The 286,542-nt window shown below is 35.8% G+C and overlaps 3 protein-coding genes across 5 annotated transcripts; 2 read left to right on the top strand and 1 right to left on the bottom strand.

Moving 5' to 3' along the window:
* The first annotated feature begins 50,516 nt into the window (after positions 1-50,516).
* Positions 50,517-112,927, top strand: LOC145668616 (glyceraldehyde-3-phosphate dehydrogenase-like). Of its 2 annotated transcripts, none has more exons than XM_081736655.1 (8): positions 50,517-50,662; positions 82,018-82,128; positions 90,663-90,786; positions 97,033-97,148; positions 97,772-98,026; positions 103,253-103,413; positions 106,272-106,466; positions 112,608-112,927. In XM_081736655.1, the coding sequence occupies exons 2-8, from the start codon at positions 82,051-82,053 to the stop codon at positions 112,675-112,677; spliced, it is 999 nt and encodes a 332-aa protein (XP_081592781.1). In that variant the 5' UTR covers positions 50,517-50,662; positions 82,018-82,050; the 3' UTR covers positions 112,678-112,927. The 2 variants fall into 2 exon arrangements, with proteins under 2 accessions (XP_081592781.1, XP_081592780.1); XM_081736654.1 differs by lacking the exon at positions 50,517-50,662 and adding an exon at positions 75,527-75,683.
* Positions 112,928-121,094: 8,167 nt separating this feature from the next.
* Positions 121,095-274,820, bottom strand: LOC145668617 (EF-hand domain-containing protein D2 homolog). Its single transcript, XM_081736656.1, has 4 exons — positions 274,369-274,820; positions 132,950-133,097; positions 125,045-125,179; positions 121,095-121,835 (listed from the first exon to the last, which is right to left on the bottom strand). Exons 1-4 carry the CDS (start codon positions 274,536-274,538, stop codon positions 121,632-121,634), a joined length of 657 nt encoding a protein of 218 aa, XP_081592782.1. The 5' UTR covers positions 274,539-274,820; the 3' UTR covers positions 121,095-121,631.
* LOC145668615 (uncharacterized) lies at positions 192,321-215,781 on the top strand. Of its 2 annotated transcripts, XM_081736653.1 has the most exons (7): positions 192,321-192,439; positions 197,395-197,597; positions 199,824-200,192; positions 201,572-201,795; positions 204,299-204,458; positions 207,533-207,719; positions 211,956-212,092. In XM_081736653.1, the coding sequence occupies exons 2-6, from the start codon at positions 197,396-197,398 to the stop codon at positions 207,667-207,669; spliced, it is 1,092 nt and encodes a 363-aa protein (XP_081592779.1). In that variant the 5' UTR covers positions 192,321-192,439; position 197,395; the 3' UTR covers positions 207,670-207,719; positions 211,956-212,092. The 2 variants fall into 2 exon arrangements, with proteins under 2 accessions (XP_081592779.1, XP_081592778.1); XM_081736652.1 differs by lacking the exons at positions 192,321-192,439; positions 197,395-197,597; positions 199,824-200,192; positions 201,572-201,795; positions 204,299-204,458 and having other exon boundaries at positions 207,581-207,719; positions 211,956-215,781.
* Positions 274,821-286,542: the final 11,722 nt, after the last annotated feature.

The raw sequence follows: 286,542 nt of genomic DNA, 5'->3' as shown, positions 1-286,542 counted from the left end.
AATTAAATGTTCTTCTGTATCTAGTGGCGGTTCTGGAGGATTTCTGCTCAAAATGTCAGCTATTTTATTGTCTTGTGTCGAAATATGGTGATATTCTATATCAAAACGTTGTAATCTTAATAACATTTTTGTAGTTCGTGGATCTAAGTTTTGTACCTTTAGCGAATGAGTTACTGCCATATTGTCCGTATGAACTGTAAGTTTTCTGCCTAAAATAAACTGAGAAAATTGTTCACATGCATACAATATTGCAAGCGTTTCCAGTTGGTATATATTTAAGGAATATTCATGCGCTTTTATTCTCCTGCTTGCGTAGGCTATTACTTCTGGTTCCTTCTCCTCTTTACCTTGTGGAAATTGTGCCAAATATGAGGATAAACTCTGAGCACAGGCATCAGCATATAAATGGAATGGTAAATCAAAATTCGGTTGAGCTAACGAGGGCGCTTCACTGGCTAATATTCGTAATTGTTCAAATCTTTCTAATAGTTCAGGTGTAAATCCTACTCTTTGTTGTTTCTTTAGGAGATCAAACAGAGGCGCAGTAAGCTCAGCAAACCCCTTTATATGTCTCCTTCTCCAAGAGATCAAACCTAAGAACTGTCTAATTTGTTTCTTTGTTTTTGGCAATGGAAAATATCTAATCGGTTCATTAAGTTTTGGATTAACTTGTATTTTTTCCGCAGTCACAATATGGCCCAAAAACTTTATCTCTGTCTTAATAAAATCGCATTTTTTAAAGTTTAAAGCAAAATTTGCTGAGTCAAAAATTTGCAATACGGTTTCCAAATGTAGAAAATGTTCTTCTATGGATTTACTGAATATAAGTTGATCGTCTAAGAAATTAATAACATATGATTTAAATCTTGGCCCAAAATATTTGTTCATAACCTCTTGATATACTGCAGCACTAGATTTTAGTCCCATAGGCAAACGACAAAGACAATACTGTCTATTTAAGTATACGAAGCTTGTACACTCATAAGAAGGAGTTAAGGCTATTCCATAATAGGCTTGGGTTATATCGATACTGCTATAGTATTTCGATCCTGCTAATCTCATAAGTAACTCTTGCACTGGTTCTACTTGTACCTTTGGACTTATTACCTTAACATTTAGTAATCTTAAGTCAATCACTGGCCTTAGATAACCATTAGATTTTTTCACGCAATGAATGGGGTTTCTGTACGGACTGCTCTTTTCAACAGCGATTCCCAATTTCAACCATTTTTCTAGCTCCTTTTCAAAAGCTGGTTGTAACGCCTGAGGAATTGGGTATATTTTGCTTACAACTGGTTCATTATCAGTTAATTTAATTTCGTAAGGGTCTGTCTTTATCAATCTGGGATCACTCGAAAATAAATGCCGATAACGTAAAAGCAATTCCAATAGTTTAGCTTTAATAGTTGGCGTCAAATCCTCTCTACTTCCAATACTCTCCCTGATTTCTTTTTCTGAAGTTATACTCTCATCGTCTTGCAATTTATCATATTTTATTTCAGTAGTGACCGACTTTATATACAAGGTATGATCTTCGTCTAGATTAATGATAATGCTTTTGTTGAAATTGTCTGTAATATCTAATGTTTTAGTTTTACAATTCAATATTGCATGATGACGTATAAAAAATGGATATCCGAGCAAAAAATCTACTTTCAAACTTTTTACGATATAAACTGGTACCTCAAAAATGCTTCCCTTAATTTCAATGTTCAAAACTAAAAATCCCTTTACTTGTACCTCTTCTTGTCCTGCAAAACCTTTAAGTGATAAAGAAGTCATTGGTTTTAACTTAGCAGATGGAAATTTTTCGTTAATTTTCTTCCAAATATTGTAATTGAGAATATTTAAATCACTTCCGCTATCAAGGATGGCTTTTAATTTAATATCTGCTATATTGCAATGTATGATTGGTGAAGGGTAGGTTTCTATCACATTCGTTTCTTTTTCTTCATCATCAATTACAAAATGAATATTCAAAGCCATACTATTGTTCGACATCTTAGTTTTAATTAAAGTTTCATTCTCATCCACCATATTAGCCTCATGTAGTTCCCTATCAGAAATTATGTTCGATGGGGAAATCATATTTAGGCAGACAGGATCCCCATCAGAGCTCACTGACTGCCGGAGGCATTTTCCAAATTTTGCGGGATTTCCGGATTTTCATTCTGAGTTGTTTCCTGATTATTCCCTCTATTTCTCCTGAAGTCACTGAAATAATTAGGATTATTACCCCTAAATCTAGATTGAGGAAATTTCCACCAGTTAACTCCCATTGGGAACCAAGGAAATGGTGGAAAAGGATGCATAAGTGGACCATTTCTGGTAAAGGAATTATTCCATTTATATCTACCATCTCTATCCTGTCTATTCTCTGTATTTCTATTACAATTATTGAAATTCTCAGTACTATTTCTGTCACTTAAGATTCTATAATTATTGGCTAAATTCCCATTAAAATATTTATTTCTATCACTTACGAATCTGTCACTACTACTCTCGCCAATAAATCTATTGTCTGTGCTATTGTTAACAGATGCATTTACAAATCTAGTCTCTGTCTGACAACTACTATTCATACGATCAGGTTTTCTTTCCTTAGTGGACGTGGATTTTACCTGGCGCACATTAAACTTATTTCTAGGCTTAATCGTTTCATTAAAACTAGAACTATTTTCTTTCTGCGGTTGCAACTTAGTCAGATGGCAAATTAAGTCATCTACTGATTTAGGTGTTACTATCTTTAAGAATCCAAATCTCTCGTCAGGAATTGCATCTAAGACAATGTCCACTATTTCTCTCTCTGTGGGATTGCTGACTGCATTTTGATATCTACCTATTAAATTCCAGACGTAATTGATCAACGACCCATGCCTAGATTTATCATATTTCTCGTTCTTTAGCTGTTTCAACTCCCAACGCTCCTTATAATCTGAGCAGAAATTTTGTGTGAAACACTGGGCAAAATCATAAAAATTATTTATTCGGTTTTCCGCCGAAAGAAACCAGATCTTAGCTGCTCCAGTTAAAGTTTGATTTAAAACGAACATTAAATCTCGTTTTTCTGTAATTTGAAAATAATCCAGGCTTTGCTCTAGATCTCTTAAATAATTTCTAGCGGATTCCTTACTAGAATTTCCTGAAAAATGTGGAAAAGCTCTTAAATCACTAGCTTTAAGTCTAGGAACTGTCTCTGAAATTCCACTGACTTTATCTGTTCTACAACTATTGGGAATCATGGCATGATACGGATTTTGGAAATAAGGATTATTATTACTATGATAATCTTCCATTGGCATTCTGAAACTATGGTTCTGACTTACGTTCCTTTCATCTACGAAACGTGGAAATTGCGGTTGAAATTTATCAGATAACCGATTAAAACAAGTATTAAAGGTAGGGAAAATTGTCTGTTTAATTGTCGAAGTTTTAACTGTATTACTTGTAGGAATTTCTTTAATCTCATCCTCATTCTCTGAGTGATTGTCTCCCCCCATGAAAACAAATGGATCTTGGCTATACATATCAAAAGTTGTTCGTTTCCGTTTTACCGATCGAGCATGATTCGTCTCGCGTGTATTCAAATTATCTGAATCTTTTGCCTTATTAGCATCTACCTCTTCCAGTCTATCCTCTAGCTTGGACATACGCTCTTCCAAACTAGCAGATTTCACCTCTCCGGATTGAATCGCTCGTTCTATCCTGCTTAAGTCGGTTTTATGCTTAGTAACATCCCGAATTAGATTCGATACCGGTTCTTTCCATTTCTGATCGGCATTAAGTACATCTTTTACAATATCTGTTATCTGATTTACCTTAGTATCTAATACCGTCATGCTATCGCTAGTCTCTTTTACAGTGTTCTTTAATTTATCTATTACCGAACTATGAGAAATTAATTCGGCATTCACACTACCAAATTGTACATCAAATTGAGACAATGCTTCCGTGGTATTCTTTTGTACAATTTGAACCCGTTCAATCAAATCAGAATGTACTTTGTCTATTTTCATTTGTACTTCCCCTTTAAAATGGTTGAAATCGTTTTGTAACTTTTCCATTTGATTCTCTAACCTAGCTTGACTTTGTTCGATTTTATTGTTTACATTTTGTTCCAGTTTGTCTACCTGTTCTTTCATTCCTTTTTCTAATTCAGTTTGCGCTATTCCTATTTCCGCCAGTTTATTCATCAACACCTGAAAAGCATCACCATCAATAGTGAAATTACCAGTGTTTTGGCGTACTTTATCACTACCTCCTTCAGAAGTTACAATACTTCCTGTATTAACAGTTCCATTAATTGAAGTAGGATTTAAGTTCACTGTCGCCACTAAACCTAGCAGATTTTCTGAATCCGCAAAAGATTCATTCTCAGTATTGTCGTCGCTAATAGGTGCCGCTTTTTCTCTACAAAACTCACAAAACCAAATTAAATTTCCAGCCCTGTACTTGTCAAACTCTTCATCACCAATAACAATACAAGTACTGTGATAAGCACTTGAACAGCTTTTGCACTGAAGCACCGAATCATCCTTTTTATTATCGGAACAGCACTTTAATGCTATTTCTTCGTTAACTTTAGCTTTCCTAGTACGTCGCATTGTGTTATTCAATACACACATTAAGAAAATATCTAAAACATTAAATGTAGTAGATAAACTTCTGTTTACTAAATTAAAGTTCTTCACTTTACTAACACTAGCTTTGTTAAGCTTTATTTCATGGAAACACAGCCTATCCCGCTTCCAAGAACCCAACCTAAAACCTGCTACTTCGCAATATTTACCTGCATTTGATCTTGGCTGACTTCTTTCTTTATCTAATAATAACAACAATAGAGCACAGCATCATAAGATATGAGACGATCCTGGCTAAAGGAGAGCCACTTATTGTAATAGTTACTTTCTATTATCGAAAAATAATACTAATAATTGATTACAAGAAATAGGTCGCCAGCGGCAACGGAAAATAACTACCGCAAAAGGAAAATAATTGTGCAATCTGACTACATAACACAATAAGACAAAATTGATTACAATGTTCAATTACCTATCTAGGCACTCTCACATCTTAGTGGGTACTCTATAGCTGTTTAAGAAAGTCAAATTGTTATATATATACTGAATCAATGCTGTCTAAGAAATAATATAATTCTTTTTTTTTTTCAAATACCATTTTATTATGACAGTCGAAATTCATTAAAATCAGTAAATTCTGCTTTTGCTACTTCATAACAGAAGTTACAGAAATTGTTAGTTTATAGATTTCCAAAAGGGAAAAATAAATGAGATTTTTAAGCATGCATAATTTTCAAGGGATTTAAAATTATTGCCAAATAATGTAGTCGAAACACAGAACAGTTATGTCTTTTGATACAATATTCAAAATTCATAGAATTTACGTATTATTCAATTGTACAGATAATCATGTGAACAAGAAGGAAAATTTATACTAATTATAGGTACAGATTTACTTTGCAGTGGCCATTAAATTATTAACAACATGTTTCATACATACCTTACGCGAAAATTGTCTTACGTTAGGTTGTCATAATTCTTTTCTTTTATAAATTATTCATTTTTCATACATAAAAAATTAACTACATTTTTATTTCACGAAGAAATTCTTTAATTATTCTTATTGTTTTTATAAACACAATTATATCCATAAAATAATCGTAGGCCACATATCTTGCAAAGTTCATATTTTTACCGGTAATCAGAAATAGAAAGAAATGTTATTATCGAAGAATTATTCTGCTATTTAGATTTGATAAGGAAAAACATTAAGCAAAAGAGAACTGCGATTCGAAATCGTAAGAAATGATTTGACTGTATGTATTTGCTGAATCATTAACATTTCAGATAATTTGGAATACGATACTAATTTGAAATAAAACGACATGCAAAAATCAACTAGTAAATACTCATGCTCTTAAGATATATTTTACAGAAAATTTTGAAATAGCCAAGATCTCTCTGTTTCACATTGCTTATTAGGTTAGTTTAACTAATCGAAAACATACTGTAAAATTCGTACTACAGAATTAATCGGATGTACTATTACGAAATATGCAGGTAATCGATATTAGGTTTGAAAGCGGGAGGCTGTAAATTTCTTTACCCGAGCATTGTGTTTATTACGTAAATATCAGGAAAAAATACTGTAAATGTATTTTCCTTCTTTGAAGACAAGTATACTGTCAACACCACCGATAATTATCAAACACTAAAATGCAACCAAGTAACTTCTTAATATCAATGCTTCTATTGTTCTAATCTTACCGTTAAAGATGGATCATACGTAGAACACTCAGTCACTTAGTTTATCTCGTCATACTGTGTGAATTGTCAAATATTAGGCAATAACTTATGCCTAAAATAAGGACACACTTCTTCAACACGTATATATATGTATTTGTATCAAAGTCGAAGCTAAAATGGGAAAAATTCAATTTTTCCACATACCGTTAAAACTTAAGTGTCTGATCCATTTAAAAATCTCCTGAATTAGTCGGTAATCCTAAACGCAAAATTTACTAATTCTGATGCTAAGGGGGCTACAACTGTACAAACAAGGGAACGCCCACTGCAACATATGGAATATAGTTAAATAAATAATTTCATATTTCATTTAATTCCAGAGGTTGATTTAGCTGTTATAAATAAAAATTAGTTACGAAATTATATAAATAATTCTTTCAAGATAGGGAAAATTGATTAGTCTGCAAAATAATTTGGTAAATTAAATCTAAATAAATTTGAATTGATTGTATTCCTACTTCTGGCATTGTATTAAATCACATGACGTCATCATAACAGGAAAAATAGAAAAATTATTTTAAATTAAATAAAACTAATAGTAAAAACAATTGTGGGAAAGCGAATAACCATGAGGTTAGCCACAATTCTATTAACAAGATTGATCCCATACGCAGATTAATTATTGGAGATTATCAGTGTACATTTAGGCGAAATAGATCAAATACGACCAGATATTTACCATTCGACAAATACTCGAAAAGAAATCGGAATATAACTTATTACCCAGTACATCAACTGTTTATTAATTTAGAAAAGCGTACGATTCGGTTAGGAGGGAAAAATTGTACAACAGTCTTACAGAATTTGGAATATCGAAAAAGTTAGTTTGATAACTAAAATGTGTTTAAATGAATCCCAGAGTAAAATCCAAGTAGAAAAATGCGAGCTTTCACATTGAGAATAGTCTGAAACAAGCAGATGCGTTATCGCCGTTATAATTCAGCTTTGTTCCGGACTACGCTATAAGGAAAATCAAAGATAATAACTAGGGCCTAGAGCTGAATGATATTCACCAGGTTATGGCGTTTGCTGATGTAAATCTAATAGGAGATAATAGGAGAACAATAGAAAGAAATGCAGAGGCCTTATTAAACGCTTGTAGCGACACTGATTTAGAAGTAAAGAGAAAACTAAATACATGGAAGTTCACCAGCATCGTAATACGGCAAATATTGAATGCGTTAAAACATCAAATAATAATTTCGACAAAGTGAATACCTTCAAATATCTGGGATCAATATTACCTGACCAAAATCATATCCAGAAAGAAATTAAATGTCGACTAAAATCAGAAAATTCGTGTTATTATTCAGTTTAAAATATTTTGTCGTCGCGAATTCTGTCGAGGAATTTAAAGCTTAAAATAGGCCTATATAAAATGATAATCATGCTTGTTGTGCTTTATGGTTGTGAAACATGGTCGCTTACGCTGAGGAAAGAACGCAGACTGAAAATATTTGACAATAAAATCCTGAGACGAATATTCGGACCCAAGATGAACGGGAATAGGGAATGGCAGAAACTTCATAACGAGGAACTACATAATTTATACGGTATACCAAACATAGTTAGAGTCATTTAGTCTAGGAGGATCAGGTGGGCAGGTCATGTAGCCAGAAGGGAAGAAGGTAGGAACGCTTTCAAAGTCTTGACTGAAAGACCGATCAGAAAACGTCCATTAGGAAAACCTAGGCGCAGATGGGAGGACAATATTAAGATGGATCTCGCAGAAATAGGAATACAGTGTACAAACTGGATCGAATTGGGTAAGGATAGAAGTCAATGGAGAGCTTTTGTGAACGCGGTATTGAACCTTCGGATTCCATAGGCCATAGGGTTAAACACAACTGCACAACAAACATGACTGAGTGGTTAGCTTTTGCGCATCTATCGGGAAGTCCGGGATTCAACCCGTCATTCGACCATTTTAACAAAAGTTTTTCTTAATTCCATCAGTGAATGTAGAGATAGTGCGTGTACTGTGAGTCCTGGCCGACTTCCTTTCTTATTATTTTAAAATCGTTGTTATTACTAATTACCAGCAGTGACGGATTTGCGAAGGAGGTTAGGGCGGGGATGTCTTTCGGATTGAAGCCTGTACCCTGAAATTACGGAATTTCTAAAACAAACTAAATATTGGTTATGCCTTTACTCATAAACTTCAAGCTCTCCTCAAATAAAAAAATTATGAATTTTTGGAAAATTAAACATTAATAAGAGAAAACCATCCCAAAATACTTTTTCTAAATCCGCCACTGATTATCGGTATAAAATGGTCTTCAAGGTTGTATCCGGGACATTATTGCTGAATATACAAACGAAACGAAGTATTTGTTATGCCTGTATTTACAAACTTCAAGCTCCTCCCAAATAAAAATTAGGAATTTTTAGAAAAACTAAACATTGATCAGAGAATCATCTCCCAAAATACGTTTCTAAATCCGCTCCTGATTATTTGTATAAATTTATATTCAGAGTTGTATCCGGAAGATTATTGCTAAATCATTGCAGAGCTACAGTATAAAAGAAATGTGCAACTACGCTCTGACGGATATATTGAAAAACGTAAGTTTAACTACGTGCTAGATGGTAGAGTACTAAGCTCGAAAAAATGAAACACGGATGACTAAAAATGAGATGATCTAGAGAAGAAAAAACATGTCGGTAACTCAGAAATTAAAGTTTAATTGCCCTCAAATACTACACACTTTGTTTACTTTAATTCATAAAACATGTGCTCCACCCATCATAATGGTGAATTCCAGAGCGAAATATGGCATTTAGGTCATGAAATCTTATTAAACTATAGAATATACTATAAGAAAGCTATGTAGAGAGAAAAATCATGAAATCATGAGAAAAAAACAAGAAAAAGGGTTACTGCTCTGAAAAATCGAAAATTTTGTGTAATACACTACGCATAAAACGAAACTGAAACGACGACAAATTTCATTAAAAAAAAACTTCCATAAGAGCTTTCAGGTCAAAGTACTGCGGCAAGAGATTGACACTGCAAAACTGGACCGCTTAACATCAAATTGCATCCAAATTCCTACAGAATACGACACAAACAAACACGGTCTATCCCTGGGACTACCAAAGTTTCATAAAATTACCACGATTGCTAAGTCAGCTTGCTGAATCATGTGTTGCGGGAAATTGTACACTCTTAGTGGATAATTCACCATATTTGGAGCGTACTGCACAGACTGTGCCTTCAATGAATTAATCTTTAGGTATGTTTCGTCCATGAACAATTTCAGCTCGACGATCTGGTACAAGTTGTGGTACCTCATTTCGGCTACTATGAAATCCATTTCTTGTGTGTAACAGTAGTGATTCGTCTTCCTATCGAATAGGTGTTCCTTTAATGACACGTTCAGCTATTCTAGTGACACATGTCACTAGAGTTTCCCATCAAAAACCCTTTCCCTTTTTTCGTGATCCCAATTTTAGCTATATTTCTGGCCAAATACGAACTGCTCCTCGTTAAACAGGATGTCTGCTACATACTGCCATATAGCAGTACGCTCCAAATATGGTGAATTATCCACTAAGAGTGTACAATTTTCCGCAACACATGATTCAGCAGGCTGACTTAGCAATCGTGGTAATTTTATGAAACTTTGGTAGTCCCAGGGATAGACCGTGTTTGTTTGTGTCGTATTCTAAAGGAATTTGGATGCAATTTGATGTTAAGGGATCCAGTTTTGCAGTGTCAGTCAGAGATGGAGTGGGTCGGTGGGTGAAGTGGGTCAAGGTTTCTGGGTGGGTCAGTGGTCAACAGCGTGTGACCCACTGTGACCCACCACCCACCGTGACCCACTGTGACTCACCACCCACCATACCCACTGTGACACACAATCCACCACCCACCGTGACCCACTGCGACCCACCATCCAACGTGACCCATTGCACGCCACCATCCACCATGACCCACTGCGACCCACCGACTCAGTCTGACCTACCAACTCACTGCTTACTGCATTGTAGACAGTATCTTCTGAAGACTTGTAAATTTGTCTGCATTTTACTTTCAAGACCTTCATTTCCCTTCCTTTTACATATTTTTCTCTCTACTTACCTGAGGTGAGTAAGCTATATCTAAGTGAAAAAAGAACTTCAGGCACTTTTGGATTTGATATTTGTAATTGTAATAATAGCAATAGGACTTATACTACTACTTGGCTTTCGAGGTGTGTCAGTTTTTAGAGGAGCTAACTACTGGAAAAATACATTTTTGAATCACTGTAATGTATAAATTATTATATAAAAAGTTGAATGTAACTATTTGTGCCTGATCATAACAGCCAAATTGCAAAGTCAAATGAAATGACTTTTGGTATATAGTTAGGCCTTAATCCAAACTGGGATGTTATATTGCTTTCATTATAATACATATTCTAAGGAGGTAGTGAGGATCCGAATTTTTGCGGAAAATAATGAGTATCTCACAAGCCGTTAAACTTACCGAGCTGAAGTTCAGTGTATTAACTCTTTATTGAAAATAAACAGAATGTGTCCTAGCATTTTTTAAATTCTCCTTTATGGGGGGGGGGAGGCTCTTTCTATATATGGAAAATTGGAAGCGAGTTGGTTTGTAAAAATAATCAAAAACGATTGATATTAGTTAAGAAAAAAATCAGAAACAAAAATTATAGTGCTTCGCTTCATATATCCATTGCTTTCTACTATAATAATTGCTGAAGCTTATGTTTTGTGGAGCGCTATGGAGCGCTGTGGAACTATGGAGCGCTTACAGCACAGGGCAATCAACCCACAAAGTTGTGAGAAAAATAGGCATAAAATTTGTACTGTAAGCTTAATTACACGGAAATTTTAAGTTTGCATTGTATGCATAATTATATGGAAAATTTTACTTTTTTTCCTTTACGTTGGTCTTCTTACCTTGATTTGGGAATTTCAAATTTCATCCCTTTTTCCACTGAAAAGTATCTACAATTCAACAAGGAAATAATTATACTATGATAATTTAATTGAAATTCATCGTAATTTGGCCCATAACAAACAGCAGTGTGCTAATTGAAGGGGAAGAAGGGGGGGAATTCCCAGACACCTCTGAACACTTTCCAGGAACCTCGTTCCCTTTTGCCTTCTAGGGGGGAGGGAACTTGGTAATCACATCAAACCTTCATGTGTAATTACAAAAATGAAATTTATAAACAAATAAGAAATCATCAGTTTATCAGGCTTTAATTGATAATTTATGCACAAGATTCCCTATCGAAGGTGTGGTAGATGAAGTTTCTGTTCTCCATGAGTCGACATTACCAACTGACATGGTCGATATGGAAAAGATGTTGTATGGTGATAGAGAGGTGATACTTCTTGCTGAGTATTTCAAAACTGACCGAGAAAAATCATTATCAGACTTAAGTATAACCAGCAGATTGTCGAGTATTACCAATTTCCACGACTGAGTGCGAACGGGAATTTCTCCTTATGAATTGACTGATGACTGATATTAGAAATAGACTAAGTGCTCAAACATTGTCTAACTTGTTCATCAATGTTAATGGCCCACCACTAGACAAGCTCAAAGTAGACGGTTATTTCTTGGCTGAAGGATGGACATCATTCGGCTGCGGATGATTTACCACGAAAAAGTTACCAACAGGAAATAAACCTGATTTCAGATTTGTTTTAAGGTGGCAAATTACGAGTTATGGAAAATGTATACTTGTATTACTAATGGCTTATTTGTGTTTTTCAACTTTGTACCTAATTTTTAATAAGTATCTTCTTTCCTTTTCATAAACTAGAAGGTAAACTACTTTGAATAAATATTCATAATAATTGCAATTATGCATATTTGTAACTTAAATTTAACGTGGTGCTTTAGTGATTACACAAATTACAATTATGAACATACTTTATGGAGATGCTCTTACAGACAGGATCCGGGCACCTCTATATGCTTTGGAAAACTAATTTTTCAAGTCTTTTGGAGAAAAATACTGTGAACTGAGAAATCATAACCTTTTCCATATTGTACAGAAGTATTTTCCTGCGAATAGAAGTTTCTTTTGGAATGCGTTGAAAAATTAACACTCGCAAGAATACTCTCTTAGTACAAGTATATTTTATGAACACACTAATTTCCCCCCACCTCGAAGTGCTTCAATTTCCTCACTGACAAACACTTTACCATTTTATATCGTAAAGGTCAGATCCACCTTTATTGTAACAGAGTGGTGCTTGAGCGATTGACTAGAAATTCAAACTCCGATTATGACAATTTCACAGTCCTGTTTTATTACATTTGTAAACTCTTTTGTCAGTAGAAGAGGCCGTGGATCATGTGTAGGTGTTGACGACGAGATTTTGGTGAGTCAGTGTATGTCACAGTGGCTGAGAGTGGGTTACGGTGGGCGGTGGGCCATGGTGGGCCACAGTGGGTGGTGGGTCATGGTGGTTCGGGGGTCAGAGTGGGACAATATGGGTGGTGGGTCAGTGGGTCGTGGGTCAAGTTTTCATTGACCCACGCCAACTCTGGTGTCAGTCTCTTGCCGCAGTACTTTGACCTGAAAGCTCTTATGGAAGTTTTTTAAAATGAAATTTGTCGTCGTTTCAGTTTCGTTTTATGCGTAATGTATTACACAGAATTTTCGATTTTTCACAACAGTAACCCTTTTTCTTGTTGCAATTGTCGTCTGTCTGACTGGCTTCTTTTTGTTTGTCATTCTTTTCCAGAATAACTGAGAACACGTGGATTTTAGGGCGAATGATCTACTATTATCAACTTACAGACAGACAAGAACACAAAGAATATAACAAATTATTTAATATTACGGCAATTAAAAAACTACATATTACATACTATACACATATTACATACTATACATATTACATAGTGTATTAAGTGCGATTATCTGTGTGCATATGTAATAGAAATACATGCCCTACGCAATAACTTCGAGAGTTGTTTGATAACTTCACACATCAGCAGACATGTTTGGAAGTGTATTCATTGTAGAATAGCAGAACAACAAGTATTTCCAAAAGGAACATAATGTAACCACACAACAGTAAAATTATTGCTTTGAAATGATTTCTAATATACCATGGATGAGCAAATCATAAAACCTTCCTGGGGGATTTCTGGGTATTGGGAATCTGTCATAATATAACGAATGAGAAAATCAACTAAAATAATTTGTATAACTTGTTTTCTATAGAAAAATAAAACGAAACATTGATACAAAGTCATACTCATACTTCGATAAAAAAAATAAATTATTATGAAAATTGTGAAGACTATAAAATACATATTTCCTCTGCTGCTCTTTGATGGATCAAGACGAAAGTTTCAGTTTAAGTTGAACATAAAATAAAACATCTAAATACATTTTATTATTGACGTAGTTTGCAGTGTTGCCACATAATAACTAAAAGAATCGCGAGCAGGGACGTTTTAGGGGAAATTTTCTTAAATATCCCTCAATTAATTTTCCTATGTACACAGAAATGTCCCGTTCATAACGTAAACTGAAAGCCTACAATCTTAGAAATCGATCGAGGTATAACTTGTTCCAGTATTGAACTAACGGTCTGATCTACGATCATTCAAAGAGATCCCATCGATGTCTGTAAATATACACGGTGCTAAAGGGTTAAGGGCCCCAGGTGTTGCAGTTATATGTTGACCAACAACTACTTTTTTGATTCTAAGGACCCTAAGGAACATTTCTAATATAGTGGCAAAAGTTCCATAGGGAAGAGTTATCACCCCCTTGGCTTTTGGTCTATATATGGAAACATTCGTTAAAAGAAATCAGTAATACATTTCATAATAACAGTAGGAGAGAAAGTTGATTTCAGTAGAAGAATGACGGAAATCTTGTTTTTCATAATTAAGAAGCAAAAGTAGTAAAGGTTCGTAAATGTCGTGCAGAATCTAAAAATAGCAACTATGTAGCTAAAGGGAAATCATACTGTTTTAAAGGTTAGCAAAAGAGCTGTTTTCAAATAAAATATGCTCCCCTCCAACAAAACACTATACTGAATATATGGCTAATAGAAATTTGGAAGAAAGATGACGGCTTTCATTATAAATTGTTCTCACTTCAGGCTATTACGGGAAGCTAATACCTATTGCATCATAAACATTTCTGCAATGTACATATCAACTTAAGCACAACAGTAACCATCATAAACACAAAATCGCATACACCTTAATACACTATTGCTGAGGTGATAATCATGAAACATAGTGGGACATGACATTTCTACGCTAAATAAAAAACAAATATATTTCATCAGCGCATGCGTGTACACCTCTTGTGTCTAGTGTATATAATTGTAAGCGTAGAAAAAATGTTAGAAGATTTTTGGCATAAGCGTTAACGGAGCTTTCATAAGGATACAACACCACCTTTTCAAGTGTAGAAAACATAAATATTAAACGATAAAGTCAATGGATGAGAGTTTCCATCAGTGATAGCAGATGTTTTTCCGTAATATACAAAGTAAATGTACAGTATTTTTTACTGTGCACGCAAAGAAATGATAAAACGTAAGGAGAGGAATTCAAAGTCACGCCGCTCCAGAGGGAGAGGAATTTGAAATCAGTCCGCTCGAGTGGGAGAGGAATTCAAAGTCACGCTAGTCCAGTTTTAGAGAAAAACAAAGTTACACCGTTTGAGTGGGAGAGGAATTCATACACATGCCGTCTGCAGTGGGTCAGGAATTCAAAGTTAGATGCACAACGGGTACTAAACGGATGCTAACTTGTATATAGTATGCAATACTACGTATGCATGCCTATGGAAAATGTACAGCAGGTAGTAAACGTGTGATATGATGGGTACAGCATACATTAGTGCATATTCATGTACAGTCGGTACTAAATGGATGTTACGTTACGTAATATGCAGTTATTGAAAATAGAAAATGCTGGCCTTCACATGATGTGAATTGCAGTGCTGTGCTTAGTTAATGTCAGCAGACTTTTTCAGTTCGTTTTTATGTGTTGTATAGGCAATATGTGCAGTGGACGATATACCTAAGAGCTAAAAGTTACTAAGTGTCAAAATTTCCCATCTTACATACGTTATACATATGTAGTACATGTATTACAATTGATTATTTATCTTATAATACACATTTAATAATCCCTGTAAATTTTTAGGGGAACTCGGAATAAAATGTTGACTGCAAGTATCACTGTCCTTATCCGATAAACTAAAATGTTAACTTTCCCCGCTTATTATTAAAATTTTATCGTTTATTAAGATTAGAATATTTTTCCAATTTTCAGGATTTCCTATGATGATTTTCTGCATACTATCTTAATGTTCTTATTACTGATGTCCAGATGAACGTGTTCACTTTGTATTTCTTTATTTTTTGTTTTTGCGATTTTCTGAATTTATTATGATGATTTTCAATATACTATCTTAATATTCTTATTACTGATGTCCAAATGGACGTGTCCACTTTGTGTTTTCTTCCCTTATAATTTCAGGAGGCATGATTTGAATTCCTCTCTCACTTGAGCGATCTAACTTTGAATTCCTCTCCCACTGCAGGCAGCTTGACTTTGAATTCCTCTCCCACTCAAACGGTGTAACTTTCCCTCTAACACTCGAGCGGTCTAACTTTGAATTCCTGACCCACTGCAGACGGCATGTGTATGAATTCCTCTCCCACTCAAACGGTGTAACTTTGTTTTTCTCTAAAACTGGACTAGCGTGACTTTGAATTCCTCTCCCACTCGAGCGGACTGATTTTAAATTCCTCTCCCTCTGGAGCGGCGTGACTTTGAATTCCTCTCCTTACGTTTTATCATTTCTTTGCGTGCACAGTAAAAAATACTGTACATTTACTTTGTATATTACGGAAAAACATCTGCTATCACTGATGGAAACTCTCATCCATTGACTTTATCGTTTAATATTTATGTTTTCTACACTTGAAAAGGTGGTGTTGTATCCTTATGAAAGCTCCGTTAACGCTTATGCCAAAAATCTTCTAACATTTTTTCTACGCTTACAATTATATACACTAGACACAAGAGGTGTACACGCATGCGCTGATGAAATATATTTGTTTTTTATTTAGCGTAGAAATGTCATGTCCCACTATGTTTCATGATTATCACCTCAGCAATAGTGTATTAAGGTGTATGCGATTTTGTGTTTATGATGGTTACTGTTGTGCTTAAGTTGATATGTACATTGCAGAAATGTTTATGATGCAATAGGTATTAGCTTCCCGTAATAGCCTGAAGTGAGAACAATTTATAATGAAAGCCGTCATCTTTCTTCCAAATTTCTATTAGCCATATATTCAGTATAGTGTTTTGTTGGAGGGGAGCATATTTTATTTGAAAACAGCTCTTTTGCTAACCTTTAAAACAGTATGATTTCCCTTTAGCTACATAGTTGCTATTTTTAGATTCTGCACGACATTTACGAACCTTTACTACTTTTGCTTCTTAATTATGAAAAACAAGATTTCCGTCATTCTTCTACTGAAATCAACTTTCTCTCCTACTGTTATTATGAAATGTATTACTGATTTCTTTTAACGAATGTTTCCATATATAGACCAAAAGCCAAGGGGGTGATAACTCTTCCCTATGGAACTTTTGCCACTATATTAGAAATGTTCCTTAGGGTCCTTAGAATCAAAAAAGTAGTTGTTGGTCAACATATAACTGCAACACCTGGGGCCCTTAACCCTTTAGCACCGTGTATATTTACAGACATCGATGGGATCTCTTTGAATGATCGTAGATCAGACCGTTAGTTCAATACTGGAACAAGTTATACCTCGATCGATTTCTAAGATTGTAGGCTTTCAGTTTACGTTATGAACGGGACATTTCTGTGTACATAGGAAAATTAATTGAGGGATATTTAAGAAAATTTCCCCTAAAACGTCCCTGCTCGCGATTCTTTTAGTTATTATGTGGCAACACTGCAAACTACGTCAATAATAAAATGTATTTAGATGTTTTATTTTATGTTCAACTTAAACTGAAACTTTCGTCTTGATCCATCAAAGAGCAGCAGAGGAAATATGTATTTTATAGTCTTCACAATTTTCATAATAATTTATTTTTTTTATCGAAGTATGAGTATGACTTTGTATCAATGTTTCGTTTTATTTTTCTATAGAAAACAAGTTATACAAATTATTTTAGTTGATTTTCTCATTCGTTATATTATGACAGATTCCCAATACCCAGAAATCCCCCAGGAAGGTTTTATGATTTGCTCATCCATGGTATATTAGAAATCATTTCAAAGCAATAATTTTACTGTTGTGTGGTTACATTATGTTCCTTTTGGAAATACTTGTTGTTCTGCTATTCTACAATGAATACACTTCCAAACATGTCTGCTGATGTGTGAAGTTATCAAACAACTCTCGAAGTTATTGCGTAGGGCATGTATTTCTATTACATATGCACACAGATAATCGCACTTAATACACTATGTAATATGTATAGTATGTAATATGTGTATAGTATGTAATATGTAGTTTTTTAATTGCCGTAATATTAAATAATTTGTTATATTCTTTGTGTTCTTGTCTGTCTGTAAGTTGATAATAGTAGATCATTCGCCCTAAAATCCACGTGTTCTCAGTTATTCTGGAAAAGAATGACAAACAAAAAGAAGCCAGTCAGACAGACGACAATTGCAACAAGAAAAAGGGTTACTGTTGTGAAAAATCGAAAATTCTGTGTAATACATTACGCATAAAACGAAACTGAAACGACGACAAATTTCATTTTAAAAAACTTCCATAAGAGCTTTCAGGTCAAAGTACTGCGGCAAGAGACTGACACCAGAGTTGGCGTGGGTCAATGAAAACTTGACCCACGACCCACTGACCCACCACCCATATTGTCCCACTCTGACCCCCGAACCACCATGACCCACCACCCACTGTGGCCCACCATGGCCCACCGCCCACCGTAACCCACTCTCAGCCACTGTGACATACACTGACTCACCAAAATCTCGTCGTCAACACCTACACATGATCCACGGCCTCTTCTACTGACAAAAGAGTTTACAAATGTAATAAAACAGGACTGTGAAATTGTCATAATCGGAGTTTGAATTTCTAGTCAATCGCTCAAGCACCACTCTGTTACAATAAAGGTGGATCTGACCTTTACGATATAAAATGGTAAAGTGTTTGTCAGTGAGGAAATTGAAGCACTTCGAGGTGGGGGGAAATTAGTGTGTTCATAAAATATACTTGTACTAAGAGAGTATTCTTGCGAGTGTTAATTTTTCAACGCATTCCAAAAGAAACTTCTATTCGCAGGAAAATACTTCTGTACAATATGGAAAAGGTTATGATTTCTCAGTTCACAGTATTTTTCTCCAAAAGACTTGAAAAATTAGTTTTCCAAAGCATATAGAGGTGCCCGGATCCTGTCTGTAAGAGCATCTCCATAAAGTATGTTCATAATTGTAATTTGTGTAATCACTAAAGCACCACGTTAAATTTAAGTTACAAATATGCATAATTGCAATTATTATGAATATTTATTCAAAGTAGTTTACCTTCTAGTTTATGAAAAGGAAAGAAGATACTTATTAAAAATTAGGTACAAAGTTGAAAAACACAAATAAGCCATTAGTAATACAAGTATACATTTTCCATAACTCGTAATTTGCCACCTTAAAACAAATCTGAAATCAGGTTTATTTCCTGTTGGTAACTTTTTCGTGGTAAATCATCCGCAGCCGAATGATGTCCATCCTTCAGCCAAGAAATAACCGTCTACTTTGAGCTTGTCTAGTGGTGGGCCATTAACATTGATGAACAAGTTAGACAATGTTTGAGCACTTAGTCTATTTCTAATATCAGTCATCAGTCAATTCATAAGGAGAAATTCCCGTTCGCACTCAGTCGTGGAAATTGGTAATACTCGACAATCTGCTGGTTATACTTAAGTCTGATAATGATTTTTCTCGGTCAGTTTTGAAATACTCAGCAAGAAGTATCACCTCTCTATCACCATACAACATCTTTTCCATATCGACCATGTCAGTTGGTAATGTCGACTCATGGAGAACAGAAACTTCATCTACCACACCTTCGATAGGGAATCTTGTGCATAAATTATCAATTAAAGCCTGATAAACTGATGATTTCTTATTTGTTTATAAATTTCATTTTTGTAATTACACATGAAGGTTTGATGTGATTACCAAGTTCCCTCCCCCCTAGAAGGCAAAAGGGAACGAGGTTCCTGGAAAGTGTTCAGAGGTGTCTGGGAATTCCCCCCCCCTTCTTCCCCTTCAATTAGCACACTGCTGTTTGTTATGGGCCAAATTACGATGAATTTCAATTAAATTATCATAGTATAATTATTTCCTTGTTGAATTGTAGATACTTTTCAGTGGAAAAAGGGATGAAATTTGAAATTCCCAAATCAAGGTAAGAAGACCAACGTAAAGGAAAAAAAGTAAAATTTTCCATATAATTATGCATACAATGCAAACTTAAAATTTCCGTGTAATTAAGCTTACAGTACAAATTTTATGCCTATTTTTCTCACAACTTTGTGGGTTGATTGCCCTGTGCTGTAAGCGCTCCATAGTTCCACAGCGCTCCATAGCGCTCCACAAAACATAAGCTTCAGCAATTATTATAGTAGAAAGCAATGGATATATGAAGCGAAGCACTATAATTTTTGTTTCTGATTTTTTTCTTAACTAATATCAATCGTTTTTGATTATTTTTACAAACCAACTCGCTTCCAATTTTCCATATATAGAAAGAGCCTCCCCCCCCATAAAGGAGAATTTAAAAAATGCTAGGACACATTCTGTTTATTTTCAATAAAGAGTTAATACACTGAACTTCAGCTCGGTAAGTTTAACGGCTTGTGAGATACTCATTATTTTCCGCAAAAATTCGGATCCTCACTACCTCCTTAGAATATGTATTATAATGAAAGCAATATAACATCCCAGTTTGGATTAAGGCCTAACTATATACCAAAAGTCATTTCATTTGACTTTGCAATTTGGCTGTTATGATCAGGCACAAATAGTTACATTCAACTTTTTATATAATAATTTATACATTACAGTGATTCAAAAATGTATTTTTCCAGTAGTTAGCTCCTCTAAAAACTGACACACCTCGAAAGCCAAGTAGTAGTATAAGTCCTATTGCTATTATTACAATTACAAATATCAAATCCAAAAGTGCCTGAAGTTCTTTTTTCACTTAGATATAGCTTACTCACCTCAGGTAAGTAGAGAGAAAAATATGTAAAAGGAAGGGAAATGAAGGTCTTGAAAGTAAAATGCAGACAAATTTACAAGTCTTCAGAAGATACTGTCTACAATGCAGTAAGCAGTGAGTTGGTAGGTCAGACTGAGTCGGTGGGTCGCAGTGGGTCATGGTGGATGGTGGCATGCAATGGGTCACGGTGGATGGTGGGTCGCAGTGGGTCACGGTGGGTGGTGGATTGTGTGTCACAGTGGGTATGGTGGGTGGTGAGTCACAGTGGGTCACGGTGGGTGGTGGGTCACAGTGGGTCACACGCTGTTGACCACTGACCCACCCAGAAACCTTGACCCACTTCACCCACCGACCCACTCCATCTCTGACTGACACTGCAAAACTGGATCCCTTAACATCAAATTGCATCCAAATTCCTTTAGAATACGACACAAACAAACACGGTCTATCCCTGGGACTACCAAAGTTTCATAAAATTACCACGATTGCTAAGTCAGCCTGCTGAATCATGTGTTGCGGAAAATTGTACACTCTTAGTGGATAATTCACCATATTTGGAGCGTACTGCTATATGGCAGTATGTAGCAGACATCCTGTTTAACGAGGAGCAGTTCGTATTTGGCCAGAAATATAGCTAAAATTGGGATCACGAAAAAAGGGAAAGGGTTTTTGATGGGAAACTCTAGTGACATGTGTCACTAGAATAGCTGAACGTGTCATTAAAGGAACACCTATTCGATAGGAAGACGAATCACTACTGTTACACACAAGAAATGGATTTCATAGTAGCCGAAATGAGGTACCACAACTTGTACCAGATCGTCGAGCTGAAATTGTTCATGGACGAAACATACCTAAAGATTAATTCATTGAAGGCACAGTCTGTGCAGGCATGTCAGTAAGTGTTTTAGTTATTGAAGCAGTTTTATTGTTACTAGCTTTTATTATTCACCATGGACAAGCATCACACCTTTCGTGGCTAACCACGGTAAAATTGCTACATGTCATGAGCTTAGACTTACATCATCTTCTGTTTTAGTTTATATCTATCCTTTTAGCTGCAAGTAATACAGGCCTAAGTCTTCGGAAAACCCGGTCTCCAAATTTTTAACGCAAGATGCTTGTTCAGCTGCTTCAGGTGTACCATGGTTGATGTCAAAGATGCTCCTAGGTATAACCGTCAGATATCTCACAAGCAGAACAGAATTAATAGCTCGACTCAACCCTACGTGCCACTCATCTTCACATTCACAAATATTTAGATTATAAACAACAATGTATGATTGTGTCGCCGAAAGCGGTGATGACCTCCATCCATCAGTCATAAAAGATTCATCTGTGTTCTTCCCCTTTTGATGTGATAGTTTCCGAGGATTTGCATATCACTTCCACTTAAAAGGGTAAATATAAACTGCATGAGGCATTACGTAAATCTGAGCTCTTGGAACGTAGCACTCCCGCTGTGGGCGGCCACGAAGGAACTCACACCTGCCTGTTGGTGGTGATTAAGAATACCTCGCAGGAACAGTAAATCTGTTTCAATAACAAAACACTTAGTCATACCTGCACAGACTGTGTCTTCAATGAATTTATCTTTAGGTATGTTTCGTCCATGAACAATTTCAGCTCGACGATCTGGTACAAGTTGTGGTACCTCATTTCGGCTGCTATGAAATCCACTTCTTGTGTGTAACAGTAGTGATTCGTCTTCCTATCGAATAGGTGTTCCTTTAATGACACGTTCAGCTATTCTAGTGACACATGTCACTAGAGTTTCCCATCAAAAACCCTTTCCCTTTTTTCGTGATCCCAATTTTAGCTATATTTCTGGCCAAATACGAACTGCTCCTCGTTAAACAGGATGTCTGCTACATACTGCCATATAGCAGTACGCTCCAAATATGGTGAATTATCCACTAAGAGTGTACAATTTCCCGCAACACATGATTCAGCAAGCTGACTTAGCAATCGTGGTAATTTTATGAAACTTTGGTAGTCCCAGGGATAGACCGTGTTTGTTTGTGTCGTATTCTGTAGGAATTTGGATGCAATTTGATGTTAAGCGGTCCAGTTTTGCAGTGTCAATCTCTTGCCGCAGTACTTTGACCTGAAAGCTCTTATGGAAGTTTTTTTTTTTTTTAATGAAATTTGTCGTCGTTTCAGTTTCGTTTTATGCGTAGTGTATTACACAAAATTTTCGATTTTTCAGAGCAGTAACCCTTTTTCTTGTTTTTTCTCATGATTTCATGATTTTTCTCTCTACATAGCTTTCTTATAGTATATTCTATAGTTTAATAAGATTTCATGACCTAAATGCCATATTTCGCTCTGGAATTCACCATTATGATGGGTGGAGCACATGTTTTATGAATTAAAGTAAACAAAGTGTGTAGTATTTGAGGGCAATTAAACTTTAATTTCTGAGTTACCGACATGTTTTTTCTTCTCTAGATCATCTCATTTTTAGTCATCCGTGTTTCATTTTTTCGAGCTTAGTACTCTACCATCTAGCACGTAGTTAAACTTACGTTTTTCAATATATCCCTCAGAGCGTAGTTGCACATTTCTTTTATACTGTAGCTCTGCAATGATTTAGCAATAATCTTCCGGATACAACTCTGAATATAAATTTATACAAATAATCAGGAGCGGATTTAGAAACGTATTTTGGGAGATGATTCTCTGATCAATGTTTAGTTTTTCTAAAAATTCCTAATTTTTATTTGGGAGGAGCTTGAAGTTTGTAAATACAGGCATAACAAATACTTCGTTTCGTTTGTATATTCAGCAATAATGTCCCGGATACAACCTTGAAGACCATTTTATACCGATAATCAGTGGCGGATTTAGAAAAAGTATTTTGGGATGGTTTTCTCTTATTAATGTTTAATTTTCCAAAAATTCATAATTTTTTTATTTGAGGAGAGCTTGAAGTTTATGAGTAAAGGCATAACCAATATTTAGTTTGTTTTAGGAATTCCGTAATTTCAGGGTACAGGCTTCAATCCGAAAGACATCCCCGCCCTAACCTCCTTCGCAAATCCGTCACTGCTGGTAATTAGTAATAACAACGATTTTAAAATAATAAGAAAGGAAGTCGGCCAGGACTCACAGTACACGCACTATCTCTACATTCACTGATGGAATTAAGAAAAACTTTTGTTAAAATGGTCGAATGACGGGTTGAATCCCGGACTTCCCGATAGATGCGCAAAAGCTAACCACTCAGTCATGTTTGTTGTGCAGTTGTGTTTAACCCTATGGCCTATGGAATCCGAAGGTTCAATACCGCGTTCACAAAAGCTCTCCATTGACTTCTATCCTTACCCAATTCGATCCAGTTTGTACACTGTATTCCTATTTCTGCGAGATCCATCTTAATATTGTCCTCCCATCTGCGCCTAGGTTTTCCTAATGGACGTTTTCTGATCGGTCTTTCAGTCAAGACTTTGAAAGCGTTCCTACCTTCTTCCCTTCTGGCTACATGACCTGCCCACCTGAGCCTCCTAGACTAAATGACTCTAACTATGTTTGGTATACCGTATAAATTATGTAGTTCCTCGTTATGAAGTTTCTGCCATTCCCTATTCCCGTTCATCTTGGGTCCGAATATTCGTCTCAGGATTTTATTGTCAAATATTTTCAGTCTGCGTTCTTTCCTCAGCGTAAGCGACCATGTTTCACAACCATAAAGCACAACAAGCATGATTATCATTTTATATAGGCCTATTTTAAGCTTTAAATTCCTCGACAGAATTCGCGACGACAAAATATTTTAAACTGAATAATAACACGAATTTTCTGATTTTAGTCGACATTTAATTTCTTTCTGGATATGATTTTGGTCAGGTAATATTGATCCCAGATATTTGAAGGTATTCACTTTGTCGAAATTATTATTTGATGTTTTAACGCATTCAATATTTGCCGTATTACGATGCTGGTGAACTTCCATGTATTTAGTTTTCTCTTTACTTCTAAATCAGTGTCGCTACAAGCGTTTAATAAGGCCTCTGCATTTCTTTCTATTGTTCTCCTATTATCTCCTATTAGATTTACATCAGCAAACGCCATAACCTGGTGAATATCATTCAGCTCTAGGCCCTAGTTATTATCTTTGATTTTCCTTATAGCGTAGTCCGGAACAAAGCTGAATTATAACGGCGATAACGCATCTGCTTGTTTCAGACTATTCTCAATGTGAAAGCTCGCATTTTTCTACTTGGATTTTACTCTGGGATTCATTTAAACACATTTTAGTTATCAAACTAACTTTTTCGATATTCCAAATTCTGTAAGACTGTTGTACAATTTTTCCCTCCTAACCGAATCGTACGCTTTTCTAAATTAATAAACAGTTGATGTACTGGGTAATAAGTTATATTCCGATTTCTTTTCGAGTATTTGTCGAATGGTAAATATCTGGTCGTATTTGATCTATTTCGCCTAAATGTACACTGATAATCTCCAATAATTAATCTGCGTATGGGATCAATCTTGTTAATAGAATGTTAAGAGAAATGCCTCGATAATTATTACAATCAATTTCGTCTCCTTTTTTGTGAATTGGAACAGTGATTGGTTCTTTCCACTCTTCTTAAATGTATTTCTTAGTTTTCCTTTCTTGTAAAAAAAGAAAAAAGAAAAGAAAAAGAAAACCTTTCGTAACGATATGTTGAATTCCTCTTGTTAAAAATTCAAAAAACTTCAGGACTGGATAAACCGTGATAGTGGTTATATATTCTAGAGCCTAGGAAACCACAAGCTCAGGTGAACAGTCTATTACGCATATGATACATGAACAGAAAATTCGGTACTTTCCGATTCTGAACAAGCTTAAGAATTCAGTGCATTTCAGAATTCGGAAGTTTACCTGTTTTGCGAATTCGAAACGCCTGATAGGTGGTAACAGATTATTACGTATGTGATCAATCAATGAAAAATTTGTTCGAAATATTCATACAATGTATATGACAATTAAAACTTGAACTGAAAAACTTCAAGAATGTACAGAACCACCCGAAACGAAGCTCTTGATGTTCAGCCTTTAAGAGTATTATATAAATGTATTTCTCTCATGTTTTACTTTATTTTGTTTCAGAAAGAGGGTGTGTGATATTTTGAAGTAAAAATACTACATACAATTTTGCTAGTTATTTGTGTATATTTTTTTTAAAAAAAAAGTACTCACTTTTGTATATAAGAGGTTAAAAAATTATTGTATAGGGTGTTTCAAAACAATACTGACAACTTTTGGGAGGTGATTCCTGACACCAAGATAAGACAAAAAATATAGACGAACCTGGGTGCGCAAATGCTTCCTTCCGCAGTTATAGGCTGCCGAAAACATGAAAAAATAAATTTAAACGTCCATAGCTCTAATACTATGGGACCTACCGCAGTCAGGTCAAGACTTCACTTAAGTACTAATATGTGCCCTATCCAAATATCCATGTTTCAGAATCCTGCAGTACTTTCGCAACGATTTTTATAAAGGTAGTTGGTGAGTACTTCGAATTATATGCCTGTAGCCAAACTGACTGTATAAAAGTTGTTGCGTGAGTACCTTAGGATTCTCAAACATGTATATATTGGTTAATCCTTTGGAATTCATAATGTAAATGTTAAGTATTTTTAAAAAATCTTCACAAAATTCATGGTTTATTTTAGAAGTTTTATATTATTATCTGCATCAACCACTAATTAAATAAGCTTTGTGGTGTAGAAAAACTAAACAAAGTCTGCTTTATCAATTTAAAGCACAATTTTGAAAAAAGACCAAAATTTCCCAAGCAAAAAAGCGAAGCAGAAAAAACCTAGTTTTTTTCAAAAAGCCGGTTTTTTTCGAGCCCTTGCATCTCTACTAAAAAGAGAAATATACAACACCCTTTTTGTAAAGGGCCAGTTGACACAAGCGGTATTTTCTTACCCTCATAACAACAACACCCATCGGGTTCGAGAATTTCTGAAAATACAATATACTTTTTTTTTTAACAAAAGAAACTCCTCTTTTTTCTTTATTCCAAGAGCGAAGAAAGCGACTCCTCCGCAGTCCCTTATTGTCAGTGATACAGCCCGGCACTGGCTTTTTCTTACATTGTGTGAGTACGCAATTTTTTATTTAATATATTTAATTAGTATACGTACAACTACAGTGGTTTAGTGGTACAGCAGTTACCTACGTATGTTCCGCGGGGGTACTAGTTTAATCCCCGAGCAAGTATTTTTAACATTTTCATGACAAACAAAAGTATTGGAACTAACGTACAAACATCGTTTCCTTTCTTTCCTCATTTCACCAATCATCATTCACTTCCTTTACATTTTATAAATGATTAAAACATATTCTACAGGGGATAATCCTGGGACGTTACACTAAAATACTCCATTTCATTTACCAACTGTGTGTATAAATTTAACGCTACCCAATCTTAGGGAACAATAATAACTGAGTAAAAACAGCGTTCATCTCTCATGTTTCAGGATTCCATGTTTAGTCCTCGACCATGCCAGTTTGTGCCGTACAACATCATGTTCATATAATCTCCCTTTTTCTATTCTCATTTCACCAATTCTTTCACAAACATTTACTTTCCCCTCTCCTCGGGTCTAGTAGGTTTCGCATTTACCTTTGCTACACGTTATCCCGAGTTCAATTCCTGATCACGTGAGCTTCTTATACGTATTCATTGTTAAAAATAGTCGTACAAGCACCAAATATATATAAAACATACACATTAGTAAATTAAACGAAATTTCACAAAAAGCACGCCCTTATAAAAGGTAGAATTCCTTTTCATTCATATATGTGACTCTAATGTAAAAGTTCCATGTTCGATTCGCAGACAAATTTCATGTGATTTGTATCCCAACAATTAGCCTCGATGTTGAAAACATTCAGGAATGGTACTTCTTAAAAATGGTGCAAAATACATATATAGCAAAGTTGTTAAAAATAAGATCCATCACATAAACCAAAGCTATTGTAACTAACTAGATAACAATACGTATCATATGTAGTTTACAACAGATCAATTCTCACTTGAAATATTTATAATACACATAACTTCTTGTATAAGCCGATATTTTATATAAACACAGAAGTATACAGTATATTCATAAAATTAATATTTATTAATTTTATCAATTCATACAACTAAGGATCCAACAAAACAAGTTTGCCAATTTCATTTCTCTCTTCCCCTCTCTCCAGACATTCTACGCTTCTTCTTTTTTTCAGTGCTCTTTCAATCCAACACTAAAAAGAAAAAAATTACCCTGGTTCTCAAGGTTAAATAACAAAACACCTACGGTACGTGCCTAGATTTTTTTCTTTACTGACACCCAAAGAAACCGTATTTTCTATAACAAAAAAGGGGTCTTCCATGTTCAAACGCTAAAAATTTTCTCTGTTCGCAATGTTTTTTAGTAAACAAAAGTAACCCTTTCGTAAAAGGGAGTAACAAAGTGCGTCACAAATTGCCAAGGACAGATTTCATAAAGTACTTCACCCCTTTCAAAGTTGACTTCTAACAAAAAATCAGCATGGTGACTTTCCTGCCTTTTTTACCCTTTCTTTCTCTACGGTGCCTCTCAAACAAAACAAATTCTCCACAAATTTTACTAAAAGGCTCTCTGTAGGACGTTAACATTCCTAGAATGTTTTCACACTTACAAAAAAATCATACTCACTTCTCTCACATATAATGTCAACAATAAATAAACCTTACACAACCCTTTCCAGACTTCTAGCATATCATCTATTATACTATAGTATTACGGAATATTTTTTTTTCGTCAAGAGTCCACACACAAAAAATCAGGGGTGAAATCCAAACACAACAATAACAATAAATTGAGTTCCATCAATTGTGTTCCAAAATATTTCAAATATTTGGATTCTCACTGTTCGTTGACTTTTCCACAGGAATTCTTTCGACTCGCCATTTCTTAAAAATTTCGACTTTCACAGGTAAAAATTATCATTACGAAAACAGTTTATTCTTCAGTTGACATGTAGTCTGCAATAAATGCTTGTATATTCTTCCAATCCTTTTTTCTCACAAATTTCACAGCAGTTGTAAACTTAAACCCTATAACAATCAGCTACTCCTCTATCTCGACTCCCCTTTCTTAAGAATTTCAACTTTCATACATATTAATTATCAATTGACACATACTCTGTAAAAAATGGGTGAAGGTCCTTTCAATCCTTTTTTCTTATAAATTTCAATACATAGGTGTTCAGTTCAACCCTACAACAACAATAAAAATACTACTTCTCTATCTCGACTCCCCTATTCTCTAAGAATTTCGATTTTCATACCTATAAATTTTCATTTAGGATACAATTTCCATTCAACAATTGACATGTACTCGGTAATAAATGGTCAGACAACCTTCCAATCATAATAATAACCCTTTATCTTCAATTTCATAGGTGTTGTCTCAAAACTCGTCTCGAAAGAACGCAGGTGTTCATTAAGATACGCGTTTGTCGGAAATCTTCTACTATCCTCGATATTTACAAACGGTAACTTTCGTCAAAAGGTATTCGATTTTGTGCAAAATGTCTATATTTCTAAGACTTCACAGTTATCATCATTACTTGGGTTGAAGGTCAATCAAGAATGAGAGAGATAATTCTATTTAAGATTAAGTTGAACGTAAATATAGTAAAAAAATGGATTTTGATACAGTAGGGTGTATATGTTTGTTGAGTATTTTCCCTACAATCTATACCGCTTGGGGTTGAAATCAATCAAGAACGACAAGCGAATTCATCCCTCCGCAGAAAAACGTTGCGATGAATTTTGTAAAAAGCATCCCCGCTGCTCTACTGCCTAGTGCACGCACACTTGCTGCACTCGGCGAGATAACCTTGACATTCGAACTCATAACGGTGGTTGAGACTCCACTTTAAACTGAAGCTCCATCTTTCATATAACCTCATTGCTAAAAGAGGCAGAAAATTCTAAACATCCAATCAACTTTCGTTTTAAAAAAATCGATTTTGGTAAAATGTGATGACAATCTTTTTCGGGCTTCTCAATCATCTCCACTGCTTGCAATTGAAATGGATCTATAACGAAGGAATTAATTCATAATTCTTTGATTTAAAAACCAGGCTCACGAAAGTTTCACAGGAAAGAAAATAATCAGAGTTGTATGGACAATAGTCTATTTTCAGGCGTAACTAACGGGCCATCCCGCAATACGAGAACCCCACGGCAAAATAGGTACATTCAAGTGTCAAAGATTAGAACTTCATGATGTTATGATGGTAAATTCCACTTTTCAGTTTTCATATTATTTCACAGATTCTCCTCAATATTGTTCTGCAGTCTTCTAATATTACAAGAAGATATCATGCTTAAATTAGTTGAAGTCTAACTATCTGTATCAGATACCGAAATGGTATATTACGAATGTAAGTACCTCCAACCCTTTGACCTTGCAAATCCTATGCTTCGTGTACAAAGATCACTTTGATGGTACAGAGTTCGTACTGTTAAAAAATGTATTTCATTATTCCTCGTAAAAAAAAAATTACAGTCATCCGTATTCACTTGTAAGTTTTCCATAATATACGACAAAAAGGTTTTACGTTTCTGTCCAAAGGTTGTGAGTTTCCACTCCCAGAAATTATTATAAATAAGGGTGAAATTTAATGAAATAAAGAGTGGAATGAAGCTGAAATTAAATGAAGAAAAATCAAGAGAATACTGAAAATACCAACGAATACTGTACTTGTATTTCGCCACTTAGGATCAAATTCAGGCGTCTGTACGACACTTTTGAATTAAATACAATACTTCTATTGATTGGGCTTTAGGGCCTTTTTCCTTTTTCGAGATTATAAAAGACATGACCTAATATTATATAAGAAACTTTCGAAATAGTATGGTGGCCTTTATGCTAGGAAAAGTAAATCTGTTGATGGAACCTACAGACTAGTAACATAACATGTTCTGTTTTACTGTTGTTAACATGTACTACATTCATTTTATTGTTGTTTACCATTGATTTCCCTCGTGTCCTTCATATTACATTATAATACCAAATTAAGTATTTTGAATCACTTCTTTTGGTATAGGGAGATGTGAAAAACACTTACGCAAGTTGTTTCAACATTTATATGCAGAAGAAGGGTTATGAGATTCTTAGCTTTTTATTTAAAAGTATTCCCAGTTATATGCAATCTCACTTTACACGTTTTCACTAGAACATGATTTAGGCCAGAAAAGGGGAAAGGGGAGAGGAAAATATGAGAAAATTGAACAGTAATTTTGCAGTCATTTTGCATGGTTCATTTTACACGTTTTTGTTTTAAGCGATAATTTTTGGGGACGAATTAATCGCGTAATGTGAGTGGTAGGTGTACCTCGAGATATAGATTTTGCTGCTAATGACCTGTTCAAAAATGCACTGTTATTGATATAGTAGAGTGGCCAACGCGTGGACTGCTGTCTACTTGTCGACCAGAAAGTTGTGAGAGGTAACCTGTGATATTCTCTGTAATATTATCTATATCAATCACTGTTACTTTTTAATTACTCCCCCTAGCGGGCTGCTGAACAGATAAGTAAATAGCCAGTGATATCCGAAATTAAAAGTATCCCTCAAACCTAAGAAGCCTGGCCACCGCTGGTATATATCAGCGTTACTAAACATGTTAGCTATGAAGATCAGGAAGAGTCAAGTAGAAAGAACACGTTAACAATATTTCAATTAAGTGAAAGATAGACTTCCATATAAAACTAATCATTAATTAAGCATACCGTACTCTTCACAGATTAAGATTGCAGATAATGAAAACTAGTAATCTAGAAGAAAATAAAAATTAGGCTGCAAAATGTTTATTGCCTTCCTAGCATAGTAGTGTGCATGGTTTGAGCTCAGTGGTGTATTTAGGATTTTATTTCGGGGGGGGGAGGCTTTGCTAAATTTATTCTTGGAAATGTGGAAATTCTGCAAGATATTTCATTTACTTTAATATAGTAAATAAAATTTCGAAGGGCTTAAGCCAAGACCCCCCCTTAAATACGCCATTGCTTGAGTTCAACATTTGCTTTTTATGTTGTATATTTAGGAAAACGAGCTATAGGCTAATTATGTTTGTCCATAATTTGTCTAAAGTTAATACGGTTTCTTTCCCTTTTTGTTTCTTCTTTTTTAAGATTTCATACTGGCAAATTATATTTCTCTATTTCTAAGTATTGACATATACAGTAGAAACACTTTATTTAGTGCAAGCTCAATTTTTATATAAATTAGTTTTTAAAAATTAATGAAGTAAAATATTTACGACGATACTGTACTTAGTAATCTCAAAACCAGAAATACCTACAAGAGGGTCATGACTCATACGGTAAAGTTGCATTTCATATATCCTCATTTCGTCCCTTCACTGGGTACAGTTTCATTTTGTCCTCTGCAGCAGTTTGAACATCTGGAGTAGTATTATCTCGCTTACCCTCCACTGGAGGCTACGTGATTTATTTTTAAATATACGACTTTAAGAATACCTCATCAAGCACAAGAAACTCTTCTACTGGCAGCCATGTAAGCTACTTTTTAACAACACATTCAGATCATAGAATTTTATCAAACAGTTCATTGGGCCTGTATGCGGAAGTTGTATCACTCTTGGAACTAATAAAATGCAGGCAGCGAATTTAATGTCTTTAATTTACTACTTGATATCTACCTTGAATAAAAGGCTATCAAGTCTTTACCAGGAGATAATTTACAACTATTTAAGGTTAGTCTTTGCCAAACCTAAAGTTACTATGTAAAACTAAGATCTTTTAGATTTGTTAGTAACTAAGATTTTGCCGATAGAACTACAATTTAGAGTTTGCGGAAACTCTTTTGCACATCCCTTTTAAGAACTTGGGTTCATTACTTAACTCCTGTATGGGTAGTGGTCTAAGCAAAAATCATGACGCTGGGCCACCGCACAAGTTTCCATCTGTAATTAGGATTACCCTCTCTGAAAGCTAAAATATTTGTGCTCGTGGCCTTTAGGAATCTAAAACCTGTCCACTTGTTCGTAAGTAAAAAGCAACATATTGAAATCATATTTTCTTTTGTTCAAGTCATTGTCATTCTTTCTATAATAGTTCATTTCATGATAAATGTTCCAGCATAGCACAAATTCCATTCCCTGTAAATCATAAGAATTTCTGTAAAACTACAATGAGTCACTGTCAACTTGCTGCTGTTTCTGTGTTGTTAAATTACAACAATACAAAAAAAGTACACACTTGATATTAAAATAACCATCACCATTAATACAATATTATTGACGTTTAACGAAGAAAAAAGTGTACAAAAGATGGGACATATACCAATCAATAGATCTTATCGAATCGAACAATATGATATGGGTAAGTGTAAAGCCTTACGCGCAGTTTTCGATAAATCGGAACATTTTTTGAAACAGTGAAAGTGATAGTATACAATAACCACATCACCTAATGAAGATGAAATTGATGCTTAAGTATACATTGTATTAAGTATACATTGAGATAATAGTCCAAAATTATGATTAAATCTAAATCTTCAAATTTTATATAACATTGTTTAAATAAGACACATAGGTTACCAATAGATAGATCAAATAGAGCGGACCAAAATAACGTGCTTGCGAATAAATTTTGGTTAGTAGTTTTCCAGAAAAACTTTTTTTTATCGAAGTTGAAAAGTATGTTGTTCGAATCCAATCTGATGCAGTTGAGAGATATTATTCTGCTAAAATAGATTATGTATTTATGTTCTGTTTATAAAAAATATACCTGTTAAGTAACAGATTATATCTATTATTGTTTGATAGCTCATAATATTACCATATATAATCCTAGCAGTGATTTAAGAATCCTAATGGTGACGCCCATACTGCTTGTAATGTATAATCCATGTCATACGATATTTATCGTCATACCCGCTACTGTAATTTGACACTGATATAATTTCACAGTGTTTGCCAATATTTCCTTGTATTTCTAACCAACTAACTATATGGTTTATTGAACCAGTGATGCCAACCTGTGGGGAAAATCCCATATCGTGGGAGTTTTTGACCTTATTTTCTCGGAAAGGGATAATAAGCAGCATATATGGGATTTTTCAAGAAGATCGAAATATACGGCTTATTCATTTAGATATTGTAAAAAGTGACTAACACAGAGAAATTTAATTTTTAATATTATAGCGTACTTTTAATTAGTATAACGTGGGAAATTCACACGTAAAATGGGATTTTTTTTTTTTTTTTGCCTCTCGAAATGGGATTTCATATTGTTTCAGGTTAGCATCACTGTATTGAACCCGGAGGTTCAAGTTCAATGCTGCGTTCACTAAAGCTCACCATTGACTTCTGTTCTTAGCCAACTGGATCCAGTTATTACTTTGTATTCCTATTTCTGCCAGATCCACCTGAATATTGTCCTCCCATCTGCACCTAGGTCTTCCTAATGGTCATTTTCCTATTTGGATTTCCAGTTAAAACTTTCAAAGCGTTCTTATTTTCTTCCATTATGGCTTCATGACCTGTCCATCTCAGCCTCCTAGATTTGATGACCCTAACAGTGTTTGGTAAACGGTATAAATTATGCAGTGTCTCGTTATGAAGTTTCGGCCATTCCCCATTCCCGTTCCTCTTGGGTCTGAATATTCGTCTCAGATTCCTGTTATATTTAAATGAGCACAATGACATTTCTCATGAATGGAGAATGATTACAGTCGAATGGAAGTGTCAACAAGACTACTTGTTTCCATCACAAGATGAAATTTCTTGTTTAACATCCCACACTTCCCATCTTTAGGCTAAAGGAAACGGGTGATTGATGAAAGAAAGTGAATGTATATGAAAGATTTTGTAGAATGAGAGTGTGGGAGGAAAGGAGAGAACCCAAGAAAACTCACGAACACCATATTGTCTACCACAAACGCACGTACGAATTGAGGCCAAATCAGATATGAGTGCTCTACCACTGGGCCATTGTCTCTTGCTCTTATCACGTGGGAGTCCAGAATTTCTGATATTGGCCAAGTATCGTAAAACAATTGCGGAATTACTAGAATTTTAAAAGTAGCAAATTCCAATATTATAAAAACAAAAAAAATAAAAAATAAAAATAAAAAACAGAAATATGACGTTGGCAACCAATTGGCCCCGACCGCACATCACCCAATTAAATGTAAATCATTTTGTCGGTCATTGCCTTTGGTGGATATTATAAACTAAACTTTTTTTTTCTTTTCTTTTGAATGTTTGAACGTAATTTTTGTCAATGTGTATCACTCTTTTTTCTCAATTGGCTTAACCTTTAATCTATTTTGAGCATTTGCTTTCAGCTGTTGACCATAATTCGTTCCTTTCTAAAACTAGCGATAACGAAATGTCACAGCATCACATTGTCTCTAGATTTAGCTTCCTGCTGTTGTGAAATTCTATGTAGCTCCTCTGAGAAGAAAGGATAAAGTTCTTCACTGAAATTCTTCCATCCAAAGCTTAAGGAAATTCAACCTGCTTTTTTTTAATATATATATATATATATATATATATATATATATATATATATATATATATATATATATATATATATATATATATATATTTACATCAGCTAATGCTTCTGGCAACAAATACTATTCGAAGCTTTCTTGCACCCACTGGAAAACGTGAAGTATATTAATATTTATTTGCATATATTGTTATTGTAGACTGTTCCCATAATGCCCACCGACTTCGATTTTACAAAATTTGAGAAATAAATTTCACTTTTTATTTAGTGGTCAATTTGAAGGCATTTTGTTATACTACCATTAAGAAACCCATATACATCATATTACGAATCAATCATTATGGAACAATCTCATTTGTGACACGCTGCAGTGGTACCAATCTTTGAAAGTTTCATTTACAACTTTTTTCTTTTTTCTTTTTTAACTGATTTTGTGAGTAATGGTGCATTCAGTATAAAGGTACAACAAGATATTCTCTTTCTCTCTCTCTGTCCCTGTGTGTGTGTGTGTGTGTGTTTGTTTCTTTCTAGTTTCCGGCGTAAGCGTGTGGATACTACCAGATATACTTTCGTGTGTACAAATGCTAGTTTGTGTGTGTGTGGCGCGTATATATGAACTATTAATTGGGATCGCGTAGTGGAATTTATCAATATTAGTACGTACATACAAACGGCTGTTACTTCACACGATAACTTTGGACGAATGCGAATTTTTAAATTCTGCTTTTTGCAATAAATAAGTAGAGTGATTCCTCTCGAGGGAGTTCCCCTAAATGGTAGCCCCTACCATGTCCAATTAAATCACAAATTGCCGCAATCGTTTGTACATTCTTTGTACAGAAATGTACAGGCCAAACTTTCGTTTGTACACTATTAGGGGCGCCGCCAGAACGAAAACAAATTGGGGCTGTTTAACTGATACCCCCCCCCCACCAACATGTTCTATTCAATCACTAATTATCGCAATCGTTTGTACTTCGTTTGTACAGAAATGTGCAGGCGAAATTTTCGTTTGTACACAATTAGGGGCGCCGCCAGAACAGAAAAAAATGGGGGCTGTCTAAGTGGTAGCCCCCCACCATGTCCAATTGAATCACAAATTGCCGCAATTGTTTGTACTTCGTTTGTACAGAAATGTGCAGGCGAAATGTATGTTCGCACGCAATTAGGGGCGCCGCCAGAACGAAAAAAATTGGGGGCTGTCTAAGTGGTAGCCCCCGACCATGTCCTATTCAATCACAAATTGTCGCAATCGTTTGTACTTCGTTTGTACAGAAATGTGCACCCGAAATTTTCGTTTGTACATAATTAAGGGCGCCGCCAGAACAGAAAAAATGGGGGCTGTCTAAGTTGTAGCCCCCCCCCAAAAAAAAACAATTCAATCACAAGTTGTCGCATTCGTTTGTGCATCGTTTGTACAGAAATGTGCAGGCGAAATGTTTGTTTGAACAAACTTAGGGGCGCCGCCAGAACGAAAACAAAGTGGGGAGCTGTCTGAGTGGTAGCTCCCCCCACGATGTCCAATTGAATCACAAAGTATCGCAATCGTTTGTACATTGTTTGTACAGAAATGTGCAGGCCAAATTTTCGTTTGTACACTATTAGGGGCGACGCCAGAACGAAAACAAATTGGGGGCTGTCTAGCTGGTAGCCTCCCACCAACATGTCCTATTCAATCACAAATTATAGCAATCGTTTGTACTTCGTTTGTACAGAAACGTGCAGGCGAAATTTTTGTTTGTACACAATTAGGGGCGCCGCCAGAACAGAAAAAAATGGGGGCTGTCTAAGTGGTAGCCCCCCCCCCACCATGTCGAATTGAATCACAAATTGTTACAATCGTTTGTACTTCGTTTGTACAGAAATGTGCAGGCAAAATGTATGTTCGTACAAAATTAGGGGCGCCGCTGGAACGAAAACAAAGTGGGGGACTGTCTAACTGGTAGCCCCGCACCAACATGTTCTATTCTATCACAAATTATCGCAATCGTTTCTACTTCGTGTGTACAGAAATGTGCAGGCAAAAGTTTCGTTTGTACACAATTAGGGGCGCCGCCAGAACAGAAGAAAGGGGGCTGTCTAAGTGGTAGCCACCCCACCATGTCCAATTCAATCACAAATTATCGCAATCGTTTGTACTTCGTTTGTACAGAAACGGGCAGGCGAAATGTTTGTTTGTTCACAATTAGGGGCGCCGCCAGAACGAAAACAAAGTGGTGGCTGTCTAAGTGGTAGCCCCCGACCATGTCCAATTCAATCAGAAATAGTCGCATTCGTTTGTACATCGTTTGTACATAAATGTGCAGGCGAAATGTTTGTTTGTACACAATTAGGGACGCCGCCAGAACGAAAACAAAGTAGGGTGCTTTCTAAGTAATACCTTCGCACCATGTCCAATTGAATCACAAATTGTCGGAATCGTTTGTACTTCGTTTGTACAGAAACGAGCAGGCGAAATGTTTGTTTCTACACAATTAGGGGCGCCGCCAGAACGAAAACTAAGTGGGGCTGTCTAAGTGGTAGCCCCCGACCATGTCCAATTCAATCACAAATTGTCGCAATCGTTTGTACGTCGTTTTTACAGAAATGTTCAGGCAAAATTTTCGTTTGTACACAATTAGGGGCGCCGCCAGAACGAAAACAAACTGGGGGCTCTCTAAGTGGTAGCTTCCCACCAACATGTCCAATTGAATCACAAATTTTCGTAATCGTTTGTACATCGTTTGTACAGAAATATGCATGCGTAATTTTCGTTTGTACACAATTAATGGCGCCGCCAGAACGAAAACAAAGTGGGGCTGTCTAATTGGTAGCCCCCACCATATCCAATTTAATAACAAAATATATCAATCGCTTGTACATCATTTGCACAGAAATGTGCAGGCGAAATTTTTGTTTGTACTCTATTAGGGGCGCCGCCAGAACGAAAACAATGTGAGGGTTTGTATAAATGGTAGAAGCATTAAAAAAATGTGTCACATTTATGGAGTATTTTTCTAACAGGACTTAGTTCACACTATTGTGTGGTTTGGTTTGTTCACACTATCGTGTGATTCACTATATTGATCTTATCCTAACGATGATGGAATTAATTTTTTTTTTGTTTTTTTATATTTATATTTATACTTACAATGATTATTGCTGAGTTAGTTTTTCACTCCTCGGCTCTTATTATTAAACTTATTCATTATTTCTTACGTGAACTGAATCCTTATGAGAAAAATGTATTTTTTTTCTTTCTATCTTGCGCAGAAACCGTTATTCTCATCTCGTACAGGAAATTGATAAGTGGAAGATATAACAAATTCACAAAGTAGACTGTTAAAGGGAAAATTAGAACACAGTATTTTGTTTTATTTGATCATCTTCATTAAACTCATTTTGCAGAAACTATAGAATGCATGGTGAAGTATTTTGGTGCATTCAGCATTCTGATTTACGAGTAGAGTTGCTAACTGGCTGGTATTTGCTGTAATTTTGATTAAGGCCGGTGACCGGTACAAACTTCTTATTAGCCCCCTTCTGACGGGCATTTTGCAATCTGCAATCCAGAATATAACATTGAACATCGAAATTTTTCAACAGTGCCTTTACAAACACAAATTTCCGTTGTATTATACATTATCGATATTTTTTTAACGTAAGGCAGTTTTATTTATTTAACATAACAAATTTGATAACACTTATATTTTATTGTAAAAGAATTTTATTCATTTATTGAGAGTAGAAAATGACTTTTTAAAGCAATTTCCTTTGTTTGAAGTGAAGTTTATAGAATAAATTTCATTTTATGAATCAACTATTGTTACATAAAGATTAATATCCAGTATTATTCATCTGTTTCGATAATTTTAAACAAGTGGCAATTGCTGGTAAATACAATAACGATCAATACAGTCTTCAGTTTCTCATTTGTACAGAGAATTTTGAGGGTGTGCCGGTAATTTTGTTTTCCTGAGTTGGCAACCTATTTACGAGGTTTTGTTTCAACTCTGCTACGTAGTGGCTCCGTACTGACACTCCGCATGCAAATAAGTATGTAAGGCTACCATACGCCCCGGTTTCTTAAAATTTGTCCCGGTGTGCAGAAATTTTCCTTCTTGTCCTGTTTTTTCTTTATTATTATTATTATTATTAATTACATATCAAAATTTCTGAAAAGATAATAAAATCGACTTATTCCTTTTGCTTTCAATTCCGACAATACTATAGGAACAATTGCATTCTAATCTTTATTATTATTGCAATCGTTGCTTCCCCGGATATAACACGCAATGTTTAAATCCTCCTAAGTAGCACTCTTATCACTAAAAGTAAGAATGTATACCCCGAGGTGGCAACAAATTCTTGTGACGTTGCAGACCAGCCCCGAAAACACATTTTTTTTTCTGCTTCAGAAAAACAATTATGCAAATTGCTTTCTTTTAGTTCGCATTTTAGGTTAACAAAAATAAATCAGCCTATTGAAATTTTGAAACAACTTCATAAATCTGGATATTTTTCTTTATAGACATGTAGAGCATGTAAAGGTGGTATGCGTAATAATATTGAAAATGTAATTTTTGCCTAAATATTGTATGTTCACTGATTGCGTTTATATTGTATAACAGCTTCTAGCTTCTATAATAATTTTTAGCACTGTTGATTAAGTATGGACAGTGGCGTATTTACGATTTTGTTTCGGGAGGGGCTTTGCTAACTTCCGGGGGTGCTTTGCCTGAAAATATGAAAATTCTGCAAGATACTTCATATACTTTACTATAGTAAGTAAGATTTCGGTGGGGGGCTTGAGCCCGGAAGCCCTCCCCCTAAATACGCCACTGAGTATGGACTATATTAATACATTATTTTAAGTTGTATAACTAGTGCGATACTGTAGTAAAATTCGAAAGATAAAATTAATACAAAATGCAATATTTACTACTAATTTGTAAGATGTCCCGTTTTTTCTGTTTTCAAAAAGTATGGTAGCCTTAAAGTACGCTAAACCATACAAAATAAATTGTACTGTAAATAGTACCCCTCTGATAGTGCTCTCAAACGGGTCGGGTTACGGGTCGGGTTGTCGGGTCGGGTCAGTCGGGTTAGCTCGTGTCGGGTCACTCGGGTCGGGTCGTCACATTCTTCACTTATTTTCTATACGGAATACTATAAAGAGCTTTGTTGTGGAATTCAATTCGAAGTTGGTGAATGAATGATAAATGTGACTAATTGAAGGTGAAATAGTAATAAAATTTTAATTTTACCCTATATTAACTAATTGGTATTGTAATTGTAATTAATATTACTACTGACTTTTTTCCTTTCTGCGTTTCTATGTCAAGTTAAATGTCACATTAAGTGAAATTGAAAGGAAATATCTAGTTAACGTCCCACGTTATGCACCAACGCTAAGAGAGACAGTGATGATGAGAAATAATTGAAGTGGTTGAATGAAGAAAGTGGGAGGAAATGGGAGAACACCGAGAAAACCCATGCACATGGGGTTTGTCCACCAGAAAACTTACTTGGTACGAGCTGGAATCAATACCCATGGACCTTCGGGTCAAACATCTGCCTTTGGGCAGGACACATTATTATTATTATTATTATTATTATTATTATTATTATTATTATTATTATTATTATTATTATTATTATTGTTATTATTATTATTATTATTATTATTATTATAACTTTAAGAGTGCCCAAGAAAGTTCCGCTGCCTTTTCACCAACACCTTCGAACATTGGTATGTAACCTAAGACGTACCTGGAATATCAAAAATCGTCTCCATCAGCCTCGACGACCTTCTGAAAACGTTCTGGAAGGCCATGGATTCCATCGCAGTCCAACTTGGTGGGACGTGAAGTGAAGAAGGTATCAAGTGCATATTGAACCTCTACTAGCTGTTTGAATTGGCGTTCTCTAAGGTGATTGTCCAAGGAATGGAACAGGTGATAACCGGACGGTACAACGTGGAGTATGGCGGATCCAATAGTGTTTTCCATCCAAGGCGTAGAATGATGTACTGGGTCATTTTAGCCACGTGGGGCTTAGCGTTGCCTTGTAACAAGAGGACCCCTTTGCGATTCAGAACTGCTGGATCCAGACAGTACACAGTTGCATTGATGATCTGACCAGCTGGTAGCAGTTCCCGATGGACGATGCCTCGAACAGTCCACAAAATGCACAGGAGAACCTTATTCTGGCGTAGTGCTGGCTTGGGCTGTTTTTGAACCGATTCATGGGATGCTAACCAACAATGACGGCGCCGTGGAGCTTCGTACAGGACCCACTTCCCATCACATGTCAACACCCTGTTCAGAAATTGCTCCTTCCTCAGAAGAGACACCAAAGAAACACAGGTGTCTGCTCGCGTTGCTTTCTGGCTCCAAGTCAAATCATGTAGGACCTATCAACCCAGCTTGCAGTGCTTCCCAAGTTGATGGTGGTGGTGCCGAATGGTTTCTCCACTTACACTGAAAGGTAGTACCAGTTCCTCACATGTCTGTCTTCGCCTCAATTGCTGCCCGAAGATATTTATCTTGAACATCTGTTTGTCTTCCGGCACGTGGTGCGTCTTCGAGTGTTTCGTCACCGTCCTTAAACCGTCATACCACTGCACTCTCCGCGTAGTCACGACACCCTCACCAAAGGCCTGTCATATCTTCCGCTCCGCGGAGCAGCAATTTGAACTCGTACAGCAAACAAGCCCTTATGACGCTCTGTGAAGGCCCCATGTTCACTCAGTCCTTACGCACGTTCACGGTGTATCTGAACAGCCACAACCAAGTAGTATGTTGGATATACTTACTAGTGTTGCTCACGAGACCTGGTTTGGGGCATTCTCGTTTCGAAAATGTGTCGTGAAGGTAGTCTCGTCTGGAAAACTGCATATGTTTCTATTGAAAGAGCTCTGTATCATCTCGTACCCTTTCATGAAAATTCTGTCTCGTCTCGTCTCGTCCAACAACTGACCTTCACCTTATATCCATTCGCATTCAACTCACGGTGTGAGGGCCAATTGAACACAGACCTCTACAAAGAGACAGACCTTTCTTGGTCACTTTCAGATTATTATTATTATTATTATTATTATTATTATTATTATTATTATTATTATTATTATTATTATTGCTGGGGTAGTGATTTGACTTTCTCCGCAATAAAATACTTGCTAATTTTATATAACGTTGCAAATATCTCCTAGATAAATTAATCAAGAAAAAATAAAAGGTAATTCCCTACAGAATGATATTTCAGTGCAATTAGTTCCTTATGATTCTATCAGACAGCAACGCTGTTTTTAAATAGAAAAATCGGAATGTTAACGTGATGAAATTGTTGTTTGTTACACAGCAAACAATATTAAAAGAAGTTCTATATACATTCCTTACTAGAAAATAATGTTGTCTTCAGAACTTTTATTCTTTTAGCCTTCAGAACTTGTCTTCAGAACTCAGTCAAATTTTATTTTGATTTTCGAAGTTGAATGCCTAAATTTTAACATTGGAAATTTGGGTGTGGAGTAAAATAAAGAAGGTTAGCAGGGTAGAGAGGAAAACGAATTAGGAAATGCTGAAAAAATGCAAGAGACGAGAGCAATATTAGACGATATAAGGAAGCGAAAAAATGGACGGATCACAAGTTTCGATCTTGCTAAGGGATTGCATTCTGAGAGATGTAGTAAAGGGGGTGATATCAGGAGAGCGAGAGTGTGTAAGAAGGTAGCAATTGATAGATTGTAATAAGGAGGGTGGTACTTTATGTTGGGTTGCGAGGCAGATATTAGCGGGAAATCGCAAAAATGGAAGCTTCTTACCTAGTTCACAGAAACTGGACTGTCATTAATGGCAGAACACTGAGGAGGAGGAGGAGGATAATTATACTACAAATAAAAAAGCCGAAACAATGGTTTATGCATAAGAATTGGTCAGCATTTTTTTTTTCTGGTGGCAGTTTTGTAAGGTTCTAGCTCTCTCAAACTGATTAGATTGTAAGGTCAGGTCACTCGGGTCGGTTGTCGGGTTAGGTCACTTCGGGTTGGTTCACTCGGGTCACTTTGGGTCGGGCCAATCGGGTCAGCTCTGGTCGGGTTGTCGGTCGGGTCAGTCAATTCGGGTCACGGGTGGGGTCGGGTCGGTCTTCAACACATATAATTTCCACGAAAATTACAATATACCACGGTTTATACCTCACTGGACTTCCAATAAAACATTTTCAATGATGTGTTCACCATCTCACCATTTTTGTATGAGGAAATTTCTAGAGGGATTTTGTGGGAATTTGATGGAGTGTAGATTCCTGTGTGTGTGTGTGTGTGTGTGTGATACGTTACAGGATACAAGATGTCGAGGAAGTGTGTAATAAACCGGACAATTTCTGTTATGTATGTGGGGAGCTGATATTTAAATCACAACGTCGATGTTTTACTCCACTTGTGAGGAAGTGTTATCAGTTATATTTTGGTTGCTGTGTAGGAGACCAAGATAAGAACTGGGTTCCTCACTGCATTTGTTGTACTTGCGTGAAACGTCTGACTGGGTGGGCAAATGGTGGACGAAACATGAACTTCGCAGTACCGATGATCTGGAGGGAACGAAAAGATCATTCTTCAGACTGCTACTTTTGTATGACACAGATAAAAGAAATAAGCAGTAAATCTAACCACACAGTACAGTACCCTAATTTGCCATAAGCAATTAGGCCTTTCCACACAGTGCAGAATTACCTGTACCAGTACCTCTTCCTCATCTTACGGTAAATGAGGATTACGTACTTGAGGCAACTATTGAAGTTCCAAATGAAGATGATGATCCTACTTATGTAGGAAGCACATCTACATTGGATCCCCATCTGATAACTCCGGGTGAACTAAATGACCTCGTACGGGATTTAAAACTCTCCAAGACACAGACAGAACTTCTTGATACTAAACTTAAGGCTGGAATCTACTACATCGTGACACTAAAGTATGTATTTTTCGAAACCTTCATACAGAGTTTCAAAACTATTATTCTCAAGAAAATGATTTAGTGTATTATAATAATGTCTGTGCTGTGATGGATACACTTGGACATGCACATAAGTACAGAGTGGAGATTGCTTATTGACTCTTCGAAAACTAGTTTTAAGGCTGTCCTTTTGCACAATGGCAACAAATTTCCTTCAGTGCCTTTGGCTTATGCAACTAATATGAAGGAAACCTATGAAAACATCGAAATAGTGTTAGAAAACATTCAGTATGAGAAATACAAGTGGACCGTTTGCTGTGATTTACGCCATTTCTTTGTTAATGGGTTTGCAGCTTGGTTATAGGAAATGTTGTTTCCTCTGCGAATGGGACAGCAGGAACAAAGCGGAACATTACATCAAGAAGGAACGGCCAACGCATGTATTAACTCCTGGACAGAAGAATGCTGTTTATTCCTCACTGGTGAGCCCTGATTAGATAATTCTACCCCCTCTTCACATAAAGTTGGGGCTCTTCAAAAACTTTGTTAGGGCAATGGACAAAAGTAATGCAGGATCTTGTTACCTCAAGGAAAAAATTCCTCGGGTTAGTGAAGCTAGGGAGTTTTGCAGACACCCAAATAAGATGTTTGATTCGTGACCAAAAATTTGAGGATCTCTTAACTCTGGTTGAGAAAGTAGCTTGGTGTCCATTTAAATGTTTAACAGAGATTTTTTAGGAAACAAGAAAGCCCCAAATTACCGTGAAATTGTGAGTGATTTCCGGCAATCATTCAATGAAATGGGTTGCAACATGTCACTTAAAGTTCACTTTCTAGACTCCCACCTGCATTTCTTTCCTGAAAACTTTGGTGCTGTTAGTGATGAGTATGGGGAACATTTTCATCAGGACAATTCCTCCATGGAGAAGAGATACCAGTGACGGTGAAGTTCAAAAATGCTAGCTGATTACTGTTGGACACTTAAAAGAGATGTTCTAGAAACCAAACACAGAAGAAAGTAAACAACTAAAACATATTAGTTGAGGTAAGTAAGTGTCCATTTATTAAGAAGATACCACTCACTTCTATTGTATTATTTATTAAGTAGATATAAAATGCTGACACGGTGTATACATCATTGAAAATATGTTTTATTTCAAATCCAATAAGATATAAACCGTGCTTATATTGTAATGGAAGTTATATGTAATTTTATCTGCAATAATGAATATTGTAAAATGAACAGTACACATAGCATATTTTTATATAAATATGTTTATTTCTCTAGATAGAATAATGCTACTTAGAGGGCTTACTAAGTACAAATCAAGCTAACATACAATATAATTTGTGTGTTTATATACCTAACGTACCCAAGGTACAAGTGTGAAAATGTTTTTTAAAAAAAGAAAAAAGAAAAAGAAAAGAAATTTGAGGGGAAATTTTCCGAAAACACCTCTGTCACGGAAAAACTGAGGGTGATAGAGAAAAACTGATTGCAGATTCGAATTCTACGTGAAAAGGTCTATTAGAATCAGGTATTTTCTTCCGTGTGCCAGAGAAAAAGATTTTTTTTTCGACTAGTGTAATAGGTACCATTTTCAAACTCAGCAACCGTTATTCAAACCGGTTAACGTTGATCGCAGATATTAAAAATACTCACATCCGTATATTATTTAATACAAACGAAAATTTTACTTGCACATTTATGCACAAACGATGTATAAACGATCGCGACAATTTGTGGTTCAATCGAACATGGTGGGGCTAGCACTTAGACAACTCCCCTTTTTTTCGTTCTGTCCACGCACCTGATAGCGTAGAAAAAAAAACTTTCGCCTGCGTATTACTGCTCAAACGATGTACAAACAATTAAGATAATTTTCTTTTGAATCGGAGTAGGGAGGTGCTACCAATTAGGCAGCCTATACTTTGTTATCGTTTTGGCGCGCTCGCAATTGTGTACAAACGAAAATTTCGCCTGCAAATTTCTGTACAAAACCGTAATAAACAAGAGCGACAGTTTGTGGTTGAATTCGACATGGTGGGAGGGCTATCAATTAGAGAGCCCATAGTTTGTTATCGTTTTCGCGGGGCCACATTTATGTGCAAATGAAAATTTCAGCTGCACATTTATGTACAAAGGCGTACAAACAAGTGCGACAGTTTGTGGTTGAATTGAACATGGTGGGAGGGCTACCATTTAGACAGCCCCACTTTGTTTTCGTTCTGGCGGTGCCCCTATTTGTGTACAAACCAGGGCCGGAGCGCGGGGGGGTCGAGCCGTGCCACCACCCGGGGCGGCAAGTCTGATGGGCGGCAAAATTTGAAAAAGAAAAGAATACAGGGGCGGCAAAATTTGAGAAAGAAAACAATAAAAGGGCGGCATGTGAAAGAACCGCCCAGGGCGGCAAAACTTCTAGCGCCGGCCCTGGTACAAACGAAAATCTCGCCTGCACATTTCTCTATAACTATATTCAAACGATTGCGACAATTTGTGGTTCAATTGCACATGGTGGGGGGCTACCATTTAGACAGCCCCCCACTTTGTTTTCGTTCTGCCGTCGCCCCCTAATTACGTACAAATGAAAATTTCGCCTGCATATTTCTGTACAAACGATGCACAAACGATTGCGACAATTTGTGATTGAATTGAACATGGTGATTGGGCTATCACTTAGAAAGTCCCCCACTTTGTTTTCGCCCTGGCGGCGCCCCTAATTATGTACAAACGAAAATTTCGCATGCACATTTCTGTACAAACGATGTAGAAACGATTGCGACAATTTGTGATTGAATTGGACATGGTGGGGGGGGGGCTATCTCTTAGACAGACCCCCACTTTTTTTCGATCTGGCGGCACCCTTAATTATGTACAAACGAAAATTTAGCCTTCACATTTCTGTAGAAACGATGTGGAAACGATTGCGACAATTTGTGATTGAATTGGACATTTGGGGGGGGGGGCTATCACTTAGACAGTCCCCAATTTGTTTCAGTTTTTACGGCGCTCCCATTTATGTACAAGCAAAAATTTCGCCTGCACATTCTTGTACAAATGATGTAGAAACGATTGCGACAATTTTTGCTTGAATTTGACATGGTGAAGTGCTACCACTTAAACAGCCCCCACTTTGTTTTCGTTCTGGCGGCGCCCCTAATTGTGTACAAACGAAAATTTGGCCTGCACATTTCTGTACAAACGATGTAGAAACGAATGCGACAAATTGTGATTGAATTGGATATGCTGGGGTGCTACCACTTAGACAGCCCCCACATTTTTTTCGTTCTGGCGACGCCATTAATTTTGTACAAACGAAAATCTCGCCTGCACAGTTCTGTACAAACCATGTAGGAATGCTTGCGACAATTTGTGATTAAATTGGACATGGTGGAAGAGAATACCATTTAGATAGACCCCACTTTGATTTCGTTCTGGCGGCGCCCCTAATTGTGTACAAACAAAAATTTCGCCTGCACATTTCTGTACAAACGATGTAGGAACGATTGCGACAATTTGTGATTGAATTGGACATGGTGGGGGGGGGGGCTACCATTTAGACAGCCCGCACTTTGTTTTCGTTCTGGCGGCGCCCCTAATTGTGTACAAACAAAACTTTTGCCTGCACATTTCTGTACAAAAGGTGTAGAAACGATTGCGATAATTTGTGATTGAATTGGACATTTTGGGGGGCTAACATTTAGACAGTCCCCCACTTTTTTCGTTCTGGCGACGCCCCTAATTGTCTAAAAACGAAAATTTTGCTTGCAGATTTCTGTACGAACGATGTACAAACGATTGCGACAATTTCTGATTCAATTGTACATAGTGGGGGACTAACATTTAGACAGCCCCCACTTTGTTTTCGTTCTGACGGCGCCCCTAAGTGTGTACAAACGAAAAATTCGCCTGCACATTGAGACCATTTCCGATTGAGTCTGATAAGGGGGGGGGGCTGTCTAAATGGACGTCTCCTTTTCACCTCTACTGTAATTAAATTCTTCCTCGAGAAAATCTGTAATCAACATTGTCAGTAGCTACGTCGTCGACTAATATACCTTAACAAGTACAGCTTTATTTTCGTATATTTTACAACAGTTAACCAATTTAAAACTATCGCAAACAAGAATATGTAGTCAACTTCTTAAATACTTCGCTCGCAGGAACCCGTTCAGCGCGTGCAACAAGCAAAAACAACATGTTTGGCGTCTCACAAATGAAAAAGGGGAAAAAGAAAAGCAAAAGCAGCACGACAGTGCCTTATCGCAGTCAGAGCTGACAACATAGTTTCGGTCGTTACTAACGCGAATAGACCTACTAGCGATGTACAAGAGTTATACAGTTACAATATACGTTGTGCCACAGTAGCGCTACAGGCGGAATGTGCACGAACTACAAATGAATATGTTTCCTTACAAGCATCAGACACTGTTGCACCCTCTTTACATTCTACACATCATTTTTTCTCCCACTTTTTGACCTTGACAAGCAGAAGTACCAGGCTTTCCGAGTTCACAACCATAAACTCTTTGTGTACAGAGTACGTTTTCAGTTCTTCCAATGACTCTGCGCGCGAAGAACAGGGGTGATGATCGGGCTACCGAATACGGAAGTCAGAGACACCCGGTTGCAACTTTAAATGTAAAATACAAATATAGAGCCTTGACAATGCCGTGAGGATGAATATATATATATATATATATATATATATATATATATATATATATATATATATATATATATATATATATATATATATATAATTATGATTTTCTTTTCTGCACCCAAGAACGTGTAAAAGCAGACACTTCTTTCTCTATAAGCGCAAGGGCCAGAGTAGTAGTTAATTAATGTTGCCCACGATAAAAGACGAGGCGAGAGATAAGGTTTTCTCGTGTCGTCTCATAAATTTTGTAGAACTATCTCGTCTCGGAATGTTTCTAGTCTGATTTTATTAATTTATCTACACACTTTATGCCCTAATTTGTCTTATATTCATCTTGAACTGATCATAACCCTTCCACCCAAAAAGAAGTCCACGAAAGGTGTGATTTAAACCATATTTGTTATTGGACTGTATTCTGTAATGACTTATGTATGTTTAAATAGTGATAAATGCTCTTCATTGTGTTCGTACAATCGTAGTATCAATTTATAGTTTTTATAGCATATATCATGTAACACTGGAATAGTGTTTCAAATCTTACACTTATGGAAACTATAATTGCTCAAGAGATTTATTAAATTTCTCGTTCCGTCTCAAAAATTAGACGTGAATTTTAAAATGTATTTCTTGTCTCGACTCTCGTCTCGTTAATACTAGCATAATAATTTTGCTTTTCGCATACGCGAAAGGGTTTTCCTGATTTTAACCCCTCCTTTAACAATACATCATTAGAAAATATAAATATACCATATTAAGATAAGTACAGTACCTAGAATGGCCAGGGGTTCGGCGACCACTTGTAGTTCCCCAGAAACTTTCAGTTATTTGTTGGTACTTACGTATGAATATAAGGTGTACTCAAGTTACTATCCACCCCAAATAATCTCAATCTTCTATCCTAGTGTTCTGGATACGAGCTTGTTACAATCTTTAAAAAAAAAATCCAGTGTAGTCAAATAGCATGTGTGATTTTGGTGCATAGTTCGATATAAATAATGCTCATAGAAGCTGAAATGCTGACATTCTTCAGGCGCGTATCTAGAAATTTTCAATAGGGGGCTCAAAGTTTTGGGGCAAAACTGAATACAACATAGGCCTATTTTGTGTTGAACATGAATATATATACACTGTATTTATACATTAACAAACATGCGCAGGAGAAAAGTACCAAAGATAGAGAGAGTCGAATTGAAGTGGGGGTTTAAAGCGTTCCACTGCAATAACATATTCGCTTGTTAAAAGTGAATGTTGATGTGTGTATGTGGTGTGGGGATGAAGAGGGATCGGCCATTATGTTGCAGATATGCTTGCTGCCTTTCGTTCTGCATTTCGACAAGAGACGTAAGGTGACAATTTCGTGAGTTTTACTCTTATTGCTGAAAGTACATTAGAAAAAAAAATCTTTGCACACAATGGGGACGAGCTCGAGCCGGATTAGGTCCTCCTCTAAATACGCCATTGCATGTCTTCCAGCTAAAAGCTGTCTCGCCGGGCAATGTCTTTGGTCGTACCTAAAGCGAGAGAGTTTACCTATACAGTATATTTCTAACGCACTAAACCTAAATAGAATAATACGTTTCTACCATTCATTAAAAACGACTATGTTTCGTAATATTATGACACCGTTTAACCAAAGGTAACGTGCCAGAAATAACGTTTGAAGAAAATTGCATGAGGAACTTAGTACAACTCACGCGAAGTGCACATTCTTCTCGGAATTAAATTGAAACTGCACGTGATACGAAGCATGTAGGCCACGATCACATGAGTCGATACTCGCAGCCACTGTGGTGATTTGTGACGCATTGATTGTACACGTCACTAGAAACTGTTTCGTAACAAGTTAGCTAAAAAGTTTTCTTGCGCGACTAAGTTGCGTCTGTCAGCTTAAATATTTATCGTGATCGTCAGAAGAAGTTGGCGAAGAATCAGCTCTTCCGTTCTACACTGTGCGGGTGAGTGGAGTTATTTTTAGTCCTTTTTTATTTTTAAATTTTTGTTGAAGTGAGCGTGCGAAAGATAAGAAAGAAAAGTTAAAAAAAAAACTTGGAAGAAAAAAGTTATAAAGATTTGCTCTAAGTGGAGTTTCTAAGTTTTTAAACTAACTTCACGCCTTTTAAAATGAATTTTAGAATAATTCTCTGTTCAACCTATGATATACAGGGTGTTTAAAAACAACATTTGGCAGGTGATTTCTGACACCAAGGTAAGACAAAAAGTATAGACCAACTTGGGTGCACAGATGGTGTTTTAGGCTGCCGAAAACATGAAAAAAAATGAACTTTAAAGGCCCATAGCTCTAAAACTAGAGATGCAAGGGCTCGGAAAAAACCCGGCTTTTTTGAAAAAAACTCGTTTTTTTTCTGCTTTGCTTTTTTGCTTGGGAAATTTTGGGCTTTTTTCAAAATTCTGCTTTAAATTGATAAAGCAGACTTTGTTTCGCTTCTCTATAACACAAAAAGTCATTTAATTAGTGGTTGATGCCGATAATAATATAAAACCTCGAAAATAAACCATGAATTTCGAAAAGATATTTCAAACAATTTTACTTCAACATTTTTACATTATGAATTCCAAAGGATTAACCAATGTATATAATTAAAAAAATTTAACCTCCTATATACAAAAGCAGGCAGAGTTGGCAAGAACCATGGTTGTTTCTGAAAATGCCAAAAACCCGTTTTTTGGGGGTAGTTTAAACCAGGTTTTTTTGGGTTTAAACCAGGTTTTTTTTTATTTATAGATATTTTGCTTTATGTATTTATATTACTATTCACAGAAATAAGTTTGTTTCGCCTTGGTGTTATTATGCAACAACGGCATTATGCTGGAAGAGGTCCCATAAGCTTAAAGAAGTCCGGTCAGTAAATTTCTTAAATTGAGAAACTCCCGCCCTAGCCACCGGGAAAATTCCGTCATTATTTTAAATGTAAAACAATAACGGGAAAATTCTGTTATTGTTTTCCATGTAAAATTTAAAGGTCAACGTATCATAATCAGTACGCTAAAACTGAGGTATTAAATTACAAATTTAGTATGTAGATATCATTGAAAGTCCAATCCAAGCTAATGTTGGAAGCTATCGATAAATTTTGCCAATTTCTACCAATATATTTAAGCAACCTTGGCTTCTTTATAAAACAACAGGCATGCAGAAATATATAATTTGGTTTCGTTTCGTATGTTTAGGCTTAACATTCTTACGTAATACCGAGGTTATCGAGGAGAACACTTTCGCTTAAAGTGACCTCCGAACCGCTACTTGGCTTATACATGAAAGAAGAGCTGTGGTTCGACCGAGAATTGAACATGGGACACCTTGATTAAAAGGTGAAAGGAAATAAGACTAATGCAGATAATTTGACATGTGGAAACGTCACCATGAAGTTCGCATTTTTGTTCTTTTTATTTTTTTGGTTTAAACCAGTTATTTAAAAAAAAAACAGCTGGTGTAAACGAGCGAACCCTAAAAATAAAAACTTCTTTTTTTAAAAAATAAACAAATAACTAACAAAATTGTATGTAGTATTTTTACTTCAAAATATTCTATTCTCTCTTTTTGAAACAAAATAAAATTAAAATAAAACAAGAAAAATACTTAGATTTATATGATACACTTAAAGGCTGCACATCTAGAGCTTTTGGTTCTGTATATTCTTGAAATTCTACATTTAAGTTTTATATAACCACCATCACGGTTTACCCAATCCTCAAGTTTTCTGAATTTTTAACAAGAGGGATTCAACATATCATTACGGCCCCCCCCCCTACCAAAAAAAAAAAAGGACTACGAAATATATTTATACTAAACACAACTGCACAACAAACATGACTGAGTGGTTAGCTTTTGCGCTTCTATCGGGAAGTCCGGGATTCAACCCAGCATTCGACCATTCTGACAAAGCTTTTCTTCATTCCACCTGTGAATGCAGAAATAGTGCGTGTACTGGCCGACTGGATTGTAGGAGTTGGCAGATTTCCTTTCTTATTGTTTTTAAATTGTTGTTATTACTAATTACCAGCAGTGACGGTTTTGCGAAGGTTAGGGGGTCGGTCTTTCGGACTGAAGCTTGTTCCCCAAAGTTGCGGAATGTCTAAAACGAACGAAATATCTATTAGTTATGCCTTTACTCATAAACTATAAACTTTAACCGTCAAATAAAAATTACGAATGTTTAGAAAAACTAAACATAAGTAAGAAAAAACCCCTCCCAAAATACTTTTCTAAATTCGCTACTGATTCTCAGTATAAAATGATCCTCAAGGTTGTATCCGCAAGATTATTGCTAAACATATAAACGAAACGAAATATTAGTTATGCCTGTACTTATAAACTTCAAGCACCTCCCAAATAAAATTGGGACCTTTTAGAAAACGAAACAATCAGAGAAACTCCTCCCAAAGTACTTTTCTTAAATCCGCTACTCATTATTTGTATAAATTGGAATTCAAGGTTGTATCCGGAAAATTATTGCTAAATCATTGCACAACTACAGTATAACAGAAATGTGGAAGTACGGTTTGACGGACATATTGAAAAACGTATGCTTTGACGGATATATAGAAAAACGTAAGTTTAACTTTTGTGCTAGAAGCTAGAGTACTAAGCTCTTAGAAATGAAACATGGCTGACAAACTAAAATGATCTAGAGAAGAAAAAAAATGTCGATAACTTAAAAGTTAAAATAAAGTTAAATAGCTTGTAAAATTGCCCTCAAATACTACATTCTTCATGTTAGCTTTAATTCGTAAAACATGTGCTCCATCCGTCTTGATGGTGAATTACAGAGCTAAAAATGGCATTTAGGTCATGGAATTCTTATCTAACTATAGAATATACTATAAGAAAACTATTTAGATAGAAAAATCATGAAAATGAAAAAAGCCAAAATTTCCAAAATTATCGTTTTTTTTCAAAAAAGCCGGCATTTTATGTAAAAAAAAAACATCGATTCAAAAAAGCCGACTTTTTTTGCATCTCTATCTAAAACTATGGGACCTACCGTAGTCAGGTTAAGACTTCATTTAGGAACTAGTATGTGCCCTATCCAAATATCCATGTGTCAGAATCCTGCGGTACTTCCGTAACTATTTTTATAGAGGTAGTTGGTGAGTACTTCAAATTATATGCACGTAACCAAACTCCCTCTATAAAAATTGTTGCGTGAGTATCTTAGGATTCTCAAACATGTATTTTTGGATAGTGCATATATTAATCCCTAAGTCTTGACCCGACTGCAATAGGTTCCATACTTTTGGAGCTATGGATCTTTAAAGTTCACTTTTCTTTTTATGTTTCCGGCAGCCTATAACCCCGAAAGGAAGCATTTGTGCACCTAGGTTGGTCTATAGTTTTTTGTCTTGTCTTGGTGTCAGGAATCACCTCCCAAATGCTGTTGGTGTTGTTTTGAAACACCCTGTATATATTAGTTGCGTTTTGCGTCCCATTCAACACCGATCATGTGAAGGATGGAACCTACTATTAACGTGGTGGGTTCTTTACTACACGACGACAGAGACTTAAGTCTGGTGCAGTTCGCAGGGCACAGTCCATCATGTAAGATCAACTCTCAGTAGAGACCGTTCCTTTCACACTATCTCGCCTACAAAAGAGTTGCAAATCGGAACCATGCCACCGATTCGATTGGCGTAGCCAGGAAAGACTCAAGGAGCTGGAGCCCTCACCATAAATAATAGTGTAAAATTCGTGGCGAAATTATTGAACTAAATTTTTGGTGTATATAAAGAAAAATTGTTTATCAGCGTCTCCCAAACATTGGCTATGTTTACGTTATTGGTATCATGATTATTTCAATCGTAAGTACGAAGTATTCTGCCAAAATCGGCAGATCTTTTGCGGTAAATGGAGTAGTATATATGAAATGAAATGAAATATTTCAGTTTAACGTCCCATGATTATGGTCTCTTGGCTAAGGGAGACAATGGTTAAAGCAAGTGAATGGGGATGGTAGAATGAGAATGCGGGAGGAAAAGAGGTACCATGAGAAAATCCACAGACACGATGTTGTCCACCACAAATTTACCTGGGATTGAACCAAGGACCCCACTCACCAGAGGTAAGCAAGCAGTCGCCGTGCCCCTTGGTCTATATAAACTAGTAGTCCACGATGGATAATCTTTAACTCGACGAAGGAATTATTAGCTTTAATAGTGTCGAACAACGATAATATTCTTTTCCTACCATGCTTTCCTTCCACCATATTACATCAGAATATAATTTCTTCTTAATTACTATCTTGAGTCTTATTTTCCTCTTTTATTTATGAGTGTATTTATTTGTATTACTCCAGATACAGTATATTGGTTATTTTATATTGAAATATACAAAAATATATAAGAAATACATATACTGATCAACGTTTATAGCAATCGTGCGTAGTGGAGACTTAAAAAATTTCATTGATCAGAGTTAGACTGGCTCCATAAAAAGGGCAGTGGTATTGTTATTGAGAGGGTGCCATGCCATTTGATCCGCGAGGAGAGGGTTTTATGTGAGTTGTCATTATGCCTAACCTCATAAATGATTTGAACTATAAGCCATAATTAGAACTATAACAGAAGGCAGCCGCGGCGCCGGCGAACTCATGTCTTGAAAAGTTTTAACCAACAAAGTTTTAAGATAAGTGAATTATTTTTTGTATTATTCAAGAAAAAATAATGTAAATACTTCAGGGAAATTTACTCCTTTCATTTTCGTTATCTAATAGATTTTTCGGGAAGGGTGCACCGGGCATTTGCAGGTTGCTTGGCAAGCTTATCTGAGGGTGCAAGTAGAAAACTGTTCAATTTAATAGGAAATACGTATGTTTATGTTGTGATTTTCAATTATCAATTGCACGTCTAGATTTCACAACATTAGGTAGATTTCATTACGTTTAATGCATATTGCATCCGGAAATAAAATTATCAAGTACAGTTTGGTTACCTTTTCTATTTTTAAGAAGAAAATTTTATTTTTCTAGAGCATCATAGGATGATCTTGTGACAAGTTCTCAATACGATACCTAGACTTTATTTATGAAGACCTGATGGGAAATAAAAGCAAGGTTAGGAATGGCAAAAAGGATGGGAATAAACGAAACGCATGTTGAGAGTCGCTGAGCATAAATAATTTCGAAAAAGACTCATCAAAATGTTTCGGGTGCAATACTCTCTGTAACAGAAGAAAACAGATTTTAAATAAATCCGTCATATAAAATATTAATTTATTTTGTTGATAACTCTACTATATGGAGGAATTCAGAAAAACTATGAAAAGCAGCGAAAGGATTTCAAAATAAAGAAGAATGATTTAATTGTTGATAAAGATTTCAGAGTTCTTATTAACTGAGGAAAAATGAAATGAAATATTTAAGTTTTACATCCCACGATTATGTCATGTGGTCTGAAGGAGACGACGATGATGAGAAATGAATGAAATGGTGGAATGAAGAAAGTGAGAGGAAAGAGAGAACCCCGGGAAAATCCACACACAAAGTGTTTGCCCACCACAAAGTCCACTTGGCGCAAGCTGGGATCAAACCAGATACTCCACATACCAGAGGTGAACGCTCTACCACTGAGCTACCACGGCCCCCTTATCAAGAGAGAAATGGGGGAATGGAGGATATTGTGTCAGTTGGCGTTATATCTAACCACGCATGATTTTAACTATAAGACATATCGGTAGCCTAGAGCGAGTGGGACCTTTATGTTAGGTACATCTCGGCATTTGTCTGGTGTGATAGTGTTGTAAAGGCCTGGAAAAAAACCGGAAATTTTGGGTTAAAAAAACCGTTTTATCCCGAGCTTGAAAAAAAAAACGGAATATTTGGGAAAATTTGAAATTTCCGAGAAAACAATTTTATATTTAGTACTGTGTAGTTTACAGTTAAGATCACTGAGTGTTTATGTTTCTTGTATTAGAGTAGGAAAAATGTGTAATAGCAAATATATGTGCACCACACCTTTAAAGTTAGCACCATGATAGAATGGAATTACGTTTACAAAAGGTACTAAAATATAATTAGTGTATCCACGAAACGAGACATTTCTCGTGTCTCGTCTCGTCTCGTTTCGTAAACGAGACGAGACAGAATCCTTTTAGACGAGACAGACCACTTGTCCCGTCTCGAAAACGAGACGAGACGGGACGTCTCGTGAAATGTCTCGTCTCGTCTCGCGTCTCGAAAATCAAAACGCTGGCGGGAATGACCAAGATTGAAATTACCAGTGGTCATATAGATTGCAAAAGGAAAATCCCCTTTGTGAGAAAACATGTTGAAAAGCCTTCATAGAGAAGTGTCCTCTGCTATTGAATGAAGCAATCGTGATACATGAGCTTCCAGGAATATCATCCTTAATGTCTTGTCCCCAATTACCCTTGCTGTAAACTGAGGAATTCTCATTTTTTTCATTTCTGGCTGGAATGAAGACAAACCAAATCAAAGACAGGGAAGATTTTTACAAGGTCAAGAAACCGAACTGCCACCACCATCTATTCAATTTGAAAACTGGGTAAGGACTACACTCATTACAGGCTGTAGTTGAAAGTTCTGTCTGAGATGGCAATAGAGAACAGAACAGACTACCCTTGTCTTTATTCTCTAGTGGCGATATTCTTTTTGCTATATGAACCGGAAACGGCAATTGAAGTATGTCATCTTGCAACTAAAATTTTGTCTTCTTTCTCTCTCTCTCCCTCTCTCTCTCTCTCTCTCTCTCTCACATACACACACATACACATACACATACACATAGAAACACACTTTTACCATTTTACCAATCGCTCGCTTATTATACAGCAGTCATGTTGTAAAATTCACCTCTTCGTTTGGAAGGCGGGCGAAGGACAAAGAAAGCAAAGATGTTATCGACGAACCCTTCAAATTGTTTGCTTTCAGCAAGTTTATGATACTAATAATAACACTTTAGGTGAAGAGGTTTTACAGGGGGACCTTCGTTTTGTTATGTGGAAATGTTTGATCTGACCAGAGTGCGAAATTGCCCTCTGCTTGCATGTTGAGAGGAAGGGAATACTTTCCTTTCCTAGTGAATAATATTCATTAGAACCTGAATTATCTTCAGAAATGGTTTCTTGCACAGTGTAAAGAACATTTGGTATAATATTCATGGAACTCCGTTGAAAGCAGAAAATATCATGAGAATGATCAAAATTCGAACATTGAAGAACATAAGTAGCTCAAGTTGTAGAGCGTTGGCTTCGTATTCGGGAGGTCGTGGGTTCGAATCCCGCTGCCGACCATCCTGACTGAGGTTTTCCAGGGTTTCCCTCAGACCTACCAGGCAAATGCCGGGATGGTACCTACTAAACAGGCCCTGGCCGATACCTTCCCAAATCCTTTCCATTGTTATTGTTGTTGTTGGATATCCAGTGTAAAATGGCCTCGGAGCTGTATCTGGTGATTGTTAAATAAATAAATAACAGAAAAGAAATAGGATACCCAAACCATATTTTTAAACCTGCTATAAAATGTATATCCTATATTTTTACTAATTCTTTACTCCCATGAAAGTATCCTGGGGAGGATATTCTCTCAAATTTTTTCAGACTGAAATCCTTTTATCCCGTACGATTCCCCCCCTGACACAATACGAAAAAACAAATGCTGTTAAAATCCATACACATGACCCTTCCAGGACTCAACCCAGGGCCTTCAAGCCGATGATCTATCGCCGCAGACCGCTCGGCTTGGTATGAAGATGTACGTTGTATGATTGCGAATAGATCACGACAATATAAGAAACTTTAATCCAAAATGGCCACCCAAAAATCAACTTCTTTTTTTAGACCACTAGCTAATCTGGGTGTACTGTCATGAGTTTGTTACACAAACGGGGCAACCACCACATAGTAGCACACACCGCGCGGTTATGGGAACAGATTTGAACCATGGAGGTGAAGACTGGTCCCAAGCATTCTTTCGTCTGATGTGTCATTCAGCTCCCATTACAATGGCACTTTAAGTAGAGCTTACTGTGCAGTAACATATAAAATTTCAATCAAATACTTTCCATTACTCAATAAAATTAATTGGTTCCGAGCTTTTTTTTTAAAAAAAAAAGAAAAGAAAGAAAGAAAAATAATTGCAACAAATCTAAACATGCTAAAATCGAAAGTAGTTTTTGGATTGGTATGGGTGAACACTGTGAAACCTAAAGGCTGGAATATATGAAATCAAAGTGTACACACATATCTATCTCTCTATTTATCTATATATCTTTCCATCTCTCTCTCTCTCTCTCTCTCTATGTATATATATATATATATATATATATATATATATATATACAGACACTATAAAGCAAGCGGGCTGATAGTATACGATAGTGTCGGGGATGGTGACACCTTTACATCAAACTTTGCTTGTCGTGTAAACATTATTTGACATTAGTGTATTCATCTTTGACGTACCTATGAGCAATTTACTGTATATTCGTGTATTGAAACTGGTGAAACAAATTTCAATGTTTCAGAATGTAAAAAAAAGAAGCCAGGGTCGAGAAGCCTCAGACAACTAACAGCAGAGATTTATTTTCTTGTAAACTATTTGTCCTTGCCTTGTGAGCTTATTTGAATTTGTTTTTAAGACCTTTAGGAAACTTTGGCCGAATGGATGATGATGGGAAAATTAGTGGAATGAAGAAAGTAGTAGGATACCAGACAACTTCGAGAAAACACACACATTCGAAAAATGAAATGAAATCTTTGAGTTTTACGTCCCACGCTAATGCCGGTTAGGCTAAAGGAGACAGTGATGATGAGCAATTAATGAAACGGTGGAATGAAGAAAGTGGGAGGAAACGGGAGAACCCCAAGAAAACCCACGAACACGGTGTTTGTCCACCACAAAGCTCATTTGGCGGGGGCTGGGATCGAACCCAAGACCTCAAGCACCAGAGGTGAACGCTCTACCACTGAGCCACCGCGGTCCCCACAATCTTTGTCCACTACAAAGCTCACATGGCACTAACCGAGATCGAACCGACTACCACATACACCAGAGGTGAAGGCTTCACGGTGTAGCTACCGTGACATTTCTTGTCTTGTGTGTTCTGGGTAATACTTGTAACTTAGTTGTATCTTGATTAGCATATTGCAGTCTGCTACATTTTACTTTCGTTCCCATGTTATGCTGCTATATTGTTTTACGAGACGAAACAAAACGAGACAAAAGAGACGAGACGAGACGGGACAGAACCTCTCGAGACGAGACACGAGACGGGACGAGCACATTTTTCCGAGACGAGGCACGAGACGAGACATGCTTTGCACGAGACGAGACAGCCTGAAGTCTCGTCTCGTGGCAACACTAAATATAATCCTAGTTAGATTGATTAATATAGACTAATGGTGAGCACAAAAACCGGTTTTTCGGTTTTTAGAAAAACCGAAACCGGTTTTTGTGTTCACCATTAGTCTATATTAATCAATTTAACTAGGATTATATTTCGAAACCGGTTTTTGAAAATTTTCAAAAAACCGGTTTCGGTTTTTTTTTTACCGAAACCGGTTTTCTCCAAAACCGGTTCGTTTTTTTACCTGGTCCGATTTCGGTTTTCTTCAAAACCGATTCCGGTTTTTTAAAATTTGTTCTATTTCTGACCAGAATGGTGTTTCGTTGTTCTCCGGAAACCGAATCCATTTCCACAGAAATAGTTTTGTGTGTTTTCGAAAAGTTTTCACCGAAACCAGTTTCGGTGAAAACCGAACCGGTTTTGGAGAAAACCGAAACCGGTTTCGGTGAAAACCGAACCGGTTTTGGAGAAAACCGAAATGTCGGTTTTTCGGGTTTCGGTTTTTATAGAAACCGGATTTCGGTTTTTATAAAAACCGGTTTTGCCCATCCCTAATATAGACGCATTTAAATTATCTTAAGCAATCTTATGAAATCCCCACTATATGGCAGGGAAGTGTGAAAATAACAGGGCCAGAAACATTTCAGTTAATACCGATATGTTAAAATCAAATATGTACAGGGTGGCCCAAAGTAGGTATACACCCCTGCATCATCCCTGCATTGATCAAGTATAAAATTCTAGTTTATGGGTTTATTTTCTTCGGCTCTTCCAAGCATAAGATATAAGTAAAACACATTCAGAACAAATAATAAAGAAACTAGGTCTACCTGATGAATAACAATAAGAAATTATATAAAATGCAATGAGCTTATCACTATGGTACTGTATACCTACTTTTGGGCCACGCTGTATTTTATGGAGATACATATCTTCCTTGTACTGTGTAAAATTGCTGGAAATTTTGAACCCGTTAGAAAAAAATCTTTTGTTCGGATATATTGGCATAAACCGGTAAATATAATTTAAAAACTAGTTCTTTGCTACTGCTGCTAATCTTATTTGCTGTAACGTGTCTGCGGCGTATATACAATGTATTTCGCTAGCAGGAAAATTACTTAAAGCAACAGTTTTTAATTTTACTTTTCTAATTTCTGGTAAAATTTCTCTTTATTATTTGTATATTTTTCGAACAACTTAAAAAGAGAGATTATTTACACATACACACATACACCGCACAAGTGCGTAAATTTGAGCAGCGAGATATATGTTAAAGAATTTAACATGTGAAACTTCCGCTCGTTATTATTAAAGACTAGCAGAATACCCGTTCTTCGTACGGGGAAAATACGTTTCATTTTGGACATAAAGGGCACCAAAACTGTCACCACTGAACTTTAGGGACCCCAAAAACTATAAATTCGACACTAATATCGGTCATTTTTAATTACTTTTACATGTCGTTCTTTCCCTTTAGAGTATTAATGGGGCTGAACTTGAATTTAAACAGCATCGGAAGTGTCACTGTTCATCTGAGCGATCCCGAAAATTATAGATTCGTCACTAATACCGATCATTTTCATCATTTTTATATATCTCGGATTGATGAATTTGGATTTAAACGGCAAGAAAAGTGTCACTGTTCACATCAGAGACCCCGAAAACTATGAATTTGACACTAATATCGGCTATTTTTAATCATATATATATATATATATATATATATATATATATATATATATATATATATATATATATATATATATATATATATATATGCCCTTCCACCTCCCCCAAGTTGAGGGCCTGAATTTTTATTTAAACGGCATCTGAAGTGGCACTGTTCATATCAGAGATCCGAAAACTATGGATTCATCGCTAATATCGGTCATTTTCAATATATATTCCCCTTCCTTCCTCCAAAGTGAAATGATAAAAACCATGCCAGGTCCAACCTTACCTATGTTGAAAATTTTATGGAGATCGGTCTGGTGGTTCAAGAGTTGTTAAGTTACAAATATAGTCACTTTCATCTTATAGGTAATTTGTCGCACTAGAAAACAGGTATTTGTTTACATACAAAATTTTATACATAAAGTTTACATAAAAGTCTATATTAAAATATTAAATAATAGTAATTATATGTTTTAGTGCATGAGTATTAGTGAAATTTGCCTAAATTTCACCAGATCAAAGAGCACATTAAGAACTCAGTTTCATTCAAGAGCCCTATTTATTGCAACAGAAACGCTTCATGCTAGTAGATTTGTATAAACGTTCTGTAATTAATGCAGAATCACGAATAAACGCCTAAAAAGCTCATAAAGGAAATGAGTGCAGACTATTAATTTTCAAGAATAATTACAACAGTTTTATTTTCAAATGCTTCTTTTTTTAAAATATTCGCAATATTGAAATTTCTCAACTTATATTTTTCACGCGTTCAAGTTGACCCAATCAAAAATCAAACCAAGAAAGAAGAACATAGTAAACTTTAGTCCTAAATGATGTTTCCCCAAAGTCGACAATTAGTTAAATCTACTTATCATTTTCTTGATACGCCATAGAAGGAAAGATGGGAGGAAAGTGAGAAATAGGAAAAAGAAGAACACAACTGATCGATTATTTGAAAAATAGAAGAAAATATTGGAATTAAAAGAGGAAGCTGTAGATCAAGAAAAGTGGAAAAAACTTTTCTAGTCCCAAACCTAAAATAATAATAATAATAATAATAATAATAATAATAATAATAATAATAATAATAATAATAATAATAATAATAATAATAATAATAATAACACTCTAGCCCTTCTCTCTGGTCTAGTAGCTAGTGCATGCACCCAGAGGCGGCTTTAGGATTTTAATTTTGGGTAGGCCCTTCTCCCTCGCTTATACACATTTGATTGATTAATAACAGTAGGAAATTACTTTTACAGTAGTGCTTTAATCACAAAGTAGCTCAATACGAAACACATAGTATTCATACATCACGAATCCACGAACCTGCGTTCAATAAAAACTCTACTACTGAACCAGCTGTATCTGCTGTAAATTACTTTATTAAAAATACTGTATTTGTTACTCGATCAGCTCGTAATTAAATAAGCATTGAATGCGATCCTCTAAATAAGTAGAAATTAAAGTGTTTTAATATTTCGATGGGCATGTAGAGTCACGCCACATTACTAACGTCACAGTTATATCATCAACTATTAAGTAAAATTTTAAAGGAAAAAAAAAAGTCGAAATGCAGAAGTTAAAGGGCATTCTTCGTACCTATCGCCAGAGTGTATCATCAGTTGTCAGGGTGCCAGCAAGAAAATATCTTGTCACATATTTAGACTCAAGTGTAAAGTCCTAAAGTTATACCACACACATGGATCCAGATAACAGAGACCATTGAACATGTCCAAGAAATAAAAGCTTATAAAAAATGATTAAGGTCAAATCGTCCAAAGGTTGTTGCTAGCCTTATTTCTTCACCTTTATGTGAAAGCTGGCACTAGTTGTAAAATACACTTATTATGATTAATATTAAAGTTAAATAATAATAATAAACGAGTCCCTAGGTAGCCGAATCATCACTAGGGTCATTAGTCGTTATTGTTTTTGGATTCGAATCGAGATAAGGCCATTGGTGTCTATAGGATTTTTCGCAGGGTGGGGCAAAGTTTGTACTTTTTATTTAGTTGTTTGTTTATTTAAATTTGGTTTATTTTCATATAAGACTAAGCTCAGAATAGGGAAGGGGAAAGGACGTGACAAGGAATCCCTCAGAGGCTGATTCGTATGGTATACTTCCACTATTCAGACCATCGTTTTCAGCAAAAAGACAAATACTTTTGCATTCTGCTGACTACCTAGTAACATATAGGGCGACACACGAATAGTTGACATATTTAAATATATTGGTTTATTTTAATGTTACCTTTATTAATGGAGTAAAAGTTATTACATTAGTATTTAATGGTTACTATGTTCCTGGAAAATTGTTTCAGTGCAGCACATGTTCAATATGAGCACTTTTGGGGCTCACAAAAAGTTTCGATTTTTCTCTGACACGTGAACTAATATCATTTGTGTGACATTTAAAAGAAATACATTTCTTTCATTAGTTATCGATACTCAACTAATAAGAAAAATGTATTATCTGTCACTCACTTTGACACTAATAATAGCTGACCTGTTATGTAATTTATTTTGATATTTCAGCATATAACTATGACCATACTGTAAGTTTTCGTACGTTATCTTGATTTTTTAGTCTGAAAATCTGGGAGCACTATCTATGAGACTGTCAATTGAGGCTGTCTTGTCTCGCAAAGCTGTCGTGAGAGTGATTACTTGTTTTGGAAAACGTATTTCTTTCTATTGAATGAATTTTGACTTGCCCCCTATCTCATCATAAAAAAAATTATTTCATCTCGTGAGTAACCCTACTATCATGAATGTAGGGGGAAAAAAAGTTAAATAGAGTTCTAAGCAAATTTCTGTTGGAGCAGATTGTTTTTCTCAGACTGCCTAAATACATAAGTGAACGTGGAAAATTTCGCAATTCGACTGCCGTTGATTTGGCGGGAAACGTCGATTTTCCACAGAGAAATCTTAGAAATGATAAATTTACACCAGAACAATGATAGTCTAGTTGCGAAAATTTGCTAGCAGTTATTATAACATGCTGAATAAGATCAAAGAAGAAAAATAGTTTTTATTTATTTATTTTATTATAATTAATTTGTTATTTTTTCTGCTACAACCTTAGAACAGAACAGAACAGATTTGCTACAGATACAGAACAGATATAAACATATTGTCATCCCGTCGAGTTGTATTTAGGAAGTGAATTCCGCAAAGAAGACAAAAACAACACAACAACGTCAAAACAAAGTTAATAAATGCCTGTTGTAATTATTCACTAATAACAGAACACCTGATTGAAATTAGACTCGGCCTTGAACACACTACAAAATGCACTCCTTTGGCGTGTTAACGATTAGGTTACGAGTAGTTCTCGCGCTAGTGTGAAGTGAAGCGAAAGTTACACGCATAATTAGACCTACGGTATTACATGTTGAGGAAGAAAACCTAACTAGAAACATTAACCATGTGAAAGAGAAGCCTTTTATAAGAACTCTACTCTCGTTTATGAGATTTTGGCGTCTTTGTTGACGGAAAATATTTGTTCATTATACATGGATTTGTTTTCTTTACTGTGTCAATTCGCCTCCGGACAACCACACTGCAACTAAACTACAAAGATTCACTCACTGACAAGTGTATTTTTAAACTGTAAATTTAATTATTGAATTGAATGAAGCAGTGGCGGTAATGAGATACTGGTCTAGCCGGAACAGTTCTGGATTTACATGATCTCTCTCTCCAAAAATTGTTCAAAACTCCTAGTGTCTCAGTTTTCTCCAAATCCATGCATTTGACGAAAGTTGATATCATTCGTCCAATATTTAAAAAGTATCGCAATTTCGGCGTGAACGTGGGGGCAAGCGTAACCGTGAAGCAGTTTAAAACATATCTGCTGGGGAGTTTCTAGGGATGGGCACGAGTCGAGCTAAAACTCTACTCGACTCGAAACTCGAAGCGAATTCGAGTTGAGTTCCGAACAGAGTCACTGTTTTGAGGTCAAGTTTCGAGTCGAGTCGAGTTTAATAAACGGCTCGCTCGTTTAGCTCGTTTTAACTCGTTTTGAAACCATTGCCTGATTAGACTGGAAAGCGAAAGCTATGAGAAATGTAAGCAGTAATGTGGAATATTTTTAATGTTGCTCACGAGATGGGATACTGCGCGCAACTGGTATTGTTATAATAATAATAATAATAATAATAATAATAATAATAATAATAATAATAATAATAATAATAATAATAATAATAATAATAATAATAATAATGTAGTATTGCAGTAAGTATCATTGATAATAATTATATTGTCTATGTAGGATACTTGAAGAAAGTACTTGAAACTACACACAGAATTTAGCTCGATTTGCCTCGTTTTGGCTCGACTCGACTCGAAACTCGAGTCAAATTCGAGTCGAGTTCCAAGTCGAGCTGGAGGAAATTTTTCGAGCCGAGTTCTCGAGTCGAGGTCAAAGATGTCTGTTTCGAATCGAGTCGAGTTTCAATGAAAACTCGCTCGAACTCGCTCGTCCCCATCCCTGGGAGTTTCTCGTGAAGGACAGGACACAACCTCGTTAATGTGTTGCGAAGGATGGTTGTAATTCAGGGGCCAGTTGTTTCAAATAATAATAATAATAATAATAATAATAATAATAATAATAATAATAATAATAATAATAATAATAATAATAATAATAATAATAATAATATAAAATCTACCAACAAAACATCTTACCTGAGAACACTTGTTAGCAAGATTTTCTATGCAGAATGAGTGACTGAATTTCTTTGTTTTTATTTATTAATTGATTAGTTTTATGTCCCGTTATCTCCCAGTGATGATGATGAATAAAATAGTGGTATGAAGAAAAGTGGGAAGAAACGAGAGAACTCCGAGAAAGCTCATGCATGCAGGCACCCACACCCACACCTCATGCACCACTGAAACACCGTGGCTCACTTCAATCTCTTGTGAGTCGAAATTTTCCATACCATGCAGGACTGCTTACGTTTAGGATTGTATATACAAAAATATCCAGGACTATATCCTATCCCTGTTTCTATGCCTTCCAGAAAGTTATGTCCTTCATGTTCGTTTAATTTTGTAATTATGTCCTTTGTGGGAGGGGGGCTTATAAAATATCTTAGTAGGAGGAACGCCCATAAGCAGGAGTCTAGGGGTTGTTCTCCCCAAAAACTTCGTAATTCTACATACAGTACATTTGCACACTTTCTTAATAAAACTATACTTAGCAGATAAATATTGATGTAGCATAAAGATATGATCTTATTCATCTGTGCTCTTTTTTTCTTTCTTTCTTATAAAAGCAATCTATTTCTATATTTTTTTTCTGAGAATATGTGTACCAGTGTTTAACAATTACTTATCATCTGGATGTTGAATAACACCAGTTCAATACTACATTAGACGTAGTGTCTTGTAGCATAGGATCCTCCAAACTTTGCACCCCTCCCAACCAAAATTTCTCTGCGCATGTCTACTAAGTAGAATATTTTTGATAGTAATCTCCCTGTTTCGATTCATTCTTAAATTTGATTTTGTTTTGAGTTGATTCACATAATCACACTACATACGTAAAATTATTGTATTTTACGTTTTCTTGTCCTGTATATGTAAATGTTTTTTTCTATCCCTAATCTTTGTATCTCTAATAAATAACTTGAATATTGCACACATTCTGGCAGCGGAATTTGCTTACTAGTTATTTTTCTGAAATGAGTATTGGCCATAGTAAATACCTAACACGTTCATCATTAATTTATTTCCTATACTACATCGTCATCTGAATTTTTTCTCTGGGTTTTTGAAGGTTAACCATTTTATTCTGTACGAGCAAGTTCAACCTCAGCTCGTGAAGTTCGTAGTTAGCAAACGTCTAACACATTATCCGTGACATAATACGTACAGTTCATTTGCATTTGGTTTTACGTACAGCCATTGAGACGCAGTGGCATAATTTACACTTCTGTAGACCCTGTTTTGCAGAGAGGTGGTAGCTGAGGCTGGGAGACTTGAAAACATATCGTATTCATGGAAAGGGCCCCCCAGATTATCATTTTGCTGTAGGAAATTACGCCGAATATATACTTGTATGCAGGGCCGTAAGTCAGGGAAGCCCCTCCAGGGAAGCTCACCGCCGTTCGAGGGGGGTCCATTTTAAAACAAAATTTTCTTACTCCATATACGATACGAATGTAAAATTATAAATGAAGCATCAAACAGGTTCACTACATTACATCAACAAAACAGCACACCAAAGGTCAATAAAACAAACATGACTACTGGGCCCATTTCAGTAAAAAAAAAAAAAAAAATACTATTGGGGGCCCTAGAAATTATATTTATTCGTATGACTTTGAGTTTATCAATATTGTCCCCTTAATTAATTTGTTATGTATAGAACGGGCCCAGGGACGGAACTAACGGCCCCGTAGACCTTGCCGTGCTAGAAGGCTCGCAGGCTCCGAAGGTCCATAAAGAGTAAGAGAAAAATGGAAACAGGGGGCCCAAGAATGAGAAAAATAACTTTTCTAGGGGGCCCAAATAAGCGTATTAATGCTTCCCCCCAGAAAAAAAATCCAAGTTACGGCTTGTGTGATGACTGGAAACTATTTCTGTGGTGTGCAATAGGTTATGTAAGATCACGTAAGCAAGTATGTCGTGCAGCGGTTGACCTTGGTTCAAGGCCGTGCCAAAGAAATCAAGGTCAGTATTTGTTGCGGAACTTTATCTCGTTAAAGAATCATATCAGGGATATAGAAGCAACACCTGTTAAATCCATTTTTCAATTTTGTCAGGAGACGAAACAAAAGTGACTCTCTTATGTTTCAAAATTGTTGAACAGTTGTTTTTCTTCAATGGATGGTGGATTTCACTCATCTGCATTACATAGTAATCACTAAACAAACAAATTGTTTTACAATTCTGAAACAATGTTTCGTCTCCTGAAAAATTGAAAAATGGATTTAACAGGTTTTGCTTCTATACCCCTGATATGTTTAATATTTAACGTTTTTAATAGCATTTTTTAAAAAATATTTCCTTCATTTCTAATGAAAACTTTATCAAAGTCCAGCGTTTAGATTTTTTTTTAAAAAAAATCATAGATTTTAAAATCATGAAAAATACATAGTGGAAATATACGGGAATGCTTTCTTTCATAATAAATTCTTGCTCCTGTAGCTCTGTGCGTGTCATTGTGAAGTACCGTTGGGCGGTCGGTTTTGTGGAACAAAAAAACATTGAATATGCCAGGAGCCAGGCAAAAATGTTCATGAGGTTCACACTCTTTGACAAAGGACAGTGGCTTGAGAAGATAATATTATGGAAAATATTTGAAAGGTAAATTTGAATCTCGTTTCTTCCCCTAAAAGACGAATTTCAAAGAGAAATGATAGAAACCCAGCTCGACCAAAGCGCTATGTACAAAAATTCATTTCAAATGGTTCGGCCATTTCACATTGGGCGCCTTATAATTACACAATTGCTAATTAAGTTAGCTATTAAATATTATAGAAGACCTTCTTCTTGGGAAATGCTGGGAGTATGTATCCACGTATTTCATGAGACGTTTATATGCTCTGTTTCTTCTTCCTAGTTGCGTACGCGCCTTTGGCGTGGGAGACCTGGATTTGATTCCCGACGGGAGCTTATGTGGTTCGGATCCCACGTTAAACTGTAGGTCCACGTCTCATGTAACCTCGCTGCTGAACGGGACCCTAAACTTCAAATAAATTCAAATCAAATCTTCTGCCTAGATTAAGGGCTCTTGAAATACTGTAAATTTATTTTTGGAGAACTTTTTTAAAAAAAAAAACTCTTTCACACACCCTTAGGATATTATAAAAATTCGACCCAAGAAACACTGCTCAAAAATTCATTTCAAACAGTTTAGCCATTTTTCCATGATGTATAATAGACATTATCAATTTTATTTTTATTTAAACAGACAATATATGATCAGATATTGGCTCTCATTGCTGTTGTTATTTTGTGTCTTCGTAAACCAGAGTTTGCTTCCAGTAATTTCCCAATTTACCAAACACCAAAAGATTCTACATACCAACTGACGTTTCAAAACTTATTAGTCCAGATATGCTTTGCGAAGGTTGTGGGCTGTCACTCACTATTAACCGAGTACTTATATCTTAAACTATGTTCAGATCATACAAACTAAGCTAGAACATTCCTTCACAAACTCTATTTGTTTGGCTTCTGCTTTAATCGACACAGGATGAAAGTAATGTTGCAGAGTTTTTGTGATTGTATCACGAGGAAATGATTGAACAGTTTAAAATGAATATTGGAACACAGTTAGTATTTGCCTTGAGCTAGTTTTATCATATTACTTTGAGTAATGCATTTATTCTAAGGGTGTATTAGTTTATATATATATATATATATATATATATATATATATATATATATATATATATATATATATATATATATATATATACAGTAGGCCCTATCTTACAAACCGTCAAGGTAGGAAGATGAAACTTGGCATATAAAGCGCCCTTTAAAGTAAGGGAAACATGTTTTACAATTTGTGAAATTTTCCGTTTCAAGAGCGAAGAGGGACATTTTCTATAATTTCTTTCTTTACATTGAAATCAACGGTGTTGTTTTGATCACATAGTTGAACAATTTGAAATGAATTTTAAACATAGTTATTACCTACCTTACGCTAGGATTTTATCGTATCATTTTGACTATATAAAGGTTTTATTGTAAGGGGGATAGGTTTTCAAAATTTGTACGAAAGGTAAAGAACATAATAGGTTTCGATCATTACAGTTTCATTAAAATGCGTATTCTAAGGGCGGATCAAATACTTTCCATGAACATATTCTACCCGTGCGAAGAGAGAGCACAGCAACAAGTCGGTAATTAACTCACTAAATGTACTGACATGTACTCTCAAAGCATGCGCCACATTTTGAAATATTTTTTGGCCAACTCTTAACTGTACAACACCAACGAAAGGGACTGCACGCTCCGGAGGCACTGAATTCTGAAATTTAAAGGAAATCAGGTGTTTTGATTATTTATTTATATATTAGCTGTAGCGGTGGTTTGAAATTTTCTCTATACACCAGTACTCCTTTCATAGGTTGGAAACTGCATTTGAGTGTGTTGATAGTGCATGACAGATTCCCATACACCTCAATACCCATCTAAAAAAAAAAAAAAAAAAAAAAAAACGCTGAACTTTTTTGCTTCGATTCCTTAAATTACGGTCATGTAATGCTACAGTTACTAATGAAATATTCTCGTGAAATACGAACAAACTAGTAGGGTCTAAGGCACTTTCGGGAAAAGAAATATATACAAGGTGTTTCAAAAGAATACCGACAACGTTTGGGAGGTGATTGCTGACACCGAGATAAGAAGAAACGTATAGACCGACTTGGGTGCACAAATGCTTCCTTTCGGAGTTAAATGCTGCCGAAAACATGAAAATATGAACTTTAAAGGCTCATAGCTCCAAAACTATGGGACTTACCGTAGTCGAGGCAAGACTTCACCTAGGAATTAATATGTGCGCTATCCAAAAATACATATTTCAGAATCCTAAGGTACTCACACAACAATTTTTATAGAGGCATTTTGACTTCGGGCATATACTTTGAAATACTCACCAACTATCTCTATTAAAAATGCTGCGGAAGTACCGCATGATTCTGAAACATGGATATTTGGATAGAACACATACTAGTTCTTAAATAAAGCCTTGACCCGACTACGATATGTCCCATAGTTTTGGAGCTATGAACCTTTAAAATTCATTTTTTCATGTTTTCGGCAGCCTATAACTCCGAAAGGAAGCATTTGTGCACCCAGGTTGGTCTATACTTTTCGTCTTATCTTGGTGCCAGAAATCACCTCCCAAAATGTTGTCGGTGTTGTTTTGAAACATCCTGTATATTGGACTTCATATCTGTGTGATAGAATGGGAAGTAATCAAATCAAGATGCATGCTTAAAAAGTGTCTTCAAGCTAATAGATCAAACAGGAGTAAGCTACATCTCTGTGTAGAAAAGATTACTGATTAACGCCTAGGCCAAACTGTTTTACCTAGACATGTTACATTTCTATAATTCAAAGTTTTGTGATATAAGGTACCACAAAGGAATAATTTTTGGAAATTCGACGGGAAGGGCGTATTATAGATGGCCATATCTTTGAATCCGTTAAGGTTAGAGCGTAAAATTTAGTATTTAGACTTTTGATTTAAAATAATTAAACACATGTTTCGGCGTTTATTATTATTAGGTCTATTATTATTAGAAGGATAGAAAAATGGGTGGAATGGGAAATAATAGGAGCTGCAACTGTTATATTAAGATATTCATATGATATCTCCGAATCCCTTAAGTTTAGAAACTTGAAATTTGGCATTTAGAATGGTTCGCATACCATCAGTATACACCTACAAAGGTTCAGAAAACCCTGCTTAATTAAGTCTGTAATATTCTGTATACATCTTACTTTGTCTGAAACAGCTCCTGCAAAAGCCGCATCCTTAATGTTAAATTCAAATTTTTCTTACGGGAATTGTTTGAATATGTTTAGTGTAGGGGAGTCATTTGGAGCTCCAAGAGGCAATTTCCTCCTGACAAGTGAGTTTGAGATTTATATACATTTTAATCAATAGGATAATAATATTCTACCAGAGTGCAACGTAAAACTCTACTTGCATTTTGCTCCCACGAAGTCCCATCAAGCAAAATCTGAAATGATGCTAGTGAATCAGAAGCATGAGGTAATGTACAGTACTTGTTGTCAAAGTATTTTATCATTTTATCAAGGGATTCGTGAAATGAACTTATGATAAATCCTGAGTTCAACACTTGAGGCTGACGACAGAGTATTAAAGACTTCACCTCAGGGGCGGATCCAGGGGGGAGATCGCCCCGATCGCCCCCCCCCAGAAGAGGAAACTTTCTTATTTTATATATATAAATAAAACCCATCCCGAAGTTTGGAGCCCTTAAAAGTAGCAGTATGACAACCCACCGCCCCCCCCCCAGAAGTCGGTCCTATATACATATATATGAATTCTTCTAGCCATGCACTTGTACTAATCATTGGTCGCCTTTAGCCTAAAGGTCATGATTGCGAGATGTTACTTTGACTTAATATGTTCAACGAATTGGATTGGATTTGAGTTAGCTTCCTGTTCAGCAGCGAAAATATATGAGACATTGGCCTAGAGCTTAACGCGGGATCCGATCCACTTGTCGGGAATCGAACCTGGGTCTCCCACACCAAAAGCGCGTACACTATCCATGTAGCGATGAGGAAACTCTTGTGTGCTCGACGAACTCAATGCATTTCGCATTTGCCGATTTTTGACAGATCTTGCGTTCATCCGCACACTCCAAGATTACGATAATAAAATTAAAGTTTAGTGTCATAATAGTGTTTGTTCGTGACTACATGCTAACGCATGTGACGCCAGGTTCGATCCCCGATTGTATGACTCGGATGGAAACCCGAGTAAAAAGTTTCGTCTTGTAAACTATGCCTGATGAGACGGAAAGGAACATTACACTTCAACCAATCATCAGCCCACTATCGTAGTGAAAGGATACAGATGACAGGTCATGGTTACGCACAGATAATAAATGTAAATACGCGCTGTTTATTTATACACATTATTCTTCGAATTGTAGTGATCAGGCTACCTTCCAGAAAATTTCATCCAGAGGGAGTCAAATTCAAAATGTGAAGGGGTTGCATTGAGACGCTTTTTTGTCTTTTGCTAAAGAACATTCCTGGTATAAGACTGACATTACAAAAATACAATCGCAATTCAATTTATCTTAGCTCCGGTGACAGTTTCCCCCAGCCTTATGATTGGAAGAAACACTGATTACGTTTCTCATTTTAAGAATATTGACATGACTATAGTAGATATAAATGTATAACACCCGCAGAACAGATTCAGTTTTAGAAGAGTTTAGATGAAAAATATTACTATAAACCTGTGTCATATACTAATAGGTCTATAACAAAATTAATTATAACCTGACTCAGATTGCTGACTTCAGAATTTGCTGATGTGTGAGAAAATTCTTTACCAGTAGCAACAAGAAGAGTTTAACTTTTTCGTTTAACTCAGGGGAGGACAATTGACCCTTTGGGCCTTCTAAATGACACCACTGACCTGATCCAACATTTTTTTTTTTAATAATAAAAGTTGAATTGGTTAAAGTTTAGTTTTCCACTTTAGCACCAAGACTGTATTATACAACGTGGATCCACAGTTCAAGTTGGAATCCGATCCACCGTAATACATTCAAGTTTCAAGGTTTTCTCACCAGGAACTGAACCCGGGAACCCCATGCATTAAAGCTACACACGCTAGCCACTACACAAACAGGAAAGATTATGGCCAGCCAGTGGCGTAGCAATAGGGTAGGCAGGGTAGGCATTGCCTACGGGCGCAGAGCATTTCGGTACATGAGAGGGCACCTCAGGTTTTTAATAAAATAGAAGTAAATTACATAAATGGAACCCCAAATTTTGTCAGTTTTCATTTCTGAACATGGCAAGAATAAAAATTCCTGCTCATTTTACTTGCAGTTTATTACATTTGCGTATCAAATCATTGGCATTACTGTAAACTCGTCGAGGTTATAGAATTATATAATTAATAAATTAATCCTCCTGTATTAATACGATTTCAGTGCTATATTACATGCTGAGCTTATTAACTTTAAATAAAATTCCCCTACGCAATACACTTCAACAATTATGACAAATTCTATGACCTATAAGATCTGAATTAAAACGAATTAAAAAGTGTTGCCATGATTATGAGGCACAACATAATTTCCACGTACAGCGGCTACATAGAACCAAGCACAAGCACCAACTGCCCGGGGTGCCAATGTCAGAGGGCAACCAAATGAGCACCCCAAAGTAAATTTTCGAACGTATTTTCTAATATCACAGTAATAAAATGTAAAACATAGGCTAGAATTAGGTGGGGGCGCCAAAAAGACACTTTGACCGGGTGAAAACTTTGCTCATGAATTGGACATCTCTGATCTGATAAAAGAATTTACAGAAGCAAAAGTGAGAAAGAAACGCTTCTGATTTTGTATACAATTTGTCGATTAAGGAAACCGAAAATAGAAAAAAAATGCTTATAAGAGGTTTCACAAGGTTTATTATTTATTTTATAATTATGTAAAATCGTAAGATACTATATAGATAAACTCATTTGAAATCCTTTTGATAATACTTGTTGATACATTACTGTTTATTTACACTATCACTGAAAAAAAAAGTCCAAATTTTACATGAGTATAGTTTAATGAACAGGGCACTCTCTCCAGTTTAATTTTAAAAGACATAATGCAACGATATAAAAAGAAAAACGGTCAATACCCTCCCACTGATAATTTTCAGTTTACGGTCGTTTCTACCCGTACACATAAGTTATAGATAGATGGTCATGCATGGGGCGTATTCGATGGATGAGGGGCGCCAAACGCCATTGTTACACCACTGGCCAATCCTATGGTCTTAAACCGAAATAGTGTTCCATCCGCTTCATATCACATGAAATTATTACTATAATAATAATAATAATAATAATAATAATAATAATAATAATAATAATAATGCATTTTTTTAGGATAAGGGTATAAATTTACACTGAGTACACGAGTTTTAACTAATGTCCGAGAATTTATTGTGCTAATGAACTCCTAGCTAGGAGGATAATATAAAAATATATGAAAGTAAAATCTACTCGTCCATGAGATGGCGGAAGTTCTCTTTCAGTCGCTGCACATGTGCACTACATAGGCGGCGACTGCATGAGACATGAGAGTAACTCAGTGACGTAGGCAGAGGAGCGCAAGCCTCTGTCACGTGATTGCGATTCGATGTTCCGTATGCCCTTCAAATGACACGGCCCACTGTTCTACGGGAAGCCGTCGATAGAAGCAGGGAGAATTTTTACGCTTGTAGATTTTTCAGGTAAGAATATTCTCGTTCTGAAAACTTGCCTTCAATTGGTAAGAAATTAGTATTGGATAGTTAATTTATTATTTAAAGTTTAAAAATCTGTACGGTTCGTTCGGTGATATGAATACGAAATATGATGAGGTATTATTGAAGTTAAACTATTGATGCCGGCATCGTTTGATCGATTAATTTGTGAAAATATATGACTGAACGCACAATATGTAGTATTGAAAGATTAATTTTTATTATTTTACTTATAGATTTGAATTGCTGGGTGCAGTATGAGCGCTCTAAATAGATAATTAGTAAATGTTATGTAATAATCAGTAACAATGGTGAAACGAGACCGGTGTATACAGTTCTTACATAATCAGTAACTATTGATAAAAATAGGCCAGTTAAAATATAGGCTGCGCAGTTGTATGTAGTAAAATGAAGTAATAAAAAAGGTAGTGTTTATTGGAAGGAAACTAAAATATAGGTTTTTCTTTCTTTGGGTATTCGGATTCCCTCCTCAACGGTCCCGGTTCACTGTAGTTAATATTCGGCAAGGTCAGTGCTGCCTTCTAGAGGTCAGTAGGGCAAATCTATATCCGAAACAAATTTTGGCATCCAATAATAGGGTTTAGGTGCCTAAGTAGCAATAATGTAGTTGTGATGCAAGTACATAAAACATAAATGAAATGTCAACAATATTCTGACACACTAGTATCCAAAGGTAAAAAATTTACATAAACAGTTTCTTATATTGCAAGTAGTAAGTTTAGGACTTCTGACAAGCCAAACAATAACTACAATTTGCTATTTAACAGTATATTTTTTTATCTACGGTACGTAAGTAATCTGTTTAAGCAGAATAAAAGCCATAAACTGTTAAGATTGCCAACGAACGATATGCTTTTCAACGCCATAAAAAAAATGTTTTCCTCTTATTTTCTTGAACAGATAAACTAGTATTCATCCACCATCTTTTATTAACATCCATTTTTATTTTTTTGCATTAAAAATCACTATATTTGGAAACTGTTATAACAAAACTCATTGATAAAATTGACTTTTAGTAAGAATTGCCCTCAAGCATGTTATTTTCTTCAGCTAGATTGGTATTGGTCTTATTTGGTCGATAATATAGGCCTAATTAAAATAATAAAAATTAACATTGAGTTCATCAAAATTTTGGGTTATAGGCTATCTGGTGTTTCCAGATGTCTTGGTTTAGCTGGGGCAGTGGCGTACCAGTGACGTATGTAATTTGTCCCCCTAAAAATTGTTCAAAACCAAATGCAGTTTTTCCTCAAACTATTATTCGCGCGTTTTTTTAAAAACTTATTAATCATTGATATTAAACTGACAGGGATACCAGTAACTTTTTGCTGCATATTGACCTTTATTGTTACTGATTTACTTTACGGATCTATACATATATATGATTGTTTTTCAGTAAGGGGCCGCGATGGTTCAGTGGTACAGCGTTCACCTCTGGTGCTTGGGGTCCCGGCTTCAAATCCTGCACCCGCCAAGTGAACTTTGTAGTGGACAAACACCGTGTCCGTGGGTTTTCTTGAGTTTCTCTCGTTTCCTCTCACTTTCTTCATTCTACAATTTTCTTCATGTCAGTCTCCTTTAGCCTAACCGCTATAACCGTGGGAGTAAAACTTAAAAATTTATTTCTGGGGTGTGAACTTACATTTCCCGCTGCAGTTACACTTTAGGAGAGCTTCAGTGTACGCCATGGAACTTACCGTGCGAAAAGCATTAACTAACTTGTGCTAGATTTCAATTAAAAAAGTAAGAACGCTGTCTACCGGATCATGGCAGAAGCGCAACAGGTTATGGGGAATGCAGTGGGCTCTTTTTAATTCGAAGTCCAAGGGGGCACGAAAAAACTTCGAATTATCCAAAATTCGCATTATTCCAACAACATTCATTTTCACATACATAACAACAAACAAACCAAAGTACTGTGCATCAAAAACATATTCATATGGTGTATGTAGACTTTACCTTTAAAGCAGCTTATTACTTGCGTGATCGAATACCGCAAACTAACAAAACTACATTGACTTCACATAATTCAAACTACGTGTACGATGGAAATTTACATACAACACTACAACATACATGGATAGCCCAAACAATTGAACACCAGTAACAATTTGAATATTCTGTTCTCACTTTTAAGAAGTCGTAAACCTCATTTGTTTAAATTTGATTGTTTTTGTACGGTCCAAAATCCTGAACTTCATGTATTGCGTGGAATACGATATTAATAACATTTGTTTGACTTTATCAGTAATTCATCTTAAATTTTCAACCAATTCTAAAACAAGATGAGATTGGCACACTTTCTCTATCTTTACTTCTTCAACTCATCTTCATCTTTATCATTACATAGATTTATTTATTTTTTGTATTACTCTTCCCTATGGCTGCATCTGGATAACTGAAAACACGTTAAAACTGTATTTCTCTCTTTACATCTGTCCAATATTAAATTTTCAACTCTATTTACTTCGAATTATCCAAATTCGAATTAACGAGAGACTACTGTATTCGGAAAGGCGCGTCAATGACGGTGGATATACACAAACGTGGATAGCGCAAAACTCTAAATGTTGCTTAAAATCTTACATATTGGATTGTGTCTGAGGACGAAGGGCAATTATGGCAGGTAAACTTAAGGTCTTCCTATATCCCAAAATGACATCTTTTGTTGTAATTTTGACAAATACCATAAGAATTGTTGCTTCTATATTTGCGTGTGTTAAGACAAACCTGTATGAGAAATTTGAGATTTGTTTTTTGAGATCCCAGTTGTCTGAAGTGCTCAAACTCTGGGGGAATTATGGGACAGTCTCTGGCGTATTATATTTACGCTGGCTTTTGGATAATCATGGCTCGGGCTTGTTTTAACCCTTTAAAAAGTGAGTGTTTAGCAGACGGGGTCCAGAAGTACGTAAAAAAAAAATGCAAAATTTACAGGAGAAATGGAAGATGCAAGTACTTAGACCTAACTAACCTAAAGTAACCTGAACTAACTTAAACTAACCTAATAATAATAGAAATAAGCGAAATTCTCTAATTTTTTCGAAAATTATGCTAGACCCCTACACTAACAATCTAACCTAAGCTAACCTACTTTGAACAGAAACTACCGAAATTGTAACATTTTTTAGAAAAAATAGCTGGACCCTTCTGCTAAACATTGCCCCTTTAAAATGGTCATGTTAAGTGTTTTCTGTAAGATTCATAAAAACGCCAGATAGTAAAATCTACTATGAACTTCTTCAGCTGTAATGTGGGTATCTGCTCCGGATATTTACAAGAACATCCACATTCAGCAGAACCTTAAACAGTCCATAGAGCGTTGTTTTGGTATTTTTTTTTTAATTCTATATTCTTGCTAAAAAGAGAACGTTGTCATAATTATCTTCCTTTTTTGCCGTAATTTCCAATTAGCATAACAAAATGGGACATAGTGTCATTTATTGTGTATAACTAATGAGATTATTTTTTTTTAAATGCTTTATAACTTGGTAAAACTGTCTTACTAAAAACATTAAAAATCGATATCTTAAATTTTAACGTCATGCAGTGTTACGAAATCTCCGTGTGGCGTATGGATTTTTTTTTTTTTTTTTTTAATTTTTTATAGCATATAATAGCTACCAAACCAATTTTTGAAAAGAAAATTACGCTTACCTTGTATAGGTGTTATACTAAATAATACAGACACACAATCATAGTCATACGTCTTGCAAATAAAATCAGAAAAATAAATACACTGCTGACTGCGCTGAAAAATAAGACTGCACTTATTTAATATAAAAACACATTTACACGTGACGTTTCGATCTTCTAGCCAAGATCCTCACACTCTGAGGATCTTGGCTAGAAGATCGAAACGTCACGTGTAAATATGTTTTTATATTAAATAAGTGCAGTCTTGTTCAGCAGTGTGTTTATTTTTCTAAATAATACAATTATACCGGGGATTGAGCTATAAAAAAACTGAAATGCATAAAAATAGGCCCTTGCCAGAGTTTATCATCGTAGGTAATGGACGTTACTGGTTATTTATCAGAGGTTTTCATTGCTTCGCCTTGGTGTTTTAAAATAGCATGACACATTACTTACATGAATTTCACAAGTACATGTATCCCTTAACTATCGAACACGTGCGCATGATGAATTAGCACACTACGTTCAGATACTTAACTGTAGTTAATGGCTAGTTTATGGACGAATCCGTGTTTTAACAGGTTACGCTTTAATATTTCTACGTAGATACACATCTCACAGGTAATAACAAAACCTATTTCGATTATTTACACACTAGTCTATTAAAATATTACAAATTTAGTCCGTAAATTTTATAAATATGTTGATCCGTACAGTAAATCTTCATTAAAAAGCTGAAGAGCAAACGGATCAAAGATAAGGTAAGGAAACGAATTTACACACTTGCATACAGACCTGCTGTTTGATACCGAAAACGTAACTTTTGGAGCTTTGCACTTAGATTGACAGCGGATATGACAATTGCTTGATTTATCCATTCATTTGTTTTGCAGTCTTTTTACTGCAGGGCATGGATGCGGGACTTTTAATGTTCTCCTATAGGGCAGGTTAGATAACATGATGCAAAGATTATATCCAAATTATAGGTACACAATCTAGGAGTAGGGGCATCGATGTCTGTGGTAGAACGCTGTAAATCTACTGCTTTTATTTTTTAACATTTCTTTTCGTGTGTGTAAATATTGTGTATCCAGAGTGTCTCGAGAGTCCCCAGACATAAAGTAACTCTGTTGTCAGTTATAACAAAATGTAAGAGGGTAAACAGTATGCAGATCTGTTTTCAACCTAAAGTAAATTTTTTAAATCTCATGAGCCGTTTAGGTTGTACACTCTTCATGCGCTCAATGTTTAATGAAAATGCAACGTTGCAATTAATAGAGGGGCTGGGGAAGGTGGATAAATTTTGTAAGAGTATGGTGAATTGGGACATGTTTGAAATGGGGGCTCTATCGACACATTAGCGTAAAAGACAGTAATTTCATTCACTTATATTGTGGGTCCAGGTAAATTGCAACGTTCCATTTTCATTTAACATTGGGCGCATAAAGTGTTCAGTCCAAACGGCTCATCCAATTCAGAACATTCTTTCACTTTAGATTGAAAACATCATATTTGGAGATAGTTTCCCCTCATACAATTTGTTGTAACTCGGATAATAAGTTACCCTACGTCAGGGACTTTTGAGACACCCTGTATATTTGGAAACTATTCCTTCAGCGACGTACAGTATCATTCCGAAGTGTAAATTGAAATCTACCTTTAAATTGCCATCTAATATAATTATAGGACATGTAAAGTGGAAGTTTGCTTCCCACCCCACTTCGCAATAACCCTGTTAAATTGTAAGACTGTAGGCCTAAAATCATAGTTTCGTACGATAACTGCAAATAGAGAATAACTTCAAAAACTTTACTTATTATTATTATTGACATTTACCATAGTCTGTATTACAGAAAATACCACAACGTTAGTTATTTTAAAACTTTAAATTGTACTGGGTGACCCAATAAAACCTCCGACATTTTATACAAAGTAAAAAAAAGTATTCCAGATGGAAACTTGTTTACTCAAAATATAAAATGGTATTGAAAACTGTTTATAATGACTTTCTTCTGATTTGAATTACTGTTCTGATGTGCCTTGAAATTACGACTATCAATAATACCTGCCACGTTCTGATCTGATGTAGCGCTGTTAGTGTAAGTGGGAGAGGAATGGTGGGTCGTCACTTCTGCTCACCATTCCTTTGCTTTATTATGGTTTGGCCAGGAGCTTATGGCTCACGCGCAATCGAAATTATTTTCAGAAGCACCAGTTCCATGATTACGGTGCAAACGTAATGAAAATATTTCGGAAGATTATCTGGCAGTGGATCGAGAATTTCCGAACAATAGGTTCACTGTTAAATCTGTCAGACCTAAAAGTGCTCGTACGTCTGAGAATATTGAGATTGAGACAGTCTGGTTTATAGTCCCCCAAAACTTTCTCCTAAGGAAGAATACTGCAGCTGTTACGCTTCCTAGGAAGAGTGTAGGAATTATTCTAATAGTTACAGAAAGTTTTAATTTTATATTTTTGAATGAAAAGCTACTATACTTTCTATGAGTCTTTAAAGTGTGGAATGCTTCTTACCGTGTAATAAAATTTCTATACAAAATCGTATAGGAATATTCTTGAGTGGTATAAGTATATTTTTAAGTGGAACTCTATTACAGCAGATATCCAACATTCTCTAATATCTGGTATTGTTCTATTTGTATTTCAGATCTCGTATAACAGATCATATTGAAAGCCCATAATGGCAAACGTTGGAATTAATGGATTTGGCCGTATTGGTCGCTTGGTCTTAAGGGCATCCCTCGAAAAGGGTACTCAAGTAAGTTCATTATAATTTTCAAAGTTTAAAAAGTTTAGGGTGTACATAGTTCTTAGAAGCACAGAAAATTAACTGAAAGATTGATTATAATTATTTTTAAATTGCTCTTTCAAGATTTCGTGTATTAGTAGCTTTCCTGGATGTTTAAATGTCAATATTGTCCAGAAATTTATTGGTGGATATTAATTTTATATAATGGTATAATAGTATGAATGTCATCAAATCCTAGATTGATAGGATTAAAACAGCTTGTAGATTAGATTTAGTTCGGCATGATGTATATTTATATCATATTACTATGAACTTCACGTGATTGTGTAACTGTACAGGAATGTGCAAGATTTACTGTTCTTCATTTTATGTATTTAGCGAATGGTTGGATTCAGTTAAAACTGATGACTAGGTGGTTTGAAGGAAGGAATTCAGTTTCGGCTTGAATTAGGAATAGCTTTACTGTTAAGGAAACTTACCACTTATTTCGTTCAGTATTTTCGGTTATTACCTTATTAAATTTACCAAAAATTTATATTTAGTGCTAAGTAGTATTTACCTGTTCTACGTCTCATTAAATACTTCTTGATACACAGTAGAAAATAGTAAGATGGAACGGTAAGGCTAGTGCATTCATAAGAATCTACCCATGTATTGAATAGTTAAGTTGAAAAATATACAAATATTCTTACTGGAATAAAGGATTTAAAGGTTAATCACTGTTGAAATTTCCTTCCATTACCATAATATTACTATTTCCTCGTAGACTAGTTTGTCATCACTGCACCTAGGTATTAGATGTCAAATATATTTACATCTATTTGTATTAAGTGAATGTCCTAAATATGCATAATTATACCTACATCCAGCTGAAATGTAGGCGTAGTCTTATATTCAGCTGTATTGAGTGTTGGTATGATGGGGAAAGAAACTGTTCTGTGTGCCCTCTAAACCGGATTAGTTCCAGGATGGTTTGTTGCCGACGTAAAGTCACGTTCTTCATATCCTCGGGTTGAACAGACGTAAAAGAAAACTCAACCATAACTACATTAACTTCCAGAGAATTATCCTACAATCCGTCAGGAAGATATTAGCCTGATTTTACTAACCCTATTTCGCCTGTCAAATTTACATCCCTGTAGACAAATAATTGCTTGAAACTATCATTAGTGATACGCTATTTCTATTTTAACCAGTATAGGATTTTTCATGTTTAGAAGTTTTACTTCGTAAACAAAGATACTAGTCTTTCTGTCGCTTTTGACAATTTAGTAACTGACCTACTTTCATTCAGTCTTCGTGTTTTAACCGGCATGGGTTCGTACCTTGTTCGGTACTCCTTTTTCTTAGTGATTCGGTTCGATTCCTGTTTAGTGCAGCATTTCTTTAACCAGTGGGGGTTCGGCATATAGCATTAATCAGATTAACCCAACATTATACCTCGTACTAGTTACTTACCACTGATGGTTTGCTCAACTTAAATCTGTTCATGCTGCATATGGAATTCAGGATTTGAACCATTGCACAGTTGTATGATTAATGTCTTCGACTTCGTGATTGAAGAAGGAAATAATTTACGAAAGCTCTAACATAAAAATTAATTACTCAATATTTACCTTTAACACATGCGTAATGATTTCACTCAAAATATATTTATTGACATGAGATTTTGCTCTGTTTGAATCAAATACCTAGACGTCGGATAAATTGATATATTTTATTTTCCAAAAGCTTCAATTAACATATTTATGAAATACGTATCATGTGTATGAATATTGATACTGTTATGTTTACGATAGCCCATATTATAAAAGAAACCAAAGCTCAATAACAAAAATGATATTTTATTGAAATGTCGGCTTATTTATTTTTACTGACACGTATATAGCACTTGCACACATTTCACTTTGGCTTTTGCATTTTTTTATTTTTATATTTTTATTTCACTAATTCACACGCACAAATACCTATTCGGGCAATAGGGGAATTCTAGATAATATCCACTTTATACATTAATATATTGTTGCAGTACTATTATTTCCAAGACGACATAATGAAAATTTTTTTCTATTCCATGTTTTCTCATGACATTATGCTCAAATGTTCGTAAGCTTAAGTTTTTGGTATTCACTTTGGATAATTTCACATAATCGTTGGATGATTCTATTTGGAAGTTTCTCATAACATCTATACTTGATATTTTATCATTACAATGTTGGATTCACACTTTCAATGTATTATTTAACACGTCAGTACACGCCCCTCAATTGTAACATGAGGACACGCCATGACGGCAATTTGCTCACGCAAGTTTTGATTGTTAATATCAGTATTCGTACATTTTTATTGAGAGTAAAAAATTTATTCTATGAAATTTTGGCTTCTTAGCTTATTATAGACACTTTCAGTACCTAAAAAAGATTAACCTAAAGATTTTGAGAATTTTTGTTGTTTTCACAGTTTTTGAATTTTCTATTAATACACGAGAACACGCCACGTTAGCATATTGCTGCACTCTTTGATTTACAAAGTAACGCCAGAACACGCGCTGTGAGCAAATTGCCGCATTAGCTATTTGGGCTATAGGAAATTTTCTCCGCCATATTGACACACGTTTTATTATTACAAATACAAAAAAATGTACAAAAACATCATTGATGTACTAGAACAGTGATGTTATGAAACTAGTCCAGTGAAATTTAGAACGTATATTTACATGTTACCTTCTCCGTCCTTATCGTTTACACCTGGTCCTTGGCCACGCTCGGTGCATCAAATTCTGTACCGAGTTTCAGAATTTGAGCTGTTAGTGGTCCTGCCAACTTCACGCACCTATGGTCTTATGTTCCTTGCATTTCGGAGTGTTGCAGTTGATGCATAAGACAGTAGTTTTCCTGTTCTTTCTACGAGGGCAGATACCGCAAACTCTATTGTGACCTCGCTGATCAGGTGCTGCTTGAGATTCTTGTCTAATTGGCTGAAGTTGGAATATTTCAACTAGCCGGTCCTTTATTGACCTTGCGATTGGATAGTTTGCAGCTATTATTCTTTGCACATGATCCATAATAAGCTGTCGACCAACTGATTTCAAGAAGTCTTTTCTTGCAGGCTTGCTGAATTCATTATCTCCCATGTTGTTGGCTTTCCAAATAACAAACGAATTTATTCCACCAACATTCAATTCAAAGAAAAACATGGTTAGTGGCCAGCGATTTGATACACTCGATACTCTATACTCTTTTTGCATGGCGTCACTGACATCTACACCACATTTGTTTTTATTGTAGAAGGTAATTCATGGTTTGCATGCATCACATGTTCATCAATCCATCGTCCTTGCGCCATGTGGAAAGTAATACAATATACTTGTTCTTTGCAGCTTTGCACGATACTAGTGCCATCTGCTGTTCTACTCTTCAAACAATACGTTTAAAGAATGAGCAAACGGCCCTTGAAATACAACACTTAACACCAGAACATGCCCGTTAGCAATTTGCTCACGGTGACCAATACACACCCTTCCACTCCAGAACCATGCGCGTGACTGGCAAAACCGGTCAGGGTCAGGTAGAGGTGGGGTTGGTAGGGGATAACTCGGCCCCTCCGCCCCTATTGTCTTAGAATAAGGAAAGTGCAGGTGTTTTTTGCCGCGGGTGCGTGTAACGACGAGTTAACTAGATATCTGAGAACTCGTTGAAAATCGTCCTACGACACCATTATTTGGGAGTGAACCACGCTTCTCGCGGGCTAGCTTATGTCACTTTTTGTACTCCTACACCAGTACATAATGCTGATTCATGTTAAATTACAAATAAAAATTATCATACTATATGGATATAATGGAATTTAACTATGGTTTTTCACTTATTTAAGAAATTGTCATAACAAAATCTTCAGTTCAATTCAGATAATGGATCTTTAGGGATTATTTTCTTACCCATGCCACCATACTGTCTTTGTTTCGGGTGTGACACGGCAACGCCTACTTGATTCTGCTGGGTGCTACGAAAAAGTTCTGTTGTGCTACCAAGAAGAGTGCTGCTAATGAAAATTCTGCACTGCAACTTAAGAGCATCATTCCATACGAGACGAAAACTTGGGGGGGGATATAATAAATGACAGGAAGTTAGTGCCAAATGATCGATTTCTAGTGCTGGTATGTTCGTTGAAATTTACGTGGTTATTCTTCGGTAATGGGCTCCAGGTGGAGGACAATCGCCCTCCCCCCGAATAGGAAAACTTTATTTTATATATATATATATATAACCAATTCCAAAGTTCGAGTTCGGTGCTCTTAAAAGTAGCAGTATGACAACCCCCCCCCCCCAGAAGTCGGTCCTGGATCCGCCCCTAATGGGCTCAAGCTAGAAATCAATGAAGCAGAAGTAAAGCACGTGCTTATGTAGTCAATATAGAACAAAACACGATAATTTAATGAACAATTTGTACAGGTTTCTGCAGGTTTTTCCGTGAAGTGAATTTGTGATGACAAGGCATTCCTTTGCTTAAAATTCAAAAGGAACAGCTCTTTTACCCGCGCCTTAATTAGCTTCATATTCAAATGCTTTATAACTCTTACCAAATACTACAACATATTATATAGTCTTACTCGAATCAAATGCATTCTTGAAAAGGGTGGTTGGTGGCATATTCCATAATATTTCTACCATTTTTGACTCTTGTATATTTGCAGAATACTTTGACAGTGTTGACATGTTATTCCTAAGTTACACTGATCCTTGATCTACGTACAAAGTTCATAGTGCAACACCCTAATCGTTTGTAGGTGGGTCATATTACTTTGTTTTTATTTAGGTTATGTATATTATATCGGTCAGTTCCTTGAATTTTCCTATTTTACTATTCTAATGTAACAAATTTTAGAAATTCTGTCACATTATAATGCATTCCTTGACTATTCATTTTGTTCATGTAGTTAATTAAAAGAAATCATGACAGTTTTAAAGAACATCAGTGATGAATTGTTAAGAGATAGAAGTCATTTCGTTGGTCGCGTGTTTTCCTTTAAAGCTTCAGCCTTTTATTCCTGTCACCTTGTTCACCAGATTGTCATTCTTATGAAGATCAAATCACTTCGTATACGTTTCACTTTTGGTAAAGGGTTTAGTGGTTAAAAAAATTTATAGAACTGTACAAAGCGTATTTTAAAGTATTAGATTTTTCCACGTTTATACTCAGAGGCTAAGGGGAAGGTGATAAGTGAGAGGAATCGGGGGAACCTTCGAACAGTGTTTGTCCACTGCTGATTTATCATATGTGACCTAACCTGGTAAACAAGACCAGAAAATAAGTGGTTGAAATTGCACAAGAAAAACTGCAGTCAACGACATAAGTGTTCTGTTTTTCTAACTAGTGCGTCAATTACTATCTTGAAATATTAATGAGAAATAACAATTCTTAATCCATCCTCTCCCCAACTAAGCATAATTTTAATGCAAATTTTCAATCGCGAGTTTTCCAATCTGCATTTTCTTTGCGTTTACATTTGGTATTTTATCACACTTTCTGCTCGTGTTATTCAGTGCCAGTTGTTACGTAACATTATCTACTTCAAGATTATTTTTATCTTAAGAACTGCTGCCGAATAACTTGTTATGTATAGCGGTAAAAAAAAAAAATAAAAAATAAAAAAAATGGATGTTTCAGTGATTAAGAATAAAAGCAGACTTGTCGGGTTTAAGTGAGCCCAATACTGCATAATATATGCTATATAGAGTAATTTTAATATTAAATTAAATTTTATTAGACCAAAAGATCTTCAACTGAATGCATTGTCAATCTGGATCATAGATAGAACTGCGTAATTGTCGACTAAATAAATAAATAAATATTATGAAATCACAAGTTTGTTTTTTGTACGTGTGGTGTTTACAAGGAATTGTAAAAAGTATTTCTCTCCTGAGAAGGTTGGTTAGCACACGTTGAACATCTGGAGTTCTATGAGTGTATTTCCTTTAATGGCAACACAAGGAAATTATTTCACTTAATCACTTGAGTCTGAGAAGATAGTCAATTGAGATCATTCAATTTTAAGTTCCTTGCAGTGTGGAGTGATTTTCTCACATAGACAGTCTGATTGTGGTTACCATAATTTCAAGAATAAAAGGACTTAATAGGACTTAATTCCAAATTGTCTTAAATATACATAGTGGTTTTCAGATACTTTTTTTGTTTCCGGGACAAAGCAACAAAAATGTTCAGTAAATAAACAGTATAGAATATAATAAAAACTAGGACACTAAATCTTTGGAGACTTAACAATCCGTATTAGTCAGATTTTTCAAGAAAAGAATGTTGAATTTCGCACTTAATTTTTCTCGCATCTTAGTTCGTCGTCACTAATTGTTTGTTTTATTTGGCTGATACGTGTGAAACTAACATGTTGGCCTATACAATAAGTCGTGCATATGGATAACAAAATGATAGCTCGTTCAACCTGTGCGTATAGCCATACGTAAAAATCATGATAGCTTTTGAAATAGTTGAGGTACAAATACCTAGGTACAAAATGAGCGTTGTGGAATCAATTTTGCCTCAAACCCTTAGTTTTTGTTGTACCCACATAATTGTACTCCCAAACAAAATCTTAAACCTTCTGCTTCACAAATATATTTTGTTAATTAAACTCGGTCCCACCGATAACAACGCAGTTGCAGGGTTAATAATGATTACATGAATAGAGAAATGGTGTGAAACTTTATTAGGGTCGAAAGATCCTAAATTGAATTTACACACTGTAAATCTGAATCAAATAGTACTGCGTACTTGAGTAAATAAATGAAGAAGAGGCATAAGTTTTTTGTAAACCGGTTAAAACGTAGTGCGATAATCAAATTTCTGACCGTGGAAGGTGATGTCAATTGTCGCGTGAGTCAGGAAGCATATAAGACTTTAGCACAATGAGGAAAAGGGTTCAGACTGCGCACAGTCCAGCCACGTGTCTGCATGGCGAGGACCGCAATGAACAGCCAGTGACTGCATCCACTGCAGAAAAAGTTGGATAAGTTGATACACTGGTTCACGGTGATCGACACAAGCAATGGGTAATCACTCAGAACAGTGAATTGTATCTTAAGAAGCGACGAGTTTGGGTTCAAGAAAGTGTTGAAGCTGCGTTCCGGGTCAGTTTACAAGGAAATGAAACGAGCTCGCAAAAATGTGAGCAAAATGTGGCCCGTTCCAACACCGAAGGAGATGCTTTTCTCGTGCGTCTCGTAACTGGGGACGACTTCGGGTCTATCATTTCGAGCCCGAGATCGTCCGACACCAGTCAGTGGGGTACAGACATTCCCCATCCGAAGTAGTTCGAAACTGAGCCATTAGCCGTTAGTCACAATCTTTTGGGACAGTGAAACTGGTGCTGATTAATCTTTTGACATGTGGCACTACTGCCAACTTCGAGAGCTACACGCAAACACTAACATGTTTACGTATGCCTGTGTGAAGTTTGTCTTCACTAAAATGTTATCCTTCAACACTACAACGCAACGCCGCACACAAGCCGCGGGGCACCCCCGCGTTGCAGAGGCTCCATTTCGGGGATATTTTACCGCATCCACCTTACCGGGGATGTTAACCCCTGTGACTTTTGGTTATTCCCAAAGCTTAAACAGCTCACGACCAGTTTCGCATCTAACATGGAGGTCCTAAGACAGTGAATTCGTAATGTCAACAACTGGGATTGGCTCATTCTTCACCGACGGCATGCAAGAAATAGTGAATCGTTGACGCAAGTGCGTCGACGCTGGTGGGAACTATATTGAAAAATGACTTGCGTCGACGCTGGTGGGAACTATATTGAAAAATGACTTCTCGGAAAGCAGAAGGTTCAAGCTTTCATGTGAGGATAGTTATTCATATACAACACTTAATAAAAAAAATTAGTGGGTTGAAAATTACAACGAGATACGTTGTATAAATTGATAATTACTTGTATTTTTGGGCAGAAAGTGCTTCTACATAAGCACTATACCAGATATAATGTTAATTTAAAAATAACAAAAGAAGAATGTTTTCAAAATATATAAGATATATACATTATTGTATAATTAGTTGCTATGTAGTTGTTTATAGATACCTAACAAACATGTACGATTGCAAGACAGTCTATGTGCATATTCATTCAAAGAGAATCAACGAATAAAATTGTTTAATACGTATCATCGTTTTGTAATTTCCGTATAAAAGGTGAGAATACTAGTAAATGTAATCACGGAAGATATTTTAAGGTGTGAATAATTACTACCACTAAAAGTTTACTTATATTATTAGCCGAACCAGGGTTAACGATTACCTTTGGCGAATCGTTGTAAAATAAAACTAATCGAACAACCGTAGTACTCGTTAGAGTGCAGAATTTGAGAAAAAAACCGAATTGCTTTTTCATTCATAGTGCGATATATTAGTTCCAATATTGTTTATGTATCTTTAATGATATAGCAAAACATTGTAAATATTTATTACACATTTTATAGTAATATATTATGGTGTAGTTTCTAATTAAGATGAAATTCTCTTTGTAGGTGGTAGCAATCAATGACCCGTTTATCGCTTTGGATTACATGGTGTACATGTTCAAATATGATTCCACACACGGAAGGTTTAAAGGTGAAGTGAAAGCTGAAGACGGCTTCCTTGTTGTGAATGGTGAGTGTATAATACAGCTACAATAAAGGGTTTCCAGTGTGAGCATGTCAGATGGGCACAATGAGTTCATGTATACGTTTTTTACCGTCGTGAGACTGAACAGCGTGGAGCTTTGCTTAGAATTTTGTTTACTCCTTGTTTTCTTATCTCAGTGTAATAACAACAGCGGTAATGACTAAAACCATCACTGACGTAATTCCGGAGTTTTTCTTTAATCAGTACTTTACTTTTGTACTCTTCTATTCCAGTTCTTTTCACTTTCTCGACTATTTCACGTTAATTTAAATGACAGCGAAACAGTTTTGTATACATGATATTTCTAGTGATTAGAAGTAACTTTAATTCAGTCAAAAATAAATAGAACAATAGAAATAATAGCCATAACTTATTTTTAAGAAAGCGTAAGGATTTCGTACTTGACAATTTGTTATAAAACCTGTATTATTTGTTAGGAGAACAAGATGTAGTCATTCATATATTCAAGAAATGTAAATTTGTTTAATATTAATACAGTGTAAGAGTTAGTCTTACGGTGCTTTTTAAAATTGAAATTTATTTTGACCAAATTCACATTCTTTTGTTTTGACACGTTAGTCAGTCCAAAATAGGTCACTTTCAGTATATTTGATCAATGTTCTGATTCGCGAGGCTCCTAAGACAATGACAAATCGGACAGTATCGGCTAAAGTATATTTGCTTGACTGGTTAAATCTAAGCATAACTTGTATTTTATGGAAATACCACTTCATAAAAAAATATATGCGTATATCCTGATATATACGGCGAAGTGATGGTTGTGTTTAGGTTAGAGACCTGCACGGGCCGAATTTTTCGGCCCGAGCCCAATCCAGCCCGAACGTACCTAGGCCCGGCCCAGCCCGGGCCCGAAAAGTTTAGGAGATTTTCGGCCCGGCCCGATAACTTTTTTAAAATTCTTCGCCCAAGCCCGGCCCGGGCCCGATAAATTTTAAAAGTTTTTGGCCCGACCCCGGCCCGATAATTAAAAAAAAATAGCTCGAGCCCCAATCTTTCTCAAAATTTAGTACTAAATTTGACCTAATCTCAGAAACCTTTTCTAAACACTGGTTTACAACCTGACGCTTGCCTCCCGAATGTTACCATTGCCTCCTAGAACTTTGCCTGTCATCGAGAGAACAAAATCTCCATTCCCTGTAACAAAAACCTAACTTAATTGATTTTTAGCATAAAGTGAGGATGGCAATATTGTTTAGCGACAGTCAAAACATTCCCACCCCTTCCTGTTATATTTTGAGTTCAGTGAAGGTCAAGGTCAGAGTTCAATTTACCGCATAATGCCTGCAATCCTCTATAGTGAAAGTGGAGCCACTAAGCAACACAAACTGTAAATAGCTATTGCATTCTTTGTAACATTTTTCACGGACACACTTCTTCAACGTCTGGCTTTATTCCAATTATCATTTAAAGAAAGTCTATAATTATTAAAGAATTGCAATTGATCGGGCCCAGCCCGGCCCGACCTGAAGAGAAATCAGTTCGGCCAGCCCAAGCCCGGCCCGGCCCAAAGAAATAAGTGTCGGCCCGCCCAAGCCCGGCCCGGCCCAAAGAAATAAGTGTCGGCCCGCCCAAGCCCGGCCCGGCCCAAAGAAATAACAGAGTCGGCCCGCCCAAGCCCGGCCCATGCAGGTCTCTAGTTTAGGTTATATAGTTATTAGTGTTTTTACATGTTGGCCAACGTATTTGTTTTGAGACCTATAAGTATTCATAGTTTATCGTACTCGGAGCGACTAAGGATGAAAAAGTAGTGGCTTTCGAAAATATTTTTCTCTTAAATTACCACTGTAAGGATGGTCATTTAGATGGAATAAGAATATTAACTGTAACCTATGTCACTAATAACAGGAAGAAGAATCTCTTAAGATAGTTACACCTAAGAAAACACACTTAGTTTCTACATCTTGTTAATAAGTTACATAACCACATTTACATTCGCGGCATCCTCTATTCCTATCAGTTTTTTTTTTCTCTCTTTATAATTCTTTCAGTAAAGGAAACAAATTTAAGATTGATATAACAAAAATGTCATCTTATTGTTCACCACGTAGGAATGCAGTCACGTTATATTAATAGGACAGGTTAATCGGTACTAATACAGAAGAAACGAAGAAAAGTTATAAAATTATGCAAAATATTAAAAGTACATAAATTAGTGAAAAATATTAAAATAGTGATGACAGTAATGTAGAATGAAAATTTCTAGAAAATTACCAAAAACAAAAGAAAAAAGCAAATATAAAAATACTGGTGTGTTAAACTAACATTGGCATTCTGTGTAAATTTCAAGTGGCATAGATCGGTGACATAAAACTTACACTGAAACCTATGCTACTTATTAAGTCCCCTGATATTACAGGAGGGAAATGGTTCATAAAAAGGGTGTGTGTGATTATCATAGCTAGCTATACATGATCAGCAGCGTGTTCCCATGCTGCTTACAAAGTTGATGAATTGTGGTATGGAGTTTATAAATCTCCCGTTTGAAGAGCTCAGTTACCTGCGCTGTTCGACACGGTCATCATCCATAAAGTAGTTCGGGGTGACTCCACCTTTGGAAAGACACATATGGAAGAGCACAATGTTAAAATAATGCTGACCGGTGAGTGTACAACGTTCAAAAATTTGAAGGTCTGTATTCCCATATATTATCCCTTTCCACACAAGAACACCCGACCAATAAAATGATACGGGGTTCATTGCGTGTTCCTAGATCCCAAATGATAGTACATCCAGAATCACTAAGACTGAATTTGCTCTCATCGGAGAACAACCCACCCCACTCCTCCTCGGTCAATTTCTGAAGTTCTTGCCACCACGGCAAACTGCCGCTGTTGTGCGGATGTCAACGAAACTCAACGTAATCATAGTCTGACAATGAGACCGCTCCCATGCAGTCGACGTGCCACTGTGGAGCATGAGATTGGGTTACTTAGTCCTCTTAGATGTCTACAACTGGACTTACTGACGCCGGGCGCTTCTTACCTGTTGCACAACGTAGCATTCGTTCGCTACTCTAGTCGATCACCTCTCATTCGTGTAGCATTGCCTGTGGTTCGGAACACTCATGCATATGAAACCTGCTGTGGGCAATACAAAGCTTCTGGGTCACACTTAATTCTTCTTCTAGTTTCCTGATAAGTTTTCCGTTTGAAGTCGTCAAAATGTCTCCGGACCATGTTATAACAGTACCGCAATTCTTGTAACTTGACACACACATCCTTTCCTTTTACTCAATTGCTTCAAGTTGGAAGCATTTATTCGGCGCTCCAGTTACACTATGCAGCGCTTGCTACCAGTGCATGTGTGAGAGACTTCTGGCAATATGCTGCCAGGCTTTCATTAACTTCCACCGATTACGCAATATTTACTTCGTGTATCTCGTCCTTAAGTTTTGCACACCAGCGTATAGTTAATACCAAGTGGATAGTTCGTTGGCAATGTGCGGAAATAATTTTAAAGATACTTACACGGAAAGTGTACTGTAATATACTGTTTTGAGGGATAGTGTGGTCTCGGACAGGTAGAGAAATTAGATACCGCAAGAGTATGTGATCGTTCATGCGAATAGGTTAGTTTCGCCTAGGTACAAGAATGGGCAGTGGGTGTATTTAAGGTTGTAAACTAAGTGGAAAGAGTAGCAACTAGCGGAATAATGAGAAGTGTTTTCATAAAACCGGCCTTACATTAACCAAAGACAGCCAAATAGTCGGAAGGAGGTAGGAGAGGATGCGGAGAGGGGTCAGAGTGCATTGACCGTGTACCAGTCTTTCTTGGGAAGGCATTTGTCTACCGTGTGCTCGAGTAAATACAGTGTAAGGCTTTGTTGCATTACTCACAATACCGTATACTTAGTTTTTCTCTTGTATACTTTTAGGTTCTCAGACTCTGTCCCTTTTTCCCTGAAACTATGAAGCAGCGCTCAAATAGCGCCACCAAACTCCTCTCCCAATGGTAAAGCCCATCGGGATAAGTGTTGTATGGCGTTACCTTGTCTTTTTAAATTGCCAAGCAGGGTATATTGGGTAAAAAGAAATCTTTCTGTTGATCAGTGGCTATTTCTTGTGACCCGTCACCAGCGTTTCCTCATCAGTTTTACATTTTCTTGTATACACCTGAAATGACGTTACTTTTCACCAATATTTCACGATTTGGAACATACGAAAATCTGTTTTAATGAGGAATTTAATAAATACCTGTACATGCAAAAATACAAATCAGGTTTAAGCGGTATCGTATCACATTTTGAACACAAAATAGAATTGCGATATAAACGAAAATTTGTATAGGTTACTTTCCGAAAAGTAGATAACTAGTAAAACAGGGGATTCTAGTGAAAACACAACAAAATGTTCAAGCAACGTTTAGCTACTATGTTGAACGTTTGTGTGAAATCGAGTTTGTCATAGTTAAGGAGGTTCACTTCCTAGACTGCATAATTTCAATTATTCGTATCCAGTAGTTAGTAAACGTTTCATATGGACTCAAAATCTGCTTACAGTTGTTTAACTACGCAAAAGGACCGACAAGTAAAGGGTCCAAATGGATGAATCGAGTTGCGGGATGAGACATAGTGCGCCTAATAGAGGTTGTGAAAATATGTATATGTGCAAAGTTATAGCGGCTAAGCTCCAGATACAGAGGGGGAGGGGGGTCAAAGTTGGTGAGATATTGGCTGTGCTATGTTATAGAAATAAATCAAACTTTTAAGTAGTAAAAATAGTGATAGATAGACAATGCAAACTGTGGTAATTTCACATATTGGCAAAAGAATGGGAAGAGTATATCACAAACCTCCGCCGCCATCTTAAAATCCGTAATTTTAAAAATATGCGATAGTTTTTGAAATGGAAAGATAATCATGTGGTATATCAATTAGGGCCAACATGTTTTCAGTCAATTATGAACTTTAGTGATCGTTATCTGTACTTATTTGGAAAATTTAGGATCATCTTTATAGTTATTTACGAAAATCTGAGACTGATACTCGTATGTTGAAAGTTTGGATTATCAAGAAAATACATTCGACTGTAGTAGTCCACTTTTAATCCTGATATCACATGCTACGCTCGTCCCAAGTTGCTATTGCTTATGAAGGCGGACAAAGAAAGTTGAATGAAAAATATAGTAAGTAGTGAAAAATAGTTATCTACGTACAGTACGTAATAATTGGGTTCCAACCTATCAGGTTTTATTGTGTTGTGGTTTATATTAGTACGTCATTTAACAAAAGGTAGCTATATAAACTCCACATAGTTTTCACCAAAAGCGCATAAAAAGCGGAAATGGTTCTTCCAGACCGGAACAGTTCTTTTCGGCATTATGTGAAGCAAATTGGAAGTAATGTCATAAATAATAATATACTAATATACAACTTGGATATCAAATTTTCGCTGTTAGTTTTCTTTGTAGACATTAACTTACATGTTTCCGTAACCCAAACTTTCAACATACGAGTATCAGTCTGATTTTCGTAAATAACTATAACGTTGATCCTAAATCTCCCAAATAAGTATATTACATGACTATTTTTCCATTTCAAAAAAATCACATTTCAAGATGGCGGTGGAGTTTCGTGATCTAGTCTTCCCATTCTTTCGCCAATATGTGAAACTACCACAGTTTGTATTCTTTCACTATTTTCACGATTCAACAGTTTTTGATGTATTTCTATAACATAGCATAGCCCTTCTCGCACCAACTTTGAGCTCCTCCCCTTCTGTTTCTTATGGAGTTCAGTCGCTATAACTTTTCACATACACATATTTTCTCACACTATCGGACGCACTACGTCTCATCTCGCAACTCGATTCATGCATTTGGATCCTTGACTTGAGTTTGGTGACATCCACTACCATCGAACAGAAAATGTATATAAGGATAGCAAGCAAGAAATAGCTTGGTTCGGTTCTTCTGTCCTAGTTAATGTGCGGCTACTTTAATGGTAGTGGCAGTCAAACTGGTACCGAATATAGGACAAGTTTTATCAGGATATCTGGAAGTCCTTTGTATTTCATTGAACCAGTTTAAGGTTGAAAGGGGAGTAGTAGTTTCGGTAAAAGATTAGTCGGAAAATTACCCGTTAAGGCAAGTTGGTGAATATTGATAAAAATACTTTGTAATACATAAATTTAGAGAAATATTAATGAAATATTGCTGAAACATATCATGGACTGACTTGTACTGATGCAAAATTTTATTTTTTAAAATTAGGAAACAAGATTCACGTGTTCGCTGAGAGGGACCCAAAGAGCATTCCTTGGGGAAAAGTTGGTGCTGATATTGTTGTTGAATCTACTGGCGTATTTACAACATTGGAAAAAGCTAGCGTAAGTATTCACTTCCTGTCAGCATATAAAAAATTTTAATGTCTCATATGTTTGAGAGTCGATCCGTATCAAATCAGCAATTTCATTTCAAAAGGGACAAAATTTACTTACATTTTGTTATAGTATTACATTCAGGGAGTTAAACACATTCAAAGAATGTTGTAGGAGTTTTGTGGCCACCATTTTGTATAGGCGCGTCAGCGTATTTTGCACTTTAGAGGTTTGCGTGACGTTTTTTGTAAGCTATTGAGTTCCAAGAAAAAAAGAAGGAATGAAATGTATAACATTGTTATGTGCACCTTTAGACGTAGTTTAGTGATACGAAAATAAAAGCTTTGAATGTTGTGGTTTGAAACCTAAAACTCTGAAATTTTGAATTAAAATGTTTACATGTAAATTTCCGTCCATAATCAACAATCAAAAATGAGAAACAAAAGGAATCTTCTGTGAAGATGATAGTAATTATTGTGAAAAATAAAGTTCCATATTACAATTTCATATTTGTTTTACAAATACTTACTGTAACTTAGTATTATTTGGAAGTACATAAACTTGTTGTAGAAAAAGTGCCGATATACGCCATGAGCAATCATTCTAACTATTTTAATTTGCCTCCTTTTCAGTCTCACCTGGAAGGTGGAGCAAAGAAAGTAATTATTTCCGCTCCCAGTGCAGATGCTCCCATGTTCGTTATGGGAGTCAACCACGAAAGTTACGATCCAGCCATGAATGTAATTTCTAATGCTTCCTGCACCACCAACTGTTTGGCTCCATTGGCGAAGGTTATCAATGACAACTTTGGAATTGTAGAAGGGTTGATGACAACCGTTCATGCAATCACCGCCACCCAGAAGACAGTCGACGGTCCATCTGGCAAAGTAAGGAAATTGTTTGTATAATCAATTTTAATGCAGTCTTTGAAACATCTTACTATCATGAACTAAATTTAACGAAATACTTCTGTAGAAGCTGGATAAGTTTGAAGCTTGCAAAGGGTCCTAGAAGTTCCCAAGAAATTTTAGAAGCTCCAAAATTAAGAACCCAAAGGGGAAAACATGATAGTCCTTTGCATTCGTTAATATCTATTTTCGATTAAGTAAATTCATGATAGGGCCCGGTTGATTAGAGGCACTCAGGGCCCTTGACCGATCATGAACCATTAATTTTTAGTGAACAAATTGTGCTTTTATATCGTCTTCATAATTTAAAAGTGCATATTAAAGTAAGATTCTTAAATCTTTCGCCAAGTGTACTAGTAATTAGAAGTAAGGATTTAGATCAACTCGATAAAGATGTTGTGGATTATCAGGTCTCCCTCCAGGCTGATGCCTCCTACTGATTTTGTCGTTAAGGTTTCCCCTTTTGTTTCAGTACTCCCATTCCAGAACTAGTAGTCTTAAATAATTTCCGTAATTTGTCTGTTTAGTTTCCTTGTACCTACTTCTCTTTTTCCATCAGTTCTATACAGTATTTTATTTTATCGTAGAGATCTCTTTTTAATTGTTTACTTATTCCCTGTGGTTGTAGTTGGATCTCCTGAGCAGTAGACTGTGTGGAATTCGAATCACATGTTCTCCCTTCGGGAATCTAACCCGGGTCTCCCATGCCAAAGGCGCGCACGCTAACCGCTTAGCCATGAGAGAGTTCGTCAAAATTGATGGTAGGGTAAATTTAATGAATTCAGCACAATATTACACACACTTTGAAAATTCTCTTTCTGGTGGTACAGTCCCTCTAGTTCTGCGTGGTGTAGGTTTTTGTTTCCATCTTGTACGGGGTTAGGCTGCGATTATGGTCTTTACGAAACTGTTTTTATATCTAAAGTATCTTACTATATTCGGATCAGTATTCATTTAAATGTTGGCAAATCATGAAAATATCCATAGCAGATTTTTAAGACCTGATGGAGATAAGTAAAGGCTTCCCTTAGGTTAACCCTGTTTGATCAAATAAAATTCTTTATAAGCTTCCTTGTGAACATTCCTTGTCATGAACTAGCAAAATCTTATTTAATTTCTGTATAAGAGCTCAGGACGTCGTATTAAAAAAGATTGAAGTGACGTATGCGAAAAACGGGCTGTCACGAGAGAAACTAAGACTTATACTAAAAACAAATGGTACCATTGCACGACCGAGTTTTCTAGTTACGACACTACTGGCGCTAGAAGAGCTGAAACTTGCTTATTGACTGCCAGGTAAATCCGTGCATTTGATTGGGTACACCTCGTCTCGCTAATAACACTGTTCAACAAATTTTGATCGAAAGTATGTAAATTCTTTGAAATTGCAATTTTTACATTCATTTAAGCATAATATGAAAGGAAATTATAATAGAAGAATTTTCTTAGCTTAGGTTGTGAAAAAAAACGCCCTTGTACAATCCGCAGCAAAAAACCTGCAACATGAGCATATAAGTTTATTGTGAAATGACGAAGTCTTTTGCTCCAAAATAAGCGTGCACGGGAGGAGGCCGAGGTTTATCCTGGCGTGATTCGTTAGACTTAGACGTTATGTTCATTTCCTGTGCTGTTAGGCGTAGTTTCACAATAAACTTACATCCTCATGTTGCAGGTTTTTTGCCGCGGATTGTACAACAGTAGCTGTGTATATATACAAATGTATTAATATTTATAGAACATTTAAGTAAAATCCTTGTAAAAACCTACATTTCACTTTTTTTTTTTTTTTTTTTTAATATATATATATATATCTATTTATCTGTGATGTGATAAGCTGGGGAGTTAAGAAGTACCCTAACCTATAGCTTTCTATACCCTTGTACTTCCTTTTTCAAAATTGCGCAAATACCAGTTTCACAGCGATACAGAAAATAAAGTAACCGTGGTCGTAATAAAAATCAGTATTAACATCAAAACATGAAAAATATGTACAAATACCTTTTTGTGCAACAACTACACTGCAATGTAGACAAAAGTTTCAAGTGATCACTTGTACAGGATTATGTTTATTTTATTTTGAGCGTCTTGGCTTGGCTTGCCTTTTGTAGGTTACATCTGGAGCATCCCTTGCAATAGTCCAACAGTAGTCGGCCAATATGTTAGAACTCCACTTTCCCTCATATCTCTTCTCCATGGCTGCAATATCTTGATGGAAACGCTCACCATGTTCGTCACTTACTGCTCCACAATCTTCGGGAAAGAACTCTAGATGTGAATGAAAAAAGTGGAGTTTCAGAGACATATTGCAACCAAGATTTTCGTAGCACAATAACAACTTTGCTACCAGTTGTTTGTAATTTGTTGCTCGGTGTCTTCCCAAGAACTGTGAACAAACACTCTTCAAGCTTTCCCACGCAGCTTTCTCCTCACCTTGGAGAATTTCGTCGAACTTGTGATCTTTGAATAGTTGCCTAATCTGTGGCTCTATTAAAACACCCTCTTTAACTTTGGCATCACTTAATCGAGGGAATTGTCCTCTTAGGTACTTATAGGCCTCATCCTCTTGGTTCATGCTCTTAACAAAACTTTTCATAAGACCTAATTTAATATGTAGAGGGGGAAGCAAAATTCGGTTACGATCTACCAGTGGTTCATGCTGCACATTTTTCACTCCCGGCTGAAGAGTTTCTCTGGTACTCCAATCACTTTTAGCTTCCACTCCGTAGGTTCGTAATTAATTTTAAGTGCCCTCATGAGACCATTTACATCTGTACATGCCACAAGTGTGTCTTCCATAGTAAAAAATGAAGTGAACATCTTCTCCCTATTCCGATACACTGAAATATTTACTTTTTCCTGCAATAAATTCCATTGCTTAAGCGTGACGCTAAAATTTCGGCTTTGCTTTTCGAGAGGTCCAGGTCTGATTAGATCACTTAGTTCCTCTTGAGTAAGTCTATGTGGTTCACATGGAGGTTCTTCTACAACAAACGTAGGGTACTTCGAAGTACTTGATTCAGGAGCTTCAACTTCTTGATCATCATCAGAAAAAAGATCGTATTGTTTAGGTGGGTCAGGAACAGGTAGTCCTTCTCCATGTGGAACAGGGCGCATTGCAGAAGGAATGTTAGGATAGATCAAGGCCCGCTTCTTCGTGGAAATTCCCTTGACGGAAGGAACCATACAAAAATAAGTCTGATGTGGTCGCTTGGCTCCCTCCAAATCATGGGCACTGCAAAAGGCATTGAGCGCCCCTTCCCATTAATCCAATTTCTTAGATTGCTGGCACAAGTGTTACACACAATGTGGGGTGCCCAAGATTTATCTTGGCCTCCAATTTTACAACCAAAGTAATATTGATAAGCTTTTCTTATTAGTGGTGTTATAGTCTGCTTTTGTGAGGAAAATGTCACTTCCCCACACACGTAGCAGAAGCTATCCGCACTGTTTACACAATTTCGCGGCATTTTTGTTTATTGAAATCCTCAAAATGTCACTTGAAATAGTTCCGACAACTATTTAAAAATATACATTCGAAATACCAGTATTTTTGCGTACTTGTTGTATTTTTGTCCTGCACTACACAAACGTCACACCCAAAACGCTGATAACTGCACTAAACCTGTCTTTTCTAACAATAGCAGAACACTACTGAGATAAAGAACACAATGAAACCAAGCGTTCATATAGTTTCTCCAGTGTTGCCGGATCAGTGTAACATTTTACCCCAAACGAAGCGAATATATTTATTTTTAAAGCGTTATTATTAGACATGGCTGTAAAACTAAAAGTAGAGCTAATATTCGAAAATAACTTTCAAATTCGTGATCAACACCACAAAATCAGTAAGAATTAGCTGATTTTGTTCAATTTACATTTTCGTTGTTAAACAGTGTAATCATTCAATGTAAGTGGATGCGCCCGTATTGTTAGGCTCCTACTGAATACGAATAAATATGAGCATATTTTTCGTGGGACCAAGGAAGTAAAATAACTAAATACGGGCATTCTCATTGCTTCGTACTTGATAACGTAATTTTTCTCTTAATTCAGATAATATATACTGACGTTCGAGTCGCAGGATTCGTAGGACAAGGTATGACGTACGAACCATTACAATCCCAGCAGAATAATACTGCGTCCTCAATTTAATGATTGTGTTTGTACCACGAAAGGGGTTTTTTCTAGTGAAGCGTGGACAAATGAACAGGATATAAACACGAATGCATTCGAACGAGGCCGGAATCGGATGGTTTCTCGTACTGCAAAATTTGTGCTCGTATAAGGCATGCAGTCACGAGAATGGTGTGTACATGAGAACCGTACGCAAGTCTGTACACCGCGCAGTGACCACACCACAGGATGATTATAGAGCCGTACAGAGTTAGCTGAACGCTGGCCAGGTAATAATGGGTGCATGAACACCAGTATTGACGTCCTGAGTGGCTCGCGGTCGCGTTTTCAGACTAGTCTCGCTTTATCCTGGCCGCATACGTGTTAGAAGCTATCTTGGTGAGTTCAATCCGACTTGCATGGTAGAACGCCATAGCGACCAGTTGCAAGTGTTATGTTGTGGGGCGCCATTGGATAAACACGCAATTTTAGCCATGTATTGAGCGTAATCTTACCAGTGACCACTATATCAGGAAAGTTTCAAGAGGCTGAAGTCTTGCCCTTTAAGACAACTCTAGACGCCAAATTTCAATAGGACAATGGTTGGTCACATATCCCGGAATATATGCATACAATTCTTCGAAGAACTGCGAATACTACTGCTACTGTGGCTTGCGCAGTCGCCTCACATTACGTATCGACACATGTGGGAATGATTGGTTGGCACCTTTGCTGTAGGACTGTGATGGAATAGTGTTGCTGTTTTGTAAACTCTTATGCAACGAACGTATCAGGGGATTCCTCGGGAATATATCGGACACCTGTTCATTTCGATACAACAATAGAGGTTCTAATTGCAACATGTGGAGGCTTCACACCATACTGAATTATCAGTGTTTTACAGTTCTGGAATTGTAGTTTTTGTAGTCATATAAACGAACCTATGGTATAAACTACATTCCACTCAAACTTATTAACATAAAAATAGGGACCACGGTATCATCCTTTTACCTACTGTTTTATCGTATTGAAAAAAATTTAATTTTTTGTAATTTTGACATGAGATTTGAGAACTTCTGTTTAATCTTTCAGTTGTGGCGAGATGGGCGTGGTGCAGCTCAGAATATTATCCCTGCTTCAACTGGTGCAGCTAAAGCTGTGGGCAAAGTTATTCCATCTTTGAATGGAAAGTTGACAGGAATGGCCTTCCGTGTTCCAGTTCATGATGTATCCGTAGTGGATTTGACAGTGAGGTAAGATACAGTTCACATCTTAATTGTTACTGAAAAACTTACTGCATATAGTACAAATGAAGGGGTAATTTGGATAAGGGCGTATCGACCTATTTCTGGTTAAATGAGATATACATATTTTCTGCAAGTTTGAGCATGTTCGTATGTATCTAGGTGGTGTTAAATTAATATTTCTGCACCGTAGCAACGCTTGTCTCCAAAACCAGTGTGAGAATACGTTGTTTAATTGCATAAGGGCGTTTGTTTTTCTGCTCTCCTGAAAAATTGAAGAATTGCTATTTACGCCCTTATCCAAATTTACCCCTCAATGGAATATTATTTTAACGTGCATATATTCTGTTAAGAAACTTGTGAATTGTTGAAGGTAGTTTGACCTTTCTACCTAAACTAATTAAATCTCCGAATTGTACTACTATGCGATTGACAGGTTTTTGCTTTAAACTGTTTAGTAATTCAGATTAATTAGAAATACGTAAGTACTCCTATAACTCCACTCCTTCTGTTTAATTAGTTCTTTAGTTCAAGCCTTTATTCAAGTTCTGGAAGAATTAATGCGATGTAAGTGATATAGTGAAGTGAGATGAAACATTCTTCGTTAAGAGCCATGTAACTGCTTCAGATATAAAGGTGGACCTTTTGTTATAGTAAAGCTTCAGCGCAGTTTTAACAATTTCTTACAAATAGCACCACGTTGAAATCCGACATCTAGTCATCAAAAAAGAATACGTTCAAGAGATTGTAATAGCCTCATTTTATTGGAAACTGATTCACAACGGTTGAACAATTTGTGTAGGAAATAAAAAAAAAAAGCTAATGAAGCACCCATCAACAAACTTTCCGTAAAGTGCAGGGCACTTTAGCACACACGAGAACGAAATATTTAGACCTAAAGTTGGAGATTATGCTTTCAAGACAATGTAAGTCGTCCGTCGACTTGTATGCATGAAATGTTCTGCTAACATCATGATCGTACAAGTAATTATCATTGCGCTATTAACAAGATTAAATTGTCAAGTTAATAGTAAACCAGTTTTTTTCCGAACAGAATAACTTAGTTTTGATCAAGAATGTCAAGCCGCCATATCTTGTTTCAGAAATTAGTCCCTTTACACTAATATGGCGTGATACATGGTCTTGCAAGGGTGACTTAGCAACTTGGTGGGCAAAGAATATATTAAATCTGAGATAGTTTTGATTGAAAAGTATCTGAATTGGTTTCCATGAATTAAGCATTTAAAGTTGTCAATTATTTTCATTTAAAAAAAAAAATCAATAACAATAAATAAATAAATAAGAGTACGTATTTTAGGTTCCTGGTAACATCGAAACACGAACAACTCGAAACCCAAAATTCCAAAACTGATATGTTAGTTCGATATATACGTTATCCGTGAGTTTCTCGAAAGGAAGTAAGATGATCTCATAGTATCTCATAAAATGCTAAGATTAAATTTCATGTATAAATTCACCGAAAAATTTAGATAGTGATTTTGGATTTAGGATATGATTAGTTGGATGTTTAACAGTTAATTTGTTGTAAGTGTATTAACTTCTCTTTTGTAAGGAATATCTGCTCACACAGGTTTGTCCTGGCATTGTTCGTCTTCATCAGTTGAAATCGTAAGTTTTTGTGCGTTCATAAGTCCAGTCTTTATCTTAAATTCATAATTACTTGTAATAAAATTTCGCATTAATTGTTTTTCGTACACTTTGTTCCAATTTTTTTCTTTATTTTTTTAGTCAATATCATAGAGCGTGATAAGAAAATAGACGTTACCACTGACTTTGGAAGAAAGTTAAAATGCGTAATTAGAAGAGAATACCTTGATCAAAAGTTCTTTGTGAATAGCAGCATTAAAGAAGTTAATACATATTAAGCTAACTTAACTCAGTAAAAACAGCTTTACATCGAGGAAATGCAGATTTGTCCGAAACGGACAATCTTCAATGAACTTATTCTACCAGTTTTGACATTTAAATGGAGACATGGACAGGTGTGTGATAGGACTAAACTGCAGATAGGAAAAGTTAAATAGTTCAAGAAGTTATCGTGAAATAAAGGTACTGAAGGTTTAATGGGCCGGATAAGTTTCGAGAAGTCTCGGTGAATCGTTCCAATAAACTCCTCTAGACTGAAGGTTACAAACTTCACTGCAGTAGTTTCAATGCAAGGTTCTCAGTTTGTCATAACTAAAACGACCCTACTTTAAAATGGATGGCAAAATACACACATCTTTGCATTGAGGTGTTTTCTCCATCTTGACCAGACTTGAAAGTGCAAACGTATATGTGGAAAAATAGTTTTGCTTCATTGCATGCGAATTTTATCCACATTAGCATGTGAAAAAGCCCTCTAAGCAACAGTATTCTGCTGAGGTAGGCATATTAGTTTTTATCGCATGCCAGGTACGAACAAAATTTAAGTCTGAAGGGGCTGGTAACCGATATCGTTATGATTCCCAATGACAATTTTTCTCTGTATATACTTCCAGTGATATAGTAATTTGCAAACGATTTGCTAAAACTTTGTCCCAATTCGGCACAAAACATGGTATTTTAGTTCGTGGTAGGAAACAAGTGATACCAACTAACTTCTGGTAGTTATTGTAGCAGTAACACTTCTAAACATCTTGCAGAATAATCGAGATAATGTTGTAGATATTCACTCTGATCTGAAAAATGTTTAATTCTATTTCTTCCCCTAACTTCATTTAACCAAGTATTCAGTTTTTCTTCATTTATCATTTCTGTAGCTTATAGCACGTAATCGTAAGACGTTCATTTTTTTATTTATTTTTATTTAAGATGTGTAAAAATTAGTATCTGTTTATATAAAATATGGTTATTAATTTTTTCAGACTGAGTAAGGAGACGACATATGACGAGATCAAGCAGAAGGTGAAGGAAGCAGCTGAGGGTCCATTGAAGGGAATTTTGGCTTACACCGAAGACGATGTTGTATCCTCAGACTTCATTGGAGATAACCACTCATCGATATTTGATGCCAAGGCTGGCATCCCATTGAACAAACAGTTCGTGAAACTTATCGCATGGTAATTTTTTTCCTCTCCTTAGTTCTTAATATCACTTAGTTAACTAATAATTTTTCATATTAGTGACATTAATTTGGAGATACGGTATTGGCATTTCAGATAGAGAAAAAAAGTTTCTTTACGAATAAAAAATTAATATAACTATCGCTCATGCCAATGGTAAAAGTACCCATGCTTATTATAATTGTTATAAATTAGGTAGTTTAAGGGTGGTGGAAGCGAATGGAATTGTGAAACATTGGGACCACGAGAAAAGTAATCCCAAAATTGGAATATAAATTTGCTTTTATCTCAATTCTTTTGTTTCTTCCAAATATTTCATAAATAAAAACCCTGTTTACATTATATCCTGTTCGTATTTTTTCAGATACAGAAGTAACAGATAATTAGCAAAGTAATTTTTAAAAAAGCAGTAGTATGTAAAAGTTGATGAGACAGCAATTAACTTGATATAATTATAAACACGTGTTCATAATATGCTTTTGAAAACTGCTTTTGCGGTTTCGGTTTTGAAAATGCCGTTTCCATTGCCGGTTGTGTTCGATCTGCAGGCCTCCTCTACTGATTAGTGTCCGGCATTGAAGTTTCCATTGCAGGAGATTGCATTGCAGTTGCCTATGGGTGTTGCATCCCAGTCTTCTTCATAGGCCGGAGACTGTGCGGACTTGAAGATGGGACAGGCGCAGTTTTGAGGAATCCGAAAGGATAATAGTCCATTGGGCTTGTATCTGAACTCTTAACAGGGATGACAGAGAAAGAAATTGCCGAAATTCTGATTTCCTGTTCATACGGCGATAGAATTCCAGGAAAGTTTTCGCCGTGTGGCTGGATGTCTTCTTGATGTAAGTCAACCTGGTTCACGTCTGGTCCTTACAGTGCAGGGATTTCATACTGGTACATTTCAGTCAGGACGTGAGTGTAGTAGTATGCAGCATGGATTTTGACATTTCGCTCCATCTTTTGGAGATAGTTTGCTCCTGTACGAGAGACTGGCCACAATCCTGAACCCTTTTTGGAATCTCTTCGCACTGGCAGAAGAACGTCCTTCGGGCCCTAGGCGTAAAGTCTGACTAATCGCTTGAACTTATGTGAGGTAAATTCACGTCTCATCAAGAATAAAAACTTCTATCAATCACCCGCGAAATGAGATTCATACAGCCTCGTGCAGTTTATTTTTCGCTCAGTCATACGATACGGTTTCAAGGCGTGCACACTGCTCTTGCGAACGACTGAGAGGTGTAAACCCTTGTGAATGCGGTTGATTGTCTCCTATGATGTGCGGCATTTCCTGGCCATTGTACACTTGGAGATTTTCAGAGGTCGGTATACGTCGAGCCACACGCAATAGGCTGCGGAGTCCTCTTCACGGGAGGTAGTTTTCTACTGCTCGCCTCGGTGTGGTGGGATCAGGACTCTGTGCTGCATATTTTCGTATAATACGATTCACAGTGGCACAACCCACATGAAAATCACGCACTTTACACATTTCTAGGACGCGCGACGCCGTGAATTAAGCGTCGGAAAGTCCCATCCCAGGATCTGTTTGATTTTTCGGGGCTTCATACCATGCTCGACCACACTGCGTGACTAACGACGTTACTTGCCTCATGGCAATATTATGGTGGGAGTTGCGAATACGCGGTACAGATGCACATTGACTTCAGCTCAATAGAAATTAATCGACCTCTATGAGAAACAGATTCAATACCACATTGATATGTTTAAGATTGAATGTTACCCCATTGAGTACAGTCATACTATAGACATTCTGCACATCAACTCTGATTTCTTCAGCTCCAAAATATAGCAGATATCTTAAGATATTCAGAATAAAAACACGTTGAGGAATTTTCTTGCGTTCATAACACTATTCACATTAGAGTACGCGCCAACTTGTCACATTTCTTTTCCCTTCGAATCTGGCTCCCGCCTCACAGTTGACATTGTGGTCTTTGTACTATCTATATATATAAAAGAGAACGTACAAATCCTTTGTTAGCTCATCACGCTAATACGGCTGAACCAATTTCTTTCATTTTTGGGGGGTTATTAAGATTTGGACCCTAGATGGTTTTTATCATATCACTTTAATTTTCAATTACCAGTGTCTTGAGATAATTGACCATTCAAGTGTCCATAACGTACAAATCCTTTGTTAGCTCATCATAGCTAAATCTAACCGTATTTATATGCAACCCACATGACAGTGTCACTCGGCGGGTTAACATAAATGACAAGCGATATAATGTTAACATTTACTCCAATCTTCTATGGTTTTTATCATATCACTTGAAAGCGAAAAAGTAAAAATTATCTAAGTAACAAAGTTTATTGCGTTCCGGGGTGACCCCAGCGAAGCGGGGTGAACGCTGCTAGTTTAAAAATATATATATTTTAGACAATGTACAGATCGGAAGACGATTGTTTATTCCTGAGGAAAAAAAAATGTAAGATCTGTATAACTTTCTTCAGAAATTGAGAAGTTTGTAAAGAATATGGCTAGGATTTAATTACTGCAACAAATAAATTACCATTTACTAAATCTTTCACTACAAATCAGTACTGGAAGGCACTTTTTAAAATTATTATAGTAAAATATATTGAATAAGCCAATCAGAGCTTCGTAGTAGTGAAGTCATTGATGAAAAGCTACTTATTTGAATCTATTAAAAGTGCGAGAATCGTGGAAAGATGATTCTTCCTCAGTCTTGAATGACTCCTGGCATGTGCAGTATAGATGTATATTGACTTCGGCACAGTATGAATGAATAAACTTCTGTATTCATCCATTTTCTTCCACCACTGTGACAGCAGTAAGTTATAACCTAATTTGAAAACTGGAATATTGAATGAAGTGACTGGATCCTTGATTACCATTGGAAATATCTTTTCTTTGAACTATTGATTTCCTCCATCAGATCAGCTGACTTTTGCAATTTGGTTGCCTGAAGTGGTGTTGACTGAACCGGATCTTGGAAGTATATCCCGAGTTCCCCTTCTGTCCTTTGTATTACAAGCATTTGTCTTTGTCAAATAAGATACGTATAATATCGTGTGTAAACTATAAAACTGCAATTTGTTGGATTCTACTAGTCTTCAATGGAAATGCTTTTTCTTGTAGGTTTGTCTTGTTTCCTTGTTTTCTTTTTCCTTCGAAGATCTAAGTGATTCAGATGTTTTCCAGCACTTGAAGTGAGCTTGAGGTCTCTAGCAGTGCGCCATATTATGTTGGGTTAAGATTTTATTGATTTACTTAAGCTGTCTGTAGAATAGGAGGATATTGATATAAGGTAAAGGTCCCCCCCCCCCCTTCTATTTGGGACAAGCCATAGAAGATCCAAACGCTGCGTAGAAGTGAGGCTCCACAGTTTCGAGGCTTTACCCGCAGGTAACCCATAAAGATATAATATACGCGTGTCTTTATATAGGCAGTATTGTATGTCGGGCTTTTTACTTCAGTTTGATTCGAATCTTTGAGCATGGATAGCACTCAAGTCGACGTGTTTTTTATCATTTCATTTTGATAACGAACTATCCGTAAGTTGAGATAATGGATCATCAGTGTCCATTTCATTGCAATGGAGCCAATTTCTCATTGTTGTAGCACACTCCTGCCATCTACATATATATACTATTTAACAGGTCGTTCAGATCGCTTCATGTGTCGCTATTGTTGACTGCCAGCGTAAGATTTTCCTTGAGTTGATATAAGTGAAGCCGGTTGAACGAAGCTAATAATTAAAAAATCTAAAATGTACTAAACTGTTTCAGCTATCACTGTTCCCTTCCTCAGTAGCTCTGGATAAAGTAAGTTTCTCTGAATGTCACTTTACACTTTCTCCGTGTGCCCAGTTGAAAAATATTTAACTCTACTTTCGAGCTTTTTTTTCTACTACGAACCACAACTTATTTGTAAAGACAATTGGAGTGTAGAACTAGTTTAGGAGAACTGGGCTGACCGTAAACACTTCGTAAGGTTACCGCTTTAATCACTTACGAACACGTATATTTCAACTTAGCACTCCATTTAAACGGCAGTTAGTGTATATTTACTTACTGACATTGGTGCATTTCCAATCAAATTATTTTTTTAAAAATAAGAACATCAACTCCGTTGAATGCATCTAAATTTTCCGGAACAGTTTCTGCCACTTTTTTCTGAGTCATTGTTCATTGTTGATAATCTAATCATTTTGTAAACATTTTTACCTTTGATGCAAAGATGCAAAATCAGAATGAGAGCTCTTGATAAACTGATTGTTGACTTAAAATAATTTTCCTGTGAGAGACTGACGATTTAGCACTATTTACGTAGTACAAATGTATTTGAGCTAATTCGATCTTTATGTAAGGGTAACTTAATCTGGTGTACAAAGTCAGAGAATATATGGCCGAAAGTGTTCAGAAAAACTTAGTCACCGCAGTTAATGTTTCCACTTACCTTTTTAATAATTAACAAATACGTAGTTAATATGGAAGTAAAATTAATGTTTAGACTATTAGTTGATATGAAATGGGGGAGATGGATAACTGTGGTGTATAGAATTTATAAAAATAGTGTTCTCCTTTTATTTACATCTAAAATGTATTAAACTGTTTCATCAATCACTATCTTTACAGTAGCTTAAGAGCAAGTTTGTGATTAGTAAATTATAAAATTTAAGTTCATGATTGAAACGGTGACCTTTCAAAGCGCTTTCAACATAGTTCCACGGAACTAGTTTTGCATTAAGTTTCTTTACCAATATGTTCTGGTGCAAAATGTTTGTAGTAGCAGTTAAAAATAGTTTGAAAGAAGTTATCTGGGTGTGAGTTCACAGTAAGAAGTATTAACCTAATTTTTGACAAAGTGCAAAAGGACATTGTGAGAAATAAGTTTCATATGAGTTATCCCGAGCTAGCGAGGAATAGGACAGTGCTGAAATGTTGAGTATACTATATTGTATTTTTAACGCATATATCTTCCACTTCATTTCACAACTCTAATGATCTAAACAATTAGATGTCTCTCATAAGTGAGACTTCCATTACACAACCACATTAACTGCAAACGTTACCTAGCAGTTGTGGTAGATGAAATGGACCAGCCCTGTTCTTCCACAATGTCATAAGCATTATCCCTTAAACTCCACTTTCTATTGTGCTGCCAAAATGTCTTGAGCCGTGGCAAAAATGCGAACTAAAGCTCACACCCTCACACACCCACGCGTTGAGCCAATAAGGATTCAGCTGTTGCTAAGCGAGAGAAAGCGAGTGGAATTCCTTCAGCCGATAGCAGCGCTTGCAACGGAAGACTAGATATCAAGTCAATGTGGCATATCTTTAACAGGTGACACATTCATTTGCTTGGGTAAATAACAAGAAAAGAATGTCACAAGGTGGACGAGTATTTCAGCGGCTATTTAGTGTAGTCTTTCTCATTCTTTTCTCTTGAATAATCTTAATAATAGTTTTACCTACATCTTGGGTTTTTATCTTGAATTTACAACATTTACTTAACTCTGCTGCACACACACACGTATATACGTGTATATATATATATATATATATATATATATATATATATATATATATATATATATATATATATATATATATATATATATATATATATATATATATATATATATATATATATATATAATTGTCAAAATTCCGAAATAAAATGAAATAGCCGTATTATGTAGCCAAACTGAATTTAGCCCAGTTTAACTATACATTAAGACTTTGTTTCTCTTCCAGGATTTTGATTGAATTTTGTATATGTATAAAACATGTTAAGAACGTAATGCGTGAACATTGCAGCAGTTGTAAGAAAGCATTGGAAAATATCAAGATAATGAAAATGAACTAACCAAGATGCAGTTAAAACTTGATTCTTCAATTAAAGAGGACTTGACAAAGGTTCCAGTAATAGGTGCCGAAATCATCGTCCCACAAAATAAAAATAATAAGTTGACGGAACTACCTTAAGTTAGTTGAGCAAGAAAGTGAACTGGTTCCTTTCTATTTTCTTCAGTTACATATAGTATCATTCTTAATTTTACTTATTTTTTCCAATACAATTTAATTTGCAATTGATAAAAATGTTTAATGTTCGTTCATTCATAAGCGTATTTTAACAAAAGTTCTACCTTGCAGGTACGACAATGAGTACGGTTATTCCAACCGAGTAGTCGACCTCATCAAATACATCCAGACCAGGGGTTAAGTAGACAATAAATGCGGCTGGACTCGTTCTTGTGTAATACTTCCTCAATCGACTGATTGAGTCAACGTGAGGTATTAGCATTTCGATGTTTTGTGGAGATCTACCAGTTGAAAACATTTCCGTCATGTTTGTGTAGTGTACATGCTAGAAACAATGTTCATTCACGAGAAAAGAGAAACAAGTAAAATGTAAAATCCATCACTGTACGGTAGTTCCCCATAAAATATATAACAATAATATAAATATACAATTTTGTAGTTTTATTTTTCTTGCCATATAAATTATCTGTAGGGGTGGGAGTTTTCTTTAAATCTAAGATTCAGAGTGGATCTAATGAGTTATTATTATTATTATTATTATTATTATTATTCATATTTTGAAAATATGAGCAAATGAGAGTAATAAAACTTCAAGTTATTGAAGATGTTGGACTGTTTTGTCAACTCTGTTTAAATTAACACAGTCTTAGCCTTCATTCCTGCTGTTTGTATTCTATCAAAATTTTGATCACACGCCACCATTGGTTTCTTAATCTCGACAGATCGCTCTTTTGTAGTCGTATACTGGATTAACCTGTTGAGAGAAGTGGCATCCATGAGATGACAGCAGTATATAAGGCATCCTCCACATAGTTGTGTGCGCGTGAGAAAACCTAACGAAGCACATCACTCTCAAACATTTCAAAACCTTTCCACCATTTTTCACGTTCTTCAAAATACTGCAGAAATGAAAGAAATTAAAATTTACTGCGTAAAAAATGCCATTTGGTGAAATAGCTTGTTTTTATTATTGATAATACATAAATTATGACGTCAGTTTTAGCCTACTAATAGCAAGAGTGGTGAGTTTCAAACCATGACTGATTTACGGAGTATAATTTTTGTACTTAAAATTTTTGAAGTGGAAAAGTGGTAACGGAACTGAGTACTCTTTTAGAAAGTCTTGTTTTTAATTTCCATTCAGATACGCTCCCCAGAGGGAGGGGAGCGGGTTTAATCTTTTATCTTGGGTTCTTATGCTTGTAAAGCTACACAAGAAATTAACCATAATCTGAAAATACTGATCCAAGGATATTCACATATTCGTATTCTTACTGTAGCGTGGATCACATGTACAGTCCGAAAAAATAAATAAATAAATAAATCTGCAACTTGAGCATGTGTTTGTGAAACTACGTCTAACAGCGCAGGGAATTAACATAACGTCTAAGTGGCACGTATCACGCCAGGAGAAACCTCGGCGTCCTCCCCTGCACACTTATTTTGGAGCTAAAGACTTTGTCGTTTCACAATAAACTTACATGCTAATGTTGCAGGTATTTTGCTGCGGACTGTACCACCCGTTGAACACGCACCTGCGCTCCATGATTCATCATGGGATCCGAACGATATAAGCTCCCACGGGGAATCGAACCCAGATATCTCAGGCCAAAGGCATGTACTAAGGATATAACCCCGAGGAAGCTCTTATTTCATTCAAAGTAGCTGTCAAATTTTCCTTAAGTCTTCTATAAAAGGGGACTGTGGCCCCAACCCTGGAATTGAAGAATCAGTTGTATGAATTGTTTCCAAGCACGAAAATATTCTAAATTTATAACTCTTGTAAAAAATTTGATGCCAGGTAATTAAGAAAATACTTGTACAAGAGCATTTGTGGTTTTGCTGAAAACTGCCTCTGGGCCACTTTCAGTCCTTCCACCTGATATGCTGAGCTTAGCCTGATATACTAAATGGTCGTAAATAGCCAGATTGATTCAAGTTCTAAAGGGAAATAATTCGAAAACTATCAACACTAAGTTTGTGTTAATGATGAAACTAAAGAAATGGTAAAGTTTGTCGTGGCGATAGAAGACCGCACACTAGCCTAGTTTCCAAAATTGCATGCAGTAGAAAGCATTGTTTTGGTATGTTTTAAGTTATCATACAATGTGCATGCTATAGACAGTTCTTGTAACTCTACCGCTAGGTTACCAAAGCATTTTAAGATTGGCTGGTAGCCTTCACACATGCGCTTCGGTGATCCGCGGCTCTGAGCTGCTATGAAGATCACCCCGCCGGTAGCTGGCGAAGAAGAAAATAACATGCAATCTTATGAGTCCTTCACACGAGCGTAAACTCAGTTGGAATGGAGAAAAAAGGTACAAATATTTGATATTACTCTGATGAAATGCACATTTTATACTGTTATACAGTTTATCAAACGAAGATATCAACATCTTGAAGTAATTAAAAAATTTCCTACACTGAGAGATAAAAGAAAACACTGTAAAAAGAACATTCTTCCAGTCTTGATCGATTTATAGGACGAATACACACTGTTCCTTTTTTCTTAGAATTTATCGCCAAAATTAAACTGTAGCTTCTAACTTTAGCATGGCTGCTATCTTGGTATCACGATCTTTTGAGCGCCTCAGAAGTACTTAGTACCTTTACACTACAGGTTCACAAGATTCTAATGTGAAATATATATATAATGTGTGTCTCTGTCTTTTAAGGGTACTGGATATCTCAAGGTAAGAGCACGAACGCCGAAGCCGTTGGATTGGACGATGTGCTGCAGATTATTTAACGCTTTTTCTATGGCCGCCTAGATCTCCCAATTTACCAGTTCGTGATTTTTAGTTTTGGGGGCATGTGAGAGCATATGTGCCTCCACAAACTTTGGGTGAGCTCCAGTATCTCATTACAGCTGATTTTAAGACCATTAGTAGGGATATACTACAGCACGTGTGCAGCGAACTAGACTACCACATAGATACATGTCCTAGGATGAAAGGTCACATCTAAAATTTGTAACAGTATATCTGAAACTTGGACAGTTTGTGTGTAGTGTCATGTATAATTAGTTATGGTATGTTACATTTTTTTTTTCCATGATTGATCGGATTTGAACTGGTTAACACTGTAATATAAATCTTTGCCCTCTCCTGCGGATGCCCATCCCAATCAAGTACTTTGTCAACTGGTAACCAGTGCGGCTGTGGCGTAGTCATTGGATTATTTTTAGTTTCTAGTGTTCATTGGTTTATAGAGCATATACACCTGCAGATTTTCATTTTGTACATGTGTTGGTCTTCCGGCACATTGTGCGTCTTCGAGTATTTTGTCATCGTCCTTGTTAACCACCGCTGCACTGTCCGCGTAGTGACGACACCTTCACCAAAGACCTTGGCATATCTTCCGCCCCGCTGCCGCGACGTTTGACCCGTTTGAACTCGTACAGCATACACGCCATTATGACGCTCTGTGGAGGTCCCATGTTCACTCTGTCCTTACTCAGTCACGATGTAACAACTGTTACAACCAGGTAGTATGTTACATATACCCACACCAACAACAGACCTCCACAAAAAAAAAAAAAACGATAGAATTTTCTTGGTTACCTTTTATAGTTTTTTTTTTTTTTTCTCGTTTTGTGAAAAACGAAAGAAATCTCATTATAACACACATTAAAATATTACATGAATAGAAATAGTATCTACTGGTACTGTACGGTAGACGCAAGGGAAATAAGTTTTTGGAAACAGTGGCGGTGGAAGATAAACTTTGCCCAGGCTGAATTTTACAAAAAGAAAGTTAATTTGTCTCGGATAGGAAGCAAAGTCCATCGTACGTTTCAATTTCTCTCTTCCAACACAAACCATTTTCTGCGGCCCACAGTTCTCGCGATTTACGATTGTTATTACCGATACTATTTTCATATATTCATTCTTTTAATGTTTCCACTCTTCTTTCGAAATAAGGCATTCATTTAGCGCTTCTGTACAACAGAAAGGCGCGGGCATCCATGGCAACACGTTTCTCTTACTTTTGTGTGTTTGGTCGGAAAACAATGTCAATGTTTGGTAGCATTTGTTTCTGTGAAAGTGCATTTTCCAGCATCAAGATTGCGAAGAATCGCTTCAGAAGCTATCTTGTAGATTCTTCTTTAAATCTCCTTCGACTCGACTCGCTACAACAGGAATGGATGTAGATGTCCCAGCCCTTGTAAACGCTGCTAGTCACCCTCATTTGTCACACTGAATAGATAGGCCTATGTAATATTTCAAATACATTTTTATTTTCTTTCGTAGTATAATAATAATAATAATAATAATAGTTATTATTAGCTGCGGCCCTCCACCTTACTAGTAAAGATAGTTATGGCCCTCAGGCTCATTACAATTGGACACCACTGTAGTAGACTATAGCGAGTTACAGGAAAGAGAATCTTGTATAAAAAGTGATATTATTAGAATTGACCATTATCATAATATTCGAGATGAAAAATATACTCAACGGTCGTTGTCCTTAGTTGTTTGCACTGTAATTCCCATAATATGCTCTTTCATTTACTGATATGAACTAGTCAGCAATGATACTGGATGATATCGTAGCTTTCTTGCGAAGACCTTTCTAAATTGTGAAGAATCAAGTGGTTTAGTCCATGTTGGGTCATGGTACTCCGAAGATTTCGTTTCTTCGCAGAACCGAAAATGATCTAATCTTTCTGCTATCACTGGCGTCATAGAAATTGTAAGTTAAAGTATTATGAACTTCCGAAAACATACCATGAGTTCTCTCTTTCGGTTCAGATTGCATTTAGGGCTCAGTTACATTTTCTGCATTCTCCAAAACAAACTTCATTAGGTCGTTGCATTTCGACTGAAGGACATGTTTCGTTACTTCTACTGCTGTGTTAATCACTTCAGCGCGCTGATATTACTTTTCTATAATTATTTGGAAAAATGTTCTGTCAATCAAAATATTTAAAGGACAAGTAGCCAAAGAATGTGGAAAACATCACCAGAAGATCAGTAACTTTAATACCTGGCTCGTTTCTTTCGTGAGAAATTTCCGTCAGACTGTTCTCTGACACTTCAATATTGTTTAATATTGATTATATTTATTTCGTCCAGTCCATGTAGTTGGACACGCGTTTCGGATAAGGTCCATACAAATTTGCATTCCGAGAATTACACGCAAACATTTAGGAGAAAGCCTGATTAAATTGTGGCCCTCCACGCACAAATTTAATGCTTCTCGTAGAGACCTGCATGGGCCAAATTTTTCGGCCCGATAAGTTTTTTAAAATTCTTGGCCGACCCCGGCCCGATAATTTTTTTTTAAAAAAAAATTAGCTCAAGCCCCAATCTTTCTCAAAATCTAGTATTAAACTTGACCTAACCCTCAGACCTAGAAAATGTTTCTTTTTCTAAACTCTGGTTCACAACCTGATGCTTGCCTCCAGAATCGTATCATTGCCTCCTAGAACTTTGTCATCGAGAGAACAAAAACTCCATTTCCTGTAACAAAAATCTAACTTAATTGATTTTTAGCATAAAGTGAAGATGGCAATATTGTTTAGCGACAGGCAAAACTTTCCCACCCCTTCTTGGCATATTTTGGGTTCAGTCAAGGTCAGAGCTCAATTTACCGCGCAATGCCTGCAATCCTCTATAGTGAAAGTGGAGCCGCTAAGCAACACAAACTGTAAATAGCTATTGCATTCTGTGTAACATTTTTCACGGGCACACTTCTTCAACGTTTAACTTTATTCCAATTATCGTTTAACGAAGGTCAATAATTATTAAAGAATTGCAATTAATCGGGCCCCAGCCTGGCCCGACCTGAAGAGAAATCAGTGTCGGCCTGTCCCAAAGAAATAACAGTTGGCCCACCCAAGCTCCCGACCCGTGCAGGTCTCTAGCTTCTCGTATTGAGGAACAATGAGGGAACGCATCATGAAGCAGGCCCGCAACCAGCCACTGAGGTTTGATGGGGTCATGAATAAGTTAGGGGGGCTGTCGTTAAAAATTATCTTACAAATATCTTTTTTTTCGTATTGATGGCATTTTGTATTGAAGTCTGGGAGGCCACGAAAAATTTAGGGGGAGCCAGGCCCCCCTCTAGTTGCGGGCCTGTCATGAAGACATTGAAGGACGTGTGCAGAACACTTGGAATCTTTCGCAGATGCGAGCACTAATGCCACTTATAGTTCCTGACATAGCTGCTCCATCATATGCATGTCCGCAACAATTTTCAATCTCTAGACCACATCTAAGTACAGCATCACATATTACATTGGTTAAAATTACTTATTTTGTCATTCAGACTTACTATTCCCATAAAATCTTCATGAATATAATGTTTCTTTAACCACCCACCTGATAGACAGGGAGAATTGTTCACATCTTGATACTATATCACTGGTTTCATCGAAAATGAGTCAACTATTTTGTATTTTGGCGACGAAACTATTTTCTATAACACACGTCTGTAAATAAGGTTCAAAAATTTCATTCAGAATGTCATGAGAGAGATTTTTTGTAGCATGTTTAAAATGCTTGGCTCACCTTCCCCTACCTCTCAACATTCTGTCAAGTTCCCTTCATCAGAATACCCCTTATTTCAAGCCCTTGGTTTGCTAAATAACCCAAAGATGATGTAAATAACTGCTAAGCTTTTGATGATCGGAAACTTGATGACTTAATGCACACGATATAGGACATTATAGATTCCATATGTCAAGCGCATCTATCCTGAGCCTTAAATGATTTTACGACTTTTCTAGGCTCCAAAACCCATATTTATGAAAACTGGATCCGCTTTCAAAGACTTAAGAGCAATGAGACTCAATTTTCTACTTTTTGGAGAACTGGAAACAGTGTTACTGTTTAGGCAAAAGCAACCACTTGTGTTTTTTAAACCACTTCTTTTGAAATGTTCTTGTCTGGTTTTACAAGTCAAAGAAGTCAAAATTTAATGGTTAAAACTCACTACAGTTATTACTGACACTATTTATACACATCACTTTTCTTCTACTTGTCTGAATTTGTTTCTTCTTCAACTTTGTATGGACGAGTGTTCGCCCTTACTGTGTTTTATTTTTTGAATAAAGGATTAGTGTAGAAGTGTATATAAATACGTATCGTGTGTTATATATTTATAATTTTTTCTTGGTTATTGTTTACTTATTTGTATGTGTATATCTGCTTAAACTGTGTATTTCTTGCTTGGATTTCTTTCAGCTTTATTTAAGGAACTCAACATTCAAGTTTTTTTCTATATAGTTTTTTCTTAGTGATCGATAGAATTTTAGGGATAACTTTGAAGTCTAAAACAAAATATGCTATACGAAAACAGTATTTTTATTAGGTTTATCTCGATTGCATTTTTTAGAGGAGGAGGTAATTTTTTCATATGTATTCTAGACTGATCAACACCAAGCACTGGAGATTTTAAGCTTGAAAGAGAATATATAAGATTGCATCAAAATCCAATAATTTTTATAGTAAGTTATCGTGAAAACTTATTTTCTTATCACATGGTATATATGCAAAAACTTCCCCCCCCCCCTTCAACAATGGTCAACGTACTGTGACTAATTGTACTGTTTCGGTGATCTCGTGACACTTTCCTCAACAGATTCATGTAACTCGCATCTCAGAATTGCATCTTGCATCATTTTCGTAAATTCCATGCATTGGAATCTTTTAAAAGCGTTCTTTTTATCAAAGATTTATGTAGAAATCTTTTATGAACACTTAATGTAATTTTGTGCTAGGTTTGTAGACATTTTGCTCATTTCTAACAGGACTTTAAGATGTCATGATCTTAAATCTATGTTAACGTTTAAGACAAACAATCTGATTGGAAAGTTTCAACAATCCCACCTCCAAATTACCAGCGTACTTTGTATGATATGGTCCAGACAAATGATCAGCAAATGTAGGTACCAAGTGTATTTATGACTAATAATATTTACCAATATATTTTTTTAATGAACTGATGAAATACTTGCTTTTCATTAATACAATTGAGATCAGGTAGAAGAGTAAAACACTCGTTAGCAAGTGTGAGTCTCACGTGTTTTGTGATATCATTTCCAAACATAAACATTGTAACCCTGGAGCTGAGCAATTTCCCAACTACACGGATGTATGCAAGGATACTAATACTTTTAGTTTTAGAAGAAAGCGTTGTAAACTTCCCCCCCTGAGAAACTGTGCAAATTTCAGTAGAGCTACATCTAACTTCAGGATTCAATTACTTTGCGAAAATAATAATAATAATAATAATGCTTGGAATATGTAGTAATTTTAAACCGTGGTGTTTTGATTGAAATAAGAGCGTAGCCACTTCCTTCTTGATCTGGATAACTGTTTGCAATCGTTATGTTTAATGTTGGAAACTATGTGAAATCATAAGCATTCCTACAATAACATTTCTTTCATTCAATAGCGCCAACTTTGGGCTACTAATTTTCGCCCTTCAAATACCTTTCAAGGAGTACTGTTTCTAGTATGATTTAATAGTATAGCTACCACACTATAACTAATTGATATGTTTATTCATTTTTTCATAAGTTAATACTAATAAGTAGTTATGTGAAGCACATGTAGGTTTGTATTCATCAAGAGACAAAAGCTGCTATAATTAGTTGTAATATGTGCTATTTTATTTATAATGTTACTTATACAGTATAAGAAAAAGTATAGTGCAATTTACATATATGTACACAAAGTTAGTTTCTCCACATACGTCCTCAAACACACAAACTCACTCATGCATGACTATTTATCACAATAATAATATTAATACAAAATACTGGACTTTTCTGAACAATGCCTCATTTTTATATATATAAATATAGAATTCCAATACAAAATCAATTTAAGAACTTTTTCAATACAATAAATTTGAAGTTTCAGTACATTATGGTACTAAATAAAAATAATAAAAAGATAGTTCTCTCTCTATCTGTACATATAAAGGAAAAATATTTAAGTCTTTCTGAATTCTATGGCATGCTTTCATCATATTCTCAATATTTAAAAAGGAAAAATAAAAAGATACGTACGGTATTTTAAATCTTTTTTAAAAAAAAGAAAAATATACATACACAGAAGACAGGTAAATTACAAGAACAAGTAAAACGGTAACGAACACAGAAAATGGTTTCGAAAATCCTCTTTAGTGAGGTGGTGATGCATTTCCGTTTTGTGGCACGCCATTTTCACCATTTTGGCCATTCTGAGAGGAACCATTTTGAAAGAACGCTGCCTTTTCTTTAAACGCCATTCTCCTTTGTCTTCGCTCTTCCTCTTCTCGCTTCTTTTCTTCCTTTTCTTGCCGGATTTCCTCTTCGAACTTGTTGCTTCGCCTCAACTCTTCAATCTAAATAATAATAAAAAAAATGTGTTAAAATAAAAATCAAATTATACAATAAATTATCGAAAGTATATAAGGATGAAAATTTAATTCAATGAAGTCCTTTTAAAATATAGCTCAAAAATGCACATGTTTCACACATATAACTATTCAAATCCCTAAACATTTGCTCATGCAATGGCAGAACTTCGGATTTCCTTCATAAAAATCTATTGAGTATCAATTAGATGGTAGTAGTCAGTATGGAAAGTGATGGAACAAGGCTCATATGTTACTGTAGAAGTTTTAGTTTATGATGAAGCAGTAAATGAAAGTCTATGTTGATGTGAATAGGAACGTTTAGGATGAAGAGTTTCGGAATTAGATAATACAGATCCCTCTTCAATCGAACCTAGGTTGTGTGGTATTCGCAAGAGGATCAGGGCTGCGAATAAATCAAGAAAGAGTGATATAGAGATTATAAAATTTGGCCTTTGTGATATTGTGAAGTTCATCTTTTATGTGACTTAGTCGACTGACATACTCCACTCAGTATTTTGAGAGACAATTATGATCTTACCAATGGAAGTTTACCTAAATAATACCCTTCTATGATACTGTATCTGTAAGGGGCTAAGTAGCTTCGTTTCATGCTGTTAAAATCTAGTTATACCTGTAAACGTACAGTTATCCTATAACCCACAATGTATATTAATCAAAATAAAAGGATAGTTCTCTAATTATTTAGAACACATACTGAAGGCACTACAAGCTACAAATTCAAAGCATGAGTGCGGTTGAACTTTTACACTGATGAAACTAAGAAAATTTGATGTGAGATTCTGTTATGGTGTATACAAAAGATATATATATCAGCAAACAAAATCTTAGAGAACGTTGAGTAATCGAACTGGCAGTTACACGATCGAACCCCTTCTATCTCCAACATTCTTGTTCCGACTTCTATTGATGAGCCATTCACGCTTGAAAGCTAAGTATGACGGGCGAGGGGGGGGGGGGGGGGAGGGGGAAGCGTACCTTTAATATCTTCTGTTCCGAACTACAGAAGTTTCTTAATTTATTAAACACTCGAGACTTAACTGGTGAGCAGCAAAACTCACGCGAAGTCTCATTCAAATTAAGATTAAATCTATTAAACAAATTACATATAGCGATGGTTTATGGTAAGGTTACCAGAGTCTATGTTTAGCAGGACAGGTCTTAGAACTTGACAGAACTTGGAATAGTAAGTTACATGTAAGAGCTATAGTGTACTTTTGATTTTTTTTTTTTTTTTTTTTTTTCACTGAAACTGGCTATATTGTCTACGTCAATAGACAATTGAATGGCGCAATGAGCAAAAGAGCGTTAGTAGTAGTGAAGATGTGAGAATTAAACTGTTTTAGTTTGTACACAGTGTTATATTGTATTGATTCAATTTATAATAAAAGACAGTGTAATACTATTTTGTCAATTTTGCTGGAAAAATCTGGTTTTAATAGTTTCTTAAATCTGTCCTGGTTTTAGAATTTTCACTCATCAATATGTAATAATTTCTTAGAGAAGAGACAGGGGAACGTAGGGTTATCTTCTGTGCATCTTGTTAAACATTCACTTTATTTTGAAAAAAAACTCGTAATTCTTATCTATATATAGATTGACAAATAAATGTAAATCATGTTTTAAAGTTTGCATCTTAACATACTATTTTACAATAATAAGTTCTACTGTATTATTAGCTATTAACAAAAATAAATAAATGAAAGATTATTATTGTAAATAAAAAGATATGTGGGCGAGTATAAATCATGCGTAGTTTGACAAAATCGAGATGATTATTATGTTTTTTTTAAACCTAAAACTTGATGTCATACGATAACTACATCATCTAGAGTCTTTTTGTTTCAAGTGTTCCATGCTGGTGCTGCTGTTGATGTATGTTTTCCTGTATCTCCCTCGAAAGAGAAGGGACAAGTTGCTTTTGCAGAGATCCTTCAATAGCTGGAAGTGCATGGGATGGCCAGATTAACGGGCTTGGTTGTGTACTTACTTGATAGCTATTCTAAGTAGCCTACGATCTTAACTCGTCAAGACTAAATGACAAATTGGCAACACAAACTAGGTCGTTCACTTCTTTCCCCAAAGCAAAGGGATGGTTCCCTTCGAAAGAGGGCACAGGGGTGAGGCCGATGTATGTTTCACATATTTTCCGAGGGCACACTTAAAATAGGAAAGCTCTAAGATGAAACTGATACTGAAGTATCTCCAAGCTTTTCGTATCGACTATAGCAATATAGCAGTACACAGTGTAATTAACGAAGTACACACAGAATTAATAATGTAACTTCTTAAACTTTAATTTTTTAAAAACTATAATATCCAAAGATATGACATACGGTATATGAATCAATAGATAACATCAAGCTGAACAAAATGAGGGGAAATTCTTATGTGTACTTTTCGAGAAAAACATTTTTAGGGCCATAAAAATTAGTCGTTCGTTGTCAATAACATACTTTTTAATTCTGCTGGAATAGATAATTTACTGGATATTAAAAAAAAAGAAAAAGAAAAAACTTAAGTAGCATATTCTTTCTTCTAACGGTGACGCATAGTTCTACCAGTGACGTAATACTACTTGTAATTTATTAAATGTAAATCATGTTTGACAAATTCATTTTTCTACAAGTCAAAGAATTAAAAGAAATCTTAAGATGGGTAGCTCGATTTGAAGAACAAGATTGTAACTACCCTGCATGTAATGCGCTTTTGGAAGGTAAATGGAAGAAGCTTCTCGATATGGATTTTTTTTTTTAAATTTAATTCTATTAACGAAGATATTATATTTATGAAGCTTTGAGTATATCATGTTCAGAACTGTGTTTTACATCGTAAAGTCTACTACGTAATTTAATAACTACGTTCTGGGCTGTTAAAGATATACTGGCTAAATTTCAATTATTTAAATTAAAGTTCCTCGGATGGATTAGGAAACAAAGGCTTACACTCAAATTATCACTACACGAAATGTTAAAGAACTAACCACTCTAGTTTTAACTTCCCACTAATAAATATTATTGTTGAATGTGGCCACACGAGTATATGCTGCATGCAAGAAAAATTATAAAATGTGTACTTAAAATATATATATGTATGTTTAAAAATGAAATCGTGGACAATTACAACGAAATTGTCTTTTAAAGTATATAGACAGCTGATACAAATTTCTCACATACTTTGGCCTCAAAGAAGGTTTTGGCTCCACCAACTCCAACTTCTTCCACGTCAATTTCTGTTAGGGCTGCCAATTGACTCAGACCACTTTCTTCAATGAGTTCTCCAGCTTTAGCTTTTCTGTAGATTAATAAAAACTGAAAAAAAAAAGAAGGTAATTAGTACGTACGAATTAAAGCGTGTTACAAAACATTCTAATGATTTACTTTTCTTTATACAATAAAATATTGAAGAAAAAGCAATATCGAAGTTGGAAAATATGCAACCCATTACATAATTTACTATTTTAAAAAGAAATATAAATAAGTATCGTATACGTAATGTTTATTACGTAATATCGTAGTTTGTGATCTCTAGGTTATGATTATACAGCGTGGCCCAAAAGTAGGTATACAGCACCGTACTGATTAGCTCATTGCATTTTATATCATTTCTTATTGTTATCCATAAGGTAGACTTAGTTTCTTCATTATTTGTTCTTAATGTATTTTTACTTACATCTTAAGCTCGGAAGAGCCGAAGCAAATAAAGCCATAAACTAGAATGTTATACTTGATCACTATATTAATTCCTCGAAAGCACGAGTTACCTTGTTTAGCCCGTCGTTAGTTGCAGTAGTCGAAATCAAATAGATGGTCGCAGATGAGCGCTACTCTCGCCTCTTGCTTTTAGCCCTGTGGCAACTCTCAAGTTTAATTCATATTTCTTATACTTGCATAAAAAGGTAACATAGTGCTCTCTTGCAAGTAAGACTGAGGAAAACAAATTATCCATTGTAATATTGTGTTCACTGTTCAGAATTTGCTGTGCCAGTCATTTTATTACACTGTTGGATGAGTTACAAAGTACCAACAGTTTATCAGGTTGTTGTTCCACATATTGTATTTTTTATTATTATATTTATTTATTTATTTATTTATTTATTTATTAGGTATTGCATGTAGATTTACTTTATTTTTATTACGTTCAACAATGATTCTGCAAAGTAGATTGTCAACTATTTAGACTTACCTGTGCTGGCAACACTTCGGCTGAGTGGAAAGAGTCCACAAATTATCGGGAGTACAATCTATCTGCATTATATATAGGGTTATTCCATTTGCAAACATGCCCCCCCCCCAAAAAAAAAAAAACTCAGAACCCTGGCTACGTCCCTGAGCAGAGGTATAATGAATAGTTATTGGAGCAAAATAAAATACGTGAGTGCCTCGGTTACCAGCGACCAATGACGGGTTAACAGTAACTTTGTGAATTCTGGATTAGGATGGACAATTTATCTTCAAATGCCCTTCTAACTTTTAAAATAATATATTTAAAAAATGCTGAACTTTTATACGATGCAAATACCGACAAATTGAACATTGTTCGACATACTCTGCAATACCACCAAATTATCAGTGTTGCCAACACAAAACTTATTTTATTTTAAATGGCAGGCTATTCCATATTTTAAATCTATACATATTACGTCAGACTATTTTACATATTACACGAAAATAATTTATTATTCACTGTTTCGAACTGACACTGGCAATTCACATCAAAAGTAGCTTAATTTTGATTATCATAATATGACGTGTTTCGAGTCAATAGAAGCAAAATTACTAGAAATTGAAAGTTTAACTTTTTCAGAAGAAAAGATTTTATTTCGAGAGACTGCTTAGTTAAATATCACGATTTTCAATAGATAAAGACCATAATATGGTTTACAGGAATTTGATATCTCAAATGGTTCCGGAGATGTATGTAATTGTGAGAACTCGTCGTAATTACAACTACCGAACACATTTTCTCTAATGTTACAGAAGCAAAGGAAAGAAATAATACCCCACTATAAAAATCTCCTATAATTGGCACCATTATGAGTTTTATGTCTTTTGAAAATTATGCGTGATTGTATTATTCTATAAGTAGTTACCTAAACACTTTTTTGAAATAAAATCTTTCGAGGAAAGTATAGCCTATTTTCAATTCCTTATAACTTTGTTTTATTCATTCGAAATCCGTCATATTATGATCATAATTAGTATTAGACACTAAAATATTTTGTATGCGCATTGGTCTGTCTGTCTTACTTGCATTATTACTGCTGTAGGGGCCGTTAAAATTGAGATGTTTGCGATATTTTGTATCTTCAGTTTGAAACGCTGTAATACAGGTGTTACTTCAAATTTGCGTGTAATATGTGTATTTGAAATATAATAATCTCACCAAGTACCATTTGAAATATACAATTTCATGTAGGTATGTAAGGTAAACCAACACTGTTAATTCGGCGGTATTGCAGAGTTTTCAAAACAATATCCTTGTATCGATAATGGTAATGTACAGAATTTTAGCGTTGTCTGTCTATTAGTTTAAAAGCTACAAATACATTTCAAGATAGATATATATATATATATATATATATATATATATATATATATATATATATTCTACTCTGTAAATGTAGTGATCTTTTTTGTTCTTTGTTTTCACCTTATTTTGCAAAATAAGAAAAAGAAAAATGAGATGTAAAGTCTGAACCGGAGGCCACACGCCGTATCTTACACTTATAGTTTTGAATGTGTCAGCAAGAAAAGTTTTGTAGTAGTTGTTGTAGGTCTAGTAAGAATTGCTATTGAATCACTGGCTAGCAGCCACGTTTATTTTATTAATTAATTAATTAATTAATTAATTTATTTATTTATTTATTTATTTATGTTACTTATTCTTAGTAATTTTTCTAGGGAGTATCAGTGTAAGCCGTAAGTACGGATATTCCACCAAAATCAGAAAAAAAACTTTGGATAAAATAAGATTTTGAATTAACATACTCCCTGCATATATGTTCTAATTCAAAAATTAGTTTATTAAAATGTTTTAAAGAAAGTTTAGGAAGGGCACAATACAGTATTTTTTTCTTCTTTCTTTCCGAGCACCTATAGGTTAACCAACAGAACAGTGGATTAAAAGGTTGTTTGTCATCTCTTAGTGCATTTGCATTAGGAACTACAATTTAACAGTTTCAGGTTAACATACTCAAAACTCGTTACACTACATAGAAATAAATTTCTACAATAAACTTGCAAATTCCGTGAAACAAATTTAGTTCAGAAAACAATTTTCGTTAAACACTGTTCTACAACATAGTAAAACACTTTCAATCATACCTATGTAAGACCAATATTATATTATATATATATATATATATATATATATATATATATATATATATATATATATATATATATATATATATATATATATATATATATATATATATATATATAATATATTACACTTGTGTGTTAAGAGCGAATTAATTTTTAACAATGTATGTTATTTTCAATTGCATGTGCACAGTGGCGCTGAGCCGTAACAATCGGCGGTGCAACGCACCGGCGCTCTGCACCACCTGTTTCAAGCTCAAATCTTGCTTATTACTGAGTGAAATTTCAGATTAGTAGCCAACTTTATTGCCCCCTCTCCTATTATTAAAATACAAATAATGTTCAAAAAGTACAGTTTCATTTAAATATTAAAACTGCTTGCATTGTACAATACACAGTGCCTTTCAGATAGCCAGCTTAGGTTGGGTCCTTGAATGCAGAATAGAAGCAGTCACTGGAACGATGGCGAAACAAACTATTATTATACTTATTAGATTTCCAAACTACACTATGCATAAATGTCGGTAGTCTTACAGAAAGGTTTGTTCATTCGTCTGTCTGTAGATAGGTGTCAGAAGAAAAAAACTAAGGGATATCGAAAAGTCGTTTATTGCCTTCAATTCAGCATCCCAAAAATAGGTTCCATTTCCTCCATTAACCCTTTATACAAACTGAAATTGGTTCAAATTTACCATTTCCGGTTTCAATGTATCGTCATAGAACAGAAATGGTAATAGATGTGGCAAACTGTTCTCTGCAATCGATTCAGGGTCTTAAGAGAACACATCGTCACAGCCTGCAGTGGTTGAAATTTATAGTAATTCCGATTTCAAGTCTGATTTCCATATAGCAAGAACGGTAAGAGATATAGAAAAGTTTTCTTATAATTGATTCAGCGTCCCAAGAATAGGTTCCATCTTCTTTAAATCTCTATACAAACTGGAAGTGGTTCAAATTAACCATTTCCGGTTTGAACATTTATCGCCATAGAATGAAACAGTAAGGGATAGTGAGCAGACCTAATGGCTTTTTGATATGGATACAACGTCCGAGGAACAGATTCTATCTTTGATCTTATTACTCTATTGCAGCCAATAGTTCTAGATGTACTAGTTTCAAGTTTGAGAACTGAACTCGGATAGTTCGGAAGTCTACTGTAGTTTCACACTGTGAAACAGAACTCACTGGTTAAAACTTTATGAGAAGTTCCCACGTAACTATATGATTAGCGTACGCCCCTTAGGCGCGGGAGATTCCGGTTCAACTCCCAGTGGGAGCTCATTTTGTTTGGATCTCAAGTTAGGATGTAGGTCCACGACTGATATAGCCTCGCTGCTGAAAGGAACGCTGAATTCAAGTCCAACCAATCAAAACTATGCGTAATTGTCTTTGTTGAAATCAAAGGATCTCTCTCAACATTGGCTTAGTTTTAGTCGTGCTACCCGCTCATGTAACACCTACAAAATGTTGATTTAAAACATGGTGTATCTTCTAACGAAGTCATGAACTTAGTCTCTAGGGTGGAAAAATACACAATTCAATCAATCTATTATATATTAATTTGCACATTATTTCTTTCTATGGTACGTCAAAGTTTTAATTTTATATTTCTCTCTAGTTTTTTCAATGTCTAACTCTTGCCGTGAAAGCTTACAACAACGAATGAAGTTTGTTTGCATTAGGTAATTAGCTGTATATGCTGTGACTACAAAGAAAGACACTGTACATATCCCCATTTTTCAATTAGACAGTCCAAGACGATATTTCAATTTGTTGATAGGTCTGATGTCATCAAGTACAAAAGAAAACCACCATATAAAAACTGGACACAACTGCAATGACAACCAATTAATGTCCATGAATGGTATTGGTCCACTGGTGTTTGCCCTCGATTAACATCAAGTTGATGACTTGAAATGACTATTTCCCTTGTTAAAGCGCAGTGCATTAAAGAAAGAAAAAGTTCTTAAGAAGAATACATTACAAAACATTGTAAACACTGCGAATTCAAAAATTGTATGTCTGAGACGTGAAAGTACTGACAAAACAGGGTGTAACCACGGGAGGAATGAAGTGGAATCCCATTGAAGCACATCCTGGCCTCTCAAAATAGGGATTGTTCCTTTTGTGTTCACTAAACTGGTTTAATACTTACAGTAAATAAGAAGTGTTTATAGTAATAGAAAATGAAGACTTTTTTTTAAAAAAATACACACACCATTTCATTACATTAAAATAATTTAATCAACTGAAATTAATCATTCACTTTGTTATTCTCATTTGTTTAAGTGGATGCATACAATTGCTAATTTATCACTATACGTCACTATTGGTGTCTGAATTTAATCTGATTTTTTAAAAAAACATTTATACCTATTTACAAAAAAAAAAAAAATCTAACTTCCTCATAAATACACGATGTAATTTGTTAGAATCACAGGCTGTAGGAAATGTACCAACTTCACACAGTGCCAATATTTTTCGGCATAACAGTTAATATTTTCCGGCCCTCCCATTTTTTTGCGCAAGAACGAAAAGACGAGGCCAAAAGTTTAATTTGTACAAAGAAATTATAACTATCCTGTCATCCCCGGCACCAAAGTGAATGAACATGAATGAATCTTCCTAGACTGGCGAGTCATGAGATCGTGATGCTTCAGTGGTAGAGCGCTCAACTCCAGTATATGGGATCCGTGGTTCGTTACCAGCTCCCGCCCGGTGGTCATACACTGTGAGTGAGGGTTTTTTCGAGGTTTTCCAGTTTCCTCTTATTTTCTTAATTTCACCATTTTCATTCATATTATTACAGTCTCCCTTAGCCTCGGTTCATAACCGTTAGTCGTAAAACAAAACTGGCCAGTCAGATATTTGAAAAATAAAAGCAAGCGACTTCAAACTGAATTTAATACTAGCTGTAGAATGGAACTTACATTACAGCAAGTTGTGAAGAAATATTCAGCTTTCAAAATTTCTGGCACTCTTCTTGTTTCAGCAGACATATGCAGCTAAAAGTCTGTGCATACAGCCAAACAATCTGACACCTGTCCCGTTCTTTTTCATTTATAGAACAAAAGATATGAGGGAACAAGACAAGATTCGTGTGAAGTCCTAAAAATATTACACCTTATTTTCACTCCATTTCTTAACTTCAACTTTGGAACGTTGAAAAGCTACAATATGTCGATTAGGTAGGTATTCACATTATATATATATAAATTCAGAGTATACCGAAACTAAGCACGTTTGTTAAATAATAACTTAAAAGTTAATATACCAAGTTTAACTTTACAGCATAAAGGGAAATAATGAAATTTATGTAAAGAAAATATCGAAATTATTTGTATTTTATTCCCAGATCTGAGCCTTCCGCTGAAGAGAGTTCAAGATCCGCCTTTGGTGTGGGTACGCTTTATTTCTCAGAAGTTAGGAAAAAAAAGTCCTGTCTAGGTAGTAAATGCATGTAAAATGTGTGTTGTATAAAAGATACAGAGTTTTATGTCCAATTATATATATATATATATATATATATATATATATATATATATATATATATATATATATATATATATATATATATATATATATATATATATATATATTGCAGTCAGGTTTATATAAACATAAACCTGATTGCAATATTTTATAACTGTGGCAGAATTGTTATTGTCCCTCCCTCCCCCAATCTGGAGAGTTAAGATTTACCGAAATCGAGGAGACTGAATTAAACACTGGTTAACGAAATACCAGGTCCGCAACTAGAGGGGGCTAGGGGGCCTGCCTCCTAAACTTTTCGTGGCTCCTCCAGTCCTTAACACAAAATGCTATTATTAATACAAAAAACACAATTTAGTTATTTATAAGAAAATCTTTAATGACTTGTCCTCCCCCTAACATATTCATGGCCCCCGAAACCTCTGTGGCTGGTTGAGGGCCTCCGCAATACATGGAATATATTATTGAAACGCTGAGGGTTTTTTTTTTTTTCCTTTCCTTTCAAGAGACCACCTGTCGTTCTCTCACAATTTTGCTTTATAATGCTCTATTTTGAAAATTTCTAGCACTTCCAGTTTAAATAGAAAAAGGCTAGTGAAGACTAATAATTTTCAATTTCAGCCACTGGAGGGTTTGAATAGAGAGCGATCGGAAAAGATGGAATCCATTCTTGTGAAGCTGAACAGATTAAAAAAAACTCTTCAGTATCTCATTGCTCTGATACCAGTCGACATGCGGAACATTAGCCGCTGTAAGACTTCCAGTACTTAAGCATAGTATAGGTTGGAAGTATATCATTGTAAATCTTGACATTTAATGATAAAATGAGGAAGGTTCTTAGTTAGCCTAAAAATACTTCAAGTTACATAGTTTTCCTCTCTCCCGTCCAAAAGTGAAAAAAAAAAAATCCAATTACAAAATCCTATATAATGCATAAATTTAAGTAATACATAATGTAATAGGCATATTGTATACGATGTGATGTGTTTGTGATTTCATTAACTATTAGGTTTAGTAACTTGAAGTAGAATTAGAACACTCTCTGAGCAAAGGACAATTAACTAAAATAATTAATATGTAACAGTTTCCCCAATTATTTATACCTCTTGGCTTCATTAGATACAGTATCTGTACTGTGATGAAGCCAAGAGGTATAAATAGATATCTTAACTGTTACACATGATTTTAGTAAAACGTTATGGTTTTCTCAGAGATTGCTTTAATTTGTGATTTCAATTTTTCAAATACCAGAAGAACACTTACTTCTCTGAAACTTATTCTGCCATCATCATCCTCATCAACTTCTTTAATCATTGCCTTCAGACCAAGATGTGTCTGAGGAGCTCCCAATTTCTCCATCATTATCTTCAGTTCTGCCAGATCCAGATAGCCATCTTTCCCAACATCGTATCTGGAAAGGAAAGGTTCACATAAGAATTCCTTCATTGCAGTCATGTGAATGATTGTTGCACATCAAAAACTTTTTTTTTTTTTTTTTTTTTTTTTTAATCTCAGACCAGTTATCACTAGAGAAATCGCGGTAGGAAATAACGGGAAAATACAAGGTAATCGATGCTTGAGGTTTATAGCGGTCTACTTATTACTTAAACCTTAGGAAGAAAATATTATTAGACAAGATAAGCAATGAACAAGATGTAACTGCGTATTTTGACAATTCTGTATATAACGTAATAATTAGCAGAAGCAGATCAAGGGGGAGGGGGGCGATTGCCCCCTCAGAAGAGGAAACTTATTTTGCATATAAATAAAACCCATCCCAGAGTTTGGAGCTCTTAAAAGTAGCTCTAACCAGTAGTATTACAACCCATCGCCCCACCCAGAAGTCAGTCCTGGATCCGCCCCTGATAATTAGCAGTAAATCCTTTGTTTTGTTTTTAATAAATACAGTTCGTGGAAATATGGTGAATCCACCGTGATTTCTTAATATATAAATTGTAAAAAGTGTGTTTTCAGGGAAATCCAAGGAGTTTCTTACCACTTCACGTAAATTCACAAAATTCAAATATTTGTATCAAGACTATCACCCGTAGACTGAAAAATTAACGAGATGTCGATTGCACAAAGGTAAGATTTAATAAAGATATGGCCCACCTTGCCACACTTTCAAGCTATTATTTCCTAAAACTGCTCAATGTTTCAGTTGCTATTAACTCATTTATAAAATTTATTATTATTATTATTATTATTATTATTATTATTATTATTATTATTATTATTATTATTATTATTATTATTATTATTATTATTATTATTAATAATAATAATAATAATAATAATAATAATAATAATAATAATAATAATAATAAATAATAATAGTTTTCAACGAACTTCGAAGAAAAGTAAGGACAAGAGTAAATTACTTTTAAAAAAAATGCTTATGCCATATTATGCGTTTTGTGTATTTATGTACGAAGTATGAAATATCGCCTGGATCCGCCCCTGGTAGTATCTTATAAGCCCCATTGTGAATTACCCTAATAAGAAGTAGCGAATATTGATTCTTACATATATATCATTCCGGTGTGTGTTATAAATAAAATAAACCATTTTTTGTATGTGACTGACGTAAAGCATCACCATGGATACAAAAGGTCTCTCACCGTTGCTCACATTGATGTTCTAGTCTAGTAGAAGTCGTCTTTAACATGAAGTAACAATACACTTGAGTGATCTTTTGAAATCAAATTCAATAGTTTTTTTTTTTTTTTTTTATGTCACTCTCGTGTAGCCGAATAGTTAACCTGTGTGTTTTGTAGGGCCGGATTAAAGAAGGGGGGCTTAGAATGGGGGGTTAGCCTCGGACCTACAGGTGGATAGGGGACTCTACTCTGATCAAAATCTCAACTGGCTATCTATCAAGAATCATGAAGATACAATCATCATAATAAAATAAAATATGACCAAAAATAAACATATTCCCTTAACTTTCCTACTGTACTTTCACACAAATGTATTAGGTTAAGTCAGAAGGGGCCACATATTTTCTCTAGCCCCGGGACTTCAGATGGATTAATCCAGTCCTGGTGCTTTGGGATTTTACTTTGAGTTTTGGGATTTAATACTAGTGTCGTGAGGCAAACTGGAAACTATTTGAAGTAAAAAGTCTAAATATACCCAGAAATAATAGTATCGGGAATAGATTATGTTGACTGCTTGTCTTTAAGTCTCTGTGGGCTTTAGCGTCAGAGTTTAGTAGTAGTAGTATGAAATCGAACTGTCATAGCGCGTACAATTATTTAAGCACATTACATAACTATTGATTACAGTAAATATACTATAGTACAGCGTTTCCCAACCGGTGTGCCGTGAATGGGCCGCTGGTGTGCCGCGAGGAAATCGAAACAAATTATTAATTCTATAGCAATCAAATTGCAAGACAAAAGGAAAAAAAAAATGTATATTTGTATTTCACATTATTATGAACCTCTACTATGAATCTACAACTTTCATACCGTGTTACTTTTCTGTACATTTTTAATGTTGAAAAAATATTTGTTATCATTGTTACGACTATTATTGTTTCTTTATTGCTGCTGCAGACTATTTCGTATTAGTTAACTTGAAATTTTAAAATATCATTCAATCCTTTCGACAAAGCAAACATGCATACAAATTACCAAGAGATTTGTTTGTTCGTTCGTTATTTAGTGATCTTTCTTCTTAGTGAAAGGTTGGATACAGTTTTTTCGAAAAAGAAAGCTTAGTTTTAAAAACCTGAGTCCAATATTTCATTATAATTGTTTTCTATTTTTAAATTAGAATGAAAAATAAGCATAATTATTTACCACGGGGAAGAACCAGTGATTGAGCTTTCTTCTCTGTGAGAAGATCAGTAACCACAGAAAAAAATGCCACGGTATTATATATATTTACAAAGAATAACTATGAGTGTGCCGCGAGAATTCAAGTTACACCCATAGTGTGCCGCAAGTTGAAAAAGGTTGGGAAACGCTGCTATAGTACTTTATAGTATATGAATAAGCAAATGTTTTGACATGCATTTCGAAGAACTATATCCCTTCGAAAATCCAAGGGGGGACTCTCACCCTACCTTATTCTCACCCTGTTGATAGTCATGCGTAGACCTACAGATTAAGGTAGAATCCGAACTGCATAATGCATTCAGTGTTTTTCCACTGGAATTGAACCTGGGATCCCGTGCACCAAAGTCACTTGCTAGCCACTAGACTAGCGGACAGTCCAATTGAATAATTTTAACCCCCCTTATTCAAATGACAAAATCTTAAAAAAAATAAAACCAATAGTTATTTATCCTGATACATCCTTTCGCGCAAAAATGTAATCTTTATCAGTTGTTCCATACACGAGAAGTGTTATATTGGGTTATTTACATAATTTGTTTTTAATGGAAAATACAGTGACGAATTTTGTTGTTATTGATCCCTGTATCAGTTAAAGAACAGTGGTCTGCGTTAATTAAAAAAAAAATCAAGATCAGTTGGGAGACAGCGCGGCTGTTGACCTACCTTCTAGTTCCAAGAAGACGCCAACCCTCCCCTCGTTTGCAACCCTGTTCTCCAGGAAAATTGTCTCTTGACCTGTCTGGCTTCCTTTTTTTTTTTTTTTTTTTTTTTGTCCCTCTCTCTGTGAGTCACTGACCTCATATTGACTAAACTTGTGACCCATTTCACATAAAAGAGTTATAAGGAGGAAACAAATATCAGTTCATTTTGTTACTCCAACCCGACTTTCTTCGACAAGACAAAATGTACTTTTTTTTTTTTTTTTTTATGTGAGACGAGAAACTTAACAATTCTAGTCTCCTTTTCAAGACTAAAACTTTCAAGAGCCTCGTCGGCAACACTAATTTACTCAAGTCTTAGTTCTTAAACACTATTTCTGTTACGTAACGGAGAGCATAAAAACTACTGTATATACTGATAAAATGATTGTACAAGCACAGTGAAGAGTATTTATCAACGTTTAAAGATACGATACGCAAGTCATTACAGAATATACAGTACAATATACTTCAATAACAAAATTTAAATGGTGTTATATCACACCCTTCATGGACTACTTCTGACACGGAAGGATTCTGCAATTCTAGATGAAATTAAGGGGGAAAATCAGGGCAATAATTTTGTACATAAATTTACAAAATGATACGAGAAAACCTTTGTGTCTCGTCTCATGGGTAACACTAAATAACATTTAAACACAAAATGAAACTCCACATTGCCTTATAACCACTTTTCGCTTATTCCAAGGTTTGTTGACACCATTGATAAAATTAAAATAAATAAGCACAGGTATAAATTCTGCAGTCACAGTTCATCGAGATAGGTCTAAAGTTCATTATAGCAGAGCCTGTACCAAAGAAAATGGTAGACCATAATTAATTTAATTCGCTATATATATATATTTGATAGCGAATTCATTATACATGTAATAAATAGATTACAAATTACGAAAATCTCGTCCTCACCCGTCCCCAGGGCCGGGAACTTAGACCTTTCCAGTTTTTTGAGACACACACACACACACACACACACACACACACACACACACATTATATATAAGCTCATGATATACCTATCATGGTCTGGATTCTGTCTCTCCCCCAAGTTTTTACCTTACTAGTCCTCACAACCGTAGTCATATTTTACACATTGACAAATACATGCAAGGCAGAAAGGTTTCGTTGGGAATTACCCAGGTGAGAAAAGGCTTTGGCTGAGCTAAGTAGTACTGATTGACTGTCGCAAACAATTACTTCGAGTTTTTAATCTATCATCATCCTGACAGAACCACGCGCAGAGAAATCATTGGAACTAGAGCAGCGTTTCCCAACCTTCTTCAACTTGTGGTATACTACACGTGTAACTTGAATTCTCGCGGCACACTCATGCACATATTATTATTATTATTATTATTATTATTATTATTATTATTATTATTATTATTTATAAATATAAAATACCGTGGTAATTTATTTCTGTGATTACTGATCTCCTCACAGAAGAAAGCTCGATGACTGGTTTTCGGTAAATAATTATGCTTATTTTTCATTCTAATTTAAAAATAGAAAACAATTGCAATGAGATATAAAATTCAGGTTTTTATAAATACACTTTCTTTTTCGAAAACTGTATCCACCCTTTCACTAAGAATGATCACTAAATAACGAACGAACAAACAAACAAATCTCTTTTACTTTTAAAACACATTTGTATGCATGTTTGCTTTGTCGAAAAGATTGAATGATATTACGAAACAGTCTGCAACAATAAAGAAGCAATAATGGTCATAACAATGATACTTTTTTTCAACATTAAAAATGTACAGAAAAGTAACCGAGTATGAAAATTAAAATTGTAGATTCATAGTAGAGGTTCATAGTAATGTGAAATACAAATATACATTTTCCCCTATGTTTTGCAATTTGATTGCCATGAATTAATAATTTTATTTCGATTTCCTCGCGACACACCAGCGGACCATTCGCGGCACAGCAGTGTGCCGCGGCACACCGGTTGGGAAACGCTGAACTAGAGTAAGGTGTAAAGATTAAAACAGGATTTTAATGTGGTGAGTGGTAAAGATTGGTTTGTCAGACTAAGGATAAATTGACCAATTTCTTTCTGCGGCGATGAACGTCGTAGAAAGACTTGCCTACAACAAATGTGTTACGATGATCCTTTTGTAAGCAATGTTCAAGTTTCTTCCTAGAAGTTTAAACTGGCATGAAAAAAATGTTCATTGCTTCATAGTTCCCACAGCAGATGGCTTCACAATGTTTAATAAACAAGAGAATCAACGAGTCTGTTGAAAAGTGTGAAGTTACTTATTCGTTCCAAAGAAAACACCCCGTGAAGTAATGCAGTGACTGTGGAACAGAGCTTGAAACTAGTCTAAACTGGTGAAAACTGGTTCCTTTTTTCGTTGAAATTGTGAATGAAAGTGTCTTAAAAATAAAGGTAAAATAAATATGAAAGCGAAGCTCAGCATATTTCTTCCCCCTTCCACAATTCGATGGCATTATGACTAAGCATTTTGGAATACATCTTTTTCTAAGCATTTTGACGTCATGTAGAAATTTTCTACTTTTCTCCTTTCCATTAATTTTTTTTTCCTTGTTACCATCCTCATTTGTTTCTTCTTCCTAAATATTGTACTATTTGATATCGTAAAAGCTGCAACTATGTACTAGCCTATTATATATTATTATTTTTTGCTAGATTTGAGTTGCAACACCAGTGAATACTTTAGGTTCAAAAGGTATAAAAGAGAATTTTGGTTTAGAAAGGTGCAACATTTTGGAAAAAATGTGCAAAATTTAAGAAAATTGTGTTAATTTCAACTGTAAATATTTATGCAAACAGTAAAAAACATTACATCATACATAAGGACTCAAAATGCATTGATGTATTAAAAAGTCTGCCTAAACAAGTTTCAGGACACAATGACCGAGTTTGATTCACGGTGGGAGCTTATTTTGTTCGGAGCCTATGTTAGCTGTCGTTTTGTTCGCAGTCCACGTCTCATATAGCCTCGGTGCGAACTTGAGCGTTGCCCCTGTAAATTCCCAAGCAAGTTGATATGCCCGTTCTTGCCTAACATTGAGTTTCAATGTCATCAGGTTGACACTGAACAGCTAGATCATCCTAAAAACATAGTTATTAGCGATGGCCCCCGATGAACTTGACAGTAAATTTGGTAAAGGAATAATAACTAATAAGAGGAACGTTTTGACTTCGCCCCAACGAAGAATGTTTCGGAAGCAAGCAAGCTTTTGTTGAGTCCGTCCTTACTGTCCGGAATGCTTAATCATTTATCAGAAAAGTAACATTCTATCCCTACTATTCCTTATGAGTATTTTTTAAGCAACAAAAACAGATGTGACAAATTACGGAGTCAAAAGTGACAGGAGTAAAATATAGTGAAAATCAAGGCGTTGAAGTGGAAGGGGGCCGAACATACTGCAAGCAACAAATTATGATCCGTGGAGAAACCTTGACTGGATGAGAAAAAAAGACAAAAAAGGTAGTATGAAGAAATCAAAATTAGAAAATAATTGCCCAATATACTGTAGGAGTTTGTAGAGAAGAGTTGAGAGATCTTCATTCAGCAGTGGATTCACAATGACTCATCAATGTGTGTTGCTTTTTAATTCAGTATTATATATACTCATATACTCATTCAGAATTGAAAAATAAATAAGAAGGAGTACATTACAATTGTATAATTTTGTGTTAATATTGTATTTGAAAACTCGGTCCAATGACTGTCTTGAGTGTTTTCCATTTTGCTACCAAATGGAAACAAACTACAGAAAAGTGTCAACGTCCGGAAGAAATTGGCAGAGGAAAATATAGCAAAATATCAATAACTCTTGCCGTTATGTTCGTAGTTTGACAATAGGCAATAAATATAACGCTCTTAAACAGGCCAGCTACGAAGGAAACTGTTCTTTTGATTGCTGTAGTGGCATAAATGGATTTGACGCCATGAATCTATTTTGGGTCGGGAGTTTCGTCTCCCGGATAGGTCTTTTGTGGATCCATGCGTTAAATAGCGACGCCATATAGGATGGCGATGATATATTTTGAATCACCACAGCGACGCCACATATATATATCTGCAAACGCGAGGTGAAAGACCTTCTGATTAATAAGAGGCAGATGGACGTTCTAAAATCAATGTTCTATAAAGGCAACATGAAAAATTTTTAGTTATTAAACATACATCGACGACACTATTTCTACACTTTTCCTTGTTACTTGCGTGCTCATGAAGCAAGACTTCCCCTTGTTTCGCAATTTCTCTTGGCCTTGTCTTATCTACTAGTCACATTAGATTTATAATTAATCCTCTTCCTTTTTAAATTTCAGCAGAGAAAATTTGTGTGTGTGTGTGTGTTTGTGAATTTAACGTTCTACAATTATGTACCGAGGCTAAGAGATTGTGCAAGTGAAGTGGATGATATATGGAATGCGGGTGGGAGGAAGCACGAGAATCTCGAGAAAACTATGTACATACTGTTTGTCCAGCATAAGTCCACTTGGCGGGAGCTGGAATCGAACCCGGGATCAAAACATACCGCCATTGAGGCACCTAGGCTCAAGAAACACACATTACCCATTTTGAAACAGACGTAATTTAGGGGAAGCAGGGAATAATTTATCCCTCCTTAAGTTTGAGATTTATTTCTTTTTAATCGATGGTATAGTGAATAAATATCCTGATGGAAAACGAACCTCACGAAGAAAATTTTTGAAAGAACACTGTTGATTTGAAGTCAGTATTATAGTACACATAGTACATACTTCAAAATACAGTATATTAATTTGCTTTGTGCTTACATGATGCAGAGTCTAGCTCAGTAATAGAGTGCGCGTAGTCGGTAAACACCAAGACTTACAAGATCAGATCGTGAGGCATCGAATAGTCGTTGCCTCAACTGGGCAAAAGGTTGCCTTAATGACTAGTTCGAAGCAGGTAATGTATCAATGTTGACGTCAATTCGGCCAAGCGACGACGATTATGCAGCACTGATTGTTGGACTGTATTCGCATATACAGCTGTATATAATTCCAGCTGACTTCTTTCCGCATTATTTCGATTCCAGCAGCTCCTATTTCGGATTTGGATACGCCAACGACTTGCTGGGGCAACGAATATATGAATTGCAGGGGATAAAACTTAAAGTCCAATGATTGACGACTTTCACCTCACTCTGTGGATGGGCATGTGTTTGGCAGAAACCTCATGAAGAGCTGAATACCTTGTGCATTGATGTCAATGTAGGCTGGTGGCGGCGCGTTAATCGTTTACATACAACTAGATCCCGTGGTGGTTGTAGACGAACGTATAAGATGTGTCTCAATTTTCTGATAGACCGGGTACCAGAGATAGCTATTGTGAAATCGGAAATCACTCGTGTTAAGCTCAACTATTCTCAAAGAAGTTCGTGCTCACTAATATCAATGAGGCTCAAGCTAGAGCCCGGGGTCATCCTCAATGAGGTTCGCGTCCATTTACTTCATTAAACTGGCACTTACTAAGGGTCCGGGTTTTACACTATCCTCACTCGGATTCCGACTGTTTCGCCATCTTTGGTAGGTACATCCCGCTATGATTTCCTCTCCCCTTTTCCCATGGCAATGGTATCTTCCAAGTCAATGGCACACAGTACAAGTGAACGTACAGTACAAGTATTAGTGAAGGAACACAAAACGGGATTTTTCATGACCTCCATACTCTCCGGACTTCAAGCCCATTGAGCACCTGTGGGACATCAGTGCCTAACCAGACACACCGCCGCTTTCATGTCGGCACTGATGTATGCAGTTCGGTAGCAGGCTCTTATCTATATGCCACCCTGGATTGGTGTTATATGAAATGCGAAAGAATGACCTACATGATATCAGGTAGGTGGTCATCATAGTTCAGTGATCGCCCATATTCTCAACGACGAACACGACCAACAATCATCTCATTCAATAAGCCTTTTTTTTCTGTATAGGGCCCATCTCCAACACTCATTCATTGCCATAATAGCGAAAGTCTTTCACTATCCAGATAAATTGGTTAAGTGGTATAAAGTCACGCATCTCGCCTCCCATCGCAGTCATTATTGACTTTTTAAACCACACTTTGCAAACTCTTAATTTAAAAAGCATTTAAATTATCCTTATGATGCTGCGTCACAGAATTCCATGTTCCCACCGAACTTTCGATCGCGTGATCCAATAGCACTGCTGTTTTAGAAGCACTATTGTCTATTATTTGTGTATTGTTCGCAAGTTAACATCCATAGCAACATCCGAGCTCCTTGAGACTTTTTAAAACTCCACTGAAAAATTAAAACCTCCTTCCACCTTCATTCTGATGAGGAACGTTCTTCATTCTGATGAGGATATTTTGAGATGAAGCTAATAAAAGGATTGAGTTATTTAATAACAAATAACACTAGTTAACAAAGGTTTTGTTACATAAAAGGAAATACCTATTCTTAAAGGAACTTTTTGCGCTGAATTCGAATATGCACTCGGTTTTTCTCCATCACGTACAATTTTCCCGTAACAGAGGGATTTTCGGGAAAATCCCTCAAAAATTTCCCTTTTCGTTTATTTTACACCCCAAGATCTTGTCCCCTTGCATATACTAACATAGAAATTATACCTAAGTATACTTTGATTCATATTTAACAAACCCTCCAAGTTTCGTAATAATCGCTTTATTCTTTCTAGAGAAATAAATATGTTTGTATGTATACTGTGTGTACTGTTTATTGCACCTTATAGTAATGCTTTCAGATCTCTTAAGTTGAGGTAAAACGTTTTGCTTTATTACCACAAACACATATATAAAATATAATACAATATAATTTACAAGTGTGACAATTTACAATAAACAACAATACAAATGTACCAAAAGGTCATGAAAAGACAATCAAAACTATCACAATATATGAAACTTCCATTGGGTTACAAAAACGTACACTACTTCCTTCTTTTGTAAGAAATGTTGCATTCTCTAACAAGACCCCAACAATAGTCCCCCATCATTGAAGGATCCCATCGTCCCTGGTACCTTTTCTCCATTGCCATTATATCTTGGTGGAATCTTTCCCCCTGTTCGTCGCTGAGAGCACCTAGGTTAGCAGGAAAGAAGCTGAGGTGGGAGTGCAAAAAGTGGATTTTTAAAGACATCCTACAACCCAACTCTTTGTATTTCTGTATCATGTCCTGTACGATTTCTGTGTAACTCTCAGCTTTGTTATTGCCCAGAAAGTTGCGCACAACACACTTAAATGCTGTCCAGGCAGCTAGCTCAGCACTGTTTAACTTGCTGTCAAAGCTATCATCAAGCATTAATTTCCTAATTTGGGGACCAATAAACACTCCCGCTGAAATCTTAGTACACTCAGGTTAGGGAACTTATCTCGCAAATACTTGAAACCTTCACCAGATGTGTCCATGGCTTTGACAAAGTTTTTCATAAGTCCTAACTTGATATGAAGTGGCGGTAGTAATATCTTATTAGGATCTACCAAAGGAGCGTATTTGACGTTGCATTCTCCAGGTACGTAATTCACTCTAGGTTCCCATTCCTTCACTTCATAATGTTTGTCATCAGCTCGGCTATCCCATATACATAAAAAACATTGACACTTCGTGTAACCGCACTGCAGTCCTAATAAAATACCAACTACCTTGAGATCACAACATATTTGCCAACAATGGTCCTTGTAATTTATAAGATTTAGCAAAGTTGACATGGTGTCATAGGATCCCTTAATCTTCACTGAGTGCGCAAGTGGTATAGAAGGTTTTTAATTTCCATTATGTAAAAGGACAGCTTTAAGGCTGACCTTTGACGCGTCGATAAATAACCTCCATTCTTCTGGAACGTAAGGAATTCCTAGCTCCGCCATCAACCCATTTATATCCGTACATACGCACACATTATCTTGCATTGAGAAATAGCTTGAAAATTGAACATGCCTTTTCCTGTACACTGATATGTTTGTTTCTGCATCCAATAAGTTCCACTGCTGGAGCCTTGATCCCAGAAGTTCCGCCTCTTGTTTTGTCAGGTGCAAATCACGGACTAGGTCAGGACAAAACGAAAAAAACTTGGAGAATTGTATATATATATATATATGTATTAAGATATACATATACTGTACGTTTAAAAAAATATACGTTGGAAGTACATTCTATTTTTATACACGTTTCTAATTTACAGAGATCAATACAAGTGTGTTGTTGACTATTGTAAATATTCATTTTTATGTCTGTGTTTGTAGTAATAAAGCAAATCGTTTTTACCCCAACTCAGGAGATCTGAAAGCATTACCGTACTATCAGGTGCAATAAACAGTGCACACAGTATACATACAAATTTATTTATTTCTCTAGAATGAACAAAGCGATTTTTACGAAACTTTTAGGGTTTATTAAATATAAATCAAGGTATACTTAGGTATAATTTCTATGTTACTATATGTAAGGGGACAGGAGCTAGGGGAATAAAATATCTGAAAAAGGGAAATTTTTGAGGGAATTTCCCGAAAATCCCTCTGTTATGGGAAAACTGTACGTGATGGAGAGAAACCGAGTGCATATTTGAATTCAGCGCAAAAAGTTCCTTTAAGATCAGGTGATTTTTCTCATGTAACAAACAAAAAGTTTAAATTTGTTAACTAGTGTAATTGTTTATAAAATAGTAGCTTGTCAGTATAGGGTCTTCATAGTTTACGTTTGATTTCTGAGTAAAAGAATGCTATGCAACCTAAGAAAATTAAGACGCTAATATACTTTGGCATAGGTATAAGTTAAACTCTCCAAGCAATGAGCCAGTTTTCAACGTAACATAAATACTAATCAAGAAATGTCAGTATTTTTTTTTTTTTTTTTTTGTTCAGTATAACGACATTTTCTAATCAATTTCTGTGAAAAGAAAAATGAGTAAATAAAACATCGTATCCTTTTCCTGAATCAATATTCTTCGCCATAGTTTCCTACATATTTGATAAGTTGAGTGAAATTAATCATAAGAAATAATGACAGAAGTTAAAAAGTTAAGAGGAAAATAGCTCAGTCCATACCTATGGGGGGAAGAAAATTCAGAATATCTCCTGAAATAGCTATTCATATAGCTCGTTATACAGTATAATTAAAATTAATTTCAATCCACAATCTACAGAAGTAGAGCCGGCGTAAAGGAATATGTTTAGGCATTTATATGAAGTAATGAATCATATCGCGATGCTAGTTATTTCTGGAGTTGAAGACTGGGAAGTTCGCTACAAGTTTCCTCAAGATATTTGCTCATCCATTCGAAAATCTTACACCAAGTGTGAATGTCGCAACCAATCATTCGAAAACAAGGAAGTACTAGGAATAATTTTTCAGAGTTTAGCAGAGTGGGAAATCATTGAGGGAGGAAAAAATCTTCAAGAATGTGTCTATGGAAACCTTTATTTGGCATGTGCAATCCCAACAGAAGTGGGTATCTATTCATTAAACTGTGAATAATTTCGTAATGAAATGAACTTTGAGTATTTCTTAATGACAGAAAACTATTCTAAAACGAACTCCTACAGTTCAATTTTTGAGGAGGAAAGCATGTAACTATTAGATTATACCCGTTTTTCCTTGTGATGTATAATTTCATGAACTTTTGGAATTGCTAGTTCATATCAACATTTTCATTACCATGAACTCCTTTACAACCACCAACAAAGAGTTTGCGTTAGTAAGAATAAGGCTGAATATTTAAAGTACTTGGTTTGTTGTTCTGTTTTTGTCGAGTAAACTTCATACATATGCTGACGGAAACAACCAAGACTATTCCTACCAAAGAGGATGGAAAAATGATTGGCGAACTGAAATTTATTAAACTCCCTTGTGGTTAACGTACTTTCCTTTGGAACGAGAGGCCTAAGGTCGATTCCTGTTGGGAGCTCATGAAGTTCGGCTGTTAAGCTGTAGGTCCCAGTGTCATAGAACCTATCTGCTGAAAGGGATGCTAAGCTCAAATGCAGCAAATCAACCAACAAATAATGTAGGAGAGACCGAAGAACAATACAATTTTTAAAGATTATAATGGTATTCGTTGTATGAAAGAAACTCGTTACTCTGAAGTCGGATGCTCCTCCTGCTTTTCATGGTTACGTTCGAATGTGTTGCCACTCACATTTGTGGAAAACTCATCTGTTTTTTATTTATTCTATGGTTCACGGAATGAACTTAACGAGTTCAAAAAAAAAAAAAAAAAAAAAAAAAAAAGCCTGTGCTCGTGATGGAAGTTCATATGATACTATCAGGGAGACTTCCTTTTCTTCAATTTTTGTGAAATTAGGATAATTTATTTCTAAATTTTAAAGTTTTAATTACGAGAATTGCGCTGGCATATTCAGTAAGGCGTCTACCTAATAATGGGCAGCCCCAGATTCCATCTCGGGAGTGGGATCTGTTTTTCGTTATATTTCCTTTCCAATGCGGTTTTACAGAGGTTGGACTAACTTCTGAATTATTTCCTGGGAAAATCTGGGAATTAACAACAGCGGGTGAAGTGAGGTGCTGACTAGACAGTGTCCTGTACGTGCCAAGGTCCGGTCAACGTGGAATCCAATTATTTTTATATTAGGCTTTCTCGGGCTCGGGATTACTTCTCAAATTTGGGCTCGGGCTTACAAATTTTGTTTAGATTCAGTAACCTTGTTGGTACTAGTCCTCCCTATTCTCAATGGAACTCACGTTCGAGTTAGCTACCTCAACTGCGCTCATTAATCTTATTGGGGCTGGAACTCACTCGGGTTTGACCTCAACTGAGCGTGAATTCAGAACTCGTGAATACTGGGCTCAAGAGTTTGGACATCTGGTGGAATGTTACCTCCACACGCCCGTGGGTCAAATGGGGACGTGCCTTTACACATGTATTATGTATCTTTTACTGTATGTAAGCAGTGTTGGGTAAGTTACTTGTAAAAATGTAACGCGTTACAAGTTACTTTACTTTCTCTTAAAATGTAACGCGTTAGTAACGCGTTACTTGCCCCCAAAAAGTAACTGTTACTTTACTTCGAAAGTAACGCGTTACTTTTAGGTCCGAAACTTTCCGTACTACTATTTTCTTCAATTTTCCGTACTACTATTACTACCGCTATTATTATTATTATTATTATTATTATTATTATTATTATTATTGCACGTTCTGAATCGCTTTATGTAAATGCAAGGACAAATTTTTACTTGATATATGAACATTTTCATATAATGTAACATTGATAAAATGCCATACTGCGTTAGTCGTAGGGATGAGCACGAGCGAGTTCGAGCGAGTTTTCTTTGACACTCGATTCGACTAGAAACAGAAATCTTTGAGCTCGACCCGAGAACCCGACTCGAAAAATTTCCACCAACTCGACTCGAATTGGGGTCGAGTTCCGAGTCGACTCGAGCCAAATCTGGAGTGTAGTTTCGAGGACATTCTTCAAGTATATTACATAGACAGTATAATTATTATCAATGACACTACTACTACTACTACAACTTTTATTATTATTATTATTATTATTATTATTATTATTATTATTATTATTATTATAACAACACTGTATATAAAAAGAAAGATACGCGGTTTGTATTTGAATACTAAAAAACTAGTTGATTGTCAACCTCGGTAGTCGTGAAGTCTGGGAGTCAAGGACATTGTTCACGAGCTTCTGAATTTGGGTTGAGGGTCTAGGTTAAATATTCGGGCTCGAGCCAAACATTGTTAAAAGTTATAGGGCACTGGCCAAATGTCTTCAAAACTGCTCGGCCCGGATTTAAAATTGTCAACGACTCGAGCAGCTCGGCTCACAGCTCATTCACTATCGACCCGAACCGAGAAGTGAGCCGAGCCAACAGCTCACCCAACCGACTTGGCTAGAGCCCTCGGCTCAGTTGAGCCGAACCGAGCAAATGGCTCATCCTACCAAGCCAGCTCGAGCCGATGGTTCACCTCAAGTGAGCCGGCTTGAGCCATCTTCTCAGTTGAGCCAAGCCGAGCTGAGCTTGTTATAAAAAGAAATCTCTTGTGTTCTCGTTATCGAGACGAGACGAGACGCGAGCAGTGTCCTCTCTCGTGAGCAACACTAAAAGTATTGCATGGCTTTCCTTTTCCAGTGTAATCAGGCCATGATTTCAAGACGACTTAAAACGAACGAGCCATTTATCAAACTCGACTGGACTCGAAACTCGACGCGAAAAACTGAATCGGCTCGGAACTCGACTCGAGGATATTACCCTTGATTTGACTCGAAACTAGACTTGAATTCGAGTCGAGTCGAGTTTTAGCTTGACTCGTGTTCATCCCTATGCGTTAGAAAAAATGGTTGCTTATTATTATTCTGCTAAACTAATTATATAATAATAACAATGTTATGTAAAATTAAAAATAAAGAATATAGACTACTCTATAATCAACGGGACTCTAGGATAAGCAAACTGATCTGAAAGAACTCCAATACAGTGAAACCTCTCAATAGCGGACACCAATGGGACATGAAGTTTTGCCCGTTACTGAGAGGTGGCCGTTATAGAGAGGTTACAGAAATTTAATTTCTCATAAGGGTAATTGTATGCAGTAATATACAGTAAATACATTATGTATGGGCGTAAATACGTAAAATTCAATATGAAAATAGTCTTATTTAGTATAATTTGAATTACTGGGAGGGATGAAGGAGAAATTCATTTCTATTAAATCATAGCCTATTATTGTTGGGCGATGTTTAACGAAAAAGGCATGCCTTTTCCTCTACAACGGTAATAAAACTCATTAGCAAGTGTCCTCTAAAAATCCTCAGTACGATTGCAGAAGAAACATGTGTGTGTGTTTGTGTACTGGCGCGGCATCTTCGTTGACAGAATGGATGAAAAGTCAGAAAGGGATGGGGGTGCATATTTATTGACCCAGGCCCAATCACAAAGAATATCCTTTTAGAGAAAATGAAAAAAGGAACCCAGGAAAACTCCAACCCAGACTTGTTCCAATATCATGAGTAAAAGAAAAATGTGTTTTTTTTTCTTCAAAAAAGTAAGAGAGGTAGCATTGCTCCTTGAAAATGTTATTGTAAAACAAACAATGTTTGTTTTGTTATCTATGAAATTGTCGGTAAAAATGCAAGGTCCAGACGAAAAGGTTAGAGAAGGGAAGATCTTTCGCATAGAATTCCTGGCCGTACGACTAACCCTGCATGACTGTTATTGCTTATTGAAAATTTTCTAGAATTTCCGCCAGAAAGCAGTTTATTGCGGAAAAAATTACAAGTTCAGCTGTTCTGTTTGATGGTTCACCAGGTCTGGACTCATGAGAGATACACTTATGGGGAAAAAGACTTTTCTGTATACTGTAATATATCGCAGAACCGAGAACAATTCCTGTCCGTTATGAAGAGGTTATTCAAACGTTTGGGGGAAAAGGGACTGTCCGCGTCCGTATCTGAGAGTGTCCGTAAAAGGGAGGGTTTTGTTCCGTAAGAGAACATATATTTTTGCCGGGACAAAAAAATCTGACCGTATTATAGAGGTGTCCGTTATTGAGAGGTGTCCGTTAAGAGAGGTTTCACTGTATTACATACCATCAGCAAACTATTTTCTAGTAATAAAGTAGGCCTGCTCATCAAAACACAGTTTATTCATATTAGCCCCTTACTGTATATCGTTAATTATGGCACCCTAGTTGTTAATAAATATTTTCCGCGGGGCACTTCAGACACTTTACTTTTAAATTCTGTCTACCATCATCCTCAGCTCTTAAGAAAAAAGTATTCTTTCAAATGTTCGAACGGTAAAATATTTTCGTTCTTCATCTTTATAAAAACAACACCAATCAAAGTAAAATAGACTACCGGTATCATTGCACTCCTAGTGCACTCACTGAATGTAGGCTATTGATTTGGAGCTGTCAAAATCTACGACAAAATCTTCCAGTTGCTTGCAATCAGTACACGTGATTTCCTTAAGGCTGTCCTCATCTTCAAAAAACAGCAAGTGGCACTATGAACTTATCTGTTTCTCTGTATGTTGTGACTGTAGGTCACTGACATACGTAGTTCATGCTCGATTCTTTCATTCTGAGAAATTCACTTACAGGAAAGAAACTTTTCCGAAAAAAAAAATACATATATTGTAGTTACTCATCCGAAATGTAACGCGAAAAAAGTAACGCAAACTAGGTACGTTACTTAAAAATTTGTAACGCGTTACCGTTACAGTTACTTTGGAAAAACTAACGCGTTACTAGGAAACGTTACTTAAAAAGTAACGCGTTACAAGTAACGCGTTACTTGCGTTACGTTACTTCCCAACACTGTATGTAAGTATTGGTGATTAGAGATTCAGATAATTTCGCGATTATGCGTAATTAAAGGTAAATTACTTCTAACATTTTGCAAACATTGAAATAAGTATTTGAGCTTTTATTATCATTTCACTAAACAAAAAGTTAGCGTAAGCCCCAAGGTAGCGTTGCCCACAAGGGGGGCGGGGCAATTCCAACCAATATCGTCCCCCTGTTAACAGTGAGGAACACAGTGTCAAAGCCAAACTTCAATACTCGGAATTCCAAGAGGTACAACATTACACATACCACATTGTCGCATATTTTCCAGAAATTTGAAGTTTCTGGATCTGTACACGACAAACACAGTGGACGCCCGAGGACTTGCAACGGATGAAGTAACAGAAACGGCAATTGTATTGTAACATTCTTAGTGAAAAGCCCGAAACGCAGTACCAGACGTTTAACTGCAGATTCAGATGTAAGTCAGAGGTCGATCCTCCGTGTGTTGCACACAAACAAGTGGCATCCATACAAATTCCAACTGCAGCAATACCTAACGGAGGTTGACCCAGAGTGGAGAATGAAATTTACAGAATGGGCTGTGACGAAGTGTAACGAGGATTCCACATTTGCTCTTAGTGTGTTGTTTAATGAAGCTCTGTTCCATGTAAACGGTGAGGTAAATTAACAAAATCACCGTTATTGGTCAAACACAAACCCAGCATTGACAGATGCCTGGAGGGTAATTGATGCGGAAAAGATGATGGTGTGGGGATATGGAATACTCGTATCGTCGAGCCGTTCTTCATCCATGGGAACTTAAATGGGGCCTATTTTGACATGCTTCAGGAAAAGGTGTGCCCATCACTACTGAAGATGATTTCCCTGCCTTTTTTCCAATAAGATGATGCGCCTCCTCACTATGCATCACGTATCAGGAAGTGGTTGGATGCACAGTTTCAGGGCCACTTGATACAAAACTAATGGAACTTTAATTTATATCTTGAAGAAACTATAATATAAATATGAGGAATATGTAAGTATTTATTTTATTTTTGGCATTACAATCTCTCCATATTAATTATCAACAGGCAATGTGCATACACACACACACACATTATATATATATATATATATATATATATATATATATATATATATATATATATATATATATATATATATATATATATATATATATATATATATATATATGTATATAATTATGAGAGAGAAAGCTATCACAGTTTAATTTCACCGAACCAGTCAGTGTTGTCAGAACACGATTTCAAATTTCTGATATTGGTAAGTAAACCCTTCACTATATGCATAAGAGGCATGATAGTACATACACATTATACCATAAACTTGAATTACAGTCTAGTCAAGGTGATAATGAAACGAGTAGGTTCAATACCCTTGACAGAAACTTATTCCCTGCCCAGCTTTTCACATTTTTTTTGAAACTCAAAATTTACTTTCGTACATGTAAAGTGAAAGGAGTATTTAATAAAAAGAGAAGGAAAGAACCACCTCAATATATATGCTTCTTCTGACCAGAAGGTCAAGGTCATTTAAATGTTTAACCAGTTAAGTCAACTCTCTTCTCTTTGGGAAATTAATGACGGAACTACGCTTAGGTATGTCCCTCTTTAGAAAGTTATCTATAGAAGTTAATGATATGCATCTCGCATGGTGAAATAGAAAAGACAAAGCACATGTAATTACAGAGATTTCATTAGTATTAACTACCCCCCCCCCCCAACACTGTTTCTAAATGACAAAGATTCTTGTACACAAGTATCCTTAACGATGTTCTCTTTCCTAAGAAAGTCTTAAATGTTGTTCGAAAATAACTTTCATTAACTGAAAGTCACCTGGAAAAGTTATATTTATCAATGCAAGTTTAAATATGTACACAGATATTCTATGGACGTTTAAACTTTCTTTTATAGTACTGTATGTTACGGAAAAGAAACCGGATACTTAGAAGAAATAATATACTCACGTATTTAAAAACCAATAACATGCCTTCGTAGCAAAATGTTGGTAAACTTCCATACTTCTACCTAGAAAAACTGCAGATAGAAATAAATTCGACAGGAGAAAGTGTATTTGATTTTCAGAATTGATGTTACTGGAATGAACAAATCGATTTGAAAATCTTTATGTTCCACGGTTATGTCGGCTAGGCTAAAGACGACGACGACGAGAAATGAAAAGTGGAATGAAGAAAGTGGGAGAACCCGGAGAAAACCCAGGCACACGGTGTTTGTTCACCACAAAGCTCACTTGGCGCGAGTTGGGACCGAACCAAGAACCCCAATGCACCAGAGGTGAACTTTGAACTGAGCCACCGCGGCCCTTGGTAAACCGATTTGAAGGAACTTTTCTGCAACTTAAGACAGAATTACGAACTTTAAAAGCAAGAAATTGTACAAGAAAGCTCCAAACTTTATAGAAGTTATCTAAGTAACCAGATTTTCAAATAAATAACTAGACGAGTTTAGAAAAAAAAATGAAATTGGTAAACATTCTTTGTATTTCTGGTTTAAATCTTTTCTTTCACCAATAATGTATTGTTCGTATCTGACGTTTCCAGCGCTCTAAGTGCTTTTAATAGGCAATTTTTATTCAAACACTTTTATCCACAAATAATTTTAAAATGATTATAAATGTTTGTTGCTTATAATTGCTATTGTGAATTTCTAGTACCAATGTTTTGAACTAACAAAAAAAAAAAAAAAAAAAAAAAAAGGAAAGTTGCAATATAGAGCAAAAACAGGTAAAAATTACTTTCTGTGTAGCGTGTATTTTCAAAGAGCCTTCTCATTTCATCTCTATTGATCGACAGGGTCTAATGAAATAACTTTGTTTCTGGTTTCAAAAAAATACGCCACGCCTACACCACGTTAAGATAGGAAGAAGGGGGAGGGAAAGGACGGAAGAATTTACTCAGCGGTGTTTCTTTTGTATAAATTAGTAACTAATTTACATACAAGTCATTTTGATCGTTCTAAATTAAATTATTTTTCATAAGCACTCTTTTTAGCCACTCCCACTAGTATCTTTATTTTGAATACCGAAAGCACTCATACTTTTAAAATGAATTTTATATTATATATGGTGTTAATGAACTATACCGACAAACTATAAGAGGTGATTCCTTACAGTAAGAGAAAAAGAGAAAAAGCCCGTATCGACCTGTAGGGAAAAGTGCATAAACACAGGTACATATTAACTTTCTCTTATTTTGATGTGAGGAATCACCTCCTACAGTTTGTCGGTATAGTTCATTAACACCCTGTATTATATATATATATATATCGACTGTTTTTTTTAGGTATCAAGATCTCAAATAGGCCAAATTCTTAGTGATCGATATATCGAAATGAGAATATTTCGATTTTTATATCTTATATCGACTTTTGATGCTTTGTCGATATTGATTATTGATATTCAAAAAATGAAATGAAATTAAGTTTTACGCCCCAGTATTATGCCGGGTAGGCTAAAGGATACTGATGAGAAATGAAGGAAATGGTGGGAGGAAACGGGAGAACCCCGAAATGAAATGAAATATTTTGAGTTCTACTTCCCACGATTATGCCAGTTAGGCTAAAGGAGACTGTGATTATGAGAAATTAACGAAATGGTAGAATGAGGAAAGTGGGAGAACCTCGAGGCGGTGTTTGTCCACCACAAAGTTCACTTGGCGCGAGCTACTACGATCGAACCAGGGACCCCATGCACCAGAGGTGAACGCTCTACCACTGAGCCACCGCGGCCCCTTTTGATATTCAAATTCAGACATAATACAACCTAAGTAAAACTTCATCTCGAAAGTAGTTATCCTTTTTCCGAGCAGACGCCTCGTCACAACATAGGAAATCGAATAACATGCAACAACTGTGTATACACTGAGATGTATCAACGCAAAAACAAATTTCTACGTCTCTCATTCGCTCACTCCGGAATAAATTGTAAATTTTAACATCCTATTCCTACCTCAAACGTTCTCTATTTCAGAAAAAAAAAAGTCTTTCATAGAAATATTTAAATCTTCATCCATTTTATTGTGCAACAAAGCCAGCCTGACATATCTGCCCCACGCACGATTAGCCTACAGACACGTTTCCTTTTGTAAGCCTTGACTGGTCCATCTCTGTCGGGTAATTCAACTATACAGCATACTAAATGATCTAATTGAGGATGTAGAAGAAAGAGGGGATACGTTTTAGTGTAGGGGTGGGAGAGAAATCTTCTCACTTCTTGCATTTAATGTCATTGATCCTTTTTTGTCGGGATATACAAGAAGTCCCGACGTGTAGACACATTTATATAGATAATACAAGAGCCAAATGAAAAAATAGTTTTCACGACAAACTGTAAAAAAAGTAATTCCTTTAGTATTACAAGGTTTCTGTTGCTCACATCATCTAGATCAGCGTTTCCCAACCTTTTTCAACTTGCGGCACACTACAGGTGTAACTTGAATTCTCGCGGCACACCCATATTTTATATATATATATATATATATATATATATATATATATATATATATATATATATATATATATATATATATATATATATATATATATTATACAATACTACTATTACTATTATTATTTATAAATATAAAATACTGTGGTATTTTTATATGATTACTTATCTCCTTCTTACAGAGAAGAAAGCTCGATCACTAATTTTCCCCCGTGGTAAATCATTATGCATATTTTTTATTCTAATTTTAAAATAGAAAACAATTGGAATGAAATATAGGACTCGGGTTTTAAAACTCCACTTTCTCTTTCGAAAACTGTATCTAACCTTTAACTAAAAGGGAAGATCACTAAATAACGAATAAATAAGCAAATCTCCTATACTTTTAAAACACAAATGTAGGTAATTTGTATGCATGTTTGCTTTGTTGAATTTATTGAATGATATGTTAAAATTTCAAGTTACGAAATAGTCTGCAACAATAAAGGAGCAATAATGATCATGACAATGATAAATACGTTTTTCAACATTAAAAATGTACAGAAAAGTAACACAGTATAAAACTTTAAATTGTAGATTTATAGTAGAGGTTCATAGTAATGTGAAATACAAATATACATTTTCCCCTATGTCTTGTAATTTGATTCCTATAGAATTGATAATTTGTTTCGATTTTATCGCGGCACACCAGCGGCCCATTCGCGGCACACCAGTGTGCCGCGGCACACCGGTTGGGAAACGCTGATCTAGATTAACAGGAATACATACAACTCTTGTCCCATTTAAGCTTTCCTCTACTACGTGGAACACGATGTGTTTCCTTAAATTCAGGAATAACTAAGCTGCCTTTCAGTTTTTAATGTATTGTCCTCTCCAGATACAAGGAATTACAAGACGACAGATACGTGTACAAAACTATGGGCCACACGAAAGAAACAATTCATACTTAAATGATTTACTGGAAAATTAGCAAATAAAAAAAAATATCTTACCTAATATTGCAGTTCGTTAAAAAATGGAAGGTACATAAGAAAATTCGCATGGTAGCTGGATATCTATTGTTCCTTTCCCGACTCCCAATTATCTTTTTCCTTCAACCAGTTTTCGAATGTCTGGAGACCTGCTGCTCGCACTAGCGATTTTTAGAACAAAAGTCAAAGTTTAGTCTATTTGTTAATCTGAATCACGCTGAGGACTTGTTCTTCATACATAAGTGAGAAAATTTGTTCACACTACACGTACTATCGCAAATGGAAATCACTTTACGATGCGAATTTGTAAGTTTCTGGGAACCGTGCAGTAAGTGTTTGCAGAACTCAGGAACACTCACTTCACCAAAAATTTTGTTGTAGAGATGAGTCGCCCCGAATGTATATTAATTCCATCTCTAAACGAACTGGCACTTCTTTAACGTGGTTGAAAATTGACCAGGAGATCAGGAGAACTCATCTTTGATAGATCTGATATAACCTTTTTTTTTTTTTTTTTTTTTTCGAATTCAGTCTTCAAACGCTTAAGCTTCTCGGCAAGTATTTCGTACAAAACAGGCTCCCTTGAACTTGTTTAGTACTTAGCACAAGTTAGGAAGTGTGTCAATTCTTAGTTTTTTAATTGTTTCTCCCAGAGCCGAAACATGCATTCAAGCGTTGTCACCTGATCAAGTTCGTAATAATTACGTATATTCTTCCTTGCAGTTTCAAATTAAAATCTGATATTTCGTAATATCAACCAGAAAAGAAAGATCTTGTAGCCACAAAGGATCCGTCGGTAAGCTTTGATTCTATTTCTCTGGTATTTTGTTCTTCGATTTTCAAACAGTAGCGAATTTCGTTCCTCAAGTTACAGAGCCTGTTCAAAACCGTGGAGCAGTATAACTAGCGCACCTCATGCCCAGAATAAATGCTTCTTACATTTTCCAGAAAATTGTTGTTAGTTTAAGATCGTATGAAGTTAGTTTGTTTATGAAAAGATTTCACAACATTTTCAATATTAATCACTAGACTAAATTTTGTAAATAAACACATACACAGGGTGTCCATAAATTATCTATGCAATTTGAAAAATTCTCTAAAAACGCAAATGACGAGATGTATGATTAAAATTTGTTTTATTGCACTTAGTATTAAGGTTTGTACTAATGCTCAATTTGTGAGTTTCGGGTAACACTATTAAGAAAGAGACGGCTCACATATGGCTACTCCCACAGAGAAGGCACAGTGTGTCGTGGTTCATTGAAACAAAGTTCGACATAGACTCAGCGAAACTTCAGGACTAAGTATGGAAAAAACAAACACCATTAGGTCCACCAAATCGTGATAGCAAAAGAAATTTAGGAAGACCGTCTCAATTTTGGATAAAGCAAAGCAGTGGACGAAAACTAGTATCACAGGAATCTATCGCACCTTGAATTGTTGATTTAATATCTGGCACTACAACTGGCTGACCAACCAACAGTCATTTACCAGCACGATGATGCACCATCACATACTACTTTATTATAAAGAACACCCGGTATTAATTCGACATTTAATCCATTTTTTAAAGTGCGTATTAGAACTTACATATTACTCTGCTTACTGTATATTTGGTTATGAATATTTCAGAGTTTCTCTAAAGGAATGTTGTTGTACAAGGATCTTTTGTGTTTTTGATTGCTGCGTAAGTTTATAAAAGCAGGAAATATTACAACTTATATCACCAATGTGCAGACAATTTAAGAAAAATAACAGCAATAAATAATAAAAATTGCGACGTATTTTTGGCAAAATTTGTTTTCTTATTTCATAAGCATAACCAGGCATTAGGTCCAGATTTTGAGGGGGTAAACAGCAACTTAACCTAGTGGTTATTAAACTGGGCGCCGCGAATAGCTTGTCGAAGCTCCGTAAAATGACGTTCGATGTGATGCTGAATTTTAATGTTGTTTAGACCTATGCCCTATCCTTGAGCGCCGGAACAAATTTAGGAACAACTGATTCTACCATATTTTACAAGTCCAGATAACAAAATTTCCAAAATATTTGGGGGGACAGAGTGAATTGTCTCCTTCATAAATCATCCAATACTGTTTATTAACATTTTACATGCCGCTTTATCCAATAACAATGATTAAAAAAAAGCGAAATTTTAAGATTCCCGCTTTCAAGATGGCGACTATAGGAGTCTCATACCTCAGGTGATAGAAATGCTAGCGTTATCTATACCCAACACAGAATCAACTGATAACTTTCATTCCGCCTAGGAATACAGTTGTTCGAGTATTATTATTTTACAACTTATAGAATATTAGTCATTCAAATAATTAGAATTTTAACAACACTAATCGATAAGTATTAATCGAATGTATCTCTTACAATCTTTGACATTATACTTGTTACTCTTCCACGCTTACTAAAATAAATTCTTTTGACCTTCAAGCAGGTGCTGGTGTTTGCTATATCAAACATGAGTCAGAAGAAACGCAATCTAATTCATACTATCGGCTTAAGTAATTTTCACGCCAATATGATTCTTTACGGAGCAGTATAAATGACTACCATGCTATATTGTATGAGCCGTCTGTATGTATATACAGAACATTTTCTACAATCGAAAAAAAAAAAAAAAAAAAAAGTAAGACAGCTACTTTTCAATAGAATTACGACTCTACATAACTGAAAACTAGAAGCAAGGTGTGTGAGAGAGGGGAGGGGAGTAGAAAGCTATAGTATAGCTGGGTGTGTGATAAAACTCAGGAGAGTTTTCGCGTAAACCTTCACACTTTTTTTTAAAAAAAAAAAAAAAGAATTTATATAGGTTCTCAAATGAGGAGTACAAAGGTTCAAACAAAAAAGTTACAGCTTGGAACGCAGTTAAATTGTTTCAGTTTTATTTTCTGACGACCAGCAACAAGGTGACAAATGTCTATGGAATTTGATCAAAGCATTATAAAAAAGAACATAAATTCGAATATAGCCTGGCAAAGGCTTGTTATAACATTCATTGCATACACAACAGGAATGCTAAAGTTTTTTTTTTTTCCTTCAGAAAGTGCAAACAATGCACAGGAAGAAAAACACAAAATAGTACATAATATCTGCAGAGGAAACAGTACTAAGGATACACCATTTGAACCCCAAGTCTTACTTCGGATGAGTGTTAAGGAGCCCATAGACGATCTACGGTTTGTGCAAACATTCGGCCATACACGGTTCAACTGCTTGCACAAACTTCAGTTCAATTTTGCGTTTCATCGCGCAAACATATCCACTGAAGCAGCTCGTTTAGCGATAGTAATTGCTTGTGCTTTGGAAGTGGAAAGAGAGGGTGATGGTTCCTGCGAAACCAAAACGGAAGAAGAGGGTGTGGATGAAAGAGTGGTTCAAGAAACGGTCTAAGTTTAGTCATCAAAATTTACCTGGGTAATATCCGAACTTGAGATAAGTTCGACTGTGGACTATAAAAATTATTTACGAATGGATTCAACTTCATGTGGTGAAATACTTGAAAATTGATTTTATTCCTCAGAGACTCTCTATCCGCCTTCTAATCTGTTTTCTTCATTTTAGTCACCAATTTCTCATACGCCGCATTTTTCAGATTCCTGTTTTTATAATCTTCACTCTTTACCTTCCATAGTTCAGGTAAATTTCGATAAAGTTCAATAAATTCTTTCCAGAATTCTTGATTCCTATTCATTGACGCAATAGCGCAAGAAATAAGCGTCTGTACACTAGGCCTCTTACTCGGAAATAAAGCTCGTGTTTGCACAAACATTGCCATACACAGCTCACGTGTTTGCGCAAACATCATGTTCGTGTAAATTATTTTTGAACGAGTTCGATGTGGAAAAAGTTTGCACAAACGTTTGCATAAACAGTTCATACAGCACCATACACGGTCAAATTGTTTGCACAAACCGTGAACGTGTATGGGCCCTATTAGGAATCTAATTCGCTCCCTCTTCCTCTGAAAATCTTCAGGCTACAGTGAAAAAAAAAAAAAAAAAGAAAGAAATTCGCAGTCTCTGTAATAAGGGTTATTATACATCTTTATTATTATTATTATTATTATTATTATTATTATTATTATTATTATTATTATTATTATTATAGTAGTAGTAGTAGTAGTAGTAGTAGTAGTATTGACCATTAAAATTGAATGCATTTTAAGATTCCATTAAAATCGCAGCATACTTTCTGGCCAATTTTTCTTTTGCCTCCCTTTTTTTATCTTGATATTCCTCGTATGTATATACACTGAACATGTCTGTACATATGTTAAAAAGCAAGATGAACCTATTGACTATGCATTCTGATATTCAGTTTTTGAATTTCATTGTTAAATAGCTCTAATCAGCATTCAACAATGTTAAATATTACTGATCATCAGTGCCAGATTTACGTATAAGCTAAACAAGCTATAGCTTAGGGCCCCATACTCTTGGGGGGCCCAAAAATTCAAGGAAAAAATGAATGTACATTTCCAAAGTAGAAGAAAAACAATAGATAGATAAAGTAACATCTTCATATAGCAATAGTGCTTCGTTTGTGTAGGCCCCTAAGATGTAAGTAATGGGGCCCCTTCTGCTAGTCTGTTTCCTAGAATATCATTAGTTTCTTCATTTCTGTATATAGGGTCCTACGTTCATCTGGACACATAAAGGGCCCCATTATCTTCAGTAGCTTAGGGCCCCAACAAACCTAGATCCAGCTCTGCTCATCGTCATATCACTACTTTCTTATTTTACTTAAAACTTAAACATGCAAGAAATAGCTGCAAACATCAGTTTTGAGAGTTATGAAATGACACCACTAAAATGACTTTTTTTTTTTTTTTTTTTTGTCCTATACTAATGATCATGAAATTTGTTTGCTTTTCTTCAGTCCGTGCTTTGATTCTTCACGAAGTATATACATTATTTTCTACTATAACATTACTTTCCAAATTACTAGATTTCTCAAATTATATTTTCGGTGAAAAGAAATGGAACGGTGAAATCTGGCTGGGATCAGGGTCTAAATACTTCTTTTTCTTTTTTCTTGTAAGTGGGACACATCTATGAAATCGTAAGATGGCAACAGTATCGAGATCCTAATTGGATGAAATGACCTTTCTCAATATATTTTGGTCTGACATTTGCACGAAAGATTTAGAATATTTTTGATTGGTTGGTTGTGCTTGGTCGTTTTATGTATGACGACTCTGGTTGTTCTGTCGTCCTTCTTCCCATTAAAGAACGAAATCACGAGGAGACGACATTAAAAGGTCAGGTCGTGATGAAAGTTATTTTAAGGAAATAAAAAAATATATATATATTTAAAAGTTTTTTTTTTTTCTTTATACCATACCGCGCTCAAAGGCAAGCATGCAAAAATCACGTCCTGTCTTACAAATTATATCTACTCTTGTGATCAAGAAATTGCAGAAGAAACAAGGAAAGGTTTACAACGAAATTTATTCTATTATTGAAATAAGTTATGTGATTTTAAAAGATATGAATCTTTGATTTCATTTCATTTTTCTCTGCTTTTAAATAAAATGTTTCTATTCGTAAACATTTTGATTTTAAAGTGGATGTATTCAAGGCTGATCGTCTGTGCTGCAGAAATTGCAAAGAATCGATAACACGTCTGGTTGAAGTAACGAGAAATTCTAAATTGGAACATGCTGAAAATAGCTCACCACTTTTTAACTGATAGAAATCACAAAACAAGGATTTTGTTCAAATCTGCATTTCCATTTTGCGAGTGACTGCACCGCCCTTCCCATCTGTAACAAATTATATGGCTAGTTTATTGAGCAAAATAACGAACATTTTGTACTTTGACGGAGAGCAGTAAAATGAATTGATTATACCTATTTTCTAATGTTAGGTTAGTATTCTTTAATTACAGGGCCGGACAGAGCCGAACTTAGGGGGGGGGGGTGCACTGGTGCACATGCACCCCTTTCTCCGTTGGAAATACTGTACATACTATCTAAATTGAGAAACTAGGAGTGAAAATAGCAATACTTTCCGAAACTTTCTGCCATTCTTTTTCCGTTTTAAAAGAAAGCAGAGTTTTACAAATGCAAAGTTTAAGTCGATTTTCTGAAGGTTGAAGAAAAAATTCACCAAGCAAAACAATATAACATTTTTCAAGTAGAGAAGAAAACAGAAGCCAGAAAAGAATATTTTTCTCCTATAACTACTTGCAACCCTCTTTAAAAAAACTTCCCATCGTTCTATGTATCAGCGTTCTCAGGGGTAAAGAATATTGTCGCATGTCATTTTGAAGAGTTTCTGTGTGATTGGTTATTTTGGTAGTTATTGGTGCACCCCCCTTAGAAAATCCTGTATCCGACCCGGACTAGTGAACAAAATATTTTTCGCCCAATGCGGAGATAAAATATAATGGTCCTTACTAATTCGGGCCTACGATTGCGAAAATGTAATTAGTTTTATCTTATCACCCTCCACTTCAAAGTTGTATCGCTTCAAGGATGACAACAGAGAACAGGAAAGAATATACATTCCTACATTGAGTTCCTACAATTAAAATTATTTCATGCCATAAAAGCACTTACTATTGTGGCCTTATGATGATGGATTTATCGGACATATAGCGTTCCCGTTTTAGAAACATCCATTTAATTAGCATTCCATGTACCTTTATAGCGACTATTCATTCACAATAGTTCTTGTGAGACTTTTCTCCATATTCGTTACCTTTGAAAGATAAAATTTCTACTTGTTCATTGGGTACGTAAATACCAACTTATAATACCAAATTCGTATGACCTTGGATCACACGAGGGTGTCCACGAACCAGAGATGAGCGTTTTTATTATTGAGCCATCGAGTTCCCATGGGAAAACAGAGGGCACAGCATAAAGTTTCCTGATTACTCGAAACTCTGGAGTAAATTAGTAAGTATTCCAGAGACAGGAGTACGTGTTATTTCCAAGTAGAGATTGTAAATACTAAACATCAAATCTTACCTAAACAAATTTTATAAATATTGTTACAACTTATAATACTTTGAAGATCAGATTAGTTAAGCTGGTAATGGAAAGTATTCAATCAAATTTATTTGTCTTGTGTTAGGTAACTTTTTTTTTTTTTCTTTCTTTTATCCTCTCGTGTGATTTCGTATGGTGTTACGGCTGGAAAACCTTGACAAATTGTGTTTCTCCTTCGTTACCATTCGTGTGGAATTTACGTTCTCTGCAATTAAGTTTAACTGCGACTTATGGCACTTTTTCTCCAATTCATAAGAGAGATATAGCTTCGCTTTAAAATCCTACCACGTAGATGCATGCATTGCATGGCGCTACTGTAGAATGTAGGTCAATCGATGCAACGGGTCGCGGATGGGAATGAAATGAAATAACAGATGACATTGAGAAGGTCCAGCAGAGGATGAGTGGCTGCCAGACAAGTAATGATAAAAGGGTGGAAGAGAAGAAAGAAACAAAGTAATAATACTTGATATTCCGACATAAAGCATCTTCGAATGGCATTTGAAAGGAAGACTAGAAGGAAACTGCCCTAAACAATGAACTGATTTTAAAAAGTAATGGAATGCATAACAGATGTCCAAACTCGCGCGTCCGGGACTCGTGTTTAGCTGGCTTTGGGCTCAGTAAACGACTGCGAGCCCGAGTTCTGTTGAAGGTAGTGAGCCCGAGTCCCAATGAGATAAGGGAGTGCCAGTCCAAGTGAGTCCTAGTCCCAAAAAAATACGCGGGCGCAAGCTAAAAAAAAAAAAAAAAAAAAAACCGAGCACGAGTGAATGCAAGTTCCGCAAAATTATCTATGATGCAGTATTGTTCATCTCTGATATTTTCACGTACATACCAGCGTCCGTGACAGGGGTGAAGTGTCCATGGAAGATGTGAAAACATCGTATCAACATAAATAATGCACTAATAATTTTAAAATTCATTATACATAATACCTTCCTCTAAGTCAGTGGTTCCTAACCTTATTTACATGGCGACCCTTCGTCAACCCTGCACATTTCATGCCCCTTCCCTCTCTAGCAATTATTAGGACTCATTTTACAATTTTAGATCCAGCATTAAATCCTCAAACCTTCAGAAGTAATAATAGAATAAAAATAAAAATTCTTACCAATTTCTAGCAAAACTTCTGCTCTTAATGAAACTTCAGTTTTTATTCAAGTTATTTTGCGTTTGTACGATACCGTCGATATTTAACGCCTCTTTGTTGCAATATTCATAATATTTGTAATTGCGAATATAGTTTATTTCTGTCAGTACTTTTCGCCCCCCCCCCCTTCCCGCAGGCTGGGGACCATTGCTGTAAGTAGAAAATCACGCTGCGCCCCTGACATTTCTGGTTAGGATTCCTTACAAGACGAAATAATTTTCGTGACGAGACAGGACCTTCCAATAGAAACCGAACAATTTTAGAGACTAAATATCACTTTTACGGCATGTTCTTGACTGTCTTGAGCACATCCTTATTTCCGATACTTAAAAGAATTACTGACAATCCAAACCTTAAGACATTGTACGGAATGTTGTATGACAATGTTACACTGAAACACTAGTTACTACTGTGTGTCTCGGAGTATTTCAAATGTTGATACGTTTTATTATGATTTCACAAAATTCAAAGCATTCGTCGCTCCAGTGGCATATCTAGAATTTTAGCTCTGAGCGTACAAGAAAAAATAAACTTGTCTATTGTATTTTTATTCATAGCTACAGTTTGTCATACATTTTTGACAGCTATATACACGTAAGTCTTCTGTTCGAATGTACACTTGTATTGATATATACTTAAATAATTAGCGTAAGTTGATTATCAGTTTAGCGTCCCTTAGAGCAGCGAAGCTATGAGACATGAACCTATAGCTTGACGTGAGATTCGAACACATGATCTCCTGCCGGGAATCGAACCCGAGTTTCCCCACGCCAAAAGACACGTATGCTAACCGATTATCCACGAGGGAGCTCCCAAACAATTAGCAAAGATAAATTAATAATAATAATAATAATAATAATAATAATAATAATAATAATAATAATAATAATAATAATAATAATAATAATAATGCTAGATACGAGCATGTAATGAAAGTTGAAAAAGTACGAAATCTTTAATGTAACACACCATGGATAAGCGCATGTCAAAGGACATTATTAACGAAACTATGTTTATGAAAGAATTGATAGAATGTAAATTCTGTTGTTTGTTGAAGTTTAGTGTATTTTCAGCTCCGACGAAATGTAAAACGTAGACCTATAGCGTAATCTGAATCCGGATCATCAGAATGCGTTCAAATGTCAGTGGTTTCCCCACGAACCTGGGACCAAAAGCGAGCGAGCGTTGGCTACTAGATAATTGGGAAAGTTAAAATAAAAATGTGCGTGAAAACAATCTCGAAGGGGAAAAAATAATTTGATATTGTCCATCACAAACTCGAATCGCTTGGGATCGAAACAGGGATACGAAAGGTGGGTTGCCTCACCAATAAGCTAGTGTCTCTTATTTGCAGTTGTTGCTGTTAGTAAATCATTTATTCCGAATCTATGTGTGGCATCCTGAAATCGTAATCAATTCCGACAAATTCTACTTCTGAATAGAGAGTCTTTCGACTGATCCTTTCTTGCTCTATGTATTAATACGAATCACTACTTTGTAAATTTCACGCAATTCCCAGCCAATAAGACGAAGTTTATACTTGTTCGGTTGATAATTAGCTGTATGTGAGAGTGAGTGAGAAAGAGAGAAGAGATGGAAAGAGAGAGAAAAGTTTTTTTTTTTTTTTTTTTAATGAGAATAGGAATTTAAATCAAGAATTAAACAAAACAGCACACGAATATATATCACCAATTTCTTTAGAGCATTTGTGTCCAGTTACTTTTACCTCATCATAATGGAAAGTGCTTTGAACCGGTCAGAAAATTACTGAAAAGCCAAGGGTAATAGGATGTCCCAAATACATATAAATTGCTCCTTTACTAAATGCGTGATTTTATTCTTGGAAGAAAAAAAAAATAAACATTACTGTCCAAAGAGAGAAGGTGTTCTTTCAATCTCGAAGGAAAAAAAAATTTTTACCCCGTCATAATGTCCTCGCTTCATTTTAGCATTTACTGGGTTAAGACGCCCAAGAGAAATTTGGATGAAGGACTTTCTCTACAATTTGTATATTTCTTATTACGAACTAATACAACACACCTTTTGGAGGACGGAAACTTGGAATAAAATGAAGCACACACGAACAAGAATGTATTTCCTAACTGAGATATTTCGAGCTTTTTTTTTTTTTTCACCTGGCAATTGTTTTCTGCATTATTCCGCAGTGCTTTCTTCATTTTGTCAAACAACCTTTCTGTATGAAGACCCTTCGTAATATCTTTTCCTTGTTTCTTGGTGTCCGATTAAAGATGGTTTTTATCCATCTATCATTTCATCTTGGAATATGTTCAGTCTATTGCCACCAATATTATACTGTATCTTACCACTATCTCCATGTTTTGCAATTCTTTTCTTACTACCTGCGGCCGCGGTGGCTCAGTGGCAGAGCGTTCACGTCTTGTGCCTGAGGTCCTTGGTTCGATCTCAGCTCGCGCCAAGTGATCTTTCTGGTAGACAAACACCGTGTTCGTGGGTTTTCTCGGGATTCTCCCGTTTCCTGCCACTTTCTTCATTCCACTATTTCCTTCATTTGTCATCACCATCGTCTCTTTTAGTATAGCCGGCATAACTGTGGAACGTAAAATTTAAATATTTCATTTTTCTTACTACCTCATTATGGGAAATTCTATCATACTTACTAAGTTACGGAACGGTACTATTCCTCAATCCTAGTTTTACAATTATAGCTTTTGAATAATGTAAAATTGCACGATTCGTAAAGCTTTAAAACTCTACAACAACCTATGAAACCTAAACTGCTACAACGTGTAATACTGAAATCAAACCATACTTTAAGGGAATTTTGTCCGACAAGCAGGTAACGTTCTCTTGACATCTACTTATAAATGAAATATAGAAGAGTATGTGCAACAGAAATTCCCTGAAAATTTTGTAGTTACTTTTTTTTTTTTTTTTTTTTCAAATTTATGCCTCTAGAAACGTACTTTCTTATATATGGAGACAATACGCAAAACAAAAAGAGGGAACTAAAAGATTAAGATTTTACGACAAATTCACAACAGCACACTAAAATAAGTTTTTAGCCCTCTAGCTACGATCTTGCTTCTAAATTATTTTGACACGTAATGTTGATTTAGTGTTTTGTGTAATTTAATACACTTTAATTGAAGTCCCCATCGGCATACTACTAAAAAGAATTAGATCTCATTTTTCAAGAAGTTGGAAAGAAAAAAAAATCTTAACTCTACATTTCTTTTTAAAAAGCATTATTGCAATAGGCTTTTTGAGGGTCTAGTACCAACCAAAGTGTAAATCTAATTTTAGGCTCCCGTATTGATTTTTTGGCACTAGTTTTATTTTATTCTTGAAATCTTAATAGTACTTCAAACTGGTGTAGTCAAGCTTTAAGTCTCCAGTATAGTTATTTTCTTCTGAACACACACACACACAAAAAAATATATATATATCATTAGCAGAATACACTTTTTTCACACGGGGAGAACACGTTCCATTTTGGATATAAAAGGCTGAATTTGGATTTGAATGGCATCGAAGTGTCACTGTTCGTCTCAGCGACCCCCCCCCTTCCCCCAAAAAATGGATTCGACACTACTAGCGGTCATTTTCAATCATTTTATATAGACCTATATTCCCCTCCTCAAAGTTGTGGGATTGAATTTTGGATTTAACCGGCATCGGAAGTGTTACTCTCAGCAACCCTGAAAACTATGGATTCGGCACTAATATGGGTATATTTTCATATTATATATATATATACGTAGATTGTAACGAATTTTAATTAAACCAACTAAACCAGCATCCAAATAATCAAAGAAAACCTAATGGAATTTATAAATATTCATAGTATGGCATGCCCTTTAGACGTACTCATTTAGTCTTTGAGTCCAAGAGAAGTGAGATTCGGAGCAAGCATATATCCTTTTACGATCTCCGCGTGCTACGAATATACTCAAAGTTTTCAAGTATTCACAAAATTGTTTATGAAGTAAGCGGATATTTTATTCCACTGCGTAGCCTCATGGGTCTAAAAGTGCCCGTTGGGAAGAGAGCACTCCGCGTGCTAGTCGAAGGAATTAAATAAAATATGCAAAGAGAAAGCGAAAAGAAGACAGTCTATCCTACTCTTCTCGCACGTGCTACGAAAGTACACACACACACACACACAGGACACGATGTTTCTCACACCTGACACTGAAGGACATGGTCAACTTACTCAGCATGTTTGAAAAGTAGAAAGAATTTAAAAATAGCACTAAATAAATATGCAGTTGATTTATAATGAGCACAGAAGTTTCGATAATGAAATTTTTAGATTACTGATTTCTTAGGTATCGAATCTTCTTAATGAGTTGCAAAGTATTGGCAAATGATGTCAACTAAAAAAAAAAAAAATAAATAAATAAACAAATATATACATATATTCGAAAATATTTGTTACAAACTCATAAAATCAGTTTCAATTTTGGTAACATTTATCTTCGAGTGACCGACGGAAGAAGATCGTATGAAAATGAATTAAACTATTTATTTATTTATTTATTTATTTATTTATTTATTTATTGAAGTACAGGATATTCAACTACAGAGCTCATCTTTCATGATATGAGGCGTCTAGAATAATAATTACGTATTCACTATGTCCATTTTTACTTTTTGTAATGTGTGTATGTAGTATATTTTATTAATTTTGCTCTATAATTGCTGGGGGAGGGGTCATTAGTTCATACATCACGAATACGAGTGAAATTTATTTCAAACACAAGCAGTGCCGAGTTTTTTTCTTTCTTAAGTCTTAATTTATTGATTACAAATACTGTATGATTTATGAAATTATAATAATTTCAGTCCACTAATATGTTAATATACGAATAACAAGAATGTGTATTGATGTTATAATTTAATTATTTCGGAAATAAAAGGAAAAAAATAGGATTTCAAATTTAACGCTAATGTTGCACGAATGCATAGCGATAGAGACTTGCGAAATTACGCATATTTTCCTCGAAACTAACAACTGACACATATAGCTATTCTAAAGCCCGTCTATACTAATATATAAAATAACTATCATCAAAATTTCCCATACAAGAGTTATTTATAGAAATTTTATATACAGATCTTCGCATCTAATCGCGTACAAAGCATTTTTTTTATATTTTCGACTTGGAAAGGGACTGGAAGTCAAACTTTATAATGCTGTATGCACAGCGAACTTTATTGCCTGTAAGGTAGGCAACCCACACTATTCTTCCGTGTTACAGCTTGCATATCCGATAATCCGTAGGGGCAATGCAAAAGGCATTATTGCTCGACGTAATTTAATGTATTTCACACATTTCTTTACTTGCAAATATTTTGCATAAATAATACTTTTGCCATGCGAAAAAGGACACTTCTGCTAATATATTCGTATAACATATTTACAATTTCAAACCACATATGACAGTCGTATTATTATTATTATTATTATTATTATTATTAGTCAGGTTGAACTCATCTTATTAGTTTGTGACAGTACTTAAACTGCTAGTTCGTACTTAGGCATGACAAAATTATTACTTTCAAAGCATATTCTGTTTCTTCTATTTGATACGTCTATTTGAAAGCTCTAAAGGAGTCCATTGCAACTTAATTTATTATCAAATATTTTGTATAAGAACAGCATGGCACATAGTAATGTTCTTTGCTTAAGACTTATGGTTTCAAAGTTTCTTTCTAGGAAACTATGTTTGCTTGTATTTGAGATAAGTCACAAATTCGGACTAGACTTTATTTTATTTTATTTTTTTATTTTTAGAGTGTTTTGTATCTGTTTCATACAAAGGTTGTATTCAAGCTTGAAATAAACACATGTTTGATACAATTTTTGAAGAGAAGTTTGTTTACTAAATGTAATAATCATCAATTTAAGTAGGAAAAATTTAATAGAAAGGATAATTTATTATGTAAAATTTATAATCAAGACCCTGTATCAAATTCCTATAACATATGAAAAAAAATAGGAAATACTAACTGTAATCTAGCAGGCAGCGTGATACTGTCAAGATGTTATATTTCCATTCTGATCAGCTTTTAGTTTCTTCTCTATGCTACTGGCAACATTTTATTGATCGAGTTTAAAATGCACAAATGACTATGTAAACATATAAAAGTGGATAATGTACATCATTTAAGCATTTAGTTAGAGTGGTTTATGTACTTCTTGAAAGATTTAACATGATTTATTTTCATAAAATTCTGATTGAAGTTGAGAATCATGTAAAGGCTTACTTCAAGGTGGATCCTGCACTTGAAAAGATTGAGAATTTGCTGTAGACAACGGTTTGATAACTTGTTTATTGTATCGATTTCGTTCATCAAGTAATGTGTCTTTCATTTTGGTGTACTGTCTCATGTAAGGATAGGAATAACATCTTGAAACAAACTAGTATTCTCTACTCCAGGCATAATAGTTAGAATTCGAAGATATCTCTACGGTCTTCAAATTCTTTTGTAACTTGTAGATGTTACGAGTGTGTTGACTTCGTGTAAATAAATTTCAAGAGCTGACTTTTATTTAACTTGGCACATTACAACATTTAACTAGAACTGACATATACATGTAACCAATACACCCAAACCTACAACAAGCAGTTTATAGCAGTAGAGTGAAATTACGTTAGGACGACGTCGAAGGCCATTATCAAAATGCTTTTGCAGTGCCAATAACCTATAGACCCATAAGACCAGTTATAAATATGCGAAGAACAATCTGATGCCTCGATCGTGATGTCATTTCACTACTTCTGAACTGAATAATAAGTGTATGAGTGTGGGTTTAGAAATAAAGTAGCTTAAACCTAATATGGCGGTGTCTGAAAAATGAACGGTTCACGCAGAACAGCTACATAACCGTATGCATACAACTTCTGTCCGTATAATTTAGGATAATGACATTGCTTACTTAAAAATCTCGACAAAACGTGCAAAGCTCAATGAACGTTTTAGGTTAGAAAACCTACAGCATCTCATGAACTAATGTCAAACTTAAAATACACTCAGGTCATTCAGCCGTCTTCTATACGGGTCCATTTGCATAGTATCGTGTTTGATATGTCGTGTTTGATTCTTACAGGAAAGCTTTTTTATGTTGACTAGGTTATTTTGTGAAATAATGATAGAAATATTTGCATTAGATTTTCCTCTACAGTTACGTCATGTTTCGAAGTCTAATACTCATGAAGATCCTATTAATTCCTTCCAGAAAGTTACTCGTATCATGGAGATGCCGTTAATTTGTTCCCGAAAGTTACTAGTATCATGAACATCATAGTAATTAGCTCCTGAAAAATCGAAGAGGTACTTCAAGTAAAGGGTATCTAGAAAGTCAAAAACGAAAGAAAACCTGCTATGGTAGTAGTGTACTGATCATCACCCAACCCAAGCTCTGTCCAGCTATAGCCCTTCGTGGGCTATACTGTCGATGAGGTTAGTTTATAGTACTCTTACCAGTTGCATTTTTATTGATTTGTCCTATGCAAACAAATACTGATTAGAATTTCACTGTTGTCTCGAAGCATGAAATTAATATGACTGAACATTAGCTATATTGCTGTAAGCATGGAATATATGCACATATTTTTTAAATGGAGAAATATATAGCAGTCTATTTCTAAGGAGAACGAATGAATGACGACAGTGTCAAAAGGGGAATGGTACTGGGGTTGGCATGTGCCTGCTATCGGAGTTGTAATATGGGATACAGAAAAGGACAGAGAAACCACCGGAAGATATACGTAAACGATAGTGTAACAAGGAGAGTGAAAAACAGTCTATCCGATAATTGGTTTGCTGACGGTCCTTCAAAGAAGATGAAAAGTTCTCTTAATTTGTTTACTTTTGGGAGATATGGTGGCCGCGCGAATGACAGAGAACTTAACATGTGTATAATATAAAGTGCACGTTTAACCCCAGTGTCCAAGTTAAATATTGACCATTGGGTGAACTCAAAATCAACATACAAGATATAACAGGTGGGCTTTCAGTTACAGGGACCAGGGGACTCGTTTCTCCATGATTTCGCTTTTTTTTTATCGTATAATACCAATATTTTGAGCTAAAGATAGGGTGTCCTGCTAAACCTTAAAATCTGCTACTAGGTGTGGGCCTCATGATACAAGTATGTATCATTTTAGTGTAGAAAACAAAGCAGTTCGAACCTGATCTTTTCTTGTGAGGAAGCAGACAATTCGAGTATATTAAAAATTACAGAAAATGAATTCAAGATTTCGAACTGCAAATCATACTACCTACCTCGCAACGGGAAGAAAGATATAATATTGTAGTTTCATTGTCGTCTACACTGTGCAGAGAAAGTTATGAAGTATATTTGATGTTACATAGCACTCGAAGAAAAGCGAAAAGAAAGACGGTATGAGAAAATACAGAGTAATTTCTCGAAGCGTGCCAAGAACATCATGAGAGAAAGAATCCACTTGGCACTTGTTCTGGAAAACCTGTCTTGTTAGTTAACAAAATTGAAAGTGATATATACATAGCAAGTTTTATGTATGGAATCTTACATTTGGCTACATTTCCACAAGTTCTTATATACCACCTCGGCTGTATTACTAATTTCACTCGTCTGGTCAAAATATTAAAGAAAAACTTTCCCTTTACGAACGTGGTCAGGTAGTTTGAATTAAATACAATTGTACCAGTCCATAACATTGACTGTCGCAATCAACTGAGACTGATACTAAATTAACCATTAACACTCACAAACTAAATCATGAAACTCTTTCCATAATAGGTTTAAGATTTTAAATAAATCTATCTTCTATGGATTTCTTTTTTCTTTCTTCTTTTTCTTTTTTCTTTCTTTCTTTTGTAAAACAAGTGAGTAATTATAATAGTAGGTGGTTTGTATAGGGGAAGTCTCGAATTATTTCTTCCTAGTTCTATTTCATTGTACACTGATAGCCTATGATTCATCTCCTTAAGTTGGACTGCAGATAATATTCATTTCTCCTTACTCCCTCTGACATTTTGATTTATAAAGTTTCAAGCTTGTTAAGCTTAATTGTAAATGTAATAGATCTTAATAATAATAATAATAATAATAATAATAATAATAATACAATTGGAAAAGTAGCATGATCATGTCAGTAGCAAACTATGCTAACAGGAGGATTTTTTTCTAGTTCGAATTAAATTTTTCTTACTTGTAGTACCTCTTACTTAGGTACTGTCTATTTAGAACTTCGATTTTTTTTTTATCTATCGCCTATCACTTGAATTTTATTAACATTACTTCAATTTTATAATCATTTAATAGGTGACCATTATACAACAATCTTTTTTCACTAGAAGCACTAAGAAATATAAATGCGATCAGGTCTCGTATTCCAAATACAACGTTTTTAAAAGTCCAGCCTCATTTAGGAGTGCCGGAGATTCTGGATGGAGTACCATAATATGAAACAGCTTAATTGTCAAATAACGCCATCGCCATATTTAACAAACGTAAGCATTGAGACGGAGCATACACCTGGCCTCTCGATGGAAACAAAAGATTCACCTGATTATGTTTTTATTCTTATCAATGATGATATTTTCTTTTTCTTTTGTTTTTACTTTCTTGGCACTTTTTTTTTCAGTAATTGGCGGCGGTGATCAGAACTTTCGATATTGATTTATTAATTGTTGGGACGTGAACATGGAAGTTTCGAAATTAAAACTCAACCGTAGATATTTAGATTGTGCGGCTCTCATCGGATTGTGATTGTAGAAACAAGTTGTTCCAGTGGCCAATTGAGTTCTGCAGTCAGTTGTGCAGCATTAAAGCTACTGAAAAAAAAAAAAAATAAATAATAACGGTTTTCTCCAATGTTTGACCATCCATCTCATTTAGGCCTGGTTTTCGTCCACTATTCTTCTTTAGTGATGTCTTGTTATGAGTTCTGTATGCTTTCATCGACTAAGATACTGTCACTCTCGATATACCGGTACCTAACACTGAGTCTTAGATAATTTACACTTGCTCCACTGACCGCACACCAAAAATTTGCCCTTTCAGAATATTGACGTAGTCTCCAATTTTTCACCACCAACATCTTGTCTATGCTAGCACAAATCTGCACTACATAACATCAGGTACTACTCACTTTCACCCCCAAAAAAAGAGCTCACAAAAGACAGTGTTAATGCACGAATGTTCAGTGTCGCTCTCTAAGTATTATGCGTTACAGCACAGTATTATGCGGGTATTTACATTATTTTGATAAGTATCTGAAAAGGAAGTGCGAATTTGATGGTCAAAGAGTTCTACATTAACGTCTTTGGTCCGGTGCGTTGACCATATAGGTTTATATTATATATATATACACACTACCTTAATTGGAAGAACCATGCTGAGCATTGATAACGCAAAATTGCGTCTCGAGACTTACTCCCTGAGGACAGATTTTTTTTTTTTTTTAAATTAAGCACGTCTAAAGATGCATTTCCTATTGAAGAGTTTAATCAATTGGTATTAGAACTAGGATTCTTCGTAAACAAACTAGCAGTTCTTTAATATGTTGCGCGGAAATAAAAATAAATTAATGTGTACAATAAGGTAGGTTCAAGAAGGTCCCTCCCTTCGTTACTGCACTCCTGGTAGTTACCCTATTTAAAGCTCTCACGGATGATCTACCTAGGTAGATACTAGAGTGCACACCTTTCGTACATGGGATCTCGGGTTAGATTCCCGATGGGAAATCATTAAACGTATTACGGTAGTTCGGCGGCTCTACGATGGATTCCAACAAACTGTATCTCATGTAGATTCGATCCTGAAAAGGGGAAGTTAAACTTCTATTAACAAACATTGCTTTAAAAAAAAATATGACAGAGCCATATTTTGCCGTGTCACCATTAAATCTGACTTGCTTTTTTATATATATATATAACGAAAAACTAGGGCTACATATGAAAAATGTAAGTTAATTTCTATTAAAACAAACGAATCAAAAAGACTATCACTCATTGAAGCCCAACAAATCCGGAAAATATAAAGTAAATGTTAAGCCATTGCTTTCTTGTAACTGTTACAACATAGGAGCACCTTGGAAACGGTAAACAAGATAAACGGCAACATTACTTTCTTCGTGTTTGCTGACGTCCTCAAGTCAGTTTGCACATTACATAACAATGTTAAGGCATCAATAAAAAGTAACGCTTCGTTTAAGGACGTGTTGATAATGACAACTGGAATGCGTAAAGGCACAACAAGGGCACAAACTCGAGTAAAAGTCTGCTTGCATTACAATATACTATATATATTTATGAACATTATAAATTTCTGTCCAATATGTGTAGTCCAGATTCAATCTGTGTAAAATCAGGAAAATAAAGGCTACAACGATAATGTATACTTTGTATATGTATATTTTGTATTTACCGTACTTCTAAATATTGTTTCTATTTACGGGCAAAAATGTTATTTAAAAGACACAAGCTGTTAAGAAGAAAAAGATATAAAGAAATAATTTTAAATATTTTGTATTATGCTGGCTAGCCTAAAAGAGACTGATGATGAGAAACGAATTAAATGGTGGAATGAAGAAAGTGGGAGGAAACGGGAGAACCCCGAAAAAATCCACGCACACGGTGTTTATCCACCACAAAGCTCACTTGGCGCGAGCTGTGATCGAACCAAGGTCCATGCACCAGATGCGAACGCTCTACCACTGAGCCATCGCGGCCCCTTATTTCTTTCAAATAAATACAAATGTTTCAAGTCAGTTTGATTCACTTCCAGTTCGTTCTTGTTTTTGTTCTTTCCCTCTTTCTCATATTGAATGTCAGATAAAGAATTTAATATAAATCAACTACAATTACTGATTCAACATTTGATGCTGAAGCTCAACTTTTTTTTTTTTTTTTGGTACTAACCGTACTATTTCCATATTGTACCCATACAATCTACAATGCCAATAATATTCAGAAGGTGAATTAATAATAATAAAATAACTTATTATAATAAAATATGAGTAAAATCCTATTGAGTCAAAATCTAGTTTATTGAAATCAAAGGTTTTATTTCAATTTAATAGGCTACAATATATGTACTGGTTTTGTACATATATTGTCTTGTTGTACATATATTGTCTTTATTTTGTTTGTATCTTACTATCAAAATTTAACTTCATATATAACAGTTTTGCTCTAAGGTGGATGAAATGACTTGCATCCCCAAGTTCGAGACTGAGTACTAAAATGCACAATTTATTTAAAATTTAGTTCCTTTGTAGCATCATGTCCCTAACATGAAAATAATTATTTTGAACTTACAACAACATTTCTATTTTTAAAAAGCAAATTTAAGAGTGATGACCCACTTTTCCCTTTATCTTTGTGTTAATGTCCATATAGATGTAAAGTTCTATTGAGTCAAAGTCTAGCTCATCGTAAAAGAAAAGATGCGCGTTTCTTTTTACATCGCACGTATAAGAAAATATCACTGAAGGACAAAATAGCATTGTCATTGAATTCTTCGATACAAACAGTATAACTCTTGGATATAAACAACATGCACAGATGTAAACACTAAAAAATGAAAACTGATCTTGTATGGGTATTCCAATCCAATATTGTGGAGGATTTCTCATTTTTCAGTATCATGCCAAATGGAGTAGGAACAATCCAAAATTCAAAGCAGAGTGGTGGTCATAATTACAAGGATACCCACAGACAAGGGTGTACGTTGTGTCTATGAGTTTCTTCTTTTCGGAGGGAGGGCAGGGGATAATTTTTCGCTGAAAATGAAACAATCGAACTTCAATTATACCATAACAGTGTGTCTAGGAGAGGTAAAATGATGTTAAATTGAATAAAATTTAGTATACACAGCAAGTTGAGAAACCACACAGTTTTAAACATGAATAAAAAGTAGTAAACACAGTAGTGTAGCCAAGTTGTACAGGAGATAAAATTATCTTCCCACGGTTTCTTAAAATGTTAAAAAGCTGAAATAGCTCGATTATACTTTTCACTTTTCCCCCTTACAACAACGTATATTGGCACTAAGGGGCACGGTGAGTCAGTGACAGAGCGCTTACTTCTAGTGTGTAGGGACCCTGGTTCGATCCCCGGGAAGTTAGTTTGTGATGGACACCATCGTTTTCGCGAGTTTTCTGAGGGTATTCCGATTTTCCGTCTACTTTCTCATTCTACCAATTCTTCCATCATCATTTACTTGCTTTAATCATAGTCTCTCTTAACCTAAAAGGCATAACCGTGAGACGTAAAACGCAAAGATTTCATTTCATATTAGCACATTTTTTTCTATATACACATCTATCATATATCTGTAGACGTCGAAAAGGTTATATTTTCTGCTGAATTTCACAAAGTTGTGTAATAGAGTTGTTTTAGTAATTTTCTTTAGAAAACAAGAATAATTCACAGAACTTAAATAATTACAAATGTCTAATCCACTTGGAATAAATGGTTTTACTAGGTCATTTTACAAATCCTTACAGAAAGTTTTGGCGGGATCGAGAACATAATAGCTCGTTAAGTTTGCATTCTACACACAGAGCATGTATAGCACAAGGTCATTCAGCATGCACACACACATCTTGTCTTCGTAACAGTAATTTGTTTACATAAACAAGTGAACTCCGTAGATAGAATTTTAAAGCAAGCGTTCATTATGCGGATTCATCTCTTTCTTCTTCTTGAAGTTTCTTTCCATTGAAAGCGAACCACGTCACTGATTACGGCAATCCAAGTATTCTCTTTTCGTCAATCTGTGTTAGGTAACAAGTCTCCAAGTCCAAGAACATTTTGATTAGTGGATGCTTGTAAATGGGAATAATGAAGCCAGTTCTTAGATCACTCTTCCGTAACGTGGAAGAAAGCAATACAGAATACTAATAAATTCTGGCTGCATAAAATATGTTGTATGTCTGTCTTTTTCAGTTTCAATTGTTTATGGTACCATTCTTTTTAGTCTTCTAAAAAAAAAAATATTAATGAGAAAAACTAGTCTTTGCGTGTTACTCCGACAACATAGCTATGTAAGTAATTAAAGCAAAGACTTCGTTTTGCTTTGATCAAGGTCATATGAAATGGAATATACCGAGAAATTGCGCGTCGAATTACTTGCACACGGATTTTAAACTGTACAGCCGTTTATACGTGAAATATCTGCGCGCGTTTCGTTAAAATATAAGTATGCATTGTAGGCTAACTTATAAACCTAGTTCTAAATCTGGTAGCTGTTTTATAGACTGGCTTCAGGAATGAGTTAAGAAGTTCATTTTTTTTTAAAGGTTAGTACATGGCAATTTATTACAAGAATATTTAACCCTTATCGGATCCCATGGTACAATTTGTACCATACGGGTGTTTCATGGTACATTGCGTTATTTCTCTACTATTTGAGCTTTTTCGTCCGGGATTTTTTGTTTTCCAAGTCCAGAGGCCTTGTAGAAGACATTACGTATGGTTTCAGACCGTCCTGCGTCCAGACATAGGAGGTGATGACGTCATAAGTCAAAAATTTATTTTCTCATTTTCTAAGCCTATGTTCAATATTTTTTGGCGGGCTTATTTTTCTACGTAGAAGATTGAAATTTTGCACAAACATTCAGTCCACCGAGTAGTATTTACCAGATTTTTTGTTCCGATGTCAGTGTTAAAACAGGGGGGGGAACCAGAGGAGCAAAGGGATAAAAAGGGGATATTTTTACCCCAAAAATCCCGTTTGTCGTCATTTTCCCGCCTCACATACATGATAGGAACACGTGAGTCATACAGTCTGAAAGGCAGTTCCATTCTGAAGAGATCGACGGTCGAATTATTATTCTAGGGTAATTAGGGCCGTCTCAGTGAATTTTTATCCAAATATACTTCTGTATAGGGTGAAAGTGGGGCATGGTAGGGAAATTTTTTCTGGTGAGCCTATTTTTTCACGTAGAAGATTGAAATTTTGCACAACATTCAGTCCACCGAGTAGTATTTACCAGAAGTTTTTTTTCGATTTCTGCGTAAAAACAGGGGGGTCCAGAGGGGCAAAAGTTGAAAAAGGGAAATTTTGCCCCAAAAATCCCTTTTTTCAGGAATTTCCCACCTTAGATACATGATGGAGACATGTGAATGGTACCGCCTGAAAGACAGTTCTATTCTGAAGAGAATGATTGGCGAATTATAGTCCTAGGGTAATTAGGGATGTCTCAGGAATTTTTTCCCTGAGATCAGTGTTTTATGGTAATTTGGGGCATTGTGGGAATTTTTGGTACAAATTCTCTCACCCTTACTATTCAAGATAGAAACTTGAAATTTGGCACACACATTCAGTATACCAACTACTATTTATCAGATTTTTTAGATGGCTACGATCACACAGGGGGGTCCAGGGGGGGGGCAAAGTTCGAGAAAATTTTTTCCCTCCGAAATTTTCACTTTGACATTTTTTCCCGCTTCTGGTATATGGTATGGGCATGCAAGTGATACCATTTGAAAGCCAGCTCTATTCTGAAGAAAACGAGGTATGGACCATGATCTTAGGATAAATAGTGACGATGCAGTAGCTGCTCGACTGAAAGTCTAAAAAATAGCCCAAAATGCCTAAAGGGGTTAATTTTGTGTACTGGATAATACTAGAGACAGAAAGAGAGGGAGAGAAAGAGAGAAAGAAAGAAAGAGAGAGAAGAGAAAGAAAGAAAGAGAGAAAAGAGAGAAAGAAAGAAAAATGAAATCTTTAAGTTTTACGTCCCACGTTTATGCCGATTAGGCTAAACGAGACGATGATGAGAGATGAGTGAAATGGTGGAATGAAGGAAGTGGGAGGAAACTGGAGAACCCCGAGAAACCCCACGAGCACGGTGTTTGTCCACCGCAAAGTCCACACGGCGCGAGATAGGATCGAACCAGGGACCCCAAGCACCGGAAGTGAACGCTCTACCACTAAAGAGATAAAGAAAGAAAGAGAGAGAGAGAGAATCATGAAAAAAAAGTGTTACAAGATATAGGGACAGGAAAAAGGGAAAAAGAGATGAAAGAGGCTACAATTGATTGACAGAATTAAAACAGAAGTTTCGTGCAAGACAAAGAAGTAAGCTGAAGACGGTGGTGCATGGAAGCTTCTCAGTTCCGTTCAGTGACCTACCAATATTAAAATAATAATAATAATAATAATAATAATAATAATAATAATAATAATAATAATAATAATAATAATAATAATAATAATAATAATAATAATAATAATAATAATAATGATGATGATAATGATAATAAGTAGTAGTAGTAGTAGTATGTTTATAGATGAGAAAGAGTTTATGACTAGCAAAATTTAAGTTAGCTGGCGAAAATAATATGTAATCATAAAAGGGGAAAAACTTATTCGTGGTATCAATTCATCAACACATGATTGTCAAAGCAATTCGATATGTCGCAATCCATTATAATGCGCCACCTTCACGAACTCAGAAAAAACATTAGGAACTGAGGCATTTTCAACATGGATTGATCCAGAAGAAATTAGTGAGGCAACTCCTGCAAAATACGCATGATGTGCGTTTCCTGCAACTGGTTGTCACATGCAACGAGATTTAAATAATAATAATAATAATAATAATAATAATCGGGTGTGCAAAATCAGTGGTTGAACAAGGGCAAACTTCCAGAACCAGTCGCCAAACAGTGCCGTTTCGAGGATCAAATCAAGCTGTGTGTGTGGCGGAATTACGAGGGAGTAATTCACTGAGTTCGTTCCTAACGGTCGTACCATCAATGCCTACTTTTATTCCAATCAGAGGATGTATGATGCACTGCGCCAAAAATATCCTGCATTGGTGAACCAAAGGTGCGCCTTGCTGCAACAGGATAACGCAAAACCACATTTAACTCGAAAAACACGGAAGGAAAAAAAATCAGGAACTTTATGTTATCGAACTGATGTCACATCAGGCATATAATCCTGATCTTGTCCCTTCGGATTACCACTTCTTTCGGTCTATGGTACACTTTCTGAAATCGCGATGCTTCACCATCCAATCCAGTAAGATAGAAACAACAATGACTGACTGACTGTCCCCTAGGACAAGATGTAACGACACGGAATCGAGAAACTGGCAAGAGGGTGACTGCAGACAGTCCAACACGAAAGGCTATACTTTGGATGTTAACCTGGTTTCATTGTAGTGTGATGGATACAGGTATGTTTTATACTACAATATTGCAATACTTGTGTCTCACCTAAGGTTGCCAACCGTCCCAATTCTGTTTGATTGTACCGACTTCTAATTTGTCTCGCGTCCAGACTGGACACTCGTCGGGACGTATATTGTCCGATTTATCGATTTTCAATAGGCAAATAATATTTTACTGGGCCATTTTTACAAAAGAATGACATTCTTTTACACACACAGCTTTATGTATAGACTCAATTTAACAAATTTGTGTTTTGTTTCGGTTTCAATTTGTTGCATGTATTTATTATACCTAGTGATACGTGGAAAAATAAGGTGCCGCATTCATTCAGGTTCGTGTTATTCAGCTGATTATTTACATTGCTTTCAACGACTCGCCATATGTGTAGTCGTCTTCAGGAGGAAGAGGGAGGACGAGCTCCAACACCGATTGTCCCATCCCGATTTTTTCTTAAGAAAAGTTGGCAACCCTGGTCTCACCCTTGTAAAAGATACAACAAATTGGCATATCTACGTATATGATGAGTATTGGGTTTGAATACGAAACAAGAGTATGTCAAACTAGTATGGAAAAACATACAGGAAAACTTAGATCTTACTTTCTCTAATACTATTCGCATATGAATATATAATCTTCATACATTATTAATAAAATTAAGTATTTTATTTCCGTGTTTATATCTAAGCCTTCAGCTCTAAAAGGTTAGTAGAATATTAAACGCAGGACAGGAAAATTCAAAGAATATTTATATTTGTAGGTAATGTAGATATTTTAACGGTACAAAATAACTTCTGTTCCTGATTCTTTTGTGCTCACAGTTAAAGAAAAGCAGAGGGGAGTAATCACGAATTGTAATAGTATTGTGCTGAATATGAAGGAGAAAGTGAAAAAGCACAGGAAACATAAAAAAACATAATAAACAAATGCAAGAGGGGAAGGAAATGCTAAGTATTATTTACGATTATCGTTAAACTAATAGTAATAAAAGTAACTTTCGTTTATATTGCAAGTTTTCTTATTCTTCTTTTATTATTAAACTAACTAACTAACTCTATGGCCTATGGAACCCGGAGGTTCAGTGCCGCGTTCACAAAAGCTCTCCACTGACTTCTATCCTTAGCTAATTGCATCCAGTTTCTACTTTGTATTCCTATCTCTGCGAGGTCCATCTTAATATTGTCCTCCCATCTGCGCCTAGGTCTTCCTAATGGTCGTTTTCCTATGGGTCTACCAGTCAAGACTTTGAAAGCGTTTCTACTTTCTTCCATTCTAGCTACATGACCTGCCCACCTAAGCCTCCTAGACTTGACGACCCTAACAATGTTGGGTAAACCATATAAACTATGTAGTTCCTCGTTATGAAGCTTCCGCCATTCCCCATTCTCGTTCCTCTTGGGTCCGAATATTCTTCTCAGGATCCTATTCTCAAATACTTTCAGTCTATGTTCTTCCCTCAGAGTAAGCGACCAAGTTTCACAACCATACAGAACAACAGGCATGATTATCGTTTTATATATTTTATTATTATTATTATTATTATTATTATTATTATTATTATTATTATTATTATTATTATTATTATTATTATTATTATTATTAAATAGTCTATATAAATGTTTTCCTATCTTTCTGATGTCGCGGATCCCTTATAGACACTTAATTCTCTGAGGCATTGCATGAAATCGAAATCTATTTTTTTTAAGTATGTTTTATACAGGGTGGCCCAAAAGTAGGTATACAGTCCCGCACTGATCACAGCTCACTATATTTTATATCATTTCTTATTGTTATCAAACAGGTAGACCTAGTTGATTTATTATTTCTTCTTAACGTCTTTTTACTTATAACTTATGCCCGAAACTTTCGAAGCAAATAAATCCATAAGCTAGAATGTTGTACTTGATCAACGCAGGGGTGTATACCTACTTTTGGGCCACCCTGTTAATTACGATTTTTCAACATTAAATGCTTAATATGACAATATAATATTGCTATACCGGGTGAGGCATTTAAGACTGTTTTTGGAAATGTGGGAAATTACAAATCGGATTTTAAAAAAATTGTAAAAGAAAAAAAATTGCTCGTCTCGAAGGGTGACATCCAATGACACCACACTCACCCCACCCCTGGGGGCGGCAGTTGGGTCAACTTTGAAATCTTTGAACGGCAGTTATTCTAAAATCTGTAATGAGAAACTGGCGTTTTATAGCAAAACACTTGATTCTTCAGAACATAATATATTACTTTGTCCACACTATTGGTGTAATTTCTGTCACAGATGTCGCTGAATTGGATAGCAGTTGGAAACATTCATGGTATGTTTTATGAATGAATTAAAACCTAGTTTTAGCGTTCCCCAGGAACAACGACATGGACGTAGTAGTAGTTTGTTCCCTTCGGGATGCTTTTTCTTAATGTGTCCCTTTGGCTCATCATCGAGGTGCTTCTTTCAGGTGAGTCCCTTTGCCTCTCAACATCGCGGTGCTTGTTTTAAGGGAGTCCCCTTGCCTCGCAGATCTCCATTGTTTACTGAAACAAATGTTCGAAATTGTGCCCATTGTTTTCTGCAATACATATTGCAAGTGTTACAGTTACAGCTACTTTCGCAATGCATAATCACAGTCCATGCTTCATAGACAGTAATTTGAATAAAAATATGTATCGCAGAAAATGGTCATCATTTCAAGCATTTGCTTATTTGTCAACGGTGTTTATCATTTTGATTTTTGTGGATTACAGCACCATTACGCAACGAACAAAATGTTCAATACAAAAGTTACGTATTTTTTTTTCTCAGACTATTTCCCAATCTAATAATATATATATATATATATATATATATATATATATATATATATATATATATATATATATATATATATATATATATATATATATATATTGTTTATTAGATTCTGTTCCTCGGATTTTGTCCGTCTAGCAAGGATTTTACTTATATTTTGTCTCCTTGATATTCTGTCAGTTGAATTTTGTCCCCGCCAAGTACCCATTGTAAAGACTACTAAACCTCAAACCCGCAATGAAACAAGACTAGAAAGAAAAAAATTCTCACCTCCCCGGGGAGTCGAACACGGAACCGCCCACTTGCCTTGCTAACTACGCTACAGCAGCTCTTACTGTATTTTTTTATTTATAAAAAAAGTTTTAAATACTTTTATGTATGACTTTCTAAAGTTTGATACGAATTTGCATACATTATTATTATTATTATTATTATTATTATTATTATTATTATTATTAACCCATCTTAGAAGTCATTCACTTTACCTGTATCATTGAAAAATACAAACAATCCGTTTTCTTTCAATTGTGAAACTTTTAAATGTTGTTCTACGTAATTTCATAATTATATTATGTTATTCTAAAAGTATGTATAATGAATAATTAACATTGAATAATGACTACATTTTATGTGACTATTTACTCAATTTACAGTAAGAATGTAATATAAATAGCGTTAAGAATACCAATTCTAAATAAATCCCATTGATAACATACAAAGTACATGTTAACAATTTGATCAAAAGTAAAAAGGTAAAAAATAATCATTTCGGCGCTGACAGAACGTTCAACTTTCTCACTGTCTGTGGGAAAGAGCTTTAAAGACATTACATGGGAAACAGAAAGCGTTACCATTTCCGAATGTCGTAAAAATTATTCGTGACACATATAAAAGCCTATGTATATTTTTTTTGATGCGGTATATCACTCAAATACATAGGACTACATTTTTTTTTTTTTTTAGATTAGTTATTTCTTTAGTTGTTCCTTCCGTAACTTTTATCAGATTTTTCTTCCAGTTTCTAGTTGTGCGCCCATGGAATAGAAAATAATCAAAGCACAGATTTGATATGCTGTTGTGTGTTATATTCATGCTCCACCGTGGCTATAATGGTAAATGTAGAGTCTTTGACATGAAAAACCAGAGTGTTTCCTGGTGAATGTTTATGTAGTTCGGATTCTACGTTAAACTGTAGGCCCACGTTTAGGTGCTGAAAGTAGACCTAAACTCCAAATCATCCAACAAAATCAATATTCTACATTATAGTTTTGAAAATATTCGACAGTATCAATAAAACAAAATTGACCAAAGCACTAAATATATATTTAAAACTTGTGTAACAGTTTGTGCATTCACACATCTTTCATAACATGAGTGATGAAGGTGATGTGTTACATTGCCGTAACTGTTATACAAGTGTTATTAATATAATTATATTTAGTCCTTTGGTCAAATGTTTTCTTAATATTACCAACTTTGGTTTTCGCTTTAATATCGCGTTGATGTGGACTTGAAAAAAAAAAAAACATTGCAATATAGCTAAGAGAAATACATATATCACAATGAAAAGAATTATCTGCGTTACAAACCACGAAGGAGTAGTGAGCCAAATACATGGTTTCAACTGTATAAGAATGATTATTAAAACTTTCTGTGCCATTATTTCTAGTTTTCTAGACCGAAGTTCTCTACCTCTTGGCCCTGCTAGCTCCTCAACCGCCTTACAATGCTCGGTCAACACCACAAAAACCTTACCGGGAAACAAACCTGAACCATGCGAACAAAAATGCACGCACTCCAATTATTCAGGTAATGAACGAAATCATTTCCCAAATTTAAAAAAAGTAAGCATAATTGTAATTTAATTTGTATTGAAAATTTAAATTTTAAAAGGATTATCCGCAATTCGTTTTCTTTCTTTCATTTCACTTTAAAGAGATTTCTCTCAGCCATGCTGTCTTTCCTGCAGAGATATATTACAAAAGATTTTATATTTATTGCAGATTTTATATGTATCTTTCAATGATTACAAGTCAATCCAGTGCCCCTGCCTAGCCCGGAAGAAAAAAAAATCGAATAATTTTCCGCATGAAAACGATCCATAATAAATCGCGAAAGTATGTTAAAATATCCGTGACAAATAGGGAAAAGGGACAAATGGTCATACTATAGTTCTGTTAGTACAGTACAGCGTATCGACAATGATGTTACATTCAGTCTCTCTTAAGAGAACATTGGAATATTTAGATATTACACTATCTTATTTAGCTGCCTATGCAAAAGAGATTATTATCAGGACAAATATAATCCATGATTATGCTTCAACACTGGTAGTTACTTTTTTTTTTTTTTTTTTTTAGAATTATTTATTTTATTTTGATAATTTTCAAATATGGCATATTTATGTAAGAGGAACAACATTCCTACTATTAAAAAGTAAATGCCAATTGTGTAGTTTTCATTTAAAAAAATACATGAACAAAATTTGTAAAATATTTAAAGGGGGCCTCATTTTTCACATACAACTTTCAATTCAAAAAAAGGTTACACATTCTTATACTTGCTAATAATTATATACATTTAGGTAACGCTAATGAAAACCTATAATTAAATATACCGAATTTCAAGTTATTATTCCAAGTAAATAAAACTTGAAATTATGTCTAAAAATAGGCCCATTTAAATAACATAGGAAATTTTTTCATTCCTCCTTTAGACGACCTAAAAATTAGAAATTTTCGCCTTTGGCAATTTTCCTGTGTTAGCCCCTATTATGCCAAATTACAACCTTCTACTCAACTGAAAGTACTCCTTTACTTTATGTCAGTTCATGTAGTTTTAATATTATATATATTCAAGGTGTGCACGATTTTGAACGATTTAACGTAAGAGCTGTTTTGATTTTGAAATGGAAAGGAAATTCTTCTAAATCTGTTTCCTAATTTACCGTACTCTGCACGAACAAACAGATTATATGTCCACTATTTTCTGACACACATTGCACTTGATAGCATAGTTTTTAATTAGGGTCTATATTGAAAATTAGCAATGTTTTGCATTGGTTGTCAATTGCTGTTGGCCTTTTCATCTTCATAACACGTTAATTTGTATAGCTAAACATAATGTAACTACTTTTCTTCGCGAAGCGCTAATGAGAAATCCACTCTACTATGATGCAATACTGTCATATACATCAACATTGCAAACTGATGCAGTGAATGAAGACTGGTTCATGTTAATGTATGCGTTATCACAAATTCTGGAGCAAGTTCTTTAAGCAGAAATGAAAGTACAAACAGCTTAGTTTTAATCATCCTCACAAGAATCGCAAATATTTCTCTATACCACAATTGGAACACACACTATCGGGTCATATAAGCTCTTGCTAACTTTCTTACAATTCTATCTCTATTTGTATTGTTTCAGGAATACATAACCAGAGGATAGCTTCATGATAATTACAAAGGCGATCCCAAACAATTAAACGCCATCAAGCAAATATGTACTAGGTAACAAGCTTATCTAGTACATATTAAAATGCTAGGCTTATATGTTTGTCCGCAATCCTTTCAACAATGAGATCTCGGAAACGACAAGTGCTAGAAACGTGGCATTTTTGCTGGTAGATTCCAAATTTTGTATAGATTGTCGAGGACTCATTCAAATTTTTAAGAAACCATGTCGTTATTGTTCTATTCAACATTTTAGTAGCCGTTTTAAACCCATACGATTAAGGCTAAAACTACGGTGTTAGGCAACCAATAGAGAAGTTACGTATAGCGGGTTGACGGACATTGCAGGCGCTTTGCTTAAATCTGAATGGGGAAACCTATTGCATGCTGGCAACTTCAAAGGCCTCAAGAGGCGCAATGAGGCGTACTCGGACGGATATGAATTTATTAGAAAAAATATCCCTACCTGATATCGTGTTACTTCTACAAATTTGCTACAAACTCACTCCAACATCTATACATAGCAATTCACTTCCTTTTGTGAGTCCCCTACCCTTTACTTGTGTGAGTAAGGAGACATACATAGTGGGAACGAGATTCATGGTAATAACAGAACGATGCGCTGAGTAGACAGCGCAGGTTCAGCTAGTAAATAATAATAATTAATAACGCAGATATTTAAGCTACTATTGTAATAACATGCTTTAATAGATGTATAGATTTCAGAAAAACTCTGTAACTAACGAACAAGAGTTAAATAAATAATATTTAGGTATAAAACATTACACATATTGATAGATTTCTATTAGATGTAAAATTCTAATCTCCAAATGAGAATAATATTTTTGCTTTTAAGTGTATCTAAAAAGGTCGAAATTTTCTACCAGTTTGAGCACTTGCTGCTGGAACTTGCTTGTTTAGTCATTGAAATTTAGCATTCTTTTTCAGCATCGAGGCTATATGAAACTTGGACCTACAGTTTAAAGTAGAATTCGAACCACCATAATGCGTTCAATGTTCTCTTACCAAGAATCTAACCCGGAACCCGTGCACCAAAAGGTGTGCGTGATAGTCACTAGATCAGCGAGAAGAGCTGCTACTAGAACTTGTTAATAAATCAACTACCAGTTAAGAGAAAAGCTACTACTACTATACAATTTTGAGGGCAAGTATGAGGTAAAAAATCTGGCGTTCTCCAAACGAAGATTTCGCCATAATTTTTTCCACATACTGTTAAATATTCCTTATACTAAAATATATTTTATCTGAATTTTTACGGTAGAAGAAAAACTGCTAATTGTAAATACTAGATTTACGATATTAATTGTGCTACTCAATTCGCAGGGTATATCCTTCAAAACTATACTTATACATAAAGGGTGCAAACCCAGTTTGTGGTACCAGATATCAATTCATGAGTTATGTACTTTTTTCACAAGAAAATATACTTATTTCCTAGTACCTTATAAATTGTTTCTGATGGGAAAAGTTGCATTCATGAGTGCAGAGTCATTTTACGAGGGTTTAACCATTGTAAGTATATTATCAGGTAAGTTCTCGGCCCGATCCCCTTCAGCCCATGTCATCTCGAGAACGTTCACTGAATTTAGAACTTTGATCTTCTCTAAGTAAGTGCCAGCTGGGATGCTCCTAGCACTAGTTTTTCTAGTCATTGATTAAACTGTGGTGCAGCCAAATTTAGAATTCACCAAGGAGGATGCATGCAAGGTGTCATGAAATTCTTCCTGCAACAAAACTCTAAGGAAATCCGTTGCATATTAAACACATTGGGTGTACATTGTCCTTCATACTCCACTGTGAAGAGTGGTGCTCTTTAAGCGTGAGTTTTCAACAGAAGGTGGGTAAAGGTATGGAAGGCTAGCATCAGTGTCAACTCTGAAAAAGTGAATCATATTCATAACCTAATTTGGAGTCGGTGGCGGATCCAGGAGGGACGATCGGGGTGATCGCCCCCCCCCCGCGAAGAGGATAGTTTTTTTTTTAATTTATATATAAATAAAACCCATCCCAGAGTTTGGAGCTCTTTAAAAGTAGCTCTAAGTAGGAGTATTACAATCCACCGCCCTCCAGAAGTCCGTCCTGGATCCGCCCCTGTTTGGAGTAACAGACGAATTTCACTTCAAGCGGTAGCTGAGACCTAACACGTGTCCAAAGAACTTGTCTGGTCAATAATCCATGATCAGTTGGACATACGCAAGCTTTCCGTGAAATGGATGCCCAAACGCAGATGAGAAACTCAAACGTGTGACATCTTCTCAGTTGCACTTTGCGTACTCTAGGAACGATTTTTTGAATCTATCTGTTACCCAGAATGAAAGTTTGTTCCACTACTATGATCCTCAGACCAAAGAGCAGTCATGCGAGTGGCGCCACTCAGAATCTCCAAAGTCCAAGAAATTTCAAGCCCAGAGGTTCGCAGGGAAGGTGCTTTCCTCTATCTGGGATAAGGATGGTGTTTTATCAGACTACCTTTCAAACGAAGAAACCGTACCTGCATGAAAATGCTCCCGTTCACAAGGTCGGAAGAGCAACTGTTGTTTTGAAGGACCTAGGATTTCATGCATTTATCATTCACCTTAATCAGAAGGTGCAGTATCTGGCGATTATCTCTTCCCTAGCTTTGAAAAAAAAAAAAAAAAAAAATCTGAAATAACAGAAATTTAGCAGTGATAACGACTTTATAGCAGCTGCAGAGCAGTGTTTTACTAGACCAGAATGTTACTTTATTTTATTTTTATAGCCTAGTGGTTAGATAAGTTGGAGCAACGATCTGCCTGTAAGTAAAGTTGTTCTGTGCCGAGCCGAGAACTTGTCAGTCCCCCATGGGCGGCGATTCGGGGGGGCAAAGGGGGGCAGTTGCCCCCCCACTTTTTTGGAAATTACCCATTAATGTATATAGTTTCATTTGGAAATATAAAATTTTGTAGGTATTATTGGCTCATAGAATAAAAATGGTGCCATAAAATATTTGTCGTTCTATGAGTACGTATTGGTTGTCTTATCGTAGAATTAAAAAAAGCTACAGGAATTGCGTTTGAACTGCCATTAAAAATGGCCCAAAAATTAACCTATTGGAGCGCCATAATTCGAGCGTATTTTAATTTCTTCTTGCAAGGGCTCGATATGTTAGTCAGCCGCTCTGGAGCTAATTGAGATAACATTTCGCAAGAAAAGAAGTCCTTCACAAGTTATTCTCTAATTGTACAAAAATCGACAGTTCCTGAAATGTATTTACTTCTTTCTAATAATAAGGAATATTTTGATTTGATTTTTTCAGGTTAACATCCTGTTCAGCAGCGAAGTTATATGAGACGTGGACTTAATGATCAATGTGGAGTCCGAACCACATGAGCTCTCCCCGGGAATCGAGCCCGGGTCTCCCACTTCTGAGGCGCGTACGCTAACCGCTTAGCCACGAAGGAGCTCAGTAAGGAATATTAATTTTGCAGTGTAATATACGAGTTTAGGGGTGTACATATACAGTTTTGTATATACAATTAAATTTAGTGAATTCAGCATAATTCTAGGTTTTAGGATTGTTTTGTATAACTGAAATGTGGAGTGACCCTAAGTATTGCTGAGTTTTGATATATTCCAAGAAAGTGAAAACTGTACTTAATGGCAGCGAACATGTTTCGGGAAGCTGCAAAAGTATTTCTTTAAATGTCGTAGCATATGCTTATAGTAGGGATGGCCAAAATTTTCCGGAATCCGGATTCCGGAAATTTTGTTTTCCGGAATCGGAAAATTTACTTTCCGGAATTCGGAAAAATTCCGGAATTCGGAAAAAATCCAGAATTCGGAAAAAATCCAGAATTCGGAAAAAATCCAGAATTCGGAAAAAATCCGGATTTCGGAAAAAATCCGGATTTCGGAAAAAATCCGGATTTCGGAAAAAATCCGGATTTCGGAAAAAATCCGGATTTCGGAAAAAATCCGGATTTCGGAAAAATTCCGGATTTCGGAAAAAATCCGGAATCCAGAAAAATTCCGGATTTCGGAAAAAAATCCGGATTTCGGAAAAATTCCGGAATTCGGAAAAATTCCGGAATCCAGAAAAATTCCGGAATTCGGAAAAATTCCGGAATTCGGAAAAAATCCGGAATTCGGAAAAAATCCGGAATTCGGAAAAAATCCGACATTCGGAAAAAATCCGACATTCGGAAAAAATCCGGATTTCGGAAAAATTCCGGAATTCAGAAAAAATCCGGATTTCGGAAAAATTCCGACATTCGGAAAAAATCCGGAATTTTTCCGAAATCAGGAATTTTTCCGATTTTACTTTCCGGATTCCGGAAAGTAAAAATTCTGGAATTGGCCATCCCTACCCTAGTAGCAAGGTTGGTTGGCCCACCGTTGGGGATTGAGTGGGATTTGGTCAAAACAGTGGGTGATGGTCGGTACAAGCCTATAGTGGAGAAACGTACGTTGGCCCACCGTTGGTTAAATGTATGGTTGGCCAACCAACTATTCTCCCGACCTTCACGCAACTATACTCGAGTTGACTGTTTTCCCAACCAAGAAATACGTTACTTTAGCGTTGGCTAAATAACGGGGAATCGCTCTACGAAAAGCATTTTTTCCCACCACACGACCACTGATTTTTATCGTTGGGTAAAGGTCGCTAACTCCAACATACTTGATGTTGGTAGAGTGCGTCACTGTTCATGCGCAGTTCTTCACCGCCATATTAGAAGTGTTGTGGTCATTGGGTTGTCTCTCTACTTACAGAAGAAAGAGTGTGGTCAAACTTAAGTGCTTTTGTAAAAAGATTTAGACCTGATGCAAAAAACCAGCACTATTCATAAGTGAAGAAGACAAAACAAGACAAGACAAGAAAGGTAAGTAGGTTATATAATCGTTCTATATAAAATAATTTCCATACTTTTTTTTTTTTTTATGGAAACATGTGGGTGAACAAGTTATGATTGTGCATGGAGTGCTAATGTAGAATAACATTGAAATGATTAATATCCATTTTAAGAAGGCAAAATTAGTTTACGTGAGCTAGTTACACTCTTCACTGGGTTACAGTACAGCAGATGTCTGCATGGAAATTAGAGTTAATAAATATTTCTGGGTTCAGTTTGGCCGATTATCTTTGGCTACAATGCATTGTTCCTGCGCATGCACATTAGGTTAGGTTAATTCTGCTCTTCCACCCAAGTGTGACATAATGCTTTGATTTTGTATAAGTTTATGCATTAGTAACGATTCTCCAGTCACTTGAAAAAAGGGAAATAGTGCCAAAATGTACTGAAAACGGCATGCAATAAACTTTAAGACATATGCCCCTTGTACTTAGATTTTGAGTGAATTGCCAAAGTCCCAACCAATTTCAGAAACTTTGCCGAATATATTGAACAATTAGGCCTAGTTTTGGTTTTCAGAGGAACAGTGTGTATCAGTTAGGAGATTTTTGTTTTTTATGTACGTACTGGAATGGGCATTACTCGAGCACACAATTCTACCAAATTTTGACACGTTTCCTATATTTTCAAGTTATGTTAGGGCTTTGTATTCCTTTTAGCAGAGCATGCATTAAGTGAGGAGATCAGGGTTTGCCCAAGTGGGCCCTGCCCGATAAAACCCACCGGGTTTTTTCGGGTTGGACCCACTTGAAAAAAACCATCTGGGTTTTTGAGGTTTTTGTTAGTATTTTTATTGGTACAACTAAGGCGATCATATTGAAAGTGATTTTTATCAGATTTTGAACTTTCATTGGGCGAATCAGATGCTTTCACGTTAAGGTACTCAACAGCATTCAACATAAGACATTTATAAACTTTAGAATGCACTGAATGAATAAAAAGAAAAAACCTTCTCTTAGCTTGAGATAATTATAGAACAAATTAAAGTGCAGATTATGCTTATAGCCTGTTTGAAGTAAAATATGCAATTTTATATTTTAGAAGATACTTTCCGTGAATAGTGTGCTCGCCAAATGCGACACCGAGGGACGTTATCCCTCACAGAGTGCCGGTACTACCAGTAAATATGTACTGCATTAGTGAAAATACTAGTATTATTTTTGGCATTAGTGCCGTAACGCCGGACCAATTTGAAAACTGGAGAAAGCACCAAAATGCACTGCATTCGGTTATATTTTGTTGGATTACATCAAATTATGTTACTTTACGTTAGGGGCATAAAAACTACTACAGCACAAACACAAACCAACCTGTGCTAGGTGGCCATTAAAAAGCACGAATGCTGTCGAACCGAGTCAGGGCAGGGAGACCCAAGCGGAGCAAGGGGTTGCGTCCGAAGGGAGCAGGTGGGTATACGCGTAAGCGAGGGTAGTGACAACGTTCCCGTTCACTTGGAAGTCACTTATCAAAACTGAGGCTTGTAAACTTTTCCGATTTCAAGAAGAAAATCGTGCACAACAGTTTCCTGGGGTTTCGTTTCCTTAAATAAATAGTCCGCTAAATAGCCCTCGAAATGCTCTTCCTTCTTCCCCAACACCTTGCCTTTCGCGCTACAATATCATAACAAATGTACCTCTCCGCGAAATAGTCCTTCCGCCTCAACATACTGTGCCGCTTACAAAATCAAAAACAACGAACAAAAACAACTTTCTTCACTTTTACTAGTTTACTTACCCCACTTTCACTCATTCTTACTCGCAAACTTAAATAAATTCTTCAATTGACCGGGTAAATTTCCTAAAATTGGTCCGGTGCTACGGAACTTAACCCTTATTTATTATTATTATTTTATTTATTTTTGGTTACCTTTGATGGTAGCACAAGTATTCTTAAGTAAAATTTGGTTTTCCAACAACAGCTGTTTAGTCCAGTTATTTGTTGCTCCTCCTCAAATAAGCATTCTGTAGAATCAACAGCAGCAATAGCGTAAAAATTCTTGTCAAATTTAAGAAGCGTAATGCTCAGAGTTCCGAAAACCGTGTGACGCTTATTATTTCAAGTGCTGAATTCAAACTTCCATACTACTAGAAGTTTCGATGTACAGTAAAAAAAGCTTGGATTTTAGAAAGAAAAAAAAAGAAAGAAAACATCGCGAAAGAAATGCTCGGGAAATTCCCATAATTGAACACAAAGTATCGGAAGTGAACTTCACCGATAAAACTATTTATTTTATAAAACATGAGTTGTGTATTTGTTTTAAATTAATATTTTTGGCGAACGTCATTGAGGCTCCCGGGATGATTCTATCTACATTTATTCGTTCGTCTGCCTGTATCACACATACTACACGGTACTACTTTCAGTGTTTTAAGCTTAAATTTTCAGGGCACAATCAGGAGATTTTCTGTAAATTTCCTGTACAGACTTTGGCTGCATAGCAATGTAAAATTTCAAAATGGCGGCCATTTTGTTCAAAATAGCGGGTGTCCACACTACAAATCAAGAGACATTGAAATATTTCGAAAAAAAAAAACAATTAAACCGGAAAATACCCATATGGGCCCAGGTGGGTTGTGCTTTTTCAAAAAGATCCGGTTTCTTTCAAACTCTGGAGGAGCTCCATTACTACTTGCAGATTGACTTCAGGAGGGCTCAGCAGGGTTGGCTGGTTTAAACCATGATTGAAACCTTGGTTTAAACCAGCTGTTTTTTTTTCAAAAAAAAAAAAACTGGTTTAAACCAAAAAACAAAATGTTCGTAAAAGTGTAACTATTCGTAAAATTTTGATGAACACATATTTGTGGGCTATCACGTTTCACTCCCATATATTATTCGTACTATATTCAGACCTAAATTCCCCATTCTTTACTCAAAGAGATTATATTACAAAAGCAATTTTTTTTTATGTGACTTTATGGATGTTTCTTTTGTGATTTTTTTATAGTCTGTTATTATTGTTATGCAACCAAAAGAAAATTCTAAACATTGTTTCGTTTTAATAATGTTTACTATTGATAAAATACATCGAAGTACCGTACTTTTTCGGGGAATGGGGTCATACAAACCCCACTGGAGGCAATTATTGAAATAACAAGAATCTTTGGTAACTATTTTTGTATAAATTGGTCAGAGCTTAAGTGGACTCAATTCGTATCTTTATTCACTTTTCTTACTGATATGCAAAGTAAGTAGTTATATTTCTTTAACTTGGACTAATAAAAGTCGTAGTGAACTGACTTTGACCAAATTAGTTCTTCTGTACTCTGTAGTACTTTGAAATTGTCCATATGTAATTCTGTATAATGGTTCCATTTGTGAAATTGTTTATCTTTTTGTCCTGTCCTAATGACTCTTGATGATTATATTGACAAATATGTAAAGATTAGTCAACGTATTTTTACCAGGAGTCCTTCGTGAGTGAGTCGGCAGACGTATCGCGTTTGTGGCCAATTAGTCCCGGTTTCGAGTTCAAATAGAGGACAATTTCTCTTGGATGTAAGCCGAGAAGCAGTTTGGATTCCGCTTTAAGCTTATGTGACCCCTTCCAGCATAACCCGGTTGTTGCATACTAACACCAAGGCGAAAAAAGCTTATTTCTGTCCATATGTGATATAAATACATAGAGCAAATTATTTAAACAAAAAAAAAAAAAAACCTGGTATAAACCAAAAAGACCGGGTTTAAAGCAAAAAAACCTGTTTTTTTGGTTTTTCAATAAAAATCATGGTTTTTGCCAACCCTGGGGCTCAGTATAAATACAGTGTGGACGTATGGCACACAAACTACAATGCACAAAACACGAACTAACTTGTACTAGGTGGCCACTAAGAAACACGAATGCTGTCTGAGTCAGAGCAGGGAGGCACGAGCGAAAGCGAGGGGTGCGTCCGTACGGGGCAGGCGCGTCAGCGACGGAGGGTGTACGCATAAACGAGGATAGTGGAGACGCACACTTTCTCTCACTCAAAATTCATTTAAATATGCTGTGCACTGACAGTAATTTCTTACATTCACACTTCCATTCTTTCATAAAAGATGTTTCACATCGTATTTAGCTATAAATTTTCTTTTTGGTAAGACATTCTGCTCGAGTGGAACCGCGAAATATGTGCTAGGCCTGGTTGTTGGCTATTTATTGTGTTTTTAAGTAGCACTGTATCTGTACGTGGAAGGAACTATGAGCTCTAAGACACGTGTCCTTCGTACCTCTGCTGTCACATAAGGAAGTTAAGGCTAGACATACTTATTTGTATCCACATGTTACTATTTAAACCAAGAAAACCAGCGTATTAAACCATAAAAACTTTCAAGAAACAGGGTTTTAACCAACCCTGTTTTATTGGGTTATTAAATAGGATGATAATAATTAGCTACTTCATTAATTTGTAAAATATGTATTAGAAAAAGGTTTCGGGGCGCGGAAAGTGAAAATGCAGGAAACGGTTAAGGTAATTTTGTAGTTTAGGTTGTCAAGGCGGAGGGGGGGGGGGAGGTATTTAGAACAAATATACAGAAAAATTCCTCTGAAAACGAACGATTTAGGACTCACCTAAGCATTTTTTTTTTCAATAATTTGACGAGAATTCCTGACAAAAAATGTGAATGTAGTTTGTTCTCAAAATGTTCTTTATAAAAGAGTTTATCTGATCAGCCTTTATATATACACACCTCATTTCCAAGTTTCATCTCCTCTGTTAACCTGCTTCGAGAAAGCAAACGTGGTGCATCAATGTGTATTGTAACTCACTTATACGTGTAAACCATGCGTCCAAATATATGTATTTGTGGGCCTGTCTCGAAATATTAATATTATATTTATATTTTTATATTTAAGGTGTTTTATATTGTAATGTATTGTATTGTTGTATTTGTTTCTCTTCTTTCTTTATCCAATAGCATATTATAAGTATACACGTTGATTTCAGGATGTTTCATGTGGTGGAATTTGACGAAGAATCTGGGGGTGGCTTGGGGATTGTTCATTCGGAATGGCTAACTCCTCGAAAGACGGAGAGTTTCTGGCCACCTTGTAAAGAATCAAAAAGATTCAATAAACTTTTGGAAGATGGCGTAATTCCTGAGGACTCTTGGAAGCTGTATAAAATCAGAAAAGTTCATTACGTAACAGGTTAGTTAATTATCTTTCCTTTGAGCTATGGTAGCGACCCTGCATTTACAAAAGTATATTCCCCTCCACGCTTCCCAGGATAGCGGCTGGACAGGACGTTTGGGCGCTACCATTTCACCGCGGACATTAGGGCGCGAAATACATAGTAAAAATTACAATTTACGATATATAAAGTAAGCTAGGCACTGAAAACTAAGCGCGAATCAAGATATATATATATATATATATATATATATATATATATATATACATTTCCTGCACTTCTGTCTTTATCTCACCTCATTTATCTATCTATTTTCTATCTCTACTTTATTTATTAATCTAAATTAAATAGTTTAATGCGATTGTGACATTTGTTGCCTAACATCGTCATGGCTTGATTTTTCGCTTGTTCACGATTCTTAAAATTTGTTTTCTTTCGTATTACGTTGCCAAACTCTTCTCTTCTCTCCAAGTCCAATAAAAAACTACCAACAAAAGATTTCCGCGCACTCGAGTTGAGGAAAGTGGCCCCGCGTAGCGTAGTCGCTAACGCGCTCACCTTCGGTGCGAGCGGTCTCGGGTTCGATTTCCGGTGAGGGCACTCGATCGAGAAAGTGTAACACGCTCTTTCAGGCCAGCCAGTCTGAATGAGGTTTTCCTGGGTTTTCCTCATTCACACCAGCAAATGCCGGGGTACTACCCTAATTTATAGGTTCCAGGCCGCTTCTTTCCTTCCCTTTCCCCAGATAGTGTGCTCGCCGAGGGACGTCATCCCTCAAACGTCACGGGCTAAATGGCCTTAGATGCCTAGAGCCCAGAAATCTAAAACTTCTAAATCCTAATAGAGTTGAGGGAGAGATGTTAATACAGAGTGTCTAAGACATTGAGTTTAGGAACTGCAGTGTGCTGTATTACTGGTATCACTTTATATATATAATATATATATATATATATATATATATATATAAACATTCCAATATAAAAGTCAAAACTTAACATACTTTTTTCGTCTCATTGTAAGCATTTAATCTGGCGAAAGTGGCGAAAGGAAAAAAAAGAACGATTTCAAAGTAAAAAATAATAGTTAAGTGTACATATATTGATTATTTAGCCACTAAAGATGTGTTTTTGACATTCACTTATTGCATAACTGCAGAAGTAGGTTTAAAGGGTTTTTTTTTTTTTTTTTTTTTTTTAATAATGAAATAGTCTCACTACGTATGTAATGCAGTCAATCATATCTAGTCTGGTCTACTTACCTTTGGCTTGAAAATTTATCAAATAAAAAGTACACTTAACTTGGTTGAAACTTAAATTTACGAAATTTAATTGTTAATTAAGTTTTTAGAATTTTGAAATTTCAGTAATTCTAGTATGTAAAACAAAATCAAGTATAATTCAAGGACTTCCACGACAGTAAACATCTTGTGATATCTTGATTCGAACTTAGTATTCAGTGCCTAACATAATGACTTTTTAATTTAACTCGCGTCCAAACGTCTGTCGCCCAAATGGCTTCGCGTCCAAACATCCGGTGCCCAAACGGCGGAACCCAAACGTCACGTGCCGGATAGCGGAATATAATTACCACCTTGAAAAATGGCATTATTATTTTACCTACTGCTATTATTATTTGGTATGCAGTGCAGTAAATACAAAGATATTCCCCTCCGTCCGGACATGTTAGGATACTGACTTTTTTTCTTTAAGAAACATTAGCTGTCTGTGCCGTTTTAAAACGGTCGAATTAATGACACTACAATTCATATCCTATATTGCGAAAAGGAAATGTCCCGTTTGAAATAATCACGCAATGGGTTCGATTCCCGGCTGGAGCTCATGCGTTTCGGATTCCACGTTAACAAGTTGGTCCACGTCTCATAGCCTCGCTGCTGAACGGGACGTTAAACTCAAAATCAACGCAATGAATCTCTTGAAAATTATTAGCTTTATTCACTTACATTAAATATACTTGGTTTTCTTTCTCATTAGAAATTAAACATATCGTTCCAGCCTGACAGCTACTATTACATTATGTTACGCTCCTAAGTAAACACTTCCAAATTAACTAATTAGGAAAAGATTTTTTTTTTTTTTACTAATTTTCAATTTTATTTTATGTCGGAAGCTGCACTTCATTCACGTTAGCTTTGCATCAGAAGTTCTATCTATTGTAATAGACTTAGTGGAAGATCTTATTGACGAAATTTCCACGTCCTTTATCCATGTAATGTATCTCTTCAGGTGACCTATTGATTGCACGAAGAAAAGAAAGGGATGCTCAGTATACTTCGGATTTGTTAAGTGATGCAGAGGAAGTTAAAAGAAAGAGGAAAACTAGTCGTAATGCACAATATGTGGAAAGTGATGACACAAGTGAAGAAGATGATAGTCAACGAACCCAGAAAATAATTTATCCACGTATGAACTCTAGAGAATTGTTCAGGGAATCAGAGGCCCATTCAGTTTCGTCACCTTCAGAAAGTAACCAAAATGCAATTGGGAGAAATGCAGGAAAGTCTTCAAGTGCCATTGGAGGCGAGGATGGGGCGACCTTCAGCGCTGAAGAAACATCTTCATTAAGCCCAGAACAATCGAAAATCAACACGGTCGGTATGTACTTCCTTCTTTTAAAATGTAAATTTTTGGCGTTCAGACTTCAGGGACGTATTTCGGGTGTTCCTCCCCCCATCTGCACCCAAGGTTGAAAACCCTGTGCATTTTACATAACTTGAGTCGAAATTTATGCATCTCATTCCGTAAACTAGTTCTGAACCGGCCGATTTTACACACACACACACACACACACATATATATATATATATATATATATATATATATATATATATATATATATATATATATATATATATATATATATATATATATATATATATATATATATATATAGACGTTCCTGCCAGATTTCAATAACTTTCGTGAATACAGTGTATCATTTTGTTGAATGTTGATGTACTTTTTCCTCAAAGCATGAAAAGTATGAAAAAGTGTTTGGGATTGTAATCAGTTAAAGATTGGGAATCAATTCGAAATTTAATCCCAATTAGGAAATTTGCTATGAAAATTAATAGCTAATTAACATTTAACTCTAATTCCCAATGTTTTTCTCAGGTCTCAAGATGTATTATCCAAAGCGAAAGAAATTATTAAATTAAAGATAACACTGGTTAAAAGAAAAAGTTAGTATTTTCCACCCTGCTCCAGACTCCCGCGTGGTGCAGAGCATGTTTGCGGTCAGTAGATAAGCTGGACTGAACGGCTGAGAGGAGAAATTAGAATACCCAAACTGTAAGATCAGTATCATAATATCGGGTTTTGAAAGCAGGCATATAAATGAGTATATCCTAGAATTGTACATTCAAAAATATGTTGCAATGAATGCATTTGAGGCTGGCAGAAGTAAACTTCTTCACCCATTAGCTACTATATCTTTGAAAGCAGAAATGGTTGGTTGGTTTTATACTTTCTATGAAACTGAACTGGTGCAAATATTTATTAATAAATGAATAAAATTCTGAAAACAAAGTTCAGAAATTATTAATAGTACTATTTTTAACTCTTGTGTACTACCATGGGGTCTTTTGGAACCCTAGATTTGTTTCTCATGTTACAGCTGTTAAACAAGTGAGGTTACAATTCATCTTTTCTTGCAGACTATCTCGAGTGTATGCTAAAGATGCATACTAAATATTTAAGTTGTCTCTTTGATGGTTCTGCGTAAAGAACATAATTTAGGTGGGATTCTAGAAGACCCCATGTAATTCCTGTGTAAAAGTGTTCTTGATAGTACACAAGGGTTAACATTCTTAAACAAAAAATGCCGAAATTATGAGCATTCGAAATCGTAATGTTGCAAAAAAAAAAAAAAAGTTTAAAGTTATTTTCCTTCTATATTTCTTTTTTTTTTTTTTTTTCTATTTCTTAAAAGTTATTATATATGCAATACAGGTTATACTTCATTTTTCCCGCAGGTTTCACGGTTATTGCTAAGCATTTGGCGAACATTAAGGGACGTCTGGAACGTATAGAAGAAACCCAGTCACGCATACTGGAATACATCCACGGAAATTTACGTTCACCGGGAATTTCGCAACCACTGGTATTACCCGACGGTCTGACTCTACCCTGTGAAACTGTATCATTGGTTAAATCACTGGAAGAATGGGCACACAATGAAAATAATGCTACAAGTTTGGTAGGTTTTGAGCTCACTGTAGTATTTTAGACAGTAATTTCCGTATTTTTATATTATACGGGGTGATACTTCCCATTAGGTATCTTACATTTGTTCAATGACACGTGGCAACTTGAAACTGAATAAACAAAGTGGGTCATAATTTCCTTTGTAATTTCGAACATTGATAATGCAGCAACTATGATAGAAATAAACTTTTTCATACCAGCAATTGGCGTCTCTTCTAGTATGAATCTATATAACATGCCTCATAAATTGTTCATATATTAAGCCGCTACAGAGCAGTCAACGACCTTAACGTGTCATGTTGGGGCGTGTGTGGTAGAAACATTCGGCATCTGTTTCTATGAATGTCTCGGTTGTTGTAATATGAATATTCACAACCGCGGAAGCAATTATGAATAACTTCGTTCCAGTATACATAACCTAATGAAGCCTATAGGGCATATCTTATTTTATAGAGACTTGGATTTGCGTTCGTTGTATTTTGGGCACAAGTTCGGCTCCGCCATCCTAACAGGGACTTTCAGGATTTTCCAACCAGGAGAATTTTAAGACTATGCCTATAGAAAATGGTCATGCCTTAAACATTTTCCCGCATCTTAAGCTGTTATGTAACGTGTGTGTTGTATCTAGATTATAAACAAAATGTTATACACAATGCAATGGAAATATCCCTGAAGTAGCATCCCTGCTTCCTTTGTTTTTGTATCATAAGAAAATAATTATTTATTCAGTGTTGGCGAAATGATTAAAGAGAAATAAGTTTTTCATTGTATATTTGCTACACATTTTAAGGTTCTTTATGCTTCATTATGCTTTTAAAATTCTGTTCGTCATTATTTTCATGTTTGGAAATAATAGCATATTTTACTGTTTGCCTTATCCGGCTAGTTGTTACGGGATGTTTCATATTAAAAATGTTCTGTTTCCGTTCTTTCGTGTGCAAATTGTACTGCTCTGTGCACTGGTACAAATATATGCTATCTAAACATCTCTAAGTAGTGGTATTTAAGAACCTGGAAAAGTCAGGAAATTTGATTTTGCCAAACGAGCAGGAACCCTTTCATCTATTACTTCTAGTTTTCTTCGTTTCTATGCTAGGCAAGGAAAAAATTGATATTTTTAGTTCATTGTGTCCTGCTATTCGTTAGTAACAACTAGTGTATTGGTAATATGTATAATTATTTGGTCTAGGAATTAATTCGTGCGGTTGGTACGCACACATTGAAGCTGTAGTACAAACACAAAATACATAAATACCTTAAGAAAAATATTGTCCATCGCTAGCCACCACTTTCGCCCATCTGTCAGGCAATGTACGGATTCCGTGGCGAAAGAAGTCCTCATCCTTGGAAGCGATCCAGTCAGAGACCCATGTTTCGATATCTTCTGAAGAAGTAAACCGCTGTCCAATCAAATCGTTGTTCATGCAATCGAACAAGTAGTAGTCCGAAGGAGCAACGTCTGGTGAATACGGCGGGTGGGGTAAAACTTCCCATCCGACATTTTCTAAATAGGTTTTGACCGGTTTTGCGACAGGTGGGTGAGCGTTATCATGTTGAACAATAAGTTTGTCATGTCTGTTCTCCCATTCTGGTCGTGTTCTGGCCAGAGCTTGCTTCAAACGCATTAATTGTCGTCGATAACGTTCTCCATTCATAGTTTCACCCGGTTGCAGCAGCTCATAGTACACCACACCTTTCATATCCCACCATATGCACAGCATAACCTTTGCACAGTGAATATCTCGTTTTGGTTGTGATGGATCTGGTTCACCTGGTTTCACCCAGGCCTTCTTTCGTTTAGGGTTCTCGTAATGGATCCACTTCTCATCACCCGTAATAATTCGATGCAGAAACCCCTTTCTGCGCTGTCGTTGAAGCAGCAATTCGCAAATGGTTTTTCGTCTTTCAACGTCTCTGTCTTTCAATTCATGTGGAACCCAATGTGACATCTTTTGAATCATTCCCATGGCTTTCAAGCGTTTGGAGACTGTTGTTTGATCCACGCCTAATGCTGCTGCAAGTTGTTCCTGCGTTTGACACGAATCCTGCTCGAGCAATGCTGTCAATTCTTCGTCTTGAAATTTTTTTGGCTGTCCAGCTCGCTCTTGGTCTGCCAAGCCGAAATCACCACTTCTAAACCGTGCAAACCACTTCTGACACGTTCGCCCAGCTAGAGCATGGTCACCATACACTTCCACCAAAATACGGTGACTTTCAGTCGCACTTTTCTGCATGTTAAAGTAATGCAGCAGGACACCCCGCAAAAACACTTTATCAGGCACAAATCGCGCCATGTTCACTTAACTACAAACTGGTGTTGTTGACGCTTAAATCCACTGCCCTATACTACGAACGATACGCGATGACAGGGGTTTGCAACACATGTGTGGATACACGGAACTGTGGGACGCTCCGTTCATTGCGCCATCTCTTGTCCACCCGCACGAATTAATTCCTAGACCAAATATAACTGCTTTTATTATATTTGCTTACAGCAAATAGCTTTGAGTACCTTGGGTGGTAAAAGTGTTGAGAAGTTAGTGAGACGAATGTTAGAAAAAGTATTCAGTAACGACGCAGCAAAGAAATTCAACTGGACCGGTAGAAAGGGTAAAGAAGCACTAAGAACCCTGAGAATAATGCAAATACTGAAAGGTATGCTTTGATTGGAAACTCCTGTCTAATATGCACTTTGTTTGAGGACAAATTTTGGACAGTCACCACTCCTATCAAGTACATTGAGCAAAATGCCACCTTCCCCTCCTTCCTCCCGCGATCTGAGGTTCATATGTGCGTTATTGTTGTGACTGAATCTTGTGTAGGTTCCATTCGTGGATAACAGACCTATAGGATCTACTTACTATTCATTGATGCTCGTTTCCTCTGATAATATGCGCGAAACACAACTTGTACGCTTTACAAATTCAGGGGTGAAAACGCAAAGGGGCGTAACTTGAAAAAAAAATGCGTTTTTCTATTATGACTTCCACGTGTTCTATCAACTGTTAAAATGCAGTATCTCACTTCATTATAGTTCCGGCGATATAAAGATTTAAAAATCAAATTTCCTGTAGAACTTTAAATCGCTCTGCTGTAAACTTGGGAAAAATCAAGATACCCCACTTCGAAATGACGGCCTAAATTTCGTTATAGTTTCCTCGTTGGCTTTTGTCACTGCTTAGATTTTCTAATATTTGACCTGTCGGTATCTTGGACAAGGACCAAATGAATGCTCTTTCATTTATCTGGCTTATCACTCAGTTGTTGCTACTAGTACTTACCAAGACAGTTTCTGTGCGGTCATGCAATGAGATTGCCTAGCTAGATTACATGCAAAATAACGTAACCTTACACAGCTGCTTTCTAGCTTTTATAGTAAAACTTAATGAATCAAATTTGCTGCCAGGTGACATAAAATTTGTCTTCTACGCCATATTAGGACCAACTGGTCCCAAGTTAATTATTATATAACCGTTTATTACAAGTGTCGACAAAACGCACGGTGACTACCTTCAACATGATGGTCATAAGGCGTTCGGTCCTCATGTTATTATTACTACATCGTAAGGTATTGCCCGATTTCTCCAGCAATGTTGAAAATATGACATGTCCAGACTTTTGCCTCGGCCTGCATACATGTAGAATTTTTACAATTAACAATTTGAAAAAAAAATAGTTAATTTTACTGTTATTACTATTAATATTTAGCTTTATAAGAATTTTTCTTTCCCCCAATACAGTGAATTTTGAATTTTATTTTTTTTTATTTTTATTTATTTATTTAATTAATTTTATTTAAATGTCAAAAAATTTGAAATAAGTTTTAAACGATGTCCAAAATTTACATATCGTGAACTGTTGCTTCCAAATAGAAGTGAGATTACCAAATGTGAGTGTTTTAATAAGTATAGTAGATTTGTTTAACAGACTCATTACCTTATCGGCATCATCCTTGTTCTCCATGCTGCAATAGATTATTGACAGTAAGTTGCATTATACTTCGACTATGTCTTCTCTCTTCACTTTCTTTCTTTTCAAGTCTGTTCTAAAGATAAATGTTCTGTATTCAAGTTATTCGTTGCATGTCAGAAAAAGAACTCTGAATAACGCTCGTTAGTGTGAAAGCCCATCACATTTATTACACTTCTATATCAATTTTTTTCAGCCAAAATGCTTCAAAGGGAACTTTTAAGCATAGAGCGAAGTTCAACATTAGTCCCCATCATTCGACTACACAGTATTTTAATTCGCTATACTGGTTCGATCCCAGCTCGCGCTGTGTGAACTTTGTGGTGGACAAACACCGAACTCGTGGGTTTTCTCGGGATTATCCCGTTTTCTCCCACTTTTTCATTCCACCATTTTATTCATCTCTCATCATCATCATTTTTGCCTAACCATCATATCCGTGGGACGTAAAACTGAAAGATCTCATTTTCATTTAATTCGCTATACGTTACAGGGAATAGCCAATTTTCTCTCGAAAATAAATTACAGGTTTCTCAGATCCAATTTTGGTCCATTAATTTTAAATTACTCGGATGTTCCGTATAGCAACAGTTAACTTGGATTCACGGTACCATCTCGACATTTAGTCCATGGTTGGGAAGATCATTATTGAAGTAAGATTTTTTCCAAACTCTGTAAACAACTAATACTGCACTCACTGACATAGAACACTGTATCATTTTGTTATGCATAGATGAAGAATTTTTTACTTTTTTTGGATTCGAATGAAACTGCAGACTAACCATTAAATCACATTTATTTGTTTATTGATTGAAGAGAACCTTACAAAATTAAAATATTGAGGAGGAATTTATTGAAGTAAGATTTTTTTTTAGCAGTCCTTCTAAAAACCAACTAACACTAACTCAGTGATATAAAACTCTCTCTCTCTCTCTCTCTCTCTCTCTGGTTCCCCCGTAGACGTCGTTACGGTTACAGCGCTCGCCTTCAGTGCGCGTGGTCGCAGGTTCAAATTCACCTGGGAACCTAATGCCTCGGATAGCAACTCGAGTAGTGGTTCAGATCCCACCTTAAAGTTTAGGTTCTGTCTCTATATAGCCTCGCTGCTGAAAAGGGACGCGAAACTCCCACCAAACAGACAAAAACATTATGTCTTACGTTATTCATGGATGAAATCTTCCATCCATAAATAGCAAGAGAGAATGTGTTTATGTCAGTGACTGTAGTGTTGATTGATGTTTGTAGGGACTGGAAAAATCTTACATCATTAATATCCTCCACAACCATGGAGCAAACGTCGAGATGGTACAATGAATACAGGCTAGTTGGTATAGGAAATATCCGAGTGATTGCAAGCGTATGGACCGAAATCGGATCTGGTAACAAGGATCGGAACATTAACACGTCATTTGTGTTTGCGACCATTTAGTACTGTTTATAGGAGAATGGCAGCAAAACTTTTACTTCCTACGTCGAAGGTCAGGATACCAATGTCGGTAATCATCCTGACTGAGTTTTTCGGCGGGTTTTCTCAGTCCCAAAGAGGCAAGTGATATTGCATCTGAATGGCAAGGGACGTCAGATCTCAGGTGTGACGACCTTCGACCGTAATGTTCACTTGGCTACAAAATACTAAAATTAAATTCTCTTCAGAATATTCCGAGTAATTTAACAGTGAACGATTGTACTTTTTAATTCATAAGTGTTCTATACATTGCGTTATACATGTTAATTACATTGAAACTTTGTAATCATTCCAGATGGCGTTCGGCGGGTAATACCATCAGCAACCGATGATCAAATAGAAATGCACGTAAGGAATTGGTTTAAATACTCCATCGACAGAGACGGTGGGCGGGAACGAAGACGACCATCCTCTGCGAGTGGGGAATCTTAAGAAACAACTAATACATTTTTAAAAAAGACAGAAAAAGAAGCATTTTTTCGGTAAGTTATTTCGATGTAAAGTAATTGTATTTAAGATGGATAGATTTAAGTTAATATTATTTAAGTCATAATTTTAGTGCGTTTAACATTAACCTGCCGCTAATTTCACCGTTTTTCTGTAATGTCTTCACAATAGATAAATGAATCGAAAATTTCTTTGTAGGAAGGCCTAACAATATTGTCTGAAAATATTCGAACACTATATTATCCTTTGCACTATAGAATGCGCTTCAAACTTCAGTCTTGATTATTTTCTCACGTGCAGAACTCAGAAAGGACGTTACTTTCACCTTTTTGCTTTTTTGTTTTCCGTGTCTAATTTTAACCCTAGAAATGCTGCAATAGAAATTACAGAACGCTGATCAAACAAAAATTCGTTTTTATGCGCGTCTGTTTGTTTCCAGAAGATCCGACCCACTATCCCCGAAATTCGTGTATTTTGTATAACTTTAGGCGAAATTTATGTATTTTGTGTGTCTTTTGTGCCGTAAGCTAATCGTAGCCGTTCGATTTTGTAAAATACGTCTTTGCCAGTTATCATAATCTTTTGTGGAAAAAAAAGTGTAAAGTTACGTTGGTGTAACTTTAATTCTTAAGAAACATTGTTACGGATTCAGGATTTATTAAAGATTGAGTGTTCATTAAAAGTTTTCATCCTGAACCACGGTTTAAACCATTTTTCTTTTTTCAGTTGGTTTAAACAAAAACAGCAACTAAAATAAAATAAAGTAAAAAAAAATTAAAAGCCGAAGTGCCACAAATTGTATGAATTTGGTGACGGTTTTTCCACATATATCAATTAATCTCCGTTAATTCTACTCAAGGTTCCACCAGCGAGACAACTCCCCTCCCCTCCCCCAATGAAAACATAAAAATACCAGTTTTAAAACCCAGAATTTTCTGTTTTTTACATTATATGATTTTCTGAACTTTCTGAAATGATGAAACTTCAAAGAAAAGGATAATATAAACTTTCGCATTTTAGTGTTAGTAATCGGAATAAAATTGTTTTCTTCATAGTTCATAGACCTGGTCTGTCTTTTGACACGTGTTTTTGTGAAACGGCACTTTTCCGCAGCATAAGGTACAAACTGTGATGTTTTTATTTGATGTACTTGATTAAAATTGTCGTGCTTTCACACAAAACATCAGTATTTTCTCAGGGAAACCACTTGAGGAAGATATTTTTACATTTTCGAAATCCCGAGGGAGGAGTTAGGAAGAAGGTATACTACCAATTAGGAGATGACTTTTTTCTCAGCCATATCACGCCCTATACATGCCTAAATATTTGTTATTATTCCTAAGAATGTGATGTACTAAATTCCTTCGGACATAAAATGTTTTAATTTAGATGTGACCTAAATTGTCATAAATTATACAGGGTAAATATGACGCCAAAAAATGTTACTTTCAAACGTAGTTTTTAACATTTTTTATGTTTCTAAGACATTTGTAGATTTTATAGACACACGAAGTAATTTATCAGTCTTGCTTGAAGATAAAGCAGATTGGAACATTTTTTGCCGCTAAAAGGAAAAGAACTCCAATTGTGAAAATAAATCACATCTGTCCAAGTTCTTTTTAATTACCTAATTTTTTCAAATCATGATTGTATATTTTGTTGGGATCATAATAATGTAGAAGTAATGTTAAGTAAATGAAGGTAATTTGTTGCTGTTCAATGCTTTTTCACACTGTAATAGACTGTGAACTTTTTTAAAAGAATATATGATGACATTTAAATACCAATGCCTAATGAAGAAGATCGAGGGCAAGCTCTAGAAGTTAAAAGTAACTTGAAAGCCCCAAAGAATGTAGATATAGGATTCGGGCAGAAAAAAATTGCATTGGGAAGCTTAAAGATGTCAAGGAAGTAAACAAGTGCAGTTTCTTCACTGATTGTCGAAAATTTTTGATAGGCACTACTGAAAGAAATACTCGAAAAATATCCTCTTACTCGTGCTATTTCATGCTTTGATCCTGAGGTATTCTTGTATAAACCTAAAATTGCCCGGATAAGGATGACGAAGTGCTTGGTAATACTCCATCAGTTGTTTCGTCTCGATGATGTTAAAACAGGTAGTTCAGAAAGTGTTCGAATCTTTTTTTTTTTTCAACCGTCTAAAAGCGTCTGATTTTAATTCAAATCTTGATGAATTTTATAAATCAGTTCTAAGTGGGAAAAGTGAATTCTAACACTTGTGGAGTCTTGTGAAAATGACATTGATTATTTCACATAGCAATTCAAGTGTAGAGTCTGGTATTTCTATTAAGAAAAGTTTATTGGTAGACAACTTGTAAGTGGCTTCTTCATTAGCCCAACGACAACTAGTAGATTGGCCTACGCACGTGGAACTTCAGAACTCTTAACTTCTGTGAAATGTGCGAGAAGAAGACAATTCGGCTTTGGAAGAAACGGGAAAAGAAAGAGAAAATTATCACTTAACTCTGTATGTGCTTATTCCGTAAAAAAAAATACGAAAATTTGATTTAGGTGCCGTTAAAAAATTTTGTAGCTCCTGATCCAAAAACTAATTATCGGCCAAGATCGCAATCTTTTGATGAAATTTTTTTTGGGGGGCGGGGGTCATTCCTAAAATTCTCGTTATCTTTTAATATGTTGTATAATATGTATAACAATAAATTTGTTTTGTTGTGATACCAAGTAGGATCTATTGCAATAACTGAAAAAAAAAAATCGGTAGGAATTGGTATGGGCAGCTGTAATGTTCGCTCGTCATAACTTTCATTATGTTAAACTTTCAAATATTTTTGCGTTTGAGGGTGGAAAATTCACAATTTGCATTCTCACAGTTGCATATACATTTACACATTATTTTGAAAAGTTTCTCATTGTTTTATTTTTCATTTTATTGAATTCAAAGAAATATTGAGAAATTCGATTAAAGTATCTTTTTTTTTCTGGTTTGTTTACTAAACTTTTAGGAGCGCTTATTTTTTTCGAAATTTATAGAATCAATTTGTTGCCATTTTTTTAAGAATTCTTAAGTTACAGCTGCTCGTTGTGGAGAAGGATGGCTAATCTTTTAGTGTTTTATATAAAGAAATTTAACGTTAGTGTATAATATTATTTGAAAATGTCTTATAAAGTCTCTTCACTAGCTCAAATGGCAATTCCTTGGATAACTTACACTGGTCTACTATTATTAGCATTTTGTATGGCTCTGTGTCTACTGTATAGTGTTACAAACGGAAAGTTGCTGATCTTTGGCAGCACACAGGTTGAGAATCACTGCCCCAAGTCTTTATATAGCTTTTACGGGCATTGATCATCAGTACACCATTATGTTATTAAATGTCGCTGGTCAGGGAAAATGGGTGATCTTGCACCTGGAAATCAGGGAAAATGATAAAAGTAATTTTGTAAGAACCCTGTGTTGAGTAAAATTCTTATTTTAAAATTCAACCATTCATTACTTTTATAAACGTCATTTCTAGCGTATTGATTATAATACAATGTCACTAAAATGACGTTACATACTTGTTAATATTGTTGATAAATAATAACGCAGGCATGATTATGACGGGAATTTCCTGGTCTAAAAAATACACTAATAGAACCGCACAACTCTATACGCAAAGTACTATTTCGATTTCCGAATATACTTCGTATAGGAGTTGTAGATCTTGTCCTTTATAACCCCATTGCTGGAAATACGTGAAGGCCAAGTTAATTTATTTCTGTCCATACGTATTTTTTTAATCAATCACAGAAACAGGTTGACTTTTTATTTTTTGTAAGAAAACGTTTTTTGCCAACCCTGGTTCGCAACACTTATTACAAGAGAAAAATGTTATTTAAAAAAGATTGAAATAAAGGAACTGCCAAATGAAGTTTTAAAAATATTTTTTCCACTTCATTATTTATTTCGATAGGTTTTAAGGTGTTAAGTGTATATGGCACAAGTCGGAAGGACAAAGGGCTCTGGTAGGGTCTGTTTTGAAAGTTTTATTCCAGTATTCATCTGAGGTGTACATGAAAATTTCTACCCAGTATTGACATTCGCGAAGCACAGAATTTGCAAATGCTAAACCAGTGGTAGAATGGACCTTTATTTATTTACTTTAGAAAATCGCGAACTGCAAATGTATTTAAATTATATTTTATAAATTAAGTTCGGCTGTTTTCACTTTGTACATATGAAATATATATATTACGTTGCATTGGAGGGGATTGTTTGTACTAATAAGCTACTTAACTTATATTTGCAGTTCTGGTTGAGATGAGAGGCCAGCTACTGAACCTACACCCAATTCTTAGATTTTAAAAGGACAGGTAAATAGTTGAAAAATGGAGGAAACAGTGGAAAAAGAAAACTTTGGAGATTCTGCGAGATCTAAGCGCCGCAAGATTCAAAAGGAGTATGAAGAAATTGTTAATGAATACAAATTTCTCTCTGCAGAAGTAATAGGACAAGAAATAAAGAAAACTAATAAACTAGATTCAGATAACAATGCGAATGAAACTTTGTGCAGAAATGATGATCAAGTTCCACGTGTTAGTGACCTCGACATTTCAGAGGTATCCAGTGAATATGATAATTCTAGTGATTTTGGAATGTGGAGTGATAGTTCACATGGTGAAGTTCCTGATTCTTTGGAAGTGAAGTTGGTGCAGTGGGCAAAGGAACATAACATAGCTAATACAGCCACTACCGATCTGTTACATATTTTAAACAAATATTTCCCTCAACTTCCTTTAGACGCACGAACTCTATTACATACACCGTCTTGCTCCAATGTAGATACACGTGCAGGGGGTCTATTTAAATACTTTGGCGTAGAACATAATATTGTGAAGAAAATGTCATCAGGTTTGGTTCCTTGTGTTTATCCATTTGTAAATTCCAAGTTGTTGGTAGAAAATGAGGGATCATGTTTGGTAACTATTACAATTAATGTGGATGGTTTACCTTTACATTCGAATTCAACCAAATGTTTTTGGCCTTTAATGGGAATTGTGGATCAGGCAGTAGATAAAACACCATTCTTAATCGCGATTTACTATGGTGAATCTAAACCATCAAACTGCAATGAGTTCTTTGAACCGTTTGTAAAAGAATGTAAAGAACTTGAATCACGTGGCGTAGTGTATATGGAAAAACAGTATATATTCCGTGTCAGTGCAGTTATAGCTGACGCTCCAGCAAGAGCTTTCTTGAAGTGTATTGCTCCACATAATTCTATTTATGGTTGTGAAAAGTGTACTCAGGAAGGGGTATATTCTGGTAGAACTATATGGTTGTATGAGAAAAATGCCAATTTAAAGGATGACATTTCGTTCAAACAATTAAAATATGAAGAGCATCAACGTTCCGAAACTGTGTTAATAGGTTTGCAACTAGGTCTTGTAAGTCAAGTGCCCTTAGATTATATGCACTTAGTTTGCTTAGGTGTGGTAAAGCGCCTTGTACAAACGTGGGTCGATAAGGGACCTGCAAGATGCAAGCTTGGTTGGCGTAGTATAGTGATTGTTTCTGAAAGACTTGAAGTTATTTCAAAAAATTGCGTACCTGTTGAGTTTGCCCGTAAACCAAGAGCGCTTAAAATGTATAAATACTGGAAAGCCAGTGAATATCGTGCTTTCCTTCTTTATTTCGGGCCGGTAGTTTTGTATAAAATTCTACCTCAGCAACTATACAAACATTTCTTAGTATTGCACGCAGCCATTTATATATTAGTAAGTGATTTGTGGAAAAATGCAACGTGGAGAACATACGCAAATGACCTTCTGCACAGCTTCGTGCAGCATATCACAGACCTGTATTTCAAAGAGTTACTTACATATAACTTTCACAATTTGTTACATCTAGAGAAGGATGTTGTTAACTATGGTAACTTAGATAACTTCTCGGCATTTCCTTTCGAAAACCATATGAGAATAATTAAAAGAATGGTTCGAAGCACCAACAACTGTATACAGCAGGTGGCAAAGAGAGTTGAAGAAATAGACTACACTGATGTTTGCAAGAAAGAAAAGGTCAAAGTTCAATTGGATAGGTGTAAAGGTGTCATTTATATGTCCAAAATGTTGAATTGTTCCTTCTTGATTGGGGCAAATGAATGTGATGGTTGCTTTCTCAGCCAATCAGGTGACGTCATACTTGTCCGTCAAATAAAAAAGCTCCCTTGTAATGAATACGAATTGCAGTGTGCAGTTTTTCAAAGCAAAACCAATTTGTACAATGTACCGTTCGAAAGTAAAGCATTAGATATATATATAGTTCGCAATATATCTGAAAACAAGAGATATATTTCTTTAGATCTAAAGAAGAAATGTGTGCTTTTACCATATTTTGATGACCAATTTTCTTACGTGTCTATTCCATATGCTAACATGTGTTTATTTCATTAATAACAGATCGCAGGGTGTCAACTTGAAATCAGATAATTAATATGGGAAATTTAGGCTTCATATTTCGGCCTGGAAAACTAAGATATTTTTAATGTAAACAAATAAGCTTGTACTCACCGCTGTATGTGAAGAATCCACAAATAATGTTCTGAATTATTTGTTACTTCATCCTCAACATGTCAGAAAGGACTTTAACTGATTCTTTTAACCCGTTTTACGAATGTAAGCAAACTGAGGATAAAGTAGCGGGTACTTCGAAAATTTTACTTGTGTGTTCTTCACATACTGCGGTGAGTACAGTCTTTTTGAGTTGTTTACATTACCACTTGCCGAATTAAGTTTTTCAAGTAGACATTATTATTAATTTTAAAAAGTGAAAAGTGTGTGACAGGACTCTAGATCAAATCCAGGTCCTTAGGTTTATCGCGCCTGTGTGCTAACCAACTTCGCCACCCAGTCGATCCATTTTCCAGTCACACAATTACACTTTTGAGTACGGTGTTCTTTTTTTTCAGACTATATGGAGAGTCAGGATACCACAACTTTCTGTTGTGATTGGACTTCCCAGCAGACACTGGGGCAGTCCAAACTCAACAAAGTTGTAGTACACTCCATGTGGTTTGAAAGAAAGACAACACCGTCCTCAATAGTTGAAATTGTGTGGTTGGGAGTTAGATCGACTGGGTGACGCAGTGAGTTAGCACATAAGCATGATGAGCCTAGGGCTCAGGTTCGATTATTGGTCCAATCACACATTTTCTACTTCAAAATTATAATGTCTGCACTTGCGGAGGCTTGGTGTAAAAATCGGAAGTCGCCCTAATTTCTTTATTGAGATATTTTTATTTTCTATAGTCCTTACTTTTCGAGTGTTGACTTTGTGATGAAGTATACTTTTAAGAGGGCTAGTCACAGCGAAATTAAAATACCGCTAATTTTACAGTAATTATGTGATATCTTCAAATAGATAAAAGAATCGAAATGTGGAACAAGAGCGCCCTAGACAATATTATTTTGCATGAGATACCGTTATCACGAATCACCTAGTAGCTTTGCGTTTGCAGCCATTTGTAAACGCAAAAATAAGTGCCGATTCTCTAAATGGCTGGAAATCGAAAGCAGATAAGTGAGTCGTGATAACGGTATCTCATGTAAAATAATATTGTCTAGCGAGCTCTTGTTCCACTTTTCGATTACTTTTATATGTTTGAAGATATCATAATTACTGAAAAATCAGCGATATTTTGATTTCGCCGTGACGGGGTCTCTTAATTTTAGAAAGAAAGCAACGTTTATTGAACTTTAAGCTGTACGTTACGGGGGGAAGTGAAACAGTAGGTATGTTTTATCCAAATCATCCTCCTGTGTCTTATAAAATCGAATCGTACGTTTAATGACTCTTTCAATTTTCATTCGCACTGTTAGGTCTACTTGTCTTTTCCTATGATGTAGTGTTTTTTTTTTATTTATTTGCTTTCTTGGATTGATAAGGTAAAAAGGCATTTACTTGTTTTATCTGATCAGAATATTAAGTTGTGTATGTTAAGAAATTACGAAATATATAGGTTTAGTAGCCGGTTACACTCTCAACGTTTTTCTTGTAATGTTACAACATATGTATGGGTGCATGCATTTAGAAAAAGTAGACACTCAGACGTATATATATATATATATATATATATATATATATATATATATATATATATATATATATATATATATATATAATCGCATTCAAAAAAGTTTATTTTATACGTATATGAGGCGATGGTGCTGTAAAATTTCTTCATATGTAGTAGAAGTAATAACAGATCTACGCTTTCTGAGTATAATTGTAACATTAACAAAATAAGAATTTCCATTATGTAAAACTGTTTACTGTATAGTGCTTCAAAATATGCCATTTTCATGCACAGATTTACTTCTTAATCATTAACCACCGGCCGGTCCCCTTTCATGTGCTCGTACACATATGTGAAATAATGCTGGGATTTCAACATGGATCCAGATTTAATATGCATATCTCATTGTTATTTACAATGAACAGTTACCAAAATTTTGTTTGCAACTTCAAAAATATTTACTATTTTTATTTGTTATTGTACTTTTTTACATGTAAGAAGATTGTAATGTAAAACAAATGATTTTGCAACTTGCAATTATAATAAAAATTATGTAGTGGAAACTTGAGAACAGTGTTTAATTTATTTCATTTCCATTAAATTATACTGTTCTCTTTTCAATTACTTTGTTATTGCAGTAGTATTGTGGATTGGTGTATATAATAGCAAGGAAAAGTTCCTCAATCTCTAATGGGTACAATGCGTGTTTGTTATTTGGCTGTTTGTCTATTGATTTTTATTTTTCAATAATGTGCTTGGTTACTACTAGTATCCATTAAAACGCAGATCTGAACGGAACAAAATGAATTATATTAATAACTATACGTTACAGTTTCAAGAACCTAACGTCCTCTTTATCAGACCCAAACATTGAGAAAAGACTGTTGACATCAGATCTTATCAACTGATGGTTATTTAATGGTTAATGGTTATTGGTTTTCCAGAGCGTTTTAATGGTTATTGATTATCCAGAACCAGGGAGTTTATTGTTTAGTACTAGTATAAATGTACAATCGGGAGACGTCACATCCTGACCCAACATGTAAGTATTCATCTTTAGTGTTTTCCTATTTTTTTTTTGCACATTTAGGGGGCTTTACCCCCTCCCTCTTACCCAATTTTCCTCTCCAATGCACTTGGCATGTACTTTGAACGAATAAATAATCATTGAAAGTTTCATTTGAGTCGGTTCAATTGTTCGAAAGTTATCGTGAGACCAACACACAACACAAATGCTGAGCGAGTCGAATCGCAGACTGCTCCACACATTCAATAATCTATATTTTCAGTCTTCCCAAGTTAGCTCAGTCAAACCTCTCCGTTGAATGGTAGTTCATCATCCAATGCTGTCGTGTGCGCAATCAAATGTAGCATAATTCCCTGACGTTCCCTAACGTGTCTTCGCTGTGGATGAGGTAGGGTGGAGATGCATTCGGTTCGACACATTTTACTTTTTACATGGTATTCCTGATACTCAGATCTGTTATTTATTTAGGAATGAGTTATTATTTATATGGTAATAACGCAAATACAGTCGATAATATCTGCGTCATTATATATGAATAATAACTGTAAATAAATAACATCCGAATATCTCAGGAATACCATATAAAAAGTCAAAGGTGCCAAACCGAATGCACCACCACCCTACCCCATCCGTCGCAAGGACACGTCGGGGAGCGTCAGGGAATAATGCTAGATTTGGTTGGGTAAACGTCAGCGTTTGGATGGTGAACCACCATTCAACGTCGAGGTTTAGTTGGGGTAACGTAGGGAAACTGGTGGGATTTGGTTGGGTGAATGAAGGCCCAACATTCTCAAGGTTGTTGGGGTTTAGTTGGCCCAACGTTGGGAGATGGTTGGGAATTGGTTGGGTAAACGAAGGCCCACCCTTCTTTTGGTTGGGGAATAAGTGGGTAATGGTTTGGGTGGGAATTGGTTGCCAAAGCGGCCAAACATGACGTTGGGCCACCGTTTGTATGTCGCATTACCACCATTTTCCCAACGTTGGGCCAATCGATTTTGCTACTAGGGCTAGCTAGTAGCTGTTAAAAGAGAAACACAATAATGAATATATATACTGTATTAGTTTCTTGTAGTTGGATATGTCTTTATCACTTACGTAGACAATTGCTACTGCAGTTATTTACTGTTTTATAAGGGTCTTATTTTCACACACAAAAAAGTCGCCGGTATGTCTCAAACATTATCGCGTTCCCACCTACAGCTACTCCAAAGCACTGCAAACTACTTTGTAACCAGGCGAAAGGCAGTGGAGGAAAAGAAATCAACAAATATTCTAATAACATTCGCTTATTGTCAACATACCTACAGTGAGCGCAGAAAGTGTTCGTACACCGTGCATACTTTATATTGAAAACAGCTAGCATGAGAACGGGAGGTGGAAAATATATATATAACCAGAATTAAGACTACACATTCATACATTTTATTTCTATATACAAGAGAAAGGCCAAACAAACACAATCACTGTTTTGTTCAGAAGAAAAGAGAGAATTCCTTTTTTGTAAACGCAAAATGTCACCGTACACTTATGCTTGAATTAGTGCTTATAAAGTATATTACGTTATTTAATATTTTGTGGGATTACCCTGTGCGTTAATGATTGTAGTCTTCGTGGCATTGATTTCACCTGTAGTAGTTCGTAGTTCTGTAGCTTCGGGACTGATTATGTCCCATTCTTCTTGAATAGCTTTTCTTAGGCCTTCTTTAGTAGAGACAGGGCCGGCGCGAGAGAGGGTCGAGCCGTGCCACCGCCCAGAGCGGCAAGTCTAATGGGCGGCAAAATTTGAAAAAGAAAAGAATACTATCAAAATATAATGCTTCGTAATAGGCTCACATGGAAAAATAAGATTGTGTTAACCTGAGAATGTAATTGAACTTACTTCACTCACATTCAAGAAATACTCTCTCAGGAAATTCAGAGCATTCCTCCTCGTTTTCAATTATCAAACTACTAGCCACAGGTATCTCGTTCAATATTTCCCTTGCAGCAGTGTAGATAGGATTTTGAGCTAGAGTGCATAAGATTATCACGGTGTCTTTTTATATTTTTTTCTATTCAATAATGTTCTAACGCTCCGCTCCAAGTATGCAAAAGGTACACTCCCACTTGAGACAGGCCGTTCTAGCCTGTAGCATTCAGGGGCGGATCCAGGACGGACTTCTGGGGGGCGGTGGGTTGTAATACTGCTACTTAGAGCTACTTTTAAGAGCGTCAAAAAATAAACTATATATTTTATTTATATATAAAATAAAAAAGTTTCCTCTTCTGGGGGGGGGAGATCGCCCGATCGCCCCCCCCTGGATTCGCCCCTGGTAGCATCTAGAGACATTTAGGTTCTAATAGCGAGTTTTTGACCAATTTACAAATTGTTCATTCCGAATATAGTAAATCGTACAGCGTATTATTTCTTGAGAAATGTTTCATTTTTTGTATAGCTAAAAAAAAGTTTATGACTTTTTTTTTTCTGCGTCAGTTCAACGTTGGGCCATACTAAAGGAACATATTAGTAGTCTCACTTTAAAATCATAATCCACCACAAGGTGGGAGAGCCGAATTGATGCTCTGACTCAGTTATCAAATATAGGAAGTTTATGATGCCTTACTTCAAATAAGTAATGACAATAGAACCGATAGAATGGTCGTCCACGATGCTCTGTGTATAGCAAACCAGCTGAGTTACTTTTCTTTCCTTTACTCACTCGTTGTCTGATATGACTTTAAAGCATTGATTCTCATGTGTTGGATGCAGTAGGATTTCTTGAAAATATATCTGGGTACTTTGAGAGGAGCAGAAATTATGCAAAGTTTAAATCTTACTTAGTTGATACGATGGACTTGGCATCAGCATTAGATACGGGTGATCCACTGATACGTAATACAGTGCAAGCTCGAAGTCGAAAGAAGAGACAGTTTCAGTACGAGGCAGAGGATGAAGCTACTGAAAACATCCACAAACAAGATACAAGATCGATTTTTATTACAAAGTTCTAGAAGTGATTGTGTTAGCTTTTAAGAGAAAGATTTGAGCAACTTAAACATCACAGCGAATATTTCAATTTTCTTTGCGATATAAGTAATCGTAAAGATATAGCCTACCACCTGAACTTTTTGTCTGAAAAGTGTACTAAACTTACCACCATTTTAACACACGAAGAATTGAAAGATATTAACCCCAGTGATTTGAAAGACAAACTGAAAGTGTTATCCACTATAATTAAGCCTGTGAAAGTTCACAAAATAATAATAATAATAATAATAATAATAATAATAATAATAATAATAATAATAATAATAATAATAATAATAATAATAAAGGAACATGACTTTGCTCCCAATGTTAGTATTGCACGTAGAATTTTGTTAATCTTGCCTGTAACAGTGGCAAGTGGAGAAAGAAGTTTTTGGAAACTTAAGTTTATTAGAAACTATCTACACTCTTCTATGTCTGAAACACGCTTGAGTGGTCTAGCGACGATATCAATAGAACACAAATTGGCTAAAACATTGGACTACGTGATGTGATAAAGGAATTTGCTCATATCAAAGGAAGAAAAGTTTCTTTCAATTAAGATATGTTAAATTTATGTATGTCTATTGTGTTTTAGTACATTATAAGGCTTAAGCTAATCACTTACATTTACCATAATATCTGATTTACTGTATTATCTTCTTGCTCCATACTCTGTTGAAAACGCCTTTTGATATAAAATAAGCCTAAAAATTAAAATTCTTAGTCATGATTAAAGTATATTTTTAAAATTTTATTTTCTGTATGCGCTGCTCTATATTACAGATATACAGCGAAATCGAGCATACTGAATATTGTGTCAGTATAGAGTCGTTTAAATATTACGTGAACATTCCAGAAAGGTAGTTTTTTTTTTTTTTGTTGTTTACTTTTCCATTTTATACATGTTTTTAAATGACACTTGAACGTTATCTGTCAAAATAAGGTTTGCGGATTAAAGGGGCGGCATGTGAAAGCACCGCCCAAGGCGGCAAAATTGCTAGCGCCGGCCCTGAGTAGAGAAGCTGTGCCTTCTGATTGTTGTCTCCAGAACAGACCATAGATGTTCTATGGGGTTCATGTCTGGGGATTGGGGAGGTGTGCGAAGCTGTTTCAAGGTATTATAGAGTAGCCACAATCGAGTATTTTCCGCTGTATGTTTGGAGTCGTTGTCTTGCTGAACAATAAATTGTTTTCAAGAACCATCTTCTGCGCACTAGTATGGAGATTTTCCTTTAATATGTTAATATACACTTTGTGGATCATCACTCCATCGATAAGGTGGAGACGACCCACCCCTGAGGCACTCATACAACCCCAGACGAGCACAGACCCTCCTCCGTGTCTTACTTTAGGGACGAGATTTTGAGGATTCATCTCTGTATTCACCTTGCGCCATACAATACGCCTCCCATTGGACTCGATAAAGTTAAATTTACTTTCGTCCGAAAATGTGACCCTATTCCAGAAAGAAGCCTGATCCCTTATCTTTATACTCTTTTTCAAACTTTAGTCTCTTTATACGATTTGTCTTGTTCACCCAGAACATTTTCCTGGCTATCTAACCATGATACCTTGGAAATATTCCGCACTGTACTGGCTGATACTTTAACACCGCGTGTTTCCAGATCCGTTGCCAATTGCACAGCACTATTTTTTGGAACCTTTATTCTTTCCCTAATAATGTAACGTTTATCTTGTTCGCTCAACAGTCTTGGTCTTCCAGTTTTTTTTTTTTTTTTTTTTTTTTTTCGCACAGTGATAGAAACATTATACATCGCAATTATTGTTTGTACTGTTGTACGAGGCCTGTCTGCAAGGTTTGCTATCTTTCTCAAAGACTTACCCTTCTTATGCAATTTAATAATTACTTTTCTTGTCTCCTCATTTGTTTCTATTCGGTTGCTTCCCACTTTGACAGCCCAACGTGCAGTTTTTTCACTTCTATTCACAACTAAACTCATTCTGTTACTCGTCATGCTATACAGAGGTGTATATTCAGGTGAATACTAGTGAACCCCAGTTGTGGTATCTTTGTTTCGTATTCGTACGTCAGGTGTACGATCACTTTTTGCGTTTACTCTATACACTTTCTACGGAATTTATTTACTTTCTGACCATTAAACTTGTCTTTGTGGTTCTTTATTGATACATTCATAAAGCTTAGTTTTCATTATTCACATTGTGTGTGTTATTACACTTCTTAAATTTTCTGTTTCTTTTTCGCAGGCATTCTCGTTTCAATAGCATAGGTGTACGAACACTTTCTGCGCTCACTGTATGTACAGTAAATACAAATTTATAATTTTTGACTTTACGAAGTGTACAATGTAATTGTTCAATAATTAACATAAGCAGGCATTCATTAATTTATATTAATATAATAATTAATAAAACTAATAAGCGGGTGATTGATGACTCAGTGGTAGAGTTTTCGATGGCTAATTTTGTGTTCGAAAATTTTCCCGGTGGAAGGCCTACCTTTCTTATATTTGTTCCATCATCACTCATTAACGAATTTAGTTTATCAAAACTCTATAGCCATATATTCATTCTGTCCGTCAGTGAAGCAAACAGTCTCAAGAACTATCTGATGGATTACCAATCAATTTTGGCCATGATGTACAGAGTCAATAGTTAAGAATCGAGTTCCCTGATGAATGTAATATTCAAACCGGAAGCGGTACAAATCAACCATTTCCGGTTTTAACGTTAATCATTATATAGTAAATATGGTAATAGATAGCGAGAAGCGGTTTCCAGTAATCGACATATATATAACATTCATGTAGATAGAATGTTACCCAATTTGTGCATCTGCTGAAAATAATGAGCTTAGGTATTTAGAGAGCATTTTCCGCTTTAGAAAATGTGTGCTTGGTAAAGAATGTAGAGAATTAGCTGAGTCAGGCATGTAGCTAGAATATGGTAATAGGAAGGGGAGGGGGTCTGTCACGAAATACTGTGGTTATTTACCAGGGGCTCAATCATTCTAAACTATTTTATTGGCAACATATATTGGTTCGTTTAGCCAAGATTTCTAAATGGGGGGATGATATGAAATACTGTGGTTACACACCAGAGGCTCGATCAATCTAAATATTTTACTGACAACATACCCATATTGATTGGTTAGGACAATAAAATGAGGATATATTAGTAAGTATTTTAATTAGAAGCTATGAAGAAATCTCGAGTAAAAGAATATAAAAAAGTATTGAAAAAGATATAGTTTTCCGAGGTCATTCGAACGGTGTCGAGAATTTTGCGTCTGGGAAATTTGCGCCCTACCTCAAGAACAGGGAAAATTGTGCCTGCGATGTACCTCCACCGGGAAGTTGAGCCCTGCGAAATAAAAGAACCTATTGGAGCTTACGCATTTGCTCGGAGGGGCTGACATTACAGCATAAACAATCCTCCCCCACAACCATGCCATTTGTGATTTATTTTCATTGTGGCTATATAAGGGGAGAATAAACTTCAATATAAGCCAAAAGAACACAACGGATCAAAGCAATCACTGCTTCTTCCAGAGATGATTTTGGGGGAACACTGGCCTCCCCAGAGCTCTCAGAGTGCCCCCTCGGAGGAGATCAAAATAATACGTCTATAATATAATAATAAATAGAATAGTACCAGCAGTGACCCCCCTCCGGAATACTAAGTGTGCCCCCCGGAACATTTTTTTCTGAAAGAACAACTGAACGCAATTGTGTGTTTGAATTCCAGCAAGTAAACACACTGTACATAGTTTTCTTGATAATATTACTGAACTGATTTTACATTCACTTTACATTTTCTTTTCTATATTTTGTGTCCTGAAAAGCCAAACAACTCGCAAGGATTGTGAACAGAGATATCTGGGTAGAGCCAAACAACCTTTTGTAGATTAAATTATACTCTTTGATTATATTAATAATTATATATCAGTCATTTATACTTTTTTGTAAATTTTGTAGTATAATGAAAAATTGTATTTGTATGGATTGCCCTTTAGTGAACTAAAATTGTATTTTTTTCATTTGTTCGGAATATTATAACGGATGGAGTAACTCACTGAGACGATGATAGGCAAGCCTAGTTCAAGTGTGAGTGGAAGTTACTTTACACAATACAAAAATAAGTTGAATTGTAGGGCGCTAACATCCCAGTGCAAATATATAGCCGGCGCATTTTCCCCTCTTTTTGGGGTAGGGCGCAAACATCCCAGTGCAAATATATTGCGAGCGCATTTTTTCCTATTTTTGTGGTAGGGCGCAAATTTCCTGGGCGCAAAATTCTCTCGTCAAGGAAAATATAATGTCCGTGAAGTTGACAAGCCACTTATGTCAGACTCCAATTTCGACTTTAAACGTCGCTAGTGCTACGTTAGTGTTCGATAGTGACGCAAATCGTTAGTACTCCACAGATAACGTGTGCTTTTTAAATAATGGATATAGGTCTTCTAACTGCATGCCAACACGCCCCTTCTAAGAATCATCTCAAAAATGAGGTTAACCGTTAGAGCAAGTAAGTGCTCATTAGAGCCATTAACATTAATGCCTCCATCGTACGGCCCTATGAGTAATGATAATAGCACGCTCTTTGCTAGTCTCAATGCGTCCCTATATTCTCGCGAACATTCTGACGTGCCCAAGTTAGTTACTTTTTTTTTTTTTTTTTTGCAACTATTGTTTATCTGTTATTGTTTATTGCTAGTCTGCAGAGTAGTCCTTACATTAATATGCCATTGTCCTTGATAATCATTGCGTATTTACAAGCAGTTTGTTATTACTGTTAGAAGATATCAAAAAACAACAGATAAAATCTACTACTTAACGGTTCACATTTTTCTTTTACAGTACACTAGCAGCGTTCACCCCGCTTCGCTGCGGTCACCCCGGAACGCAATAAACGTTGTTACTTAGATAATTTTTACTTTTTCGCTTTCAAGTGATATGATAAAAACCATAGAAGATTGCATTAAATGTTAACATTATATCGCCTGTCATTTATGTTAACCCGCCCCGCTTCGCTGCGGTCACCCCGGAACGCAATAAACTTTGTTACTTAGATAATTTTTACTTTTTCGCTTTCAAGTGATTGCAGTAAATGTTAACATTATAGCGCCTGTCATTTATGTTAACCCGCCGAGTGACACGGTCATGCGGGTTGCATATAAATACGTTTATTTTTACCTATGATGATCTAACAAAGGATTTGTACGTTATGGACACTTGAATGGTCAATTATCTCAAGACACTGGTAATTAAAAATTAAAGTGATATGATAAAAACCATCTAGGGTCCAAATCCTAATAACCCCCCAAAAATAAAAGAAATTGGTTCAGCCGTATTAGCGTGATGAGGGAACAAAGGATTTGTACGTTCTCTTTTATATATAAGATAGAATAAACGATTAATAATAATAATAATAATAATAATAATAATAATAATAATAATAATAATAATAAGACTATTCCAGCATAAAAGTTATCAATTGCATCCCACTGGCAACAAGAGACGCATATTTTAACTTCACAAAAATTAGTTTCTCACGATTTTCTGGAAAACTACGTATGATAACATCTTCATTATGTCAAGTTGTTTATCTCAGTGTGATATATGTCTTACCTCTGGACAATATCACAGTAAAACAAAAATTAAATATTAGAAGTACATCGTACTTTTGGACTACATCTCATTAACCATGGGAAGATTGAGTAGTGTATACTTTAGGATGTAAGTTTCAGCTTAATTTGCATCATACATTCTTAGGATTACAAAAAGGAAATTTGTTCGTTTGCGTTTGAACAAAATTCTTAGGATTACAAAAAGAAAAAATAATTTTTCCGAATTCCGGAATTTTTCCGAAATCCGGATTTTTTCCGAAATCCGGATTTTTTCCGAAATCCGGATTTTTTCCGAAATCCGGAATTTTTCCGAAATCCGGAATTTTTCCGAAATCCGGAATTTTTCCGAATTCCGGAATTTTTCCGAATTCCGGAATTTTTCCGAATTCCGGAATTTTTCCGAATTCCGGAATTTTTCCGAATTCCGGAATTTTTCCGAAATCCGGATTTTTTCTAAATTCCGGAATTTTTCCGAATTCCGGATTTTTTCCGAAATCCGGAATTTTTCCGAATTCCGGAATTTTCCGATTTTACTTTCCGGATTCCGGAAAGTAAAAATTCCGGAATTGGCCATCCCTAGCTTATAGTATTCACTGTCATTCTAAGAGTAATAACACACATAATAGCATTTGTGGAATTAAAAATATAAGTTGTTCATTAATTTTCACTTTCAATATAACTTTTGCAAAACAAGCCTCATTATTCATTACTATGATTATTTGATTAATATTATCCTTTCTGTTTATTTGTTTTGAAAATTTGTTATTAAATAGGCCCCTAATCTGATCACACAATTTTCCAGACAGATATTCATGAGCAATGAATCAAATATCTTCTTACACCTTCGTTGTTTAAGAGTACAAAGGGCTAGTATCTACTTGCGTTGCTCTTGTCAATTTACTTAATAAAATATGAAACAAGATATACGGTATAACTGAAAAAGACAGTATCCTAATAGTTATACAACCTTTCGTCAAACAAAGTGTTACAAGCAACCAGGAAAACTAACATTGATATTAAACATTCAGATCATGTCTTGCCCCCCCACTTTTAAAGTCCAACCGCCGCCACTGCAGTCCCCCTTCGTATATTTTATCATATCGGTATAAAATTCTTAATCCCACGTTAAGCTGTAGGTTCACTTCTTATATAGCCTTGATGCTGAAACCAAAAGTCAAATCAAAGGAAATCTAAAAACAAGCTTAAGTATACGTCAGCGCAAGAACACAAAGGTTGAGTTCACTTCGACAACATTGAGGCATTTTCTATGTATTCAAGTTGTAGCGACGATAGTGACACTTTTTCGTTTTCTCCTGTAGATATATATCGGTATAGTAGTCAATTGAAGCAAGAGATTTAATACAAATATTTGACCTGTAATGCAATACGAATGAACTATGAAACAACATTCACAACTAATGTACAGTCATTTCAAAAATACTAATTTTATTTATGAAGAACGCTATACGCACTCATTTTATTTATATGATTTCACTTTCAACCATCTTCGGTCTAGTTATTATTATTATTATTATTATTATTATTATTATTATTATTATTATTATTATTATTATTATTGTGTGTGTGCTTTTCTAAAACGGAAAACAAAACAATGAAGTCAGTATGGTTTCGTCGCGGATCAGTAATCAACATAGCCATCTGTTGAAAATTTTGCTGTAATTCAGAATAGTAGCGTATGTGGTTGGAATCCCATATTACGTTCTAATTTCTGTGTCTCACAACCTACATACTGAAAGGGAATGTTAAACTCCCACCTATGAAAGTATTGCTTAAATATCAGGTATGTGAATGCTGTTCATCCTAGATTTGGACCTGCTTTACCTTAAAAGAAATTTTACCAAAGCAAATTACTTTTAATAAATAGTGTTAGAATTTCAGCAATGTATCATTGCCTTCAGACACAGATTTTATTTTTTTCATTAAAATCACAAATATATATCTTCTTAGGCACAGGACGGATCATACTGTGTATATCTTAAGCTTGAAATCCAATGAAAATTATTTATTATAGAAGCTAATAAATTCAAATAGATGACTGACTCGACCATCTTTCCCTTTTTTTGTGAATTAATTTATACAGTGGTGAAACTTAACATTATCAGAATGTATAACTTTTCCTTTTTACAAGCACTGTTTACTTACGATAACTCCATGTCAATAACCTTTATAAGATGTAGAGGTAGCAGAACTTACCTGTAAAATAAAAAAAACTAATTATAGCACTGTATTTACATCAGTTGTATCTACAGTTGTATATAAAAAGGATTAATACATTAATACTGTTTAAGAGTTCATTAGAAAAATAGAAGGATTAGATATACATCAAAAGAATACATATACACAATACAATAAGAAAATCTATGACTTATCAAATAGATTATTTTGGTTAATACAGGGTGTTTCAAAACAACACCGACAATGTTTGGGAGGTGATTCCTGACACCAAGATAAGACAAAAATTACAAATTTTTGTCCAACCTGAGTGCACAAATGCTTGCTTTCGGAGTTATAGCCTACCGAAAACATGAAAAATTAACTTCAAAGGTCCATAGCTCCAAAACTATGGGACCTACCGTAGTCGAGTTAAGACTATTTAGGGACTAGTATGTCCCTTATTCAAATATCCATGTTTCAGAATCCTGTGTTACTTGCGCAACAATTTTTATAGAGGTAGGTAGTTGGTGAGTACTTCAAATTATATGCCTGTAGCCAAGCTGCCTCTATAAAAATTGTTGCATGAGTACCTTAGGATTCTGAAACACGTATTTTTGGATAGGGTACATATTAATTCCTAAGTGAAGTCTTGGCCCGACTACGGTAGTTCCCATAGTTTTGGAGCTATGGACCTTCAAAGTTCATTTTTTCATGTTTTCGGCAGCCTGTAACTCCGAAAGCAAACATTTGTGCACCCAGGTTGGTCTATACTTTTTTCCTTATCTTAGTGTTAGGAATCACCTCCCAAGCGTTGTCGGTGTTGTTTTGAAACACTCTGTGTAACCTATTAAGTTTTGAATCTTTCCGTTTTGGCATAACATGGTGGCATATACCAATGCTAGATCCACGGAGGGGGACAGTCGCTACTTTATGCTCAACTAACTTTGCGATACAAAGACCTATTTTTATTCTCATACAAAGAGCTCTAAAAATTCTGAGCACCAGATCACCATGGTGACTAAAAATCGCGTCTCTGGCGCCTAGATAATTTAAGCCAAAACACAGGATTGGTATCAAATTGTATTTGTATTATACTTGTATTAGGGTGTTGGTTTTCAGAACTGGCGCTTGTCAGTTTTTTGAGTGTTTTCAGTACGAATGCCAAGTTGTTATTCAACTAGATATATTTATCTCCAAGACTTTGGTCTTCTGTTTTTCTGGGTAAGAAATTCAACACCCCTAATTTTGCTACATTCTGATATTCTTGAATAGGAAAGGTGAATGTACACTCATGTCCAAAATCATTGTCGCATATCTATAACTGTCTTCTTTTAAGAGTATAATTTGATAATGATTTTGCAGGATATTTTTAATACTGATACTGTGTGTATAATCGGGAAATGTATATTTGTGGTACATTTCATACGAAAAGAATTATAAATACGAAAATTAGAATGAGTAAAACAAAGTGTTGCTAAATGGACAAGAAAGTTTTATTTTCGTTTTATTGTTCTTATTTACTGCTCTTGACATGAAATTTGCCACATACATGTCTCTGCCGATTATATACATACTAACAAGAAATATCGGGCGACTTCGTTGTCAAATTATATTCCTACAACAACATAATTATAGACATACGACAATAATTTTGGACATGAGTGTACTTCACCTCAATTAGCTCGTCTCCTTTTCTTATTTCGCTAAATTCGATGGTGTCTCAATTTACCTTCTGGAGCCCTCTTCCTTTTGAGGACAAATTTCGCTTTATACGTAGCAATGGTCAATTTTAAATAGCAACACAGACAATAAAGTATATTGCTATATAACTTATACTATACACAGTAGCAATATAGATATTCTTAGCACCTTCTGCCTGCAAGTGATTCTGAATGTCGCCTTATTCTATTACAATTTGACTTCAAGAGAATGAGGGTCTTGGCTTATCCTACTATGATAATTGGCGAAGAAGTTTCTATCTGAAAAAAAAAAAAAAAAATCACTGCTAGCCACACATGTTGACGAAACTCCGTCTGCCTTTCTATCATTAGTTGAACCTGTAAGTTTCACTGTATAGTGGAAAGTTCCAGTCCGCATAACCGGAAGGCACGGGTAAAATATTTGGTGGAGGATCCGGCTCTAGCACGTATGCAGAATTTTAGACAGGTGTCCAAATTCAATGAGGATAAGTTGTATTAAAATTTGTAAAATCACTCCAAAAATTAGACGATTACAGAAAGATCGAGATTTCGCAGAGAGTTCGGACTCTCAGGACCTTTCTTTGCGTACGTCGCTGATTCGGCCGGTTCCACATATCTTCAATTGATTTTTAGTGTCTCCCTCCTGTAAAATACCAGACAATTTGCAGGGGAGGGAATGCAAGAAGACCAAGAATTAACAAGATTTTAATTACATAAATTGTCATGAGTGACTCAAACCAGAATGGATTACAATAGGATATACGAAAAATCAAAGAAATTTCGGATATGGCGAATTGACAAAAGATGAAAAGATTTAAGTTATGAATTTAGTCTAGAAAAAGTCTCTCTCTCTCACACACACACACCCACACAAAAAGGACATGACACGCAGATGGAAGGACAAGCAAAACTCACTACATCATGTCAAAAAGAAGATACTTGTTTGAAGACAAATATTCTGAACAGGTTCAACACAGGAAGTAACTTGAGTTGATTTTGAGTTTAATCTCCCGTTCAGCAGCGAGGTTTTATGAGACTGACCTACTTATTAACGTGACATCCGAACCACATGACTTAGCTTCCACCGGAAATCGAACCCGGACAGGAAGTAACTATCGAATAGTATGGTTGGTGTAAACTTCACCTCTGAAAATCATAAAATTTGAAGGGCAACAGGGTATATAGATAGAAAGGAAGATTCCTCAAGAAAAGCATAACTTATCTCAACTTGGACTGAAAAACTTTTGCCACACTCAAAGACGACATGAACATTTTAGAAGCTAACAGGAAAACTATAAATATTCTTAAAGATACAGTCAAGAAGATAGAAAGTATTGCGGAAAAAAATTAGAAAATCTCTGTAGAAACATATATGGAACTGCAAAACAATACGGAAATGCATTATAGAAGATATAAGTCAAACGGCAATCTTATAGGACGTCAGAGCACAAGAAGATAGGTGTTTTATGTACATTGAAGGGAATAAAGACTTTTCTAAAGGATTTCCCGAGAAATATCAGCATCGGCTTCTCTTTCTACTGTACAAGACCTGATAATTGGAATACAGGACTTCAACCAGCGTGAAACAGGCAGATCTGTTGCAATGCTTTTGAGTACTTTTTTTTTTTTTTAATGAAAATTTGTTGACTTGCAAACGTCCTATAGTGTTTGAGTCTAAAGTAATGTTGACTATTTAATGTGTTTAATCAGGGATGTACAAATAATTTCATCAAAGGGGGGGGGGGAAGAGAACTTAATCTCGTATATCCTTTCAGGACACTTGTAATTGGTGTGTTTATATCTTAATAATAAATGTTTGTTTTCGCACAGTGTCTTTCTCAATGGTGGATTTAAACTCAGATCCCGTTTGCGTATGCTACTGAATCCAATTTCTACCTTCTGATATTTCTTACTGAAACACCCAGCATTACAACCCATCGACCGCCACTGATATTAATTTATTAGTGAATTATTGAAGTTCTATATTAATTTTGTAAATAATTTGCACAATTCAATAAAAAAATGGTTAAATCTTTTTTTTTAATTACTTTGGCTCTCACATTTTTATAGCCTTCGTGCAGTTTTTTGTGGTTCGATTTTTAAGGAAATACTTTTGATAAATCGAATCGGACGATACATTTTTAAGGTAGTGCTTATCGCTGAGTACTGTGTGTTTTCCTGTAAGTTATGACGACACACATGGAAAACACACTGTCTACGTGATAACAATAATAGCGTAAGCACCGATAAGCAGAAGGTCACTTGGAAATTGGAAGAAGGAAACTAATCTACTGATTCGATTTTCAACCTATACGAGTCATTGATGGGTCCTCAGGGAATGTTTGGTGTGTCAAGAAATGTTCGTATCAGAGTACATTCTTACACAACTTTCTTTCCTTTTTCTTTCTTTTTAATAAACTGAAATATTAAAAGTAAATTGTGTCACTCTTTATGCATATTGAGATGAAAAACTATACTACTAAGAACTAAGTTAATCGAATTTAAATTGGAATGCAACTCGCATCCAAAACATGAAGGCAGCTGGAAGGCATTTATTTATTTATTATTATTATTATTATTATTATTATTATTATTATTATTATTATTATTATTATTATTATTGAGATGCTAACTTGAAATCAACTTACGTTTACACGTATATAAATACCACAAAGAACAGAGTTTGAGGAGGGTGAACGTGGTCGCAAGATGGCAGAGCTCCCCGTGGTCACCCTCTCCGTAACTATGGGTCTGATTTTAAAATACATATCAATCAGTCACTATTGAACACAAACCACATGACTCTCACACACTTCATGTGCATAAAAAAAATAATTTTAACTTTTTGGCATCTAGTTAATTTAGAAGCATTTAGCATATAAAGTAACCGAGGTTTCTATACTTCTGGATCCTGTAAAGTTGAAGACCTGAAGCGATTAGCATCAAACTTGAAAAATGTGGACACTATTTTCAATGAACCTCTCAAACTCTAGTTGAATGAACGTTTATTTAATTTGGTTGGTATTTATATTCCTCCTCAGCCGAGAGGCTGTGTAGGACGAGACCTAACGTGGATGTGAACCATTACAGTGGGTTCGGTGCTTTCCCACCAGGTATTGAATCTAGCACCTCATGCACCAGCGATAGGCCTCACTAATTTTACTCTCAAGAGGGCAGCTCTTCCTCTTACTCCCTAAGTGTATGGCTAGACAAGGATGCGTTTTCGATACGTTACCCTTCTCAGCGAACGCGACCTAGGTGGCTACTCGGTAATTTTACTTTCGCCAGAGTTATAAATCATACTATAAGACAGTCAGGGTTTTCAGGCTTTACTGCCACAGCATTATTCTCATTCATGTAAATCACGAGAAATAACCCTATTGTCTTACATAGATTTTTCTGTGATTAGCAAATTTTTCGAAATTTCCTTGCATTTTTGTGAATTTTCTTTTGTTATACACGCACATACTTTATTTATGATAGAGTTCCAATACTCTGCACAAAGGATATTCCAAGCAGGTGTTTCTTGTCAAAATCCCATTGCCTGGCAACACATCTTTCCTTTTTTTCCCCCCACTTCTCTTAGACATCTTTCACTGCTTCCAAAACAGCAGGTGTTCCGAAACGCACCAAATACGCTCGAGCCGACGTATTCTGAGCGTTTTATTGCTTTCGCGTTTCCAGCGCATTGTGATTAGCCATCCAAATTTAAATGCATGGTCAACGTATTACAAGAGTACACATAAGCCAAAAAACGCGTTGCGAACGCATAGAATAGCCGTTCACTAAGTGAAGGCGAGAATATAATTTGAAAAGCAAGGGCAAGAAAACATGTTGAAGCATTTTGAAGGAGAGAGAGCGAGAAAAGAGAGCAAATGAGTGTGAGTGTGAATATTTGAGAACTGAGGGTTACAGAAAATGCCCTCCTTTGACATGCACTAGCCACTAGACCAATGAAGGGAGGTCGGATATTCCTTCTTTGTGTATACTATCAAAAGCTATACAGTCAGAAAGTCCTGTATACAGCCTACAAATTTTTAAATTTTGCTACTATAAGCTTTATTGTATGTACAATTTCTCAAGAATTCACATGGCGACAATATACTTTAAATCGACATGAAAAACATTCGTTCAACGTGTGGAAGATGTGATGCAGCAGACATTTTTTTTTTTTTTTCAGAATGCTAAATGTGCAGTTAAAACTGCACATATAGCGCAGAATGCACAATCTGGCTTGCATATGGAAAACCAGTTTTCTTCTCTGTCTTCACACTCATTTTTTATGCGCATATGATTTAGTTTCCAAAACGCTTCTTTAAGCGAACGCACGTGCGCTTCCACGAAAAAAAAAAAAAAAAAAACAACTAGCTTGTTTGGCACTTTTTTTTCTTCTTAATTTTAAATCTTTTATGGAGGAGGGGAGAGCGCTATTTATCCTCAGACACGTGTAGGTTACTTCCAAAATAGTCACCGCCCAGATGCTATACACACTTTCAAAACACACACACAAGCATGATAGCTAATATAATATGACCCCTAATGGCAGACCTCTTGCGTGTCGTAAATTGAAGTAAAAAAGGAGACTGACCGAGTCAGCTGGAGTGAACACAGTAAAGAGACCAACCCAACGATCCCATCTCAATCATCAGATACAGAAATAAATCTTCACACTGGGAGATCGTGATCTACAGAGCATATTCGAGATAGTTCCACACTCACGCCTACGAACTCAACAGTGTCAAAGCCATTCATATTTTTCTCTCTTTTACTGTATGTAGCATGCTTATTGAAATACAACACTGCAGTGTGGTTGTGTCACCAACCATTAACGCAGAAGAAACAAACATTTTAATATATGGACCTTGTCAGTACGCTTCCATTATGCTAATCTATTTAGTGTGTTCCTTTACCAAACATACTCTTGCATTCACACAGTAGAATTTAAAAGAAGCATGTTAAATCGAAGAGGGGGACTAGGGACGCACGCAGGAGATGGGTCCTGGGGTCTGGAATTCTCCCGAAATCCCGACTTTTCGATAAATTTAGTCTAATTTTAGGGGCGGTTTTACAAATTTTAATATAAATTAAACTCATACTAAACTTAGACTCTCTCCAAAACAAATTCCGTGTACGTGCCAGAGGGGGACTATACTCATGGACATTTTTTTTTTCAGATAGTGGCACTGGCACGTCATTACAATTTATTGTTTCTTGTACTCTAGATTTTGACGACTTTTAATTGCCATGTAAGATTGGGAAACAATCTTGAACTTCTCTACGTTGATAGAAAGACACAGTAGCATCGTTTGAGATCTTACTGTGGGAAAGGAGGAGCAATGTTGTCCAATGCCAAATAATTTTATTTATTATTAGTGTACAATTGATTTTAAAAACATGTGTTTCTCAGCCTCAAAGAAGGGCCAAATGTCCTCTGCCCTTTCTAAATGATGCCCCTGGAAAGATAAGGGACGGAAGTCAAGTGGGTTCCTAAAATATTTTTTTCCTTTTTTTTTTTAACATGATTATTGTAGCATATTTTGTGCCGTCAGGAATATTTTTTATCGAACTTTTCTATTGGTTAAAACCTCAGCAATTAAACTTAATGTTTGTGAATTATACACGGTGAGGTTCCAGTTTAGTAATATTATACTGTATATACATACCAGTGGCTTTTTTAGGGGGGTGGCTTCCGGGCTTAAGCCCCCCCCCCGAAATCTACTTAGTAAAGTAAATGAAATATCTTGCCGAATTTTCACATTTCCAGGCAAAGCCCCCCCCCCCCGAAAGTTAGCAAAGTTCCTCCCGAAACAAAATCGTAAATACGCCACTGATACATATATACATCGCAATCAATTGTTGAATATAATTATATAGCAATAATGGCTCCTATTTTCGTATTGCTCAAATTATTATTTAAGTTTATACACATACGTGAATCTAGATACCAACATCAATATGAACTTAGATCTATATTTGCTCACTGAATACTTTTAATATCTAATTACAGTACTACCTATTCTGTAGACGTTCCTCTACATACAAAATAAACAAATTTGCTTCTTTTCTAAGTTTTCATTTGTGATTGTAATTATTCGTGAATTTACCATAATTCCCCTTCCTGTGTACAGCTATTGAAGTAACTAACTTATCGTTAAACCAACTTCATATCAGGAAAAAAAATTACAAAAGCTCTAATTAAAAAGAATAATTTTGCATAAAAACTGTGACATCCCTGGTTTAAAAAAAAAAGAAAAAAAGCAGTGAAAGTGGCATGACTTTTATATATGTAATAATAACAATAAGAATAAAAATGAATACGCCATTTTTTTCCCCCTTGTTTAAAATGCATTCCGTTCGTTCACTGCGCTGTCAGTGCATGAAGAAGCTTTATTTTTTTTCGTTCGTTTTCCTTGAATTGTAAAATGTTCCTTGTAACACGCTAAAAAGGAAAGAGGTTGCTCAAAATGTCGCTCAAAAGAATCGCGTCGTGAACTGTCACTGCCAAGCTCTTAAGAACTAAGAGTTGGGCAAGAATTCAACAAAAGAAGGAAAACTTCCGCTTTTTCTAAGTTACGAAAATTAAGAAAAAGAAAGATCTTTTGAGTTCTGTTAGTGCAAGGGAGTATCCTCTCACGGATGTTTTGTTTCACAGCCAACTGCATAATCTGTTACGCTAAATAGCTTGTTCCAATTTCCTCTCCCTTCTTCTTCCCCCCTTCTTTTAAAGAACTTTTCAAAGAAATATGAGACCGTCCACCGTGAACAGACATAATGCTTTTATAATATTCTGTAGTCAAACTTTTTTTTTTTTTTTTTTTTTTTTGAGTTCTGTATGTTTATCAGACCTTGAAAGACTATACTGATAATTGGCTTTCGGTAGGAAGACTTCGTTTATCGCGTTTGCTTACGATAAACAATCACATTGGTATATTATCAGTAATTCTGACATAAAACTTATAGTTCAGTGTTTTCCAACTAGTTAGGGGAGGAGGCGTCAAGAGCTAGCTAGTGGCGCAAGATACCAGAAACCGAAGTTAAGATTAAAGCACCATCACTGCTATTTTCAAAAAGTTGTTAATTCTACAAAATGTTAATTTCAATTGTCGTGAGCTCCTTTGCAGTCGGCTTTTTTTGACCGAAATCCAGTTTTATTCAGGTAGCTCCGCGATCGTCCTCACGACGTTGGGTAAGCTCTCTAATGCCGAGATTGGTTATTTCAGGGGAAGGCCCCTCTGAGACAGACCTGCATAATGAAAGTTTTTACCAGTATTTCTGCAGCACTACTTCTACCCCTTATGTACTGAACCCCTCCCCTTCCAGGAGAAAATAGTCTGAAATCATCACTGCTAATAAACACCATTTTTTTTTTCTTTCTTCGAGAGATCACTCATTCAGACTTCGTGCTGATTGACTTCTGTGATTTCACAGGAGCTTGTAAACTAGTGCGGCTACTGCGTCGACAGCTGTTAAAAAACTTATTAGGAATTCAAATCTCATATCCTTTCAGGATAGACTGATTTTTGTACGTATATAACTAAATGCTTATTTTTCCATAATATATTGCTCAAAGGTGCGTTGAACTCCGAAGCCCCCGTTTCATACATCAATGGCTGAAATGACTATAGAACCGGAATATAAAAGGTCTATAATACAGTTTGAAAACATCCTATACGCACAATAACAATGTGTCGGTAAAGTTGTTTCTGCCAGTATTTTGATTGATTGATTAGCATTTTAATGGTGCCCCATTTCAGCATTAAGGCTATATATGAAACTCTTTAAAGATGAAATTATTACCCACTTGGTAACAAAATGGCACTAAAAATTCAATAATTTTAATAATAAAAATCATATCAGTTACATGTCCGCCCTAGGAAGGTGGTGTTGATGTTCCAGGGAAGTGTAGTCATTTAATTGAATTGGTGACTCCTACTATCAAATTGCAGTAAAATTGTGTAACATGTATTCAAGTAAATTCTAACTGTCCTTTGATTGCAACATTACGTAGGAGCACATTTTTGTGATCGAAAGGAGGGAACGAGATAGGAGCACTGAATAAGCAAATGTTGGCAGTGTACGAGTAGTTATGGATCGCCAAGCGGCGTATTTGCAAAATTATCTATTACGCCACCGCGATGTTCTTATTCACCTATCACTAGTGTCTTTATAACACTGGTGGTACATTGACCAGAGGCAGGAGAGCCAAGTCGAGACAGGAGGACGCAAGAAACTGTGGGGAGAGGCCTGAGTACATTGGCCCTGTCTGAATCAAAGTTAGAGAGACCTTTGTGTAGCACGTGTTCGAAATGAAATCTTTAAGTTTTACGTCCCACAGTTATGCCGGTTAGGCTAAAGGAGACGGTGATGATGAGAGATGAGTGAAATGGTGGAATGAATAAAGTGGGAGGAAACGGGAGAACCCCGAGAAAACCCACGAGCACGGTGTTTGTCCACCACAAAGTTCACAAAGTTCACAAAGTTCACTTGGCGGGGGCTGGGATCGAACCCGGGACCCCAAACACCAGAGGTGAACGCTCTACCACTGAGCCACCGCGCCCCCTAGCACGTGTTCGAGTGAATATGCATTTCGAGGCTTTGTTGCAGTGCTTAGACCTACAGTACTACACCTCGGCTCAGCTGTATTTTCTTCTGGCCAATGTGCGATGGCCGGTTCCTTGTCTGCTACTTATTCTCTCCGTCTGGGTTAACTGAAAATCGGAACAGTAAAATGTGACATCACAGGTAAACCAGTTCGATGTGATTGATCTATTGGCTGTTACGTAGTCTATATCAGTGATTTCCTATTCGATACTATGTGATGCCATTTTCTCAGTATAAACTCAAGTAATACACACAGAGCAATCCAATGTCGAAGGAAATTTGGCAGACAAATAAGAATTTTTGATGTAGATATACCACTCCTGGATTCATTACTATTCAAATACTGACATATTTCTTATCACTTATCGATCGTCCATGCCTCCTCTCTTCCTTGTTAGTAATTACTCTCTTTACTAATTTCTCCGTGTGTTGGCTCTAACCGGGAAGATCACACTGACAAATGACTAGTGTGTAATGTCATACCAAAGTGATTGTTTGCCTTTGCGATCTTCAAAGATCTTTTAATACATAATACAGCAGAGCGAAAGTGAAACTACCGAAGTTACATTAGTCAATACGATGTGCATACACACACATTTAATCTACTACGTACGGATAAATGGCATAAGCGAAATCCTTCGAAATCGTTGGCAATGAGTTTGCAAAGAAAGTTCATACGTATCAACAGCAGAATCTGCTTGCTTAGCAATGCTTCTTCAAACTTAACTTCACCTTTTAATAAAAGAATATTGCGAGAATCGTAATAAGCACGTACAGTGAAGTACGTGCAAACAAGATATAAAACTTTCACCGCCATCCTCTTTACAAGGCTTCTCCTTTAAGTGAAAGGAAAAGCGTTTCTTTAATAGAGATGAGAGTGAAGGAGAATGGATGGTTTTAAATTATCTACAGATATGCAGCGGCTTCCCTATATTTTTTAAGATTTTCTTTTGCATGGAGGGCCATCATGAAAACTGCGTAGCCTTCGCTGGAATTATAATTAAAAAGAGATTGTCTCTTTCTCTTTTCTTGGATTTTTCAATTAGAAAACGCTTGCATGACATCAAATCTCTTTACAGAGATCGAGTGATATGATTTCTTTTGTTGTGTTATGTTGCGATAATAATTTTCATTTTTTGACACTATCAAAACGCTTTCCCCCTATTTCTTTCTTAATTTTAAATCTTGACAACTGGAGTTAAGTTTCTCCTTTACTGATATGCATGGAGGAAGGTAACAATCAGGTGACCTTATACATATTAAATCTGTGAACGAAGAAGTGGCTGGCGGTGAAGGACCAGGAAAACATAACTGAGATGGCTTAAGATCTCTCATATCTTATTGTTAATAGACACATTCATTCCTTTATTCCACAATTCTAAAGGCAATTTCGATCAACTGTTTTAAAAGTATTACAGTTATAGAACTGCAGAAAATATGAACCTATATGAACAGAGCTTATGCTATTCGACTCGATAGGCACTTGTGTCCCTGTGTCCATCTGCCTCTTCAGAACTCTCGTAACTTGATCTGGAACTCAATATGAACTTTTCCTTCAAACCTCCGATATAACCGTATTGTTTGGAGTTGCAGTCAGGCGCGTAGCCATCCCAAAAATGTAGGGGGGCGGTAGAGTTTGGGAGCCCGATCCAACCATATTGTAATTCATTTGCAAGCCTACCTTGAAAGTTTTAGGGGGGCAGTAATAATTATGGGGAGCCCGGCCCCCCGTGGATGCGAGCCTGGTTACAGTCCATGAAGAACAAGGATATATTAGGGGTTAAAATCCATCCCATGTTTCAAGTTTGCACATATACATACAAAAAGTAATTTTGAAGTATCAACTACGTCAAAATACTTCCATATTTTCACAAAGCGTATTCTATAATTTCTGAAGGTCATTTGGCAACATCCACAGCTTGGAACTAAAATGAGTAGAAAGTAAATTAGTAGTAAGTAAAGATTTTTTTTCTTCTTTTCGCTCAAACAATCCGGGTTGAAGATAGATGATTCACACATGAAACCGGAATTGAAATATAGTTTTAGGCTTTCAGTTTTACTGTCATGGGTGTCCAAGTTCATTCACATCAAGATGATCTTGTGGTCGGAAGAAATAAAGTTAATGCTGTGGATATATGTTAATGTTGTATACTAAGTGATGATTAAACCAGCATAGTCAGCCGCCTTCCATATAACGGATGTACAAATTATGAATCATACTACTGAATATTTGCTTGGCCAGGTGGTGACGAACTGTGATATAATTGGGTTTAGGTGCGTTAAAGAAACTGCATTTTTTAAAGTGGGCTAGCATAACCGGTTTTTAAAACGCGCTTTTTTTTTTTTAAGTGTGGTTGCCATTTATGGATAGTGTATTAGTCATGCGTATTATGGAGTATTTTTTTTTTTTCTATCAACAGGGCCAACTTCCTCTCAGAAACACCTCTGAGCTTTGTTCAAATGACTTCTTAAATATTTTTGAACATTCCATAACAAACAAAAGCAACTTTCCTGAAGAAAAATACAAAAATACCTTTATTTTAATTTGAGAATTCGGTCCACTAACATTCGAAGGAGTCAAATTATTTCCGCATTTTATCAGCAAGTTCTAGCCCACTTTACGTAAAGAAGATAGGTCCAGCAGAGGTAGAGCAGCCAGTCCCCCCCCCCCTCTTCTTCTATGGTTCAAAAAGAATACCCTTTTCAAGAACTGTAATTTTGGATTCACAACATAGGTACAGTTATTTATATTCGTCACTTAATAGTCCTTTGATACAAAGCTCTCTGGCTTCTTGTGTGAAGGAATAACCAGACCTTCACAGATGAATCAGAACAAACAGTCATTTGAAGGTAGAATAGAAGTATTGTTAATTTCGTCACATTTTATTTTTCATCTTGAGACTGAAAGCAAGTGGTGACGAAAGTAAATTGCGTCCTATCGGTTCGCTGGCACAACCTAAATATTTTGCTAGGAGGGGAGATGGGCCCTTCTAAGAACTGAAAGAAGCTTCCAACAGTTTCAACATAGCATAGGTGTAAGTTCATTGGTCGGTCTCATGTTAAACTGAAGTCACATTAATGGACCATAATTAGACTTGTTAATGGCTACAGGAATTAGGATCTAGCAGGTTAGCAGTAGTGATATTTCTCAGCAATGACTGAGAATCCGTTTTATCACATTTATTAAATAAATATACCAAAAGACATTTCATTAGTTCTATACATATCTTCCAATCCTCTGAAGTTCTTTTCTGCCGACATTAATATTAACCTATGGACTTGATAATGAAGGTTCCACCCACCCTGAGAATGTTTGTCTCAAAATTCGGTATTACTCATAGGTTTCACACATGTGCATGTATCTTTTTTCTGTTTAGATATATGAAGACTTTATGAATAAGCTGGAAAACGCCGGAAACGTTAAAACACAAAAACAAACTGCTAGAAAGAGACACGAGACACATCATGCGAGTTTTTAGCTTCTTGTAATGGTAAGTAAACAAGACAAGACGGTAAATTAAGACTCAAAGCCGTGAATGAATTCCATATCTATTCGGTGTCTCTCACTGATGTATGTTTTGACTTCATTTAGCAGCAAAGGTTCTATGTTCTCACATTCATCTCTTTGTAGACACATTGATTTTGCTTTCTATCTTCAAGGACTTTTCGGGAATGCTCTGTACTCATGAATCGATGGAAACAGCAAGTTAGTGGTCATGACATATGACATGGTGCTTTCAGCAAAACAAATTATTAATATGAATCACGTACAGTTATCACCGTACAAAGGTCACTATTAAAACATATCAACTAATGAATGTGCCAATGTACTTTTATTACATGATACAATGAGACTGCCACATCTGTAGAAGAATTTGGTGAATCACCATGGAGTGAATATATATTCTATTCACATGATAAACGGGTGACAAATGTTCGTATCTGGATTTTTTTTTCTTTTCTCGAAAGCAAAGCAAAAAGTCATACCACAGAAATTTACCTCTGTTAACTATGACTGACTTTTCGTTCGCCATAAAACAATACAGCATTCTTATAGTATTGGTCACTTCTCCTGTTTCAAAATGTGTATTATATTCCCCTATTGCATTGTGGTTTATCTTATATTTACGCGAGACAGTAATACTAAGCTTATGCATACAATAGGAAAAATATTTAGAATACAAAACAAAGCATGATTATTTTGACAAAGGCTACCAACTTGTTATGTGGCACACGGTGGGCACAAAGTCCCGTCACCCTTGTAAGTATATAATTATATAAACTGTAAATATTTATGACGGATTACAATCAGCGGCGTAGCATAAGGGAACGCCGGTATGCCCGGCATCCCCTTTTAATAAAAAAAAAAACGTATTTCATTGTATATAAATTGTTTACTTGTAATTATCAATATTTTCCACTGCAATCTTCTGGATGTGCTCTCTCGCTTTACTTTGACAATCGGAACCTACGCATGCGCGTCACTCAGATACACATTTTCTGTCTTTCCTCTTGTCGTATGCTATGTTCCTCGGGCATCCAGGCCTACTGCAAGCAACGGGGTTTTCGTCTGATTTCTGTCGAATGCGCATGCGCAACTACTTGCTTTCCACTCCTCTACACCCCTTGCAACTCAACATTTTGCTTTATATACGCTGGCGTATTGAAGTATTTCCAACTCTATATATCTTGAACTAAGTTATAGTTTCTGTACAGAACGTACGTGCGCTAACATCAAGGAGATTAAACAAAACAGAAATGGTTACTTCAATGCCTTTTTGAAGCATGCCGGTTATGTAAATAATAGTATAAAAATAGTTATGCTTTATCGTAATTAAATACATCGTAATTTAATCGTAATTAAAGGCAAACTATTAATCTTTATCATAAATACATAATATGTCCAGTGGCCAGGAACTCTTTGAGGGAGCTCACACACACACAAGCATCACGGTCACCGATCTGGTAGGCCAAGAGAGCCAGCATTCTCCGCCCCTCGCAAAGATTGCTTGGGCCCTTCAGTTATTGGCACATATCCCGGGAAGATGAGGGGGACATGTCCTCTCTATCCGATTTGAAATTGTGATGATTTGTATTCGAATGCCACAAAGGAAAGTGAGATGAAATTGAAGTCCCTTGACTTGTTTCATTTTTAAAAAAGAATCGTATTCTTTAATATTTCATTGTCATTAATTATTGTTAGTCTATTTTCAACTATTTGTTTAATTCCTGTAACGATTCCTATAATGCTACTGAGATCATCATCATTTTGTTCAAACAAGAGTATTGTTGCACCATACATAGTTGGTTTGTTTCATAGTTTTGGGGAAGTCATTATTTATATTATTACAAAACAAATGTCCTAAAATTTTAATGTATAAGTGGGGCTAAGTTTTCTCGTCACAACGCTAGTGGCAAGAAGAAGCTGAGACAATTGCTTATTGGCTTCTAACGTAATCCACGCATTTGCTTCTGTATGCCCCACTAGGCCACCAATTAGGGGGCCTCCCTTCTAAATTTTTTATAACCCTATGTTTCCCATCGGTATAGCTATGTATTGCTAATTTTAGTAGTATTGTATCGCACAAGTGACTAACTTTGGCATCCCCATTTCAGAATACCACGCTACGCTACTGATTAGAATGTAGATTGAAGAGTTATTTAAAAGTAAAGGAGTAATATGACACTAAGATAGTGATATGTTAAATCTTTACTTGCTGTGCTTTCCCATAAAAGTTATAAATACGAGTGTGTGTAACAATAATTATTGAACAAACAAAAATTGTAATAATTAATGAACAATTGTTTGCTTATAGGCTCTAAGTCAGGAGTTTAAGAATGATCGCCTCTATGATTATTATTATTATTATTATTATTATTATTATTATTATTATTATTATTAATATATTATTTTACCTACCTATGTAAATTACATACACACGTTACAGAATATCTCAAGTATCTAGAAGCAAGTATAAAAATGTTGGTTTCTTCCCCCCCTAATCCTTGAAAAGTTTGCTGCTAGTAATTGGTCTGTGAGGTGTGTTCATCTCTAACAAATTATTGTCGCTTCCTACAAAATACATTGAAAAAGGTAGGTGGTTCGTCCTGCCATCTGTTGATTAGCCCTCCTTTAAGGAACATGAACCAAATTGTAATAGATGTACCCTTCTCTGGGATACAGAATAAGTTTCAGCCAGGAAGAAAGAAAGAAAAAATATCCAGAAAACATTGATATGCTGAACGAAGTAAGCAACGTTAAAAAAAAAAAAAACTACAATCGAAGCGCGAAAATTTTACTTTATTTTCGTTGCATTAAAAAATCTATCTTGTGTACGAAATAAAAAAAGTACAAGTTATCATTTTTTAAAAGTTGCTTATTATGGTGATCAGCTGTGCGTGATGGAAGTAAAAAGAAAAAAATAACAATACCTATTTCACACATGGAATTCTTCTGGAACGAGGAACAGACATGTGTCTGCATAATGAGGTTGTCTCTGTCCTCATTTCTTGACAAAACATTTGTTCTTTTAATTATATACAAAATAAATGCTACAGTAATGTGTCAAAGGGTTGATCCAGTGTTTTTGAAGTACATTTATTTTAGAAAATATGGTCCAACAAAAATGATATTCCACTCTTCCTCATTCCACTGGTACGGTTGTTCTTAGTTAATATTTTATAAGCGCAAGCTCATTCGTTCATAAATGTACATTTCGCTGATCCTCTTTACTGCCTTAGATTAGCAGATTTGGTAGATTTTATGCGCCTTTACAATGTCGAAGAAAATTAGTTTCCACGGAAAATCTAAAGACCTCTTTATTACAGTACCTCTTTATTACGTAATTGTAACGGAAAAGTGTCTCTTATTATTTTAACAGGAAGAGTTAATATACGAACCTTACTTTTACTACATAGGGGTGCGATACGGGAACATGCACAATGTTGTGTAAGGGAATCTAGATCACTTCGAATCAGTTTTCCAACAATGCTGTACTGTTGATATGGTCACCCAAACGGCTGGTGTGATTGAAAAAAATCCACCATATTAGATTGAAAACCATTTATTTCCATCAACTTTTCTCTCCTTTCAATAGCCCTGGACGTTCGAAACATCCCATGTACATCTAGTGTAAATTTTATTGGTTTACTTTTACAGTAGACGTTTTATTTGAGGTCATAGGCGACACTTTTCTCGACTCAACCAACGAAAAAAAAAAAAAAAAAATCCTATACAATACACTGTCCCCTACCGAGAAGCTGGGGTTTATTTACCTCTCACTGGCAACATATTGTTATCTGGGCCATTATGTTTTGGTATGTAAAACTAAATGATATTTCTGTGTAGCTACCAAAAACCGAAGCTTCACAAAGCTTCTATGCATACTCATTTACCCCTGCAGGGACGATGTCTCCTGGACGGCTGCAGTATACTATGATGACAGGAACGTGACAGAAGATTCCTTCAGAGGAGGGATGCTGGCGTGGATTATAATTTACCTGAGGAGGGTAGATGGAGTCTTCCCTACGGCGATGGAATTTCAAGACTTCAGTTTCTGAAGTCTGCTTTCAACAAAGAACAAAAGCATCTGGTTTCACGCACGCTTTAAATTTCTTCTCACAATGTTACCTTTCCCATTTGTTTTGATCTCAAAAATAAACCATAATTTTATCAGGTTTATTTTAGATATCTTTTATGAGTGAGCCGAACACATCACATTGTCATAATTGTATGTGTCTAGAAATTAATAAACCATCCCAGACGATGATTTTAGTGAAATCACAATGGAATACGTATTAACTCTACAACTGGCATCTGGGGAAGTAGGGAGGGGGTATAAAGGGATCTGAACTCTTGCCAAATGTATAATGCACAATCATTCCAATCTTCAAAGTTTCCAATGGCAATCACTGGATCTCCGCCCTGTTAGAAAACAATTTTCTACATGCCCTGTGTTATCCAGTTAACCGTTTGTGATCATTTTCAATTCCGTCGGTGTAGGTGTGTAATGCGGCTCTTCGAACAATTTGTTTCACTTCATTTTCATCCTGAACTACATTTAACTTTCTTCTTTCGTCGAAATGTTTGTACTTCATCATATCTATTTATTCGCCTTCCTTGTTGCCATTTTTCTGTAATTTATTCCATTTGATCTTGAGTAGTAATAATTAGCATCACCTTTCCTCGAATAGGTATACAAAACCATTTGGTTGATAGCTAGAGCACTCGTTTTCGGTGCACGTGTTCGACGAAGGCTCAATCCTAAATGAAAGTAGGGGCCTACTATGCTATGATCTCCACTAATACAGTAGTAGGAAGAGTGATAAGTGCAGCTCGTCCTTTATAATTTCACTGTTACGTAAGGACAAAGTTCCGCATTGTCCCAGTCTCGCAAAACACTATTACAGTCAACCATTCTCGCCGCTGCACGGACCTAGAAATCATATTCGTTAACTTCCAAACCGGTCGATTGCAAATGACATGATGTTGCAGTTTCTGCTCCCCTTCTCAGTAGAACACAGAGGAAACAGGAGCTACTAGACGTTGATAAACAGTGATGACATGCAAACAAAAATATCGATAGTGTAGTCGGTGCTTTTGCAGGCATACTCCTCATGGATCCATGACCACGCGTACACTGCCAACACTTGCTTATTCCATTCTCCTACTTCATTCCCTTCCTGTAAATGTACGCTTCCACGCCATACATCAACCATTGGAATGACCGCTCTAAACGTTATGTCTGTAACTTGAGCTGATGTTTTCCCGAAGCCTATACGAAGTAATTTTATGAGCTGCATGTATACATACAAGTACGATACTTACAGGACTGGCATAACCAATCAGGAGAAAAAAAAAAAAAAAAAAAACTTTTCTTCAACCTTTATATGTTTGTTAGTAACATGGTTGTACTGAATTCTCTTCCCCGTTTGAGATACGATACACGTTTTACTTATTGATAGAGATTTTCATTAATCCAGGGTTTTCTCTCCCACTTTCCCTTCAAACAGAACAATCCATTCTAAATGTTACATTGGATGGGCAAGCATATGTTTTGTATCTAATTTATTATCTGCCCTGTCTTATCTCTCAACAACCATAAACGGAGTCATTTATAACTAAAGCACACTAATTTGCTGACGAGTATGTTCTTACGCAAAATTAGTTCAAAATTAGGATAATATTACTTTAAAACAAACTATGTAATATTACTATAATCAACTACATTTCTAACTATACTCCTGGCGTAATAAAGTTAGGAGGCCAGGGCCTATCAGCTGGTTTGTAGCACTCAGATCCTTGAAGTGATGTGTGGTCAGTTGCTGCTTTTCTTTCAAGTAGCTCCTCAATTTTCCTCATGACGCTGAGTGGATATTGCAATAGTTATCAACATTATCTGGTGAGTTATGAACGGTCACTCATCTTCCCTTTTACCATTCCTGGCACTGCTTGTCTTCACTGACCTCACGAGAAGCGGTATTCCAGTGGACTAACAGTAAGGTGCTGATATAGTCGACTCGACCTACAAGTACTGCCTGTAAGCATGCTCAATGGTACTATGATATAGAGGCAACGAAGGTCTTTAATAAAAAAAACTACCTAGTATCATCATTGATTGCTCAAGTTAGTTTAAGAAAAAAAAACTATTAGTTTCTGCTTTTATATTGTCTACATGACTCAAACACTTAGAAAAGCGCGTGTATAATTTTGTTTCCCTCTATGTAAACATGGGACTGACTACTACTACTAGCATTACTAGCCAAACAGTTTTCTGAATAGTGGAAAAACAAATATTTTCGTTTATTGCAGTTTAGAAGAAGGTATAGAATATAATAGTTTCTCCCCCCACGTTCAGCTTTGCGCGCTGAATTACCTGAACTCTGTCACTTCATCTGGAGGAAGGGGAAAGGGCACATCCCTACACCGTATACAAGTTCTTTACTTATCGCTGCCTATAGTCTGAATATATTGAAGAAAAGTATGAACTTTGATAGGTAAACAATTATATTTATAGTAATTATTGACATTAGATAATAACAATGGATAACATTCTAATCCTAAGAATATATTTATGCTTACTTCTTGTTTATGTCCCCACTCTTCTTTGATCTGTCTTATCTTCCTCCTAGTTCTGTATGATTAGATAAGCGATCGAATATAGTCTAAACTTTTTCTTCAACTTTCCTAAGAATTGTGGGCAAATTTTATCAAACTATTTGATTAGGTTTTGTGTGTGTACACGTAAGTATAGACATATAAGCATATTTACACAGTAGCATAGAGGGTGTAGTAGTCCTGAAAGTCTAGAGGGCTATTGGCCAAAATGGGAGGATGGTTGTCTTCTAGAAGAGCAGATACTCATTTCGAGGTGGTTCACGTTGGAATAATAGAATAGGTAAAAGAGCTCACAAGGGAAGAGAGGGAGATTATATATCGAAGTGGAAGATGGTTTATATACCAATCGAAAGCACTAATGACGCCTATTACGAAACTGTAATACAAATTTTCCGAATGCATATACTGTGCAAGTTATATGAATATACAGGGTGTCCAAAAGATCCGATACCACCCCTAGAAATCGCAAACGATGAGACAGATGTCAAAACAGGGAAACACGCGTTTGATCATTTTAAAAGTACAACGTATCAAAGCAGAAAATGGTTTCCCAGGGCCACCTGCAGTTTTCCAGGCGGGGTCCAACTCAAAAATTGAAAAGGGTAAGGGAGTCAAGTAGCATATCGTTGGAAACCTATTGGGAAATGAAAGAGGACAAAACAAGCCTCTACTCTCTAAAATTACCCTGTGCAAAATGGCGGCCGGTCAAAATGTCAGTAAACGTCATTGTAAAGTCTATGGCCACCCAAAAAAAAAAAAAAACAAAAAATAAAACCTGCGAGACAGATGTCAAAACAGGAAACATATGTGTCATCTTTTCAAAAGTAAAAATATTTGTCCCAGGGTCCAGACGGGGTTCTACTCAAAATTTTCAAATGGCAAGGGAATTCAAGAAGCATATCTTCGGAAATCTGTTAGGAAATGAAAGAGGACAAAACAAGTCTCGACTCACTAAAATTGCCCTGTGTAAAATGGCCTCCGTTCAAAATGTCAGCAAAAACATAGTAAAGTCTATGGCCACCCCCAAAAAAGACCTGAAACGGTGAGACAGATGTCAAAACAGGAAAACACGCGTGTCATTTCAAAATCACAATGATTGAAAGTAAAATAATTTGTTTCAGGGTCCTCTACAAGGTCCCAGACAGGGTCCTACTGAAAATTTTCAAATGACAACGGGGGGGGGGGGGCGTTCAAGTAGCACATCGTTTAAAGCTGTTGTTAAATAAAAGCAGATGGAACAAATCTGGAGCCTCTACGATAACACTGTGCAAACATCTTGCGTTTTAGTTCTTTCTGTAGTCGGGTTTTCGTTTGTTTTCAATTTTGCTCAACGGAAAGAAAGGAAATGTCCCTACTGTGAGATTCTGCTCTTTGGGTCCAGTAATGTATGAATAAATAAAAAATACAATAAAATAAAAGCAAATTAAGAAATAAAGAAAAGAAATAACATTTGACATTTTTGAGTATAAAACTAACTAGCTAACACAATGTACAACCACGAACATAAATAAATACAGGTTGGAGCCATAAGAAATAAAGACACTTACCTCTACTTATTTATGTTGGTGACTGGTACTTATGCTCGTTGTCTGGATTATCAATTATAAAATGATTCAAACAAAAAAAACAAAAAAAAAATATATATATATATATATATATATATATATATATATATATATATTGCACCAATACGTGCAAATGTCTCACAATGACAAGTGCCGATTGCAAAATGGAAAGTGAATGCGCTCGGACAATCGAAATGAAGATGTACATTTTGACCGGCCGCCATTTTACACATTGTAATTTTAGAGAGTCGAGACTTGTTCCGTCCTCTTTCATTTCCCAACAGCTTTCCAATGATATTCTTCTTGACCATTTGAAAATTTTGAGTAGGACCCCGTCTGGGACCCTGTGCAGGAACCTGAGACAACCTTTTTGCTGTCAATCATTGTACTTTTGAAAACATGACACACATGTTTTCTGTTTTGACATCTATCTCACAGTTTCAGGTTTTTTGGGGGCGGCTCTTCACTTTACAATGACGTTTTTGCTGACATTTTGACCAGCCACCATTTTGACAGGATAAATTTAGAGAGTCTAGACTTGTTCCGTCTTCTTTCATTTCTCAACATGTTTCTAACTATATGCTACTTGACTCCCTTACCTTTTGCAATTTTTGAGTTGGACCCCACCTGAGACCCTGCAGGTGGCCCTGGGAAACTATCTTTTGTTTTGATACGTTGTACTTTTAAAATGATCAAACACGTGTTTCTCTGTTTTGGCATCTGCCTCATCGTTTGCGATTTCTAAGGGTGGAAACTGATTTTCTGGACACCCTGTATATTCATAACTCGCACAGTATATGCATTCGAAAAAAAAAATATTAAAGTTCCGTAATAGACGTCATTATTGCTTTCGATTGGTATATAAATCATCTTCCACTGTGATATATAATCTCCCTCTCTTCCCTTGTCAGGAGCGTCATATAGAGAGGGCAGGGAGCAATTTCATCCTGGGTTTGAAAATTACATGTTTTTTTAATAAATCGTGTACTAAAATATATACTTGAAATTCTTATGTCGGTGGACAATCTATCCCCACCCCCGGCAAAACCTGAAATTACGCTACTGGTCAAGGTCCTACGTGGTTCAATTTCCGGTGGGTCTCAAAATTCTTCAGTTGCTTAGTTAGAGTTAGCGTCTCTTTTCAGCACCGAGGGTATTATGTAAGTCGTGGACTACAATTTCAAGAACAGTCCGAATCACCGTAATTCGTTCAAATTTCAAGAACTTTCTTCCAGGAATGGAATCTGGAACCCCGCATACGAAAGGCACGCACTTGTAACTAGACCAGGAGGAAGGACAAGATTTGCTTTTACCTAGTGTCATACATATGACAGCGAATTAAAGCAATAGCGAACTGAGTCAAGAAAACCAGAAATAACTATTTCGGGTGCGCTGACCACTCATCGTTTAATTGAATAGGCCTATTCGACATATAGGAAAATCAAAAGACTTAACAAGAGCAAATCTAGTTATTGCTATTATGACAGGAAAACAAGATCTCTATAATAAAGATACAACACAACTGTCAAGTAATGTTAGACCCTTATATAACACCCCCTTTCCTTAAACACTTCATTTAGAATAATCACTGTGTGCGTAGGTTCTCTCCGAGTTCTGCCGTTTCCCCCAACTTCCTTCATTCCACCATTTCATTCGTTTCTCATAATCAGTCTCCTTTAGCCTACGCTCAACCATGAGATGTAAAACTGAATGAATTTAATTTAGAATTGGTTCAAAAAAGTTTCAGACTAATATTATCCACGTATTAGATACCCGACGTACGCTCTAAAACTTTTCGCATTGACGTGGACAAGAAGAAAAATTTAACATGCTAATTACAAAATAAAAATTTGCACTAAACATGCGATATCTTACAAACCACAGCCCTCTAGAAGCTGTAGCATTATACAGAAAAGCCTAAATCTAAATGCAGAATTTGAAATAATTTCAAAGTTAAAATTTCCCCGATTATCACACTACGAAGTTAATTTTATAACTAGTTTGAAACAACTGATTAAGGAACCAATTACATTTAAGTTATTTTATTTTTATTTCTTCTACTTAGAGATCCGTCATGGCTATATGGTAAGCTCATACTCCTTCTGCGCGGGAGAAAAGATTCGATTCTCGGTGGAAGCCTATGTGGTCGAATCTCCTCTTAACCTGTAGGTCCGCGAGATTCATATAGTGTCGCTGCTGACAGGAATTTTAAGTTTAACTTTATAATAATAATAATAATAATAATAATAATAATAATAATAATAATAATAATAATAATAATAATAGTTGACCTTAAGTCACAATATCGTCGTCTTCAGTGACATTTTTTCTGACTTTGAAGGGGAAAGTAACACTACACCGGAGACATTCAAGCCTTTCATTGTGAAAGAAAAAAAAAAAAGCTATTGAATTTCATTCATTATTCTGGGTTCCTCCTGCCATACAACACCTTTCGTGTTCAGGTTCAGTTCAGATTAGGTAGGGTAGTGGGTGGAGTAGAATAAGAAAAAGGCACATACCTTTCAAGAAGAAAGGAACCATGTACTGTACACACACACACATTAGGGCGTGACGTGACACTTAAAACACCTGAAATCTGGCTTTAAAGGTCACTTTGCGAAGTCACGAGCTGGTAATTTAAGAGAAGGAAAGAATCCGATACACAACTCGGAGACTAGAAAAAAAATCTTCGCTTTCAACGAAATACGAGACGAATTCTTTCACGAAAAAGAGCTGCTTTTCGAGACATCAAAACAGCTAGAACTCGTAGCAAACACGAATCAAAATATTATGTAAGGGAAATGTAACAACCACAAATATTCAGTTTTAAAAGCATCAAGGCATTAACTCGACGAACATCTGGTTTTGCTGACCTAGTTTTGAATATAATCTTTGAAGGATTCTTCCTTGCTAAATTTTCAATATCAGAAAGTATTTCTCGAATAATCAGGACGTCTCAGTTCAATTTCCGCGACCAACCATCCTAACAAGGATTTTCCCTTACTCAAATCTCGAGAATATCTAAGGGGTCTGATTGTCAATTTCATCTTGCCCATGTTTCAAAGCTGTATCTGAAAAACACACACACAAATCTGTATCTTAGTATCTTAAGAGAGTTAATTCCTGACTACGTATGCATATTACTGGAATCCGTCCAAAATACAATCTCTCATCAACCGAAGGTTGGCGCAACATAGAAAATAATTGTCTTGTGTATTTATTGCTCTTTCCGTCCATTAAAATTGTAAATCTTAGGGGTGAATGATCATTCTATATTAGCTATTTTCTTTCTTTATTGTGATCAAAATAAAATTTAACGCGAAGAAATTTCTCTTTCTCTCTATTGGTCACTGGATATCACTAACTACGACGAAGTCCTCCAATATTCCAGTTCAAGCATCAATGACTTGTTTGTCTTTCCCGGACTTCTACTTTTTTTTTTTTTTGGTGTACCATCACTGCATTTCTTGAAGGTCTTTTACGAGACGTTGTAATTAATGTTAGACTTTTTTCTGCTTTTTAGGAATGCTCACAAGACAAGATTTGAGGCTGACTCGTTTCGAAAATGTGTTGTACAAGTGGTTTCGATTCGAGTTGTCAGGAAAATTCTGTCTCCTCTCGTTTCGTGCGCATCCCTACTGCTTTTAATTATTCCAGTGCAGTGATAATTTCATAAAGTTACATTAAGTATATGACAAAGTATGTTGTGTCATTAAAACCAAAGAAACACACTAAAAGATTAAATGAAAATACAAAATAATGCTGAAAATGTACGCTCAAACTTCAAATTTTACAATTTGTGAGTGATCTTTGAATCACTATTATTACTCTCCTCATAATTGCATGACAGATTCCATCTATCATTGGAAATCTGATTATTCTTACTAGAGAACAAATTACCCCAACGGAAAAAAAAAACATTACTGTGCCTTTACAGCTAGTCTACTAGCTAGCTGGGCCCCAGTGGCTCAGTGGTAGAACGTTTACCTCTAGTGCCTGGATTCCTTGGTTCGATCCCAGTTCGTGCCAGGTGAGCTTTGGAGTGGACAAACACCGTGTGCGTGGATTTTCTCTGGGTTCTCCAGTTTCCTCTCACTTTCTTCGTTCCACCATTTCTCATCATCACCGTCTCCTTTAGCCTAGCCAGCATAAACGTAGGACGTAAAACTTAAAAGATTTCATTTCATTTTTTCTTCTAGCTAGTTCGTGCATCTTTGGTGCAAAGGGTCCCAAGTTCGATTCCTGGTGGCAGAGCATTGAAATTTGAACGCTTTATTGTAATGCGGATATCACCTTAAACTGTATGTCCACGTCTCGAACTCGTTGCTGAAAAAGAATACTAAATTTTAAAAGAATGAATGTGCTTGTAGTCTCCCTGCGGAACACACCAATGAATGTTCATAGTTGAAGATAAAAGAGTTTCCCGACGATAATCCATAAAAATATCCCTCATACTTAACATGTAAAGCAGTATTTTTTTTTTTTAAAAAAAAAAAAGCTTAACAACGTTAGTATTTAAAGAAACTTAAACTGCACAGTTTTTATAGCATAATTTTGCGAAAACGAAAGTAGACTGACATGAGAAATGACTTGACATTCAAGATAAACGTTGGAAAAACAAAATAAATTAGCAATTTGGAAGAAGAGAAAACAATAAACATGCCATAAAACAAAAGAAAAAAAACTTTTAACAACTTCAAAAAACACTTTTACTCAGTCATCATCATAATCTATATTTTTTTCCAAAGTGATTTCCTTGTAGCAACAAAACAACAAACTCACTATACTTAAATGAAATAAATGAAAGAAAAAAGTACTCTTACAAGCAAGAAAAAGTCGAATTGCTTTTGACGAAAGTCTCGTATACTCAACCCTAGGAAATATTTCCCTTTCGTTTCAGAACTTCTTTGCACTCAACACAAAAAAACTTAAGGTCTAATTAAGGCCAATGCCATAATCCAATGATAGACAAATCTTTTTAGCTGAGGACCGTAGAAAAGAAGAAAACCTCTAGACTGGATAATATAATTTATTAAAAGCACGAATGGCACATTTTGCAAAATTCTCACTAATTCCAATTACTGATTGTAGTTTGTCATGACCTGGTTCGAACTGGGGTTCCCTGGTTCCCATAGGTGAAGTTAAATGCTTATCTGTCAGTCTATTCCTTTAATTCAGAGTAAGATAGGAATCATACTGTCTAAAAGAGAATCTTTCAGGGAGGGGTCCCATCTGACCAAAAGGCCGTAATTTGCCCATCTCTGCCGTAACCGCACTAAAAATAATTGTAAAATCAGCGAAATCAAACGGTCTGGCTTAGTCCGAGGTAACACGGGTACTCTTGAAAGAAAGGAACTGATTCCGATCTAGAGAGTCAACATTAACGGTCAAGATAGTCTATGTGCTGATCACATCATTCCACAGGCATGAGTGTCACAAGCTAGCTGGTATGCTCTGACTCTCTAAAGGCTGCTGTTCGAGGAGTTTAGTTAGTTTAGTTTAATTTTACTCATAACAATTTTTATTTCTTGCAAGTGCATTGAATGCCACTCACCAAATAAATGATAAAATTTTAGACTTCCAAACTACGCTATGCATGCTGTCGATATGCATTAAATGTAAAAACTGGAAGACATAATGAAAAGGAGTTTTCGATATGGATTTAGTGGATTAAAAAAAGTATGACTAACATGGAAGAATGCCTCAATAGCTGTAAAAAGTTATTTTAAAAAAATTAACTTCTCATAATTATGCGCCCAAGCTAAGGAAGACCCATGCACATGGCTCTTGTCCATCACAAAGCTCACTTAGTGTGAGCAGAGATCGAACACGGTACACCACGTACCATTGAGCCACCGTGGCTCCAATATTAATGTTTAAAGACTAGTAATGAATACTGAAATCGAAAAGAAAATTGAGAGATTCAGAATGTGATACTGGAGAAGAATAGTATTTATATCATTGATAAGAAACAGAAGTTCAACGAGAACTAACTCTCAAGCATTTTGGCTAAGATAGATAAAATAGATAGTATGATTTACCATTCAAGGTGGTCTAGTATTCCGCTGAAAAAAAAAAAGAAAGAAAGAAAGAAAAGGAGAAGGAAATGAGTAAATTTCCCAATTGCGGGAAAAATTCGTCCTTCATTGATTTTAAAGGAAATCATTATTGTTTAAAATGTACGAAGTCCATACCTCAAATTTGCTGGTCCATAATTCGGGAACCAAAAGCATGGACACCATTAATATTTGTACAAACTTATATAACAGATCAAGGCTTATCGCTATGCCAAGTTTAATACAGATAGAATGAGTTCGGTTGAACTCGTATACAATTGACGTCCTTGATTTTTTACGAGAGAAAAAAAAAACTGGACCAAAAATATCTGACGTTATGATCAACAACGAAGTATCTGGAGTTGCATGATATGACAAGGACTGACCAATATCAATAAATAAAACATATGGCACGGAATATCAAGTGCAAAATGCATTCCAAGTTGGGTCCACAGCTTTGGGTGAGAAAGAATTAAATTAACTGTAATATAAAAGTTGACAGGTACAAATGTTCAGAATAATATAATTACCTAAAGATCTATACAACTACAAATCAAAAATTTTACTTTCGTACAAAATCAACACATTCTCTAAGGAAACTTCACTGTAGTTTCTCTTTTGGAAATTTTTCTTTATTTGAATTATTGATTAAAAAATAATCATGTCACTGTAAAATTCCCATGCTTAGATGAATTTCTAAGTGCGATTTTTATACTAATTTGAGGGTGCTGAAACCAATCGAATTAGTTTCAAACAGCGATGGAGTCACGAGAAAAATTACCTCAAAGTTGGAATATTTATATTTATAGGACTACGTTTAAAAATAGTTTCATTCAATTTAGCGCCCCTCAGATTAGTATACGTAAGAAGTATATCCAAGCACCTTTTACTAGCGGCATGATCTTTTTCTAGTCCTTGCACATGCATAATATTCTGAATTTACTTCTATTTAAGGTATCAATGAGGAATAAACTGAATTCTCCCTTTATTTAATACTACTACTAGGCAATTCAAGTACATCTGTGAATGATAAAAGGACACACACGTTTAATAAATACAATAGCCACTTCTATTGCAAAATCTATGGACCCTAACAGTAAAATACTTCTTTTGTCTTATATTTATAAGGAAATAACCTATACCCTTGAACAGGGCCAGATCCAGGATTTTCTGAGGGGGGTGCACCATTAACTACCAGTACATTTGAATATTTTTTTTTAAATGCCTTTAGGCATCTGTGGTGTATATTAGGAATTGACTTAAACTATTGCTTTTGCAAGTGTTATTAGGAATTGGCAAACTATTGCTTTTGCAAAAAATCCGCTTTCTTTTAAGCCCGAAACGGAAACTTGACATGAAATTTTCGGAAGGTATTGCTATTTTCACTGCCAGCCTTTCATTTTAGATAGTGTATATTCACAACAGAGGGGGTGCATATCCCCCTAAATCCAGCCTTGTCCTTGAATTTCTTGCTTTGGGTAAGTATAGACCCTGAAAAATTGTCATCTCTTTAATCTAGTTATACGGCAAAAGCTATTCACCAAGGATATAAGAAATATCATATACAATTTACTGATTACGCATATAATATCCTGAACAGTTTAATATATCTACGAGTATTTCCAAGTAACTACAGTATATCAATCCTTAAATCCAATTCAGTGTACATTTTTGGCATGAAAGTGCAGAAAAAAGTAAAGAACACGATTCATACACAAGTCTGTGACATGGATTACAATATTGTAGGGGTTTCTTCCACGCTTCAATTAAGAATGCAGTTACTAAAAGGATTTGTTTCTCTAACAACAGCTGGGAAACCTTGTTAAGAAGCTTATTTTATATAAGCTTTCAGATCACAGACAAAGACAAGTACAGAAATGCATTTCATGGTTGTTTTATGTTTTAAAAAACTGCACTGCATGTATACAAAAAAAATGAAATGAAATCATGACAAACTTAAGGAATTCTCTAAATCATTCCTTTTAACTCAAATCTCAAAAGATATCCACATGTGCCCACGTTAACTGTCAAAAACTTCGGGTGGAGCCCAGGTTTGAGCTTAAAATTAAGAAACTAACTACAACGATATTGTAATATTTTTTTTTAAATATTACTAACAAAACCATGTGCTTCGGCACAAGCACCTGCAAACAGTCGACGGATGTCGCTACCGAGGGAATGAAACCGATACTGAAACCGGAAATAATAGTAAATTTGAACCACTTCCGGTTTTGGTACTGTGTTGTGGATAGTTATGATATGTTGTCTTGGGACTCTGAATAGTTTGGAAAAAACGCTTTTTCGACAGCAGCTTCCGTTTACGTTCTATGGTGACAAACGTTGAAACCGAACATGATAATTTGAACCGCTCCCGGTTTGAATAGAGTTAACAGAGGACATGGATAGAACCTATTGTTGGAGATGTTGAATCGATTGCAAAAACGCTTCTCGATAGCTTAGTTTTTTGCTCTGATACTTGTCGACAGAGACGGGTGGATAAGGATGTTCTATAATACAGCCGACACTTATGAATAGTTTGGAAGTCTAATAATAGTAATTAATATGTATCATCACTTAGGCATAGAAAATAATCATAGATCCAATAAATTTTGCACACAGGTCATCATGTCTAAGCGTACACGAAACAGTTTTCTCGATTTTCGGCTCGGGTGGAGAATTTGAAGATGAAAATGTACGCCAAAAGGTGAGCTGCGCAAGTTTCGAACAGATCTAAGACCGCCTCACGTATATGCAACCCTCATTACATATTGGGTGTGCTGCTTACATAACATCAAAGGATAAATGCCCGGGTAATGGACTTTTTCCTTCAATCCAAGTTCTCAAAATCCTGTAACTATGGGTGCTTACAGGCCGATAGCCAGCCCAAAAATGTAAGAGGGACCGGCTGAAGTTAGGGGGGGGGGGGGCGATCCAACCTTATTATAGTTCATCACCATATTATAGTTGGAAGCCTACCGTGAAAATTTTAGGCTGGATACGGGCCTGGTGCTTACAGCTAGTATAACAAAGTTATGCAGATCTATCTTACGTAGAAACCTTCTGACCTTGGAAAGAAAATACCGTGTACAAGCGGAAAAATTTTCTACGCCTTACAAGCACTTATTAGTTATTTTTAAGCTTTGGAAACAGATTATAACAGTCACAATAGAGCATTCGCACTGAACTGTTTTCCCTCCAAATAAATTAGGTTACTGAACTACGCTACAGCTCCCAGTAGTTTGAGTTTTATTTCTTGGCGTCCTCATGCAACACCGAAGTTATGAAAGACAGAACCTACTATTAACGAGAATCCTGAACTATGACCGGGGTTTGAAGTCTGTGCAGACCATCAATACAAGGCTGGTTCCACCGGCATTTTGTAGTGCTATTTAACTGGTGCAATAATATCATACTATGTATATTAGTAGTACATGAGATATCTAACTTGACCCATCCGTAGGCTTAGTTAATGCTAAAGACAATTTTTTTTTTTCAGTACAACTAGTATTTACCGGAGTCATTTACAAGGAAATTATTATACAGCATTATAGAATTTCATTATGTTTCTCTTATTTACACAGCCTCCCCCCACAAAAAAGTCCTTTGCATCAGATTCCAGGGTATGGATTCGATGAATTTTGTTACTCAGAATCCAAATTTCGAAACCAAGACAATCGACAGTTTTGTTTTTTATGGGCGAAAATCCTTCGAGATTTTGCATAGGGAGAATATACACAAGACAGCCATACAAAAAAGAAAAAAAAAAGTTATGTGCAGTGGAATCCAGGGTATGGGAAGATTCGAAGTATTTTGGTACACAGAATCCAAATTTCAAAACCCCAACACGATCGACCGTGTCACTTTTTTTTTAATGGGCGAAAAACTTCAGCGAATTTTGGTGCAAATTTTGGTACGTAATGGGGCGTTTACACTTAGTCGATTCAGTCGCACGACTAAATAGACTCTGCATTTGCCACTAAATCGAAGCAACTAGTCCGAATCAGATTGATGGATGTGTTCAATTATTTCAACCACAGAAAATAGAACGTCTTTTAATTCAGTTGCCAGTCGATTAGTCGCCTTCGATCAACAAGCGATTAAGTTGAAGTCCTGTTTACACGGTCGATTAAGTTAAAACTGACGTCAATTCAACTGAATCGAACGCAAATCGACTAAGTGTAAACGCCCCATAAGACAGCACATACGTTTTTCGTCCATAAAACAAAACTGACACGATCAATCGTCCTGGGGTTTTGAAATTTGGATTCTGTGTACCAAAATACATCGAATCCATACCCTGGGGGTCCGGTGCATAGAACTTTTGTGTGTGACTGTACTATTAGCAGCCATTATACATTATACGATAAGTAATTTAGTGACAGTAAGATGCTTAAAATTCAAATATCGCAACTATACAATTATACCTAGTACCACTGAAGTTGTCAAAATATACATAGTTCGTATTCTTTGGATGAAGATAGAACTGTACCGCATAAAAGAGCAAAGAATGCTCTTTTAGTTCGTATAGGAATATATCCACATGCTCCATCAACTTCGTGTTTGTATCGTATGTGGCCCAAATCCTGTTGTGAAAAGTTGTCCAACTACCTTCGGCGTCACAAATACCAATGACTGGATTATTTCGACACAATAAGTACATTCTCCAGTCTTAATACACCAACAACGGAAGAATTTTAATGTTAGGGTATTCTTCAAGCTATTAAAGTTGGAAAATGTTAACTAGGTATTGTTCTAATGACAAAAATAACTTCTACATTCACGACAGTCTTCCCCAGCGGCCGTGCAGTTACAAAACATTTTATGTGGTGACCTTCTGGCCTCTGGGAGATAACCTTGAAGATTTTTTTGTGACGCAATACGCTTTTTATTTTCCACTCTTCTTCTATTCATCCGAGAATATAGCAAACGTAAGCTGCTTTGACAATGGCTGAGTTTGACCTGGCTCTACTGCAAAACAACAATACTGTAGGTGGAAGAACTTGTTAGTCGATAAAAATTATCAGAGAACCAAACAACGTACGAATTATCTCGTTCGCTCTTGGATTTTCCATCAAAACTAAAAATAAGTTGTCAAAGGAAATAATATATATAGAGAGACTAGCTATTTTCTCACGTACTACTATAGAAAGTTCTCAAACATTACTTGTGATTTTCTCCCACATGGAACACGAACACTGCAAAGCTTCAACTTCAATGAAACTTTAAGACAAGACATGCGGAAATTCCACAATGTTCATGAAACCTCATGTGCTCAAGGCATCTTACACTGATGTCATTTTTTTTTTTTTTATTCCGACTTATAAGATTGACTGTGTACCAAAGTAATAATTCTTGCGCTACTTAAATCTCTTGAATGTACTATGACAATTTTACCCTAATAATTATGGGCACAATCAATTTCAAGACTCGTGCCTGGAATTCTGGTATCACTATGACAGGCTGATAAATTTCATAAATTGTACTTCAACATTTATTCATTAACCTGGAAATTCAGTTACGAAGCCATTTTAAACTGAAAACAACCGTAGAAAGGAATTTCTGGAAGGTCGCCTAGAGTTTACATATTACAAGTCACTATCCCAGTATTTACCTATTGTGAGAAAAAAAAATCTTGCCAGAATGATCGATCGCAGAATTGAGACCTGGGACCTTTTTATTTCTAAGTATGAAAGCTAACTGTTCATCTACGACAATATGGAACTGCACTTGTACAAGTGTGTCACAAATTATCTCACTGTCATAGGTATTCTGCCATTACTGGTAGATCAATTGCTGCAAACTGGCAACTCTCCATGAGCCGAGGTCTTCAGCTAACCACCTCGTCTTCACGTAGCAATTTTCTGTTGTAATACCGCCTATCAACTGTGGCTTTTTTGGTTCCCTCCCTCTTTTTCTGCCACTATGCCTTTTATCACGTCCCTCATGTTATAGTTTCTTCTCAGCCAAGTTTTCAACCAATGTCTGTTCCTTTCAATTACATCTAATATTGACATTTTCTGTACTATTTAACACTTCCTCATCCGTTTCCCGTTCGACCCAGCTAAGCTATTCTCCATCCTTATCCACACACATACGTTTCAGAAGTTCGTAGTATTTACAGTCGAAAGTAAAGTCATTTTGTGGCCATTTCGCTTTGGTTGAAGAACGATTTTTCGGGTTTGATTCCCATACAGCCACACAAAAGTTTCGGACTTGTTTATCTTTGAGTCGCTTCTATACTAAGAATGGATGCTATAAACTCCAATGAATAACAAATCAATCTCACCTGAACTAAAAAAAATAAATAAATAAATAAACATTTAGCACTGGTCTACTATCAATTATCATAAGCAAAAAATTTGACAAGAGGTTCCAGTGTGCGCACCTTCAACTGCGTTATTCTTATGGGTTTGTTACATTTAGCATCTTTAACACTATCTTCAATCAGTTAAGATAAACGTTACATCACAAATCTATGTGTTGTTTGATAGTTGATATATTGAAACATATCGAAGTACTACCTAGCTCCAAGTTAATGTAATCACCTCTAGCGTTACTAATTTCAAATTAGATTCCAGATACAGTAATTACGGACCATGCAAGTTGCTTCGGTGCTCCAGTTTCCTCGTATTTTAGCAAATATTGTATCAATAATCATTTACCTGCATACCTTACAAAAGTCTGTTAACTATTTTGTCATTCTGGTTTCGAGCGAATAAGAAAAAAGCATAGCGTGTTTGTCTTGTAGCCATTTACAAACCAGCCCACCTTGTAATACATATATATTTTTTTCTGATTAACTGTAGTTCAGAATGCCATTACTTTGCACAATTTCACTACAAATTCGAATTGAAATTAAAATTTGGTCAATATTTCCTTACATTTACATAAAATGTACTACTGACAATGATTCGAAATATCTGAAGGAAGATTTGCAGAATTTCCTTTTAAAAAAATGCAATTTCTCTTCAAAATAAGTTTACATAGCTAAAGGCAACAACAGGCTATATACGTACTCTTGTCTCGTTTCCAGAAGTTTTTGACAAAACGGGAAACCCACGGAACCTTGCGGTGTATAGAATCTATTTTCAACATACCAGAACTTCTATATGAGCGATTAGAAGGGTCCTGTATTATTTTCGTGTTTTCCGTATCCCACTTCAGCTTACCTTGACCCACATTAGGAAAGAACGCAAAGGAGGGGGAGAAAAGGTTCCACAACGCGCTATTATCAGTGTTGCCAAACATCTATACATCTTTCATGTGTCAAAATACTATAAGTTGCAAAATGTAACATTTAGCTTTATATGATCCCGTCTAACGAATAGTAAGCAGAAAATCTAGATAGGACACAGTCGTGTTGATCGAACGTCATTAAGCAAATTATTTATTTTGTTTTTGTGTGGAAGTAAGCAGCACAGTCTCTATCTTGCATTGCACAAATAAAATATCGATTTTTCGGCCTAATGTGCTGGAAGGGCAAGGCCACATAACAAAAAAGCCGGAGTTCTATAATTACTCATTTTCTGACCTATCTAAATCATTAACAATAGACTTTATACCAAAATGCACTGCTATTAATATTTTCTTACCTCTTAGTACAGACATAAGTTCATAAATATTTGTTGTGTAATATACTGTACGCTTGAAGAACTTATTACAAGTCCAAGAAAAAAAAATATAACAAAATATAACTATAAAAATGTAACAAATTTTAGGATAAATATAACTAAATTATATCTAGAAAACATAAAATGATGTATGTACATTGTACAGTATGTATAATTGCAATTTTAAACTAAACAAAATGTAAAATATAGGCATTATTGTTATATATAAAAAGATTTAAACTTATTTTTATCGTTTACTGATAAATTATTACACAAATGTGAAAAAGTGGGCCTAAGGTTGGGGGGGGGGGAGCCAAAACAGTTTTTAGATTTTGAAAAATTCCTTAATAGATGACTTTCTCCTGGGCAAAGTGGCGCTTTTGTGAGAGTTACTCGTAAACACTCAAGTACACGAGTTAAAAGATAAAAAGCATTCCCCGCTTTTTACAGAGTCTTTATTACATTTATTATTATTATTATTATTATATTATTATTATTAAAATATTATTAACAATAACAAGGCCTAGTTGCGAGCCGAATAGACGAGAGTGAACCCTGCTTATTTTCATCGTTCATCATACATGAACATTGTTCATAGAGTGAACATGCGAACTAGACGGATTTTTATATATAAGGTACATATGTGGATTAATAAAAACTATTTTTCATTGCAATAATTCAGACATTTATTTTCTAATGTTATCTGCCGAAAAAAAAAATATTACGGCCTAATATGATGATTGATGTATAAAGTTCACAGGAATTCTACCGAATATAAACAATGCTCAAGAAGATATTACTTTACTGTTTTATTAAAAGGAGATATTATATAAGATGTAACAAGGTCAGGATCTCTAAAAATACACTAGCAATTTAAAAAAAGCATACCAAATATATTTTTTTTATCAAACTAACAAAAAGAAGTGAGGGATGTGTGGTAGCGGTCTGCACATTGCTCGTCATGCCGTCATTACTACAGGTTCCTTAATCTGAATCCAGTAATTCTTTCAACCAGGTAATTCCCCAAAAGGTTATCACGCTGGGATAATGTCGCACTATGAATATCTCCTAGTTTGAAATTAAAACTGATGGAATTTATTGAAACTGGCAGTCACATGAACGACCCAAAATTGATACAAATACCATGATCCAGAAATGAATACCAAACTTCTCAACCAACTTAAGCTGGATCATCATCATCATCATCTTAGTTAAGTAATAAACACAAATAAATTAGACTAAGTGCGGGTTTAGGGGAGCTGCATACTGAAGGTTAATTCTTTAATCCTTTTGCAATGGTTTGAAACACGTAAAATACGTGTCTGGTTGGTTGAATTTTATCATTTAGCCTTCATTTTCAGCACAGAGGCTGAGATGTAGACATACACCTTAACATGGGATCCGAACCACATGAACTCTCTCCGAGAATCGAACCCGAGTGTCTTGCACTTTCAGCTTATACTAATCATATAGGTACGTGAAGATCGCAGAATACCGAATATCTAACACTCAATTACGTTCACTACTCTAATAGCAGAATTAACGAGAAATCATTAGCAGCAGAATAAGATATTTCTTTTTTTTTAAAAATGAATTATTTTAGTTTTACGTGCTAAAGGCGACTGATGATTAATGAAAGTGAATGATTTTGAAATATTTTGTGGAATGAGAATGTGGGAGAAAACTTTCGGATATAATGTCCACCAGAAAATCTCATACCCTGGAATCGAATTAAGGAACCCCTCACATCAGAGAGGTGGGCGCTCTACTACCAAGCCACTGTGGCCCCATACAGTGAATTTACTTTTGAACAACGGAAGTACAAGTTATCGTGGATTATTACCGTTATGTTTGGCCCGTTGTATTTTGGAAAATAAATCTTTAAAAAGGAAAATGGCGGAACGCTGAGGCATGCTTGTTCGACCTTGACCACGAATAGTAGTATTAAAAAAGGGGGGAGGTGTTTCACATTACTGGACAAACAGAACTACAAAATTAAACACAAAAATAAAGAAAAAAATAATGCATTCATCAATGAAACAATGACTGAACATTTAGGTCGACATGTAACTTTTACGTAATATTTTATTTTTCCTTCCTTCGAAGATTTCCTAAGTAAACCAAGTTTCCTGATTCGTACGTGTAAAACTCATATCGACTTAATAACTAAACATCCTACATTCAAGGACACTAAATCTTTCAAAATTGACGGAAACTTGGTAACCATAGCGTTGGTTCGCATAAACATTGCAACAGTAGAACGTGATTCTCAACCTGAATCAATGTACTTTATACGGATAAACTGGAAAGGACTGGAAGGATCAAGTCTCATCTTATTTCTCTTAAGTGTTAATGTCCACATTATATTAAAATACGTTATTCTTTCACGGGATTCTCAAGTGGTCGAATGGAACTCGTAATCTTGGGTCAAATTCCCACTTAAGGTAACCAATATTCCAAATAGCAAATAAGGAATTACGGTATAGGGATTATTGAGACTCTCAACGGGATGATATTGTAAAAGATATTCTGAAGTCCTTCCCACTGCTAGTATGATTTGTATTACCTAAATCATGTCATGATTTAGGCAGTTATTGTAGCAAAAGACCGAACTTATGAGTTGTATAACAATCTGAAATTAAAATATGGAGAACAAGTTGTTTACAAACTCTCAGAGATGAGAAGTAAAACAAAGGTATTTCTCATGTGCGCTGTATCAAGGATGAAAATGAGATTCTGACAAGTGAAAAGAAAGAAAGAAGGAAAAAAAAGAGCTGGAAGGAGTATTTTCAGAAACTCCTCAGTGAAGAAAAGCCGAGGGAAACTTGCGAGAGTCTACCCACGAATCAGGGACTAATTCGGTCTATGATCATGGTAGATACAGAAAATGCCATGAAAAAGATGAGAAGTGGGAAAGTCCCAGGACCGGACAATATCCCTATTGAAGTATGGAAAAGCGCAGGTAAGGAAGGAATGCTGTGGATTTAATAGGATATTGAAAACAGAAAATGTCAAAAGAATAGAGAAGCAGCTACGTTGTGCCATTTCTTTCTTTCTTCCTTTCCTTTTTAAATGTAAGAACGTGGCAACTCCAGGGCAATAAAACTTCTTATGATGCTCTGGGAGAGAGCGATAGAAGCCAACTGAGGGAAGAGTGAAATAACAGAATCAATTTGCTCTCATGCCAGGACGGTCAAGATGCTAACGGAAAAGTACAAAGAATACCGGAAGAACCTTCATATGGTTTTCATCGACCTAGAGAAAGCGTATGATAGAGTGCCACGAGATCTTATTTGGTAGGCATTGAAGAAATGTGTTTCCGAAAACATCTGTATAATTCAAGATATGTATGATGGACGCAGGACAGGAGTGAAAAGAGCGTGTGGAATAACAGAAGAGTTCATAGTTCGTCAGGGATCTAATCTTAACTCATACCAGTTTGCAGTTGTGATGAACTACCTTACAAAAGATATGCAAGAGTTAATACCTTATAATATACTATTTGCAGGCAAGATCGTGCTGGTGAGTGAGACCAAGGCAGCACCGCAAGAGAAATTAGATGCCTGTAGAGAAGCATTGAAGAACAAATGATTAGAATATTTACAGGATCCTTTCAAGAAAAATTTAATTGATAATACAAGAATATGACTGGACGAAGAAGAGGTGGTAATGACAAAGAAATTCAAGTACCTGGGATCAATATTACAGGAAAATGCAGGAATAGAATATGATTTAAGAGTAGAAATAGCAACGGTTGGACAAAATAGTGAGAAGAGGCAGGAGTATTGTATGACCGTAGGGTATCAATATGCCTTAAAGAAAAAAAAAGGAAACAAAAACAGTAGAGAGACCTGCAATATTATATAGAGCGGAACACAGAAGAGAGAAACAGAAGTTGGATGTTGCGGAGATGAAGATACTGCGGAGGATATGTAGAGTGATGCGGGAAAACAAAATTTAGGATTAAGTGATCCGGAGAAAAATAAAGGTGAGACTAGTAGTAGGACAGCGAACTGAAATGCACACCCACAGCTAACTGGGAAAAAGGCTTAGAAGAAAAAGGTGTGATTGATATACAGTCAGGTTCGCAGCTAACAGGTGACCAATGGGAGGTTTAGCACCCCCTGAAACTTTCAGATGGTCTTGTACCGTTGATAAATTATGTTCAAAAAGCGAGGTGTCAACATCGTAAGGACTCAAGTTACCCGTCTTAATGTCTTGACTAAGGACTTGTACACAGTTCGAGTAACCTACAAATTTGGAGTTTAGCATCTCTTCCCAATACTAAGGCTATATGCGAAAGACTTATTGTCCACCGCACTAGCTGACTATTTAGTAAATTTAGAGTTGTCTTAGAAATATATAAACACTTTCCTTGTGTGTTACCAACGTAATTCTTCGTGATAGAAAACTACACTCAAACTTATTCATAGCGACTGATATTTAAAAAATAAATAAATAAAAGTTACATATATACATTTTATTGGCGGCTATACGATGCAATATCTTATTTTCAATCTTAGCTATCGCTTTAACTTTCACTTGAATACTACGCTGATTCATTCAATTCTCTTATATTAAATCAAGATAAATACTATACTTGTGTACTAACCTTAACAGCTCTATCAAGCACGGTTAAACAAAAGTAATTTGCAAAATGTAGAATGTATAAATCACCATTCTGTTGCTTAGTAAAAGTACGATTATACGTAGATAATTCACTTCTTAGTACATTTGTCTCTTAACGAACCATTACACTACTGGCTAATAATATTTGATTATAGCTGTGGAGTATGGCCAGATAATGTATAAAATGTTACGTGGCTTTTGCCCACAATGATTTTCTACCCGTAATTATTCTCTAAAAATTCCAAGGCTGAAAAACTTCTTGGTTATCGAAATTTAAACAAAAATCGAGACAATTTTTGGAATTGCTTTTTCTTAATCTTCAACTGAAACAAAACATACCATAATCGAAAAAGTAGTATATATTTTATATAGTACCTAGATGAAGACACGTTCTAGATGTTATATTTGAGATGAGAAGAAAACAAGTATTATAGTTACTGCTGCTTGTATGCATCCCCCCCTCCTGTTGTTGTATCATATGGCGTCCTTTCCTGTTTTGTTCATTTCTTTGAAACTAACATGTTTGAACTTCTAGTTTGAAATTTATGACCAAATATCTGATACTAAAGGAAAGGTCGACATGTTAAAGGAAATAATTTGTGTGAAGTAAGAACGGATATATCACTCGATTCTTACCTTTCCGTTAGTGTATTACGTTCTTTCACGGACGCATTGTTTCATTATATTCTTCCTAATCTTTCAAAAAGTTTCAATGCTTTAGTTGTGCCGTTTATGTGTAATATGTGCTTCTATTGGAATTCTATATAATTCATGTAAAAATTTGAACATATTCCGATACAGATGTGACAAATTTGTTCTAATTGCTAGTTTTAAGTAACAAAATGAAGTGACGGTTAATGTAATGACTAAAATATAATAGCCTAAAAATAATATGACAAAATTTACATTTTCTGTACATTTAGTGAATCCTTCAATGGAATGAAACAAATTCGAAATTGACCGATTACACAGTTTCTTTTTCTTTTTTTAATAATTCTCTAACGGCAATTGCTGTATGGAGTTTTGTTAACTTATTAAACAGCTTCGCTTCTACAATTAAATAGCTACTAAATTTTCTTACACCATCTAGTATTATGTATATGCACCTCCCAGGGCCTGCACCTGCGAGGAGGCAGGAGGAGCAACCGCCCCCAGGGAAGTTCTCCGCCGTTCGAGGGGTCCCATTTTAAGACAAATTTTCTTACTCCATATACGATACGAACATAAAACTATAAATGAAGCATCAAACAGGTTCACTACATTACATCAACAAAATAGCACACAAAAGGTCAATAAAACAAAAGAGTCGTGGGCCAATTTCATCTATCTACTATTGGGGCCCTAGAAACAATATTTATTTGTATGGCTTGGAGGTTTGTCAATATTGTCCCTTTAATTTGTCATGTATGGAATGGGCCCAGGGACGTAACTAACAGCACCCCAGACCTTGCCGTGCGGGAGGGCCCATAAAAAGTAAGATGGAAAGAGAGAGCCCAAGAGTTAGAAAACAACTTTTCTAGGGGCCCATAAAAAGTAAGATGGAAAGAGGGGGGCCCAAGAGTTAGAAAACAACTTTTCTAGAGGCCCAAATACGCGTATTAGTGCTTGCTCCCCTAGAAAAAAAATCGGCGTTACAGCGCTGGCATCTCCTGAGAGTCATAGCATTTTACATGGAGTAAAGGTGATGGTTGATAAATATATAAATTCACTACTATCATCATCTTAACTTTCGTAAATAACAGTTAACGTGTTTTATATCTAACGTCCGGATGCCCTTGAAGCTAATGGAAACAGACGGTTTATGCAAGTGAATGATCGTGAAATTAAATTATTTGTGCTCTCCTACCGGAATCGAATCCTGAAGCACGTGAACCAAAGGCGCACCCACTAGCCATTAGACCAGCAGAGAGGGCTAAAACTGCTCGTAACATTGCACAGCAAAACTGATCAGAATGGATGGTTGTATGTCAAATTCTGACCCTGGCAAGTTGCTCCATGGTTAATTCCATAATCCTTAATTACAACTATCTCAATTTCATACCAGCAAAGAAGAACTAAGTAATCAAACAGCAGACAAACGTTCGATCAATCACAGAAGAGTTTGTTCACAATTTCCAGTTTTGGCCAATCATAACCAAGTACTGTATTTGTCTTTCAATTTCCTTTTACATTTATATAAATCATCCCGATATTTGCGAATCCATCATAGATCTACTGTTCTTAAGGACTGTGAGAAAGATTGGTGGAATTATAGGGTGCAATTCTGATATTTTTAAAATTCCAGTGTGCAATAAATTTTTCTCTGAAATAATTTAACTTCAGACAATAAATCTGGGTCCCCATTAATATTATAATATATTTAAATGCAGCAAATATTAATATGTATTACAAAATTTAAGTCTTGTTCATACTATCATAGAAAGAAAGATGGAAGGGAAACGAGGAATAGGAAGGACATAAGTTACCGAGGATTTTTTAAAAAAATAGAACATATTGGGAGTTAGAGGAAGCTGAAGATACAGAAACGTGGAAAAAACATTCCCAGACCCAAATCTATAATAATAATAATAATAATAATAATAATAATAATAATAATAATAATAATAATAATAATAATAATTAGTCCTACCTGACTAGAATTAGGGATCATATTTCTAGGTATGGTCTTTTAAACATGTTACGCGGAGGTATCACGTCCCTCTGCGATCACACTCCCTGGGGAAGTAGGGAAGGAAGGAAGGAAGCAGCCTGGGATCTTTATGTTAACTAATTAACTAACTCTATGGCCTATGGAACCCGAAGATTCAATGCCGCGTTCATAAAACTCTCCACTGACTTCTATCTTGAGCCAACTGGATCCAGTTTCTACTTTGTATTCCTATTTCTGTGAGATTCATCTTAATATTGTCTTTCCATTTGCACCTAGGTCTTCCGAAGGGTCGTTTTCCGATTGGCCTTCTAGTTAAGACTTTGAAAACGTTCCTAACTTTCTTCCATCCTGGTTGAATTACCTGCCCATCTGAGCCTCCTAGATTTTTTTATGATCCTAACAAGAACAACGTTTGGTAGACCGTATAGATTATGTAATTCCTCGTTATGAAGTTTCCGTCATTCCCCATAACACGGATTCCCTGCTTTTAGTCGACATTTAATTTCTTCGCGAATATGGTTTTTGTCCGTTAATATTGATCCTAGATATTTGAAAGAATCCATTTTATGTTAGATAAGAAAAATCTCACTCAGAATTGCTAGCCTAAAAAGGCTTTTACACTTTTTCGACCGAGTGTCCCCACTGGGAATCGACCTCGGAACCACTCGAACTAAAGACAACGTTAGCGACTACCCTAAGCTTACTTGGTTACAGACTGCCTAGATTACTTTCTATATATTTTGACATTTATTATCTTTTAGGCATTAGCTATTAAGCTATTTACTAAAATCCTAAATTGGGATCTAAAGCAACTACTTGGCTTTTTGCCAAAAGGTCTCTCACCGGGATTACCTGCACAGAAAGCACACGTTTAGCCATTTGATCATGAAGGGGAACTGGTATTAATTAGTAAACCACTTCCAAATAATTATCAAATTTCAGTACAAACTTGCGTATTCAGTAGAGGGAGACATGTCATACTAAACGAACGTGCGTTAAAAATCACCCATCAAATTATGACTAATTCCGCCATCTCATTTCCCTTGGTCATACTATTTTGAGCAAACATACGTGATCACTGGCAAGATAACTTTTTATAACTAACATAAAGCTTAATTAAATATAACTTGGATCTACATTAAAAACAAAACAAAAAAATAAAGCAATGTGCGTGTATGTTCTGACTATGCACGACACACGTATAAAGAATACCGATTATACATTGTGTTACACGAACGTTTTAAGAGATAAGGGGGAGGGGCTGAACAGGTAGACTTTACATGAAACCTTAAAAATAAAATTACTGTATCTTGGAATATATATTATCAGTCAGTTTTTTTTAAAGTCTTCTTTTTTCACTGTCTTGTAATGCAACAGCACTAATATTTATTTATTCAAACACATGTTATCATAGTAATAAATATCACAGATTTTGTCATTATCCTAATGTTTCGTATTTTGCAGCTTGAAAGAAACACTTTAAACTTCTATTTCAAACACGTAGCAGAATGACGCGCACAGTGTGGAATTAATTAAGAAATAAAATACTTAAATGGCCATTGCAATGTTTGGTCAACGTAGGGTGATCGGACGGCTCGTTAATTGGAAAGCCAATCATTTGTAAAAATGAAATTAAGTTTTATGTCTCACGGTTATGCCAGCTAGGCTAAAGGAGACGGTGATGAGAAATGTATGAAAATGGTAGAATGAAGAAAGTGGAGGAAGCGGGAGAACCCCGAGAAAGTCCATGCATACGGAGTGTCCACAACAAAGCTCACTTGGCGCATGCTGGGATCGAACCGAGGACTCCATGCACCAGAGGTAAACGCTCTACCACTGAGCCACCCCAAGGCAATCATTTCTGTACATACGTTCTTTAACATCGCTTGTTGTAAAGCTTCTGGGGAAGGGAATAAAATAAAATCTTCCGTATTTTAGCTCCACCTAAGGACCTAAGTACAAATTTATAATATAATAATGAGTACAAATTACAAATATAATTTCTTAATTTATATGAAAAGTCTAACGTTATCAAATTCTTTCCTCCATCCAACATAGGGTATATATTGCATATCAGGCTGGCAAATTGGATTTTTATGGAGTGCATTCTATTTCGATTAATCAAATATTTACCGAACACTAAACTAGCTTTGCTACTAGAATAGTACGACAAATGTCCTACTTATAATATTGAAAGAAGTAACTATATCAAGTACAAGAAAGACTACAACCTTTACTAATACAATAAGTGCTTAGCTAGAATGAGATCTAAATTACATGCACCCCTCACCGGGAATCGAACTAAGACTACACATACTGAAGCCGCGAAAGCTCTCTACTAAAGATGTCCAAGTGTAAAGGAAGAACTAAATTCAGAACCATAATTTTGCATGCAGTTAAGACATACTGGTTAAAATTCGATTAATTCGAATTCAAATATTTGGAAAGTAATAATGAAACTTACTCGAATAATTTCAGCAATATTAATACACAGTGGGATCAACAACAAAACTTACAAGTGATTTGGTGAAAACACACACAAAACTAGGAATAACCCACTGAGTTGATCGTGATGGTGAGGAAATACATAGTTTACTCTGCTTTACTGGAAATGACTTAATACCAAGCCCATAAGAAGAGAACTACAAGCTTTACATGACACTCAATTTGTCTTCGCTATGGATCAAAGCCAGGATCACTTTCACTCATAGCTGGTGTTCAATTGCAAGTAACTCGAAAGCCTGTTACCTCCATGTTACTGCCTAAGTCACGGAATGGGATTATTACATAGCTTTGCTTTGGCAACTAGGCCTATTTCGAATATACTATCGAAAGGGTTTTATTATTATTATTATTTGAGGGAGCTAACATGTATCGCACTCATGCTTCCTTGTTGAATGTAGTCCTTCCAAGGATGTTCTGGGGTCGAATGTAAGCAGGGAACTCGTGTCGGCTCAAACTCTCTTGTCGCGAACTCTGCCGAGGAATTTGAAGTTTAAAATATATAAAACAATCAAATCTGTTGTTCTCTATGGTTGCGAAACTTGGTCGCTTACTCTGAGGGAGAAACAGGGGACTGGCGGAAATTTCATAACGAGGAATTACATAATTTATAAGATTTACCAAACATTGTTAGGGTCATCAAGTCTAGGAGGCTTAGGTGGGCAGGTCATGTAGCTAGGATGGAAGTAGAAACGCTTTCAAAGTCTTGACTGGAAGACCCATCGGAAAACGACCATTAGGAAGACCTAGGCGCAGATGGGAGGACAATATTAAGATGGATCTCGCAGACAGAGGAATACAAAGTAGAAACTGGATCTAGTTGGCTAAGGATAAAAGTCAGTGGAGAGACTTTAGTTTCTTACTTTATTACTAATTTTCGAGATCAAGAGTCAGTATTAGGGCTGTTAAAATTCGAATAGTCGAAGAATTATTCCGATACAGGTAATAGTTAAGAACAGCTACTTCTAATCTCCCGTGCACGAGGATACATCTTACTGTTGCACTATCTAAACACCTTAAGTACAAGGGCAAGAACTCAGTCTATTACCTACTTTTTAACATCCTAGATAGTCATTGAATAATTCCTGAAAGTATGGCGTTTCTCGTCCTTCCCTAAATGGGAAGTACGGCTCCTTAACTATAACCCCGATACAAATAATTATTCGACTAACTATTCAAATAACAATTTATTCGACCAAATTTTCAAAGAACGTATAATTATTCCCACGACCATCGAAATAACGTATGATTATTCGAACAATTTTAACAACACTAGTCAGCATCTAAAGACTCAAGTACAGGGTATACTTCGCTTCCAAATTCATGTCAACACTATAAGCTTATAATAAATTCAACAAAATAATAGTAAGTAACAGAAAATGGATAAATAAAACTTACTTTTTGAAGGTCTTTTCATATTCTTTGATCTGCCTTCTGGAGAATTCATGGAATTCCGTGTAAATATTCACCACTTTATATTGCGGTTTGACTTCTTGGCCCTCTTCAAGGGCTTCGTTAATAGCTTGACGCCTTGTAAGAATGGAGCTCAATTCGCTATCTGCAGGCATTTTGAATTTTCAATCAAGAACTCAAAAAACACAGAAGCAAATTGATTTTTTTTTTTTGACAACGCACTAAAAACAACACTTCTATTTTCTGTTACTATAAGAATGTCACTTGCACGAATAGAATTTTCTAGACCTTCCCACGTGGCTTTCTAGTCCGGTTCTGTCTATCTGCATACAAAAGCACGCGGGTTTTGTTGGCGAGCAATCAGCTGGTTGAATTGAGTTCCCCTACCACCACCGATAGCAGCGTGAAAGCGAATGTTTCTTTAGCTCCCGCCAGTTGTCCAACTGCAAGCAGACGACAACATACACTTCAGCACGCGCATGCGTCGTTCGTCGGGAGATTTTAATCAATGAAAAGCGAAATATCACTACAGAGGTTGCCAGGAAGATATATTTTCACATTTCTTCACAAACTTTTATGTCAGTTTGGACGTGGTTGAGTTGATTTTGAGTTTAACGTTCCTTTCAGCAGCGAGGCTATATGAGACGGGACCTACTGATTAACATAGAGTCCAAACTACATGAGCTCCCGCCGGAAATTGAACCCGGGTCTCCCACGTCAAAGGCAAGTATGCTAAAGTTCTGTATTTAGATTTGATTTGATTGGAGTTCAGCGTCCCGTTCAGCAGCGAGGCTATATGAGACCCACTGTTTAAGTGGGGCCCTAACTACGTGAGCTCCACTGGGAATTGAACCCGGGTCTCCCACAGCAGTTCTGAATTTGGATATCGATATTGATAAAATATCGAAACGATCGATAATCGAAAAATACAGAATATCAAGAAATATCGAACTATCGAATACTGACAAAATAAAAATATCAAATATCGATCAGTAATATTTTTGATTTCGATATCTGATAACACGATCTATGGAAATGACATCCATAGGATTATAAAAAGCCGAAAAACAAGAACCCTCTATTGGCCTCTCATGTTCCAATCAGGATTGTTGCTACTTACCACTCTTAAGGTTCATCTTTATATTTCGCCCATTCACAGATCTCTGTCTTAAAAGTTTCTCAATTAATAGGTTTCACACACATATATACCTGTTGTAATATATACAGGGCAGGGGCGGATCCAGGACCGACTTCTGGGGGGGCGGTGGGTTGTCATATTTATACTTTTAATGGCTCCATACTTTGGGATGGGTTTTATTTATACATATAAAATAAGAAAGTTTCTTCTTCTGGGGGGGGAGCTACGCCCCGATCGCCCCCCCTGGATCCGCCCCTGGCTACAAGTAACACATTCGTCTAGTAACTGTATGCTACGTCTCTCTCTCTCTCTCTCTCTCTCTTTATATATATATATATATTACGGAAATATTACGGAAATAAATTAGATAATAAAGAGGGCCCCTTAGCAAGAAAGCTCGCCCCCTTGAGTGACGCACCAACCTATATCTACGTGCACCTCCTACATGCAGTTAGAGATCTAAAGCAGCATGTCGAGTGTTGTGTCGCGTCACGGTTTTTATCCAAAGACATTTACCGGACAGTGTGTATTAGAGAAAGAAAGAAGGGTAAAATAGAAGATAGGAAAGCGCGTGAAGATTTTTCGCCTCACCATTGGCTTGGGTAGTAGGAGGAGAAACCTGGAAACACCTGGAGTCCAGGAAAACCCCCTTTATCGGTCATGCTCGTGCTCAAGTATTTACATGGCAAAACCACACTAAGAAGGGGTGGTAAAAATCCATGTAAAAGCATCTTTACTGTCTGTATTGATTCCCTAACTTAAAAAGTCAAGTGTGAGTTATACTATTGTGTTAAGTTGTCTGTAGTTTGGTGGGCAAGATTTGTTAGTGGGACTTTTGTTATTTTTTTTTTCATGCAAGTCTCTCGTCTTCTTCATCCTTGGACCGCGTCAATCTAAAATGAGACTAAGATATATACATATACACGAGTATGTAGTATTTAGTTATATTATAGTATTTGAGATATGATTGATATTAGTATCCTATTGGACTTGTCAGTTTTGTTAATACTAGTGATATATCAGTGATTTAAGTAGGATGTATTAGTTATTTTTCTGCCTAACAGGCCTCGTCATACCTTTTTATGTACATATTTACATTTTCTTTTTCTTAATACTCTGAAAAGTGTTTTGGATGTGTTTCTATTTTAGCGCATGAAGCGGGCGTTTGTATTTGTAGTAGCTTTGTGGAATTGTGTAGCTACCCAGAGAGCTCACAAGGTCGTTTTCTATTGTTTTCACAGATTGATAGAAGTTCCTTACTAAATACTGTATATGATCTTCAATCAGAGTCAGCCCTAGGCGCTGCTGTAGGCGTAGAACAGGCAGATATCGGGGTGAATTTGTTATTATGCGCACAGCGTTGTTCTGAAGTCTCTGCAGAGCCCGCGTATAACAGGGTGCGGAGAAAGCCCATGCTGGCGCAGCGTATGTGACTATTGGTCTAACTAACATTTTATATAATATAACTTTGCTCTGCGTATTGAGGGCAGGTGAGCGGAAAAGTCCGGCTAGGATTCGCAGTCTAGCACTAGCCTTGTTTCTTTGGGAGTTCATGTGGTACCTAAGGGTAAGCCTTTTATCTAGTATTACTCCCAAATATTTAACTTTATCTTTCCATTCTATTGGTGTGTTATATAGAGTTAGTTGGTTGTTTGGTCTTCGTTTGTTTTTCTTAGTAAACTATATGGCTTCACACTTTTCAGCATTGACTTTAATTTTCCAACGCTTAAACCAGGGTTTGAGTTCGTTCAGGTGATTCTGTATGTATTTTCTGACTTGATCTGGCAAGAATGATGATGCATACACGATTGTGTCATCTGCATACATTGCTATCTGTGTTTTGGTAGTTTTTGGTATATCATTAACATATATTAGAAAGAGAAGTGGCCCTAACATGGATCCCTGAGGGACTCCTGCTTTAATATCTTTTTCCTTTGTGGTTTTCCGTTCGTGTTCAACGAAAAATTTTCTATTCTTAAGGTATGAATGCACAAAGTGAGTTAGATAGTCAGGAATCTTATATTGTATCATTTTATATAGGATTCCCGGGAACCAACACCTATCGAATGCTTTCTCCACATCTAGCAGGGCCGCGCCTGTTATTTGTCTTTTATTATATTTGTCTGTGATAAATTCTATTACGCGCACTAATTGGTGTGTCGTGGAATGTTGTGCTCTAAATCCGAATTGCTCAGGTGTGATTATATTATGTGTTGAGAGAAAGCTTCTAAGTCTTCTGAACACTATGCTTTCGGCTACTTTGGCCATTGTATTCAGAAGACTTATAGGTCTATGGTTCTGAGGAAATTTAGCATCCTTATTGGGCTTAGGAATGCTTATCACCTTGGCTATTTTCCATGCATTAGGAAAATAGCTAAGTTTCATTATGTTGTTAATGATGTAACAGGTATGATACGCATGCGTTAAGGAGGTTTTTTAAAACTATATTCTGTATTTGATCAGGACCCGGTGCTTTCAGTGGCCGAAGCCGTTTTATGATACCATTTAACTCTGCAGTGTTAGTTTTCCTAATTTTGTCTAATGGGGGTGCTTTTAAGAATTCACTTACTGTTCGTTCAACTTTTACATCGTGCCTACGATCTTCTAGTTCATGATTTGGTTTGAATGAGCCCTCCAGGAAGTCAGCCAAAGCTTCAGCTTTTTCTTCTGAGGAGTAGACTAGTCCGTTTTTTCCATGTATACATGGCGTGTTAATGTTTTTTGTAGTTAAATTTTTGGTATATTTCCAGACGCTTCCGTCTTTTAGTGACATTTTTGAGATTTTATTTTCAAAGATGCGGTTTTTATACGCGGATATTTCTTCTTTTATGCATACTCTATATCTATTTACGATCGCTTTATAAAGTGGGTCTCGAGTTTTGTTATATTTTTTGTGAAGTCGGTTCCGCGTTTTTATCATATCTAAAATTTTCGGGGGTAGTGTTTTTAAATCTATCTTATTAGTTGTAGACGGTATAGTTTTTTCTGAAGTAGTTTTAATAAGTGTGGTGAGGAAATTTACGGCAGTATCTATATCTCCTTTTGTTTGTATTTCAATCTTTCTATTTAGTCCTTCTAATATTAATTGTTGGAACCTGGTCCAGTCAGCATTCTTATAATTTAGTCTCTTTAGTGGTGGTTCTTTGTCTTGTTCTGAGTTTACTGTGACAATAATTGCTGTGTGATCTGAAAGGAGATCATCATCAGCAATTATTGAGAGCGGTAATTGAATATTCCTGTATAATGCGTAGTCCAAGATATCTGGATTACTGTTGCAATTATGAGGATAGTAAGTTGGTTCATTTTGCGTGAGTATTTCAATGCTTGATGTTTCAAGATAATTTTGTAACTTTTTGCCATTTTCGTTAGCTCTTTTTGATTTGAAAACAGAATGCTTGCTGTTCCAGTCTCCAATTAACAAAACTCTGTTTCCCAGGCGGGAAAGAAGCGTGACATCGTTTGTGTCTATGATTGTATTGGGTGATTGATATATGCCAACTAATACAACCGGAGTATTTTTAACGAATATTTTAATTGCGATGGCTTCCATTGTTTTTAATTGGGGAATGGGTACGTATTCGTGTTTATAGTCGGACTTTACCACTACCAAGATTCCTCTTCCTGCATTTGTATTTGATTGATCATGTCTGAGAATACGGTGCCCTTGGATATACAATTTGTGATGCGTTGAAAGCAGTGTTTCTGACACAAAAGCTATAGAGATGCTATTTTCATTTATGTAGCTTTCCAATTCGTCCTTCTTTTCGGAGATGCCCTGCGCATTCCAAGCTAATATTTTTGTTTGTTTCCTAACGCGGTGCCCCGGACGACTCTGATTATGAAGTTTATGACGTTTAAAAAGAATTCATGTTTGTTCTCAGCGTAAAACTCTAACAGACGTTGAACGTAAAACAGCGTTTTACGCCTGTCATAGTGAACACTGAAATCATGAAGCATTAACGTAAGTGAATCTAAACTTGGTTGCAGTGACCGAAATGCGTTGTCTGCGTTATCTTTTATGGCTTTGGCGCGCTGTTGTCGTATTCTAATGTTTTTCCTCCTCTGTTCTGGGTCTGTGGTGGCTTCAGTGGGTGAAAATGTATCACTGTCTGTGTTAAAGTGTATTTGTTGTTGCATATGTTCTGAGTTTTTGTCTTTGCGTATGTTTCTGCTGCTACCTTGGGTACCCTCAGGGATAGGTTCTCGCACAACCCCAGATGGAGCTGTACGTGAGTTTCTGGTTATGATAGGTGACTGTTGGGGAGTGCCCCTTAAGGTACGTGAAGGTAAAGATGTAGGTTGTGGAGTGGGAAGCAGTCCAGGCTTGGGGGTAGGTAGCAACGCAGGTCTTGTTGTGTGTGTTGGTTGTGTTGTCTTCCTGTTTATGTTGTGCGTTGCGTTTGCTCGTCTTTCAAGATTGTCTGCGTTAGTTTTGGATGTCGCTCCTCTTTGCCTCGATTCCACAATCTTTTTGTAAACTGTGCAGCCCCTGTAACTGGCCGGATGCTCTCCTGAACAATTAGCACACTTAGGCTTTTGTTCGCGGGTTTTCTTGCAATCAGGTGTCAGGTGAGTCCCTGCGCACTTGACGCAGCGAGGAGCTAGCCTGCAGTTCGTGCTGCCGTGATCAAATCTTTGACAACGATGGCACTGCACCACTACACTCTTTTGAACGTACTCCTCAACTCTTACTCGAATGTGGAAGATATGAGGGACCTTCATGAGTCGCTGTTTAGTTTCCCCATCCAGGACCGTGCAAAGAAAAAGGGGCAAAGCCTCTTTTCCAGCGCTCGTTGTTTTTCTCATCTGTGAGACAGTGAGGGTAGGGGAGTCTAATACCTGTCTAAGATGATCCTGGATGTCATCGGAGGCAAGTTCCCGGGGGAGCCCTCTAATCACCACCTTGATTGGCCTGTAGAGAGAGTTTGTGTAAAACTCAATCTTCTTATTATATATATATATATATATATATATATATATATATATATATATATATATATATATATATATATATATAGAGAGAGAGAGAGAGAGAGAGAGAGAGAGAGAGAGAGAATTTACGAGGAGCTGAAGAAAATGCCGTAGTTCAATCCAGAAGGAGTGTAGGTACTAGGTAGAAAAATGAAACCGTAGCTTAGAAAAAACATATCTCTGTATGTACAAATACAAATTTTCATATTAATAACGAAATTCTTATTGTTTCTCAGGCCTCTGAAGTGATTATGTGTGTCCGAGCAGCGAATTTCACGAACATCCAGATCCTAACTGTTATAACATTTTTGTTCCACCAAGGAAAGTCATCGAAGTAAATTAAGTAGGAAATCGGTGAAACACCACGGAACTCTTCTTCGTTATATACAGTGGTGAAGAAGTAAGTGGCTTAGTATAAACGTGGCGATTTCTCAACAAATTATGCTTTACATCCAGGATGATTAAAAGCAATGACTCTTCCCGAAGTCATGGATGCAATTTGTGACATTATTCTTGAAAATTCAGCATTTCAGCCAGTGATGGACATAGCCCGGGGCCGGAAGGCTTAGGCCACCCCAGTTTTTGAGTGACAAAAATAATTTAAGTAATTATTTATATAGTTTTTAAAAACTCACGATAGTGTATAGCAAACTCACGATATACTTATTATAGTCTGAGGTCTGGCTGCACCCCGCTTTCTCAGTTCTTGGCATTTCTTTGGAACTCGTCGGTAGCATAATTCAGAATGGCTTGGGTATGCGCAAGTTCTCGGCATCCATAAATTTATTATTATCATTTGCAGGAAGGGAAAACACAACTCTTTTTATCCCCTTCAAAAAATTAAGCCCTGGTAGTTGCAAACTAAGCTGTTATAAGCACATTCTCTGAATATTGAAAGCCGAGAATAATGTTTCAGAAAAAAGAAGTTTTAAATAAAACAAAATATGAAACTGAAAACTTCAAACCTGGATAAATGCAAACAAGTTACGTAACTGGTTTTACCGTTCTTTTGTTTCCAATCGAAGTTGATCCAATGAGAAGAAAACAAATCGACCAAATCTACTATTGTTCGCTAGGCACAATAATTAAAAATCATAAGAAAGAAGTAGGCTATAACTAAAATTTACCTCAAAAGGCGCTAAATTAGAAAACAGAAATATGCGTACATACCCAGACCCTCAAAGAAGAAAGCTTGAGAACTAATGTGCCACATAGTAAATGCATGGAAAGTAGACTACAATTTGACAATGAGATTGGTTATAATGCTCATATAAAATACTACATGTATAACGTTTAAAGATTGTAGGAGTCTGGGGGGGGGGGCAGTCTAGGTGGCAGTCAGGGGGGCAGAAGTAGCTGCTAGGGGGCGCTCGTCCCCCTTGTCCCCCTCTGGCGTCGTCACTGAATTTCAGCACGCTAACTTGTGACAGAACTATATTATGGAAACACGCATGCTTAGTTTTCTGGATAACGATCCCGCCTTCGGTGCGAGCGGTCCCGGGTTCGATTCCCGGTGGGGTCACTCGGTCGAAAAAGTGTAACACGCTTTTTCAGGCCAGTCGCCCTGAATGAGGTTTTCCTGGGTTTTCCTCATTCACACCAGGCAAATGCCGGCGTGGTACCTAACTTATAGGTCCCAGGCCGCTTCCTTCCTTCCCTTTCCCCGCATTGTGTGTTCGCCGAGGGACGTCATCCCTCAAATCGTGACGGGCTAAATTGCCTTAGATGCCGAAAGCGCAGAAATCTAAATCCTAAATCCCTTAGTTTTATGGAATAATGTGTATGTAGTTTCTGGCAACACTGAGAAAGAAAGGTGTTACCTACTCATGACGTCAATTCGACGTCAGACTGAAGCAGAAGAAAGTTGATTATCCTAGTTTTGTTTATCACTGATTAGTTGGTAATTTCATTATTAATAATTAAGGTAATTATCTTATCTGTTATTTTTATCAAGAAGGAACTAACTTAATACTCGTACAAGCTATCTTATTTACATAACTATTACCAACAGACAAAAGGTCATTATTCATTTTACCGGTTGACAGCGAAATTAGATTATATGTTCTTCTTCCACTATGATGAAGAAAGCTAATGATTCACTGTTTGTACGCTTTTCATAGTAACACAATGTGTTTTAAAGTCATGCAAACAATGAGTCAGAATTTTTTTTTCTAACCGTGGCACTGACTAACGTTGACAACTGTTCCAGGAAAAGTAACTACATGCAATGCAATATTGTTCAGAACAGTAGAATCAGGCTCGTATCCACGGGGGTCTAGGGGGGTCTCCCCCCCTAAAATTTCCAAAGTATGCTTGCAAATGTACTATAATATGGTGATGAACTATAGTATGATTGGGTCGCCCCTCCCCCTAATTTCTACCGGACTCCTCCTACATTTTTGGGCTGGCTACGGGCCTGAGTAGAATGCAAACAGAAGTAATATACGCAATATGGACGGGCAGTATATTCTTGGATTCATACAGCGACATACAAACTGTTCACAAAACATCCTGACCCAAATTTGGGAAATGATGCTTTACACCAATGTTTCTCAACCTAATTCCTATCTCAACCCACATTTTATCATATCCTCTTGCCAACGACCCCCTTATAATTTTAATAACCTTATGTGGGATTTTTAATATACCTATTGCGGAGTTCTGACATTATCCATCTATTTCTATAACAGTAGAAATCATTTTTTGTATATAGTAGATACAGTAACTAACCTAAAAGCCAATGGATTAAAACTAAATTTGGTCAGTTCATTGCAAATATCGAATCCGATCCGTCATACTGTTTCAAAATGGAAACCGTTTGAAAATTTTAAAACTACATAACTCCTTTAATTTTGGGCCATATGATAAAAAAAAATAAAGTGATTTCTAATTTTGGTTTAAAAAACTTGGACAGTTGTTTAAAAAGTTATCGATTATTTTAAATTACTTGATAATGTACATCACGAAGATTGAACCGGATATTGCCGCACTAATGAAATCACACTATACTCAGGTATCTCATTAGATTTCAATTTTAATTGTATTTCAAAATAAAATGAAATGAAATATTTAAGTTTTACGTCCCACGATTATGCCGGTTAGGAGACGGTGATTATGAGAAATGAATGAAATGGTGGAATGAAGAAAGTAGGAGGAAACGGGAGAACCCACGCACACAGTATTTGTCTACCACAAAGTTCACTTGGCGCGAGGTGGGATCGAACCAACAACCCCCATGCATCAGAGATGAACGCTCTACCACTGAACCACCTCAATTGTATTTCAATATGCAAGTTTTGTTGCATTTGTATTTTTTGGTATTTCAATATACATTTCTCATTAGTTCCATATCCTACCTCTTTCATTTAAATTAATATTTATATAACTTTGCACCTGTTGAAAATGTTTAGTAGACTTATTTTTTGTTGTTCTTAACGGTATGTATAAAACTAAAAATATGCCTATCAGAACAAATTTCAAAATAATATTTAAAAATATTTTCCGGTATTAGATTCTACTTATATTTATCTCTTCCGCTTATCTTCGCGACCCCTATGATGAAAGTGGGAGGAAACGGGAGGACCCCGAGAAAACCCATGCACACAATCTTTGTCCACCACTAAGTTCACTTGGCGCGAGCTGAGATCGAACCAAGGACCCCATGCAGCAGAGGTCAATGGTCTACCACTGAGCCACCGTGGTCCGGAAACCGGGCTTTTGTTTTAAAAATAATTTATTAACTTTTTTCACAAAATTCTTTCAGTCTCGTTCAAAGTACTCTGCATTAGATGCAATGCACTTCTCAAGTCATCTTTCCCTCTGTTTGTTACAGATAAGAGCACCTCTGGAACTTTTCAACTTTGATATCGTCCAGTGCCCTCTGCGAAGCTCATTTTACAGATTCCCCATCATCGAAACGCTTCCCTATTAGATTTTTTTCATTCTTGGGAACAGAAAAAAGGCGCACAGGGCTAGGTCAGACGAATACGGAGAGTGAAGAACGATAACTCACCCCTGAGAGCCCGAATAGCGGTTCACAAACAAGGCTGTGTGTGCGGTGCGGGGGCGTTGTCATGGTGAAGGAACCCGTCACTTGATCACGAAAGTACCGGGTGTTTCCTCCGCACAATCTCCCGCAAACGTCTTAAAACTTTCCAAATAACATTGTTGGTTAACAATCTGACCACGGAGAACAAATTCCCAGTGCACAATTCCACGAAAAAAAAAAAATCATCGTCTTAACATTCGACTCCACTTGTCTTGCTTTTTTGGTCCGGAGGTCCTCCACTGGCTGAATTTCATTGTCATATCAGTAACAACAACTCTCATCACCTGTATTAACCTTGGTCAAAAAGTTTAGGTCACTTTCAATCTGATTTTTCAAGTTCTGACTCAATGGTCACTTTCAATCTGATTTTTCAAGTCCTGACTCAAATTCAGACGAACTTTTTTGATTCTATGTGAGCAGGCGAAGAACAAACTTAGCGGAAACACGTCTTATTTGCAAATTCTCAGTGAAAATCCGTTGCCACAAGCTCCAACTTACTCCTGTCTGTTCTGAAATTTCGTATTCCCACCCGTTTTCTTCCGTTCTAGCTTAAATGTCAAAAAATGGTGAAACATGTGCCCAATTATTTTAAATAGGACGTCCAAATACCGAATTTCACGTCTCTAACCTTAACAGATTCCGAGATATGAACATATTATAATCATTGTAATTTCTACCCTTTTTTCCTTCTCAGCCCATTTTCTTCCCTTCGAGGTCAAATATCAAAAAATGCTGTAACATGTATCAAATTATTTTAAATAACAATTCCATATATCAAATTTCAAGTCTCTAACTTTCAGAGATTCCGAGATATGGACAGTTTAGGATAATAATTGCCACCTCTCTTCCTCCTTCCCAGTCGAATTTTCAAAAACCTTCCTTGGTAGAAGGATTACATCACAAATCCTATGCCCTGTCTAAATTTCAAGTTTCTAGCTTAAGCAGTTTGCCCTGGGCGTAGATCAATCAATCAGTCAGGACTTCTTCTTTAATATAGAGAGATAATATAAATTATAATAGTATAACCTACACGTTTCTATAAATTGGTTACTTTATGTAGTTCTGAACATTGTTCCTGCTGCTAGTGGCGTTGACTAGTACAGTCTACCTTAAGATACATATTAATTAATTACTATATGGTTCATAATCTTTAAATTCTATATTTCGCGACACACCTCATTTGATATCGGTTAGCATCCACTGGCGTATAGTATCAGTGCCGAAAAGGGATGTTAAAACTAAAATCAATTACTCATTCTTATGTAATGGGGACAGACGGGAGTATACGACCTATACCACCTAAATTTGTATTACCCATCGCCTACTCACCTTAAATTTACGAAAGAACGATCAAATATGCACGCTATATTTTATGAACGGTCGAGCATATACTCTTTAAAAATTCCGGAATTACCTTATTGCCCTAGATTACATTTATGCTTCATTTTTGGGAAGTATATTGTAACGCTGTACTTTGGTCCTAGTTCGGTTGCGCCATTTCTTGTAACACTGTAGGTTCCGGTATTGGAAGCCAAGTTTGGTAATGATAATGCTATTGTCTCGGGCGCTAAGTTTTGCAACGATAGAAAATTACTAATAATTAAAGGAAAATTTCTGCTCGGGCTGCCAAATAGAATTACTGCGTGATATTACGAATAAGCAGATCTTACGTATTTGGGCGACGAAGAATATGAAACGTATTGTTTTCGGAATTCGATTCCTTATCTCTAATTTGCATATTTAATCTGAACTAGAATGAATAATTAAGGCACTCACGGATGAGCCTAATATGCGTCAGAAAAATGAATACCTGACCTTGTACTTGAAAAGTGAAGGGTACTGATGAGTGGCAACTCATCTGCCTATTACACAAATAACATTTAAAAAAAATGAATGAGAGTTTGGAGAATTGAAGTTGACTCCACGGGGCTCGAACTTCAGTTCTCCAAGGTAAAAATACAGTTTTGCTAAGATGGTTAGAAATTAAAAAAAATGATATATA

This window comes from Thermobia domestica, chromosome 13, assembly GCF_964235325.1.
Source record: "Thermobia domestica chromosome 13, izTheDome1.hap1.1, whole genome shotgun sequence".
NCBI lineage: Eukaryota > Metazoa > Arthropoda > Insecta > Zygentoma > Lepismatidae > Thermobia > Thermobia domestica.
The sequence above is the reverse complement of the archived record's forward strand: the minus strand, read 5'-3'. Positions and strand labels throughout refer to the sequence as shown.

Coding starts and splice junctions, on each gene's coding strand:
- LOC145668617 (XM_081736656.1), bottom strand. CDS start 274,538: ATGCCTGCAGATAGCGAATTGAGCTCCATTCTTACAAGGCGTCAAGCT. Junction 125,180..132,949: donor GCAGAATAAGTTTCAGAGAA/GTAAGTGTTCTT, acceptor TTTTTTTTTCAG/TTTTTATTAATCTACAGAAA. Junction 121,836..125,044: donor AAACCTTCTTTGAGGCCAAA/GTATGTGAGAAA, acceptor ATTATTATTTAG/ATTGAAGAGTTGAGGCGAAG.
- LOC145668615 (XM_081736652.1), top strand. CDS start 212,035: ATGGAGGAAACAGTGGAAAAAGAAAACTTTGGAGATTCTGCGAGATCT.
- LOC145668616 (XM_081736655.1), top strand. CDS start 82,051: ATGGCAAACGTTGGAATTAATGGATTTGGCCGTATTGGTCGCTTGGTC. Junction 82,129..90,662: donor CCCTCGAAAAGGGTACTCAA/GTAAGTTCATTA, acceptor TTCTCTTTGTAG/GTGGTAGCAATCAATGACCC. Junction 98,027..103,252: donor TCGACGGTCCATCTGGCAAA/GTAAGGAAATTG, acceptor TTAATCTTTCAG/TTGTGGCGAGATGGGCGTGG.